At 32.1% G+C, this 288,358-nt stretch overlaps 2 protein-coding genes across 5 annotated transcripts; one reads left to right on the top strand and one right to left on the bottom strand.

Moving 5' to 3' along the window:
• The first annotated feature begins 15,456 nt into the window (after positions 1-15,456).
• LOC126738654 (BTB/POZ domain-containing protein Tiwaz) lies at positions 15,457-58,964 on the top strand. The gene is made up of 6 exons (XM_050444084.1): positions 15,457-15,719; positions 47,247-47,339; positions 54,319-54,537; positions 57,900-58,105; positions 58,160-58,486; positions 58,537-58,964. The coding sequence occupies exons 1-6, from the start codon at positions 15,655-15,657 to the stop codon at positions 58,674-58,676; spliced, it is 1,050 nt and encodes a 349-aa protein (XP_050300041.1). The 5' UTR covers positions 15,457-15,654; the 3' UTR covers positions 58,677-58,964.
• A 15,783-nt stretch (positions 58,965-74,747) lies between these two features.
• LOC126745874 (serine-rich adhesin for platelets-like) lies at positions 74,748-275,273 on the bottom strand. Of its 4 annotated transcripts, none has more exons than XM_050453908.1 (10): positions 274,913-275,273; positions 206,668-206,734; positions 132,943-133,110; positions 116,681-116,882; positions 100,963-101,138; positions 93,284-93,491; positions 92,997-93,231; positions 92,662-92,941; positions 76,647-77,420; positions 74,748-75,288 (listed from the first exon to the last, which is right to left on the bottom strand). In XM_050453908.1, the coding sequence occupies exons 3-10, from the start codon at positions 133,102-133,104 to the stop codon at positions 75,223-75,225; spliced, it is 2,103 nt and encodes a 700-aa protein (XP_050309865.1). In that variant the 5' UTR covers positions 133,105-133,110; positions 206,668-206,734; positions 274,913-275,273; the 3' UTR covers positions 74,748-75,222. The 4 variants fall into 4 exon arrangements, with proteins under 4 accessions (XP_050309865.1, XP_050309878.1, XP_050309888.1 ...); XM_050453921.1 differs by lacking the exon at positions 274,913-275,273 and adding an exon at positions 257,309-257,421; XM_050453931.1 differs by lacking the exon at positions 274,913-275,273 and adding an exon at positions 238,224-238,289.
• Between the last annotated feature and the right edge of the window lie 13,085 nt (positions 275,274-288,358).

The raw sequence follows: 288,358 nt of genomic DNA, 5'->3' as shown, positions 1-288,358 counted from the left end.
TAGAAAATTACTTCAAAACCCTGGAAAAGATAAAAAATTATTTCTGATTTCTGGAAACTATTAAAACTTCAGCAAATGTCTTGAGTAGAGAAAAATACCTAAGGTATATGAAAAATTCGTGGAATAATTCTGGAAATCATGAATAAGCCTTTGCAATGCCTGGAAGCCATTAAAGATTTCTAAGAAACGCTAGCAGTGTCAGAACAAAGTAAAACAGTAATTTAAACATTTTAGGAAAAATCTTTTTTTTAATAATTTATAAGGATTTTTTTTTCTTTTCACAGCCCGTGCGTTTATGTATAAGCTTAAAGTTTCTAGTTTTTTTTATATTTATTAATTTTTTTAATATTTAATAATGTCTACGTTAAAATCATAAAAAAACAATTAAAATTTTTATAAATAAGATAAATAAAAATTCTTGCATTTTTTAGAATTTATTTGATTATTTGATGGTTAGATAATTTTTTTTAATAACGATATTTTAGTAAAGCACTTTATTATCCGAATACTTTCGTTCAAAATAAAATGTGCATTATTAAAATATTTTTAAAATAAAGAACGCTGTTTATTATTAAAATACTATGCAATTTCAATTAAATGCTAAATTTTCTTTTTACTCCAAATACCTAAATTTCCATTTTTTTCTGATTTTCTTCTATGCACTATGTGATAAGTGCATATCAAACTATTTTAACTTACTTTTGAGAAAGCTTTACTTCAAAATAATGTATTTATATTTTATTTTCCTAGGTGTTAATATTTTAAGTAATTTTTGAAACTATTGTTAAAAGTTAATTTTAACAATTTATTTTATTTTATGATTTTATGGAATCGCAGTTTATGGTTGTCAAACGAATAATACCTTTTTTCTCAAGTAAATAATTTTTGCCTGAACTTTCTCCCAAATCCCAACATGTGTTTTTACCTACTTTTTAAGAAATGCCTTTGTTACCAGTTTAGCTTAAGTGCACTTAAAAATCCATTTTTCTCCTCAAGTTCACTTAAGTGTTGGCCCCATGACACACGTGCATCCCACATTTTTTTTTTTTTTCACCCCGAGTCCCACGAGAAAAAATCAGTATTCACTCCGTCGCCGCAAAAAGAAGTACCTACTCTCGCGCCCTCGAAACACAAGGTTTCTCTCACCAGTGAAGAAGGAATTCACAAAGCTTAAAGTACCGAGAAAATAAGTTAGTCAAGAGCAAGTTGGCGCAAGCAATTCCTCTCTCTCTCACTCTCTTCCGTTTAAGTATTTGTCTAAAGTTCATATATGTATACCTAATTGTTACGATAAAGTAGTTTAAGTTATGTAAAAAGGTCTATAGTGAATAAGTGTGCGTAAAGGTGGAAAACTGAACTGAAAGTGAGTGCAACGTTGTGAGTGCAACAGTGGTTGTCAATAGCTGCACAAACCAAGGTGACGTTAGTGCTAATGCCGTTCCTGGTTCCTGCTAAGTTCCTGCTATTGATCTTGTGATTCTGGAAGGCTGGTAACGTCAACTAATATTGTAAACCCTGGTAAATAACTAACTTCAACATTGTAAATCGTTCATTAGTCTATACCTGTTAATTATTACTAACCAAAAGGTACAATAAACCCTTATGTAATAGTAAATCACAACTGTGTAATTTATTGAACTGGACCTATGTCATCGAAGGGCTCGTCAATGCAGTAGCCGTTGCTCGAGCAGGTATAGGTAGGTTTTTAAGAAACCCTAATCTATATTCATGGTCCTTCGAGCCGGATCTTCCCAAGTTGTGATTTTACGATTCATCTAAGCAAAAACAAAACATACTTCTTGTGTAAAAAGTATATAATTGGTTCCGACATATGTGTCGGTGGTCCTTCGAGTAAACAGTATTTTAGTTAATTACTTACTAACAAACCTTTTAGTTATTTGTCCCTTGTTATTTTGTTATTTTCACTTGTTACTTGTTATAATTGTTATTTGGAAATAAGTAGCAACTCACTTTTTACTTTTTCTTTTAAATTGTTTATTGGTAATTAGTTTATTTTCTCTTAACAATTATTGTTTAAATTTAAAGAAAATCTATTCCCAAAAAATAAGCATCTGGTTGTCTCGTAATTTTTTGTGTTTATTCTGTAAGCCTAAAACTAAAAAGTAAAATGACTGAAGGAATAGAAATATCAGTAGAAGCGTTGGTTAAAAATCGCGGATATTTAAAGGCTAAAGTAACACGAATTGTTAATTGGTTTTTAGAAATCAATTATCAATTATTTTTGCCCATATTAAAAATTTAGTTGACATTCCTATCCTAAATAAGGTATCCTCACACACACTTAGGGAATTTATAGTTTGCATAAAACAGAACTTTGATTCACTGAAAAATCAAAACATTCCAGTAGACCACTGGGATTTAATTTTAATTTATATTTTTTCTCAAAAATTAGACTTTGGCACAAGAAAGGCATATATATCCGAGAGAGGTTCTCAAATGCGCTCTTCCTCACATGTGGTCCCTAAGCTTGAAGAATTTCTAAGCTTTTTAGAAAAGCGTTGTTCGGTGTTAGAAGATCTCTCTGAAAGCCCTTCAACTAGAAATTATTCCCATGGACGTTCTTCTCAACACAACACTCCCTTTGTTAAAAAAATTTCACACTATGCTCATGGTGGGCAACGCCAAGGCAACCAAGTCATACCTCAAAACTCTCCTCAAAACTCTCGCTCACATTTTGTTGCAGGACAAAAGTGTCCCTTTTGTGAGCACCCTGATCGCAAAATTTATACTTGTTTTAAATTTAAAGATCTTAGTTTAAAACAGAAACAGGATTTTGTTAATCATAATAATCTATGTTTTAATTGTCTCGGTTCAAGGCATCAAGTAAAAACCTGTACATCTCAGAGGTGCCAGATTTGTCATATGAAACACCATTCTCTTTTGCATCCAATGGATGATGCAGCACAGCCCTTGCAAAGCAGAAATTCACATTGGAGGCCAAATCCTCAAACCCAAAATGAACGATCTCAAAATTTTAACAGAAATTCGCTTCTCATAAATAGCTCCCATTCTCGGAATCAAGGTTCAAGCCAAAGCTCCTCTCAGACTCAAGAACCACAAATCCCAAGCACAAGCAATGAAATTAACTCGAATCGCCCTCACGCTAATAAACCTGTGATTTTGTCAGTTTTCGCCACTGAAGATAATGAAGTTTTATTAGGTACTTCATTGATTCAAATACCCGACAAGAATGGTCATTTTATTATTGCAAAGGCAATATTAGATCCCGGGAGTACTATATCAATAGTAACCCAATCGCTGGTTCAAAGACTTGATCTCTCTCCTAAGACGCAGCCAATACAAATCTCTGGTATTGGCGGCAAAATTAAGCACTCTAATCACGCAATTTCCCTGAGAATTCATTCCTGTCACAATCACGATTACTTCCTGAATGTTAACTGCTGTGTATTAGACAAAATCACAGAAAAATCCCCTCACTTTAAAGTCAACAAATTTATGTTGAACCTTCCCAATAATACACCGCTTGCAGACCCCTACTTTGATACGCCTTCTACAATAGATTTATTGTTGGGAGCAGATGTATACTACCACATTCTTTCAGGCGAATACACCAAGGTTAACAACGACTCTTTAACGTTGGTAGGTACCTACTTTGGCCACATTCTTTCAGGATTAATCCCCTCCCAAGCTCTCGTTCACAAAACCCCTTTGGCAAATTCTAAGAATTGCTTTTTAGTGCAATCATTAAATTCAGATTGCTCACTGGACTCATTAATTGAGAAATTTTGGTTACTAGAAGATGTCTCGCCCACTCACGAAAAACCCCTATCCCCTGAAGATTCTATGGTTGAACAGAATTTTCAAAATACCACGGTATTTAAAGATGGTCATTTTCAAGTCGACTTACCCCTTAAAAGGCCCCAAGAGTCACATCCGCTAGGAGAGTCATATTCATTAGCCAAGAAAAGGTTTCACCACTTAGAAAAGCGTTTTCAAAAATCTCCTGACCTTTTTCTTGAATACAAAAAATTTATCGGTGAATATATCTCACTCAATCATGCACGAATTATTCCCCTTTCCCTTAAAACTGAAAATCACAAAAATCGATACTTTCTGCCTCACCACTGTGTAATTCGTGAGGACAGTACAAGCACTAAACTTCGTGTAGTGTTTGACGGATCTATGAAAACGTCTTCTGGGCTATCACTCAATGACGTAATGCATAAAGGATATACAGTTCAACCTGAACTGTTTGATATTTTACTTAGGTTTCGAAGTTTTAAATTCGCTCTCACTTCTGATATCGAAAAAATGTATAGACAGGTGCGCGTTAACCCAAATCAAACTTACCTGCAAAATATTTTATGGCGCGACCATCTCTCTCAGCCAATGCAATGCATTGAATTACTCACCGTCACTTATGGCACGAACTGTGCCCCCTATTTGGCTACACGCACCCTGAATGAACTTGCCATTATTCATAAAGACGATTATCCTCTTGCGTCTCAAGCTATTTTATCTCAATGTTACGTAGACGATGTTCTCTGTGGGCAAGATACCTATGAAAATTTGGTAGAATTACATAGGCAGCTGTTGGAACTTTGCAAGATTGGAAATTTTCACTTACATAAATGGTGTTCAAATAGCAATTTATTTTTGTCCAAAACTTGTGATAATGGGTCCCAAGAAAGTTTCACCATAGAAACCGAGGAAATTTCAAATAAAGTCCTTGGTGTAGGCTGGAATCCCGACTCAGATGAGTTTTTTATCTCTTTACCTGATACTAGGTCCGAAAGCATAATTACTAAACGTATAGTTTTATCTAAAATTGCGCAAATGTACGACCCCTTAGGATTCATAGCTCCCATTGTTGTAAATGCTAAATTAATTATGCAAAACATTTGGAAAGAAAAAATTAATTGGGATGAACCCCTGAAAGAACCCATTTTAACCCAATGGACCACCTTTATTAAAGAGCTTCCCCAACTAATGTGTTTAAAAATTCCACGTTTTTTCCTAGCTAATAATAATCCCAGTTCACTTCAAATCCATGGATTTTCAGATGCCAGCAGGAAGGCATATGGTGCGTGTGTGTATATAAGAGCCCTTTATCCTAACAAAAATGTCTCTTGTCAACTTATTACTGCCAAAAGTAGAGTAGCCCCGATAAGAGAAATTACAATTCCCCGCATGGAACTCTGTGGAGCACTTTTACTTTCCAATTTAGTCACTCGTGTGTGTTCCATATTAAAAGAAAGATTTTCAGTTGACAACATTAATCTTTGGACTGACTCTGAGATTGTACTTGCTTGGTTAAATGCCCACCCTTCTCGTTTCAATGTGTTTGTAGCAAACCGCATTTCTCAAATTCAGGTTTTATCTCAAGACTGCAAATGGCGTCATATTCCAACTGCGGATAATCCAGCTGATCATCTTTCTCGCGGATTTACCGCAGACCAGATTCTCACCTCTACGCTTTGGTGGAACGGCCCAAAGTTCTTACTGGACCCGAATTTAAATTTAAAAATGTATGAAAAGGGACCTTGCTCCACTGAAGAAGAAGCAAGAAAAGCAAAAACGGTCTTGCTTGTTAACTCCGAAGATTTCTGGATAACACTTTTTAATCGGTTTTCTAACTTCTCGCGATTGCAACGAACTATTGCATTTATACATAGATTTGTAAATAATTGTAAAGGTAATGGTAAAAAATTTTATGGTGCTTTAGCTGTAACTGAATTAAAGGCTGCAGAAATTTTTATAGTAAAGCAAGTTCAACACCAAACGTTTTCAAAGGAAATCAGTGAACTAAAGTCAGAAGAAAGAAAAATTTCAAACAAGCAAGTCCTTAGGTTAAACCCCTTTATCGATACCTCCAATCTCATAAGGGTTGGAGGCAGATTATCCCAAGCACCCATATCATTTGATCAAAAATTTCCAATTTTATTGCCCTCAAAAAACCATGTTGTTGGACTCTTGCTGAAAAAAGAACACATTAGGTTAGGACATGCTGGTCCTCAAACGATATTGTCAAATATTCGTCTTAAATACTGGCCGCTAAATGGATTAAGAGAAATAAAAAGGATCTCTATAAACTGTTTACAATGCTATAAATTTAAGCTTAAAACAGGAGAACAAATTATGGCAGATCTCCCTAAATCCAGAGTTGTCCCTTCTAGACCGTTTTTAACAACAGGTGTCGATTTTGGAGGACCATTTATTATTAAATCGTCATCTCTTCGACGCGCCAAAATTGAAAAGGCGTATATCGCTTTATTTGTATGCATGGTCACTAAAGCTGTTCATTTGGAGCTAGTATCAAGTCTCTCTTCACAAGCATTTTTAGCATGCTTTAAACGTTTTATTTCAAGACGTGGATGCCCGGCAACAATTTTTAGTGACAATGGTACAAATTTCTCTGGTGCCAGCAATCAAATTAAAGAAGTTTATGACACGCTTAAGTCACAACAGACACAAGAGCAATTGACTGCATTTTTCTCATGCCATGAAATACAGTGGCAATTTATACCTCCTTTCTCTCCTCACTGGGGTGGTCTTTGGGAGGCAGCTATAAAAAGTACTAAACATCACTTACGAAGATTAATTGGAAACCAGAATTTAACCTTTGAAGATTTTTCCACTATTTTAGCACAAATTGAGGCTATTTTAAACTCCAGGCCACTTCTTCCCCTATCAGCTGATCCACTGGACTTAACTTGTCTTACCCCTGGACATTTTTTAGTTGGAAGTCCTCTCGTTTCGTACCCTGAGCCCAATGTCTCGTCAATTCCTGAAAACCGCTTAGATCGTTGGCAAAGGTTAAGTCAGATTCAACAATTCTTTTGGACTAGATGGACCAAAGAGTATCTCAACAATCTTCAGAATAGGCCTAAATGGATGTCCCCAGTCCCCAATATTGAAACAAATGACCTTGTTCTTCTTAAAGATGAGAACACCAAACCTCTTGATTGGCCGTTGGCCAGAGTAGTAGACACTTTACCTAATAAAGATGGTAAAATACGCTTGGTAAAAATTAGGACTAAAAATGGAATATTTACTAGAAATATAACCAAATTATGCCCGTTGCCCAAATCTGATAGTAACTTAGTTTAACCATAGTATTTCTTGATAAGTTTTGTCTATAAGTTATAATGTATAATGTTTGTTGAAGGCAAAGCCTTCAAAAGGGGGGAGTATGTTAAAAGTTAATTTTAACAATTTATTTTATTTTATGATTTTATGGAATCGCAGTTTATGGTTGTCAAACGAATAATACCTTTTTTCTCAAGTAAATAATTTTTGCCTGAACTTTCTCCCAAATCCCAACATGTGTTTTTACCTACTTTTTAAGAAATGCCTTTGTTACCAGTTTAGCTTAAGTGCACTTAAAAATCCATTTTTCTCCTCAAGTTCACTTAAGTGTTGGCCCCATGACACACGTGCATCCCACATTTTTTTTTTTTTCACCCCGAGTCCCACGAGAAAAAATCAGTATTCACTCCGTCGCCGCAAAAAGAAGTACCTACTCTCGCGCCCTCGAAACACAAGGTTTCTCTCACCAGTGAAGAAGGAATTCACAAAGCTTAAAGTACCGAGAAAATAAGTTAGTCAAGAGCAAGTTGGCGCAAGCAATTCCTCTCTCTCTCACTCTCTTCCGTTTAAGTATTTGTCTAAAGTTCATATATGTATACCTAATTGTTACGATAAAGTAGTTTAAGTTATGTAAAAAGGTCTATAGTGAATAAGTGTGCGTAAAGGTGGAAAACTGAACTGAAAGTGAGTGCAACGTTGTGAGTGCAACAGTGGTTGTCAATAGCTGCACAAACCAAGGTGACGTTAGTGCTAATGCCGTTCCTGGTTCCTGCTAAGTTCCTGCTATTGATCTTGTGATTCTGGAAGGCTGGTAACGTCAACTAATATTGTAAACCCTGGTAAATAACTAACTTCAACATTGTAAATCGTTCATTAGTCTATACCTGTTAATTATTACTAACCAAAAGGTACAATAAACCCTTATGTAATAGTAAATCACAACTGTGTAATTTATTGAACTGGACCTATGTCATCGAAGGGCTCGTCAATGCAGTAGCCGTTGCTCGAGCAGGTATAGGTAGGTTTTTAAGAAACCCTAATCTATATTCAACTATATATTTAAAGAATCAAGATAAATATCTAGTAAATTTTCAAAAATAATTAAAATTCATGTTTTAATTAAAAGTAAATATGTATTCAATAGTAAAAAGAGCTTTAACACGAAACACGTTTTCAATTTCTTCATCTTCGTCAGTTTTCGCATAAAAATTCGAGTCACTTATCATCGAATTATCACTCAATTGGTAGTCCGAATCATATATCGCTTACAGAATAATTGTCCACATAATGTCCTTTGTAAGGTGTTAGCACAATATCAAAGATAAAAGCACAAAATATCCCCCCCTAGAAGAAACTCTCAAACGTTCAAGAATTGGACTGATTACAGCGCCACCTTTTAACTGACCGCAACACTACGTTGCTTTATGGCGGGCGCGGAAATTAAAAAGTGGTGTTATTTTTGCTTTTCTGATAATGTTTACTTTAAAGTTATCAAATATGTAAATTTATTTGCAATTTTTCTGTTACGACAAAGATTAAAACAAAAAAATTGCAAATCATATATATTAGTAACTCTAAAGTAAAAATTATCAAACAGAAACAGTAGTAGGTATAAAAAAAAACACAAAAACATTGAAAACAAACATTTAAAAGTTTATTACCAAAACAAGATTTACTTATTATATACCTTACTAAGAAATACTTATAGTTAGTTACATACTTAGTTTATTAACAAAACTACTATTAATAAACAATTTACAAAATATTCTTACAAATGAATTTTAAATATTTGTACATTTTATTTTTAGAAGTGCTTACTTGGCCATTTATAATTATATCCAACGAATTTAAAAATATTCATTTGAAGTACACATGAAACCGTTCATAGAATGGTAATTTGAGGTTGCTTAACATATGTTTGGTGCTTAGTTAGCATAAGCCACCAGCTATATAGTTTAGCTGGGCGACTGGAAATTACCATTCTCAAAACGGTTTTATCAAAGCATGGGTATAAACCGGTGCCTTCCTTCCCTCCAACAAGCGTTTTAAAACAAATTAAGAGCTGGATTTTTGCACAACCATTTTCAATTTTTTTACAAGTGTTCTGATCCAATTTACTGGATCCCAAACCCAACATATTAGAATATTTAAAAATTGGTTTCTAGCTTACCATGTGATTGAAATTTATTCTGACTGATGGTTGTGCATGAACTATCTTCCTTTGAAGAACCAGGTAAGCAATCCAGGTACTTGCAACCCTTCAGTAAAATCTTGTACAGACAACTGCAAAAGTAGTTGTATTAGTGGTTAATTACATTCTTGGTGATGCGGCTCTGGCTCTTCTATAATTTATTATGGTAAAAATAAAATAATGGTACGCAATAATTTTTTTTTCCTGATTCATTAGTAAGAAATAGAACTGGCACTGCATCTGGCTTAAGCCCCCGCCTTGAGCCAATTCAGGAAGAAAATTTCTCTCACACACAACACAATTTTGGTATAAAGTATCAAAAGGCATCGTCATAAGCTTCGGATTGTTAACTTTTTTCAGCCATCTCAATCATCCAATATTTCATCAATCCAATATTTATGGTTTTTATTGGGAAAACGACTGCCATCTTTATTGCAGCAACCCGGTACTTAACATTTTTTTTTTTGAGGTCTTTTTTCACCAGCAAAATACATGGCTATTCTTTAACTCAAAAAAACGGTAAATACACACAAAAAGTAACTTTCAATAAGCAGTTACATCCTTTAAAAAAAAACACCACTAGTTAAAATTATTGTACGACATATCACCAATTGGACAAATGGAAATAAAACAATGTTTTTCTTTAATACAATTATTATTTAATTTTCCTGAAAAAAAAATACTTAAAATTATATACATAATATAAAATAATTTATTATAACAGACATTATATAAATTAGAATTAATCTAAAAATGTTTAAAAGTATTTTGGTAGCACTGAGCTACCCTAATTTTAAATAGATTAAAAGGTTGTCAAAATTTTTGTGCTATTTTCTCATCATAAATCTAAAGGCATTCCCATTAGGTTATTATCCTCATTTTATTAACACACACGAGAGGAACTAGTCGGTGGTCTTGCGGACATGCCGGCAAGGTACATACTTCCGGCCGACACAGAGATCAGGACTATCAACCTGACTCGTGCGATAGTCGCGGCATTCGAGGGCAGCTGTCCCCTCAGACGGAGACCCGCCAATGCCAAGAATGGCAAGAATGCCTGGTGGAACAGGAACACGGAAAAGCACCGTGACACTACGCGTCGGCTCCTTCGCAGGGCTGAGCGCACTAAGCTTGCCACTGACTGGGATGCGTTCCACGCAGCTCAAAGGCAATACAAAAAGACACTCAGGGACTCCAAAAGACAGTGCTGGAGGCGGTTCTGCGATGACGTTGAAAACACACCATCCGCAGCACGACTGTGCAGTACTGTCCAAGGAACCTGGAACTAAATTGGGGTCGCTGTTACTTCCAGATGGCAGCTTTACTACCAATGAGCGGGAGTCACTGGAGGTCATGCTGCGCACCCACTTCCTAGACTCCAACTCATCTCGCGATCCTCCTAGCTGTTCTCGGGCTCCGATTCGCTTAGAGTTCGAGACTGCTAGAAGAATAATTACCTACGAGAGGGTGAAATGGGCATTCCCCCCCTTCAAATCTCTGGGCATGGATGGATTATATCCATGCCTTTTGCAAAACGGGTTAGAAGTACTAACCCCACACAAAGTCGACTATTCAGGTCGTCCCTTGATCAGGGCTACGTCTCAAAGTTATGGCGTCAAGTGAAAGTCGTCTTCATTCCGAAACCCGGAAAAAGCGATTTTACAGATCCCAAATCGTACCGACCTATCAGCCGTACCAGTTTTATGCTGAAGGCGATGGAGAGGCTGATTGATTGATATCTTAAGGAAAGCATCCTGGTCAACAAACCACTGGATGTGCATCAGGCGGGCAAATCACGGACCTGGCCCTACACCGCCTCGTTAGAAAGGTGGAGGGTGCTCTGGGTAGTGGCAAGGCCTGTCTGGGTGCGTTTCTAGACATTGAAGGGGCGTTCGACAACACCCCTTTTGCATTAATCTGCCAAGCACTTAGCCACACAGCCGCGGCTCAGAACCCTGTTTGGTTAGCTGGATAGAGGCCATCTCATCTCGAAACGTCATGTATCTGCCCAGCTCAACAACGAGATTGTCGAAACGTTGGCGGCTAGAGGCTGCCCGCAGGGAGAAGTATTTTCCCCTACCTTGTGTTGCCTTCTGGTCGACAGCCTGATAAATCTTTTAAACAATGCTGGCCTATACACACAGGCCTACGCTGATGATCTGGTAATCCTTTGCCCAGGGAAAGACGCCGTCTCAATGCAGGGCCCTATGATGAGAGCCCTGCGTATGGTGAATATATGGTGCCTCTCGGGGGGTCTCAGGATTAACCCCAAAAAAGCAGAGCTCCTACTATTCACGAGGAGACGTAACTTTGGCACGCCCCCTGTTATATCTCTAGGTGGCGTGCAGCTCCATTACTCCAGGACAGTTCGATTCCTGGGAATCAAGTTGGATCCCAAACTCTCCTGGCATGATCATGCAGACACCAGAATAAAGAAGGCCACCTGCGCGCTATGGGCCTGCAGGCGGGCTTTCGGCAATACCTGGGGTCTGTCTCCTAAGATCCTCCACTGGATCTACTCGCGCATTGTGAGACCTCTTCTCACATACGGGGCTATCGTTTGGTGGCCATGTACGGAGAAAGCAAAAATTCGTGCTCAACTGGACAGAGTTCAACGTCTTGCATGTCTCAGCATAACGGATTCTATGCGGACGGCGCCAACTAGAGCGCTTGAGACTCTGCTGAGCCTTCCGCCTCTGGACCTCGTTGTGCAATTCGAGGCAATGAGGACTGCGTACAGGCTATACGTCTTCGGCGAACTACGTGCTGGCGAGACCGGTCACGCAAAAATTTGGTCACGGACCATACAGGAATGTCCTCTCCTTCTGATGGGCAGTGACTGCATGGCTCCAGTGACTGTGGACTGCGAGTGATTCGTGACGCACATTGCAGGTACAGAGGAGTGGCAGCATTCCAACAGACCTGCATTGCTAAATAGGGGGACCATCTGGTACACAGATGGCTCCAGAATGAATAACAGAGCTGAATCAGGGCTTATTGGTGGGATCCCACATACCAGTAGGGCATACTCACTGGGGGAGCACGCCACTGTCTTCCAGGCCGAAGTATTCGCTGTATTAAAATGCGGACAGAAAATCCTAAGCTGCGGACACCGCAATACAGTCGTATCAATATGCTCGGACAGCAGAGTTGCCATTAAGGCTATCACGGCCGCAAAGGCTTGGAGCTTAAGCTTGTACTAGAGTGCATAAAAGTCCTGAAAAAACTGGTACAGGTTAGATGCAGGGTCCAGCTCGTCTGGGTACCTGGCCACGCAGGCCGTGCAGGTAATGAGGAAGCGAACTCTCTTGCCAGACTGGGATCCGCGAATGTGCCGATGGAGCCGGAACCCATAGTTGGTATCGCCAAATGCGTTGCGGTCGCGTCAATGAAGGGTCTGCTGGACAAGTGGACCCACCGAAGATGGACTGAGTCCTCTGGTATGAGACAGGCCTAAGCGCACATAGGTGGGCCCTCTGCCTGTCTCACCAAAAATCTACTACGCCTAAAAAGACGCGAAATTCGGCTAGTGACAGGTCTTTTAACCGGTCACTGGCACTTAAGAAGCCATCTCCATACTATCGGTGTTGCGGACAACCCGGAATGCCGATGGTGCTGTGAGGAGGATGAAACCGTTGACCATGTAGTCGGGGAGTGCCCAGCACTCACGCGCGCCAGGTTCAAATGCTTGGGTAACACTTTCAGTGTACCGAGCGACTTTAAGTCCTTCAGACCAAAAAGCCTTATCGGTTTCTCTAAGGCCGTTGGGCTCTGGTAACCCCCGGTGGGGCATGGCGGGTCCATCAGGAGACCTATATGCACAACTGCCTTGGCAGCCCACTGTTTCGTCAATTCATTAACACACACAGATTTAATAGAGGATGAATTCTTTTTATTTAATATGTACTTGTATCTGTTTCCTAAAGAAAAATTAAACAGATTTTAAAATTATTTAAATTATAATTTAAATATTAATTTTTAAAATAAATTAAAAATTCTACAGCAGAGTATTATCGAAAGAAACAATATATCCATCTACAAAACAAAATAAACTCTTTGAAAATGAAAACAACTGTTTAGTATAAACATATATCAGTTACATAGTATATATTTGATGGTCTCTTATCATACTAACAACATATCTTGGAACTATAATATTAATAAAAACTTAATTCAAGGACAGAGCACAAAATAAAAAAGAAACTCTTAAAAAAAACACAAGTTGTAAGAAAAACATTAATTCTGATCCATTCCGGGTGCTCAGGTCTTTTAGTCTCTATACCTATAATTCGTCTCAGTGAAGACAGGAAGTGGTATGATACGAGTATGAAATAAAATTTAAAAAAATAAGCAGTGCAAACCTTATAAATCATTTTACTAAATAATTCATGTGAAAAGAAACAAAATAAATGTTTAAATAAATATGTATTGTAGTGTAAAGCCAGCACTATCAGCATTATTAAAATTTGTGGAGAGAACTGGTCAGAAGAAATTCTATAGCTCAGTCTTAATAAAATTTACATTGCATATCTCTCTCCATGTTTTTCTTATAATGGGAACTGAAGGAAATTAAAAAATCTTTCATTACTATGTTTCTCAGAACTATTTAAAATAAACATACTCTTACATCAAGGAAATTTTCAGGAAAATTTTAAATCAATTTTTAATTGTTAAATAAAAAATGAGAGGCCAGGCATTTTGTAATATGTATTTATAATAATCAAGTTAAAAATTAAATAGGTACTTGAAAAGTGAACTTGATTTGAATCTCAACTGAATTTGATTTTATTAAAGACTAAAGATTGACAATACAAAAACGTAATAGTAATAAATAAAATCAGATTTTCTTACCAGAAACCTGGAATTGCTTGCTGCAAATCAATTAAAACATTACTCCCAATATTGAAAGGGAACTTTTTAGAAAAAAAAAAAAGAATTTAAAATAACATCCTTAAAACAAATAGCAACCCACCCTTGCATTCATTGAAATGAAAAACAAACTCAAATAGTATGACAATGACAAATGATGTTCTATCAGTCAATGTCAACAACTGTCTATGTCAGCTCCCTGTCAATTTTGCCAAGCAAGATGACATACGATTCCGACTTGTAATCGACGCTTGGGCATATCGTCTGGAACAGGCGATGTATCTTCCTCCTTATTTAATACGTGAATAATGTATCACCATTTTTATTTAAAGGTATTTGGTTTATTGTTTCTCAAAACCGAATTATTGTAAATTCTCTGTCTGTTTTGTTTATGATAGAATAATATATTTTACTATATAAACCCTTGCTAATTACAAAGCCTCATTAAATCATTTATTTTTTGATATTTATAGATGGTTGTACCTATTAATGTAGAAACACGCTGTACATGGAAGAAAAGTAAAACTCGTAATAGTAAAAATAGAAATAATTTACTAAGTAAATACAAGCAAAAAATTTAATGAAGATCATCATTTGTATGGTATTAGGATTTATAAGATTCAAGTTTAAGTTTAGATAGTTTAAGTTTAGAAAAATTACAGATCTAACGCGCAACTATCTTAAATTCTTACATATATGTAACGTTCTATTTTGTATTTTTGTAAACGTAACCTCTCAAAAACTTTAATTGTTTTGTTTCCCTACAATTGGCATAACTGAAATTTGTCAGAGTGACCAACATCAATAGGACACAATCACGCAAAATGGCGGCCCTCTAGTAGTGGTCATTTACTTTTCATTGAATTGGCAGTCCAGCACCTTTAGTAGAGGGCCAAAATTCCTTCGCGTTAACACAGTAACCCGCACTTCTTTATATTTGTGTTCTGTGGGTGAAATAAATATAAAAAATTAAACTATAAGTATGACGACTTGATGATATAAAAACTAAAGGCATGCAAAAATGTATTTGATTTTGTTTATTTGTAATTTATATGTATCTATAATTAGTGTAATAAAACACTATAAATTATTATTATAGTTTTGCCTCGCGCCTTCCAAACATTCAGAAGCAGGGTACGCCTCTGTCTTTAATGTGTCTATTAATTCTTCCATTCGGCTTTTATTGTATCTTAATAAAATCCTATAAACATCTTTTATATTATCGCCCTTTAGCTCATGCATCAATAGTTACAGAACCGCAAAACCACCACATCACACATATCCGTCCTGATCTTTCAGCCTGAATTTTCAGCCTGTGACGGCTGAAAAGAAGAACTGAAACAGTCTGCGTTGAGCGCTCGTGGAGTGGTTATATTCGCCGGCTCGACCCTGAAGATACCGCGGCGAGAAAATTACGAAGGGAAAAAAAGCGAAACGTCGCGCCGTGTTTATATTTCTTTATAAATAAATTATTTTGTTGTGTGTTATGGGATATTAGGACTTTATTTTTTTTGGTGGGAATTATGGCCAATTTTGCTGTTTCTTTAAAAAGGAGCTCCAGTGATTTTGAAGATCAAATGTTATACAGGTGAGTTTGAATACATTAAATCCAAAAAAATCTATTTAGTGCCTCTTTGACACTGGGAACTTTTTTATCTAACATATAATTTGAGTGTTTGTTTATTGTTTTATATGTTAAATTATTAATTAAATAAGAATTAAAATGCTTAAATTAATATTTAAATTGCTACAAGTAGGTTGATACAGGCGTATCCAATATAATCAAGGCGATGTGGAAAATTATAATAATCCCCTATTAACATTTTAGAATAAAGTTATTAGTGTAGTCATTGCGGTTATTTTTTGTGTTAATAAGGCAGATGTTATGTATTTTATTTTATTTTATTTTATTTATTTAATACCTCTATTAAAGGTTTATAGGCAATTTTTTCATGTTTGTAATAATTAGTTGTCCTTACTAGGTATTATAGCATCTGGAGAAGAAATCTTGATAATACAACTTTTTGTAAGATTTTTATAATAAGGTAAAGAAACAATAGGATATTATTACTATATTATTTTGTAAAGTCCTAAAACATTACTGGAATATATACTACTCTTCCTATAGTTTCCCAAATCCCATTTCTAAACAAATTGGTGAAATTTTATAAAAAAAGCTTAAAAACAAACAGAAATAACAGAAAATTACCAGATGGAAAAGAAAGTAATTACATGAACAAGTAATAAAAAAACATATAATTTTGTTAAAAGCATATTATTAATACAGAACAATCATGGAAGTGGCTTAATTAAGCAAACTTAAAAGTAGAGACAAAAGTATTGATAACAAAGTATCAAGAGCAAGCTATAGCAACTAAACACAACTCCAATAATCTTGTGTTTAAAGTGAGAAATATTAGTTTTTTTTATTAAATAAAGCAAAACAATGCAAGAAAAAAAATGTGTTGAAAATGAAGACAGTAAATAAATTAATTGAAGATATAAATGTAATAATAAACACGAAAATCATAATTTCATTAGTCCATATTATTGCCTATTTTTTCAGTCAATAGTTTAAGCTCTGTTCTTCTTGAACAGTAACTACCCTTAGATCCTAAAGCTGGGATTTAAGTCCGGAGAGTTTGCTGGACAGTTTACTTTCTGAATATTGCCTTCCCCTAATAAGACCTAACAATAGAGGGCATGAAATAATATATGTTATGCATAAAATCAATAAAGGATCATTAAAATGTAAGAAATGATATGTTGTTTTGTGTAAAATACCTAATTACCATCTTTTTCCAATTTTTATATATGTACTGCGTCAAAAAATAGATCATTAAAACCAGTTTAAAAAGCTTCCAAGAGAATTTATTTTACATTAATATATTTTGAATTTATTTCATACTTCATAATTTAATTAATAATTTCATAATTTAATTTTTTTAAATACTTTTTTATGACCATTTAAGGTAAAAAAGATACTTAAGGTAAAAAAAAAAACATGAGGTGCCTTATTTATTTAAAGAATTTTTAAGAACCTGTTTTTTTAATACTAAGATTTAAGTATCAATTAAGATTAAAATGTCCCAAGACTTACTGCTTATAATTTTAGTATATTTTCTTTTAATCATCCTTTAAATTTTTCCTATATTTATTATTTATTGGCATTTATTTAAATATTTTATACGTATTATGAATTTTCTACTAATAATACTATACTCCTGCAATTTGTTTTTAATTCTGCAAAAATCTTATAATCTCTTTAAAGGGAAATATTTTTTTTAATTAAAATTCATAAGAACTTTAAAAATTGTTGACAAGAATCGTTGCAATTCGCAATTTATAATATTCCAAAAAAAAGAAATAGCAATTTCCAAATCTGTTTAAAGTCCAGTTAGATTCCTTTTAATAAAAAAAACAAATTATTTACAATTAATTTCAAATATAAAATTAATTTAGGGTAACTGTTTTTATAATTTATTTAAGTGCATTTTTTAAGGAGAGGTTTTATTATTTAAATATTCGCAAAAAATAAATATAAAAAATATATTTTTTTTTAAACTTTTTAATTGAGGCAACTTTTTGATATTTTAAGGAATTTTTTGATATTTTTAAAAATGAAATAATTAAAAAGAAAACCTGTATTTAATAAATTCCAAATCAGTTTTTTTTTTTAATTTTAAAAAAATCAAGTCATCACATTCACATTTTATAGAAATAAATCAACTTGACATTAAAATTTAAAAAAATATGAGGCCATTATTTGCAAAACTTGCTAATCGACAAAATCATGGAATTTCTTTTTTTTTGCTAAGTTTATTTAAATTTTGAAGGGGAATCAAATGATAAAATCAGAATTTTTCAAAAGTCTTCTGTTGTAGGGATGTTTACAAAAACTTTTTTCGGAACGGCATTTAAGTATTTTTTATTCAAGCAACTACACAGGTGTTTTCTTGGCGAATAAGAAAAAGTTTTCTTTATTAATATGGAGTTAGTTGGTGAAAATGTTATGTCTGTTAAACCTAGTCCACAGGGAAGCAAAAAACTTCTTCAGCGAGAAACGCATAAAAGGAATGTTGCTAAACTTGCTAGGTAAGTACTTCATCTTAAACTTATGATTTTGAACATGTGCGGTAATCGTTTGAGTTTTATTGCAGTGTCAGTTATTTTTTTTTTAAATTTCTTTGTCTTTTTTTTTAAAGACGAGTAGGGCTAACAAAAATTTTACTAGCCGTGAGTCATGAGTTGTATCGATATTATATTTTATGTATGCAGCTATTGTGTAATTTTTGTCAATTTATATTGTTACAGAAATACACCAAAAGCTCTTCCGGCTTTTCCAATTTGTGGACATAATGGACGACCCGGATTACCATATTATTGTTCCACACTCACAATGAAGCAAATTAAAGATTTTTATGCCTATCTTTACCAGCCAAAAAACAAAATTACCCAAGATCTTTTGATATTAGCGTGTTGTCAGGGAAAAAAACCAAAAAGGAGGAAATCTAATCATGCTGCAGTGTCAATAAAATACCACGTTCGTCTGAGTAAAGGAGAGATGATTAGAGTTTGTGCCAAGTCATTTCTAGGAATTACAAATTTAAGCAAGGACCGCATACAAAGAATTGTAAGAAATTTTTTTGTAACAGGAGAGATACCAAGGGAACGTAGGGATGGTGATAGAGTGCCTCCAAAAAATGACGAAAAACGAAACTGCATCAACAATTTACAATCAACAATTTATAGAATCCATTACATGTACCGAGTCTCATTACTGTAGAAACAAGACGAGTGTGAAAATTTACTTGCCATGTGACTTAAATTTTAAGAAACTTTTTAACCATTATCGTCAGAAAGTTCCACAGCCAATGCATGTAAAGATTTCTTATTTTCGAAAGTATGTGAATGCTAAGTACAATATCGGTTTTGGAACTCCGCTAACTGACTGTTGTTCTACTTGCTTAAGAACAAAGGAGCAGCTAAAAGTAGCAACTTCTTTAGATGTTCGACAAAACTTAGTCATATCGCAAAGGCAAAGGCTTTTTTCAAACTGCTTAAAAATCCCGAACCCAACACAACTTACTTTTCATTTTACTGCCAAAAAAACTTGGCACTGCCAAGACTACCTGATCAAGCAGCATATTTTAGCCAGCAAATCAGCTATAATAATTTTACCATTGTCGCTGGAACTTCTAAAGATAAATTAAGGCCAAACAATGTGTTTTCTTACTTGTGGACAGAAATTGATTCCCGCAAAGATTCTAATACAATTGCATCAGCTTTGCAACATGCTCTAAATAATTTTGATTTTGATCCCAGTATAGAATCAGTTCGTTTGTTCGCTGATGGTTGCGGCGGACAAAACAAAAACACGAATATGATGGCAATGTTGGCTTATTGGCTTCTAGAAGAAGCGCCGAAACATATTAAACAAATTGAACTGATTTTTCCGATCGTCGGTCATTCCTTTATTCCGCCTGATCGCATCTTCGGCCTTATAGAAAAAGATATTAAAAAAATGCCTGTTATAGTCAAAATTAGTGACTACGATGATTTAATGAGAAAACATTTTACTATACGGAAAATCGGTATCGATTGGGATGTCTTTGATTGGAGAACACAAGCAAAACGTGTTATTAAGCTGCCTAGTTCATGGCACTTTGAATTTGATAAGGCAAAGCGGTTTATATTTGTAAAAAAAGATAAAAATGTTCTGATCCGAGGTGAGCTTAATTACAACAATGCTATTGGAAAAGCTAAAAGTGTTTGTAAAAAAAAATTAGCCTTTCTTCAATGGCTCCTCTGAAATTATCACTGGGAAAAGAACTTAAGGGGGATAAAGGAACTATTAATGGTCTCCTTTCCAAACACTATCAAGAAAATTGGAGAAGCCTTCCGGAACTAACGTTTTATGAAAAACACTTAAAAAAAATTCTGCCTCACCAGAAGAAATCGTTGATGGGTAGGATTTTTTTTTCTGTTTTTTTCTTTATATGTTTTTTTAAATAAGTATCATTAGAAATGCGAATTTCAATATTTTATTTGTATGACAAAATAACTTACTTTATTGAACTAATTACTATTTTTTTTTTAAATTTAAGGTACCTATGTATTCTCAAAACTGGTTATTTGCAATAAAAAAACCTGTTTTTTAAAAACTTTGCAATTATATATTAGGCTGAAATCTCCTAAATTACATTTCTAAAAGTCATAAGCAACAATTATAAAAACCTTTCAATTGCGAGAAAAATACTACAGGGCCTTTAATCGTTTTTTTCGATTTCCCAAAAAAAGGCTTACGAGCAAAAAGCGAGTTTTGCAAATAATGGCCTCATATATTTGCAGTGTAAAAATTAATAAAAGCTTCCAAATTAACAAAAAAATTACAACGTTAACAACTTGTCTATTTTCTTCAACTTTAACTTATTTCTTAAATTTTTGGGGTATTTATGATTTAATGCCATTTCTTTAAATATTTTCAATTTTGTCATAACATTTTATTTATATTATTAATATAAATTTTAAAAAAATGTTTTAATATCCTAAAATATTTTTTTCTGATTGAGAGAAATTTTTCACGGGACATCCTATTTTTGTTCATTTTTTTACGGTTAGTCAGTGAATTTTGACAATTCAAGATTTTATTTGAAATTTCAGCCAAAAACAATATAAAATTTGAAATTGTTAAAACTATAATAGTACTATAATTTTCAATTCTTCAATTTTCAATTTCAATTTTCAATTATTTGCCAAGAATCATGGCATTACTTAGTGGTCTAAAATTAATTATAGGTAATTTAAATATATAAACCGTTAACACTGACAATTTATTATAAAAAATTGCAAACTGTCAATGTCGAAACTGTCAACATGACAAAAAACACCAACAACCTTTTTTTAAACTATTTAGAATGAACTACATAATAAAGTGGATAATAGTACATCATCCTTTATCATCATCTCCAACCTCATCATCTGCTTCTTAATCATGCGTTAATTGAATTTAATTAATTCTTTATTTATTACATTCATTTTTCGGGTTGTTTTTTCGTTTCAAGAAGACTATAGGTTTACATTTTTTTTAACAATTTCGTTAAGGTGGCTTTCTAAGAACCCCACTGCATTTTTTAAAACATGTACATGTACTCCTTCAGATTAAACTTCAAATGGACCTTCTCTTGCTGAATAACTGTCGCAATGCAATATATCAAGGTTCTTTCTGATTTAAATAAGACAGTGATTCCTTAATTTTTTTTTCTCCACACGGTTCATTTTATCGATAATGAACAGGATGCTTTTTCTTTAGTTTAAGGTTCAAGTTAACCATAAAAAATGTAAGCATTATAATATACAACCTAGTCCGCCCCTGGCAAAAATAAACAAGACGTGTTTTAATTAATAATAAATTTGTTTTAAGGACTCCGTTTTAAGAGGTCCTTAGTAGTACTGATCACGTCAATCTTTTATTAAATTATACCAAGTACTTGATTTATAATACCTTAGAAACGGAATATGTTTTGGTAGCAATAATACCTGCTATCACACCTAGGGCATTATAAGCGGGCATTATGATAATGCCCGGAAATTTTATTGCTTATCCAATTTTATTTCTCTCATAATAAAGAATAAACATCCATGTTATACAATAAATAATGTTTCTTTAAATACTAAAAATTAAACTTTATTTCCAAAATAAAAATTACAATTTTGAAATGTCCCGGAAAATGTAGCTGATCCCACTATAGAATGGTCGGTGTTTTTTGTGATGGTAGAGGTGGCAGCACTAACGCTATTATGTATAGTTTGTAAATTGTCCATTAAAGAATTTTCAACAGTCGATACGGAATTAACCTCGGAATTAATTGAATTTGCAAATATTTTGGCTACTTTATTTTTGGATGAAATACTTTCTTCTATATATCCTTCAGCTACTGAAGAGCTTTTTCATTTCCCATGTTGTTTTAGCATTTCAAACGAAGCACCTGCCTCAACAAGTAAAGTTGACGATGTGCGACGCAAACAGTGGCCGGTATAAGCTTCTGTATTATCCAGTTTTAAAAACTTTGCGATCAATGTTGGGACGCTTTCTATGGTATTTTTTCCAACAGGTTGTACTGTACAGCGACTCTTTCTATAGGTAAGAAAGAATCTTCGCTCCTTTATTCCAGCTGGTCTTAATGCTGCGTACTTTTTTATTAAATTTAAAGCGCCTAAATCTTCTTTAATGATAGTTAAACTTTTTGAAGTTTTAGTTTCTGGTACCTTTATAACCAAGACCGTTCCTCTATCTTCAATATCATCAATGGTCATTTTGACCAACTCATCTCGTCTTAAACCTCCAAAAACACCAATATGACTTTGTGTACCAAGTAGATATCATCAGGAGCCTTCTTAATAAATTTTATTATTTGTTCTCCTTCCAAAACTTTAGACTTCTTCGGGACATATTCTTTCGACTTAACTTTTAAAAAAGATATGAGACGATGGTATTGCGAGATGTCTATATTTCTATAGACCATTAACGTATAGACTTTGGGGTAGAATACTTGGTCCAGAGAGGGTTCGGACTGTATTTTTTCCGACTAAAAATATTAAAATTTGTTAAACATATATACCTATTAAAATAAAATCAATAACTTACCAGTTCCTGAAAATATGCCATTAGAACGGTTTCGGTTATTTGAACAATTGCATTGGGATCTTTCCAAATACCAAATATGCCATACTCCCGATCATACTGTTGCCTTGATTTAACTGGCAAAAGATTTTCGGTCGCTTTTATGGCCTTTTGTCTTATATTTTGTGGAATTTCTTCCATTTTAAGCAAATATTTAAACAAAAAATGCCAACTGACTAACTGACAGAAACATCAAAGTCAAACTTAAATAATCACTGCAAGTCACTTGATAAATTTCTGTAAGTAGGTATGTACGTATACCTACCTGTACAGGTAGACCCTATTTTTTAATTAATATTAAAATTATTTTTGTTCATAAAATTCAATTTTTAGGTAAAACATAAAGCATTGTATGCACCACGGGCATTGTTAGACTCTAATGCCCATCAGGCGGAAACCTAGCGCTCGGGCTACTATTTCCACCTTCCGGGCCTTATCGTCCTTACAATGCCCTTAATACATAAATAGCTATTATGGGGCCGTATTTTCGTAGGGAGGGCCTATATCAAAGTTCCATATTATTTTTTTATTTTCTACCTGAATCCGAGAAATTTCCCACATTTTCCGGGACACCCTGTATAAGTGAAATATTTGGTCGAGCATTCCTAAACCATACACAAAGTGTAGAAAATCATTTGTAACTTTTTGTCAAACTATAATTAAGTCATCTGTACCATTAGACAATGCGACTGAAGTATTAAAATTTTTGCTGAACCTCTCTGTGTCATCGAAATTAAATTGTTCAGCATACATTATCCATATATTTGATTGTATAGTATTCAAAAATGATATTTGATTTAAAATTGAATTAATCCCTTCTATACCAATTAATCGAAATGAAAACCTGTTCTTATCATTATAGGCATTTTGGATGTAATATAAAGTCCGCTCATAACAGTGCATTATTTCGTGAATAATAACGAAAAAACTGTTTAATATTATTTGAATCTGAAAGGAAAGTTGGCAATGAATTAGTTTTATTATTACGTATATTAAAATTTTTTAGAGTATTTCAGATTTGGCGGGGATTTTTTAAATAAAGAATTAAGGTATTTCAGGTTTTCTCTTCGAACATTCTCAGATTTCCTAAAAACATGGAGGGCATTATCCGTTTACCGCATAAACAGTTTTAAGTTTTCGGGAAGCCATGGTACCTTAGGTTTTATAATACGAGAATTATTCATTTATTAGATGAGATCTATTAGAATCTTTGATGTGCCGCGAATAGTCTGTGTGCCGGTGTTGCTTGTATTGTCACATGACGTGCATGTTTAAATCGCAAAATTTTATGTGGAAAGAGTCATAAAGTAGTATTCTAAGCAATATTTAATCATTCCATTAAATAAATAAATGTTTTAAGCATTTTTTAAAGAATTTATACATTTGATTCGTAAAATTTGAGTACATGCGCTCACGTACTGTTTTGTTAGACGTCTGACCTCAGTCACAGCCACTCAAGCGTGAAAAGTTGCACAGGTCCGGCCTTAAAATTTATTTGTATTTATATTTTTTATTTATAACTTTTTATATAAACTTAAATTCGGGATTTTTGGGTTTAGTTTTATAAAGTTAAAAATTTAGGATAGTTGATAGTAAGATAATATTTGCGCATTTAAATATAAGATTTAAGTACGTAAAATGAGTTTAACCAAAAATTTTAATTTAATAGGTTTAGTTTTTAGTGCCATCACTGGGGTTTATAACAAGGACAAAAAGGGGCAGTAAGCTAAAAAAAACAAAACTTTAAACTTGTTTAATTAATAAAAATAGGGTTTTCTTACTATAGCAAAAAAGGGACTTTTTTCCATAGAATGGAGGAAGACAACAGGGGCAGTAAGCTGTAAAAAACTAAATTTTAAACTTGTTTAATTAATAAAAATATGGTTTTCTTACTATGGCAAAAAAGGGACTTTTTCCCAGAGAATGAAAATCATACATCAATCATAAGTGTATCATACCATGTTTCGGCTAAATAATATATGAATCTTTCTTCCTCCCGAAATTTTTTAATTTTTTTCAAATATTCTATACGCTTCCTGACAATTCTATTAAAGCAGCTCTTTTGTTAACCATCTTAAGCTTAAATCCGAGTTTTATCAGGTGTCTCCTTAAGGTTGAGACTGACAAATGTTTGTCCTTGCTGATAAGGTGTCCTTAACCATCTCTATGGTCAGAACCTCATTGTTTTTGTATTTAGAATACGCAGCTTTCCTTAGCAATTTGGCAATATCCGTGTCAAGTCCCTTTGATTGTCCTGCACCTTTCCTTTTTATTCTGTCTTAAATCCCTTTTTTACACATGTACTATAGGGAACCCCTGTTAAAAACGCTGTTTTTTTGCAAAGCACTACAATCATTTGTGAACTGAGGATCATTCCTTAGATTGTTATAGATATATAACAGTAGACATATAGATAGATTGTTATACAATTACGTTTTAAAACTGCTTGATTTTCTTCTGTAGCTTCTACTTCCCTTGCTTCTTTTTGCTTCCTCAACACTAGAGAATGAACTATCAGAACTATGCAAGTCTAAATCACTGTCCAGATCACTCTTATTATTTTCATCACCAATCTTATGGTCTTTCTTGTGCACCCTCGGTCTCCATAAGCCCGCACAAACACTTTCCTCTTCATTTGCCAAACTTTCATGCCTATTTTCCCAGGGTCGAAACATTTAAAGGTCTTTAGGTATAATACCAAAACAAATCCACAAACACAAATAAAAAAACACACTTCTTCACAGTAAAAACTGCAAAAAATTTAGACGAATATAGGCCAAATTCTAAATTCTCCACTTTCATAAACATGTAAAAAGCAAACCCGGCAAAACCCATCAAATAATAATAACCTCACATGACCCCCTCCCAACTATTAAAGGAGATAGACCCATCCAACAACTAGTTTAAGGCGATAGACCCATCCTTAAAGATCTCTTTAAAAACACGTCGAAAGTAATACAAAAACAGCCCAAAAATTTATTTGGGTACGGCCCCGTAATTCTCAAAATCAGTGGAATAGAGAGAGATACACAATCAGTTGCACAGCCTAAAGTAGGAATCGCCAGAACGCAGGTGTTTTATCTTTGTTTAATAGACTGGCTAAAAAGAGGTGACAAGTCTGTGAGTGCTGGAAGTGTATACGACATAGGCGCACGGACTAGTTAGTGCGGCATCTGCGACACATCAAAGATTCTAATAGATCTCTGAACTGGAGTTTAACTGACGCTCGTACATGGAGCTCGCCGTTGCAGGAAAATACACGCTGTTGGGTCAGTAGGACCCCAGGATACCAGTAAAGTGTTTATTTAGAAAAAATGTCTCGTAAATTTTTAACGGATCATGAATGAGGAGATATTAAACCGTGATAGTGACGTAGAAGATATTCTCGACTCAGAAATATTTGCTAAAAGTAATAACGACATTTCTGACGCAAAAAGTGAACACAGTAACCATGACACCGAGCAGAACAGAAATTATCAGAAGAAGAAGATATATATTGACTCAGTTTTGTTCCAGGCTCTGAATTTCCCTATTCACACTTAACCTCAATCTTCTTCGGTATCTTCTACAACTAACTATTCTTATGAAAAAAACCGGTATAATTGGCAAAAAATGGGCCAGCACCTGTTTGAACTCCAGCTCATAATATTGATACTCACCTGTCAGATCCTTAAAAGGATCAGAAAGATTGGCCAATTTGTCTACTCGTTATGATGGTTGGCGCTTGTTTCTTACAGATAAGGGGAAAATCCAGAATCTTTATGGGATAAAAATTAAAAAGGTAAGAACATATTTCGTGCAACAATGTGACTTAAACGATCTTTCTTTTTTTTCTGACTCCTATAAGATTTGACAGCGCGCAATCTAGGGCTGATAGAATTTGCACAGGAAATAATTCTGCAGCTATTATTCATGTTCCGAATACGCAACTGTCGACAAAATGCTAGTAGCTTTTAGAGGAAATGTTTAAGGATTGGGGGCCTATTGAAAAAACGAATAGAAATATCACTGGTGATAACTGGTTCCCTTCTAACGAATTAGTTGATGAGCTGAAAGCTATAAAATTGACATTTGTGCGAAGTATGTGCAAAAATAAAAGGGATATACCTTCAAAGATTCAGCAAAATAAAAAGCGACAAGTAAATTCTTCAGTCTTCATATTTACTACAGACAGAAGATTCAAATTCAAAACTTTTTTATTTGTCCTGTACTTAGGTACAGAATTGACGAAAACAAATAAAAACACAAAGTCACGGTCTCACAACTTAATCACATGCTACACGTGTTTCGCTCTAGTTGGAGCATCATTGGGCCTTTAAAAGCCATCCACACATTTTACAGTACATAAATCATTTATATTTATATTAGTACAATTATTATCATTTATGTACTGTGTATTTTCGTATGTTGGTCTCTTGGAGAATAATGGACGAGATTTTTGTTCTTAAGATACAGCGTTATAGTTAAAACAAAATAATATTAGAAAAAAATATGACAAATAAAGACCACCTCACGATTAAATAACTGATCCACAAGACTCGTTTGAATACAGGCTTGTGTAAAGTAGCCCCGCTTTCTATAATACTTTTAAAAGTAATAGAGAGATATAGTTCAAGTATAAAATATTAGAACCAGGTTAACACATAAAATAAAATTAAATATAATTCTGACATATATAAGTGTAAGTTAGAAAGAAGTATACATCCTAAAGGTAAGAGGCGCAAAGAGGAGCAAGAAATACAGAAAAAAGTTCGCAAAAGGAAAGAAAAGAATACCGAGAATCAAGCAAAAATAGAGTAATGAAATGTAAATTTCAATTGTTAGAGGAAACTTAAGATATGCATAAGGCAGGCAAACATTAACAACAACAAAAATGTTAAAAATAATTTAAATTATAAGGACCTTTTTAAACCACTAAAGCATAATATACAATACAAATATATCAACATGCTTAAAATAAATAAGTTTATAATATCTTCTTTGCTCCTCCAGACGACGCGATTTAAGAAAGTCCTTGAAAAGGTTAAGCGACATTTATTTTATCATGCGGAAGACTATTCCATATTTGTGTTGCAAAATAACTAAAAGATTTTTGGAAATTGGTTGATTTATGTGATCGAATATTAAAATCTTCTTTATTTCTATTAGAGTGAGTATGGACATGAGCATTAAAAAGTGCCCTTAGATGTAGTGGATCTCCACGTTTTATTATTATATAAACAAAAAAATATGATAAAGTGATTTCTGAAAGCTATATCAAATAAAAAACGCATGCATGTCTTTTGTAATTTTTGAATAGATTTAGAGTTAACCAATATAAGAGAGTTGTGATAACCGATATCTCCATAGTCAATAAATGATAAAACAAGAGAATTGCATAGATAATATTCAGTTTTTGATAGAAAATATTAAAATGATTCACCAAGTTTTTATTTAATGTAAGTTTGAATTGAGTGGGGCATTATCAAAAGAACAATAAATCGTGATACTGCTTTCTTTCATATACCATGGTAATACGGCTAGTGAATCTGGAATAACCGAAATAAGAGAATTTTATAATTCTACTAACCAGGTTGATAGATTAGACCAGAAATGTGCTAGTTCTTCATGCAACAGGAGAAGTCTTTTACTGTGTTTTGTGCCTTACTAAATATATCAAGAGTAAATTCTTATATTATTTTTAAATTGGGTAACCTGGATGATAAAAACCCACGAAGAATAATTATTATTATCTCAGGAGAAGCTTTGATAAAAGAACATCTACTTGAAACACAGAGTTTTTGTAACATATTAACGGAACTAAAAGTGGCCACTGACTAAAGTTTTAGACATGCCTGTCCCATTTGAAGAGCAAGCTTTATCCAAATTCTGCAAAAAAGATCGAGGTGTTCGTTGGTGTTCCGAGTGTGCTCCAAGGACAGAAAATATTAGACAAAATGTTTTACTTGCCCAAAGCAGTCTGCAAGCAGCAGAAATATAAGTTACAAACTTATCATTGTTATTTTTTAACTAAAATTATTAATTGTCTTTTTATTTCTTTTAGGTAGTCAAGTGATGAATAGAGTAAAAGAAAAAACGCGACAACTTCCAAAGACAAATGCCATTTTAGCATAATTCTTAGTTAATGAAGAGTAAATTTTTTTGTTTGCCTTTTCTAAATATTCTAATTATAAATCTTTTGAAATAAATGTATTTGTTTAATCATATTGGGGAGTTTAATTGATTATAAGAAATAAATTAATAATAGTCATATCATCATTATACATAGAAAAAGTATTCTGAGACGTTTTAGTTTGGGGTCAGTGGCGACCCCACAATACCACTTACCTAATTTGGAAACACGATACCAGTGAAGGGTCAATAATTGACGCATGCCTATTTCCGAGTAATTTGTTACAAAAAAGGCATTAATTAGTGTAGTTATATTGGTTTCTATGCTAGTAGAATCATCCATTTTTTATATAAAAATGTAGCTTTCAAATAGAGTTAAGAGCGGATTTTGAACAGTGATATTAAAGTGTTGCGAACAAAATATTTCTTCTACCGTAGGGTAGAGGCAAATAAAAATGTTATCAAAATACATACCCAAAGCATTAAAATTAACTGTAAAAGGCTTGATTTTAAAAACTTAAAACTGTAGTTTAACATGTAAATTAAATTCAAAGGACATTAATTCTACTCTATAATTAGAATTCACGAAAGCGATCACACCACCAAAAGAATTGAGAACCAAGAATTCCAAACAAAACAGAATCATTTTTTCCCGCAGAGGTAGTAAATTTAGATAGCAAAAAAAATTGAAAATTTTATGTTACAATTAAATCAGGCAATTCCGCAATTCCAGTAAAAAGTGATCGTACATTTAAGTGACCGATTTTAAATGCATCGGGATTCATCGAGCGACCTGTAAGATGTAAATTTAAATGGCTATGTTCAGCAAAGTTATGCAGGCTTCAAAAAAAAAAAAACAATTAAATACCTACAAGCAACGAATGAGAAACATAAAGGACACTAAAGTATTAACGAAATTAATTAAATTTTAAAAAACTAGTATAGTTTCCCTTTGAATATGTAATCAAAAATCCACAACAATAGTTTTATGTGTAATATTTAATATACTTACCAAAACTTTTTTTATAATCAAATAATTTAGATATAATTATAATTTAATCACAATATTAAAAAATGCCTAAAACACATTAAATGATACATTCAGTTTAATTGACACATTCCTAGCCTATATATTAACCAAATCACTTTCACTCGATATTCGCCCAATTGTATTGTTAGATAGCAAAGTTTTTTCTTTCAAGCGCAAATTCGGAATTCTGTTTTTCTTTATACTCCTGAATTTTTGTAAATTTTAAAATTCGTAAATTTTTTAAAATTGAAAAATTTGTTAAAAACTACATTCTTAATAATTAATTAATATGAAAAAACTCTACTCTACTCCCTATATTTAGTGTAAGACTCCTTCAGTGACATAATTTCATTAAAAAAAATTAGTTTTTTTAATTTACAACAATGACCACGACTAATTTACCCCAAGTAGGTACACAAATTATCCTTTAAACCCAAATTTCGCCTAATTTTTGACCTTCCCTTAATATTTACAATAAGGGGATCCTAATATCATGTAAATTACAAGGTACGAACTCTCCTTTGAACCCTGTTGAAAGTTTCAATTCGAAAATTCAATATTATGTCTGACTTTGCAACCGACGAAGTCCGGTCGCTCTTTCCACCTTAACGTGTCGAAAGACGAGATAATTGACTGGTTGGATGTTAAAGAAGCAATTTTCTCTTGCTAGATAACGTTTATTCGTCATCAATTTACATGAAAATCGTGTGGGATAAGGAAAAGTTTAATTAGGGAAACTATGACATTTTTATTTGGCTCAAAAACCAATATGAGTTCCAATATCATTTTTACGGGTTTAAAAGTCAGAATGCGTTAGTGCAGAATTTAATATTTTAGGTAAAAGTTACATAATAATATCTGTGCTAACATTAAGGCATATTTAGAACCAATGTTAGAAATAAGAAGGTTAAGTTGTTGTTGCGTTTTTTTGCATGCTAAATAAGGTCTAATTCACAGGAAAACGACGTAATTTTCAGATGAATTCGTAGGTTAAACTGAAACATAATTTGCCAATTTTCTTAATGACATGCTTGGGGCAAAACCTGATTTTTGTCCGAGCTGCAAAACTAATTAGTCTTAACGGCGCATTTAGGCCTTAAAGTGTCAAAGATTACAGCTTCGGGCACGTTCGGACATTTATCCATGTCAAAATCAGTTATGATTAATCGTATTATTGGGTAGAACAATACATGTTCGAAGCATAATAAGAATCATTATATATTTCGGTTTAATATTCATTGAATTTTGTTCATGTTTAGATTCAAATTCATGTTTAGATTGTTCATATTTTTTTAAGTTTATCCGGGATTTATTTTTCAATCTATTTTATATTTGTAAATATTAAGAAAAAAATGGAATCCTACAAAGCTTTTCGAAATGTAATTATGTAATATATTGATTAACGAGGATTTCTGTACCTGTAGGCCTTGAAACTACTTGTTTGTAAACCCTTATCCGCTCGAAAATATTAAAATCCAAACAGATTTAACCATAGAATTTATTACATCTATAGAGGGAGATACTGGGATAATACAAAATTAACGTAAGAATTTTTTCTTTAACTTTTGTTATTTTCGTGACGTCATTCTAATATAATTCCAAAAATTACGTTACTTTCAACGTTAAGCTTGGTTAATCTTTAACGTTTAGGATACTACAATTGTAAATCTAAGAATATTAAACCTTACGACGTTCTAGGCAACGTTGGTTAATCTTTGATAACTAGGAATTAAATCTAATGTAAAAAGAGAAAATCCATCGTTAGTTTAAAATTTAGGCGTTTTTGGCACTGTTGGTCTATAGTTGAAATCACACGTAATCTATTAAAAGAGAAACAACTTAACAAAAGAATGACATCTACAGCTTGCGTTGTTTTATTGCACAAATGTTGACGTCCAGGAAATTGAACCTACCCATAAGAAGAGGATTCAACGCCAATTTACCGCAAGAGTTTATTTTAAGAATATAGTCGTTTTTGGTAACGTTAGTTACAGTCTAGGAAATTAAACTCATTCTATTGCAGATCTTAACATTTCATTCCAAAAATTACGGCGTTTTTGGCAATGTTAATTAATCGTTGACGATTGAGAAATTAAATCTAACATAAAAAGAGAAAATCCATGCGTCAGTTTACCGTCACAATTTATATTAAAAATGTAATCTTTTTTGTTAGTGTGTGGCTAAGTTGCGCAACATGCTGCCAAGTTGCCGGTTTTTGGAAAATATCGAAAAACCGCAACGAGAGCCGAGCATGTTGCAACGTGTGTGCCGCTGTGTCAGGTTGCCGACGTCAGCGTGGTTAGTCGTACCCAGTATTGCGAAGAGGACATATTAAAAAAATGTCTTTCAGCGACAATAAAGAGTTCTGGAAAGAGTTTATAGAACTTTATGAATCCCTGCCTTGTTTGTGGAATATAAAAGACAAGCAATATTCAAACAAACATCTGAAAGAGGAGGGAATGCAGACAATGGTAGAAAAGAAAAATGCAAGTCTATTTTTCCTGATGCGGATAAAGAATTTGTAAATAAAAAAATAAAATGTTTACGGGCATCGTTTCGAACAGAACTCAGAAAAGTAATCATGTCAAAAGGAATGGGGACCTCACCTGATGATGTATATGAACCTTCTCTTTGGTATTATGAGCTTCTTTTATTTACGGCTGATTGTGAAACTGTAAGAAAAGGCAAATCGTCTATGATTGAAATTGAGAGTGATGAGGAAAGTAAGAATTCACAGGTAAGGAAGATATAATATATATTTTCGAAGTCACAAAGCAGATGTATTTTATAGATAAGATCATAGGTACTTACACTAAAAAAAATAGTTAAAAAAACACCTCTAAAGAACGATTTAAGTTCTTGCAACAAATTCATGTGTGAGTACTTTGTCCGGTTTAAAAGCCAGCTTTTAGTCCATACTCTTCTTTTATTTTTCTTTTCCTCAGATATTATTGTGAGGCCTATTGCAATTGCCAGCTTCTGTCGCTTCGATAACAATTCCATGCTAGGTATGGAATTGTTATCGAATGGGCCGACTTCGACTGAATGTGCGCACTTGTTAAACTGATGTTCGATCCAAGGTTCAATCACAATTTGCAATTGTGTGTGGCCACCGCAACAACATGTTGAGGAGCATGTTGACGAACATTCAGTAAATTATGCCTTCGACCTACAAACGCACAGCCGGTGCTAGGAGTTATGTTAACTACACCCAAGAGACTTTAAATAGAGCCGTAGAAGCAGTAAAAAATGGAGAACTCTCTCAGAGAAAGTGTGCCCTACAATTTAAAGTTCCTGTTGGGACAATAAAAAACAAAATTAAAAATAGACACACAAAATCAATAGGTGGTCAGCCGGTTTTTACAAAAATTGAAGAAGATGCATTTACTTCACATATTTGCACTCTTTCTCATTATGGGTTCCCCATCGACCAAACCGACTTTAAATATTTAGTTAAAAACTACTTAGACCGCGAGGGCAGAACGGTGAAGCAGTTTCCAGAAAACATCCCTGGAAAAGATTGGATTAAATCTTTTCTTCTAAGAAACCCAACACTAACGCAACGGTTTGCGAGTAACATAAAAAGATAACGGGCCGAAATAAATAAAGAAACCATAACTGAATATTTTAATAATTTGGAGGAAGAACTTAAGGACGTTCCGCCAATTTGTATATGGAACTAGGACGAAACGAATCTAAGTGACGATCCGGGTCGTAAAAGAGTTCTGACCAAACGCGGGACCAAATATATAGAGAGGGTCTTAAATACTAGCAAATCTGCGGTGTCCATTATGTTTTGCGGTAACGCTGCTGGCGACGTGCTTCCTCCCTACGTTGTATATAAATCAGACAAGCTATGGTCAACCTGGATAGAGAATGGTCCAGATAATTCGCGATATAACAGATCCAAGAGCGGTTGGTTTGATTCGTTGTGTTTTGAAGACTGGTTTATTTCTCTGGTTCTGCCCAAATTAAAAAAGATTCCTGGGAAAAAAGTGATTATAGGCGATAACTTATCCTCCTATATTTCACCCACAGTTATTCAGAATTGCTAACGAGAAAATATCTCATTTTTGTGTCTTCCTGCCAACTTCACCCATTTAACGCAACCCCTAGACGTAACCTATTTTCATCCCATGAAGGTAGCTTGGTGGAAAATTCTACTCGATTTCAAGACCCACAACATCAATACTGGCTCCATCCCCAAAAGCATTTTTCCTCAACTCCTTAAAAAGCTAGTGGAGGCTGTTAGTAAACAGGGTGGAAAAAATCTTGAAAACGGCTTCCAAAAATGCGGAATTTTCCCACTCGAAAAACAACAAGTGTTAGAGAGAATTCAAAGTTACAACAGAAATCAGCAGAATCCCGTCAAAATAGCAGCGAGAGTAAGTGATGTGTTTATTAATTTTTTGGAAAAAAATAGAGAAATAAACTCTGAACCAAAACAAAAACGCAGACGGAAAATTGAGGTAACTGCTGGAAAAAGTATCAGCTCGGATGATCTCCAAAATCGCAAGATAGCAGAAAGCCTTAATAAAACTGAAAAAACTAAAAAAAAAAATGGTCACTAAGAAAACACAATCCAAGAAAGCAGAAACAAATAAAAAAAAATAATAAAAAAAAAAACAAACACAAATAACAATAACATACAGACACTGAATTCTAGGGAAAATATAGATAAGATGACCTTGGAGGCTGCTGAAGAAGAAATTGTTAATTTTCTTGCAGAAATAGATAGTATGCCTGAACCGATTGAAGTTGTAAATACTAATGAGCCTGGAATCAGCGGCTTATCGAAAATCGAAAAAAAGAAAAAAACAAAATATGAATCGGATTCAGTCACAAGTATTTCTAGTTCCAGTTTAGTTTACATGGATAATTCGTCAGAAAATGAAGAACTTTTTTCTATCGGTGACTACGTAATTGTTACCGAACCCAATTCACTAGATTCTTTTCCTGGCAAATTTGATGGGTATGCCAAGGACATTCAGTTTGGCTGGGTTTTAGAAATGATCCATGTTAAAAAAAATATTTGGCTTGAACAGCCTTTACGAAATTCTTACCATGTGGCATATTTTGATGTCTGTGGAGATCCATCTATCATAGACAGGGATAATTTCATGTTTAAAACTTTGTTTAAATAAAGAAATTTGTTGGCTTTCATATTTTTTTATTTCTTTTTGCTATAATTATGTTTTACCAAACATACCTTCTCTGAAAATCTAAAAAAATCAAATTATATTTTTTAAATGAGTCAAATAGATCCATCCGAATGGGTGTCTTTGTCCCAGTCTTTAAAATAAACCTAAATAAGCACAAAATATTGTATGGAACAAAGTCACCCGATCCTTGAGGGTGACATTGCACACCCACTTTTTTTTTTGAAATAGGACTTAGTTACATACTCTTAGGTAGATAGTTCAGTTAAGTATATTAAGACTCAAATAAAACTAATAAAAATTTTGCATTTTTTGTGATATTATATATAAAAAAATTTAGACAAACTTTAAAACTGGGTCAAAGTCACTCGACTTTACGGTATTAAAAGAGAAACAATTTAACAAAAAAATTATTCTAAAGATTACGTTATTTTTTCGCAATATTAGTCAAATATATATTCGTTGACTTACAGAAAGTTAAACCTACTCCATAAGAAGAGAATCCAACGCCAAATTAACGCAATAATTTATTTTAAAAATTAAGTCGTTTTTAGCAAAGTTAGTCTAAAAAATTAAACTCATTCTATAGCAGAAAGTAATATTTCATTCTAAAAATTACGGAGTTTTTGGCAACGTTGGTTAATCCTTGACGATTGGGAAATTAAATCTAACATAAAAAGAGAAAATCCAACGCCAGTTTACCGTCATAAATTATATTAAAAATGTAGACGTTTGGCAACTTTGGTTTATAGTTGACACCTACCACTAAATCACATGTAATCTATTAAAAGAGAAACAATTTAACAAAAGAATAAAATCCAAAGATTCCGTTGTTTTATTGCACTATTAGTTATAATCGTTGACGTCTTGTAAATTGAACCTACCCTTAAGAAGAGGATCTACCCCCAGTTTAACATGTAGGAATTTATTTCAAAAATTACGTTTTTGGCATCATCAGCTTGTAGTTACCGTTTTCCAATAAATAACATTTTATCTAAAAAAAAGAGAAGCATTTTAGCGTAAGAATTTAACCTAAAATTTATTTTGTTTTTGGCAACGTAAATTACAGCCTAGGAAATTAAACTTATACTAAAAGTGAAAAGCCAACGTCAGTTTAACGTAAAAACTTATCCCGAAAATTATACTAAAATTACATCGTTTTTGGCAACCTTGGTTTCAGTGATTAACATCTAGAATATTAAACATAACCTATAAGTAGAAATCCCAACGTCAGACTAAGGTCTCAATTTTTACTAAGAATTACGAGAGAAACACTTTAATGTAAGAATTTAATCTAAAAATTATGTAATTTATTGCAGCGTTACTTATAGTAAAGAAAATTAAATTTCCCCTATAAGAAGAAAGTCCAACATCGGTTACTACAAACTACGTCGTTTTTGGAGCGTTGGTTTATAGTTGAGCTCTTCCAGAAAATCACAATTAACGTATAAAAAGATAAACATTTTAACTTAAAAACTATGTTGTTTTTTTTTAATGTTTGTTATAGTGGATAACAACTAGAAAATCATACATAACCTATAAGGCGAAAATCCGACGTCAATTTAGCGTCACAATTTTCACTAGAAATTACGCAATTTTTTGGCAACGTTGGTTTGCAGTTGCCGTTTTCCAGTAAATCATAGATATTCTATAAAAAGATTTACCAGTTTAATAAAAAAAAATTATCCTAACAATTGTATCATTTTTGTCAACGTTGGTTTCAGTGGTTAATGTCTAGAATATTAAAATAACCTATAAAGAAAAAATCCAAACTGAACAGATTAACGTCATAACTGTTACTAAAACTAACGTAATTATAGGCAACTGGATTTGTAGTTAAGTCATCCAGTAAATCAGACCAAACCTATAAAAAGAGAAACAGTTTAACAGTAGCATTTAATCTAAAAAGTACATCGTTTTTGGCAACGTTGAGTTTGCACTTTTCCCGTAAATCATATTTGACATAAAAAAGTGAAGCAGAATTAGGTATGAATAAAACCTAAAAATTAGGTCACATACCGAAACTTCATAATTGCAAACTTCAAAAAAGTTCATAATGTCATCTACTATATAAGATGTATCGGCTTGATGAAACTCTTGGAAAATACGTCGGTTTTGGTAACGTTGGTTTGTAGTTGTCGTCTTCTAATAAACCAGATTTAACAGCTGTTTTGTGGATAGTTACCAAGGCCAGACTGTAGCAATTAGGGACTCTGCTCCAACATAGTGAAATCAACTAATGATTACGTAACGTAAAATTATGTATAATAACGTAAAAAAAATGCAATTAATTCAATAATCTATCCAAGATGGCCGACGTGAGTAGTTGTTGTAAATGTCGTCGTGGGTTTTCATCAAACTCTAGTTCAGTTGAGTGTAGTTTGTGTAATTCTTGGTTTCATAGGGGCTGTACGGGCCTTTCGGTTTCCAGTTTTAATAAAGTTGTCGCACAAGCTAGGAAGACTGGTTCACACAATTGGTGTTGTGAAATTGGTGGAGAGAAAATTCAAAATCGTCTAGTAAACAAACAGAATATTGAGATGTCGGATGTTGTTTTGATCATACTAAATATTTTTAATGCTACTAACGATCAGAACACTAAGTTGACATGTCTGTTGGATGAAATTAAGGCTATTCAGACAGGCGACCTTGGCTCAGGGGTATCTGAGCTTAAATCAGAGGTCCAAGACCTTAAGTATGAGTTGGATCAATTAAAATCTTAGGGGGTAAGTAAGACTAACATGGCTGCTGAGCAAACCCCTGCAGAGATTTACGAGGAAATGCACGAAAGAGCTTCCAGATCCACGAATGTTATTTTTTATGATGTCTCTGAGAGTAATGCCGAAGAATCTAAAGTTCGTTTAGATTACGACAAGAAGTATGTAACTGAGTGCTTTCTAAGACTAAATATTACCTGTCCAAGTTTTAAAGCCTATCGTCTAGGTAAATTGAACAAAGACAAATTGAGACCTTTAAGAGTGGTTTTCCCTAATAGTGAGCTGGCATCCTCTGTTTAAAAAAATCGTAAATCACTTAATAATTTTAAAATAAAAATAAAAATAAAAGCTGACCTAACATCTATTCAACGTAAACAAGTAAAAAATGCTTAAGAAGAACTTACTTTGCGCTCACGTACAGAACAGAACTTATGCATACAATATTTTAATGGCATTCCTAAGGTGGTCCAACAAAAGATTAATAATGGTATTAAGCAAACTCCAAAAAACTAAATGTATACTTTCATAATGCGGGTGGTTTGCGAACTAAAATAGCTGACCTGCGAAATGCTGTCAACAGTTGATATGATATGATGTTGATATATGATATATGATGTTGTAATTTTGGTGGAGTCTTCTTGGCTTAATGAAGATTTTCTCGACTCGGAGTTAAGGTTCACTGACTTTAAAATTTTCCGTCAGGATCGAAGTTACACAAATACGGGGAGGCAAAGGGGTGGTGGCACTTTGATTGCTGTTCATAAATGTTTTAAAGCCAGGTTATTACAGACCAGTGATTCAACCCTGGAACACATCTTTGTGCTTGTATCATGCAGTGACAAGAATATCATTTTTGGTGATGTTTACATCCCTCCTGCTTCTCCTTTATCAATTTATGAGGAATTTGCCTCGACATCCATGGATCTTGTGAGTGTTCATACTAGTTGTGATATTCTATTGTGTGGTGATTTTAATCTGCCACATGCGGTATGGAGGAACTCTGTGAACGAACTGCATGTTGAGACGGCTGAGTCTATAACATCTGCAAAATGTGCTATGTAGTTGTTGTAACTATCTTAATCTTAAGCAGGTGAATGGCTTGCCAAATTTGTTTGGTACATTTCTTGATCTGTTTTTCTCAAGTTTGTCAAATGTTGAAGTCATATATGCCACTGAAAATTTATCACCGGCATCAAACCACCAACCTCCTTTTGAAACACATATTCCTATTAATTGTGATTTTAGTCTTAAGTATGATGTTTATTATTATGATTTTGTAAACTGTGATTTTGTTGCCATTAATAATTACCTTGCTTGCATGAATTGGGATACTGCTTTTAATCAGAAGGATATTAATAAATGCATTGATATTTTTTACAATGCTCTCTATTTTGCTATTGAGATGTTTATTCCAGTTAAACATTTTAAATCATCTAATTTTCCCACTTGGTTGATTTAGTAGAAAATTACAGAATCTTGTTATTTAAAAAAAGATTGCTCACACAAAATTTAAAAATAGCAAGGATCCTATGGATTATGTTAATTTTTCAAATTTGAGGAATAAATGTAAAACTCTTCGTGATCAATGTTTTAGGTCATATATTAAAATATTAAATACTGAAATTTCTCATGATCTTTCTTCATTTTGGAAACACATCAATAGATTACGTAGGTCTGATTCATACCCCAATAGCATGCATATGGAAGCGGACCTGTCCGCAAAGCTCCTGACTATAAATTTGATTACAGTCTGGATTTAAATCGCATCTCTTTTTCTTTATTGGACATATTTGATGAAATCTTACGCCTTCCTAACAAACATTCTTTTGGCCCTGATGGTATCCCATCTGTTTTTCTTAAAAACTGTGTGTGCACTCTGAGTAAGCCTCTGCATCACCTTTTCAATCTTTGCTTGACATCAGGCAAATTTCCTGATTATTGAAAGGTAAGCTTTTTAACACCAATTCATAAAAATGGCGTTAGAACTGATATTTGTAACTATAGAGGTGTGTGTATTCAGTTTGTAGTTCCTAACCTGTTGACTTACCAATATGATTTGATTGGTGCTTTTGAGAGGCCTGTACAGGTCGATAGTGTATACATAGACTTCTCGAAGGCCTTTGATAGGGTTGGTCATGAACATCTGGTTCAGAAGTTTGGGGCTATGGGCCTTGATAGGACTTTGGTCGAATTTTGTCACAGTTTTTTGACTGGTCGCACACAGTTGGTCAGGATAAGTAATTATATTTCTAATGGTATTGAAGTATCTTCAGGCGTGCCTCAAGGTTCGCATATTGGACCGGTCTTTTTTAACTTGTTCATAAGAGATTTGAGTGATGTAATTGTTCATTCAAAACGCTTTTGCTGATGATTTTAAACTGTATAAAGCCATTGAGTCATATCTTAATGCTGAGCTACTTCAATTGGATTTAATTTAATAATAGCAATAGTCTGGAACTGAATGTAAAGAAGTGTGTATGTATTTCGTTTGGTCGTTCTAATAAAATTATTAATTATCAATACACAATCAATAATGACGAACTCAAGTCAGTTGATACAGTTAAAGATTTAGGTGTTCTTTTTGATACCAAGCTAACTTTTTTGCTGCACATTTTGGATATTATTAACAGGAGTATGCGTAGTCTTGGTTTTATCACTAGAAATAGTGTACATCTTTCACCTTATTGTTTCAAATTACTTTATTACTCTTTGGTACGTTCCGTGCTTGAGTATGCGTCTGTAATTTGGTCCCCTTATTATGATTCTCATATTGAACGCCTTGAGGCTGTACAAAGAAGATTCTTAAGATCGCTGAAGTTAATACTTTTCGTAATTATTACATCGACTATAATGCTATCAGTGTCCAAATATCCTATAATCTTGAAGTCAGACGGCATTATTCGGATGCTTTAACATTGTATAAGATCTTAAATGGTTTATATAATTGTCCTACCATCTTGGAAGCAATTTCTTTTAACACCTGTCAAAGAAGGATCAACTTTTCTATGTTTCGTTTACCCTTTCATTCGGCCAACTATGGGTTTTTTTTCTCCACTGACTAGGACCTTGCATTTCCTTAATGAAAATAGTTTGGATCCATTTTTCGGCGGCTTACGGTCATTCAAATCAAAAATAAATAATCTTACACTTTAACCTACGTTCCTTGGATAGTGTTAAGTTTTTAGCCCTGTTGATGATTGTTTTTTCAGAGGTTTTATCTTGGTATATTTTTTTTTTGTAATTCTAGTATTGTATTTATATTGTTATGTTGTCTAGTATTTTGTATTATCTATTTTGTTTTTGTAAACTGGCTCTGCCGTATATTGAAGATATACTAAATATATAGATAGATTAAATAAATAAATAATTAAGAAACATAAAGCACTTAACTTACCCGTAGGAGTAGTAATGATGTGAAAGAAAGGAAACATCCCAATTAGCCCTGTTGAATCAGGGGATTCACCTCACGCGTCGTAATTTATTTATGTGTGTTTAGCTCACAAATTACTTAGTGCTTGATTGATTTGACACTACTGGTTTGATACATACCGGACACAGATTACATGGTCAAATTTCGAATAGCTTACAATTAGCCAAATAGCTTATTCGGATGTTTAGTAGGATACAAGGTATAAGGTTTATGAAAGAAGCATGGGAGGAGGAAGGTAAGAAAATGTAAGATAGATCGAGTTAAAATATGAATATTGTACAAAAAAAACTTCTAGAAAATTATATATCTATAACGAGAAAATCCAACATCAGTTGAACGTTACAGTTTTTATTAGAAATTACGTAATTTTTTTGGCAACGTTGATTTCTAGTTGTCGTCATCCAGTAAATAATATATAATCTATAAAAAACCCCTTCTATCAAAAAAAAGGAAATTTAATCTAATAATTATGTCATTAATCAAATGTTGGTTATAGTCGCTGCTATGCGAAATTAAATCTAAGATATAAAGAGAGAAGCTAACGTCAGTTTAACGTAACGACTAATTCAAAAAATTCTAGAAAAACCAACGCCATTTTAAGGTAAGAATTCTTTCCTAAATCTACATTGTTTTTGTTAACTTTTTTAATAGTTGATATTTTCTAGTAAATTGCACTTATCCTATAAAGCCAGAACCAGTTTGACATAAGAATTTAACCTAAAACTTATGTTTGGTTATTTGGTAATGTTAGTTGACAACGTTAGGTGACAATCGTTGATGTCTGAAAAATTAAACGAGGGAAATAACAAACACCTCTGAACCGAGAATCCAAGGTCAAATAATAGGAATAAGTAGCCAAAAAAAATCAATTTGGCCCACGTTTGTTTGTATCTATCTAACGTCTTCTGATAAATCAAAAAAAACCAACGTTCCTTTCACGTAACAATTAGGTCATTTGTGAAACGTTGAAACGTTTTCTAAAAAATTAGATGTAACCTACAAACAAAAATTTATATATCAAAATTATTTCAAAAAGTATGTACGTCATCTTTCTTAAGGCGTCGTAGTCCTGCTCATTTGCCGCTTTTCCGACATCTAATCCGCTCTCGTGATTGGTCACTTTTAGCATCTTAGAAAAGTACTTTAAAAAAAAACCTCACATCACAATGAGTTGAAAATTGGTCAAAGTGTGTCTTATTCAATTCCGCACAGATTCACTATTTTGTTTTGTGATATTCGATCTGGTTATCTTAAAATTTAATAAACTGTAAATAAAATACCATCGGTAAAACTGGCAACGACGTGAAAACGCCCGACCAAGATGCAAGCCAGCCTGAACAGCTGACGAGGGAAGCCAATAATAGCAAATCACAAAATGTAAATTATAACGGATCGCCAAACAAAATAGTGAATCTGAGCGGAATCGAATAAGAAACACTTTGACCAATTTTCAACTCATTCTGATGTGAGGTTTTTTTTTAAGTACTTTTCTAAGATGCTAAAAGTGACCAATCACGAAAGCGGATTAGACGGAAAAGCGGCAAATGAGCAGGACTATGCCGCTTTAAGCTACGGTTTGTTACAACAGTACGCGGCGCAAAACTCACATTCTGCTGAATGCTGCGCACGTCCGTTGAATTTAAACGTGTGTAAATAAAGAAGAGCGTTTTGTTAAGTTCTGCTTAGGTAGGCGCACGACAGACAGCGTCGACTGTGTGCACTGAAATCAAACCGAGTTTGATTTTGACGCAGGCGTTCAGTTAAGCTGAAAGTGGGCAGATAAAAAACACATTGAAAAATGGCAACCAAATTTTCTTTAGAGGAAGATGAAAAGTTGATTGATCTTGTACGAGAACATCCTCCATTGTACACTGTGAAGAGTAAAAGTTTTAAGGATAATGTTGTGAAAACTAATACATAAAAAGAAATTGGAGAAAAACTTCACAGGAAAGTTAAAAGCATATTTATTATTATAAAAGAATAACACGTTTGATGTATGGCACATATAATATTTTAACAATAATAATATTACTCGACACGAGACACCATAGGTTTGTTCTCACAGCAGTAAGAAACAAGTTTTCGACAAATACACATGCGCAATAGAGTAAAATGCGTTCGCACAGGAACTTCTGATCGGTTTCAAATCAAAAGTTTGATGTTCTTACACAAATTTCTGATCGTCATCTGATAGTCAGACTTGTTTTCGGATTTATTTCAAGCAAAGTGTCAGAGCATTCGTGTAGCCAATCAACGCCGATCTTCGGAATATAAACATAACCTCTAAATTGTTGTTTGTATTTTGTCGTTTTGTATAGTCCTTGATATTCGTTTTGAAAATTGTATTTTATATTGTTGGATTAGTCTAAAAATAAACATTAAAGAAACAAGTGATTTTGAATCGTTGAAAGAATCTGATCAGAATTATGTTGATTCCGACACAGACTTTTAAAGAAGATTTAATTGAAGAACGGATAAAGCCCAAAAATCAAAACTATTTTCATGAAACTGTGTCCCAATTTAATAGAATAGAATTTCTCGACCATTTTAGAGTAAGTCTTGAAATAGCAAATAATCACACAATCTTAAACTCTATTAATAATATACAGCTATTTCAAGGTTGTAGTATAATTTTTGTTTTGTTTATGTTTTATTTATTTTCCCATTTCCCACTGGCATAAAAAAGTGAGGTTATTTTTCTTCTCGACTCAACCCGTATTTGATGTTCGCACAGACGGTTTCAAATCGATCAGAAGTTGTAATATTTTACACATGCGCATCAAGAATGGTTTGGAAACAGTTTCAAACTTGTAAGAAATTTGCAGTGAGAACAAACCTCATATTGCCTTGCCATGGTACAGCCCCAATAGTATTAAAATAGATTTTAAAGTTATCTCTAACCTCAAATGCTTCATATGATGCTCTTTTGTCGCAAGTGGCGGTTAACTTTAACATACTTTCTTTTGGAAAATCCGGAACTCTATTGGCATTTTCGTTTGGACAAGAAATTTTTACCTTTCGAAGCATGTTGTGCAATATACCAGCAGAAACTATTATGTTGTCAGCTACCTCTGGAGCCATGGCTATGGGTGTGTAGAATATTCTAAAGTACTGACACATTACAGCAAATGCATTTTCTGATGTTCTTCTGGCCCTGGAATGTCTGTATTATAAATGGCTTTTGTCTTGTCATGCTTTGCTTGATTTTGTGAATATGGTTTCATCATATTTGTTGTTAAACTGAATGCCTCGTCCTCCAATATTGCTGCATATTAGTACCACGAATAACTCTTGAAGAAGGTAAATTAAAACAGTTAGTACCAATCTGCTTTCTTATGTTTAATTTTATGAATATCCCCGCATCGCCCTCTCTGCCCTAGGATCCTACGTCAATTGCCACAAATCTATACCTTGCATCGATGACTGCTAGCAGAACAATTGAATGAAAGTTTTTGTAATTAAAATAGAGAGATCCTGCATTGGATGGACAACGAATTCTTATGTGTTTACCATCAATCGATGTACAACAATTTAGGTAATTCCATAAGCTATTAAAATCTGAAGCATACGTTTAACAATACTTTGAAGAACTTGTTTTACACATATGCTAATCCAACTATGGTGAATTCTGTATTGAAAGGATAGTGACCTGTATGACTCTCCAGTTGCCAAGAACCTGCAATAAAAATATTGCGCATTAGTGTACTAAAATTCTTCTTCCGATGAGTTATTCTTGATTGGTTTTTAGATGTGGAATGTAAAAATAGGTGGAAGTCTATAAGAGATTACTACCAAAGAAAGAGAAAGGACTACACCAAAGGCACGGGTACAGGATCTCAAAGAACAGATGACACTGAGAACTCATTCCTGAAGAAATTTAAACACCTCCGCTTTTTGGATTCTACATCATTGGATGAAAGAAGGTATTTACTCAAAACTTTAAAATCCTTAAAATCTCTTTGCTTTGATAGTGGGAAACAATTAAATTTTTTTTATTCCAGCACAATAAGTAATACCCAAGATAGCATTCAACAAGAATCGGATGTTTCGCAAGATGAAACACAATCTGAGCAGCTGGAAAAGGAAAACCATGAGGATGAAACCCAATGTGATATAGAAACAGCAATATCTGAACATACTGAAACCTCAAATAGTTCAAAGCGATGTAGGATACTGAGGAAGTCAATATTGAAACTCCACAAAAAAAAAAGAAAACCACAGATTTAAAAGACAAAAACATGATAGTTCTAAGCGAAATTAGAAAGGGACGAGAAGAAAGAACTGCTCTTTTACGCCATTTATTAGATAACGAGAAGACTGCAACCCAACCAACCGAGTCAATGGACCATGCAATAAATATGTTTTTTAATAGTGTGGCATCAACAGTTTCCAAACTTTCACCAATCAATAAAGCAAAAATCAAAGCCGAAATTATGTCTCTCGTTTCAAAATATGAAATTGATGAAATTACGCAACAAGAAATTGAATCCTTTACTAATAAACAATGGTCCAATACATCAGCGCACCAAGGATACTATTCCGAGTCAAATTCAAATTCAGCATCGGATGCCAATTTTCGCAGCCAGACTGCCGCATCTAGGGCCATCTCGGCCATGTTTTTTCAGAAGAACCACAGTATGAACTTTTGTGAATATTGTTAAGCATGCATTTAACATAAATAGGTTCTATAAATAAAGTAAAAGTGCTTTATATTACTTTTATCATTTACCTTAAAGTCAAGCTGAGTTTTTCTTCTGGATTAATTGGATTTTGACGCCTGTTGTAAGGATGTTTGGTAATATCAGCTCTTATATAATCTAACACTAATTGAAATAATTCTATGGATAGTCAAAATATTCCCGAAATTTGTAGTCGTTTCCAAATAGTCTGTTTTCTATTGTTACTTTATAAGCCCCTTCCAAACATCTATTAGAAAACATTCGATTTTCAGTTTTGTTTTGGCGACGACAACTAATTAAACTCAGAAGATCCAATTCATGTTCTTCTTCATCAATAAGCATCGCCAGCAAAAATTTTTTAGACATAATGATTATTCTTATATTATACACTATAAATATATGAAAATGTGACAAAATAGGTTTGTCTCCATCTGCACCCACCAGCATACAATTAGGAACTAACAAAACACTTGTATGAAATCTACCGTGAGTCGATCAAGGTAGATTTTGTTGAACGTTTATGCTATGCGTCGCGCAGTATTCTAACAAACCGTAGCTTTAGTGTCAGTGGGTCCTTAACAGGGTGTTTCTTTCAATATATTAAACAGAAAAACTGACATCAGTATAAAACTTTATGTAATATTTACATAAAAAGCGCCTCATCGTTTATTTGGATGTTGCCTAGTAGTTCATTGCGTCCATTAAGTCATAATTATCGTGGAAAATTGATGTAGGAATTACGATTGACTGATTTATCGTAAAAACTACGTCGATTTTTTCAACGTTTGAAAGAGTTTTGGTGAGAAAATTAAACCTAACTGAATTAAGTCAAAATTTGTAATAATTTGCTACATATCCTGACGTTGAAAGTGGTACTAATAACGTTGAATTGCTAAAAAATTAAAAACTCTGGCCTCACTGGTGCCAGGAAAGTAAAGGGAAAGATCAAACAATTACATAATTAAAGGTTCTTTACTCCTAATTTCTTTCTCGTATATGACATTTTCTATATATTAATTAATTTATTATTAATCCATATCCAATCTAGCTTGACCTTTACATTGACGTACCCCTCATTTAAACAATATAAGCTTGATATTTGGATTAGAAATTTGAAATGTCATCCACTTAACATAATATTATCTTTTTCGTGAAAGTAGTTGATATTCACATTGACCTGTAAGAAATAGTAGCAAAAAAACCATATGTTCACTTCAATATTTAAATAGAAGACACCTGAGGGGATTACAATAGGAATAAATTAATTTGTTTTTACACATATATATTTAAATTTTTTTTATTGCAGAAAGAAACCTGATCTGAGAAATGATGCTGATAAAGCAGAACCGAAAGACTTGACCAACAGAAATATGTTTCCTAGCACCCAAATTAAAATGAGGTAAGACTAGAATGCAAATATTTATAAATTACACTCAATCAATACCACTCACCCACACCCATGTGCAAAAGTACAAAATAAACAGAGCGTTCATAAAAAAGAACTCTCTTTCACCGAATGGAGACCTCTACTGCATTTTTTGTGTTAAAAACCCCCATTAACAGACCTAATTAGAGTCTAATGAAAATTGAGCGCATTGATGCAAAATTTGTCAAATAATTAATGTTCTGAGCAGGCAAAACGCAATATGATATAAGGCCCTCCGGCCCTTTACATAAATCAATAGAAACGTGTGCATAAAATGGCCTAGAAAATATGAAAAACTGAACCCGACCTCCTATATATCTGTATATTTATAAATACGAGTGACAGTGCGGTCGGGTCTTATATGGTATAAATTAAATTGTTAATATAATATAAAAAGTTTAATTATAATTGAATTAATTTAAATTGATATTCCATGTTTGCGATTGCGTTAGATATTCCAAAGTTTTTTGCATTTTAATAAGGGACAATGATAGTTGCTTAATTAATGTCCTAATTACATTTACTTTCATTCATATCTTCTTGCTCTTCTCTTTTTGCTTTTTTATCTTTTCTCAATGGTTCCTCTTCTTCTTCACTTCTCACTCTTTATAATTTACATCTCTTTTTCTTTCTCGTCAACTGAACCTTCATTTCACCTTTATAACAAAATTGATAGAATAACCCAAATTTCACGATAATTTTAATACTTCTTTGTTTACATCACCAAACATCATCCTCTTTCTTTCTTTTTCTTTTATTCTCCTTGAACACTTTTGCCTTTTTTTACTTTCTATCAATATATTTAATTAGACATTGCTGCATCGCTTTACTTTACTGCATCAGTTGGAAAAATATGCAAGCTAAGAAAAAATACCTGCTCCAACACAATTTAAAGGTGTTTGGAGTCCTCCATTTTTTTTTTAATATTTTGTTAAATTATTGTAAGGAATCCGAGTCTATCACATTGGCAAATAGCAGATTTTTTAAAAACCGATTTAAAGGTGTGGAATATTTGATACCAAAAGTAATAGTTTTTTTGGAGCAAATCTGGAATGGAATAATAAATGAAAATTTTATTGTGGAAATAAAATGTCCATTTTCAATAAAAAATGTGACGTAAAGAAAGGAATAAGCATGGAAAAAATTAAATATCTGATCTTGGCAAATGGAGGATTGTTTAAAAAAAATCACCATTTTTTTTATCAAGTTCAAAGGTTTGAATGTGTTTATTTTTCATTTCTAAAAAGTAAGTTGATTTCGTTTAGTACTATTCAATTGTTTAATATGTCAACCTGTTAATCACCACAAAACTCACCAAATTTTAACATTATCAATTTTTTTATCGAGATATCGTTTGGCTAATAATACAGTTGACATAGTTGACTTTTTATCAAAAGGTCAAAATTTTTGGAACTCGTTTTAATATTAGATGGTTTTTAGTAGTTTTATAAATTTTTTTCTTGCAATTAATCTTTTTTGTGCTACGTAATGGCGCATAATTACAGCTTTTTTATATCTATATCAAAAATATAGTTCTAAAAAGTTAGCTAAAAAAATATTATAAAAATTAGCTTATAGAGGGAAGTAAAAAATCATACTTATATAAGTATGATTATATACAGGGTGTTCCGTTGATCATGTTACAAACTTCTAGGGCAGATAGAAAACGTCAAAAGAAAAACAAAAGTTCATATAAACATGGGTCCGGAAAAGCTTCCTCAGGGAGCTAGAGCTCTTTGAAAATAATCTTTAAAAACTAGTTTTTTTTTAATAGCTCCGGAACTACTTTAGCTACCGCAACCAATTTTGGGAGGTAAATTATTGTTAGTACGTTTATTCTTTTGAACCTACTAAATAAAAAAAAAATTTACCAGGGGCTTCAGAATCAGAATTGATCATCTAAAATTGTTAATTTGTTGGTTTTTTATTGCACTTAAAATCATTTAAACATTTTATGCCTCAAGGTAATTAAAGTGACAGTTAATTAATTTGAGTACTAATTTAATAAAGTGGCTACCTTAACTTTTTTTAAACATTTATTTTTTATTTACGCCAGATTTTTTTTTAACTGTTTATTAATAATAATAGGTAATTCATTTTTGTATCTCATAAATTGCTTTTCGTCAATTTTCACAAAAACGGTGATATTTACCATTTACCGACTTTTACTAAGAGCACGTTTTTTATGTAAAAAGCATAGGAACATCATAATCTAATGTCCAAACGGGCAGAAATTAAAGTCTTAAAGAAATGGGCCTAAATTTACCAAATACCCCCCTGATTCTGAAGCCTCTGGTAAATATTTTTTTTATTTAGTAGGTTCAAAAGAATAAACGTACTAACAATAATTTACCTCCCAAAATTGATTGCGGTAGCTAAAGTAGTTCCGGAGCTATAAAAAAAACTAGTTTTTAAAGGTTATTTTCAAAGAGCTCTAGCTCCCTGAGGAAGCTTTTCCGGACCCATGTTTATATGAACTTTTGTTTTTCTTTTGAAGTTTTCTATCTGACCTAGAAGTTTGTAACATAATCAACGAAACACCCTGTATATATATATATGTACTATACAGGGTGTTTGGCGGAGGGTTAGCCAAATTTGGTGGGCATATAAATAGGCTCAGATAGAAGATATTTTCTTAATAAACTTGTGTTCTAAAAGTCTGGGGTTTTTTTATATCATTGATTTTGTGTTATTTTTAGAATTTTCAAAAAATTATGCCTTTTGACATCTTTAAATTTTTTCAGCATATTTTTTACGTTTTTTTTACATTTGTATTTAGTCTATAATGTATCCTGAATCTAAAAAAATCAATATCAAGTACAAATAATACCGAAATAATTCGTTTTGAGCTCAAAAAGTTAATACAAGTAGCAAAAAATGTCATGAAAGGTAACTTTTTACTTGCCGCAAAAAAAAACTAAAATCTATCAAGATGTTCAGGTAGTTTTAAAAACATCTCCAGTTAATACTCTTTTCAATGATATACGATGTGTAACAAAAAGCCGACTAACTTGCCACCATTCATGACTTTAAAGGACAATAAAGTAAAAAAAAAATTTTTTTAATTTTTTTAATTAATGTATTTATTTCAAAATTACAAATTTTAATAAAACTGCGCTCCCCTGGCTCTAATACATGCCCTACGTCGCCGTCGCATTTCCACTGTCCTGAGACGAAGCATCTCTTTTCTGATAGTTTGAAAAGCGGCATCGATTCTTTGAATGGTCAAATGAGGAGATCGTGGAACATGCTTTGGGATTGTTGTTGTGATAACAACAATATGTGCTACATATTATTGTTGTCATTTGACATTTGTCATTTGTCGTGGTGTAACTTTTTAGCTTTCTTACGTACCCAAGTCGTTAATTTAGTATTGAATCGTTTCTGTAGTTGTTATTGTTATTGTTAATACTGTTGTTATTGTTGCTGTTAATTGAGTTTTTATATTGTTTTTGTGACTTTCCTTTTTTTCGTATCATTATCGCCACAATGGCTGCATACACTACCGAAGAATACGCCGATATTGTCTTTGCTTATAGAAGAGCCAATGGTAATACCCGAGAAGCACAAAGAATTTATGAGGAGCAATACCCCAATAGTACCCTGCTATGGTAAAAGGATGTACTCGCCAAAATATAGTTTTGAGAAAAACGCGTTTTAAGTTAAAAGTTGTGTATTTTTTTTTCTTGTAATCCAAAACGCTTCAAATTTTTACAGAAGATTTAATATCATATTACATTAGAGGTAAATATCTAATTTTTATTAAATTGTTACTAGTTTTTGAAAAAAAGTCAATACATTATTTTACCAAAATATTTCTAAATTTTTATTAATCCTCAAACTTTGGCAAAATAATGTAATAACCAATAAAGTAAAAGAGTTTGATTTCATTCATAAAAACTTACCTATTTGAGCTATTGTATAATACATTATTTGGCAAATCGCTAAATGTATATATTAATGCTGATTTGGTATATGAAATATAAATATATTAAGAGAAACAAATTAATTAAATCAATATAAGTATACGGTCGTGCGTACTACATTACATTATTATTTTTGTAAATACAATTTTTTTTTTTCGAAAACACCCAGCTCTAAAACATCCCAGCTCAGTATAATACATAACCATAAAGTTTTAAACCATAATAAAAAGTTAATTATTTCCCAATTTTTTGGAATTAAATAAATATTCCGCATTATTTATATTATGTAACTTACCCCTTAAATACTTCGCGCTATTTCAACCAGTCTTTTAGATCTGGATGCCATTATTTCTGCTTAAAAACCCACATTTATTATATTTTTCAGCACTTAACTACTTTTCGAGACTTAAGTCACTACTAACTGCGGTGAAATAATGTATTAGTAAAATAGGCTTTGTAGCGTTCCCGCATAATAATGACATCTCCAATGGCAAAACAGGGTAATGTATAATACATTATTTTACCATAGTTTAAGACGTGCTTAAAAAATCAAAAAACAACGGTATTCGCCATTACACTATTTTACCAAAGTAAATTGGGCAAAATTTTGTGGATTACATTGTTTCGCCAAAGTTTAACTTAATAAATAGTGATAATAGACTGTTTGGCCACCGTGCTAACTCGAAAATGAAAAATGATACAACAATGGGAGAAAGAGCTACTGATAGGTCTTTTAAAGTAGGATCGAGCTATGTAAATAATTCAAAATCCTCATTTTTGCGAATACATCCTTTTACCATAGCAGGGTACAATAGGCGTGTGCTCCACCACAACACTTTTGCTAACACTTTTCGTCGATTAAGGGAAACAGGCAATCTAAATTTTCAAGAACCGAGGATCAATCGGAGGCAGTATGATGTTGCTGTAGATGAAAACGTAATTCGCGCATTCGATGAGGATCCCACCACTAGGACAAGGAAAGTAGCTACAGATCTGAACATTTCTACATGGAAAGCATAGTCAGTTGGCAAGGCAGAAGGAAGGCATCCTTTTCATTACACCCCAGTGCAAGGTAATTTCATACTACATCAACAACTTAATTCCGCAATTTTTACTGGCATCGTGATACTCTATTCTAGGTTTTCTACAAGCCGACTATGGGCGACGGGTACAATTTTGCCGCTTTTTGCTTCACGCAGACGTTGAAAATCGACACTTTTTAAAAAGCATCTTATGGACAGATGAATCAACATTTACACGTGCGGGGATATTTAACCAACATAATTTACATTATTGGGAAAACAAAAACGTAAATCCGCATTTGACCAGAGCCAAGTCTTTCCAAACAAGATTCAGTGTTAATGTTTGGGCAGGTGTGATTGGGAGAGACCTCATCGGTCCACACTACTTGCCGAGAAACCTCAATGGGGACAATTACTTTCATTTTTTATAAAATGATCTCCCACAATTTTTGGCTAATATACCCATATTTAATGAAGAGGTGGATCGTCTTCCAATCGTCTTCCAGAATGACGGGTGTCCTGCACACTATCGGGTCGCCGTTAGAGAATTTCTGGACAATACTTTTTCCAATTCGTGGATCGGAAGAGCAGGTCCCATCGCATGGCCTCCACGGTCCCCTGATTTAACCCCTCTCGATTTTTACGTATGGGGACGTGCGAAAGAACTCGTGTACGAGGTGGAAATTGACAATCTAGACCACTAGAATCAATGCCGTTTTTCTAACCGTCAGAGAAGAAATGCGACTTCGCCTTTTGACAGTAGAAAAGCGACGGCGATGTAGGGCATGTATAAGAGCCAGGGGAGCGCAGTTTCAACAAAATTTGTAATTTTGAAATAAATACATAAAATTTAAAAAATATTTTTTTTTTACTTTATTTTCCTTTAAAGTCATGAATTGTGGCAAGTTAGTCGGCTTTGTGTTACACATCGTATATCATTGAAAAGAGTATTAACTGGATATGTTTTTAAAACTACCTGAACATCTTGATAGATTTTAGTTTTTTTTTGCGTCAAGTTAAAGTTACCTTTCATAACTTTTTTTGCTACTTGTATTAATTTTTTGAGCTCAAAACGAATTATTTCGGTATTATTTGTACTTGATATTGATTTTTTTAGATTCGTGATACATTCCAGACTAAATACAAATGTAAAAAAAACGTGAAAAATATGCTGAAAATATTTAAAGATGTCAAAAGGCAAAATTTTTTGAAAATCCTGAAAATAACTTTTTTTGTTTGGCTAACCCTCCGACAAACACCCTGTATATATATATATATATACAGGGTTAAATTGGGGCAAAGTTAAGAATTTTTGAACTTAATCATGAAGCTGTTTAAAAAATTTAAAAATTCCGAATGGTTCCGAATATATTCGGAAAAATACGAAATTTTGAAAAATCGATTTTATTTTTTTCCGAGCTTATTTCTTCTTCGATTTTAAAATAATTTGCATGTGATGGTGTTTTTAGATAGTCATTTTTATTAATTTTTTATAAATTTAAAATGTCGTTGAAGTTTTACAAGTTTTTGGCATCTTTTTTCATAATTTACAATAATTTGACGTAATTCGCTAGTTTTTCCTAGTCAGTCAACGTTATTTTTGTCTTGCGAGAACTTAATTTTTCCAGGCATTTGGAGTAATTTTTTATGTTTTCTAAGCTTTTTTTCCTACAAGAAGCCCGACGCACTGTTGCAGGACTTTGTATGTAATAGAAAAAAATCTGCTCAAGACTTGTGAAAAACTAAACCACTTTAAAAATTCCAAAAACAACCCCAAATACCTCTATTTCAATTAATTAACAAGCTACGCCACTGTCTCTTACTAGCACTAGCTAGATGCGATCAGGACAATCTTTACGTCGGCAGGCCCCAGAACGGTCCGAAAGAGAACACCATGAAATGTGTAAATCCTCCAGACACCTCTTAAGCCTCAACAAATTTAATAGCAAATCCCAAACTTCGCCACAATTTTCTACCTAATCATTTATTGTCTATCTCTTTTAGACTAATGTCACCAAATATCTCTCCGGCTACATCACCAACAATGTCATCGTCATCGTCCCCCACCCCTCCACCACCCAGTACCACCACTACCATGTCGGCTGCCAGCTACACCAAAATGGCGGGTATTCCTTGCGTTGCCGCTGCCTCCAGATATACTGCTCCGGTGCATATTGACGTTGGCGGGACCATTTACACCTCATCGTTGGAAACCCTTACCAAGTAAGTATCTAACCAAATAGATGGAATGATTTATTTATAAAATGTTACAATACAGAGGTAAATTGTTTCCTGGACAAAACATATTGCCAACGTCCTGCTTGATCCGGTCAATCCTGGCCTGTTCATCCAGCTGTTTTAGAGGAATATTGGTGAAGGTATTGAAAATACTTTCTAGTTCCTTACTAGTGACCTTTTGTTCAAATGGATGGCATGGCTTAGACCTTAAGCATGCTTTTTGTCTCTCCACTTCGATTATTTTGGTTTGTAAGTGGTTGTACTCCTCGGCAATTTCCTTTCTGGATCGATCTAATACATATTGAAGGTCACTAAGTAGCCTGGAACGTTCGTCTTCTAAATTGAGCATTTTGAACCGTAGATCTTCATATTCTGTAAACTGGTCATCATTATTTTGAATATTAAAAGAGGAATTTTTTAAGTCTTCAGTTAGTTGTTGTGGAAGAGCAGCTTCGTTAATAGCAAGCAGAAGATCAGCCTTCTTTTTCTCTAGGTTTAAAATCTTGCGTTGGAGCCTAAAACGTTCCTCAACCAAAGAAGAGTTAGAATTATCAGAAACGTCTGTTTCCAACTCCAAGATATTCCTTAGCCACTCAGAGTTCCTGGACTCTGGATGTAACAGAAGAAATTTTATCTCTGCATGCTCAGCTTTCAAAAGATCAATCTCACCTTGCTGGTTCTTTGTTAGCTTCTCAAGACTCTCAATTCTTCCTACTAGTAAACGATTCTCTTGCGTGGTCTCATCGACAAGAGTCAAAGAACTTAAATCATACTCCAAATTATTCGTCTCCTTCTCGATCAACTCGATGCTTTCCCGCAAGAATTCGTCGTCACAAACTGTACTTTTCGAAGTTCTCCTTTTGGTCATGGACAACGCTTTTTCCAGCAATTCTTTGAAGTTTTCATTTTGCCGCTCCAAGAGATCAATCCTCTTCTTAGTCCTAATTATCTCATTTCGAATTTCCATGTCTCCATTCACGAAAATTTAGGCTGTTGTTGTGAAAGCCCTTGTCAAACCTATTAATAAGCTTACATCAATGTCAACTAATTTTTGTAATTACTGTCATCAAAAAACTTTCAAATTCATCGTAAAGAAAAACTCAAAAATTATGATCATGTCTGATGCAATTAGCAAACGTATCAAGCAGTTAGAAAACCAGAACGACAAATTCAAGAAGCTACTGGATTCGACTCTCCAAATAACTAGTGAGGATGCGGCCAAGTATGTACAGCTGGAAAACGAGGCTGTTTTACTCAAGAAAGCTCTAGCTGAACTGGAAAATCAGAAAGTGCAACTCGAATCTGAACTCAGTTACTTTGTAAGAAAACCTCCTGGACCACCCATATCAGATCGCAGCATTGAGATTCAAGAAAAACTCAGCAACGCCATAAACGACATTGAACGTAAATCCTTGGAGATACAAGATATGCAGACCGACGATGAAAACTTGCAAGCATTAGTAACTGAACTGGAACGCGAAAAAAATCAATTAATTAAGGAAATATCATTAGTTAAAAAGGCAAATGAAGACAACGTGAACCTAATTCAAGAAAATATGTGGCTAAAGCAGGAACTGTTTAAGTTACAAAAGCAGTTACCACAACAAAGTGTCAATTCATCATCCAGCAACCAGGAACTGATTAAAAAGCTGGCAAGCATAGAAAATATTATGGAAAAATTACAAAATGATATTGATACGGCCAAACTGACAAACGGTTCAGACCCGTTAGGAAGCCCCACCGAAAATATTGTTCTTGAACTGAAATTTGCTGCTCTGGAAAAGCAACGGGAAGTAGCTCTTAAGGCATTAAAAGCAAGCCTTCTGGAGTCAGCTGATGAAGTATGCAAAATGTACAGCTGTACCTCAGACGGACATCTCAGAGGCCTCATAAACGAAATAGAGATTCAGAAAACTATTCTTATGATGAATTTAGATGAGTACAAACAGATTCATCGAGCTAGAACTATAAAACAGCAAAAATGTTTACTGGATTATCAAAGGCTGAATAATTTAGACATTCCGATAATAGATGAAAGAGAGTCCAACCCATTTATTGAAATAAGGGAAAGCCTTCTAACATCCCTTAATCATGAAATCGATGTAAAACAGTTTCTTTTAACTAATAACTCAGAACATCCAGTTGAGAAAAACAATTCGAATTCATCCTTTCCATGCAACAGCTCAGAAATAATTGAAAAAGTTACTGATATAAAAGAGGAAAAAGGTTCAGAAGAAAACTTAAGTCAGTGTGACGACTATGAGCTCCCGACTGTTTCTGAAGAAGATGAAGGTGCAAATGTTTTAGCAAATGAGGAACCAGAGCAACTACTAAGAAAAGCTGTTGAACAACTAGAAAACGCTGAAACAAATCTCGTTGCTCCAAATGTGGAAACAAATGATCTCCAGGATGTCATTGGCATCGAATTTCAAGAAGAAATACAAGGAGCAGTAATGAGAGAAACATCTTCAAAAGAGATAAGAAAGTTACCACTAGATGACGCGACCAATCAGCTTTTTGTGAATGAAGAACAGCTGCTAGCTCAACGGATAAGAGAGCTTGAAGAGGACAACCATAGGATTGTAAGAGATTTAAATGGTATGTTGACTGATACAAATGATGATGTGATACTGCAAGAAGGTGAGAGGCTGATTAGGGACCATCGTGGGAATGTACTGGAAAAAGATGATTAATTATGATTTTAAATAAATATTGCTAATTACGTTTTTTGAGTTTCTGTTGTGTGAATGTGTTTTGATCTTCTGCCTTTCTCTTGTTAATGGTCCTCGTACCATAAAGGAGTAAGAGACTATTGAAAAACTACTACTACCACTACTACTACTATTTCTAGAAAATGAAGTGAAGGTGCAAATCAGAAACCAGAAGAGGTACTAAGAAAAGCTGTCCAACAACTAGGAGACACTATAAGGATTAGCAATCACAGGAACATTTAAAGATAAATGAGCAACTATATGACATAAATCATCAATGAATGAAGCACAGTTGCAAGCGCAATGGATAATAGAGCTATAAGAGGACAACCAGATAGGAGTATAAGTGATTTACATATTATGTTGACTGCACGATTGATGGTATTGCAAGATGAGTAATCAATTATTATGATTTTTAATTAGAGAAGAGAAAGATAACTTTATAGTAATAACTTAAAGATGATTTAGTATTATTTTAACAAGTGAAGTTTCTATGCATCATTTTAAGTAGGTTCAGCATCTCTGCAAGCAATTGATGAGGTGCTGCTTGAAAAGTATTTTTAAAAATCCTTACGCCTTTCGCCATTATCACACTCTGCTGTTTTAGTCATACTACTACTTTTTTATAATTTTCAGATATCCGGAGTCCAGACTAGCAAAACTCTTTAACGGTAGTATTCCTATAGTGCTAGACTCCCTGAAACAGCACTATTTCATAGACAGAGACGGAGGCATGTTTCGTCACATTTTAAACTTTATGCGCAACTCGAAGCTCTTAATTCCAGAAAACTTCCAAGACTTGGATCTCCTGTTAGAAGAGGCCAAGTATTTTGACATCCCTCGTAAGTAGCCATATTCACAATTTAATAATTCATTTGTAGCGGTTTTTATTACAGCAATGGTGCGACAGCTGGAGCAAATGAAAAAAGAGCGTCAAAAGAATGGGGTTTCTTGTCCAGCTCTTACAATTACGTCATTAACAGGAGCTTCTTCGGGATCCAGGACCCTGGATAGAAGTCCCAGAAATTCAGGGAGTCAAGATTTGTACGAGTGCGTAGCGTTACACGTTAGTCCGGACCTTGGGGAGCGAATAATGTTGAGTGGGGACAGAAGTCTTCTGGATGAGGTGTTTCCTGAAACAAATCAGGCAGTTATGGATGCTAGGATGGGAGCAGCTTGGAATCAGCAGGATGCGCATCACGTGATTAGGTTTCCTCTTAACGGTAAGAAGACTTTCTCATGAACTTTCTTTTATTAATTTCATTGTTTATAGGGTATTGTAAGCTCAACTCAATGCAAGTGATTCGAAGGCTTCTAAATGCCGGATTTAAAATAGCGGCCAGCAATGGTGGAGGAGTGGAAGGACAGCAGTTTTCTGAATATTTGTTTGTGAGAAGGGTGCTGCCAGGGTGATTCTTGCAGGGGCGAGGGGTGGACTTTATTAAAGTTGAAAATGATTTAAATTGAGAAAGTCAACAGTGTATATAGGACTGATATTTTAAAAATGCTTGGATCTAACAAAGAAGCTTTTGTTACTCTGTTTTTTTTCGAAATTTTAATGACGATCTTATATGTAGAAGTGGATTAAATTTGTCTTACTTGATCTCGAAAAAATCTTTTTACCTGTGATTTTTGGCATCAAATGTTAAAAATTGAAATAGACACACTAATGTAATATTATATTGATGTAAACAAGTAGAATATGATTATTTCCTTAATAATAAACATTGAAATAACCTTAGGTTGATTTACCGACAGTAACATAAAATGTAATCCATTAAAAAACATGAAATTCATAGTCGTTAAAATAGTTCTTGGCTTGTTTCATCCAGTATACCTTTGTTCACTTTTCTTCTACCTTCGTTCTCTCATTCATGGCCCGGGGCGAACTTACGAAACCCGACCGGTTCAAAAAGACCACAATGCACCCTTCTTTAGTACATACTATATGCCCTGGGGATGCCCAAGGGCATATTTGAGAGTTTTTGCAAGTAACAATAAAGTTTAGATTCTCCAAAGACGTTACGAGATCCTAACGGCTCACAGGGATTTCTTAGGAATCCCACAAAATATTAACTGATTCCTATAGTTTTGATTAAAAATTAGGGCTTAAAAAAGTGAGAAAAAAAAATTTTATTCTATAAAATTAATGTATGTTTGGTACATAAAAAGGTAAGTTTTCCTTAAATTTAGTAGAAAAAAATAAAATTTAGTAAAAAATGTAAAACTTGTGTTATATGAAAAAGTGTAAATACAAAGGTTGTAGATCTTTTTATTACCTGCAACTGTTCTATGTAAGTAACTTTTTTCCTTAGGACTTTTAGTTTTTCCGGAAATCGATTTTAAGTGTAGGAACTCACCTCCTTCCACTTCCCGGCCTCAAATCAATCGTAATTTATTTTTCCTTTAATTTTTATTATATAATAATAATAATAATAATAATAATAAATAGTGTTTTATTAAAGAAGCTATGTAAATAGACTAATCTCTAGAACTTGAGAGAGAAAATGAAAATTAATAACAACTATTACTTTCTAGATTTGTAGCAATTATATTTCAACAAAAAATTAAGTAACAAAAATGTATAGCACATTGCTTATTTTAAGCGCACGCTACTATATAACACAGTACACAAATATAGAGACATGTGGGTTGCCTTGTTAACGCGAAAAAATTTTGGCCCTCTAGTGATTTCGTCAAGACACAACAACGATCTAGTTCACTCATAGACCCATGCAATTTAAGGTGTTCCAAAATTGAAAAATATATTGGAGAGTATAGCTCGAAGAGTTCTTAAAGATAGATAGTAGTTTAAGATTTTTCTCTATAAACTGAAACTTTCCGTATTTATAAAAAGACGAAATATTGGAACAAACCCTGATCGTTTGATGTATATGATGATGGTGAACTAATGAATAATTAATGAATTGATGGTAAATTAATATATTTTAAAAGCAAAGACCGGCTAACTTTCATATGCTTTCAATTCATTGAGCCCATGTCATTAAGAAACGCTATGTCTAGAAAACTTATCCCGTTTCAAATTCTTTGCCTTTTTATGCCCTAATTCCACAAAAAATAAAAATTAAAACTAGAAATTACCGTAAACCGGGGTTACTTTGTCACCTTTTGAACACACTTTTACTTGTAACTCCGGTATCCTTCGTAATTTGGGTGGCCAAAAATTAGGAGTATACCGACGAAATCATACTCTACAACTACAACTATACTAATTTTTTGTATAAAAAGCGATTTAGCTAAGAAAAAATATATTGATGGTGACAAAGTAACCCCTTGGTTGGGGCTACTTTGTAACAAAATTTTATTAAGGTTTAAAACACCTTAAACGACGTTATACTGACAAAGAAACCCCAGATATGGGGCTAAAATATATTGGCGTGTGTCATATAGGTAGGTACCTAATTTACCAAAAGTTAAAAAATATTAATTTCTAGTAAACAAACCAGAAAACAAAACAAGAAAATAAATAACAAACTTACACATACATTTTGGTATCGGTAGGTAGTAGGCAATTAATGCCTAAATAAACAGGAACTTTGATACACAACCTTAATGCTGTAGTAAACATACAAAAATATTCAACTTAACATAAACTCAACAAAGCAAAAAGTGAAAACTTCACTGAGGTTAATCAATACGGTACTAAACGTTAAGGCACTAGACTTTAGTTAGGCACATATTCGTCTTCTTCGCCTGTATGATAGGGATCTTAATCCGAACTATCTTCACATCTATCACAAATGAAATAGGGATCCATACTATCATTATTACAGATGCCACAAATCCATTTTTGGTATTTGCAGCATTTTATCCATTCAGCTCGATATTTGTAGTTTTCCCACAAACACTTACAGCCACATTTGTTTGAATCATCTATTTTTCGTGTCGATTTTCTTAATGGGAGATTTTTTTCTTTACCCTTAACACCCAACTTTGAATTATTTGTTACGCTCTTCGAATTTCCTTTAGAGGTGGATGGTTCTGCATCATCATCGACAATATTCATGACGCTCTCGCCTACTTCTGAGGAGGTGATGGACGAAACATTTTGCCCTGGTTTTATTTTTTTTCCTCGTTTTCTTTTCTTCTCGGGATTTTGAACTCCCCTATGTTTTTTTAACAACTCAACTAAACTTTCGTCTAATGTTCTCCCAATTTCTTTTTTGTGAACAGCAGTATCGGGAAGTTTTCGTAAAACCTCTTGCGCATTACATGGATATAAGCCGGTGGTGCAAAATACTGATATTAAATTTTGCGACACTGTGTCACTAATGGCCACCCAAAGTCTGTTCAGTAAAATGGGAAATTGTTCTTTTGGAATTGACCCAGGATATCGACTTTCTCTTCGCCAGCTTTCGAGAATATCACGCCATCTCTTCTTCATTGGTCCGAATACCGTCACATCAAATGGTTGCATTAGATGTGTGGCATTGGGAGGAAACGGGCTCATATATATCATGCTCTTGTGCTGCCTGTATGACACTTGGAGCAAAATAGCTGGCCAAGTTGTCTCCTACGAGGATCATTCTTTTTCCAGGTTCTCTTGTTCTTAGGACATGTGGAAGTAAAATTTCCTTAAACCATATCTCGAATAAGTTGGCGTCAAACCAGCCACTTGGACTATTTTTGTAAACTGTTCCTGGTGGGCCGCCTTTACACCAGTTTTCATAAATATTATTGGCTTTATATACCACCATGGGCGGCAACAAGACTCCACTGGCGCTACCGCAGACCATCATGCTAATGGCTGTCCTGGAATGATTTTGGACACGTTCGACCCTTCTCGAGTTTCGTGGAACAATAACTTTTCTAGCACCGGGGTCATCAGGGACGTTTGTTTCGTCATAGTTATATATATGATCCCCACTAGAGTCTAATAATACTTATTGCAAAAAACTTCAAAATATCCTTTTGGTCCACTGAGGATCGGGATCTTTTGATATTCGAGGCTATTCGAACAGATAAATTGTTTCGTTTGATGAAAGCACTAACCATATCATCCCCAGGGGTGTTGTCTTTTAATACAGGTATAACAATACACTTTTTGTCAAGGTATTTTTTAATAACAGCCTTCATATCTGCCTTTGTTAGTGGAAATCCCCATTCTGTCACGACTCCCAAGGATCTTGATATTAACCCTTCTTCTTCCTTACTGAGGACTGTCGGACGTCCAACAGAGTCATGCGTGGGATCCTATAGGTTTGGGCCGCTAGTTTTTTGCTCATACCACTTCGAACGGCCTCCACTGCTTTTTCTAAATTTTCTTCGCTATAGTTGGCATATGGCCGGCTGCCAGGGCTTTTTTCGTAGATCCTCATGGTTTAATTAGTTACTTGGATTTGTAACAAAAGAACTATCATTATGTTTTAAATTGCAGCCGCACATTTTTCCCTTCATAAAAAAAAACAATGGCGCGCTACTGGACGTGACAAAGTTACCCCGGGGTGACAAAGTAACCCCGGTTTACGGTACGCTAAATAGAAAGCCATTAATTTCAGCAATTTCAACTACAAAACGCTTTCCCAAAACTAAAAATTAAAAAAGTCAACGTTAAAACTGTCAAAAGTGTTACTAACATCACTACTGTCAAATTTTCCTAATATCACCTTAAGATGGCCGCCGTCCGAAATTCCACTTTGTCGAATCAAATTTCATACGGCTGCTACATAATAAAATTTAAATTTGGCGCCATTACTGTGAGGTCACGACATGGATTAGTCGCTGTTGTAAAATTTTTGATTTTGTCGCAAATTTTGCGAAAAATCTTAACAAAATTGATCTGTTCTCATACTTCACACAAACATTTCCAGGTGTTTAGTTCTTGTTTTTAGTGTGTTGTGTGTCAGGTGTGATTAATTTTCATTTAGGTGTTCTGATACGTGGGATAAAGGAACATTTCTAAAAAAAAGAGGTGAATTATATTGTTGTAAAAGCACTGAGAAATAAACAGTAAAATCTGAATCGAATGTACATATTGGCGCCATTGCACTTGCATAAGTAGTTATTGCAATAAACTTTTTTTGTGAAAATGTGCAGGTCTTTAGTAATAACATAGAAGCCCTAGATTGACAATATAGCAAAATGAGGTAGGATTAAATTTTTTTTAACGATTTTAAAAATTAATACTTCAAAATATCTATTTCCAGACCTTCCAGTAAAAAATTCACTGGGTAATTTATACAGTGGAGCTCAATACGCAGCATAATTCTCATGTTTCTGTGTAGATTTTTTGACAGCTTCAATATCAAAACTTTCTCCGTACGCCGTACCTGAAAGAAGAGCATTTTATAAACAACATAATTCATTTGCTAGTAGTAATTTAATTTATTATATTTATTAAGGAATACTACTGATGAATTGACGAGGCGGTAACTTTTTTATCACTTTTGTACATTTACTATAACCTTTTGTCACACCCTGTATAAAATCTGCTTCATAGCCTTTGCTTTTCATAACTAATAAGTAAATGTCTTTCTATAATCTCTTTATAATATAGTAATACATTCATTGCTAATTTGTTAATAAGTCCCTAATTAAATTAAGTAGTAAATTTATACATCTGTGGATATTTCAGAAATTATAGTAATACATTAATAATGTAAGTAAATGCGAATAAATAAGTGCCAAATCGGGGATTTTATTTAATACGGAGATAAAAAAAGTCCTAATTTCACACTTTTTCAATCTGCCTACTACAATTTCCGAAAGAACGACACATTTCCCAAAAATGTTGAACGGGCAGTATAGTAGAGAGAAATTCGAATTTAACGCTATCATTTTTAAATTACCCGCTCTTACGATGTCACAAACCTATTTTTACTTCCAGTCTGTACTACTCCTCGACATCTAGAGGGCCCAACAGTCTATCGACGTTCAGTGTTCTATTCGCTCTTATGGGAGTTTCCCATCTAAGAAGTATCAATCTATGATTGGGGACGTTCAGTTTATTGCGTTGTTGTGAAGCACAATCTTTCCAGAAATGCAATTTACCACTATTTATACAAAAACACGGTCATGCTTACATTGAATCTGAATTTATTAAAAATATTATTGCTCATGAATTTTTTAACATTATTTGGTGGGCAGCACAATAATTTGCAGTAAGCAAATATGCATTAAGACTTTACCAACAATGCTGCTTCCATTTGGGGCTGGTTACGAAAAACAGGAAAGAAATTATTGACACCTTAAAAGGTTGTAAAGCAGTAAATGCTCAGCTTAAAATTTAGAAATACTCTTACTTAAAGTTTAAAAAAATAAAGGTAATACATCTACGGTATACGTATCTATTTAAGTCGCTTATACACCACAGAAGCCTTGTGATAGGAACATCGTGACGTTTATGACCAGCCTAATTATTATTGTACTTAATATTTTTTGTTTTAGAAGAATTTATGCTTAATCCACGAAGACATATTGAGCTTAAAATTAAGTCATGGTTTCGCGATGCTTCTGAAAGGCTAAAAGGGGATAACAAAAGTGATTTGTTCTTAAATATACCGCTTTGTATAGTTTTTCTATCATACTTTACTACTTTTATATCCTATAAATGTCCGAAAAACGTAAATATTATTGTCCCATACATCTACTGAACAGCTCCTTGAGAAAAAAGGGCCTCTACATTTATAGTACTCTTCAAAGGACGTCTATAATGTCATGACTGTTCTGGAAGACTTATCTGGTTTAACTTGATGATCTTAATATGGTGAGAAAATTGCTCACATAAATTACAATCTAGAGGATCCCAGAGAAATATCACATGTCTCAAAGGGCTGTATAGTATTTGGGTCTCGTCGTTTTCAGTCAAGTAGCTGCGGTTGACAAGGCAAATATCCGTGTAGGAGTGTCAAAGATTGGCCAGTTCCCAAAGACAAGTATGAATAACGTAGCTCCTTCGGAATATGTACTTATTACCGATACTATGTGAAGAGATTTGACAACAATGCGACACCTATGACCGGGCTGATACAAGGAGACCAGAAATTTCAATGGCCCCAAGATTGTCAGAACGCCTTTGATCACCTAAAAAATGCTCTGACAAGCGCACCTATCCTGAGGCAAGATGTGGCAAGATGAATAGAGAGAATATAGGTCTTTGATACTGAACACTGAGCAGGGAGAATTTATTGAAATGCAGGTGCCAGTCCAGGGGACTGCAATTATTGTCAGCGGGTAGAGGACAAAGATGCTCCGTTGCTGAGACCCCCATCGTCAAAGAACTTCCTAATTTTTGAAGATCGACTTTGGAAAATGGTTGACTACGACGGCAAACAGAGAAGAAGGTAAATCGTTGTACCTAAATGTCGTATTTTAGAGTTGCTAGAGGGAATTAATGCCGTGTCTCAAGGGGACATCTTGGAGCAACAAATACCCTGTGAAAAGTGAGGGAGAGATTTTACTGGGTCAATAGCATTAGGAAATGAGTTATACATTTGTTAAACTAATTAAATTTGTTTTTCTACCCTATCGATTTACACTTTAATTGCTTCTTGGTCAATCAATTTTATTTTTTTTTACAACCATTGATAGCATAATGAATGCCCTTTAAAATAATGTATCACACCATGGGGTAGCCATTTGGCATACCAAAGTTTGACGTAAATAAAATATTCATTATTTCTAGACATTTTCGCTAACTATTTGCTTACACATTTACCGATTTCATTTTTTTTTGGTACCGTTGAATAGAGAATTTTACGCTGCTTACTATGATGTATCACAGGATGGGGGTTCCCATTTGACATATTAAAGTGGGGTTAGCTGGAGGTGAGGAGGTGATTGACAGAACTTCAGTAAATGCATAATTAAACGTCCCCCTGTATATCTAATTTGTTGTGTTTTTTTTTTTTAAGAAAGTTATTAAGGGTGGATCGTTTTGAAATGAAAGCACTGTATATGCGGAAAGTAATCAGGGGAAGAGGAAGCAGAAGGCTCTGATGTCTCAGTAAAACGTGGGAAGTTCCTTTGAAAGGATTGCTATTGACGTTGTCGATCCGTTTCCCGAATCAGAAACAGGGAATAAATACATACAATACTTCAGCAAATAGGCATAGCCTCTACTAAACCAAAAACCCTCGACTGATGCCGATCTTTAATAAAAGAATGGACCTGCCGATTTGGCATTACATTCAGATCAGGTGTTACATTAACTTTGAAGCTGCGTTCAGACTAAGAACGAAAATTTTAAATTCAGCTTGTTGAATTTTTGTACGACGCGACTGTTGGAATCAAGAATTGAGGACTACTGCATTACATCCACAGTCAGATGGTATGGTGGAATGATGCCATCTGACGAAAGGCTGAAGACTAGTGGTACACCAACGGTGACTTGGTTTGACCCTAAGAGACGAAAGGGTCTGTTACTGAAACGTGAAACATCCTGAGATAGGCGATATGAAGTAATGGAAGCCATCAACTATATTCTTTACAGAATACAAAAGCCATTGGGGAGGGAGGGGGGAGGGTAAAGCTCGAGTCGGATCATTAAAATGAGCGCAAGAATCGGTGCTACGTGACCTGTGAAGTGCAGTAAGACCTTTTTTTTTGAATATGATCGGGCACAGTGTATGGCTAAGGATTTGCAAATGTTTAGCAGTTTTGCGTAGTACGGAAAAATTCAATAGCTCTGTTGATCTAAACCCAGAGTTGGGCAAGCACTCAAGATAACCGATGAAGAGATTATTAGGACGATTTTCTTCCAGTTACAAAAGGCTACATCAGGAGTCAACCTATAGGGACGTTTAACCTGAACTTCAAAGATGATGCGTAGCATGTTAGAAGTGGTCTTCAGGTTTACAGGCGTGCAAGTTCTGGTGTGCTCCCTTGGTGTTATTCCTACTCTTTAACGTTATTTTGCCGACCTGGCACCGTGGGCGAGGTGTTCACGATGCGATCGTGTGGTCTCAGGTTCGAATTTTGGCATGGGCATGGTTGTTTGTGTTTGCCTTATAAAAACAAAACACTAGTGGTTCGGAACCCACGTTAAACTGTAGATCCATAATAAACAACAAAGTTGGGCGGCCGTCAGAATACGACGCGAGTTCATTCTAATTAAGGAAAAAAAAACGTAATTTTCTAAAAAAAAAGGTGATTGTAATTTCTATAAGAAGTCCAGTTACAAGAGGAGAATCTTCTGCCGATATCAACATCCGAATTTCCATATTGAAAACGCCACGAATATCAGCTGTGCTTTATTATTCCGGAATTATTTTGGTGACAAAAGCGGGAACACCGCCCGGCATCTTTGGAGACGCGCAGAATGTTAGCGAATCTTCTTGAACCATGGTCTCCCAAGTATATAAGGAGATTCCATCTAGAGAATAGTAGACATTTAAAATCGAGATACGTAGTTGTAAATAAATACAGTGAATAAATATTTCTAGTAGTCTTAAGCGATTTAGTGTGTAAGTGAAAAATATATTAGTTGACTATTTTAGTGCATCGAGTATTTTAGTTCACTCCAAAAAAAAAGTTAAAAGGATACAGTTTATAGACTAAAATTAGATTTGTCTGGGATACTTTTAAGAATATTTTGCAAAGTTAGGCGGTAGGAAAAACACCTCTTAAAATTTACCGTTATCGTATCAAGAGAACCGTTGGCGAATTTTCCTTCACCCTAGTCCCGATAGAATGCGATACACAGCGGCCCGACGCGACGTCGGCGTCATGGTAGCCTGGGGCCTCTTTTAGGGCCGGAGGCGATGAAGGCGAGTTCGTTGCGGAGGCCCTCAGGGGCCCTGAACACGATGCGGGACAATCAGAGCCTGTAGCGACGACAACGCCGCTGGCCCTTACGTAATGAAAGGCTTTTTAGGGGATGGATTGGGGCATTTTTATGTTTTCTCTATGGTGTACAGGGTGGGGTACAAAATGAGGTTTGAGAAAATAAAGCCTCCTTGTTTTTGAATATTGTTTATTTGCAAAGGTTTTGTTGTATATTAGACAATATTCCTTAAACATAATAACAATCATATGTAGGATACATTTACATTTCTGTAAAAATATACATAGAAAGGTTGTTATTGCATTTTTGGATGCTAAGGCATTAAAAATCTTCTGTTTGTCTAAATCTTTTATTATTTAAGCTACATGGAAAATACATTTTGGCTCTTTATGTAGGTAGTTATTTTTGTGGAATAAATAAATCAGATCACGGTTCCCAAATGATATTGTAATAATATATAAAACTGTAATCGTTAAAAATAATGTATTGATATTGTAAATACCCAGAAAATAGCTGATTCTCCATCATTCCAGAATGACACAAATGCACACACACCGCACGACGCTACGTCTCAAAGTTTTGCGGTCATCTTGCGGTACAGCATTCTGCCGTGTATATAAGGAACCGCATTGCTGATAGTTGTCAGTTCAGTCAAGTAAACTTTGGAATTTTGGCGCAAAATTTAAATACCTGTAAATAAATACAGTAAAAATAAATATCTCTGGTAGTCATGACTGATCGTGTTTCCGTACTGAAGTGTCAAATTAGTTAAGACTATTTTCTGTGGTTTTAATTAACATCTAAGGAAGGGAAAAATGCTACATTGGTCAGGTGTGGGGTATGAATCGGATGTCAATCAACTGGAAAAAAATTAATATATAAAAATACATTGAAACAAATCGGACCATAAATATTAGTATATTGAAAACAATCGGACTTGCGAGAACGGCTTCGTAACACATTACTTGAGGAAGGCGATGATCCGGACAGTACCAGTAGACAGACTGTAAGATTTGAAAAATGATTTTCGGAAAAATTCTAAGAAAGAGGAAAGTAGGTTTGAAAAAAGAATTCCTAAAAAATTCCGCCAACCTGGACGCGAAGTTGCAAGAAAATTTTGCCAACCTTGAAGCTAAATCGGTAGCGAATTCTGAAAAGATGGAAGACGGCTTAAACAACAAATTACCAGAAAAATTCACCCTCCTAGAAACAACATTGCATTAGGAAAATACTGCAAAACTGGAAGAAAACTATACCACACTAAAAGAAAATGAAGTCAGGTTGAAAAAATCTTAAAAGGGAATTAAAAGAAGAATTTTTGAAAAAATTCTTTTTACTGTTAAAAGAGATGCGAAATCATTAACGGAGAACAGAATCTGGGAGTTTAAAACAAAATTACAACATTGGTTGTCGACACGATCGATCAGCTGCCCTGAAGACTTTCAGCAGTGAACCACAAGAGCAAAGTTTATGCCAATACGGAACCTGTTGGGCTGATGCGCCTTAAATCGCCTCAATTTGATAATACTACATTCTGAAATGTTTATCAGCATCAGTTTGAAATGGCTGCAAAAGCAGACGGTTGGTCATCCAGGGAGAAGACCACTGCTTGTATATTGGCCTTGAGAGAAGATGCGGCTACCATGCTACAAGGAACATCCCCCAAAAAACAAGGAGGCTACGATTACCTAGTGAGGCATTTGGAGAAGTGTTCAGGCCAATGACGCTTGGAAGATGTCTACCACACGCAGTTGAAAAATTGGTGCCTTAAAAAGAAATTGGTGAAAAGTCAGGAGAGTCCTGGCAAGAACCTAAAGCCGATAAATCATGTTTGGTTCAACTAGCATACCCAGATGTCCAGGAAAAAATCATGATTTTTTGGCAGTCTAACCCTTCCTAGATGGATTCCGCAAAGGTAAAATTTGGCAGGCCTTAAGCTAGTAGAAGCATTAACATTGTCCTTTGAATTCAACGATACCAAAAACACGAATAAGGGCCAGGCTCATGTCCGGTAAGTATAGCAGGACAAGACAACTTTCCGAAATTGATGATAATAAAGCAGGCGATTGGAACACGTAGTCGCCAGGACCGGAAATTGTAGTGTTGTAAATGTGGCAAGGCAGGTGGCAAGGCAAGGCAATGTGGCAAAGCACACATCACTTATGACCAGGCTATTTGGACTTGGTCGAGGGCAAGCAGCCGGAAAGACCCGTGTACGTGCTGAAAATTCCTATAATGGTAATGAATGTCAATCATTATCCTTTGTTTTGAAAGAACGTCACGACAAGTTGCAGCTGTAGACATCAATCGGAAAAGCCATTCCGAAAGAATTAAAAGAGTTGGCATCGTCGTCGGGCACTAGTCTAAGGCCAGACCTGAAAAGGAGGCTGAGTCCTTCGTTGAGTGCACATCACCTGCACTTAACGTCGAAGTGTTCTCTGAACCAGTTTCGCTGTACCGAGTGTACCAGTGCCAGCGACCCAGCGTCCTTCTGCCCGTCGATCGAGTTAACCATGGCTCACAAACTCGACAAAAACTCTTCCTTCCAGTTGGAGGATGACGAGGACTTCTCAGGTTCTGTAATACGGACGAGGATAAGGAAATACCCCAAGATGAGGCCGAATTAAAAGCGGATCAAGCCATCCTTTAATCCATCCCTTCAAGTCAAGACCAGTTGGAGCCCCCCCCCTGCCGCCCTGAAAACGCCTACTGAGTCCATCGAGATGGCCGAACTTCCAGCACAGGAGCCTAGCTCCTGCCATGTGACTGCAGCAGGCGACCAGGACGAAGACGACGGGTTCCAACCTGTCGTCAACAGGAGGAAGAGGAGGAAGACCTCAGACCCGGTGACGATCGCAAGGAAGACTCCCACCGTGTCCCAGGCCCTGCTCACGAAACAACCTACCTAGGCTCCCTTCACTTCCAGAGCTAGGTTCAGGAACACTCTACCAAAACCCAGCTCGCTCCGCCACCAACGAAGACGAAGACTAAGATCCCATGAATCATCATCCGAGAGAAGCAGAGATACAAGGTGGTATCTACTGTCCTCAAAGCCTTAGAGTTAAACCAAGGCCGCGTCGTCAACACACGTGACGGCGTAAAAATTCACCCACAGTCGATCGAGGACTACAGAAAAACTCCAGAACCACCTAGATGATCAATAAGTGACATTCCACTTTTTTTCCTTACCAGAGGACAGGAGATTATACATCGTCCTGCGAGGACGGCTCGAGAACTGGCCAGCTAAGAGCATCCTGGAGGACCTTAAGGAGCTGGGATTCCACCCACACACCGCAGCTCGGTACTATAATAGGCACAGAGACAGCCCACGCCGCTAGTCCTCGTTCAGCTCCCGAGAGAGGAGAAATCGATCTTCTGAGTCACGGAGCTGAGAAGCATCAAAATCTGGATGGAAGCCCAGCGAAATAAATCCAGGAGGATCCAATGCCACAGGTCCCAACTCCACGGGCACGCCCAGGGCAGGTATACAGCAGCCTTTAAATGCGTGGCTAACTTCACGCAACCGCTGACTGCCCAAAACCAAGAGACCAGCCGGCCACATGCGCAAACTGCGGAAGACCGCACACAGCGAACTACCTGGGATGCCCCAGAAACCCCAAAAAAATCCTGAAGCCCGTCGGCCAGACGGGATCGCCCATTCACCTGGGGCACCCAGGACAACAGCCGCCTTGTCGCTCTCTCCGCACCTCAGCACCCAGCAGCAGCTGCCGCCAAACATCTGGCCACTACAGAACCAAATGCCATGCTCCAAGCATTCAAACATAAAACCAGTGGAGCATTAAACCAGTAGAGGCCAACTAATCTCCCGTACATTTTCCTTACAAAGGCCATCTATTTTTGTTTTTATGCCAATACCTTATTTTTTAAAAAAATATCCATTTAGCTCAGTAGGCATTAAATCTTAGGATTAACCTGTATTTATATTTTTATATAAATAAATGTCAGTTTCAGTATAGGCATTTGATCTATAGATATCGAGACGTTTTTGATTCTGTTAAGAACGTCATAGTCAATGTAGTCCAGCACAAAATCAATACAGGATACAAAACCAAATCCGGTACCACTGGTCTTAATTACCAGGAGTACTGGTAAAGAAGACGGGTGGCTCGACCGGAGTTTACCTAAATTACCAGCAGCGGAATAACGTGACTAGTAAGAACAGCTATCCTCTTCTTCGCATTGATGTTATTTTGGACACCCTAGCTGGATCAAAGGTCTTTTTCACGTTAGACGTAAAAAGTGGATACTGGCAAGCTGACTTGGCCCGTGAAGATTGGGAGAGAACGGCTTTTACGGTGGGTGCTCGATTGAACTATGATGACACGTATGAACTTCGTAACTTTTTGGGAATATTTTTTTTACCGCCGCTTTCCAACATCGCAAAACCATTGACCAGGCTGATAGAAGGAGAACGAAAATGGTCTGAAGTCAGGAAGCCTTCGATCATCTAGAAGAGGCTCGGTTACCTTAATGAAAATGTATACTGGATACTGATGCTAGCAATGTGGGAATACGAGCTGTTTGTCCCAAATCCAGGATAGCCATGAAGAAAAACTCATTGGATATTTTAGTAAAACGCTGTCCAAGCCAGAGCGCAATTATTATGTCACTCATTGAGAGTTTCTAGCTGTTGTACAAGTGATGGAGCTCTTCTACAAGTACCTCTATGGGAGGAAGTTCTTGCTGACCACCAGCTGTAAAATGGCTTTTTCAATTTAAAAATCCGGAAAGGCAAGTGGCAAGATAGAGAGGCTACACGAATTTAATTTTGAACTGCGGGCAGGAAGAATCAATGGAAATGCAGATGCTCTGTCAAGAAGATCCTGTCCAGATGACTTGAAATATTATCAGCAAGCAGAGGAGAAAGATGCTTGATCAGTTGTTGACTACCCTCATTGATAATACTTGGCAAAATCGGGATCTTTTAAAATACCAAGACGAATATCCAGATATTCTTAACCTGGCTAAAGGAAGGAAAAAAGCCAACTTGGGAAGAAGTTGTCAAGTATTCTTTATGTCATGTCGTGATGGGTATAAATGAAATTCTTGTGGGTGGAAAATAGTTGTCTGTTGTATTATTATGTATGTATGGTGAGTAATATGGGCCGCAGAAAAAGCAGAAGGCATGAATAGATATTAATTAATCTTTGACCAAATTAGTCTCTAGCCACCAAAGAGACTGGGATAGGTTTCTTCATTTATTTCTGCTGGCTTATCAATTGCCCATCCAGAAAGCACAGGTAAGTGTCCCGCTCGAGTAGTAGAAATTCGTCTACCAAATCCCAAACTCGCGAATCGAGAATGATATAGGCGTGCAAGTTCCAGTGTGCTGTTACTCCTCAACAACATTCTTTGGAGAAAACCGTTGATTGTTATTTCGAAAAGAGATTCAATTGCATGAGAAGAACCTTTTTTCGATATTGACATCCACCATCTTTTGACTCACTTCAAGACGAAATGAGCTTAAGGAGGAGGCAGTGTAACGATAAATCAGGTGATTCTTCATTATTCAGGAATGACACAAAAGTATTGCGTATACCGAGGTATACCGCACGACACTAATAACATTTATATTAAATTAAATAACATTTATATTACCTTTGTTATTTAAAATAAATTAATACGGTGCTCGAGTTTTTAGCAAATTCAGCATCTAACTACAATTTAAAGATTTTTCCTTGCGTATTTTTTAACTTCTTTAGTTTTTGATGCTAATTTATATGCCAAGAGACGTGATCGATATTTAGAGACATTCCGTACTTTTTATTTAATAAGATTAAGATTCACACATTTATTAAAATTATATTGACATTATTTATTGTTGTATTCTTTACTACACTTGGCATAGACTTTTTGTTGGTTGCATTATTTGCTGAAATAGCCAAATTGACAATAATTAAAACATCAATTAATCCGTATTCATTATAAATAGGGCAATGATTCCCCTCTATATTCCACTTTGAATATCAAAATAATTCTATTATTTAAAACATTAGTTCCCAGCAATATTTTAAAGTAAATTATTACAAATTACTATTCAGATCATTTTATCAATTAACTTATTTGTAATATTACTATCATTAATCATGTACTCCCTTTCATTGAGTCCGATTACCTTAATTCGATGTTGTAAAACTTTAGGCCTGTCAACACTGTAATTTTACCAGTTAAGAGTGAATGTCGGACTGTATACTAGTTATCTCTTTTTCATTGCTACAATTTAAAATCAAACCGCTCTTTTTTGTTACTCGTCCCATAGTTACTCCAATTCCGACGTTACTGGGTTCCGCTTTAGTTTTGAGATCATTCTTTATTTGTTTTGCGTCTTTTTGAGTACCTTTTAAATTTATGACTCGTACCTTATTTATTTGTGCAACGCATGTATAGGTCTTATATGTTGGGGTAGTTAAGGTTTCAAAAGTGTAGGACCATTTTCCTTCTTTTACCATTATTTTAAACTGAATAAAACTTACCTTCTTTTAAACTGAATAATTCTTCAGGCAGGGTTTTATGTTCAGGAATTAGTTGATCAACTTTTCAGTTTAATTCTTTTGGTTTCTTAAAGAGTTAAATTCATCGTGTAAATAATATTTGCAATCTTAATACGGCTTTTTTTCCTCGATCTATATTTAAGACTAATTTCGACTAGTTTCAAGAAAATTTACTAGTAAATTATTTTGGAAAGATATCTTGAAGGAAGAAATAAAAAATATACTCCATATCTTTAAAGATTTATTATTAAGGAATGTTTATTTTATAAAAAAGTAGGTACTCCAAATCATCATTACTCTGACACTATTATTTTATCATAAATATGTACATGATAGAATAAAATTCACAATGGTAATATAAACTATATCACTAGAATAACAATATATAATATATACACAGTAATCATAAATATACACAAAAATAAATTGACCTACGAGGTACAGGGTATGTAAAAGTATAAATAATTTATTTCGAGAAAAATGGACGAATTTAAGAGTATTCGAATATCATATAGAATATGTAAAAAGGTAACAGCCTATAGTAATAAATTAATTTGTATATACAGGGCCATCCAACGACTTTTAAAAAACTCTTTCTCAAAATATCTTTTCTTTTACCCTGGATAATATAAATAGTAATCTGAATAATTTATTATTGTTAGAGGAAAAAACAGTGTAGATTTGAAATACTGACTAAGAAAACTTAACAATTAGATTCGGATTCTAAGCGTGGCACTCCTAGTTGTTGGCAAACTTTTTCTTCAATTTGCTGAAAAAAATAAGATTTGGTTAGTTAATAAATTTTTGAGTAAATAATATTTAAAAGCATCCAAACCACAAGCTTATATAATATGCAACACTTACAGGGTGGTCTTTATTGATCGATTTTGGAAACTGTAACTTTTTTTATACAGAGTCTCATTGAAATGGTGTAAAAAATTCAAGGTGAAAAAGCAAAACAGTGTTTTTTTTAAAATTTACCCTTTCAGTGTCCCTAACTCCCTTAATATGCATTTTCCGCCCTATACTTATAAGAACTTTGTTTAAACTATTTTTAGGAGTACTATCACCCTCCGATTTTTTTACACTATTTTCATTTGGTTAGTACAGGAACTAGAACCTAGCTTGGTTATATTAAATAGATCAACGCGTGTATACTTATGTTCCAATTCTACGTGAAATTCCAAGTCATTTGATATCAAATGTTATAATACTTGGATTAAGCAGTTCTTGACTTATAGGCAGATTAAGATTTTAAAATAAGGCCATCTTGGAAAAAATTAAGAGAAAATGGAGGGTTGACGTTACATCATTTTAAGCCATCATTTAAGCAATGTTAGGATTCTAAATAAAATGGCAGGAATTTAAAAATTGGAAATGTTCCAGGCGTTTCTTGCATATCGAAAAAATTTGACACTTGGTTTTATATAAAAAATTAAGTCAATAATAAGAAAATCTCATCCATTTTTCACAAAGAGACCGACGTATACAACAGACGAGACGTCTGTTAAGTTAATAAGTAACGGAGAATTAGAAAATGTAATAAAATTGGTCATTTTGTACTAAAATAACGAAGTTAGGAACTACTTCCGGCTTACCCGAGAGTAGTGCTGACTTGAAAATACTTTAAATATAAGCCTTGTTCCCTTAAATCTGCAAATTTCCAAACTGGCTTTTGTATTACCTTTTTAAAATATTGAAGCCCACAACCTCTAAAACTTCAAAAAAAAAATGGAATTTGAAATTCCTTGGTCTAAAGTATTACATGAGGTTTCTTAAATTTTATATAAAATCTACTTCCGATTCAGTCGGAAATGCTACTGACCTTAAATTACTTAAAACGTGATTCGTCACCAAATATCTTTTAATAAATGATAACTTTTCCACTATCAATCGAGAGCGTTTCCTGAGGGCCACCCTGTATCTAATTTATTAAGACATCATGTTTATTATTCAATCCTACTGACACAGCTACCTTTCCCATAAATACTACTTATCTACAGACAAACTACATGAAATCTACAATCTACTAAAGGGCTTAAAGCAGGGTAGAAACCAAGAAGACCATATAGCCCGCCATATCCACCACCGAAAAACCAGCCCCATAAACCACGATCACAGTCTTACCCGATGCATGTCCTCGTTTCGCTTCGCTCGGGCTAGCAACTCCGTCTCAGACAAATAAGCGAGACTTTCCGATTTAATAATGGCGCCCTCTAGCTCGGGACACAGTTTCGGCACCTTCTTTTTCCTTAAGAGTGACTTGACGTTCCATATACCCGAGCTGCTACTCTCAACGGCATGCTTAGGCTCCTTAAACGACTCCATACGAGTCGTTTGAGCAGACGACAAACTTTTACCCCGATCCCCAACTGGTGATTTTAAATTGATCAAAGTGGAACTATGGATCGGAGTCTCATCCAGAGTTCTGGAATGATCGAGAGGATCCGACTCCCCGGAAATTTTGACTAGAGTAACCGATTTCCCTTTGGCCTGCCCCGCTTCTGGATGCGTATACAACGAAATAACCGTCGTCGATTTAGCATTATGGATGTGATAAGATACAGGTCTAACAATATCAGTGCTACTTCCGTTAATTGAGGATGTGGTGGACCAATCGGGAGTTTGCCCGTGAGAGGGAGAACTGTATCCGGAAGTGCTCTGGGAGTCGGGGTAGCGCACAATGACCTTTTGGCCGCCCTTACCGGTGCTCGAGGTGGGTGAATGTCGATCCTGGATGGGGGGCAATTCGGTTAAGGGTGATCCGATTTCCGCCATTGAGCCGACTGCGCTGAGGGTCTTTTCGCTGCCACTTTGCTCGCTGTTCTTGCGCCATACCGATAGGGGGCGCGATATTGGCGGATCTGATGGAGTCTCAGCCGTGTTGGGACTCTCCAGATCCTAAAATAAACAGAGACAAATAGGTTCATTATTTTTGTCATTTTAGCTAGTAAGATTGATGCTTAATATTATATGTAAACGGGTGTAGATGTCTAAAGAGCCCAGATGCAACACTGGATTGCTATATGGATCCAATCTAAGTCGAAATGTTTATGAATAATGAATTTCAGTGCTAAAGAAAACCACCTATTTTTAAATTATATGCGTAGTATTTTATATTCGTTTGGATTTGGGTTTCAGCATGTCGTGTCGTCTGGAAAATCTTTTTAATTTTTATTATTGCATAACGACAGCCCTATTCATGCGCCGAGGGTTGTTTGTGTTAGCATTTCTGGGTGTTGCCCTTCCGAGATGTTTCGGTCGCGTGGCGAGGGAAGGGCAGAAAGTAAAACCAGAGAAAAATAAACCACCGAGAAGGGACAAAGCCGGGACCGATTTTTCTTGCGCATGTGCGAGCTTATTTGGTATACCTGTCTTATTGCCGGTCCCTCCCAGTCGTCGGTTAGTCCGGTAATATTCGACGCCTACTTTAGTCTAGTCAAATATTGCCTGAATTTTTCTCTGTGTTTATTTTTTGTGTGTGTTGTCATTGTGCTCTTTATTTTATTAAAAACTTTTATAATATGCCTTATACCTGTGCTTTTCGTGGATGTCATTCAAAGACAGGGTGTGGTGTTTCTTTCTTTGCTTTTCCGCAGGAAGAAGATCGGTAAGTTCAACTTTTCTTTTAATTGTTTCCACTCAAAATAAGTTGCTTCTTTTTTTGTTTTTCGTAATTACAGGAATTCATTATTTATTTTTTATTAAATTCGTAATTACAGTAATTAGAGGTATTTATCTATGCAGTAATTAAAAAAAAATACATAAATTTAGCTTTTGAATTAAACGTGTAATTCTATGACTTTCAGTGCCAAGTTATGGCTGGCAGCTTGCTATAGAACAGACTTGTTTTCAATACCTAGAGAACAACTAACCAGGAACTATAAGCTCTGTGAGTACCATTTTGATGAGAAGTTTTATAGTGCAGGGCCCTCAAGAAAGCGTTTGTTACCTAACGTGTTACCAACATTATTTCCTAATCCCACAAAAAGGACTTGTGAAGGTGAACAGCTTGAGGACGGACCGCCAAAAAAAATCTCAAAGGAAAAGGACATAAAAATTCTATCAGGTTAGCGTTTGATGGGTTAACTTAACTATAATTTTTACCTACTAACTAATATTAATTTTATGCTTGAAACCCTATTTTGCACATAAAAATATATTCTGTATATATTATATTTCTTCTTTTTAGATATTTTAATACAGCCTGCAATTATGAAACCAGCAACGTTGGCCCAGCAAAGTATTGCCGAAAAAAATTCTCCTTATGACAGAACTAAGACGCCTGAAAAACACCCATTATTGGATATTTTTTCTGGTAAGACTCTCTTCTTTCAGTTTAGTAGGTTGGAATAAGATTTCAGTAAGAATGGATTATTGTTCAGAAAACCCTAATTAGTTTTATACCAGTTTATAACAAGGCCCAGACAAGGTCTTGTTATAAAATGGTTATACAAAACTTGTCTGGGACAGGTACCAGGATTAGGATTAGGTACCAAAATGTCTGGACCCCATATAAAATGGGTAAAATAATACCCTTTGTCTTTGTTTCCATTTCTATGAAAACCAACCTCACAATCACTTATTTATAATTCATTAAAAGTTTGAAAACCAAATACATAGGTAGTTTTACCTGAGCAGAATTTCCAAAATTAATTTTAGTTTACCATATAGTCTATTAGTTTTACTTTCTGATTTTATTCATATTAAAGATGTAAAGTTTTAAAATGTTAAAGCATTTTTTTATTATTTGCAGGCCCAAGCACTTCACAATATTGTGTGCGAGCCCCTCGGCAACCTCCTATCTATCGAAATAGATAAACCGTCCGAGAATTCTCCACCAGGCCTTCTTTCTCCGTCAGCTTCTACTCAGACTTCTTCTCAGCTGAGTAGTAACACTCCCCGAAAGCGAAAACTTCGACTGCAAATTAAAAAAATGAGAAAGTTTGTTGTAACTGCTAAAGCACGCCAAAAAGAAGATCCTGATGTAAGAGATTTTAACAAGTTATGTGACAAATTTCTAAGTAAACCTTTGGCATGTGTTATTAAAACTCATGTGGCACTAAAGGGCAAGAGACGCAAATCTCATAGATTTTCTATGGAATTAAAACAATTTGCCTTAACATTGCATTTTTTAAGCCCCAAGGCATATAAATTCATAGGTAGTTTGCTTACTCTACCAACAAAAAGAAGTTTACATAGAATTACAGAAAATATTTCTTGCCAGCCTGGTATTAATAATGCAGTTTTATATAAAGCTCTTCAAATCAAACTTAACACCCTGCTTGAGCAAGACAAGCATTGCATTTTGTGCATTGATGAAATATCTTTAAAGGCTAATATTGCTTTTAACGTTACACAAGATAAAATTGTGGGATTTGCAGATCTTGGTGAACAAACCGAAAAACCATTTATTTGTAAAAATGCGTTAGTTATTATGGCTAGAGGATTATATTCTTCCTGGAAGCAGCCTTTAGCGTATTTTTTAGTAGGTTCACAATTAAAAGCCTGCAAATTAAAAACCATTATGGGGGAGCTTATTCCTAAATTACTGAAAATTGGACTTAAAATAGAAGGTATTGCTAGTGATATGGGGTCAAATTTTATTGAACTTTCTAAATTGTTAGGTGTGACACATGAAAACCCAGAATTTCAATTCGGAGACCAAAACTTGTTTTATATTTTTGATCCATGTCATCTAGTCAAAGCAACAAGAAATAATCTATTTAATCATTCATTTCACTTTGACGAAAAAAAAACATCATGGACTTTCATAAATGATTTCTATCGTGCAGATAAACAACAGTTTTATAGATGTGCCCCAAAGTTGACAGATTCCCATATATGTCCCTCAGCATTTGAAAAAATGAAAGTAGGTCTCGCTAGCCAAGTTCTTAGCCATACTGTGGCAAGTGGGATGAATACTTATGTAACTGTAGGTGCACTCCCTGCCGATGCATTTGGAACCATAGAGGTAATTGAGAAATTCAATAACCTCTTTGATTTATTAAACTCAATATCCTTGGGAGATCCCTGTAAATTTAAAAATGTTTATGATGGATCACCATACCGAATAGAATTTTTCCATGAGATGTTACTTTTTTTAAACAAATTAAAAATTTTTAACTCTAGCAATAAAGATATCACAAATTCTGTGAAATTTCGTAATTGCTGGATGGTTACAATCAGAAGCACGATAAAAATATGGGAAAAATTATCAACATTGGGTTACAAGTATCTCAAGACTAGGAGGTTAAATACAGATTGTATCGAAAATTTCTTTGGTGCTGTAAGGCAGCAAAGTGGGAATAATGTTAATCCAACACCACTGCAATTCCAAAGAGCGTTTAAAAAGCTGTTCTGTCAGAATTACTTACATTCGGAAAGAATGAATTGTAAAAATGATTTGGATAGTATATTGATGAACGTCAAATCCATCAATATACCCGAAATTTTCAATGAAAAAAAATTTGAAGTTGCAACAGGTATTGCACTTCAAAACTATAGTTATAGGACCGACCATATTCCCACAGAAAATGCCTTTCGGTATGTTTGTGGCTATATTATGAACAGAGCATTGAAGTTTATTTCATATATATTTAAATTAGAGGAAATATTCAATTGTAATTTTGAGAAAATGTGCATAAACCAGGGAATATCTAACAATTTATTTAACATAATGAAAACTATTAATTATGAACACCCTTGTGCACATTTTCCAAAAACCTTTATCTTAAAATTATTTATAAGGTTGAAAATATTTTACACCATTAAATATAATAATAGGGTCTTAAAAACAAATAAAGATAAAAATGTTCGAAAACTAAAAATTTTGCGGAATGTATAAATGTACCTGGGTTTAATTTAATTATTGCCAATGTATTTTTGTGTTTTAATATACAATGAGCCAATATTATTTCCTCAAAAAATAAAAGTTTGTTTAGAAGATTTTTTTGTTTTACATTATTTATCCTAAATGGTAATTTTTATAGTTGGCACTATACCGGGTGACACAGGAAAAAGGGAACACGCAATAACTTTTTTATTTTTCAAGATAAACAAATGAAATTTGGTATGTCAATAGAATGGTTATAAAGGCATATTTTGACGTTTTCAATTGTTTTATCTTGAAAAATAAAAAAGTTGTTGCGTGTTCCCTTTTTCTTGTATCACCCGGTATAGTTGGACCCCAGAAAATCAACGGTAAATGCGGGTTTTGTCGCTTCTCGGTGGTTTGTTTTTCTCTGGTAAAACCCAGCCATCGAGGGTACTACCACAGATGTAAATAGCTCCGCACGGAGCTATTTACATCTGTGGTATTACTTTAAAAAAAATTATTTAATATTAAACTCAACGTTAATTTTGTATATTTTTGTTTTTTTTTGTTTTTCTTTTCCCATATTTATGGGAATCAAATTTGATTTGTGTTGAAGTGGTTTTCTGAAGATTTTCTACAGGTTAGGAAATTTAAAACTTATTAGTTTTTGTTTTTTTTTTTGACAATGTGTAAATATATTTTTAATAATGTTTATAAATTTAATATTTTATATTTACATAAAATATGGAGGAGGAAATAATTGATGCTACATGCATCAAATATTTATCTAAAATTGTTTCATGCTAAAGAGAAAATTAATATTTAAAGTGGTCGACTGAGATAATTTATTTACTGAATTTTGAGTATATTTTCGAATTTAGTTTTTTTTTTAAATTATTTGTGTGTTTCAAGAATAAGCTAAAGCCTTGTTGAATCTAATTAACATTTCGACCCTGACTGGGTGAATATTCAGGCGTAAATCATACCACAGATAAATAAATATATGTTTCGCGAATTTGTCCGCCTATCTGTGATAATACCTAGAATATTGACTCAGTACCTTCTAGTGATGGCTGGATAACTAACCCAACTTTCTTCAGTTTTAAATGAATAGTATGTATGAGGAATTAGAAAGGAACAGTAAATAAATTATCTTTATTTTTTTTTGTAACCGAAGGAAGAACTTATTACTCAGCATGATTCGATTTCTAGGGAATTGAGATCGAGGGTTTCTCTGCCGTGTTCTTTCCCCTCGTGAATTCCAGGCTGAGTACGGCATTATAATAAACTAAGTAGGTGTATTATCAAGACGGCATTTTCTTTAATACCATCCTAATTATTCAGATTTCCCTAATTTTGTCTCGTCAAGCGCATCCGAGGTAAGTAAAAGAGAGTGATTCTGTTACAAAACACAACGTAGGGAGGGTATTGGCTAGTGCGGAGCTATTTACATCTGTGGTATTGGTTTCTTATTTATTTATTTTTTTCTCGTCTCATCTCATCCATTCTTTATGGACGAACCTGGGTTTGTATATGATAAGGGGCACTGGGGATGATGGGCAAAGGGGATGATAAGGCACTGTAGTGCCCTTTCAAAATATGCTTTAAAAAGTATAATTAGCTTACGTGAGTCCAGTGGATAGATTCTCTTGAGAAACCATTGTACTCTTATTTTTACAGATATCGGTCGAAACGTTTTTCTTAAATATACGGGACGTACGAAGATTTACGAATTTTTGAATCGCATGACTTAATGAAAAAGGAGCAGCCAGGAAACAAATTAAAAATAAAAAGCGATTGGACTGATATTTTAAAAGTGAGTGACCTTAAAGATTAGATATAATTACTGCCAAGTTTTTTTACTCTTTTTGATAGTTTAAAGTGTAATTTAATAGTTGTAATTGGAATGTGCATGTGCAGAAATATTTGGACTTTCATCTATTATAAATTGTGTTGTGTGGTTATAATCCTGATCCAAATAATCTTTTGATAGAGTTGAGCTGGAAAATACTAAAAGTGAACTGAAACAACTATAAAGTACAGTGAGTTTTGTGTATTGGAAGAGCTAAATACAAAAACAAAAAAATTGAAGAAGAAAATACGTTTTAAGAGATGCACTGCGAAATTATAGAATAAAAGTGAGAATTCAAATCAGATATTAGAAACAAACATAGTAGAAAGAGATATAAGGGATGTACCGGGTGATTCAATAAGACTGTTTGTCGACCATATCTCGGGAACCGTTCATCGCATGACTAGATATCGTATGATATCTATTTATACGATTCATAATCTATCGTATGAGGGATAAAAAAAAATTGAGTTAATCGGTCATGAAGAATCGATGAAAAATATTTTCAAGATAAACTGGTTCTCTTTAAAAATAAAAAATAAATTTTTACTTATTTTGCGTAATCTAAAGAAAATGCAATTTTAAAATTAGTTAGGCAGTTACTTCTGGTGGTTATTTTTAGAACTGGAAAATATTTTCCAGCGATTCTTCATGACCGATTTACTCTTGATCATTTTTTTTGCCAGTCATACGACGAACGGTTCCCGAAATATGGCCGAGGAGTCTTATTGGGTCACTCGGTATGATTAAAACGAATGGATAAATAGTAACCTACAAAAATTAAACTTCTAAGTTATTTAAGAAAAAAAAACATGTACTTAATAATATAATTTGGAAAAGCTAAAATGTAGAAAAATTTCGATTTAGGACGACTTGACCAATAAGAAAAATAAAAAAAATATTAAGAAAATATCTGAAAATCGTGAGGGACCAACAACCAGAAGAAAGTAGTTATATAAAGGGTTTTAAACTCTGTAACAACTACGTCGGATTCACTGGAAAACAACTGGATGAGGGTGAACATATTATTTAAAAAAATGCTCTAATAATGTACTCGCTACACCAACTGTCAATCTTGACAATAATTTCTGTGGAACTTGTACAATCAAGTAAAAAAATACACTCAGGAAAAAATTCAACGAAACAATAATGGAACGACAGCGAAATAAAGAAACACCTATTAAAAGAAAAGTCTATAGACGAAAACAGGAACACTAAAATTAACCAAAAATCTGCAATTAACTACTAATAGTACCCAAGAAACACCAAAGACCACTGAAAATAAGAAGCTTTCTGCTGTTTTAAAAAATAAAACTACATCGACATCAGATCCTAGAATGAGGACCAAGTCTAGTCTACTAAAGACTAATTGAATCGTTCATTTCAAAAACGACTTAAGTCAATAATTTTGCTTTTTGACATTTCACTACCAAACATTTCTTCGACCATAGACGCACATTCTGTGTTAAAACGACACAAGTCTGACGCTTCCGTATATATAATTCGCAAGTAGATTTTCTACGTTCGCTGCAAAAACATCCTATTCCTAAGTCGTCGACTTGGGTCGTTTTAACACCGAACAGAAATGAAACAAAAACTGGTGGGGGGACATTTTGTTCGTCATAGAATGCCGTGTTTGGGATTGGCTACATTTTGTACAGTTTATTTTACAAACTCAATCACGCGTGGCTAGTCCATTATTTTAGTGTCTGTTGAACTAGAAACGTTAAAATGTCGGGCTCTAGTAAAGGTGTTAATCCTGACCCGCTTAAAAAAAGGAAACCACATCCTGAATTGTATAAAAGAAATATTATAAAACATGCAAAGGTCAAAAGGGACCAACACGTAAACTGGAAAGGTAGTTTTGTCTCCGCACGTACTACAGGTCCCGATTGCAAGTAAGTTGATTTTTTAAATACTTTTGTTGAGGATAAGTTTTACAATATTTTTTTATTTTCAGCTGTAAGATGCACTATTTTCGCACGTTACTTCAAGGCGACTTCAGTAACTGCATAACAAAACTAAACGGTTTTAATACAAAGGATGAACAGGATATTACCCCCGTGAGTACTCATTTAAATATTTTATTGACTTGTCCTCGAAAAAACAAGTTGTTTGCAAGAAAGCTTTTTGTTCAATCTATGGCATTACGATTGCCCGTGTAAAGCGTCTACTTAAACGAAAATCCCAGTCAGTAACACCACACGATAGACGTGGTAAGCACCCCAAGAAGAACACCATACCTCCAAATATCCTACAAAAAATTCATGATCATATTATGTCTTTCCCAAGGAAACAAACCCACTACTCTGGGCGTCATATGGAATATCTAGACGCACGGTTGGACATCAAGTCTATGTATTTACTTTTTAAATCGAAATTCACCGACCTGGGTATAAAGTACAAGTTTTATATTAAGTATTTTAAGGAAAACTTTTCACTTCGTTTTGGCAGGCCCCAGGTCGACACGTGTATAACATGCAAAGAACTTATGGTGAAAATTAAAAGTTCCAACTTGGGAGATCATGCAAAAAGGGCAGCTGAAGCCGAGCTAGCAGTCCACAAACGACGAAGTAAGAAGTTCCATAAAAAATATCTGAGGTCCAAGAGCTTTGTAAATCCCGGGATGACGTCGCAGCAATCACATTCGATTTCATGCAAAACTTGCCCCTCCCGAATATTCCCATTCAAGAAATATTTGACCTACGACGGCTTTGGGTGAATTCCTTCGGAATAAAAGATCTCAAAAGCGGCAAGTCGGTATTTCATGTGTATCATGAATAAGGTATAGCCAACAAAGGGGCAAATGAGATCTGCTCTATTTTACTACACTACTTCGATAATTTTCTGGATGAGAATGTTAAGGAATTGTTTTTATTTTCGAATAATTGTCCAGGGTTAAATAAAAATCACACTGTTATAAGGTCTTTTTCTGCCCTAACTGACACGGCACGCTTTAATAACATTCAGCACTATTTTCCCATCCGAGGTCACTCTTTTTTACCTAATGACCGGGACTTGACTGGAGTTATTAAAAGGAAAATTAAAAAACACGATCGTATTTACGTTCCGGATGAATATTATAGTATTATTGCTAACGCCAGTAATGATTTTAGAGTATTTATGCTTCAATCCAACCAGATTTATGATTTTGTTCAATGGTGGCCAGAATACTATAAGAAGACATGTATTTCTATTGAGTATGTTGGAAAAGGAATACCTAAGGCTCTCAAACAAGCATTTGCACCATCCACGTTTATGTATTATGAATACAAGAAGAACCGAAAGGGAGTTATATTAACCAGTAACTATATTGATGGGTTAAAAACTCATTCTTTTCCTTTGTTGAGAAATAAAGCTCAACCTATTAGTTTTCCACCTCTCAGAAAAGCCTACTCAAGAAACTGTGTGCCAATAAACCCAAAAAAAATTGAAAACATCCGACAAGTGTAGAACAGTGTTTTAGAGGAACATAAGGGCTTCTACGAAAACATCCTCCGTTGGCCAACCGATGAAGATAATATAGAAGAGGTTGAAAATGACCTTGAATTTGACTATGTGCCCTAATTTTTTTTTAATTTAATAATAATAATAATGTTTATTTCAAAAAAATAATAATACAAAGTAACCAAGAATACAATTGGAAACACAATTAACTACTAAGTTTGTGCGTGTTTCCATTCAAAATATATAGATATATCAAGTTCAGACAAAATAAAATCTAATATTATTTGAACAGTATAGTGATTACAAGCTAGCAACAATTAACATTAACCAAACAATTGCTCAATATTAATATGAATGATCCAAGTTTTTATTCTATACTTGATCCTGGCATAAGGTTTATCTCTCAAATCAAGAGGCATCATATTGTAAATTTTTGGAGCTGTATAAATTAACGATCTTTTAGTAAAAGTAAAATTTATTTTAGGAAAGGATAGAGGATTGCTACTTTGAAACCTAGTTGCCAAAGGCAATACTGGTCTACTTTTAGCTATTTTATTATTACAAAGAAGTCTTGTAACTGAATTTACATAAATGTGATGCAGCTGAAAAACTCCTGCCTCACTAAACAAATCAGTTGATGGGTACAATTTATTTTTAAATAAATAAACTTTCAGCAATGCTTTTTGAGCAACAACAAGAGGGTCAAGAACATACCTATAAGAAGCACCCCATACACTTATACCATAACCAAGTACACTAGACTCCGCTAGAGTTTTATACAATGACAAGATTGGCTTTTTTAACAAAGAATGCCTTAATATGTAAAACTTATACAACAACTTACGTATTTTACATTTTTTTGTATATTCCATTTTAGTAAGTTGTCAAAAAATACTCCCAAATATTTTACACTATTGACACAATCAATTTTAGTGATACACTGGCAAAAATTGTAATTTTGGCAATCAAAGTTATGAATTCTTAATGTAGTGTAACCTGGCAGACCAGAATTATTTTTGGCATAACACATAAACTTTGTTTTGTCAGTATTTAAAGTTAGCAGACTGAAATCAAACCAATTTTTTACCCTTGATATTAATGACTCAGCTTTATTTTTGACTCCCTCCCAACTGCTATCTTCAATTATTAAGCATGTATCATCGGCAAAACACACCACACTATCTTTTGGGACAACTGAAAAAAGACCATTGATGTACAGTGTAAATAAAAGAGGCCCAAGCACAGTACTCTGAGGCACACCATACTCCACCGCACGTCCAGAACTCACTGTTTCATTAATTTTTACCTGCTATTGCCTATTTTCTAAAAACGATTTTAATAATTGATATGGTAATCCAATCACCCAGACGTTTCAGCAAAATATGGTGGGACACAGTGTCAAAGGCTTTGGCTAAATCAATAAAAATGGCCAAGCATTTCATACTCGAGTTTAAACCGGAGACAATGTGGTTGGTTACCTTTATAAGTGCATCCTCTGTACTGCAATTTTCCCTAAAGCCATACTGCTCATTAGATAACAAATGATACTTATTTATAAAATGTGAGTCGTAATTTTAGGCATTTTTCAATTAATTTACTAACTAAACTAGTAAGAGCAATTGGTCTATAATTAGACGGTTCTTCCCTACTACCAGCCTTGAAAAGGGGGATAATAATTGTTTTTTTAAGAATATCAGGATAAATGCCAGATGAAAAAATTTGGTTTATTAAATAAGTCAAAGGTTTTAAGAGAGGTTTATAATTTAGTTTAATTATTCTATTAGAAATATTATCAACAGTGCTAGAGGTTTTATACTTTAATGAATTAATAATTTTTATAAGATCACTAGGCAGAATAGGATTTAAAAAGAAGTTACTGTTGGCCTTTATACTAGGAAAGCTGTAGTCATTAGAATTATTTATTTTGCTAGCCAAGTTAGACCCCACAGAACTATAGAATTTGTAAAACTCCTCAGCAATTAATGGATCAGTATTAAAAGAATGGCCTGCTTTACTTTTAATATGTTTAATGTTATTGTTGCCACCAGAAGAGTCTTCATTTGTACATCTTTTGATAGTCTGCCAGATCAACCTAGGATCCCCTGAGTGAGAGGAAACGAGGCCTTTAAAATAAGAAGCTCTAGCAACATTTAACACTTTAGTAAGCATTTTTCGATATTCTATACATTGGGTTTTATAATCAATATTTAAAGGATTTAATGATAAATATTTCTTTAAATAATCCCGTCTTCTTATTGAATTCAAAATGCCCCTTGTTACCCAAGGTTTTAAAATTCTGTGCTTGCATTTGACATACTTCTCAGAACTGCATAATTTATTATGGTTAGTTATTTTATTAATAAAATTTGAAGCACAAACATTTGGGTTTTTCTCACTCAAAACATCCTGCCAATCTTCAGAATTAAGTCTTAGACTAACTTGAGACTTATCCAAATGTTTAATTAGTTGGTTAACTTATTTTTATAATGCGGAACTACAATGTTTTTTTTTTAATGTTCTTACTTAAATTTTGCAATAAAATATATTTTTCTTCTAGTATTTGTTTTTGTTCCTTGCAATAATGACCTAAGTCATTTTTTATATCATTTAAAAAAAAACGGTTGATTTTTTTTGTGGGTGGTAAGTGTTTTTCAAATAGCTTAGTATACTAGGTATTTCCCCAATGCGTTTTCATTAAAAATTCATTTATTCTGTGTAGTAGACTTAAGTCGTTTTTGAAATGACCGATTCAATTGTAAAATGTACTTTCTATTTAATGCCCAAAAAAAGTTTAAAAAATGTAGAAAGACGGAAAAAGCCTAGTGTAAAAAATGTAAAAAGGTGTTTTGTGTATTTCTGTAAAATAATAGATTATTGTTAATTTTATTGAATATGGTTACCATGCGGATGAGAACTAAGGTAGGTTTTGAAAACATTTTAAATGATTTTATGTAGATTTTACCAAACAATGGATCCAAATATTATAAACTTGGTTAAAGAAAGAAAAGTAAAAGATAGGTAGAAGTTAAAAACAATGAAACTCTAATATGTCTCAAAATATTTGTAGCGCTGGTAAACACCTGGATGATCTATTAATTTTGTTATCACAGCTTAAAGTAGTTCTTGATATTATAGTAATGGCAGGAACGTTTTATATATTATTTTAAACAAATCGGAGATTCGCTTTATAGTAACGGCAATATTAACAAAATGACGTTGTCCTTATATATATCAGTCAAAGGTTCTCTTAACAATATGAGATAGAAAACCTCTGTAATATAAAAATTAGATGATCAAAATATTTATTGTATTGAGTGTCTATGAGTTTAATTACGTTTAAAAGGTGAAAGTCTAAACCATAGGATAGAGACCTATCGTCCACCTGACTTTTTTGTTAGGCAGTTTATTCCTGAAATTGACGGCATTCTTAAAAAACTGCTTCCGCAAACAGATTATTTGATTCTTTTGGGTGATACTAATTATAACCTATTCAATCTAGCTGGATATCGTGGTACATTCAGCTGCTTGATTATTTCAGACTAAACCAAGTTATTGATGAATCGACGAGAATTACTAAAACATCCTCCAAACTTATAGAGCAGATAATAGTTACGGAGGATTTGAGCATTTTATGGTCAGACACACTAGACGTCCATATATCTGATCATGATTTGGATGATTGATTTATGCAATTTCCGCTTTGGAACTGTAAAGGAGAATGTGGAATCAGTCACGTATCGAAATTTAAAAAATGTTGATTTCTTGCGCCTTTATGATTCTTTAAAGTCGATCCTCTGGCATAATATTTTTGAATTAGATAATATTTATTATCTAAATAAATTTAATGCAGAATGTAAAATTCATCATAAAACTTCGAGACAAGGCAAAATTTGAATTTAAAAAGAATAAAACTGTGGGATCACACAATGAATATAAAGAACTTAGAAAATATATTACTAAGCTTTTATGTACGTAGAGGGGAAAAAATATTTTTAGAACAATATGTTAAGAATGGAATATTTTTATTATTTCTATTAAAAAAAATTAATATTTTTTCCAAAGCAAAAAATTATTTAATCCTAAAGTGACATTAAAACTTTTTTCGTAAATAACTTATGACCAAATAATATTTCTACTGAAGTTCATAGATAATATGAAAAAACAGTTAGTGGTACGACATCTAAAGGAAATAAGTTTCTCATTGTCTCAGAGCCTGGAGCGTCTAAATATTTAACCCAAATTAAGACTAGGGCTGTTGGTTCTGAAAATTTTTAATATTTTTTTGACCTTTTATTTTAAAATATATTTGTTATCTAATAAATAATTGTATAGTAAATTCTGTATTTCCTTCTGAATGGAAACGATTTGATATTGTGCCAATACCAAAAACGAATATTGCAAAGGGTTTTAATGACTTAAGCCCCATGTTCATTCTTTCAATATTGTCTAAGATTATTAAACGAGCCCTAAAAATCAAATTGTAGGCAATGTGGTGCCTGAAATTATTTGTTGCCTTGTGTTTATTACTAAAAAACCAGAATTAGCGAACACGAAAGAAGCGTAAAACCAACGAACTACGTAGCCAATTGATCCTACCACCAATTTGATTTTATTTGATTTTTGCACTCAGATCATTGGCAGAGAATCAAATTACAAAAAAAAATACTAGAAATGGTTAATATAAAAAAGTACAAAGAAAGTATTAACAAAAACAAGACACCGATGATCTGAGTGCAAGTTACTATAATTTTATTAATTTATTACCAAAAAGATAAAACTGAAACACAAAATTTTATGAGAGAGTGTACGTCCCAAAGTTAGATCTCACAGTGTATTAAAACATTAAGTTTCTGGTTTTGAACGTATAGGCACATACATCTTCCTTATCTGCTAATCCTTAACTTATCAACATAACATTGAATCATAAAAATTAAATAAATAAACGCTCCGAAGAATAAAAACATTTGTTTCTTGGCTTATTGTTGATTCTAGTTTGCCCACAATAGCACCTACAATTAATTTGATGTTAGAAATAATTCTACGCTCCTATTATAAATGTGTTTTAATTATAACTAAAAAAACCTAGACTTAGGTAAGAGGTGTAATGTATAAAAAATACATTTTATATTTTTTTATTAAAATTTTTTTTTTAACAGATTGTACCTGAATGTTATTTTAATTGTGTCTGTGGTTACTTAAATCCATTTCAGTGCCCTGAGGATGACTTAATAAAAGTCGAAACGTCGACATTTAAGTAAACATGTTTCTGTTTTATTTCTGACCCCACCCAACAACCCTCCGCAAAATTGAAGATATTGGGTCACAAACACGAAACTGAAAATATCTTTTTGCATTGAAAAACTTTTCGTCTAGTGGGCAATACTATTCAATGGATACTATACACTATACCGATCTATACCGATCTACTTTTATGACAGATCATCCTGTGGACGTCCAATGGATTTCTTAAAGAAATTAATGAATGTCCATTTTGTCCGTCGAACTTTATATTTCCAAAAAGAGAAAACCTTTGGATCTTCCATAGAACACATTCGTGCTATCTGGGAAACGTGAATGTTGAAGAAAAAGAAGAAAAGAAAGAAGAAGGGGGTGAAGATAAATCCTAAGAAGGAGGAGAAGAAGAAAAACAATAGGATGAAAGTGTTTTTTTACTTAAAGCTACCTGTTAATCATCTATTATACTTTGCTAAAGTATTTTTGATTATTTCCCAGTTCTAATGTGAATTTTTTGATAGCTCATATCCAAATTCCTGGCATAAGTGGCTTATTGCCTTCCAGGACAATTTATTTATATAACCAATATAACCTTCTAGTCCTTTCTGATATCCGAAAAATAGATATTTACACCTTAAGAAGCTTTCATTACCATTGCATTGAAGCCTTAATAATGACTTACCGCAACTACCGTAAGAAAATTCGGCTAAATTCTTAGGAAAGAAATAATGATCTCATCATTTTAAACTAACAAATCAACCTCACAACTCTCATCTGAAGTCCATATCTACCTGAATCAACTGCAAGGCCGCCTCCAGCTCCTTACTGAACTCCGCGTCGCTACTCTTCGAGTGGCTCTGGCTCTCACTGTTACTCAGCGGTGATGTAACGCTTGGAGGCTCCTTCTTACTCACTATGGCCTTTTGAAGCTCCTTCATAAGTGAGGCATACTGTACAGGCTCTACCACCTGAGGGGACACAGCCTCGACCCGTTTTAACATCACAGTTTGAGGGGCTTGATACTGGCTTGCCTCCTCCTCTTGACTTTTGTTACTTAGAGCCGTATTAAGCCTTAGGGAAAAATGGTCAGAGGAAATGCAAAATGAGTGTGACATTTCTAGCTTACCTAGACCTATAAATCTGAGGCTCGGTTAACTTCTCCAAATATTCATATATAGGGGGATTGTTAACTACCGGATTATAGTTGCTTAAGCTGATTTGACTTGAGCTAGCTGACAAGATGATGGGCGAAGTTGACCTGCTAAAGCTCCTCATATGGCAGATCTTTCGGTCCGAGTTGCTGGTACTATCGTCAGAGGCTTCTTCTATGTGGACTACTGGGTTGTCTATTAGATGGGTAACTAAAAATGTTTGAATTAATTTAAGTTTAAGGGGTTTGAAGGGTAGTTTTACCTTCTTTTACTGTCGACCCATTTTGTAGACCTCCGGATGGCCGGCCAAGAGGGTTCTTGGGGGTGCCATTTTGTAGAATTTTGTAGCCAGACTGGTTAGGGTTGGATGATCCATTGGATGTACCGGGGTGTTCGGAATCAAACACCCAACTTTGGGCGTAGGCGTCGTATACTTGGTGTGGTGGGCCAGTTGATTTGGTGGATTTTGACTGAAAAATTTGAAAAAAATTGATATATTGCAAAAAAAGTATATAGTATTAAGTCAGACAATCAGGTTTTCCCAGCTAGTTTGGTTATATAAGAGTTAAAACTTAGAATGCTTACCCCACTTGGCTATAAAATTACCATAAATCAATCGTTAAAACAGAAAAAAAAGCGCTAACCGACACAAACTCGTAGACCATACTGGTAGAGAAAACCTTCCTTTGTCCACCAACATAGTTATTTTATCACTATAATTTCCTAGATAAAAGAACCGGGTATATGGGCAAATGGTAAACATCAATTTGTAGGAAATTGTGGTCTCTTATCGAGACACGCAACTTTTAAAGTAAAAATGAATGTTTTTATGCAGAAAATAAATTACTATAAAGACTTTAAGTTTTCAGGTTTATAGGTTAAGGCTATTTGAACGATAAGAGTGATGGAATATAGACATTTTTATAAAATATAATCAAATAAAACAGTACCTGTTTAGGAAGATCTTAACCACAAACCGGAATGTTCTATGAAAATACGAAAAATATGATTTCCTCATATAACGATACGTAAAAACCCATCGTCGTTGCAATAATATTTTATGAATATCCGCTAATTGGTTGACAAAATACTGGTTTTTGAAGTACCCGTAGCTAACACGTAATTAAATTGTATTTTTACACAGTAATAGGAATTTTGTGATAATTATAGAAGAAAATTTTTATTTCAGAGCATTAATAATAAATAAATAAATAATGGCTTTATTTATACTTTTCAATAGTGTATATAGGCGAAGTCTAGCCAAAGGCTAATCTACTTAACCTATTTAAAAAATGTAAGCAAAATTATTTTAGATAGCACAACAGAAAGAAAAACATTAACATTTATAATGGTAACACTAATACTAATATAAAAATAAACAGATATACACCCATTGGTCCATAAAAATCAAAAATTATAAAATAGGAAATCCCTACTGACAATTTAGCTATACTGTTTTGTTAAAAAAATGCAGCTTTAGTTTTTTTTTGAAACCCGCTACTAACATTTCTTTTATAGGATTCGGGACAAGGTCATTGTAAATTGCCACAGCATTATACAGAAAACTACTGTAATAATTGTGAAAAAAATCAGAAATTTGTAGATTTTTCTTTTCTATATATTTATGAAAGTTGGTGGATGCCAGAAAGTAAAAATTGCGATTTGTTAACATAATATCTGCCCTTTAAACCTAGTCATAATCTATAGGACTATCGAGCAGGATTTAAAGAGGATTTTTTTGGCCATAGATTATAAAATTTTAAATTATTTGAGGTTCTTGCAGATCTTACTATTCCTGCCTGTATCTGTTCCGATTTTTGATGTTTGATGGCCGAAATATGTCAGATTTGGAGTTTTTTATGGGCTATGGGATGATATAACATAAAGATCAATTTCTTATAACTATTTTATAAAAATTATATTTTTTTTACACTAGAAATGTATAAATTTACTATAAATATTACTTTAAATAAATACTTTGAATATTTTGTATATACAGTTTTGAATATAAGTATTTGGTAAAGGTCATTGAGTCAATGCCTTCTGAAAAAACATTATTATTGAAGCCTTAAAGGCTGGAAATCATGGCAAATTTACTTTTAAATCCTCGGAAGACATAAAATGCCTGATAATGATAACAAACAAGTTTAAAACTAAAAATAATTCTTACTAAATACAATTATTTGAAATAAACCTTAAAATTTGGATATCAATTATCTTGTAGTGAAATTAAAAAATAAAAATTAATTTGAAACAAAAAGTTTAAGTCAACTGCCTAGAAAACATAATCATTATTCCTAAAATCTTTAAGCACATTTTTTCTTAAAAACTATTTAAAAAAATAAACAAGATCTTAAAAAAAAGTTAAGTATCTGGAACGCATAATACATTATCTTAAAATATTGGAAAATTTAAAAAAATATTTGGAAGACAAAGGCTTATGTTAAACGTCTGAAATTAAATTAAAAAAATACTTCAAATACCTCAAAGACAAAAAAGTAAAGCCTGGAGTAATTTAAAATAACTCCCTTAAATGTTTAAAATAAAATAAAATTTCTTATTAAAGGCCTACTGACACAAAAAATAACTTTAAATACCTGAAAAAACTTGGATATCAAGAAATTTCAAACGAAATTTAACTTATTGTAAAATTACTCTAAATAATAATAATAATAATAATTAGTTGAAAAATTAAAAATTAAAATTAAATAAAATTGAGAAATTAAGATAAAAAATAAACTATTATTTCAAAAAACTTTTTTTACATAACAGTCGTTTTCTAAAAAAATCTATTTCTCACCTCCAAAGCTCTGGAAAATATAGAAAATAAGTCAAAATTCTTAAAATACAAAAAAATACGCCAATTGTCTGGAAAATCTAAGAAATGAGTCAAAGAAAGACAAGAAATATGTGAAAAACAATTTTCAATGCCTGTAATAAATTCTAAATTTTTTATATAAATTAAAAATAAACATAATTTATTCATGCCATGTACATGAGGGTGCTCAAACACACAGAGAAAATCTTTTCAATTCTTAATGTTATTAAGAACCAAAGAATGTAAAGCCTAAAAGGTTTAGATTACAATTATTACATATCTGAGAAATCATCATTTAAAAATTCTTCTATTGAGTAAAAACATTTTCGAAATAGATATTGTTTTATAGTAAATTTATGTTGCATGATAATAGTTTAACAGCAGTAGGCAGAGTTTGGGCCATAGAAGGAAACCCCACACTTAACCTTATGTATCCTATAAAAATCCGTATATGTTCTCTATTTCTGATGAAATGATTATATAGATTTTCGTGTGTAGAGTAATCATTAATGTGTTATTTACTATGTATCAAACTGTGGAATATATAAATACAAGGCAAATTAAAAATTTTAAGGTTTAGGATTTTACAATCTTCTTTAATGCAATCGACCCCTCACTCTTATAGCTTGCCGTTGTTTACTAAATTATTTTTTCATATGTGGTGAAGGCCTCTAGACTAGCATTACATATGAGATCTTAGACTCCACGAAAGCAGCATAATAGACGCTTAAAAGAACATTGTCAGAAACAACATCCACCAGGCCACATATGAGGCCAGCTGTCTATAAAGCTTTTTTAGGCGATTGGTCCAAGTTACCCTACTATCTATGTGCACTTCAAGAAAACGAACACATTCAAAATTACTTAGACCTTCCAAATCTCTAATTGAAAAATAAAGTTTTTCTGTTTTAAACTTGTTTAATATCATTTGGTTACAATTAAACCATTTAGTGACTAAAAATTGTGTCTCTTCCATAGCATCAACAATGTGTATATTTTAAAAGACCCTCTTTAATACTGTGTGTCATCCGCAAAAATTCCAAAAAATCGATCTCGATCAGAGCTAGAGTCACAGCTCTCCAGATAAATCGTTCATATAAATTATAATAAACCACGGCCCTAGCACTGACCCCTGCACAATATAGATGTCATTTTCCAATAACTCAGATTCTTTTATTAAAATATGTATAACAGATTATTGAATTAATACTGGTATTATCAAATTTGTATAATTTTAATTTATCAATAAAAATATATGGAAAGGCACAATCAAAAGTTTTTGTAATATCGTAAAAAAGAGCCTCAATGTATTCACCCTTATTACAACCTGTATTAAGGGTGCCTTTTTATTATTTAATTCATGGCTGCTTCTGTTGAAAGAGACTTTCGAAATGAGAATTAATAACGATTCAAAAGTTGATGGTTTACAAAATAATTTGTGATTTTTCGAATACTTTAGAGAAAATTGGCACTATTAATTAAATATATTAGTAGAAAAATTAATAGGTCACTCTGATTTAAAGATAAATGAAGTATCTGGAAGATATCAGAAATAGCCCTAAGATCCTGGAAAATATGAAAAAAGTTACAGATATTCAATACCGACGTCAATTGCCTATAACACTTACGATAAATAGAAAAGCAGGAAAAGCATGAAATAAAATAAAAAATAACTTAAGATTCCTGATATTTAATAGAAATCTTTTGTAGTAAATTCAAGCGCCTAAAAAACATGAGAAGCGACTTTAAAAGCATGGAAAACTGAAAAATTATTTAAATTCTTTGAAGAAATTAAACTGAAAATTACGTCAAATACCTTTGAAGGTATAAGAAATAAGCCCGAAATTCTGGGCAACAAGAAATTGCTAAGTTTAAATGAAAAAATACTTCAAATGTTTGAAAAACATAAAAAAGGCTCGGAATAAACTAAAAAAATATTTCAAATGCTTAAAAGCCATAAAAAACATCAGAGAGGTAATAGGTATATGGCTGTAAAAATCTCGAACAAATTAAAAAACCTATACCGTCAAGCCTAGTAGGAAAAAACAATTTTAAATACCTAGAAAAACTTGAATATTAAAAATTTGAAATTAAGTTTGGCTAATTGACGAAAATGCCTGAAACAAATAAAAAATACCTCCAAAACTTGGAAAATATGATAAGGTGTTCCAAGTCTTTGATTGACTTAAAAAAGGAAGAACAACATTATTCTACTTTAAATGACTTAGAGGCATATAAAACTGTTTCAAATTCTTAGATTAAATAATAAATTTCTTTAAATAACTTAAAAACAGAAAAATTATAAAATTCAGATTAAAAAACAACAAATCTATTAATATTTTTTTTACAATAAAAGTTATTAATGTTCCCTTAAAAAATTGTATTTTTTGACTTTAAAAGTCTAAAAAAATATGGAAAATTGCTTAAAATTCCAAAAATACAAAAAAAATTACGTCAAATGCCTCGAAGATATAAAATATTTCCAGAAGCCTAATTAAATAAAAAATAAATTTAAAAACTTTCAATACACTTTAATATTTGAATAATAAATAAATATTTTAAAAGTAAAATTAAAAAAAAAAACTAACTTTTATATTAAAATAAAACAATCCTTATATGCCATTAAGTATATGCCAGACATAAGAAATTATCGTAAAATTCTGGAAAATATGAAAGAATATTTAAAATATTTTAAATATTCTTTTATGTTTTAATGTTTAAATAGTCATATGAAATATCATAAAAATGGACTGGAGAAGCCTGGAATAAATTAAAAAACTATTTAAAATTCTTTAAAAAAATCTCTATAAAAACTGGATGCAACAAAAACTTTACATATACTTAAAAAAAAAACAAAATTAAAAATAAATAGTTGGATAAAATGCATGAAAGAAACAAAAATTATTTCCTGAAAGACATTCACATTTACTTTAAATTCCTGGAAGATAAAACAATTACGTCAAGTCCCTCGAAGAAAGAATATAAAAAATGATCCTAAAAATTCGGAAAACAAAAAAAATGCTATAGTCAAATGCAAAAATGCTTCCAATGCTTAAAAAGACATGAAAAAAGCTTAAAATATCCTGAAAAATTACTTTACATGCTTAGAAAAAAAATGTGCCTAAAAGCCGATTGTAACATAAATAACTGAACACCTGAAAGAAACTTTAAAATAAAAATATCTTGTAGTAAATTTAATTTGAAGATTCAAGGGTGTTCCAATAAGAGAATTGAGATGTCGGTAACGAATTTTATAATATACCTGCAAGTTATTTAGAGCAGTGTCTAGCTGGACACTTGGACAGTGTTACAATTATACGTGGAACACAATATCTGCCGAATGGCGACCATGACTTCTTTGGCAGCACACAATTTATCAACTTTTTTTAAAATTGACCTTTACTTCTAAATACATATCTGAAGTTTTGTCACGAATTCTAATTTCTTTTTTCAATTATTGAACGGGATTTTAGGGATTGTTTTCTTGATTCAAATTTATGTACTATTTTGCGAATGGTTGATTTTGAGAGACCATTGCGTACACCAAAATAAGCACAAATTCGCTGATATATGGCTCGCACCAAACAACCATTTTGAAAATATTTTTTAATAATGCAAACACGTTGTTCGACTGTATAGCGATCTACTGTTAAAATTGCTCTGAACTCCCCAATAAAATAAAAACCGGATAACATAGACAAAGTGTATAACATAGACAAATAAATACAATCGATACCTTTCATTGCAATACCCTTTATATAAAAAAGCCTGAAGTAATTTTGAAGTATTCATAGTTTATATTCATTTTAATTCACAAGAACTATTGATATAAGAAAGAGTTATTTGTTGTGATTTTTTTAACCTCGCAAAAGATTTTCACATAGTGTGTCATGATTTATTTCTTAATATTTTAACATCTATAGGGTTTTTATATTTATTTATTTATTTATAGTCATCATCAATTTATATAAAAGTACAAAATAAGCACGTAAGTTACTTAATACGTGGTTATGCCTATATAAAATGTATTATCGTTGATGAATATTTGAATATCCAAATAATATTCATATCCAAATATTCGATCAACGGTATTATTTAAAAAATCCGCCATTCTTTACAATGTTTGGATTCCAGCCATTTCTTAAAAATCTTTAATTAAATAATTTAAGTAGTTCAAGAATACACTACATGTATGTATATGTAGTAAATACACCTATATAACACGAATCCACTGTAAAAGCCACTCGATAATATTACTAATAATAATAAAAGGACAAGATATAAAGAATTTAATATAAGGTAGGAAAGAGACACAATTCAGAAATCAGTTGGTAATTTGCACTATAACCTATAATTTTCTGATAATAAAATTCACGCAATAATGGTCTAAATCTATAAAAATTTTCATGAATCTAATTCTTGATTTTCCTATTGAACACTTTCTCATTTTTTATATTCTTAATATCAGAAGAAATTGAATTCTAAAATTTTGCGTAGGCGTAAGAAGTGTTGTATTAAGAATATTTATATAATATATATAACATAAAAAAAGCTACTTGACAAATAGACAGCAAACAGATCAATAAAATAAAAATAACAGCTTAGGGGTTCTTATTAGCATTTCATAAGGCACAGTTCTGGCCCATGTTTTTCCCTTTGTATATTAATTAACTTCTTTAAATGGTCGTACCATGACAAGAATTATACACAAAAAACTTTTAAGACAGAAAATTAAAAATTATATTGTCGAATCTCTGCTAATAATTTTATTTGACCTTCTTTAAATAAATGACGGGCCGCTACTGAAAATTACATATAAGGGAGCTTGTAAAAATACAAGAATGCATCCATAAATTTCTAATTTGGAAAAAATAATCATAATTAACATTTGTCTTTCCGTATACAAAAATTCAATAAAGAATAAGCCCTATAAAATATAAAAAATTAGCATTTAATTGTAATTTTATAAAGACTAATAAAATATCTGCTAAATCAAGATACTCTTGCTATTTCAATAATTACGTCAATAATTGTTCTCAAAATACTTTTTTTTTAAGAATTACATTACCTAATTATCATTCACGTTGTATTCTAGGCATAATAAAACCAAAATATTCTCTTACCCTGGGGATGATATACTCGATATCCGAAACTTGGTCATGTGACCCGTGGATCTTCTTCTTGGGCCCACGTTTCCTCCTGTTATTAGTCAACGAGTGCGTGGAACAGAACGCAAACTGGCTGTCGAAAAATGACGCCACAATGACGGTCGATGTGGATATTCTTACTATAAATAAAGCTGAAACAAAATACGGATAATTGTATAGAGTTAATTAGTTTAAAATGTTTTTAATCTCGGTTTAACCCTATTCAATTATATCTGAGGGGTTTAAATGAGGTTATTGGCCGATATAATTGTTAAATAAAGGTGTTTTATAGAGAAAGTAAGTTAAAAATGACTTATTGGCATCAAGGAGTTTAGGTTACAAGCCCAATAGGAACGTTTATAAGTAAGTTTCACTATAGTTTAAAAAAGACTAAAATTATCATTGCTGGATTTCTGGCTCTTGAAACCTTTTAAAACTATTCAAAATACACGGAAAACATAAAAAATAAGTAAATTGGAAAAATATAAAAAAAATAAATAAAGTGTCTAAAAGGTGTTAAAAAATAAGTATTTAAAATAGGAGAGAAAGTAAATTAAAAAATAATTTCAAGTCCTTGAAAAATAAATTGTATTAACTCCAAAAGTTTGAAATCAAATTAAATATTACATTACATACTTGTTTATCATCTGGAATTTCCACCTTCGGGTCTGAGAACTATTAATTATGTCACAGGTTAATTAAATGCATTAAAAATAGTTTAAATATTAACCTCTATAATAAATTTCCTAATGATATGTCTGCTAAAGTATCAAGTTTTTAAAATTACTATTAAGTGCATTTTAACTGCTTCATTCAACTGAAGAGTTAGCTTTTCCAGTGTTAGCTTAGAGATAGCTTTTGATAAGTGTCAACTTATTTAATTGTTTGTCGTATTATTGTTGTATACATTGGGTTATATATTTGTTTAAAATGTTTTTTGTTACCTTTTTCACTTTTGACTTACTACAAAAATTTTGTATACCGTAGATAAATAAATAAATTAAGTCAAACTAATAAATTATTCTAAATGCCTGGAATAAACTAAAAAATTTTCCTAAGACCTAACAGAATGAAAATAAGTTTGCCTGACATGAAATTGAATATCTAGATGTATGTATAAAAAATGTCTGTAAATAAACTAAATGACCAAAATTGAATTTTAAATTAAAAAAAGCCCAATGACTCAATGACTAGAAATTGAGGTCAGAATCTTGTAAAAAAACTTTTTAAGACTTCAAATGCTAATCCTATATGCCTTGAATAAAATAGAAAAAAGTATTTCAAATGCCTGGGATAAAACTAAAATTTTCCCTGAAAGTCTTATGAAATAAAGTAGCTTTAAAAGGGCCTTTTGGCGTCAAAGAGTTGCCTCCAAGAAAGCTAAAATTACTGGTATTGTATTCCTGGCCCTTAAAAGCTTTTAAGTAATCATTCTTGAATGTGTTTGGTTTTGACTTGTCGCGCCCCTTGAGGCTGTCGCGCCTCTTCTATACGGCAGTTGCTATACAGACATTTAGATCTTAAGTTTGTTATTATTAATAAATGAAAAAATCATATGGCTGTTGTTACTTTTTAAAAAGAAAATGCCAAATTGCATATTGTTAAAGATTTTCACTGTACGTATATAAAATGTCTGAGGTATTTTTATATGATTAAGTAAGCATATTAACATGAGATTTTAAAAAATATTAAATTATTTAATAGAATATATAAACAAAATTGTAAGCATTAAAACAATCATACTATATTATTAAGATTTTCAAATAAAGTAAAAAATTAAGTTTTATTTTTAGGTTTTGACGTTTCAAGTTATGCTACCTTCAGAACACATATTAGTATTTTTTTGGATGCTTTGATTACAATTGTAATAAAGCTTGCATTATTATTTATCTAAAACAACAAATAAATAAAAATGTAACATACAAGGATTTACTGCAAAAATTTTATTTAAAATCGTTTCAACGATTCAACGACAATTATTATATTAGACATATGCAACGAAAATAAGACACTAAACCAAAACAATTTTAATTTTCGTCAAATTTGGCTAGAAATTATAATCTAATTTTTGTCAATGAGTTATATGTTACGCTAAAAAGATGTCTGCTAAAAAAACCTACATTACTTTAATAAAAATCTAGGTTTAATTAAAATTTTACTAAAAACTCAATTTTTTATTGCAATCTTAAGATTTTAAACAAAACTTAACTAAAATTAATCTTTCAGTAAATACAGCTAAACTATTATAATTAAAACAGAACAAATTACATTTATTTTATTTAAAAAAAAAATATTTATTTGCTGAAAAGTATTTAAAATTTTAAGGAAAACCTATAGTATAATACGTTTTATTAAATATTTTTTGAAAAAAATAAATAATGGCTCAAATCCTATCTTTAAATTTTAATAAAAATCAAGGTTACCAAAAGTACCCATAATTTTTAATATTTTCACCGAACATTTTTTACTACAATCCTAAAATTATGCCTCCACTGCAATGTTGAGTTATAAAATTAATTGGTTTTATATTTTTCCATCAAAACAAAATTGTTTTTAATAAAGTGTTGATCTATATTACTTCGGTTCTAACGCAAACATAACTTGGAAACTAGTTATTTAAGTTCCATAGCTCTCTTTTAAATATCTGAAACTCTCGCATTTTGTACTTCGGCAAATTATATAACAAAGTTAAATAGAATTGGGAGGTACCGCTGTCCATTTACTATTCAACAGTTTTCATTTTCATTCAATTTTCTATACGATATTAGATATCGACTTATTAAACATAAAAACCCTATTTTGTTCCAACAATTTTCTCTTAATCCAATTAGCATGTTTGTGGCAGTTTAGGTTGGGGTCCAAAATTACTCCCAAATACTTAATGTTACCCTTATATGCAAGTTTCTTTCTATTTATGAATACATTAATGCCATTAAGATCAACATTCAATACTGTTCGCATTCATAATCAAATAAACAGAACGAGGATTTAGACATAAATTATTAAAACATAGCTAATCAAATATCAGTTCCAGATCCATATATATAGAGACTGGCATATCAATAAAGTTGATTTCAGTTATATAGGTCATCGTATAGTTTGCAAATGCAGCTCAATTTTACCAAAAACAAGCCAGTAAAACTAACATATAAAATTTAACAATATTTTTACCAAAAATATAAGAATGTCATTTACCTCTTCAAAAAGATGGCAAAATAAACTTAAAAAAGCGATTTCAATTTATTATTTTTATAAAAAATCTTGCTAATAAATATAAAAAATTTCATGTAAGTAAAATATATGCTAATATATATTTTAATATTTTCAATGAAAATACAGGGTGATTTTCAACCTATGCGCATAAACTTGGGCAATGATAGCTGATGAGTAATGAAAAAAAAATGTAGTAAAATATTTTTAGTTTTGGAGATATCTCATTTGCCTCATCAATTTGCCTCATCCGTAACTAAAATGTTTATGCTAAAGTTTGGGCTTAACTGCTGGTGATGTAACAACCACTCACAAAAGTGTACTCGAAGCGGTAAATCTCTTGGAAGTAGAGCTTGTACCCTCTGCACATGAAACGGGTACAGCAACTCGTGCCTTAAAATTTGCCAACTTGTAGATTGCGATATTCCAATTCGCGCTGCAACTGTCCTAGTGCTAATTCCAAGTTGTTCTTCGATAACTTCTAAAATATCCTCCTCCAGATTTAGAATGTGCCTAGGTCTAATAGCTCGTCCATCTTGTCCAGGCCGCGGCCGCATATTGCCAGTTTCTCTACCCCGCTGAATAACACGTAAGAAAGCCCCACGTCTCGGGTGATATCTTCGGGGAAATCTTTGGGCATATAGATCAGCTGCTGCCACTGCATTCTGATGCGTTTCTCCGTAAACCAAAACCATGTCGACAAGTTCTTCGTTTATAAAAATGTGCGCCATTACATTTGACGTTTTTATTTTGTTCGTGTGAAAATAACGATCGAAAACGATCACAGCCACCAACAAACTAAGTACTGCTACAGATTCCAAACAACAAATTCCAAACATGTTTACTATCAGTTATTAATAAACAAAATAAGTTCGTCTGATACACGTTCTGTTGACATTTGTTTAACTTTATTTCGGAAACCAAAAATATTTTACTACTTTTTTTCTCATTATTACTCATTATTGATCTTCATCTACCATTTCCCAAGTTTATGCGCATAGGTTGAAAATCACCCTGTATATGAAAAACACAATAACTGGCCAAATGATTATTTTTTTATTATAATAAAAATTAAAGCTCAAGTGATTTTTTAACAATTTGAATCAAGACAATTTGATCGCAAGATGGAAATTTCAGTAAAAAATTAAACGTTCAATAAAATAAATTCAAGTATAATATTCAAATTTTAATTATAATTTGTATTTCACTTTTATAATTTCAGCAAAAAAGGAGTAAATTTTTCAATGTACTAGCAATTATAGATAAAATTGATAAAAGTAACAATAATTTATATTCATTATTCACAATTTGACTGAAAATACATTTTTATTCTATAAAATAAATCTCTATAAAAATAATTAAACAATATATAAATGCTTTTTTTTCGGGAAAACAATGACGATTCATTAAAATTTTCCAAATATTTAAGGAAAATCTCAAAATGTATTCATCAAAAATTGTTAAGAAAATAAAAAAGAATATATAAGAAATAAATTAATGTTAAGAGTAAAGTGCTAATTTAAAATATAAAATAATTAAGGTTTGCAATCTCAAAAACACTCATAGGTATTATTTAAATAAAAAGTGACTCGTCCTAAAAAAAAAATTATAAAAATGTATTATTAATTAAAAGATTTAATTAAATTAAATTATTCTCTTTTACTGCTCCTTTTTATCCTAAATACAAGGTATATAAAATTAGCATTAACCATAACCAGTTTTCAAGTGATGTAGCTGATTTCACGTACCACACCTATAAAGAATGCAGATGATTTCAGAAAATTTCTCCAGATTCTCTGTTGAAATTCAGGTAGAATATTTCTGTATGTTCCACAAAGAACAATCATATATTTAACCCACAAGTTCGAAAGCAAGAAAGCAGGAACCACAAATTTTATAGAAATATTTGTGCATAACCTAAGTGGATATGATAATAATTTTCTTACCGATTAAAGAATATTACGGATTTCTCTACAATGTCAATAAATATGATACATACCATCAATAAGAAACTTTCGAAGGAAATCTCAAAACAAATACAAAATACACCTAAAGAAAAATCCACGAAACCAAAGGTATATAACAGATATTCTTCAATTTTTTTTTATGTTCTTTCGTATCGATCGTTTACGTTCCACTTAAGTCAAATCAACGACGAAAATTTAATAAAAAGGCGCGTGGTGTGGCCCGACCGAACCGATCATAACAAACAAGACTGGGTACTACCGAAGCGTGGTGTTGGTACTACCTGATCAGCAGCCGACCTGTTGGAATTCTTCTTTGCCCACGGGCGAAATTTTCGAACGACCTTTAGAATATTTTAAATGCGACGTTTCTTCAAATCCGATTTGTATATATACATAGGTACTACCTGTGGCCGTTGAGTAATGGTCCGTTTTGGTCACGAGTGGTTTGTATTAATATTTTTCAGGGGTTGAATTGTTGAATGTTAAGAGAAAATTGAGACATTTTTGAAAAAATATGGATTTTCTTCAACGATGAAATTTTTGAAAAAAAACTTTAATTGGCCACAAAATTACTGCATTCTGACCCTAAATTAAGACTATGCCAAATTATTCTAGGTCGCTTTCCCTCTAGAACCGAGGTGCTAATAAACTTTTACCCAAAATAACAAATATTTGATGTCCTGGTGGGATGAAGAATACCAAAACCTTTTAACTAAACGTAAATATGTTTATAACTTAGACCGTAAAAATTATGTATATTAACTATACTTTAAAATCTAAGGAGAGCTGGATTTACTTTTGCAGTAGACTTAACGCTCAAAGCCCTCCATCAAAAATTTGGAATAGGGTAAGCTGCATCATGAAATCTTTGCTTAAACAGTAATATATTGCCAGTAACTAATGATATTAATAATATTTTTTTTTTAATAAAGAAGCGCCATTTTCGGCTTATCAAGCAATATTCCGAAAAAACAATCGAATAAAAACCAGTACTTAAGCCGACCAATTTCATTTAAGAATTTTACTTTCATCTTAGAAAATATAAGGATGCACGTCATGGTCCCGATAATATCACATACAGCATATTTCTAAATTATCCTAATTGAGCACAATAATTTTTAATTAAGGACGAAGAAGATATTATTGCCAAATCAGCAACTGTTTTAATCAATGAGCTGGGTAAACTTGGTGAACTCAGACCAATAACTTCACCCTCAAGCATTAATAAAACCTTTGAGCGTATTTTAAAAAGTTGTCTGGACTGCTGGTCTGAGTCTAATAGCATGTTTTCGATCCATCAGTTTAGCTTTAGTAGGGGTATTAATGACTGCTTAGCACATCTTGTTTTAGACATACAACAAATATATTCAGAAAATAGTAATTTGGGAGAAATTGTTTTTTGATATTCCAAAGGTTTATAAAATTGTTAATCTTAATATCCTATTAGAAAACTGATCATACGTAGGATTTAATGTAACGTAGAAAAGATATTAAGCGGGAAGCAGACCGCCATGCCGGTAGAAGTTTGTCAAAAGAAGTCCAAAGACAATGCCGTAAAGACAGGAGCAGAAGAAATATATCGACAATATATGTAAAGAAATAAACAGATATGAGCCATTATTTGTTAGACCAATTTAATGTAAAATACCTAATAAAACTTTATGACTTAGGGTGTAGTAAGCTTTCCCTTATCCAACTGATCTAAAATATAATCTGTGATACTCAAGAGAGCCGTACTGCAACTATGACCTTTTTTAAACCCAGACTGAGTCAAAGGTATTAATTTTTTTAAGAAAAATATTCACTTATTTGATTGTATAGTACCCGTTCTAAAATCTTTCTTATTATATTTATATTTTTATATTTTAATATATATATTTTATTTATATTTTTTTATGCACAAGCAATATTCCTGGCATATATTTATTAAATATATAGCAAATATTCAATTTTCATATCGGTCAGATATTCCAGCGGCATAGGTTTTAAAATAAATTAAACTTTTTTTATTATTTAATAAATTTTATATGTATTTGATTTTCAAAATTTCGTTTGTGAAGTATGTTTGCATTTCATTTTTGCAGTTAATATCACTTTAAAAATAATAATTATTTAGGCATATTATTATATCTTTAGTTGTTTTTTTTTCTGTTCCAATACATATGATTTATTATAATTTATTTAGCTGAAACATCAGAGCTCTTAGAAAAATCTAAGTACCGATAATCGGTGACTATTATCTGCCTTCATTATTACTTTATCATGCTCTGATTTACTATATAACGATTTATTCTAATTCACTGTTTTTACTATTTATTTATGAACTGTAACTATTAATTTACATTTTTTTTTCTTTTTTAGAAATAAAGAAACTTTTGAAAGCCAGCTCTCAGAAAAATAAAACACATAGAACAACAAAAAAATATGACTGAACATTCAATATTTTTAGTTTTTTTACTCTCAAATATTTATTGTTTTGACCTGTGTAATGTAAAGCTGATTAAGCGACTAATCAATTAAAAGTTTAAATACCTGAAGAATATGTATTTTAATAATTTGTAAGTTTAATGCACAAGAGTTTGTTTTGTTATTCTCTTCAATCTAATAATACCTTAAAACCTTTTGAGAAGAAATAATAAAATATGCTATATTTGTTACACAGTAGTTTGTTTCTCAATTTCTTTATGCACAAATGTTCTCAATTTACAATAAGTAATATTTAATTCTTTTTTTTTGCTCTACATGGTATTTATATTTTTATGAAATAAGTCCCTAGACCTAAATAAAACTTCTAACAAAAGAGTTTAAACCACACAACTGGTCTGTTTTGGATTAGGAAGAAAATCTGACAACTAATTTGGATGAAATCTTAGAAACGTGGAGAATCTATTGTGCAGATCTGTACAGGAACGAACAGACTCCACCAGAGAATCTATGGTCAAGTAATTATCCAAGATAACCAGTGATAATAACTTTCCGAATTAGGGCCAGCAAAGTCCTCTAAAAAATCTTAAAAATTAGACTGAAAGGCTTTTTAGACCGCCAAATAGCCCAAGAACAGAAAAGCTTTATAAAAGGAACTAGGAAACAAATATTAAATCTAAGACAGCTTACTAAAAAATCTAGAGAACATCAACTAATTATGATAATATATCTCGTTAATTATTAAAAGGCATTTGATTGTATCAGTTGGGTTGAACTTTGAATCATCGTACAAATATGGGTTAGCTTATAAATACCTGGTTCTCTTATATCCCTGATAAGGAACCTCTATAAATGAAGGATATCATTTATTTTTTTAAGATTTTTTTAAAGTTCTCTGAAATGAGAAGGTGATGCTAAATTTTTGGAGTTTTTTGATCAATATCTAGATGAAGTTAGTGACTTTAATGGAACAAATGTAATTGTTGGTGACTTCAATTTTATTCTGCTTAAAAATACTTTATACGGCAACAAAACTAAGGACATAATTTTTAGAAATGGATTTTCACAGATAGTCAAAACTCCAACTAGAACCGTTTCTGCTAGTAAAACTTTAATTGATTTTATAATTACCATTGACAAGCACTTATCTCATAGTGTACATATAACACCCAAAATTAGTGACCATTCCATTTTATCAATTCACCAAAATGAAAAACAAGATCAAAATATAGAACTTGCATTATATCAAAGATCATTTAAGAACTATAATTCTGTAAAAGTACAAGAAGAACTTCTTGAATTCGAGTGGAATAACAGTATCTCTGATGTAAATAGATTGGCTAATTCTTTTGTAAATGACATAAAGAGTACTTTAGATAAAATCTGTCCGAGGACTAAATGCTTACAAATATTAAAATATAGGGATAAAAAATGGATAACCGAGGAGATACGAGAACTTATGCGTGAAAGAGATAATTTATATAAGAGGACGATAATTGATAAAATTGAAAATACTTGGAATCAATATAAGGCTAAAAGAAATTTTACAGTTAACAAAATCAGAATCAAGAAGGAAAATAATTTTTTGAATGTATAGATTCTAATAAAAAGAACCCGAAGGAACTATGGAAGAATTTGAAAACACTGTTGCCGAGTAAAAGTAGCACACTACCGGATCAAATTAATTTTAATTTAGAAATACTCCAAGATGAAGAAGTTATATCCCACAGATTTAATAAATATTTTGTAGAGAGTGTGGAGGATATTATAAATAATATACCACAAAGCCGAAACAGATTAAATAATGTTGTATGTTCCCGCGTGTTTAACATTTTTTCTAAATTCAAACCTGTCACTATGTTAAAAATGAAAAATACTCTAAAAAACTTAAAAAATGTTGGTGGTGGTGAATCTGGTATATCAAAACATGTCCTCTGTGATGTCTCTCTTGTGATTGGTAATAGATTGTTAGATATTATTAATACTTCTTTGTCTAACGGTGTTTTCCCAGATGATTGGAAACTGTCTACTGTTATTCCTGTTCCCAAAGTACAAAATACAAATTTGCATTTAGAGTTAGAAGAAGATTTAGACTTAGACTTAGAATGAATTTAGACCCATTAACACGGTACCTGCCTATGAAAAGCTCCTTGAGAATTGTATTAAGGAACAACTTGTTGAGTTTTGTGAAAAAGGCAAAATAATTGTTCCTGGACAGTTAGGATTTCGTGAGCATCATTCTTGTGAATCCGTTGTCGTTAATATTTGTGATGATTTTCTCAAAGCTATCGACTGTGATTAGATATGTTAATTATGGTGTGCCTCAAGGAACTGTTTTAGGGCCATTGTTATTTCTACTGTACATTAATGATATGGTAAAAGTTTTTGAAAAGTGTAGGGTGGTATTATTTGTAGATGATACAATGGTGTAAAGTATAGGCAAAAACAGCAAATGCAAATCGACCTAAATAATGAATTGAATAGTTTATTTGTCTGGCTTTGCACTAACAAATTGTGTTTAAATACAGCTAAATCGAAGTTTTGCATATTTGACAAAAAGTCACGACTTAATCAAATGGACATGGATAGTGTGAGCATTACTGTAAATGGAGATAGCATTCTTTATGAGAGTGAAATTAAGTATTTGGGTACTATTCTAGATGCCAATTTAAACTTTTGTGCACATGCAGACTACGTCATGCGAAAATTCTTCAAAAAAGTTGGATTTATCACCAGAATGGGAAGAAACCTCTCCATGAGCACAAAGTTGCTTTTGTTTAATAGCATTGCACTTCCGCATTTGCAGTATTGCTCCACGTTGTTGTGTAATCTGCCACAATATAAAATACACCAGTTGGAAGTAATACAGAATAGAGCTATGAGACTGATTTTAAAATGTGATCGATATACACCAATTAAATGTATGTTAAGTGTCCTAAATATGATGTCTGTGACTGAACGTATAAAGTTTAATGTCTATTTGTTTATATTTAAATTGAAACATTGTTTGTTACCCACCTATATCTGTGATAAGTTAAAATCGTTTGAGAATGTACACACATACAATACTAGACATCGTCAAGATTTCGCCATAGTGGATGATAGGTGTAACACTGTTCAGTTACTTAATTCGATTTTATTTAGAGGCTCAATAGAATTTAATAAATTGCCTGTGATAATTAAGACCTGTGATAATGTAAGCCAGTTTAGGAGGCTATTGAGAAAACATCTTTTAAATAGGGATAGCTAAGAGTATTTCTATTTTTTTGTGTGTTGTACATTATATTCTTTTTATGATTTTAGTTATAAGTTTTATTATACCATTTGTGTTGTCCTAGGTTAGGTTTTATTTATACCAATAATTGTTGTGTACGTTTTCTTTTATTACGCTGATCACCACTCTATTATACCTATGTAATAAATATTATAAATATGTAATAAATGTAATGAATACCTAGTATGTAATGAACTTTTAATGGTTTATTATTATTATTGTAGTTTATTTTCTTTGTAGACTTTAGTACTGCTTTATATTATAATTATAATTATTGTAATGTATGTAGCTATTATGGTAAATAAACTTCTTTATTTATTATTAAATGTTCTCAAAATAATTTAGAGCGTAAGGAGGAACCAGTTATACCTGGTAAATTTGTGATAAAAAAGTTCTTAGATAAATGGTCTGGAGGTAGCTATCCCGGATATCCAGCAATATCCGGGAACAAAATTACCAATTTGAGAATTGCTGACCATTCCACCTTCATAGCAGTGACAGAAGAATAAATGGTAGAAGTTCTCAAACGAGTGGACCATGAAAGCAATAAAGTCGACTTATAATTTAAAAAAGAAAAGGCTACAATACTAATAGTCGATAGATATAATAAAACCAATTTGACCTAGAAGACAGTTTTAACAACTTAGGCTCTACGATAGCCAGCAATAGAATCTGTGAGGGGGAAGAAATACTAAGGAGCACAGTCATGGAAAAAAGCTCCATGAAGCTCCGGGTTACCAAAATATGGAAAGATCGTTTGATTTCCCAAAATAAAAGAATGACATTTGTTATAGCTTTCGCCTGGTCTATTTTTTATACGGTACTGAAACTGGGCTCTTCGTGTTTCTGAACAAATTCAGAGAAAATTGACAGTTTATATTTGAAATGAATTGAAAATAAAAACCAGATTATTACCGATCTGCCTGCAATGGAAAAAGTTATTATATCTGAGAATATTCCAGATAAAAGAGGAAGAGGTATATCGATGACTACTAACTAAAACACAGGGACCGTACAAAATGAAGACTGTTAGTCAAACTTATGAGTTATGCGAGAAAATCGCGATCATCAGCAAGGATAAAACGACTGGAAAGAGGAAAAGCGAGCAAGAAACAGAGATAGAGAAAGAGAGAAAGGAAGAGACAGAGTTAGAAACATTTATTGCTTTGGGTTTTCCTAGACAGTTTGTTTATAATCTTATATACAAACAGAAATATTACCATAAAAATGTGCTATAATACAAGAGGTTATAGATCACATCTTCTGGTCTACTTTAGAGTTCGGTCTGGAGCCCTTTACTTTTTATTCTTCAGACCGATGATTTTCAGAATCTTCAACTGAAATTTAAAATATTCCTATTTGAAGCCGATTTTGGTATTTATTGTACTGCAAACAATATGCAAACTGGTAAAAACGATCTTTATCGTGTTATGAATATTTTTAATAAATTTTTTTTCAAGCAATGGAGTTCTTTATTCTACTTCACATTTAAGAAAAAGTGGTATTAATCGGTTAGAATGAATAAAAATGAAAAAAAGAAATATTTTTTGCTGAAAAGCAAAAGGCAGCTATAAGGATCATATTTTTTATTTATATAGTCAGAAAGTCTTTTTAGAAAGAGATCATAAATGATAACATGAATGTGAATAGACATCTACAAAGAGAGAGTCTCAAATATTATAATTAATAGAATCCTAGAAGAAATACTTGCGAGGAGCTTAAAAAAAACATTATCCGTAACCAAAACATTCATTCATAAAATTACTACTACAGAAACCTCTGCAAAAATCTATTTACAGGAACTTATTCAGAAAACCACTAAAGGTATTTTAGCCGCTTATTTTAAGACCTTATATTTAAATGAATTAAAATTGGTGCGTAAATGTGGCTTCGATTCAACAGATGAATATTTGTTTCTAGTAACTATACTTCTATCTAGATGAATGAAATTTTTGAAAACATCTATTTATGAGCTAATCCTAGCCCTTTGTATTGCATACCAACTAAATTACTTTTGAAGAAAGAAAGTTGTAGAATTCTGAATAGAATTCTTGTGCAGAAGAGAAATTAGGTTTGGATAACATTAATGAAGACATTAATGGAGAACTATCACTTGACTTTGATCACTTGATGTGTCTACTTTACGTTGCCATATCTGTTGTGCCATATCAGTGTATATGGTATAATGAATATAGATAAGGTATAAAAACATGGTAGGTTAACAAGGAACTGAAAACAAGCAGTTAGTAAATAGTAATAAAAAAATAATTACTGGAAAAATGGGTTTAATAGACGACAAACCAAAGACGCGATACGAAATAAGATATTGATTAATAACGGCAATACTGCAAGGCGCTTTATCTCCAATGGCATATATCTATTATCTAAATAAGTTGTTTATTTATTTTTAATGTTATACATTAGGTTATCTTTCTAATTACTCTTTCAAAAAATAGAAATATATACATAAAGGGTGTTTTTTTTTGAGGCGGAGAACTTTAATTTGGCAACACTGTTTTTTATGACAGCCGACCTGACAGTTCTGGGTTATTTTTAGATTAGTTTGGTTTGGCAATTCATCATGAACAGACTCACGCCGGAGCAACGTTTCTAAATGGTTCAAATTTATTTTGAAAGACATGGTTCTATTCGAGAAACACATCGGGCATTACGTGAGTTTTATGGTGCTCATAATCGTCCTTCAGAGAGATTAATTCGAGAAACTGTTAATCGTTTTCGCAATACTTTTACTCTAGTCGACAATACGCATCCCGTAAGACGCCGTACAGTGCGCACGCAACAAGCGATAGCTGCTGTGGAGCATAGTGTTGATAATGATCCAAATGTTTCGTCGTTCTCAACAAGTGAACTTATGTCCATCCACTTTATGGAAAATTTTGCGCAAAGATCTCGGATTGCGAGCATATAAAATTCAATTTGTCCAGGAGTTAAAACCCCAGGATCATCTTTTGCGCCGTACATTAGCTGAATGGGCGGAAGGAAAGATTGCTGTTGATCCACGATTTCATATGAAAATTTTGTTTAGTGATGAAGCACACTTTTGATGTAAACAAGCAGAATTGCCAAATTTGGGGGGATGAGACTCCACGAGCTATTGGCGAAAAACCGTTACATCCAGAAAACCGTTTGGTGCGCTTTATGAGCCGATGGAATCATTGGCCTTATGTCTTCAGAAATGCTGATGGTCAGAACGTTACAGTAAACGGTGAACGATACAGAAACATGATAACCAACTTTTTTGTGCCTCAATTGGAAGCCGTTGCAGGCGTTGCAGAAATGTGGTTTCAGCAAGACGGTCCCACGTGCCATACAACTAATTTACTGCAAGAGACATTCAAGCAACGAATAATTTCAAGGAATGGACCTGGCCAGCTCGTTCGTGCGACTTGACGCCATTAGATTATTTTCTTTGAGGTTATGTTAAGTCGCATGTCTACGCTGATAAACCCGAAACACTTGAGCACTTAGAAGCCAACATACGACGTGTGATTGCCGAAATACAGCCTGCAGTACTGGAAAGAGTGTGTGAAAATTGGTCCTCTAGATTACGTCACGTACGCGCCAGCCGTGGGGGTCACATGCCCGAAATCATTTTTAAATATTAAGGCCAAAAAAAATTCTTTAATATAAAAGCAAATTCGTTCATATCAATAAAATATTTTGTGTTTAATTTCAATTTAAAGTTCTCCGCCTCTAAATAAAACATCCTTTATAAACTGATCCTACAATTTACAATAAAAATTATCATATTCAATATCATTTCAGTGTGTAACATTTAAACATAATAGCAATGTTACTAAATTTGCTAATTAAATCAAAAACTATGTTAAAAAACTATGTTGCTGGTTTCTCAACATTACACCTATACACGACTAGGTTTCTACAATAATTTTTTTTTTAACATAATTTCAATATTTAAATGTTTTCGATTAAACGTTACGTCAAAGGATTTTCTAATGCAAAGAAATATAAAAGCTATGTAACTTGTAAATATTAATCGTAACTTTCTTAAAATATTATTCTACAGTAATTCAATAAAACAAACTTTTGTTTGCTACCTAGTGTTATAGTTGTCAATTATATTTTGCCCCATTTGCCACTAATAATCATCAGAATTTAAATCTAAGAACAGCGCCTGCTTTAACGGATGTGACTTGTGCTAATTCGTCTTAACTCATCGATATCCGCGTTATCACTGTTGCCATATAAGGTAAAAAGTAGTACCATTTATCCAAAATATCTTATGTATGTACATAATTTATTATATATACTGTGACATAAGCTGGAATTCTTTATTTATAGGGGAATAAAACCAGATAGTTCCCAAAGGCCATTAAATAAACTGATGCAGGTTTATAATCCAGACGTTCATAAAGTGGTTGTAAAAGTCTCATAGTGACCCTTAAAACCGACGTAAGATTCGAGAGAGCTATTCTAGACTTAAGGGTAATAAATAAAAAATGAACTTTGGGCCCTACATAAGATTAGATGCCCCAAATAGTAAGAAAATATTCATTTATTAAGGAATAAAGTCCTAGAAATCCGGAGGCAGTGCCGTAGGCATCACGTGGTATTACCAAAAAAAATTGCCTACAGACTTTTAATTAGTCTTTAATTACATACGAGTAAAGAAATATTCATTTTGCCATGACGGATATTAAGCACGTATAAATGCATTTTACAGGCGTCTTGACTTATTTGTTAATAAGTAGGTGTAACTGGGAATTACCTTAAAAAGATTTTATTACAACATGTAAGATTTTCAAATAAGCTTGTAATAATTGAAAAGAAAACTTACCATAATCTATAATCACATGATTAGTATAAGTACGGTGCAACTGATTTAATCCTATTTGGTACAGCTCCCTCTCGGACAGCACTATAGCTACAGCGTTAACTGCTAAGATAGTTATGGCTAAGTACAGTAAGGTTTCTTGGCGTTTACGTGATAGCCCCGCTATACAGACTATCACTTTCCCCAGGATTCCTATAAGAACATTCTAGAAAAAAAAAACAGTAAGTTAAGTAAAGGGCTGACTAACTGAACAACTTAAATTATCATTAAATTATCTGGACTAAATTTTTCAAACATAGTTTACCCAATTTTTTTTACAAAATTTTATAAATATTCCTTATGAGACCTCAGACTAAGATAAAATTAAAATTCAAAATTTTTTCTAAATATTAGGTAATTTTAAAATTAAATAAAGAAGAAGATTGGTGGATGAGGCACCAATAAAACTAAAGCTTCTTTAATTTATATTTCGTTCTTTTAGCTTTTATAAAGCTATCTTTAGGTAAGTACTGGAAACCACTGGATCATGACACCAATTATGATAAACTTAAGCAATAATTATGGACAAGATTTCATTATGAAATCCTAAAAAAATTGGCAAACATTAGTAAGCAATTGGCAAGCCACAAACAAGTGTTTGTTCTGAAGATGACTTTATAAAGGTCGAAAAATAAACTAAAGAAACTTAAAGTTTATTGCGCCTCTATCCAACAATCTTTTCCCATTTTTAATCAATTCTGCATCTCAAAACATATATAAACATCGAGAATTTCATAGTTCATAGTTACATCCTTATAAGTACATTCTTTGTTTTTACTATTTGAGATGGCAACTTTATTAGTTTTAGGCATTGGCTTTGCCAATATTTATGTAAGCTGAATTATCATTTTGGTCGAGAAGGTTTTAGGAGACATAACTTAATTGATACATCCAATATTTCCTCTTACTAAATGTTACTTCTTATAGGACATTTGTTATGCGTAAATTATCAGACTGACTAAATGGCAATTTAAAGAGATATATTTTATAAGGCTAATTTTGTCTTTTCTAACAGGTTACATTATCATCGTACAGATTGGACATCTTGCGCCTGTCTAAGACATTTTCTAATATTTCTATTGTTTTATATTTGATTTTTTTTGGTCAAATACTAATTTAACTTGTATATAATCATATAGTTATCTATATATATACAGGGTATCATTGAAATGGTGTAAAAAAATTCGGGGGGTGATAGTAAGGAATTTTGGTAATTGGTTTATTTCGTTTTTTTAAAGCAATACGATGTTTTAAAAATCATGAAATTTAGATTTTTCAATTAATTATTTAATAACTACTTGTTTACTTTTGAAACCCCATAACTTTCATAAGTTTATGTTGTTTAACCAGTTAGCAGCCCATCAGAGCAAACTTTTTGCCTTCAATTTTCTCGAAAACCATCGTTCTGGGCGATGTGCAACAAGAGTACCTTTTTTGTAGGAAAAAGTATGTAGTTTTTAAAAAATGAACCCACGTTGCGAAGAAAATAACTTAAAAAAAGTTATTCACGAATTAACCCCCTACTATTATTTTTTCTATAATTATTTTTCAGTATCACCATTTGATTTTGGGTCAAAATTTATGGCAGAGGATTTTTTTTCGAAATTTTATCTCGTTTTTTAAGCCTACAATTTTAAAAAACCGTTTTTTAAATTTACCCTTTCAGTGCCCCTAACTCCCTTAATATGCATTTTCCACCCTATAGTTATAGGAACTTTTTTTAAAATTTTTAGGAGTACTATCACCCCCCGAATTTTTTTACACCATTTCAATGACACCCTGTATATATAAAAGAGTTTGTCCTGACTGACTGACTCATCATCGCAGAGCCCAAACTACAATAGCTAGAAACGTGAAATTTTGTCAACGGGTTCCTTTTGTTATGTAGGCACCGGATAAGAACGGATTTTTCGAAATTCCACCGATAAGGGGTAAAAAATGGGAAAATTGTTACCCGTGACCTCGAGAACTAAGGGGGCGTGGCTTCGGAGTTTGAACGGAGACTGCCCGCACCAAGGAGTCGCAGACATCAACTTAAAAAAAAATGAACTACAACCATGTTTTTTATAATGTAGGCCCCGGATACGAACGAACTTTTTAAAATTCCACCGATAAGCGGTGTTAGCGATATGATAAATATCGCATGGGGGCATAAAACTGATTAATAAATATGATTGAAAAAGTGCCTCTGTATTATTTATATTTTGGTAGACATAACAACAAGGCGGGTCCATACGAGACTGATACCCGAGAGGTGACTCGACTCAGTCTTACCGCTCGCGCTGCATCTAACGAATCATTTTTAAGATTATTTGTGTCTTGGTTTTATAATAATTATATTATATTAATCGCGCCCGTTGACTTCAAAAAAAAACGGCGTGGCAATTGTGGGTTGCATGTACTATCAATGAGGCGAGGCTACGGATTTTATTTTTGTGTATTGTGGGTTGCATGTACAATCATTGAGCCGTGGCTTCGGATTTTATTTTTGTGTATTGTGGGTTGCATTTACTATTATTGGAGGCCTTCTTCGACTTTTCTTTTATTTTCACGCGAGCAACGCCGCGGGCATTCAGCTAGTAGTTTATATTTAGACACACAATTTAATTTAGTTTATATATATTTTTTAGAAACCCTGTGTAGCGTTTTTATTTTCGTGGGTGGCTTATTAAAATAAGCTTTAAATTCCCAACATTTATTTAATCTTTCAGTATAAAATAAATAACAAAACAAATTAGCTAATAACACAAATTTACAAATCCTTCTCTAGGCTTACTGTATTACTGGTTAACATACAGCACAACAAAGCTGAAGCGGGTTTTCATCCGTGATTTATGGGTTTTGGAAATAGGTTACCTTGTCACGAGATGGCTCTAGGTCGAGTTGACCATTGACACTAAGTCATAATCCCAGACAGCAAATGATCATGCTATCTTCAAACTCAATTCTAGTCTTGATTGAGATAGAGGACCTGGGTGAATCGGTTTAACAGTGAATGTCAATGTAGATGTTGTGGTCGTTATTGGAGTAGATGAGTGGAGATTTCTACTTCTTGAAAGTGGAAGAATACCCAGATTGAGGAATCTCCAATAGAGTAAGTAGATATAAGCATTGATTAAGGTTAAACTTAACGGTATGCTTGAGTCTACTTATATAAAATTACATGTGTAATATGTAGAGTATCATAAACCAAGATGCCAAATGAAAATATTAGGACTTACCAATGGAACTGGTCTTTTCTCGGGAACACAAAACTGGAAATTTAAACAAAGAACCTTGAAAAAGTTGGGATTTAACTACACCACTTATAATCTACTTAAATCACAAACTAAGATACCCAAAAGGAGAGTTCTCAACTTTTCACTGGAGTAAAACCGACAAAAATTCCAAGAACTCGACCTTCTTCAAAGGCTTGTTCTTCAAGACTCCTAGAGGTCAAAGATTTTCGCGCCAGAGATGGTTTTAGTAGGGATATAGGAGAATGAGCTGGAATCTTATTGGCTAGGATATGACTTCTGACATTAGTGAAATCAAAACAATTAAAAAAAATAATATTTTGATTCATAATTTGAGTTTCATCATAAGAATTAATACTAAAATGATAACTGTTTATTTTACTAACTTTAGCACCAGAATAACTTAGAAATTGCCTCTTAAAGTTCTATAATCCAGTAATGCTTTCGCTAACATTTTGAATTTATTTCATTTTCTTATTCTTTATGTATCTGAAAAAAATAAACTGCAACAGACCGTCCTGGTTCTTTTTCTGAAGGACCGTGGGTTGAAGGTTGTATATGGCGAGGCGGAATAGTTTGCCACCCAAGATGGTCGACTGATTCTGATTGGCTGATTGTTTACGTACATCAAATATGACAAAAATGACAATAATGATATTTTAACTGTCATATTTGACGACAGTTTTATCGCCTGTCTTTTCCTATTTTCTTCTTGGGTAGGAAACCAGCCAAGCCTTATGATTTTCTTCTAATTTAAAGTTCCTAACTTATTCTATAGCATTTTGTTGTTTTTTTGCAACCAGGCCAATCATTATGCAACTACACAGAATAAAGGAGAGGTAAATTTTTCAATGATGACGTACCTTAGTGTTTTCTAATAAAGTTGAGGTACATTTTGGATGTATTTGTCTTCATCTTCCAAGGTATAATTAGAGATTCAATCCTATTATGGACATATTTATGTATCAGTCCTCAATTTTTAGAATTCAATTTAATAATGCTGGGAATTTAAATTTCCTTGTCTTTATCTAGGTTAAAATATCCTTGATGCACTAGTGTGTACTGGTCTGTATATTCCCCAGACAGTCACAGAAATCATAGACTTTTTGAATTTCTGTCAAATGTTTACAAAATTGTTGGATTAGGCCTAATAAAAAATTGTGTAAAATCGTTGGATCAATAGAAATAGTTTTTTATATTTAAACGAAAAAATTTACAGAATAAGTGATGCCAACATTAAAAAAGGTATTTTTGTGGGACCACAAATCAGAGAATTCATAAAAGAACCTAACTTTCAAGAAAAATTAAACGTTTTGAAAAAATCAGTTTGGCTGTTCTTCTGAATTTTTTGGGAAAAATGTACAAGTGACAACTATAAAGAGTTGATTACCGAGCTTCTACTGGCCTATAAAGATTTTGGTTACAATATGTCTCTTCAAATCCATTTCCTGGATTCCCATCTTGATTTTTTCCTGAGAATCCTGTGAATGATGAACACGGGAAAAGGTTATATCAGGATTTATCAAAGATGGAAAAACGCTACCAGGGTAGGTGAAACCCACGGATATTGGCGGACTGCTGTTGGGACAATTAATATGGACCACCCAGAAGGTAAATACTCTAGAAAATCTTCGATTTAAACCTTTTAAGGCAATATTTGTGTTAACATCTATTTTTTTTAAATTCATATTTTTTTATCAAATAAAATCCATGTGTGATGGAAAATTTCTAATCGTGTAGTTTTCCTAACAAGTCATATATGTTCGTGTGGCATAAAAAAAATTAAATTTTATCAACCAGTGCTATTATTGTTAATTGTTGGTTGATTTTCTCATCTTGCACTTAAACCTTTCTTGTCTGAGACATCAACTGAAAGGTCATTTTTATTATTGAGGATGTTTATTAATCTCTTGAATCTCTGAACACTAGCTAAAAATATCGTACTTTTAGAATAGGGAGAATTGCCATGGATAGAACTTTCCATCACTTGCATCATTTGCGCTGTGCTCTTTTGTTTCTATCCAAGTAAAGTGAATTCCTTCTTATTGCCGCATGGAAACCGTGGTTTTCTACAAAAATATTTCTTATATAAAATAAACAGCCATGGCCATTGTTTATTATTGGATTAATATTCGAAGTGACATTTGACTGATGGGTCTCAACCTAAGGATAAGTTTTTCACTTTTCTGTCATGAGTTCATCCCATTTGATGTTTATTATAACTGTCATTTGTCTGTTATTTACTCAAGCTGATTACTTACTGATTTTACTTAATATTCATTAAATTAATACTTCCCTAGTTTATGCCTACACTTCTTCTTTATTAAGTATAGTTTAAAGCAGCTTTAGTTACTTATCTGGTACTCACAGTCACAGTAATGTAAACCGACAGACCTGCACAATGAGGCCTTTTGACTAAATTCGGTGGCGCTCATTAATATTTTAAACTTTTTAGTTAACTTCTTCTATTTAATTTAAATTCAGATTAACTGATAAAATTTTGACCGTAACAAACTCCTCCTGAATAGAGATGAATATTGATATTGAGTGGTTGAATCTAATTTAGTTGGGTTTGGTTTGGTCATAATGACCATCCGGCCCTTAAGATTTACTTTCTAAATCACAACCCTTAACTTAATTTGCTTAGTTAAATATTTTGAAATGTGAACTTTAATTGGCTTATTTTGTCTATAAATGAGAAAGTAAATTGCATCAGATATACTGGTGGGTGGCTAACTGAATGAATTTAGATTGAATTGGGATCCCTGAGTTTGAGATTACGTAACATTGGCACCAAACGTAACAACTGAGATGGTGATATACATATATAAAAGTATTAAACTTTTTTGCTTTTTTTTACAACAGAGTGTTTTCCTTATTTAATTTTTCTAAACGCTTATGTCTTCTCAATATCTACTGTTTAAAGTAACTTACATCTCTTACTTTAAAGGCTTTAAGGGACAGTTTTCGTATGTTCTGGGGATTTGAGAGAAATTTTTATCTTCTTCAGAGGTTAGAACAAATAAAATTTTTCGTAATTTTTAGGTTCTGGGAGTAATATATTTCTTTGAGTAGTTTACCCAATTATAAAGAAAAAGCATCAACATATTATTCCTATCTTCTATTGCGTCCATTAAATATATTAAAACTCCAGTATATAAGAGATATTTCATTTATCAAGAAGAACTGAATGAAACCTTATATAATAAAATTTATATGGTTGTGTGTAATCAAAACAAAATACCTGCCTATATGTATTTTACTGTCTATTACGTCTCGGCCGAACAGGTGAATATGGCATTTTAATTCCTCTCGATTCTCGATTTTAGACTTTCACTGAACACGTTTATACCTTTGGGCAAAATTCTCGTTTACAGATTTACCCAACCTACATACCTCGTTTCTCGTGGTATTTCTTACTATATGGTATTCTACAATAACCCTGTATATTCGAAGATGTAGGTTGTTGGATGCTGATAAAATATGCGTATTATCGTAATGTACAACAATTTTCACATCATTATCCGTATGTGTTTTATGTAAAGTGTGTACTTTATGTAAATTTTAACGTGGTTTTTATCTGGGTATTGTAATAGAAATGGCATCAGGAAGGTTAAGAGTAAGAATTATTATAATGCGGTGATTTTAATTGGATGGGTTTTACTATTGCAGTAAGGAATAAGCACGTATTAACCAAAAAATTATCTTGCACAAAAAAACTATTGTTTTTAAAATTTTATTTACCAAAAATTTCCCAATAGGCAATTCCTAATAATAATGCTTAATACATCAGGAAGTAATTATATTAATTGTAGAATATATATAGGAGTAAGGGGCATTTTGTAGGCATTTTATAAAAAGCGAATGATTTTTCTCAAAAATCGATTAATTCTTAATACTCATAATTCTTAATGTGTTTTTTTGTAAATGCTGAAATAGGTTCTAATTAAATTTTTTGAGGAATATGCATACGCATTTTTAAATTTGTACTTGAGTGATTATGGAATAATGGGTATTTATCCAATTTTTAGAAAAAAAATCAGAAAAAATTAAACCTTTAAAAATTAACGAGTGTATCAGTTGCACGCTTTGTTTGATTAATAAATAAAACACACTTCTTGTATTCAGCGTATACTAAATTGAAAAATTACTGCCTAGCGCTTTCGGCCGTAGGCTATCATCAGGGCTTAAGACATTGTTAAAGCAACGACACTATTTAAAAAAACGGTATACAACATAATTATTTGCCTATGGTTTTTTAATTACTAAAAACCATAGTACTGTGTACACAAGTGTAATCAGACCTTAAAGAGAAGTTAGCCAACCTAACAACTTAGAAAACTAAATATTATATTAGACATAAGTGACGTAAGTTGTTGTTCGCTTTGGTTATCTAGACGTTATTAAAACGTATTTTTTTGATAAAATACTAAAAGTGTTTTTCATTATTAAACCCATCTTTAAAAAATAAGAGTAGTAATCTGGTTATCTGTGAGTTTTATAAACCGAGAAAAATAAGTCGAATAAGTACAGGTAAAAATAGAAAACTGTTTTTTTTGTTGAAAGAAAGTAAATGTTAAGTGAGTGTTAGGATAGCTTAAGCTTTACCAAGTTATCACTTTGGGGAAAATCCTTAAGTTTAAAGCCTGGCCACAATGGAGACTAGAGGACCATTTTCTCGAGTTTGAAACCATTTTTAGGGACCTAAAGGAACAGGGGACACAAATGAAAGTGACCTAGTGTGTCACTTACTTCTATCATTACGATCAAAATTTAACACAGTAATGACTGCTGTTGAGATAGTAGCAGATGCTAATATAGATTTTGTCAAATCCAGGTTGTTGGATGAAGAAATTAAACATAATTCTAAAGAACATACTGACCAGGAGACAGCGTTTAAAGCCAATACGTCTAGAGGTTGTTATATATCTGGAAGTATCCATCACATTCAGATTTAGGGCTAAAAAAGAAAATCAACAAGTAGAAAAGCAACTAGAGGAAGTTTCAGGCAGCACTACCGAGAAGAAAGTCATAGCTCTAACAGTAAGTTTAGAGAAACATAAACAGGAGCCACACCATGACATAAGGAGATAAGAAGTGAATGCAGCAAATGACCATGATGTTGTATTGTATGCAGAACATATATGTCTGAGAAAAGTAATAAATTGTCACATTGACTCAGGGCCAGGAACCATTTTGTCTAAGACAGCTTAGAAAAATACACGTATAATGTTTAATAAACTATCTAATTATGTTAAAACATATATTGCAAATGGACAAATATTTAGGACAAAGTTACACATTGACATATGTAGTTCTATTATAGAAACTAACTTTGACGTAGAAAATTTTTTTCAAGTAATTATTGATGATTTCTTACATTTTCTAGTTATAAAAATATTACATACTAAAAATGAAGCAGAAGCTAATTTAAAGGAAAATGAAACTTGAAATACAGTATAATAGTAAAGTTGGGAGATTTAGACTAGATAATAGAGGAGATTTTAGATACTGTAGACTAAAAGGTATCATAGTAAAGTATACTGTACTCTACAGCTCTCAATCAAATGGAAAATATGAAAGAATTAATAGGACACTTAATAGAGTCAGAACCATAATTGAGTGATTCAGGCATTCCAAAAAGCTTATGGGGAGAAGCATTAAACTTTTCAGCCTATGAACTAAATAGGCCACCGACATCAGCCTTCCCAGAAATCAGATACCATATACTGTGATGACGCGCAAGTTGGAACAAATTCAGTTAACATTCAGGCATATGTTCGAAAAAAAAACGTTCGGACACGGTAATAGGATCTTGTTCTTCTATTTCAGATGAATTCATGTATACAGGGTGGACCAAAAATGAGCTACGGTTATCAACTTAATTTTTTTAAATAGAAACACCCATTTTTTATTTTATTTTTTAATTCTGTGTAAAATTTTAAGTATATTTACCATGTCCTATACCTAACCTCAATATTTATTAACAAATTTGCAATAAATTTTTTTATAAATAATCAAGAATTTTTGGAAGAGTTTATAAAAAAAAATTAAAATAAATGTTCAAATTATTGACCATTAACTTCCTGATAGTAACCAAGTCGATATTCAAATTCTTGTAATACTTCACTTATTGTTTGAAGCCAGATTTGTTCTATTACGGCTTTAATTTTATTTTTTAATTCTTCTAAGCTTTCAAATTTATCAAAATCAACTTTGGATTTTAGATAACCCCATCGATAAAAAACCAATGGGGTTAAATCTGGCGACCTTGCTGGCCATTTAATAAAACTCCCCCTTCTAATCCATCTATTTGGGAAAATGTTGGTAAGGTAATCTCGTACTGTTCGCGAATAGTGTGGGGGGAAGCGCTATCCTGTTGGTACCATATCAAATCTGCCGGTACAAATGGGTTTTCACTATTTGGATACAGTGCAATTAAACTAGGTACTATCTGATTTTAAACAACTCTAAATACTTTTCATAGGTAAGTGCGCCCTCAATAAAATAGGGACCCACAATTGACGTGCTCACAATTCCTGCCCATACGTTTAACTTCTTGGGAAATTGTGTGTTACTTTCCATACTCCAGTGTGGATTTTCTGGCGCCCAATAACGAAAATTTGCCTATTTACAGAACCATTAAAAAAAAATTGTCTTGTCGGAAAAAAAAACAATCTTACTTCAAAATTGTGGGTTTGCATTACATTTATTTATTCATCATTATTTCGCAAAATTCTATTCTGCGCATATGGTCATTTTTAATAAACTCCTGAATTAAATGAATTTTATATGGATGCCATTTATTCCTATGCAAATATTTTAGAACACATGATTTACTAAGCGACTGATCTGCAGCAACTTGTCGAGTTGATTTATGTGGATTTTCTTATAAATTGAGCAAAATATCTAATTGTCTGTTTTCTGGAAGCATGGTCCAGGTCATATTTGTCTCTAACATGACCAAAACTAAACTTTTTTTCAATTTTGCTTACTACCGAAGATGTAATAAGCCTCTCCGGGTACTTATTGTTAAACAGATCACAAACTTCGGCCTGTGTTCGACTCAGCATATCCTACCATCATCAAGATTTCAATTTTTTGTATTTCAGTTAAACGCGCCTTAGTTTTAAACTTTGCAACTGCACTTGACACTTACTGACATTTGCGTAAAGTAATACATACTGTTTCTATGCGATTAAATAGTGACAATGTGTCAACAATCAAATATACTCGTTAAAAAACCATAAAAAAACATGTTTGAATATGCTCAAATGACCCAAACAGTTGCAAATTTATTAATAATGTTAGTATTAGGTATAAGACATAGCATTCCAAATATACTTCAAATTCTATGCAAATTCAAAAATTAAATAAAAAATAGGTGTTTAAATTTAAAAAATTGAAGTTAATGGTCGCTGCTTATTTTTGGTTCACCCTGTATACATGAATTCATCATCAAAAAAATCGCAATCGCAACAAAAAATGAAAATCGACGTGTACAAGCGTTTTTTTTTCGAACACACCCCTGAATTTTAAATGAATTTGTTCCAACTCGCGCGTCCTCACTGATGTTGTATATAAAGAAATTATTTAAATAAGTATTTTTGGGTGCAGATACTGGGCTACTAACATGCCTAAAGGGAATAAGCAGGAGGAAAAAGCATTGAAAACTATAATGGTTGGATATTGGGGAGAAGGATACAGACCATAGTCACTAGAGGAGAAATCAGAAATTAAACATGAACCATTAAATGCAAGAAACTATGTATCTAAACTATTATTAGACCCATCTGAAATAGAAGATCAAGATCCTACCGAAGAAAATATGATCGAGGAGTACGAAAATGTAAAAGAAAATTAAGACGAGTATACAGATCAAAATGGAGACACTGAGAGCTATGAAGAGGATTATGGAAATGAAGCTTTATCCCCAGAAACGAGAATAAGAGCAGGAAGAAATATAACCAGAATAGGAAATCTAAATGAATATGAGATTTATGTAGCATACTGCTTATTATCTGAGTTTAATAAAGAGGCAACGTATATACAGAAGCTATAGAATCAGAAAAGTGGAAACAAGCCATTAATAGTAAACTGGAATCGCATGAAAATCTGGAGACATGAACACCCATAGACCTGCTACTAGAAAAAGAATCCATAGACACTCAATGATTATTTAAATTAAAAGATTATGGTAAAAAAAGCCAGACTTAATGTTTTCAAGTTCCTTTTGATTCAGATGAATTTAGCTACTCACCCGTTTGTAGGCTTTGACTATAAGAATGCTATTGTCAATGTCTGTGCAGTGTAGTTGAACTTTGAGCCAAATTGATCTACAAACAGTATTCCTAAATGGAAAGAACTCCTAAACTTAAATAGCAAGATTCATTATTTTAAACTAAATCGAGCCCTTTAAGCCCTCTACTGTATAGGAATTAGATACAAAGTCACAAAATTAGTGCAAGATTTATATGACATATTTCATGTCAAAAATATACCCGATGCAACATCATTTGTAGAAATAGAGGGAGATATTTAAATTAGGAAATTGATTAAAAGATACCCAAACAAAAATTCTAAGGCTTTTAAAGGAATTTGGTATGACTGACTGTCATTCCATAGAAACACCCGTAAAACAGATTTTTCAGGTGGATAAAACTCAACTGACATTCCTTATGGAAAACCCATATGTAGCCTTATGTGTATTTATCAATTTAACTAGATATATTATACAGTGATTCAGTTTTGGATAGACCATTTTTATAACTGTGGAAATAGGATATTAAGATATCTGGGTGTTACAAGCGAACCAGGAGAGGAGGCAGTAGTTTAGAGTAGAAAAAGCATCAGTGGATTTGTTGGTATTCAGGCAGGCAATATGGTTGCCTAACACTCCAGAGTATGTGTCAGCTGGTATTTCAGAACTAGTTAATTTGAAAGGGATTTTATCAGAGTTTGACGAGTACAATCCAGTAACTTTAAAAATTAAACATTTTATGAAAAAGAACTGTTCAAATGTTACAATAATGTTATATTTATATTTTTAGTTTCAATTTTGGCATAAAACTAGTCAATAGTCAATTAAAATGTTATTTTAAAGGACATTTAAATTGAGGGGACGTGTTAAATATTGTGTTTACATAAGTGTAATCAGACCTTAAAGATATAAGTCACATAAATAGTTGTTCATTAATCTAGAGATTCATTAAAACGCATTATATCAATAAAATATCAAAAGTATTTTCACTTGTAACAACCACTTTCCACTTAATTCCTATTGATTCCACTTAATTTCTAATAAACCATGTACAGTTTTATAGAAAATCTAGAAAAATGTACAATCAAATTATTTACGGAATATATACAGTAATGGCCAAAAGTAATGGATAGACAAATGGTTTTTAAAAAAAATCATAGGAAATAAAATTTTGTAATAAAGATATTTAAGTATATTATGGGCAACATAAACATGGATAAAAATAATAAAACATTCTTTAGAAACAATCACCTAATTTGGTAAACAATAAGAAATAACTAAATACACGCTGGACAAAAGTAGATAGACAAATTTAAAAAATAAGTGTTTTTTTTTTAATTACAAACTAAACCATCTACAATATTAGTATTTTGTAAAATACCTATTATTGTCTATTACAGCCTGACATCTACGTGGCATTGATTTAATAAGTTTGTCTATGAGTTTAAAACCAATATTTTCCATTTCTGTTGCAACCGTTCGAATAATTCATCTTTATTTGAATAGTTTATATCCCTAATATCACGATCTACAATTTCCCATAAATTTTTGATGGGATTAAGATTGGGTGACTGGGATGGCCATTTTAAAACTGGTATTTTTTCTTCTTCGAAAAATTGCTTCATAATTTTGGAGGGATGCTTCGGGTCATTATCTTGCTGGAATTGGAATCTCAATGGTAAATTGTCTTCGACATAGGGCAACATAACATCTCTGAGAATATCCCTGTACATAAACCTGTCCATTATGCCCTCTATGCGGTGTAACGGACCCATTCCATAACCTGAGAAGCAACCCCAAACCATCACTGATCCACCTCCATGCTTAACTGTGGGTGTTGTGTACTTGGGATTCAAGCGCTGGCCAGAAGGATGTCTAACATATTGAATTCCATCGGAATTAAACAAATTAAACTTCGATTCGTCGCTTTAGTAAACACGTTTCCATTCATGCTTTGTCCAGTGTATATGCTCGCTATAATCGGGCTAAGCGATTCTTTTTTGAAAGCAATGGTTTTTTTGCTGGCCTACGTGCAAATAGATTCTCTTCTACCAACCTTCATCTTACAGTCCTTGAGGATACATTACAAATCCCTAGAGCCTATAATTCTATCTGAATTTGACGAGAAGTCATGAAAGGGTTATTCTGGCTAATTTGTTTTAATTTGTGTACAGCTCCAATGTCCATTTTTCTTGGTCGACCAGATTTATTTCTTGGCTCTAATGATCCTGTCCTTTCATATCTTCTGATAATAAAATTGCCCAAACAGCTTTTCTTTTAACATCAAATCTACGAGCAATATCAATTTGACGATCACCTGCGCGATATTCTTTAATAATGAGTTGTCTTAAATCGAGAGAGAATCTAATTCCGCGTGGCATCTTGCACCTTGAGTTAAAGAGAAGCAATACTATACTAATTTTATTTTATAAATATCTAGACAAAAAAATCATTCCAAAATTGTTTTTGTCTATCTACTTTTGACCAGCTATATTTATATTATTGCTTTATCTGATAGCAAGCAAAATATTTCACTGAAATTTATTGGTATCTTTTTATAGACCGCCTTACAAATAACAATAATTTAAAATCTAGGGGACCTGTGGGTTAATCTTTAAACAATTATATGAAAATAATACTTTGTCTATCTACTTTTGGCCACTATTGTATATGGTTTGATTGGTTCCTGTTAATTTTTTAGAAAAACATTGTGTTTCTCCCAAAAATCCAGTTTTTATCAATATCTTGTATATTTTTTTGTAAAAGACTAAAATAAGTTTCTTAACAAACGACTCAAAAAATGTAAAGAGGAATTTACAAATTCGTTTATTCTTTAGTTATATTCATTTGCAAAATTTTTAAAATAAAAAATCATCCTCCTCACAAAAACCCTATTTTTTTCAACACCGTGTATGGGTAATAGCATTTTGTGACTTTTTGGGAAAAAAAATCATATTTATCGACAAAATCAATTTTTCCTCAACACTTTGTATACTGTTCGAAGGAAGAGGAATCTAATCAAATTACTTGAAAAATGTTTATACTTATTTTAAAATTAATATTTGTTCTTTTAAATTTTTATTTACATCCTGTATATTATTTCAAAAAAAAACTTTAAAAAAAAAAATTTCAAGTTGTTTATACAATATGTATACAAATTTTTTAAATGTATACAAAGTTTTTTTTTTGTATAGCTTTTTGAATTATGAGCCTCTCTTTAAATTTATAGAAATTATCGATATAAATTAAAATCGCTTGAAAAATGTTTATAGTCATTTTCAAATTTATATTTAGAGAAGTTCTTGAGGACATTTTGGAGAATTTTGAATTAAGAAATCATCTATGTACCTCAGAAATCAATGTTTTTCCTATGAGAAACACTTTCACAAACATCGGAATACGTATACCGATATTCAAATTTGTACTTTAAATAGTTTTTGAGTTATGCGCCTTTTGTTAAATTTTAGAACATTAAAAACAAATAAAAATTATTTCAAACACCCTGAGTATTTCTTGAAATACTTAAAAAGGTATTTCATTAAATAGTTTTTCAAAACGGTAAAAGTTGTATCTAGAAAATTATGCGAACATAATAAATAAAATAGAATTAGGATAATTGAATAGGATTCTAATATGAATTAAAAACTGCCCTTATATGTAGGGAGTTCTATTTAAAATAACGAAGTTTACCCATAGCTTTGCTATAACTGTCATTTCGAAAATATTTAAGCCGACTTTTGCCATAAAATTAAGTATATTGTCAAGTTTTTCTTAATTATAGTTTTCCTACAATCGATCGATGTGGTTCCTGGATACTCACCCTGTATAGTATTGACCTCTGAAAAAGAATATTTCTTCGTCTTGGTAAAAGCAACTTATTGATCTACCTAATTATTGTTTAGTGTGACTAAACCTGTATGGTATGTTAATTTCTAAGAATTAAAGAAGACATTTCTAAAATCTGCAATATAAATAATACCAATTTAAAATTTATATGGATTGAAGGATATTAAGGCCTTAAAAAACCTAAAATTTTAAAGCAATTTATTTCTTTCTTCATTGAATACAGGTCTATTTATACATAAAAAAAACACTTCCTAACTTTTAATAGACCAGCTGAAATGGATGTTTTAAGAGTTCTAATGCCATGCTCATGCCATAACAAAGTAGTATCATCAGCAAATAATATGAAGCGTCCACTTCCTTTAAGGTTTCTTAAATCATCGGCTTAGTGGTACGTTAGAGTAACAATACAATAGATTCAAGCTGTTAAGCTTGGTAATTTTAATTCACCAAATATCTGAGTTCGATTTTCCGATGCTAATTATATAATATTACTATTTAGGATGCTGATAAACCAATAGCAATCGTAACATAGATCTATGTTTTAATATTTATCAACAACAATCTGTGATCAACATAGTATAGTACTATCTTTTCCGTTAATGAGCTAAAGAGGATGTAAACACAAAAATTTTAACTTATAGTTGGAAAAGTGTTTGAAGTGTAGAATTTTAAGAAAAATAATTTTTGTCTCAAAAAATATTTCACTTGCGATCTTTATCAGGAGTAATTTTCGAAGATATATAAATTAACTACAATTTCTAAATGATCCAGGCAGAAAAATTTGTATTATTAAGCTTTTACACTTAAGATTCTTTAACTAGAATCCTTGTGAGAATATTTTCATTATTTTCCCTTGTAAAAATATTAAAAAAACAATTGCTTACCCATGCTCCAGCTATCACGATGCTGTAACTGTACGGCACCAAAAGGCGTATCGACACTAGAAAAAAAATGGCAGCCATCAGCTGAAATGCGCCGCACACCACGTAAATTATGCCCCATAGTATCTGCAGTGCTGTCCAGAGTGGCTTACATCCTAAAACCATGCCGATCTAAAACAAGAAAATCCTATTTTAAAGATAATTTATTATAAAAAATTTATATGGTACAGAAGTTAAATCCCTTAAGGCTACATTAACCCTTAAAATGGAAAAACAACCCCTGCGGATAGATACATCGGCCAGACTCTTTGTTATACAAACTGACTGGGGCACCGAGTTTGATGTACCCTCTTTGAACGAATTTTTTGTGCTCTAGCTTTCCAGAGTCTTAAGTGCTTTTAGGTTTTTATATTTTTTTAATGATTAGATTTTTGCACGGATCTTTGAACTTCTTCTAACAAAGTAATTCAAATAAATTATCATAGCATTACGGTAACACCATTCAAATACCATTATTTAATATTAACAGGCGTTATTTAGCGCAAATTATGTTCCGAGCCATCGGGTTTCGAGATCGGCCGCGGATGTGAGGACGATCAATAAACAAGAGGAATACGGAACCAACAGATTCACAATAAAATTATAATTGAAACTGCCGCTGATTAAGAGGGGCATGCACCTATCGGATTTTTTTACAAAGCAGGTCTGATATGAGATGATTCGTAACACTGATTCTAGGAAGGTGCTCAGTTAAATCTACATATATTTTTTTTAAGAGTATTCGAAGTATATGTTCTTTAGAGTCCTTGAAAGTTTCACTTTCTTTAAATTTTGGGGTGTGAATATTTTTAGGATTTTATGGAAATATTTAAGAATATACCAAGAATAAAACTAAACTTAATGAATCCATTAATTCGTAGACTTTCTACAATGGCAAAATATACCTAAAATTTAAGGATTTTATCATTGTTATTCCGTATATACTCCCATCATTAGCCTCTTAGACTATCCAGATTTAAAAGTAAATATTTTAAGAGGTTCATTAGGAACATATAGGACATATTTAGAAAAGAATTTATAAGGAATATGACAAAAAAATAATTATAACAAAACTTTAATATTCAATTTTATTCAAGGATTTCGGTTAGTTGCGTTAGATTCATTTTTCGGAATTTAAGAATTTTGTTATCATAATTCCAACATAGGGTCTATACGTTACAAAATACCCATATTTAAAAAAGAATATAATAACTTTTTTTGGAAATATTATAGGAATATATCACAAGTAAAAACATTCGTATAGCTTGAATAATAAATGTCAATAAAAAATTTTTATTTACCGCATACTTACAAGAAATATTCTTGAAATTTAATGTAGGGTAAATATTTTTAGAAAGGAATTAATAAGAAATATGCTAAAAATATAAGCATTCTTGTTTAGTTATTAAATATCGATTAAAAATAAATATGTATTTCTTGCGTATCTATAAGGGATAATCCTAGAATTTAATCACTACAATTTAATGTAGGATGAATATTTTTTGGAAGAAATTTACTAGGCATATGCCAAAACTAAAATTATTCATATTATTTAAATATTTAATTTTATTTAAGCAATTTGTTTGAGGAATATTTATAGTAAATATTCCCGGAATCTAAAGATTTTTGTTGGCAGAATTCCAACGTATAGGTTTCCAAAATAGCCATACTTAGAAAAGAATATTCCTAGATATTTTAAGAAAAATGCAAAAAATAAAAGCATTTATATTGTAGTATTAAATATCAGTACAAAATATTTATTTCTTTTACACCTATAAGGACTAATCCTGAATAATATAGCATCAATATTTTCAGATGGGTTCATTTAAATTTTATTTAAGCAATTTATTTATCAGAATTATTCGTGGAATTTAAGGATTCTAATGTCGTAATTCCTCCGTATAGGTTCCCAATATAGCCTTATTTAAAGAATTATTTTTTTATATCGTATATAATAATTTATTTATTTCCTGCATATCTACGAAGGAATATTCCTGAAATTTAATGTTTCCATGTAGGTAGTAATAGTACTCAGCCAGATTTGGATATTTGTAGGAATGAATTTATATGGATAATGCAAAAAATTAAATTATTTACGTTACTTGAATATTAAATTTTAATTAAGCAACTTGTTTAGGTATATGATATTTTTCCTAAAGTATTTTATTAGCATAGTTCCAATGTAAAGGCTTCTCAAAATAGCATAAAAACATTCATATTGCTTGAATATTATATATAGCAATAAAGAAATAAATAGAATATTATTATATTAAAAATATTTATTCCTCGTACAACGGAAAGAAATATTGCTGGGGTTTTATCTTCGTAATTACAACGTATAGGTTTTTAAAATAGCCAAATTTGCGCGTAAATATGAAAATATTTAAGACATACGCTAAGACTAACTCTGCTCATATTGTCTTAATATTAAATTGTATTCAACTTATCAATCGATAATAAAAAGGTAATTTAAAAAACGCTAAACACTTAACACCAATAATCATAGTTATAGTACTTGATTAAAAACGCTGACTGGACACTTACTGAAAATAAACATCACTTTGGGAAAGCAGTCGTACCTGTATATTAGTCCTAAGGTTTATTTATCATTACCAAATTCATTTTCAAGAATTAATTCGTTATTTTTAATAATAATAATAACATAATAATAATAAACGACTTTTATTTGTAAAACTAATTACATAATATTGGTATTATAATATGTTTCTTAAGCTATCAGTAGGCGAAGTTTAGCCTAGGGCTATTCAAACTCAACCCTCTAACAGATTTCATTAAATGCTAAATAACACACATGTGCCAAATAATTATGCACTTGAAACGCACTTTAAATAATGTAGTATTAACTTATAGTTAACAGTAATTATAGAAAAAAAAATGTACAAAAAAGGAAATATAAAGAAAAAATATTCTTTAATTTTTTTACTTTAAAAAAATTTAAGAACTGGCTAATAAATTCAAATTCAATCCAAAAAACAATATAAGCAATATTATAGACTATTAAAATCAATAAACCAAAAAAAAGTATAATATCTATTGTCGTTGTACATTTACGTTTAAAATTTAATAATTGTTTATTTAATAATTTACTACTGACAAAGTTAACCTTTTGTGAATTTCGTTTATGCAATTTAATTATATACAATTACCATGAAATTAAAAAAAAATATATTAATGAATAAACACTATTATATATTTATTCATAGAATATATGTGCAAGAAATGATCTTAGTTATTAAATGATTTAAGTTTAGGAATCTTATCAATATGGTTATTTTAGAATCCAATAAATAAATTCAAAATAAATAGATTCAAAAATAGCCATATTTTGAATTGACTATTTGTAATGCTTTTTCAAGAAATATTAAGGAATATGCCAAAAACCAGACTAATCATAATACTTAAATAATAAATGTCATGAAAAAATTCCGCATACTTTTATTGATATTTCTGGAATTTATGATTTTTTGTAGGTAACTTCCTAACCTGTTTACGCATATTCTTATTGTCCTAATAATATTTTTTTAACATCTTGAGGAAATATGCCCAGAACAGGATTGTATGTTCATAACGTATATATTTTAAAAATAATAAATTTTTTAAAGTGACAATTTTTAAAGTCTTTTTGGGAATATTTTAAGCATATGGGGAGAATTAGATAAATCATAAATTTTATTGAAACCATTTCTTCGTGGCAGACTTTTCATGTAAATATTGTTACAGTTTAAATACATTTTAAAGAATATGCCGAGCATAAGACTATTCTAAGAATATTAAATTTAAGGAATTTAATGTATAGTAAAAATGAAATAAAAATATTTTTAGTATTTTCAATATTCACACATTTTAAATTGCATTTCTTTTATGAAAACTCTATAACAAATCATTTTTTATATTCATTGCATATTATGGGAATGTTCGAAATAGTAAATAATATACTCGAAAATAATTTTTGAAATATCCAAAGAATATTTCATATCCAGAAAAACTTCATTTAATGTTTAAAATATTCAAGGCTCTAAAATAATATGATTATAAATGGGCATTTGAGACTTTGGAAGACTATTGCTTAAGCAATCGAAGGGTTTTATACTAAACATTCATTCAATATTTCAGAAATAGAATCACCTATTTCACCAAATTAACTTGAAAATTCCTTGAATATCATACTTTATATAAATTATTTAATCTTGTAAGTTGAGTAAAAAGTAATATTTTTCATTTTTTATGACCATTTCATGAACAATCTGAGAATATTTGAAATATATATATTTATGTTATTGTTGTGACGAAATAAATAAATATGTCTTTATTTGGGATCAAATGCACATTACATTAAATTTGCCTAAAAAGGCGAAGATTAGCTAAAGCTGCTTTTATCTTTTAACATTAATAATAATAATAGTTATATAATAACATAAAATTTAAACAAGAGCAAATTGAAATAAAATAAAAAAACTAATTGTGCAATTGTTCCTCTAAGAACAAAGTTTTATATTCATTTTTAAAGCGGGATATTAAAATAACAAAATTAGGTCTAAGTCGATTATAAATTCTTAAGGCATTTTACGCATAACTACACATACACGCTATAGCACAGCTATAGCGACCGCAATGTCAGAGTCTTACGTCGTATATCTCTATCATGGATAGCATTTCTTAAAATTAATTTCTCTAATAGATATTTTGGCCTTTGGTTTTTATCCAGTCGATTAAGTTAATACAAAAATGTAAGAAAATGAAACTTAAAAACGAACGACATTTTTAGTCATTGCAATCAATAGATATAATACATATAGACACATGATCAAATTTTCTTAAATTGCACACAAAATGACAACACGTATTTTGTACACGTGGCAATCTCTGCTCGATTATTTTATCTAGACAGGGATAATAAACGATATAACAGTAATTTAAAATGGATGAAAACTAATGATACTGAGAGTTTTTTTCTTATCTTAAAATTTAAAATATGTTTGTTAACATAGAGCAAAACGCGTACGCAAATAACACCTCTGCAAAATAGCACTAATAAGTCCTGGGAATGTCGTAGCATCTTGACGCTCTCAGATAAAAGTCAGGGGGTTATTATCAAATTGAACGTATATGTTTTTTTCAATATTAGCACAACGATTTTTATTGGAAAAAAGTAATATCTTAGTTTAACTGACATTAATATTTAAGATGATCTCCCAGAAAACGAACCTTATCGTCAATGTTATATATAAAATATAGCATTCTAGTTTGGAATAATAAGACTAATTAGAAAGATCATTTTCAAAATTGCGAATGCTAATAACTTTTTATCTAGGTTTTCCAATTTTTATATTTAAAACACAGAATGGCATTTTGTTATGAGCTGAACTTACTGTACTGTAGTGGAAGAATTGTTTCTTTAATAAAGAAAGTGATATGGTATCAAAAAATAAAATAATTTGGAAATGTTCAAAAGGAAATTTCCATGACTCCAAAAAAACTGCCATAATAGTCTTTTGCAGATTAGAATATCAAGAGAAACTAGGGATGTCGGCTTTAAAATTTGTTTCTAGTTTCCTGGAATATTTATTGCTTTTAGAATACATACATGACATTTTTTTTTCGTTCCTTGGCCTTATGGTTGGCACATTTAGTCACTTGTTCCAATATAGGAACTCATTCATAAGAAAACAGATTGCTAATATAGTATTTAAACAGTTATTATACTATTGGGTAGTATAACATTGTATTCTTCTTGTAAATTCCAAAAAAGAGTATAAAAAAAGGAACAGTGCAAGAAAGATTAATAATGGGGATCTTAGACAGGATTACACGCTTCTCGTCATGGAGTCAATGCAGGATATTTTTTCAAAGAAAAAATACAGTGTGGCTCGGATAGGTAGGTAAATAATAGGGAACGAACAAAGGGCTCTCGAAGTAACTAAAATTATTTACTAGTGCATATACATCCAAGTTTTGGAAAATTTCAAAAATTTTAGGAAAATAGACTCTGTTCCATCGTCCGCAATTACGTTCGCTACAAGTGAAGTATGCCACATAGGAAGCAAGCCAAGCTCTTTCAATTTATTATGCAGAAACATTACTGCATCAATATTATTCTTACATTCAAACAAAATATGGTTCAAGTGATCAGTTGACTGATTATCACAATCACATATATATGAGTCATTTATTCCTAATTTATGTATATATTTATCGTAGATGGAGTTCGTAGGTTTAGGAGCAAGAAATCAAAAACTTTCTTTTTTGAAAAGGTACCGACGTTTCGACGTTTATTTACGTCTTTTTAAAAGCTGTAGTTAAGGAACACAACATTTTTTTTTTAAGCTCGTAACTGATTATTAATTATAAAACATCAAAATTATAGACATACATTTTTTTTATATCATAAAAAATAAAATAAAATAAAATAATAATACAAATTTCTTTTTTACTTAATTTATAGGCCATAAAAATTGACAAAAATAATAAATAAATAAAATTGAATACAACATTAAAATCACAATACCTACAAAACTGACAAACTCAAGATTTTATAAAAATTACCTGTTAATTGTAAAAAAGTTTTTTGTCGATTGCATATATACTAATGGCAACAAAACAAGATATTTAGATGGACACATATGTAATTATACTTTGAACAAACATAATATAAATCACACATAACAGACAATAACTTTTTTTTTGTTTTTTTTTTATACTTCACATTACTAACATATCACTTCTACGATATACATACATATATATTTACAAATAAACGAACGCCGTCAAGAGCCACAGATGAACTAAAATATTACAACTAATCTAAAATATCTTTAAAGTATGCATATAATTTGCTTTATTATGTGCTAATCCTGTCACGAAAATAAACAAAACAATAAACCAATTTATAGATTTTATATATACACATTAAAATGGTCTAAGGAACACTTAGAAAAATAGTTTTTTTCGCCTTATACATTTTTATATATTTATATTTTCATACGGAATAGATACTATCTTTATTATTAAGATACCAACGAAGTAAAATAAATATTTGGGTACAAAAAATCATGCCAGAACAGAGTTTTTTGCTACTTGCACATTTTGTCGAAATAACGCAGATTATAATTTTTAAATTTTAACGCAATATCGCATTTTCTGTGGTTCCAACCGAACAATTGTGATTTAGTTTTTATTCAATAAAAATGGAAAGACGACATTTAACTCGAGAGGAAATGCTAAGAGCAGTCGGAATGCTTGAGGCAGGAACAAGTCAAAGAGACGTTGCAAGAGCTTTGGATACATCTCCCAGTGTAATTAACCGTTTGTGGACAAGATATAGAGAGACAAATGATGTTAGAGAACGGCATCAAGGCCCGTCTCGGGTTACCACACCTGCCCAAGACCGTTTTATAACTGTGCAAGCTCAAAGAAATCCCACGGTAACAGCCTCTGTTTTGGTTCAGCAGGTCTCACGAGTGCATAACGTCGAGGTTTCAGGTCAAACTATTAGAAACCGTTTGCATGAAAGAGGACTTCATGCCAGAAGACCCCTAAGGGTTCCTCGGTTACCTTTAGGAAATCGAGGTGCAAGATTAACGTGGTGCCAAGAACATGTTAATTGGAATCAAGAAAGATGGGCCACAGTTCTTTTTACGGATGAGTCTCGATTTTCATTATATCCTGATTCTGGTAGAATTCGTGTCTGGAGAGAGGAAGGAAATGAAAGTCGTTTGCGTCATGCCCGGGAAGTAGTAAGGCAACGTGGTGGATCACTAATGTTTTGGGGTGGCATTAGACTTGACGGAACAACGAACCTCATTTTTGTGGAAAATACAATGACTGGAATAAGTTATAGGGATAATATACTACTGCCTATAATTGTTCCATATTTACGCGAAATGGGCCCAAATTCGTTGTTGCAACAAGATAATGCCCCACCACATCGAGTACGAATCGCTATTGAGGAAAGTCAAATCAATCTTCTACCCTGGCCCTCTACCTCACCGGACCTTAATCCAATTGAGCATGTTTGGGATAGGTTAAAAAGGCAACTTCTTCAATGATTTGATGTTATGTTTGTTCAAAGTATAATCGCATAGGTGTCCATCTACATATATTATTCTGTTGCCATTAGTATATATGCAATCGACAAAAAAGCTTCTTCAAAGTAAATAGGTAATTTTTATAAAATCTTTAGTTTGTCAGTTTTATAGATATTGTGATTTTAATGTTCTATTCTATTTTATTAATTTAATATTTTTGGCCATTTTTATTGCCCATCAATTAAGTAAAAAAAAATATTGCTTTTTATAATATTAAAAAAAAACTATTTATGTCTATAATTTTCATGTTTTAAAATTAATATTTAGTTAAGTGCTTACAAAAAATGTTTTGCTTCTTAATTACAGGCTTGAAAAAGACGTAAATAAACGTCGAAACTTTTTCAAAAAAGAAGTTTTTGATTTCTTGGTCCTAAACTTGTGAACTCCATCTAGACTACTTACTAAGGACGCTACTTTTAGTCAATATGAAAATATTTATTAAAATTACCATGACCCACTAGAAATCTCAAGAAAGGTGTTGTAATCCATAATATCTTGGACTGCTAAGGGACGTTTTTATCAAAGTGTATATATTTGAAGTATTTGCTAAATATTCAATTATTCGATATTTCTTTTCCAAGTTTCTGAAGATCTCTTTCAAGTAATTGGAATTATTTCATTAAAATGTACTTTGCAAAGAATCCGACCTATCTTAATTGCTTCCTTGGCCTCTTTATATGCCAGTTCATTTTCTTTTAACCTTAATTTTCAGAATAATAAAGGCACAACCTGTACCATCACTAGTCTTTTATTTATCTGTGTATATTTATAAATAATTTTGAAACTTATTTAAAGTATCCTTAAGAATAGTTTGATTCGCTTTATGATAGTTCGTCAATAAAGGAAATATTATTGTAGGGTCAAAAAAATTAACCCCAAAAGGTAATTCCTACATCCACAGTATATTTGATTCATAAATGAATTGATGGAGATTTTTTGTTTCAGTATAAGCTTCAGCTAATGGAGGACTGTTTTCATTCAACCAATATTTATTAGTTAAATTACACATACCAAGTTTATGAATTTTGTCTATTAGTGGGTTATTCCGATATGGCATATTTTTAATCATAAGTTTCTTTGCTAGTTTTCTATTCTTATCTCTAATAGTAGCTCATGAGTCTATGCCAGCAATGCTTTAATCGGACTGGATCGTAAAGCGCCTGTGACTAGCCTCAAAGCTCTAAATTGTATACGTTCAACCTTTAGTAGTTTCGTTTTAGGAGCAGAACCATAAAACATTGGAGCCGTTATAATGTAATTATAAAGATTATACTGCTAGACTTATAAGATAAGCAGTATTATTATATACAGACTATCCAGAATCCACGTACCTCCTACTCTAAAATCTGAACTCTTGAAGATTTGGTAAATGAGGGAAATTTTTTTTTTAACTTTTAACGTTCTGAAGCTAATTTATTTATTTTATTTATTCAACTCTTTATTACAAAGGTTCAAAAGAACATAGTATGCAATAATAATAGAACCACTAAAATTAATTGTTGTATACTGTCATACAACTAATTTGGATTCCTACTACCGAAAACTAATTTTAAATAACCAAAATTCTGCCCGTCTATGGCCACCAATATCCCGAAGAATGTATGCAGCGGCGTAAAGGAAAGTCAAGTTCACGGTCGAGGTTGCGAATGTGCCTTGTCGTAATACTTTAGGAGATTTTTCGAGGGCACTTGCCTGAAAAATCTTTAATTGGAGAAAATCAATTAATTGCCTTAAATTTTAATTACTATATTAATTACGCTTCCATGGTAGTAAAATCCTTTCAAGATTTAATAGATTACACTAATGAAACCGTCATTTTTGTTTTGTAATTTCAGGAAATAGTGTTTAAATTTACAAGATTACGTATAGTTTACGCATAACTAAACAGGGCAGAAGTTATAATAACTACAAAGTAGAATCTAGGAAATAATATCTTTTTATTACCGCAGTTATTAGATTTCCAACTTGAAAAGCAATAAACTTAGTAAATGGCTGTAGATCTAGCTTTGGAGGTCTATAGCAAGATTATATAAAGAGATTTTTATGGTAAAGTGAGGCAAAACTTCATATATAAAATTAGAAAACGAATAGAGAAGCTGATTGGTTAGATGCATAACTGAAATGCATATGAACGACTATTTTCTATTTAAAATTAAAAAAAAAAAGAACAGAGTAATAACAAAATTACAAATCTTAATAAAAACATCGAATATTATAGTAGAAAATTACTAATAAATTATTTAAGACTAAAATAAAATAAAAGTGATATCATTTTAATTGCCTGGAAAAAAAGAAAAATTTATTTATAGCAGAATCTTTTTTTTAATATGCTACTTCAATTGAAAAACGACCAAAATGCCTGATAAAAAATATTTAATTTTTTTACAAAAATTCCAATATTGTAAAAATTTGAAAATATTTTCTTGAATAAATTTTCTTAAATTTTTAAATGAGCATCAAATATTATGGATGTACAACAAAATGCGGTAACTATTTTAACTAACATGACAACTTTTATATTTCTGTATATCAAATAAATTTATCGGTGAACAACCTTAAGGCATCATTATATTTTTAATCTGCCAACAAAAGCAGGCACCAAAAAATACACAAAGCTTACAAAAAATCTAAATGAGCTTCTAATTTTCAAAACCAGTTTACCAAAATACCAACTAAACTTCAAAAACTCTAAATGAGCATCTAATTTTCAAATTCGTAATAGAAATTCCTTCATATTGTTCGGACAGTGATTCGGAGATTGAAGAATTAGAAACAAAAAAAAGCGTGGCGAGAGTAATCAGTGGCTCTTTGTAGAAGCTCGCTGAAGAAGGAAAGAAAAGGTTTTATCGCTGTAACAAAGTAAAACGTCGTGGCCCTCAGTGTGCGGCACAAATTTATTTACTGTTTGAAGCTACATCAAATGCTGTTTTGCTCTATCGTGTAGCTGCCCATAACCACGAGTCGATTGGAATTCGTTCTGATTACGGAATAAGTTAGGAAGTTAAGACAGAAATAAATAAACTATTTGATTTACATTTGAAGCCTAAAGCTATTTTAAAAAGTCTTAGTAAGATGAAGGGAGTAAAATTACCATCAATGAAACAATTGAACAATTATCTATCAAGTTGTAGACGTGTTAAATACGGTTCCTCAACTATAAGTCTAGGAGAACTGGAGCGATGGATATTAAATCATACAGCAGTTCCCGAGGACATTCACCAAGTGTTTGTACTTTCTTATTATATATTCGAGGATGAACCAATGTTCTTTCGCTTTGCATTGTCTACAAAACATTTACTGGGGTTAGCAGAATGTCATGCAAATATTATCCATGCTGATGTGACATACAAGTTGATTTGGCAAGGGTTCCCGGTATTAGTTGTAGGAACTACAGATAAACATAGAAAATTTCATCCGATATATCTAGGAGTTTCGACAAAGGAGCGTCAGGAAGATTTTACCATGTTATTTAATACAATATAATAAAAGAACAGATTTTGTTTGTATACGAACATTCTCTACAACCATCGGTATTAGTTTGTGATGCCGCAAAGAGCATCCAAAATGCTTTTACAGAAGTATTTGGTCCTGAACCCATTGTGAGAATGTGTTGGGCACATGCAAAAACAAAAATGCAAACCAGGGTTGAACAAACATGCTCAGACAAAAACGCCCGAAAAAATATATTACAAGACATTGATGCTTTACAGTCCGTTACTTCTCCTGAACATTTTAGTAGCGCATCACAGCTTTTTATGAGGAAATGGAAAACCCAAACTAATTTTATACAAAGAAGAGTGGTTAACTCAAAATCGCAATTGGTACCTAGGTGCTGCCCCAGGATCACCAGCCACAAACAACGCACTGAAATCGTTTAATAGAACCATAAAAGATAGCAATACATTACGCGAAAGATTTCCTTTGTCTCGTTTTCTGGTTATCGCATCGGAGATGGTTCACGAATGGTCCTGCAGAACTACAGAGGAGTATTTTTCAATTACTACGCTTATTAAACTTCTTAATTGGACAAAAGCATATCAATAGGCAAAATTAGACAAAAAAATAAAGGTGTTAGATGCTGACACAAAGAACAATATCTATATAGTACCAGGAGGTCAAGTATTGGATGTTCAGGCTAAAAAACCTTGGGAAACTTTTAATGAATTCAAAGAATTTTTTTTTCTACTTGGAGAGTAACAATTCCCAAAGAAAAAGATGACTGGATGAATGGTAGCTGCAATTGTCCACAGTTTTTTAAGATGTATATGTGCAAACATCTTCTGGGCCTAGCAATTAGATTAAAATATACAGTTCCGCCTGTAGAGGAAAAAATATCCATATTAGACAAAAAAGAAAGCGTGGATGTCCATCAAAATCCAAACCTGCTTTGGTAATTCAGTGATGTTTTTAATTTATTGAAGTCTTATTAATAATTTGTTTAATGTTCCCTCTTTTTTGTTTTGTGGTTCAAATACTGTTTTAAAAATGGCATTTTTTGTTCTTTTTGTTTTATAAATAGAAGACAATAAAGCATATTTGTGATGCCTATTTTTGTTTTATTTTATGCTCACTAGCTTTTGTCATATTATAAAGTATGAAGTTCAAACAGTTTTTAGAAGCTTTATTATTTAAATAGCTATGCAGATTAGTATAAAATAGTTGACAATATTAACTTTATTGGATGCTTAAGATTAGATGCTCAATAAGTATTTTTGTTGCTCCACCCAGTTTTTAAACATGCTAAAAAGTATAAAAACTGATGTTCGATTAAATACTACCCAATACTGAAAATGACTCCTGAAAAGAATGTCTAAAACAAACAAAAAAAATTATTAATCTTATAAATTTTAAGTCTGAAATGCCTATGACTTATAATTTCATATTTAAAATTCGGAAAAAGCAGCAAGGATTTAAAAACTGAACGTTATTTAACGCTGTATTAAAAATAATTAAAAAACAAAAATAAATATGAAAATAGGAAACTGCTAGTAAAATAATGAAACTAAAAACTTTTATTTTTTAACAGAGAAATTAATTTAATTATTCAAATGTTTGCTATAGATTTAAAATAATTTAAATTGTATGAATAATGAGCTCTACTACATAGAACAGATACAAAATTACTTTATCTTGCTAAAAAAATAGGAAATAATTTACATTTTCGCGGCAAATTGATTTTAACTCTTTGAAAAGGACAAAATATAGTTAAGCACTTGAGAAAAAAAATATTGAATGTGATAAAAGAACAAGAAACCTCTCAATCGCCTGGACAAAATAATTTATCCCAAAAGTGAAAGAAAAAATAGAAAAACTCCAGTTCTATGGAAAAAGTGTGTGGTACAAATACTAAATACTAATATGTTATAAAAAAATATAAAATCTTTTCAATTAGCTTGAAAAGAATAGAAAATTACGCTTGGAAAAATTACTTATATTTTTATTCAAAGCTTATAAGGAAAATGAAAGGTATCCCAATTAATTAAAACTATATTATAAACAATTTAAAAGTAACAAAAATATTAAAATAGGAAATTTCTATAAAACTAGTTAAGATTGAGAGAAAACTGTAAAGTTTTTTTTTCCCAAAAACTTCAGAGGTACCTGGTAAAAAGGAATAATAAATTTATCTCGTAAGAAAATTGAAAGAAATTTCCAGTTATATAAAAAAAATTACTTTTAAGTGGAAAAAACACTGAATTTTAACATCTATTAAAAAAAATTGTATTGCTTAAAAAATGACTGCTATAGAGGAATTAAAATTTTCTGGAAAATTAGTTTATTTGCCGGAAAAAATATAAGAAAATCACCAGATAAATTTTACTAGTTTGAGAGTTTTTTTGACTTAAGTACCTGGAACACCTAGAAAATACATTTAAGCACCTTAGAAAAAAACTTTGTGAATGTATTAAATAATTTAGATATTCACTCAATGGCTTGGAAGAAAAAAGGAAATAATTGCATGAAAATTATTTAATTAGATAAGTAAAAACACAAAATGTTCCTTTAGATCCCGATCCTTTTTTGGTTCAACCTCCATAAATTTAGCTAGATTCTTTATCTCCCTAAATGTCGAAATTGCTCTTAAGATGGTCAATAATTTAAAGAACTAGTTGGTCAGTATATCGGAGAAAGCAAGCATATTTACTAAATCAGGAGTTTAGTCTTTAAAGTGAGGGTAACATAGTACTACAGGAATTGTATGCGTCTCTTATTTTAATTTTATATTGTGTATCTTACTTTAATTTTATTTACACAGTTTTGAAAAAAAAATAACTTTTTTTGTTAGTATAAGTTTAGTTTTAAATATACAATAAATACTCATTATTATAACAGACATTGACCAATCTAGTAATAGAATCTCTACACATATGAAAGAACGTGTAGTGTTTTTTCTGTAAAATATAAAAATATCAAGGTCAGTTATCTTTACTAGCTAATCTAATACTAATCATTTACTAGCCTTTACTTTTCTCTCTTATAATTTTTCTCCAGAGGTGGGGACTAAAGTACTTCATTAAGGCTCTAAAGGTTAAAAGCTTGACCTTCTGGAAAAAATTGAAATAGCGATGGCTAAAAACAGTCTAAATCTCACTTTTAAAAATTAAATTTAATGTTTTTTATCATTGCCCCTTCCATCATATATAAGTATATAAGTCATATATGGACTCTCTTCATAAGTTTTATACTCTCACTAATCTTTTAGTACCAGGTTCGATTCTCGATGACCCTACGTTATTGAGTTCTACTTTTTTATTTAATTGTTATAATTATAAACTAAAAATTTTTGTTTATTTATATAGTGTTAACGTTTATTATATGTTACGAGATCGTGACTGTGTGTAATCTTTGTTTTCATTAATTTTGTATGTTGGTATCTTTGCGAATAATGGATGAATTTTCGTATAATCAGTAATATGTTAATAATACTCAGGACTACTCTATTTTTTTAGAGAAGAGCAATTAGGTTATTTATGTCATTCATATTCGACTTTCAATGATGGAGTACATATTTCAGCTACATAATATGGTCCTTATCCTTGATAGTAAATATCAATTGCAATTACGCTCAACTGGTTCATTTTTTGCCAGTTAAATTAATAAAATATGAAGTTGGTATAGAAGGATTACTACTAAACCCTTTTATACTAACTTACATCTGTACTCAGATAAGTAACGAACAAAAAATATTCAAATATAAAATTTAAATCGATATTTAAAAGTATTAAACTACTTTAAAATAGCGATTCAAATTTCCTGGAAAGTGATATTTAAAAAACTAGAAAAAAATACAAATGACTGCCTGCAAAAAATACAAAATCTTTTCAAATACTTAATTTTAAAAAAATCTTTATAATTCGTTTAATTTATTAAATAAATTGCAGAAAAAAAACTAGAATTTACATATCCGAATACAAAATACTTAAAAAAAAAAAAAAGAAGTATTTAGGAAAAATGACTTTGATGCCCTGAAAATAATTACAATAGAAAATAGGGAAATATTTCTTTAAATCTTCTAAATTTTATAACAGTATATAAATATTGCAATTAAGTTTTTCCTATTTTGTCACAAACTTCATTTGCCAAGGCGGAAAACCATAGAAATCTCTAGAAATGTTAAAAAAAATTTTACTAAAAAAAAATACTTATAAATTAAATTTAACTTTAACTTAACTTGATGCATAACTAAAATGGATGTAAATAGCAATTATTTATTTAGAATTAATAAACAAACAGGATATGCTGTAAACTTATAAATACAGTGATAATATATCTATCTAAGACCTATTTCACTTTGTTTGATATTATACACGGATAAAAAAAATATTAAAATTGGATTTTAACATTAAACTAATAAAAAATAAGGAAAAACTGTTTTTTGTCCCAAAAAAATATATTTTTGGGAATTAATTTTGATTATTTAAATATTTGCAATAGATTCCAGTTATTGAATTTTTTATAAAAAAAACACGAAATTCAAGAAAAGTAACTAAAAAACTAGGAAATAATTTTTCAATTTTACGGAAAATTGACTTGAACTGCAAAAAAAAGTATAAAATGCTTTCAAGCATTGAAAAAAACCTTAAATGTGTAAAACGATCTGAAAGCCTTTCTATTGATCGGAAAAAGAGAAAACAATAATTTAAAAACATTATATAAATAACAAAACATATATTTAAAATTTAACGTAATTCATTAGAAAAAAAGATTTGAATACCTCAGAAAATTAAAAAATTAGTTTAACTGTCTGGAAAGAATTGGTAAATACTTATCCTACTAAAACTATAGCAAATAATTGCAAGTTTCTAAAAAAAACAACAATATCCCTTCAAGTGTTTAGAAACAGTTCTGAAAACTGAAACAGAAAGTATCTGTCAATATATTAATATGTTAAAGGAAAGAACATAAATTATAGAAAAAAAAAAACAAAAAAATATTTATCCCACTACAACATCTTAAAAGAAATTAATTGCATGTTTGAAGCAAAATTGGGAAATATTTCTTTAAAAATTAGAGAAAATGCCTGAAAACAGATATTTAAATATTAGAAATGACTTTAGAAAAACAGAGAAGAAATATAAAAAGGATAGCCAATTTCTTTATTATAGATAATGTGATTTTTTTAATGTTATAGCTTCTTCAATTATAGATGCTTATTTAATTTTAAGATTAGAAAAATGAGGAATTAAAATAATTATTATTTTATTATTTTAATAAAAATTACATTGTCCAAGGCGGCAAGCCATAGAAATCTTTTAAACTGTTTATAAAAAATTAGGTATTTAGCAGAAAATAGCATTTCTTTTTATTTAGCAGACAATAACATTCAAACTTTGACGATCCATTAAAATGAAGTTACTAATAAAATTCCAATTTATTTAACTTCATGCATAATTTAATTGGATATGAATGATAATTTAATATTTAAAATTAAGCAACAGGGAAGAGCTATATCTAATAAAGAAGTAAAATTTTTGTATAAATGATCTAAAACAAACAAATATTTAAATAGGCAATTGCCATTAAATTAATAAAAAATTAAACAAACCTGTTAATTTTCCAGAAGATAAGTCATTTTAATTATTTAAAAGTTTTCAATAAGGTATAAGTAATAGAAAAATTCTAGAAAAAAATACGAAAGTATTTGATCCCACTAGAAAAATAAAGAATAATTTGTCATGGAAAGTTAGAAAATAGAAAATACCTTTAAGCACTTTAAAATTATTTACAATGTATTAAACGATTGTCAAATATTTATTCCACTGGAAATATAGAAAATAGTGTCTCAGAAAAACACAAAATTAGAAAAGATATCCTTCAATGTATTAAAGGAAATAGCATAAATGGCATGGAAAAAACAAGAAATTATTTATCCCACTGTAAACTGTCAAAAGAAAATTATTGCATGTGACTAAGAAAATATTTTATTAAACATCAAAGAAAATATCTGATAAATGACATTCTATCCAGGGAAAATACAAAAATTAATTTCTTTGTTAAATATAAAATGAACTTTAACATCGTTAACATTAAAACTGAGAGATTATAAAAGCTATAGAAATCTCTTAAAGTAGTTAAAGAAAAAGACTTTTCATAAAAATTAAGTGACTAATACAATTCCGCTTTACTGAATTTGATGCATAACTTAAATGCATAGCTTTCATAATCACACTTTTACTTCTTTAATTTCGATTCTTTTCTATTACATTTTAAAATAATTCAACAGACTTTTAACAATTAATTTTTATAATTACTGTGGTTTATTAAAAACACATCGGTCACTTTACCACTGACCAACGTCCATGGCAATAATTCAAATAATGTTATTATTTAATTAAATCTTGTTAATGGCGGTAACCACCGTTCTGATAATTATTAAAATAGATAACAGTTACTATTATAACGGACATTGCAAAGCAATTAGAAAATACATGCACCAATTTCTCAGGCTTTTATGCAATAACCGTTCATTTTTCTGCAGAAAAACTTCAGCAAACATGCATTTACTGTTAAGTAATTGGGATTGTTTAATATGAATATTAATTTTTTTATTACTTAAAACGGTTTAAAAAGCCGATACAGTATTATATAATTTATTCAAGCATGTAGTTCCGTTTCAAACAAACAATATTTAAATTTTTCTCTAATAGTATTCCCTTATACCTCCATACGGGGCTCCGAAAACTTGGAACACGTCCAATTTCATTTTATTCATTTCCCAAACAAAAAAAAAAAGGCCATAAAACAAGACAAAAAAGCAGTTTTCGATTATAATCTTCAGGGAAGGCAGTAGCACGGCTGGCAGAAAATATGAGCATTCTCAATCGACCGAAGAAAAAAAGAAAAACAGGTCAGAATGGCATTTTAAAAGGCCTTTTAGATCCAGCACGGCGATTTTCACGTGATTTATCGACTATTAGCGCTGCCGATTGTAAATATGGCTTCTGGTGGCTAATTAATCTGATCAGGAGCGACCGTACAGGGTGTTTCTAAGACCTTTTTATCTTCCGATCTTTCAATATCAGACCGCGCTTGCTTAATATTTCATTTCGATTTTTTCCATTATTTTTTCCTCTTTAGAAACCTTAGGGATTCTATATGATGCATTACTTTATCCTACTATTCCCTAAGAAGCAGTCAACAAACATCAATTTCCGTTGTCTAGTTATCCTCGTGTCGTGTGCAACGTTCAATTATTCTATCCATCCTACCGGTAACAGCAAATTCAGGAAGGCTAATACAGGGCAAATTACAGTTTAGTAGGTCAATGGGTCATCGTAGGTCATAACGGCCCTATATTTCTTTCCCCTTTTGGTCCTTTTTGTCGTTCGGCCCATCCGCTTTTCCACGAGAAAATTAAATGAAAAACGATTATGGAGTCCTTTGGAACTTTTGCATTTTTATTAAAGTAGAGGGCTAGACAAGAAATTTTATTAAAAGGAGTGGACATTTTAACGATTTTGGCTGGTGCAGGATTGGGCTTTAGCGTCAAAAGGGTCGTTTGTTAGGTTGGGATTAAAGCAAAATCCTTTAAGCCTCAAAAAACTATGAGGAAAAATCTGATTTTTTAGATTTTTAATACCATTAAATTACTGATTATTTCAGAAAATGCTAAAATAAATATCCAATCAAATTTTTGGATTTTATAATACTTTTCTGCTTTTTAACTTTTTTTGACAACATTCTTTCTTATTTCAACCATTTCTTCTAACAATTCATTACTTCAAAAAATGCTCAAACAGATGTTTAATTGAAAAGCATGTGTACTAATCTTAAATGTTCACTTTTAAAAAAAAAAAAATGCTCAAATGTATTTAATCGAATTAGATGAAAAAATACGCAGACTAATTTTTTATTTTAACTGGTCTTTGAGTTTTAAATACCTAGTAAATAAAAGTAAAATCACTTTTAAAGAAAATATTTATTTTTCAATGTTATTTTAATAAATGCTTCGATAGATGTTCGATGTACATAAATGATTAAAGAATATAGATACCAATTAAAATTTTGGTTTTTACTAGTCTTATTATAAGCATTTTTTTAATTCCTAGAAAAAATATCATTTATGTTTTTCAACACTAAATTATTATTTTAAAAAATGCTGCAATATATGTTTAGTCTAACTGTATGAAAAATTGATCTATATACATTTTTAAATTTTTAATTTTGACTAGTTATGAAACAATTGCAAGAAAATATCACTTTGTAAACTAAAACTCAATTTAAAAAAAATTTATTTCAAAAATGAAGAATATATGTATGAATATATTTTGACTAGTATTTAAGTTAGCCCATTTTGCCCCAGTGATGCATTTACGCAACACCTAATTTATTTTTTTTTTGTCGCAGCTAATTATTTTTTATTTGAATTATCTAGTTTATTTTAAGAGAACTACAATGCAACTTTAGCAAAAACCTGGAAATGTTTGTTCTTTTACCAAATCAATGTCAAATACGGCAAGACGAATTGTAGTAAAAAATTTTCTTTTTTTCTCGCTGTATATTAAACTCTAAAAAAAATAGTTTCGGGTTTCTTTTTTTAAAGCAAACACTATTTTCTTGAAATATGAACATAAATCCTTACAGTACATATGTTATTACGAATCAGTTATCTTTATTGGCGATAAAAAAAAATGCAACAAAATCTGCTGTTGCGAAAACGCATCACTGGTATAAACCATTAAACAACATGTGACTTTTCCACGTTTGAGCCTGTCAAGAAAGGAATAATAGTCGGGAACTAAAGTGCTTAGATTTGCAGTCTAGTGAAAGAATTTGTGTTTTACGGTTCGTGTCGTCGTGAAACAAGTTTAAAATGGCTTATAGGCGGTTTCTTACTCAAAAAAAATTAGTAGACCTACTCAGCGGCATATGACAAATTATCAAACGTCTTAATAGTTCGTTGGAACGACAATTAGGTGGTGACTGTTGCTAGTAATACTTTTGGCGTTGAGCCTATTAGTCGTGTGAAAAGATTTGATAGGAAAAAAAGAGTTGATAAGTCTGTTTCTCAACCCAATGTTATATCTCAATATAACAAGTTTATGGGGGGAGTGGATTTGCACGATAATGGCATCCCTAATTACAGGTGTAATGTACTGGGAAAAAAGTGGTGGTGGCCTATATTCATCAATGCATATAACATTTTCAATGATACATCAATGTAGCAACTTGATTTCAAATCCTATATAGTACTTCGTCATATAAAAACAGAGAAAATCACGGTAATTAGAAATCTTGCAACAGGAATCAACGAATTACGTTTCGACAATATAGGCTATGTGTTGACCCATAGTCCTGACAAGGCACGAAGGAGGTGTCGAATATGTCACAGTCAAACTGGATACATGTGCCAAAAGTGTCAAGCGCACCTACATACTACTTGCTTTGCTGAGTATCACACGGCGCCATAAGACGTAGTACCAAATATTATATCGTATCCATCCCACTGATGCGTTTTCGCAACATTATGAAATGTAAAATATGTTTTGTTCTACACTTTTTTTGTGAAATATTTGTTTATTTTTAATAAAATCAGTTAATACTAGACTATTTGTAGTTGATTTTTTTCACCAATAAATTTTTTTTAAATGCAAATAGAATAATAGTTTTGATTAATTGTCCCAGTGATGCGTTTTCGCAACAGAATTTTTTTTCAAAAATATTGAAAAAAAAATTTTTTTTGTTTCGAAATATTGTTTTTAGGGGTAAATAAATAAAAAAAAAATCTATATAAGTGTTAAATTTTCTTATTATTTTTACCCTTGGGCATAAATAGGTTAGAAGCATTTCTTTTTAACTCCAAGGGTAAAAATTTTTTTTCCCCTTTTTTAAATACAATTTTTTCTCAACATTATTTCAGAATTCGCCGAAATATACACATCAAAATGGTCTAAAGAACACTTAGAAAAATAGTTTTTTTCGCCTTATAAATTTTTATATATTTATATTTTCATACGGAATAGATACTACCTTTAATATTAAGATACCAACGAAATAAAATAAATATTTGGGTACAAAAAATCATGCCAGAACAGCGTTTTTTGCACATTTTGTCGAAATAACGCAGATTATAATTTTTAAATTCTAACGCAATATCGTATTTTCTGTGGTTCCAACCGAACAATTGTGATTTAGTTTTTATTCTATAAAAATGGAAAGACGACATTTAACTCGAGAGGAAATGCTAAGAGCAGTCGGAATGCTTGAGGCAGGAACAAGTCAAAGAGACGTTGCAAGAGCTTTGGATACATCTCTCAGTGTAATTAACCATTTGTAGACAAGATATAGAGAGACAAATGGTGTTAGAGAACGGCATCAAGGCCCGTCGCGAGTTACCACACCTGCCCAAGACCGTTTTATAACTTTGCAAGCTCAAAGAAATCCCACGGTAACAGCTTCTGTTTTGGTTCAGCAGCTCTCACGAGTGCATAACATCGAGGTTTCAGGTCAAACTATTAGAAACCGTTTGCATGAGAGAGGACTTCATGCCAGAAGACCTCTAAGGGTTCCTCGGTTAACTTTAGGAAATCGAGGTGCAAGATTAATGTGGTGCCAAGAACATGTTAATTGGAATCAAGAAAGATGGGCCACAGTTCTTTTTACGGATGAGTCTCTATTTTCATTTTATCCTGATTCTGGTAGAATTCGTGTCTGGAGAGAGGAAGGAAATGAAAGTCGTTTGCGTCATGCTCAGGAAGTAGTAAGGCAACATGGTGGATCACTAATGTTTTGGGGTGGCATTAGACTTGACGGAAAAACGAACCTCATTTTTGTGGAAAATACAATGACTGGAATAAGTTATAGGGATAATATACTACTGCCTGTAATTGTTCCATATTTACGCGAAATGGGCCTAAATTCGTTGTTGCAACAAGATAATGCCCCACCACATCGAGCACGGCTTGTACGAATCGCTATTGAAGAAAATCAAATCAATCTTCTACCCTGGCCCTCTACCTCACCGGACCTTAATCCAATTGAGCATGTTTGGGATTGGTTAAAAAGGCAACTTCTTCAACGATTTTACTTTTTTCAAAGCGCTCTTGAGCTTCGTCTTGCTGTGACACATGTTTGGAAGGAGTTGCCCCAAGAATTAATTAATAATTTAATTTTAAGTATGCCTAGGCGATGCCAAAGTGTTATTAATAATAGAGGTGGACCATCTGGTTACTAGTTTAATTTGTACTTGGTGAATTTTTATTTTTATAATTTTTTTTAATAAACGGCAATAAATGGGATTTTGTTCTTTATTTTTATTTAGGCCCTAAATTATGAGTAAATTATAATCTACCAAAAAAAGTTAATAATTATATTGTTATTTTATTCGAATATTGTAAATAAATTGCAATAATTAACTTTTTTCCAATCTTCTCAAAAATATTAACATATTTGTATGTGTTCCCTAGACCATTTTGATGTGTATATATATTTATTTGAATAGGATAAAGAATACGTACACCTATTTTATTTTGTGATTTTGACTGGCTTTTAACTTCTAAATTGGGATTAAAAAAATTAAAAAAAAAAACGTTTATTTTTGGACGTTGTTGTAATATTAGAAAAAAATGCCTAACTGCTAAAGAATGAAAACTAGATGTAGAATGACAGAACATGTATGTATTCTAATTAATATTTTAAAATTCGACTAGTTTTTCAATAAGATTTCTTTTAATTCCTAGGAAAGAAATCACTTTTTTTATTTTTTTTTCAACACTATTTTATTATTTAAAAAAAAAGGTTAAAATGTATATCCAATTCAATTGCGTAAAGAGCATATGTACGAATTTTAAACTTTGAATGTTGACTAGTTTTTGAGTTATATCTTTTCATCTTTAACACTATTTCCATTTCAAATTTTTGGTTTTGACCGGTTTTTTGAGTCATAAGAATATTGGAATACCTAGAAAAAACGTCTTTCAGCATATACGTGTTGAATCAAATTAAATGAAAAATACGTACACGATGGTGGATTTAAAAAAGATCGCTTTCCAAAAATTATCTTTTTCAACTTTATTTTAATATTTCAACAAATGCAAAGAAAGATTTAATTAAATTGAATAAAAAAATGTGTAAAAATTTTTAATTTTAATTGGTTTTTAACTTATAATAATTGTTTTAAAACCTCTAAAAAAATCCTTAATTAAAAAACTTTTTTGCAAACCTAGTTCCAAAAAAAATTTCAACAAGTAAGCAGAAATAAAAATTGGAGAAAGAATACATATAGCAATTTTGAATTTTAAATAATTTTTGGGTTTTAAATATTTGGTGAATTAAGAAACATCACTTTTTCAAAAAAGCATATTTTTTAACTGTATTTAAACATTTTAAAAAATGCTTAAAAATATATTTTAAAAATGCTGAAACGTGTCCAATCGAATTGGGTGAAGATTTTTGAAGAAACAACATTTTTTTCAACGTTATTTAATTATGATTATAAAGGAAAAGAAAGAATAAAAACAAGTGCGATGAGTCAATGGTTATGGCGCTAGATTTATTAATAAGCTGATTAAAAGTTACTGATAAAAAAATGGGGTAATTTTACATTTTATTTTACATTCAATTATGTGTATAAATACACAAAATTTGAAAAACTTAATTATTACTGTATATCTACTTAAGCAAGTGTAAAATTTCACATAAGATGTATTTATACGATTTTATATGTAATGACCCTTTATTTGTAAGTAAACTTACATAAAAATTACACGCTACTATGTAAAAGTACATACTACATTTTAAAAATGCATTAAATATGTAAATTTACGATTGGAATACTGCCGTAATATTGGAAAAACTAGTAAGTCAATATTTGAGATATTGAATAATGCTCTAGGTTTACGTTTATGTTTCGCCTTTTATTTTAATTAATACAAAGGCAAAAATAAAAATGGTTTTTCCTGTTTTTTTGTATGTTCTTCTCAAATATTGGTATAAAATTATTCTAATATGATTGAAATGGGAAAATTTGATACTTACTAGTTTTTGCAAATTTTTATAAACAAGTAATTATTATATTATAGGAATTTAGTACACAGTAACTAGGGTTGCTAGGTTTTAATTAAGATTATTTGAAACAAAACACAATGGGCACATTATATTGAAAAAATAACAACTGCATTTGCTAGTTTTTTAAATGAGGTTTTAATATCATGACTGTTGGAAAATAATAAAGTTAATACAACTTACTACGTTTTAATTATGTATCAAATTTTACTAAACATAAAAAACATCTTTTAAGAAACCTAGTATGTTTATTTACTAAAATACAATAATAATTCACAAATAAAGTTAATGAAATAAAAAATATAATGATCTATCAAGTGATATATTTTATACAAAGAAAAATAAGTCAAATGTCATTAAAAATATTATAATATTATAATATATAGTCATTAAAAAACAAATAATTAAAACTCAACAGTGGTTAAAAATAAAATATTTTCACTACGCTTAATATTAAAAGAAAAACGTGTTTTTTTTGTTCTAGATTTTTGCAATAGATCTAAAAAAATTATTTTTCAGATGTATTGCACCAATCTAGAGCATTATCATTCGTTGGCAAAAATTGCTAAAATAATTTTTGCCTTTCATCTTGAAAGGCGGGGCATAATGATTGCAAAATTTTGTCTTTTTTAGCAGTATTTATTTCCAAAGGCTCAGAAACAGGACTTTCCGGCAAATTCAAATTAAATTTTTTTTAAGAAATCACATTCCTGAAACTCATCAGAAAAAGATTGTTTATAATAAAATTGTTTTGATCCTTTTCTAAACTGAATAATTTTAATAGACTCTAATAAAGGAATATTATAATTTTTTCTTTGCTTACAACCATCTTGAAATGAAAAAAAATCTGAATGGTTTAGAATTAAGCATTTTGTTTTTCGAGACGACTTTTCAATTATTTTTACGAGTTACTCAAAGTAATAAATGTTCAGATTTCTTTTCATTTCAGCACTTATATACCCATGAACAGAATCCGCTGCCATAAATGAATGTCCTGGCTCAAAGTATTTTATTGTGATTTATTCTGGACCCCACGAAGCATTTACAAACAAAGCAAGTGATGAATAAAGTGTCCAGTTCTTGTTTTGCGCTGAGCAATTGTCCACCCAAAAGACAAAATCGGCTACAACTGCATCATAACTTTTAATAATATTATAATAGGCTGAAGTTACGTCTGCCGCAGATCTTCCCCTTGTAGCTTCATGCCATACTATACATATATTTTCATCCAATTTTAGAGATGCAAAAGTTTTGTTTAAACGTTTTTTTTGTAAAAACAACAAGCCTAAAAAATATAATACGTTTCAAATACATGCACATTTTATAGCCAAGTTTTTTTTACTTACCCTGAAATAAAAAATGATTGTTTTGTAGACATTTTTGGAAGTAAAAGTACTTTTTGCATATCAACGCTAAATATCTTTCTGTTTTCATCCAGAGACTTTTCCTTATCAGTTTAATATTCTTTTCTAGCATCTGTATATCTAGTTTTGTGATTTGCCATTTTGCTGCAGGTTTCACAATTCTCGACAGGGCAGGTTTTATTTTCTAAGAGGTGGCTATTATATTTTAAACAGGCATCACACTCATTTTGAGAAGGGCGGCTGAATCCAATATTTTGTTAGTCGAATATTTTTCGGTAGAGATCGTAAGCTTTTTTCTTAAATCTGCTGCAATAATCATCCCACAGAAATTTAATAGTTAGTTCTGGAGAAAGGTAACGCCTATTTGGTGAATGTTGAAGATTATAGTGAGAAACAACTGGACGGAATGATTCAATGTGGGTTACCACTAATTTTTCTGTTTCCTCTTTTTTGCTTTGTAATAATCCTCTTGAGAATAATCCCCTTTCATCTTCTAACTTAGCAAGGCCCTCGGAGTTATTTGATTTTGATGAGAAATGACTGGTTATTATAACGCCTGTTTTTAGCCCCAAAGTATGTAAAAACATAGGCTTGCATACTGGTAGCATATCATTTTCATTAACAAGTGGTAGAAAATATTTTAAAGAAAATTGCTTGGGTTTTGTAGCTTCTTCACTTCGGTACTTTATTTTATTTTGAGTAATATAGGCTTCTAAAAAATGTCTTCTGCCAGAAAAGTTTAGTTTCCAAAATTGTTTCCTAATTTCGTCTCTTGAATTTTCATTTATTTTAAGAAAACACTTCTTTCTGCAAGTATTAGTGCACGGAGCTAGTAAGATATGCTTTTCGAGATGGGACGGTTTTTTCTTTTTACCTTTTTCTTTTAATCCGAGTACAACTTTGTTTGTAATATCTTTTAGCACTAATTCACAAATGTTGTCAATATCTTCGGTCTTTGGTGAATTTGATACCGCTACGGCATCGGTATCGTTAACGGCAATGGTTATCGGATGTATTTTCAGGGATTTCTCTTAGGTTATCAAGATAAAAATATTGTCTAACTTTTTTAGTTCGTTCAAGACTGGGATCATAGTCTGGGTCCTTATCGCTATCATCAAAATCAGAATAAATTGGACGGTTATCATCATCATCTAATGGCAAATCTTGATCTGGAGATGTGGATTTCGCCCTAAGAACAAACAAAAAGTTTAAAATATAATAAAAGGTACACCTTTTTGTAAAATTACTTACCTCTCCAAGCTCATTTGCACAATTTTTCGTGCACGGGATCCCATTATAATAAAATACCTCTCGTTTATTACCACAAAATCCAAAATCACAACAGCAAAACTACTAAAAACACGTGGACGCGACCGTGCACCATCACACCTTCACTACTACTACACTCTCCTCTATGAACAATTTTTGACTAACAAAAAATTTCGAAAACACTGTAACTCAAACATACTCATAAAAGCTGCTCTTCTGCGTATTAGAACTCTGGGAAAAAAATTGAAAAGACCTAGTAACTTGAGTTACTGAATTTTGCACAGCACAAATATAATTTTTTTGTATACTTACTAGAAAGATGCATGGTAAAATAGGCATTTTTTACAGATAAATTGGGCAGGAAAAAAGTCATATAAGATAACTTTTGGCGTCAAGTTCAAAAATCGATAATAAATTAAAACCTAGTAACTCTAGTTACTAGTTTGTTCCATATCACGGCAGAATAGTTAGTCGGACCAATCAGATTAGCGCAAATCGTACCACGCGGTGTGTCAGTTCTAGAAATTTGATTTTGTCTTTTTTTGTGCTATAACCCTACGACAGGTAAAATTAGTTAATTAGTAACAGGTTAGATTATAATAATAATTGTAGCATTATAAATTTGAGTAGGTCTAGGTTATACTTTAATTATGTTTGAGTGCAATAAATGTAAAATATCTTTTAAAAGTAATAGAAGCTATAAAAGACACTTTTATTATCATAGAAATGAAAAACGAGTAAAGTTTGTATGTTTTCATAAAGATTGTGATTTAAAATTTTGTCCATATAAGGCATTTAAGAGTCACATTAGTAGAAATAAAAATTTTCATCTAGGTGTTTTAGGTAGTATATTACGTGACGAATTAATTTATAATGTTCGCTAGAAAATTGTGAATATGAAAACAGAAATTAAAAAATTCTGTATACCCATGTTTATGAACACCTTACTGAAGGAAAAACGTTAAAATATTCTTTGTACTTAAATTGTAAATTAAATAAACTATTTATTAATTCATTAACATTAAAAACTCTATAAAATATTTTTAAGACATTCCGTTTCAAACAAGTATTTTTTGAAACCTAAAAATGAAGAGTTAATGGTACCAATGAATGCGAGCTATTTGACGATTCAGATGATACAACAATTGAATCATTAGAAACGTCTAATAAAATTTTAATTAATTGACTTTTTGTTTTATTTTTTTTGCATTAATGCAGATTCAACTTAATCCCTTATTGTGAATATTCCTGTTTAAGTAAAAGAATTTTACAATAAATGATGGATTACTAAATCTATTCAAAAAATTTACAATGATAAACAATTCATAAGAAATAAGTAAAAATTAATCTCAATACGTCTTCAATTTAGTCGTATCACGATATCAAAGTTGATTTATTTATGCATTTTATGACTTTGATACTCTCATTTTACGTTGAAATTATGGCCGAGTAGACAAACATTATATCCCACTTATTTTTGGTGCAGATAGTGGGTAAGTGTATACAAAATACAGGGTGTCCATTTATAAACTGACATATTTTAACTGCTTATAAGTCGAGAACGAAAAATGACAACAATGTGCGGTTTTCACAGAACTTCATCAATATTTTTGAAGTTTTTTTTGACAGTGTTGCCAAGTTTCAAAATTTACCTGAAATAGGAGGAAAAAAATTCATGATTTTCAAAGGCCGATTTCTCAAAAAATTTAAATGAAAGCCTGTTAAATCCCCTTTCCAAATTGTATAAATTGTCTTAAATTCATAATTTTTTTTTTACAGAGCCCCTTTTAGTAAATGACACCTTTTTGAAAATTTTCCTACAATAAGCACCTATTAAATAACATTCTCGGTATCAAGTGACAACAATAACAATTGTAGCTTGTCAAGGAGGCTGTGAGTTGCACAATTTGTTTTGTGGGCTTCAACTACTGTCAAATCTTTTTAACGTCATTCGTTGGGCAGTCCCAATAATTTGATTTCTATATTTATTTTTGTATTTTTTTAAGATTTTGAAAGGTTTAAATGTTTACCACCCGGGAAAAGGCGCGTTGCGTGTTATTATTTAGTGAATGCAAATCAGTTACGCAGACGAGAAGATTTAGGCTGATTTTTGAAAGGGCTCCACCTTCACGCAATTCTATACTTCATTGGGTATGCCAATTTTCCCAGGAGGGAACAGTTAAAAGAAAACTACTTACTTTTGGAAACAGATGGATAGGGCGAGCAGGTCCAATCGAGTGGGCACCTTATTCTCCCGATCTAACCATTCCAGATTTTTGTATATGGGGATATGTAAAAGACCGTTGCTACAATCCAACCCAAAGAAATTTGGATGAACTGTGCAACAACATAGTAAACGTTTTCAACCAAATTACCCCGCGAATGCTACAAAACGCCTGCGGCAACTTATTTCTCCGTCTACATTTGTGTTCCGAGCAAAATGGGGGTCATATTCAGCAGCTAATTTATTAGTTATAAATTAAAATTAATTTCTTCAATTGTTTGTAGTTAAAATTGTTGTAAATAGTTGTCATTCAATTCATAGAATAGATACTTTTTATAGGCATGGCAATAGCGCAAATTATTTAATTATGATCATGCTAAAGCGATACATAGGCAATTACCAGAAAATGTTCATCAATCACCAAATATGTATTCTACGAAAATGTTCAAAAAGGTGTCATTTACTAAAATTGGCTCTGTAAAGAAAATAATGAATTTATGACAATTTATACATTTTCGGAAAGGGGATTTAACAGGCTTTCATCTGAAATTAAAAAGTACAGGGTGATACATTTAAAATTTTTGAGAAATTGGCCTTTGAAAATCATCAATTTTTTTCCTCTTATTTCAGGTAAATTTTGAAACTTGGCAACACTGTCAAAAAAAACTTTAAAAATATTGATGAAGTTCTGTGAAAACCGCACATTGTTGTCATTTTTCGTTCTCGACTTATAAGCAGTTAAAATGTGTCAGTTTATAAATGGACACCCGGTATTACAGTATCTTAAGTCACTGTAAAAAAACATTAATGACTTGAAAAATTACAATGTAATTTTACATTTTGAGATAAAAAAAATTTACGCACTAAATCATAATAAATATACACAAATAAATGTACAATTATTGCTAAAAATACGTACGCACAATATGGTACATTTACATAATGTATTTATGGACTTAATGTATTTTTCCATTTATATTGGTAAATTTACATTTTAATTATTTACATGAAAATGTATAATTACATCAAAAGTGTAGAGTTTCAATCGAGAATTTATTTTACACACATTTCTGTAGCACTAAAAAAAACAATGATTTAGTGGGTATTTTCACGTTTTTTTTTTATCAATGTAGGTTAATCTTAAAAACTACCTCATATTAAAAAGATAAAAATAAGCAATTTTGTACTGCAATACCTCATATTGACAAAAGGCTTTTATGAAATTTAAATTATTAATGTTTGGCCAAGTTAAGAAATCTTTTAGAAAACATAAAAGATAAACTGAAGACTAATAAAAAGTTCAGAATCCATGAAACTAATTATAACCATAAGAAGTACATAGGACAAGCTAGAAGGTCAATTAATAACATTAAAAAACATGTAGATCATGTAAAATTTTTGAAGTTTGGCTGAACATGTTTTAAATACTGGTCTGTCTTTATTGAATTATTCACTCAATTAGTTATATCTTTAGTATATAATGCCACTTGTAAGTAGTTTTGGTCTATTCAATTGGTCAAATAACATATGTGTGCTAATTTTAAATTCGGATATTTGTACGGTCAATTAAATGTTATATCGCGATTTCTTAGAATGCAAAATTAGTCCCAATTCGTTTTTACATCAGTATTACGATTTATTAACATCAATATTATGGCACGTAGAACCAAATCTATGTCTATTAATGTCAGATATTAAAGCATCTATTAACGTTTTCAAGACAACTTAGAATTGAATTAAAATACTAATCATAGTTAAAAAGAAGAATGGAATTCTTTCTACAGTGACCGCCTAAAGTTCCGCACAACTTCGATAAAAATAGGAGACATGATTTTTTGAGAAAACGCTCGGACCCGTGGATTTTTATTTTGAGTTGCGCATTATTTCACATAAATTTTTGTATACAGGGTGGAACAAAAAACAGATATGACGTCATCGGTCATTTTTTTAAATGGAATGCTATATTTTTTATTGCATTTCTGAAATATAGGCGAAATTCCAAGCAAGTTTCGTAAAACACACCTTATCTCAAAACTCAACTGTTTCGGAAATATTTACATTTAAATAACAAGAAAATAAATAAGTACGTCTATTTACAAATTAAGGTAAATTCAAGGATAAATTATGGCTAATTTAACTGAAACCCAACAAATTGAAATTTTGATGATGCTAGGGTACGGGGATCAAGTGCGCACGCAAAAAGAAGTAAGTGAACTGTTTAATGCCAAATACTCAAACCATCCTATTTCTCAGTCAACAGTTAGTAGAATAGAGCACAAATGAATAACTTCAGGTCATGTTAGGGATCAGGACGTCCAAACATTTCTGAAGAAACAAAATTAAACGTTCTGGTCTCCGTCCAAGAAAATCCAAACAATGCAACTTCACAAATTTCAGTTGATAATAATATAGCCGGAACGTCAGTAAGACGCATCTTAAAATCAAATGAATACCACTCTTATAAAATAAGACTAATACATGAATTAAATGAGGACGATCCTGATCGAAGAAACCAATTTTGCGAGCAAATGATGAACATTTGCAATAATAACCGTCAGTTTGTGTTACGAGTTTTGTTATCGGATGAAGCAACTTTTTGTTTAAATGGTGTCGTAAATCGGCAAAATTGTCGGTACTGGTCAGTGTCAAATCTACACCGGGCAACTGAGGCTCATACATAGTACCGTAAATCTATTAATGTTTGGGCTGGTATCGTGGAAAATAAAGTAATAGGGCCATACTTTTTCGAAGAAAACTTAACAGGACCACGCTATTTGAATTTTCTTCAAAAAGATCTCATCCCTGCTTTGGCTGCCTTATAACCAGACGAACAAGACCAGACAGTGTTCCCAGGAAGATGGATAGGACGAAGAGGGCTAATAGAGTGGCCGGCCAGATCACCAGACCTAAATCCTTGCGACTATTTTCTATGGGGGTACCTGAAAAGTAAAGTTTATATTGGGAAGCCAAACAATGTAGAAGATTTGAAAAATAGAATTAGATATGAAATTATACGTATATCACCCAAAATAATTGATTGTGTTTTACATGAGTTTGCAAACCGTCTTGCTTTCTGCCAAGAAGTAAATGAGGATCAGTTTGAACACTTGATACATTAATAAGAGTTTTCACAGTTTATAACATTTTATCCTCCATTTTATCTTAATTTGTAAATAGACGTACCTACTTGCTTTTTTGTTGGTTAAATGAAAATATTTCTGAAACAGTTGAGTATTGATATAAGGTGTGTTAACTTGCTTGGAATTTTACCTATATTTTATAAATACAATAAAAAATATAGCATTCCAATAAAAAAAATTACGAATGACGTCATATCTTTTTTTTTGTTCCATCCTGTATACAAAAATTTATGTGAAATAATGCGCAACTTAAAATAAAAATCGACGGATCCGAGCATTTTCTCAAAAAATCATGTCTCTAATTTTTATCGAAGTTATGCTGAACTTTAGGCGGTCACTGTATATATAAAATCAATACTAAATAAACTGTGATGCCATTTTTAATCATCATCTTTTTAGGTGAAAAAATATGAGAAATGCGCAAGGAGTGTCTCATTGTTATTGATGAATCACGTGTGTTGGAATTAGATGATACTGGGAGCAGCTTTATATGTAATCAAGACAAGAAACCTTTTTTAAATAATTACACATTTTTGCAAATATAAGAATTTTCATTAAAAATAAATCAGGTTTTTCCAAGTGAAAAACCTTTAACATGCCTATAGACACATGATGTACATTCCCTCGGCTCATTTAGAAAATAAGTCAACGAGTATAGAAGAAGTGGCTAATAGGGTAATATTAAGCGAATAGGCTATTAACGCGAGACGGTATGTTGGGAGAAAAAGTGGCAAATTTATAAGTCATTAATAAAAAGTGCTCCCTGCCACAGCATTGGCTTCTTATTTATTTTGTCTATAATTTAAAAGTGGTATGCGACAGCGCCAAGAGATCCTTGCCGTGGGTAATTAGTACGCGAGTCTAACGTACCGTGACACCCTGCTCCCATATACAGGATGTAATGAATTCGCTTTAAAAAGTTCTACGAAAAAAATCCTTGAAATGTAAGTTAATAAAATATAAGAAATGAAAAAAGTAAGAGCAAATATCAACTAGATCTGAATAATTTCTTAATCAATAATTATCAATAAATTAAATTAAATTTCAATTGAATAATATGCTAGAAAGAAAAAAACTAAAAGATAGACTCAGTCTCGAACAATTTTTTTTCCAAAAATCAGATCCGTATTTAAACAAATAAAACTGATGATCTAAGGCCAAAGACGATACGTTTGATTTTAAATTTTATACTTGGCATAATTACGAAGGATATGCATAATATGTACCAGCGTCAAAGTTCGCAGGCAAACAAGGTTGCATTCAGCATATTTCGAAGAATTTTGGTAAATTAGTCAACATTGGATTTAATAGTCCACATCTTGACGTTTGTGCTTAATGTATGTGACTAAAATGCATGATCAAAAACAAAGAGGCTGAAGTAAAGTTCGAATTAAGGGCCGAGTTAGCAATACACCAGAAAAAAGCGAACGTTTTTTGCCATCTTCTGACGCCAAAGGCACCAAATACGGTTACTTTTTGTTTCGATTTTAAGCATATTCAACTCCTGCCCAGGATGGCTACTAATAATATACTCACCAGATTAGTCTTTTAGTTACTTTAGGTTTTGCTGTGTTTTATGACGACGAGGGAAACAAAAGAATAATTGTCTATAGTTATTATCGTTGACAGTTCTATGAGTATTTTGATGATGTTTGGCTACGATAATGGAGTTAGAATGCATCAAGAAGTTTGAGTATTTTAATCAAAAATACCCCAATCGCCCGCCAATATCGCAATCGACAGTTAGCAAGATTAAGCAGAAGTGTAGTCAATTCAGTTATGTAAGAGATGTTCCTAGATAGAGTTAATGAAAATAGGCAGTTTGAAGTTTTATTGGCGGTTCAAGATAATCAGCATGTAGCATCTAAGTAGGTAGGAAAGGACATGAATACTGGAAAAACAAGTGTTCTTAAAATACTACATACGAATAAATACCACCCTTATAAGATGCAACTTCATCAAGAACTCTTCGAAGGAAACTTTGAAAGGCGCCTTAAATTTTGTGAGCTTTTGTAAAAGATGTGCTAGCAGAATCCAAATTTAGTGAAAAATATACTATTTTCCGATGAAGACACCTTCTGTTTCAATGGTCGCGTAAATACCCAGAAGTATCGGCACTGGTCCGATGTAAATCCGCACTGGATAAGAAAAGGACATACACAATTCAATCAAAAAATAAACGTGTAGGCTGGCGTTGTTGGTGAAATTCTTTGAAAAAAATTTAACACACTTTCCCAAAAAGGTGGATTAGAAAGAACGGTGTTATTGAGTGGCCACCAAGATCACCGACATAACACAACTAGACTTTGTTCTACTGGGATCCCTTAAAGGAGTGGCCCTTTAATTAAGAGGCCATTATTTAAAAGCCAACTGGCAAATCCGAATCCGTTAAGAAATACGTCGAATAACGTCCGAAATGGTTCAAAATGTGCAGCAGGAGTTTTTAGATCGAATAGGCTATTATCAGTTGAATAACGGAGAATATTACGAGCATTTTCTGAAAAAAAGTATATTTAAGCTTACGAAACTATGAATCTATCATGAACTTTGTGTCCAATAGAATAAAACGTTTTAAAATTTATTTTATTTTTCCTTTTCTTTATTTCAATTTTCAAATTTTGAATGAGAATAACTCCCAGACGATTATACTTATTATACTTGGACTTGAAAAATGTTTAGAATTTTAAGGGCAATCCACAAATGCAATAAAAAAATTGGGTTGCAATTTAAAAAAGAAAATTTAAGCAAAGCTCTGCTTCAACTAGTCTGCGCTGTATCGTTCGACAGGAAACATTAGAGCCCCCAGCTTCAGCCAGAATTTGCTTTGCTGACAGAAAAGGATTTGCCTGGGAGATCCTTTTAATTTTTCTATCCAGTTTCTTTGAAGTTTTTCTCGGTCTACCCGTCTGTTTTCGGTTAACTACTTTTCCTCTAATTCGATAGTTCTGAATGGTCCTCGACGCAACAGATTTTGAAACCCTTAGTTCTTGTTTTATTACGTATTGTGGTGTTCCCATCTTATACGATGCAATAATTCTTTTTTTAAAATCAATAGAAAAACTTTTACCATGAGGCATTTTTAAACAAAATATAGATTTGATACCGACCAAAACCGATGTTTATCTACTAATGGTATGAACAATATCGATCAAGTCGCTTTATTTTTGTCTGTGAAAAAATGCATAAAAACATACAACAATTTACTAATCTCTTGCTATTCATCACAAGAAGCAAAGAATGTTTAAATACGATTAAAAAAGGTATGTACTGATACTATAAAATTGTTCCTAATTATACGAGGTACAGGCACAAAGTTTTTTAGGAATATTATAGCGTCGCTTAATTTTTGTCCGATACTGTATATAACAAAAACCATGAAAAATTAAAGCAAAAATATTATTTGTAATCTTTGTTGTTTTTTGATAGTTTTTGTTTATTTAAGAATGAGAAATAAACATTTGATATAAAAAAAAATAGTTTTTTTATCGAGTAATATAAATTTAATTTACATTTTTAATTTTTTTTTTTTGGATTTTAAGTTTCTATTTGCTTTTACAAACTTTTTTTAATAATAATATATAATAATATACAATAGTGGTACTTTTTTTAAAACGCTTAAAATAGAAGTATTTGGATCTGATGTAATTGACTATAGTGATCCTAAGAAAAAAAGTTGATGGTGAACTCTAAAAGACAAAACGTCGTATCATCAATTTCAAATTACCATCATGAAGGGCGAAAAAAGTGGCTATGAAAAAGTTTATTTTTACTTTGTTCTACGACTTTACATGACAGAAAATAATTTAAAAGATTTTTTAATTTATTCGGATATCTCCGGAAATACTCGTAAGTTTTAAATTTTTACAAAACATTTTAGGAAGTATTAAATTACGCTATTTTACCCTAATTTTACTGATCTTTTATCTTTTAATTTTTTACACTTAAATTTGGGACACCCTGTTGTTTTATTTGATAGTCGTAGAAAAAGTATAGTCTATAACATGTGCGAAATAGAAAATTCTACACTCGTAGAGCTTTCTACTCGTGTAGAATTTTGCTTATTTCGCAGTTGTTATAGAATATACAATTTTTTCAATTGTAAACCGTCTTGAAGAGCTGGAAAGTGACCAAGAAGGTAATACTTTAAGCAAAGCTGCCGTGTTTAGTTCTTCACTAAAACAAAGTGATTTCATAATACTTCTAGATGTAGCGACTTATTGCTTATCGCATACCCTTGCATTTAGTAAAAGCTTACGGAGCATTGATCAAGATTTGTCAACAGCTATTTCGTTTGGTCGACAATATTAAAGCAGTTTTTGAAAATATGAGGATACAAGTTGACACGGAATTTCAATCCTTATACAGACAGGCTAATAAATTAGAAATTAAAACGACAAATTCTATGCCACATGCATGCTCCCGGCAAACCCAAAGAAGTAATTTGAAGGGTACAGGGAAAAAACCAGATATGTCACTTTTTATTGAAAATCTCGGTAGAGGCGCCATTGAATTCTTCGAATGAAGACGGTTATTTTAGAGTACTAAAACCGGGAAACAACCACCGTGGTCTTGCGTAAATTAGTATCTAAAATATAGCGTACCGAATAAAAACCAGCTTAGTCCAAACGTCCAGGGAAAAAACCAGCGATGTCATGTAAACAAACCGGCTGATGCAATATCGTGTATACGCAAAAGTGTGACTTCTTGTTTGTCTGTTTGATTAATAATAAACCATTATGGCTAATAGTGATTCAAAGGGATCCGTTGAGAACAAAATTATGCCTTCAAAAGAAAAGAAAGAGAACCGGTCAGATGTCAGAGCTCTCTAAAATGTTGAAGTTATCCACTCATGAAGCTGGACAGCCTTGTAATGGCTCAAGATTAAAGTGCTTTGAGGTACTTAATGAGGCGCAAAGAGCAGAAATATTGAGACATTTTAATACTCTGGGCTCTCACGATGAGCAAAACTATTATTTAGCTGGTTTAATTACAGTCTTACCTGTCCAGCATAGAAGACCTCGTCAAAACGAGAATACTGCCAGTTTCCATGATGCAAGTTATGCGTATCGAGTTTGAGTTCGCGATAGTGATATTCCGGTGTGTGCCAAAGCTTTTTGTTCCATTCATGTGAATACAAAAAATAAAATAAATTATATAAAGGAAAGCCTCAAACGAAGTGGTGCAGCTTCAAGGACAGACGTGGAAAGCATAGTGAAACTCATAGGAAGCTGGACGACTTAACAAAAGGTTTGGTATGTGACGACATCAAAAGTCTTAAGGGTCGTCAGAGCCACTATAGTCTAAAAGATACAAAAAAGACCTATTTACCAGAAGAACTTACAATCAAAAAGATGTTTAACCTCTTTAAGGAAAGCATTTAAATGCTAAAGTCTTGTATGAAACGTACAGAACAATCTTTAATGAAAAAATCAATATTGCTTTTGGATACCCTAGAAATGACACATGCGCAACGAGTGATGAATTTCAAATTAAGCTTAAAAGTTTGACTGATACTGATGAAAGTAGAGAATTAACCGTTATGAACGAGTTGCATAAAAGAAAGGCTGACGCGTTTTATTCAAGGAAAGGCAAGCCAAAAAAGCTGCAAAAAAAGAAACAAAAAGGAAGCCATCTGCATAGATTTTGCAAAAAATATTTCAATTCATAAAATTGCCACTAACGACGTGTATTATAAACGCCAATTGTCTATGTACGCCTTTAATGTACATGTCCTCTCTTTGGGTCGATCTATTTTTTATACCTATCATGAAGGAGAGGCTAAAAAAGGATCAAACGAAGTTGCATCTTTTCTTCTCCATTTTATCAATAATTATTTAGACGACGATGTTGAAGAACTGCAAATCTTTTGTGACTCTGCTGGAGGACAAAATAAAAACGCTATCATTTTTCGATTTATTCATTTTGTAGTAAACAACAAAATTCATAATCTGAATGAAATAAAAATCACATTCCATATAAGAGGACACTCCTATTTGGAATGTGACAAAAATGTAGGATTGTGGGATTTGAAGAGCCCCTTTGAGGTCCCGGAAGAGTTCATTCCCGCTCCAAACCATCGCCGTTTGTTGTAGTGAGTGTGTCACAAAATATGATACTGGATTGGAAATAATTTTTAGACACAATATATTTACAAAAATGCCCATTTAAAATTCAGATTTTGAAGGAAATAGTGGCATCATCTGACCATAGCCGCCTTATCTACTACCGTTCAACATACAATGGACCAGTTTTGTCTGGATTAATATGAAAACGCTTTGACCGAAATTCAGCTTTAAGATGCGGAGAATTTTTGCTGCCCGTTCCGGTATACGATGGTAAGTTATAAGAAAATTTTAAATAAAAATGAGATGTATTAATTTTCGTAATTTTTTTACAGGTTCATTACCAATTCTAAAGGCTAAGTTTAACGACCTAATGAGCCTCATGAGGTTTTGTAGTCCAAAAACCGTGACATTTTTTCAAAACCTGGCTCATCTCTGACTTAATTTTTAATATGTTGATAAATAAACATTAAATATACCAAAAAATTAAATCTTGTTTTTTATTTCAAAAATAAAAGCAGCTGGTTTTTGTCGGTTTCAGGTGACATTGCTGCTTTCTGCAAAACCCTGAGTGATGCAGATTTTTTTGCAATAAAGCCATATTTAGTTTTTCTAAACCAAAAAACCATAGTCATAATACTTTAATGGTATATGCTGCCTAAGAGCTCTTAAAGGCTTGATTCCTGTACAGATTTACAAATATAGTGACATATATTAGAAGCTTCTGCAATATATGAGAACGATATGCTCGGATCAGCTACTGACCTAAGTTCCGAGCTAAAAATTTGAAGGCAAAAGTGGCAATGACAAATAACTGTTGTTAAAGTATTGCTCCACATATTTGCAATTCGACCCGGAATAACAGCAGCTGCGGAAAGAAAGCTTTTTAGTTTTCAGGAGATTAAAAACATCTCTTCGTAGTACAATGGTGAGATAAGATTAAATAGACTGGCAATCACTAATTTAAATTCATGTCTGGAAATTAGTATCGACGAAGTGATTAATCGCTTTCGCAAAATGAACAAGCACACTTTTATTCAATAATTAAATAAATAATATATAAATGAATTTTATCAAAAAATAATAAATGCACTAATCTTTTTTACTTAATTTTCTTGTAACCCCTCCTCTTTAGTTCATCCTAGATCCACCACTGGTAAAACTATAAGCACTACCATGTTCAAACGCGTTTTTCTCGATTTGGCATTTTTAGACTTATACTCGTTTTCTTAGCCATTATAGAAATTTGATCAGAAAGTTGATATGGACAAAGTCATAGTAAAAAAAGAGATTTCACGAGACATAATTTTCTTTTAACCCCTTAATACCAGACGAACTGCTTACTGCTACCCTAAAACGAATACATAAATATTTCTACTCCTAGTCATGATATATTGATTCACTTTCGAGAGAATCAAATAATGATTTTTCTCTAATAGGTTTCGCTTATTAATCAAACGAAAGTGAAAACTTCGAAAGATGTTTCACATGTTAATATTTAAGTCACCGACGGTGTAACGAGAGCGCAACAAAGTAAAAGACACTCGCCGGTAAACGAAAATAAAAGCTCGATCCGTCGAAGAATATTTATGGCACTGTTATTAATTATTTAAAACGCCAGCGGTGCAGAACTAATTTTGAATAAATATTTATAAAACAGGTGGGTAATGGCAATAGACGCGGTCGGCCGTCCACATTGGCAAAAATAGATCATCCCGTATTCGTTATTTATTATCGATTTTAGTGCGAGTTTTGTTCGATATTTGAATAATTGGGTTATTTTATTTATGTCTGCTTATTTTTCTTTATTTTTTTAAATTTAAATTATCATGCGAGGAGACTAGTACATACACATTTTCGGTGATATACAAAAGTTCTTTATTAATTGTTATATCGCCGTTTCAATTTGAAGTATCAAGAAAATTAGTAATAAATTGATGTTTTTTTATTGTAATTATAGTACAATATTAATGTTTATATAATTTGTTAATATATTTTTAACGATCTAATTACTTTTCAATTTTTTTTCCAATATTCCTATTTACTTATGGATACAAATATTAAAAATATATTATGATATTATCACAGACCAGCAATTTTTATATTGATGTAACAATTTTTATTTTATTCCTATATTAAGTAATTAAAATATAGTTGATTACCAAATTGGCTGATTTAATTAAGGAACTTTGACGGTATTAAACTGTTGACATGGCAATCAAACTAATAACTACAACATTTTTTCCTTCAGTTTAATTCCTTGGATATTATTTTAGTACAATAAGGTTTTAAGATCAAAAGGTCCATTTTGTTTGAAATTTTATTTCACTATCGATTTTATGTACTTTAAAAACTTGCATTTTATATTTGAATTTCTTTTTACAATAATCTCCGATCACGACATTTTCAAAAAAGTGGGACAGAATACAACACGTGTGATTATAATTATAGTGATGATGACTTGGAACAGTGGTTTTTTTAACACGATTACAATGCCAATGCTCCTAAGCTTTTATTGTTTAAGTTAGCAAAATATCATTTTTTATTACCTATCTATTTACTAATATAATAGAATAGAATAGTTAATACTTTTGTTAAAACGTATGAGAGAAAAAGTTATAGGGTATTATATTTTCTTGTCATCCGTATATGCTATATCGTTTTATCCTTGGCGATTGTCCTTTGTTTGTCAAATTAGGTCGCCTAGATAGACATCTATCGCGGGAAATTCTGTGACCCCGTTTTATGCACAAGCACTTTTCCCAACGTCTGGAATGAAGCAAAAATCTGCCGTGTCTTTGAGTAAGGATAAGGAAGTATAGTGAAAAGCTATTACTTAATCTCTATTTTATCCATCAGCATCAGCAGCAAAAAATTTTTTTTCAATGTACAGGCCTTTGATAGACTGTACCTTGGTATTCTCTCCAAAAGATTTTAAAGAATTACCTTTCATAAACGTCTAGTAGAGTTTTTCATATCATACTTCGAAGGGTTCAGATCATCTATCTATATTGCCCCAAGTGCTGCACACTAGTGGAGCAAGCTTCAAACTCCATTTTTGTCTATGACTTTTATCAGTAACATTTTTAAACACAATAAGCTTTTAGAGTATGCCGATGACATGAAGGTTTTTTATCTTTTTAAGAATCGTCATGATTGGAGGCAAGTGCAAACAGATTTTGATGGGGCTTATAAATGGTGTAATTATAACTCCCACTTGAGCTTGTAAGAAGATGGCAATTTGTTTGCTCAAAGATGAGATTGACTTATTATTTTTTAAATAATAAATACTACACTTCTAAATTGTGACTCTGTTCGTGACCTGGAGGTCTGTGTTGATAAAAAGCTTACCTTTATTGCTCATATAGACACCTTCATAAAATCTTTAAACACTATTTCTAGGCTTCATTATAAGACCAACAGAACTATTTTCTAATACCTTAAGCAGAACAATTTTGTTTAACTCCCTAGTAAAATCACGCCTTCTGTATGCATCTTTATTATAGTTTCCTAGTTATGCTGTGATATTAACAGACTCGAATCAGTTCCACAAAAATTCTACAACTTGTTAATTTTAGGATGAATAGTGCATAGCCTGAGAAGGGATTCAGTCAGCAGCTAGTGCTTGGAATATTTAATGCACTACCTCTCCATCAATCTGGTGTTTCTAAGGGTTTAGTGTTTTTATTAAAAACGTGTGATAATTAAATTGATACTTCAGATCTATTATCAGTTTTGAATTTTGCTGCGTGCTGCATCTATACTAGAAGAAACAAAGCATTTTAATACTTATAGCACTAATTTGCCCAAGGAAGGGCCTATATATTATCTCAAAAAATTGGCAAAAAACAACCTTGATAATCTTGTGCAACTCTTATGGGGCGCTGTACCATCGTCACCACATGAAATTGAAGTACAAAGTGAGCATAATTACTCAAAAGTTCCTAACGCCTATTTGCAACTCAATCCTAAAGTGTGTCTCAAGATGTAGGCAATGATGTTGCTCAAATTGAGATAGAATACCTTTATTCAGTTAATAAAGAAGCTCTAAGTTCATTTCAAGAACAAAAATCTTCAAAAATCAAGATTGCAAATTTTACACGTTCTTCAGACCTTGACACTGTGAAACTGGATAGTACGTCAATATCCTCCAACTCTGATTTCTCTAGCTTGAAAACTAACACAGGCCTTAGTGACAAATACTCTTTTTTTTAAATAATAAACGGAGCTTAATTTATTTTATTATATTTCATGTTCCATACTTATTAATTGGCAGCAACCCCGCTTGCATTATGACATATTTAACCTATTGTGACTTACCAAAACTACCCTGTAGGAAATTGGCAATGAAAATAGGCCTTTAGAAATTACTATTTTTTTTGTTAGAGTTAATATTTTGCTTTTATTGATTTATGTATAAAACAAATTCGAAAAAAAAATATGGTAAATGTTTTAATTTGAACAGTATTTGTGTTATATTTAGTCATTATTAATTAATTTATTCACAATCAGATTTATTTAAAAAAATAGGTACAATTTCGGTTTTTGTTATAAGAATTTATACCTTGTTTTTCATAATATGTGGATATATATTTATACTTTTACGGATATACTTTTCTAAATAGAGAGATTAAAAATGATGTTTTTATAAAACTACCAAAAACGGTTTAGGGATAAGGAGGATAGAGTACGTAAGCTGAAAAAGTCCTCACCGGAATCACAAAATTCATAATATCAGAAATGTTGTTTAAAATATGAGTATTGAATATATCTTAAAAGTAATCGATAATAATAAAGTGTATATTTTAATTTACGTGGATTACCTAAGTTGAAAATGTAATAAAATTCTTAAATAGTAACTTTAAGATGAATAATTTGGGTAGGGTTAAGCAGTTTTTAGGAAAAAATAGAATACAAAAATTATCTGAAGGTATAATCATTATAAACCGAACAAGATATTTGACAAATGTTCTTAATAAATTTGAGTGTACCGATAGAAAGTCCTCTTTATGATACATCTTTAAAGTGTTTAATTGTATAGTTTTATGAGCCTCTCGGAAACTGTCAACAGTTAGTCTTCAACTAAAGCCGAATATATAGCTTTAAGTCAATGCGCTAGTAAAGCTTGTTTGCTCAGATATTTGTTTAATTATTTGAAAGTTTGTGACAACGTTGTTCAGGTGTTTGTGTCCTCGTACAATCAAACTGCTATAAAAGTAACCAATAATCCTGAATTTCATAAAAGACTTCTAAAGCATGTGCACATAAGATTGCGAGAGATCCTTATTAAGAGATAAGATTATCATTTTGCGAGACAATATTAAAGACAATGTGGTTATGATAATATTTGTCAGGACGCATGAGCAATAAGCCGAATTATTTACTAAACATGTAAGTTTTATATAGGTTCAAAAGCTTTGTAAAAATTTAGGTACAGAATAATTTGTTTTGCCGTTATTAAGTTACATAAACTAATAAAAATAACTCATGGTGTTTCAATAAACTTCTGACCTCTGTAAAAAACATAAGCTGTGAGTAATTTCAAAACTGTTTTTTCAGAATTACATTGTTAGATATTTAAATATTCAATGTACTACCTACTTTACCAATTAGTGAGTTTGATCTTGTTATTTGTTACATTTCTATATAAAAAATCTGTCTACAAACAAAACATCTTTTTTATTTCTTCTTCCTTTTTGTGTTTTAAAATCTCACCAGATAAAAAAAAGTAAAATGAACAAAATCGAACAAAAATACATAAAGTTTCTCATAACATGAAAAAGTAAAAGAGTAGATAGTTTGAATGTACATATGTTTTTACTTATTTTCAAAATAAATTTTTATCAGTAAATGGACGTTTTATTTCAATATGAAGGAGATTATAGAATTTAAAAGCAGGTTCTATACCATAATACAATATTGCAACATAGAGTCGCCCAAAGAAAAGAAAACTATTAATAGTAATTTGTTATTTAATATTACTCTAAGCTGAAAATCTGTAATTCATTTTTCGAATTTTGTTAGCAGCTTCTACAATAATTCGAAAATGCTCTGACCAATTTTAGAAAATAATCCATAATAAAGTTATTGAGTTATTGATCAGCAGAACATAAGGAAAAAGAAATGAAGTTTGTTTTATTAGTACTAACGCTTAACCAGTTTAGATTCAACCCGTTTTTTATAACTCGCATATCAGCTTGTACTTCAGAATATACTGCAACTCTACTGCTGTGTCATCTGCGTATGATATAATAAAATACTTCTCCACGAATTAAAACTTTGCCAACGCCATTAATATAAATTAAGAAAAGAAGCAGCCTCAAAACCAAGGAACGTCACTTACAACAGTTCTATCCGAATTAACAGCATTATTCAAAACCACACTGTTTGAATTCATGTTTTTTAAATATGATTTCGAAAGTTCTAGAGCAGTTTCCCTAATAAATTTTTTTCCAAAAGAATTCCATGTGAAATAGTATCAAATGCTTGGGCTAGGTCCATAAAACCACATATACTCTTTTGTCTTAATTAAAAAGGTTTAAAAATGTACTGACCAGTTCAAAGTTTGTATCGTTTATAGTTTTTTGAGGTTAAAAGCTAAATTTATTGGTTAGAAAGCGTTGAGTTGGACTGGATTGGGTTAGACACATACCAGCCCTTACACTCTTAAATTTTATATATCAAATGAGCGATCTTTACCATTTTTAATTAATAAAAAAAATTAAACAGTTAGTGCGTTTTAAAATAATTTAATTGTTTAAAGATTTTTATATTAGTAACATAAACATTGAACAATAGGAAATTTAGTTAATATGTAATGAAATTTCAAGTAAAAATCCTTATCATTGATTTTGTTAATAAACGCCCTTGATGATTAATCTAAAGTGACTTCTAAGCTTTATGGACTTTTGTCAAGCATGGCAATACTACCAAAACTAGGTAGCCAGGCACTATATTATCTTCCACAATTTTATCATTTTCAAACTTCAAACACATTATTTTAATTTAAATCTTCCTAATTGCATTAAATAAAAAATCAAAGACATACTCTATAAGCCAAATGAGGCGATTAATAATGAACATGACGGTACAGCTGGATAAATTGAAAAACAGTCGATTAACTTAATTAGCTCAACCTTATTTACGTCATTAATCCGAACATAAAATTGCAGCATCAAGTAGAATTAAGTGATCAAGACTTAATTCAACATTTTAAACGCGTTTAATTAATTTTTTTCTAGTTAAAATAAAAAATAAGTGAAAAAGTAGCCGCTCCTCTGCTTCCTTATTTCCATAACCCCACAAATTCCAATTTGTACATGCCCGACCGATTTATCTTAACGAATCATTTTTCTTGTTTAGGAATTTTAAGTTCGCGTATTCGCGGCTTCTTCCTTCTCAATTCCCAATTATAGCTTCGCCTGCGGCGAGATTCCTATGATTGTTATTTCGCCATAATTTGTCTTAATCCCCGGTTTTAACTAGCTAAACTATCGGTTAACGTTTTCAGCGTTAAATTGAAACAGCTCGGGTTTAAGGCCCTCCGGTTGGAAAACAGTCTGGTTGTATAGACAATAGGGAATATTTTAAGCCATTTATTGTCTTAAAGAATATTGTTGTTCTTTAGATATCTGTTCTTTAGATAAGTGGGATTTTCATTCTTAAGGAAGCATATTATAAAACACTAAATGCATTTTATACTGTCTTTTTATTGATGGATTTTATCTCTTTATTTGTTATAAGTACTATGAACTAATAAATGGATTATAAAGTCGTTTTCTATTATTTATTCTTATTTTTAATATTTTTTCAGGCAGTTGAAATTAATTTTTATTATTACTCGAAAATTGTGTACTAATGCTGGAAAATGCTGAGAAATTAAAAAAAAAATTTACAACCACAAAAAAAACTTTTAATTAAATTGACATTGTTCAAATATTTTATTTTACCATTTTCTATAAATAGAGTTAACAAAGGAGAAAAACCACATCCACTTCTTACAAGAGGCCAGCGATAAGGATGTTATTCCGGTGGGTTTTGATTGAAATCTATGATGTCAAAAACAAGATCAGTGCAGTAACGAACTGATGCGATCCCAACTTGGCAACTTGAACACCATCGTTGGAGGAAGGCATAGCTGGCAAATGACTGTGAACAATAGTACCAAAAAATTATAGAACTTTCTATACATTAAAAATATGAGCCAATATTTGTCAAGATTGTCCTGTCAAAAGTTGAAAGGAAATTTTGAAACACAAACACCAGTCGAACTTTCAAAAACTGAAAACTCCACCCACGAGCAAGACGGACCCAATCCGTCCAGCATTCATTGGAATTGAATGCTGGACTTTTTATTGTCAGATTGTTTCGAATCTATCACATCTACCTTAAAATATCTTAAAGTTTAGAAGACATTTGCATGGTCAACCTGGTGTATTATCGTAGATACGACGAGCCTATGGAAAGTTCTTCGGCCAATCTATTTTAGAATTAAAAATAGGACTTACAAAGACAAACCGCTAAAAGGTATATCACTTCCTTCAGTAGCAGTACAGTGCATTCTACCAGTGTTACGTCCTTCCTTAGACTTTTCCTCATAATATAAGTGATTCTCTATTGGGCACATTTGTACAAAAACTTTCAACATCAAAGCTTATTAGTTTATCGGTAGGTCTAGCGTAAGTGGCCTGATAGCGTAAGTAAGCACGTATTAAAAATCCCGATTTGGTAAAGAATATGGGCTACGAGTTTTTCAAAAACTACGGCCATACAGATTTTTTAAAGTATGCCTCGATTCGGCCTTCAAGAATGAATAATGATAGGGCTATTGTGACCAATATTAGAGCGTTACAATATTGTAATGGGCAAATTTCATTCAACTTAAAATTTTCTGACGAAGACTTCACCCCCTTCCCCTAAGACAAAAAAATTTTGACTTTAACAATGTAATATCATTTTTAAAGTAATTTTTTTATCATTTACACGTCTAGATTTTATCTTCTATTAAAGCATTGTGCCCATCATTTTTACGCAGACGACACGCAGTTATATTATTCATTTTTACCAGGAGATTTTAAAATGGCTGAGTTTAAAATTAATCAGGATTTATAAGCTATTTGTGATGTTTCTTCAAAGCATTTATTAAAATTAAATCCTTCGAAGTCATCTATAATATTCATAGGTAATCGAACTAATGTAAATAATATTTTAAATGGTATAAACATTAAATTGGGGGACGAAAGAATTCCAGTTGTTGACAAATGTAAGAGTTTGGGCCTTATAGTAGATAATAATAATCGTTTTAAACATCACGTGTCTAATATTCTTAAAAAGGCATATCTTACTTTAAAATTAATTTATTTGCATAGACACTATTTAAGTAAAGATATTAAGAAGCTTTTATGTGATTCATTGGTCCTTTCACAATGTAATTACTGTGATGTAGTGTATGGCTGGTGTCTTGATTATGAGGATAGAGGTAGACTGCAAAAGCTCCAAAACTCTTGCATTCGACTAATATTTGGCATTCGCGGGAGAAACCGCATTTCCCATAAACTTCACGAACTTGGATGGCTAAATATGCATAATCGAAGAATTGCTCATTCTTTAACATTTTTATATAAAATTTTAATATATCGTAATCCGCCCTATCTCTATCAAAAAATAACTTTTAGAAATGATGTACACCATTTAAATTTAAGAAGAAATACTATTCTCATTCCGAGACATAAAACACAGTTATTTAAACGATCAGTTTCTTACAATTTTGCTTATCAAATAAATTCTTTAAATTTGGATCTGGACCGATTATCAATTTCTTGTAATACTTTTCGTAATAGGATGATTGTACATCTAATGAATCAGCAGGGTATATAATTTAAGTTCTTCTTTTTTAACTTTTTGAATGGTTGTTTTCTTGAGTAATTTATTACAAGTTTTGGTATTGGGATCATTTTATTTATTTATTTATTGTCTGTAATAATTTTTCTTTTTTTTGTTATTTAACAAAAAATGTAATCTGTTTTTTGGGTATTTGCAATGTGTATTGTTTTGCTTGATGTTAAACTGTCAAATTTAGAATTTAGAACTTTTATATGTAGGTTTATTAGGTATATGATTAAAGAAAAAGCTGTATTTAATCAGTTATTAGTTAAGCGTTACTGTTAATGAGCGTTACTGAAATTACCATTTTTTTTTAATGAAGTGTGGGGCCACAATGTTAAAGACCAGAATCTGCCATGGCAGAATTCTGAATTTGTAGGCCCTTTATTTGCGTAAATTTATTACTAGATTTTGTAAACTTGTATTTTTTTTGTTTCTTCTATGCAAATAAAAATATTTATTATTATTATTAATATTTCCGCCTCTTTACCAATCGCCTCTTCCAATTACGAAAAAAAAGTATGATAATTTACAGAGCATTAAGGCTACAATTCCTAAAGATTGTTGGAGTTTTTATGAGCAGTTGCCTTACAAGTAAAAATATTTTGCCAAGAAAAGTTTTGTCAGCTTTTATTTTTCATTTTTTTAATTTAATTTTATTTGTATTAGGTTGCTACGTAAAAAATACTTTTATAAAAAGATGTTGATTTTAAATTTAGAAAAACACCAGATCACAAACTATTTGAAGTACCTGATAATGTGATGATATTATTAGAATGTTAATAGGTATTTAATTATGTTAGGAAATAGGTTTAGGGTATTAGTACACAAATTTGTATGATGTTTAATACTCCTTTGCAGAAAATATTGAATATTCTCTTATTTTATTTTCTGTAATAAATACACAAAATTTATTTGTGTTTTTTTTGTAGTTTTTTAAGAATGCAATAATTCCTCGTATCTGTATTATTTAGACACAGTACCTCGTAAATGTAGTTTATTTAAAAAAAAAAAGAAAATTATAATTTTTTTCTAGACTGATGTCATTATGTTCCTGCTAAATAAATAAATGTATGAAAAAAATCATTACTTGTCGTTTATTACAAAAATTAAACAGTTTTATTGCTCTCCTGAAAAATTTCCAAAATGTTACTTACAAGGTCCTGTTTTTTTACCTTCGATATTAGAATATTCATCAGTTTCCTGGAACGCAATGTATCACAGAGAGGTTCGTCACTGTTTTACATATGTAAGAAAAACTTAGTATTAAAAATTGAATTTCCTTATATCAAGATGGAAATGTTTAGATGTGTTTGTTTCTTGTTAATAAATATCTAAACGATATAATTAATTCCTTCTTTTACAGCTAATGTTGATTTAATTACACTACGGTTCAGACCAATTTTTTGCTTCCACTGGCTATCTCAAATTAGTATAAAAATTCAACGTTAATATGTGTCTCCCTATAACCTTTAAACTGTAAATACAACAGAAAATATTTTTTTGGAATATTTTCTTTAGTGGACATATTTTGGGAAAATTCAGGTTTAAAAGCCATAACAAGTAAAAAACATTAAAAACCAGGAAGTTGTTATAAAACAAATACAAATCATTTCACCGCACTGAATCGAATGAAAAAATTACCACAGTCGATATATGTTACATTAAAAGCCTAAAGCATTTAGTTGTCTTACAAGTAAAAATCTGGGTTAACTATAGTCAATTCACCTGCGAAATGTGGGTCGTAACAGTGCTATTACACTTGTCTCGTCGATTACTGTTGCTTGTTCAGCCATTTTTTATGGTTCATCGGTTTCAAAGGACAAGCCTACCGGCCGGACTTGCTTTGCCTTTCGATTATTATTCATTACTACTTTAATTATTGGAAATATTTCATTTATAATAATTATTGTTTATAAGAAATAATAACTTGTTCACTTAGAAAATCTGTACTGTTAAAAATGCATAAAAAACAACAGGTGTTTCGTTTCAAGTAGTTTAATTCACAAATTTCACCAAAAACATTTAGGTTATATTACCTGTTTTAAGAAAAATATTTTTTTATCAGTAAAAGCATCTAAAAAATAGGTAATTTTTATTCTATTTTAATTGGACCAAACTAGACAGGATTAAATTGAAAAAATAATTAGTATGCAAGGAATTTATAATGTTTCTTAAAAAAATATTCATAAAATAATGTAACATAATTAAAGATTTCCTTTCAAAGTAAAATACCTTCACAATTAATTTTATAAACAATGATTATAAATGAACGTGACTCTTAGAGTCAGATTTTATGTAAATTAGTCAAACATTGTTATCGTACTTGAATAGGACCTACCGCCAGAATATCAATACGCATTTTTTGTTTGTAATTCTCGGTAAATATAAGTTATCATATATTCAGTAGTCGCGATGTTCATGGTTTTGTCCTCGTATTAAAGTTATTTAAATTGAAAATAATTTGTCGGAAATTGACCAAAAAAAGATTAAAAATAAAGATTAATTGTGATTTTAATTTCATGAACTGTTTTTGCCCTCGGGGGAACCTGTAACCCCTAGAGGGCGCGTCCCCAGGTGGCGGATAGGGGAATGCCTTCCAGATATGGGTGGTAGGAGGGAAATCAAATACCTCCCGCGGACCAAACAGGTGTAGGTGTCTGACTCCAGAGGAGCGACCCAAAACAGCGTCTGACCCAAAGTGGGCGGCTGAAACCAAAACTGGCCAACCCGCTAGGCAAGCGTGACCTTTTAATGCCAAAACCCTTCCAATGTTGAGTTCTAAAACAGATATACCCCAGGCCAGTAGAGTGAAAAACTCAGAATCTCGCACTGATAAGTCAGAGGCCGCCTCATGAATTCTGGGGGAGGCAAAAACTCAATAAACCCAAACATCAACCCCGCTTCAAAGATCGAAATCAAAATTGCTACGTATAACACCCGCACTATAAGATCAAAGGAACACCTTGAGATCCTGGAAAACGAACTAGAGCATATCAAATGGGATATAATTGGCCTAAGTGAAACTTGACGTCAAGGAGAGAGTGTGACCACCCTTACGCCTGGACACCTATTATATTAGAAGAACGCTGACACAAACTCACATATTGGTGGAGTGCCGATCATGATAAACAAAAAACTAAAACACCTAGTCACTAAAACGGAGGCTGCTTCAAACAGAGTAATAAACATTATATTAAAGATCAATAAAAGATACGCCATGCAAGTAACCCAAGTATATGCCCCTAAGAGCTCCTCTCCAGACCAAGAATTCGAACAATTTTATGAAGACATCGAGACAGCTCAAAGGTCGGAAAACGCCAAGTTTCAAATCATTATGGGAGATTTTAACGCGAAAATCGGCCAGAAAAACGAAGACGATCCATCAAATATAGGATCATATAGTATAGGAAACTGAAACGACAGAGGAGAAGTGCTACTAGAATACCTCCAACATCAAAATCTATACTGTTTGAACACCTTTTACAAAAAACCCCCCAGAGAAAGTGGACTTGGAGAAGCCCGGACGGACAAATAAAAAACGAAATAGACTATATAATTTCCAACAGACGAGACATATGCCAAGATGTGTCTGTCTTAAACTCTTTCGATACAGGCAGCGACCACCGATTGGTCCGAACAGGATTGCTAATCAACACTAAAGCTGAAAGGAAAAAGATGGTTCAAAAAGGAAACTATCCAACCACTGAAACATTGATGTTAAAGGTAGACGAATACCAAACTATTCTAGAAGTCAAACTGCACAACTTAAATTACCTGAAGAAAATGGAACTGGACAAGCTATCAACAACCATAACGAGTAGTATCCGGGTAGCAACAAAAAAAATTTGCTGTAAGTACAAAGCAAAAAAACCATCCAAACTAAGCCCAAACACACTGAAGCTAATAGACCAAAGAAAAAGAACTGCCAGAGACTCAAATGAATACAGAGAGATATGTAAAACAATAAACAAAGAATGTCGAAAGGACCTAAGATCTCATAATAATCAGCTAATAGAAAGAGCTACTGAAAAAAACTCAAACATGAAAGTACTCAGGTCAAATATGTCTGGAGGAAGGAAAACACTTTTTAAAATTAAAAATAAATATGGGGAAACGGTTACAGATAGACAAGGTGTAACAAATGTCATTCAAGACTTCTACAAGGACTTGTATACATCAACCCTGCCTAAGCCAAACATCGCCTGTTAAGAAATTCGAAACGTTGGATCCGAAGATATACCAGAAGTAAACAGAAGCGAACTAAGAAAGGCCCTGAAATAAATGAAAAATAGGAAAGCACCTGGAGAAGACCGCGGTACAGCTGAGATGCTAAAAATGGGAGGAGCAGCGCTTGAGCATGCCCTTTGTCTCCTTTTAAACAAATGTATTAGCGAAGAGAAAATACCGGAATCTTGTATTTTCCTCTTCGAGGTTGTTTTAATCTTCAAAAAAGGGGACAACACCAATATTGCAAACTATCGACCGATCAGTCTTCTTTTACACTTGTACAAGCTTCTCACAAAAGTTTTGACCAACCGGCTGCCAAATAAACTTGACTTCTATCAACCAGTCGAGCAAGCAGGATTCAAGAAGGAATTTAGTACAAATGACCATCTACAAACCGTCCGTACTCTAATAAAGAAATGCTCCGAGTATAACATAATTCTGCACATGGCGTTCGTCGATTACGAAAAGGCGTTCGATTCTGTCGAGACCTAGGCTGTCCTGAACGCAATGGACGAGGCAAGAATTGACACAAGATACTCCAAACTTATAAAACACATCTACGACAATGCAACACTACAAGTGACCATCAACGAAGAAGCATCAACAAATAAAATCAAGATAGAAAGGGGGGTCCGCCAAGGAGTTACCATATCCCCTAAGCTCTTCACGATGGCGCTGGAAAGCTCGTTTAAAAAGCTGCCATGGAGAAATAAAGGTATCAACGTAGATGGAGCTCGACTAAGTCACCTTCGATTTGCTGATGATATTGTTGTCATTAGTGATGACATCAACAAGCTAAAAGATATGTTGGAAGAACTGCAAGAAACATCAAAACAAATTGGACCAAAATAATGACCAACGAACAAACAGTAATGCTGGGACCGAACTGTTCTCACCGACCAAAGAACTGTCAACAATAGATCAGATCTTATCCTGGTAGATAAGCGACTAAGGAGAACCACACTGATTGGCGTTGCTATACCTAATAACAATAACCTCCAAGGAAAATACAACGAAAAGATCATCAAATATCGAGATCTTGAAGCGCAAATCAGACGGCAATGGGAGATGGAGCATGTTCAAACAATTCCGATAATAATCTCGTCAACTGGACTTATACCAAAAACCCTTGTAGAGAACCTCAAACAACTGGGACTAAGTGAGCACCACTACAAAAACATGCAAAAAGCGGTGCTACTGGGGACAGCACGGGTTGTCAGAAAATTCATGGGTACAGAAGACCGAACACCATCCAGGGCCCGACAACCTGGAAAGGCTCCCCTCAGAGCTTAATCCTTTTGATATCTTAGATATCTGGGATAAGTGAATGTTCCCCGTAAAACGTGAGTGTGATTGCCGCAAGGCAAAAATCTATAATAATAATAATAATAATAATAATAATAATAAAAACGTTAGTAAGTTTTTTTCTATGTTTAAAATTTAGATATTATTTATTAGAAGAAACCATGTCCATTTGCATCTCATATAATCACACACTCTGTATACCAAAACCAAAATGATACTATTTTCCAATAAAAATTCACGTAAAATTTTGTTGGAAAATAGTATCATTTTGGTTTTCTTGGAGTTCATGACTAAGTTATGTTCTTTAGAGTAGTTAGAGAAATTAAGTTTATCATTCAAATTGTTCTCAACTAAATCAGCGTCATGATTAAAATAATATATAGCCTGTATATTGTCGGTATACTGGTGATTTCTGATGAATATAAAATAATTGGGATCTTGATTAAATTATAGATGGTTCTCCTCTATATTATATTTGAACTACTAGTTGTGAAGCTCTACCCTTTCGCCATGTATCTAGAATAAAATCCGATTAACATAGCAGCTTCAGCAGATGAGCTGAAGAGTTTTACATTATAACCAATTCCTCTATTGATGGTATTGGCAACCCTTCTCGATATCTCATCATGAAAAGTGAGATTGTAGGCAAATCTCGATTGGACCTGTTGCCAGTAATAAACGAAACTATCCCTTAAAAGTTATTACTTAACTTAGTTATTACCTTTGTTGATACACCTCTACTGTACCTCCACCCCGGTTTACTCAGAACATAATTCATGCCTTAGTCTCAGAGTGTGTCTATATATTATATATGATTACGAAGAAGCTTAAATGCGTTCTATCATATTTGTACCAAAGAAAACAAGAAAGATTCAGATTAAGTGCAGAAAATACAGTTATTAGTTTAGGAATACTTCAATGGATACTATATTTTTAATATACACATTCGGTTTACGAAGGACTTCCTTTTTCCTAACTATAGTGGAACACAAATTGTACGTAAAGATTGATTTGCTATGAATTTCTGTTTTATGTTAATGCCTATGTATTTCCGTACCCAAGAGAGAATTGTTCCCGGTGTGAATATAGATCATATCACAAAACTAGGCTTATTGTATAGCAAAACAGCAAATTCTGGTGGTGACACCACAACTTATTAATCACAGCTTAAATGAGGAACAAACAAACTTTACAAAGATAAAGGTCTATAAAAGTCTATTAATTAACCCAGACAATGCAAAAATAGAAAACAAGATTAAACTAAATTAAAATGCAAAGATTTTGGAGACATAAGTTTTAATAATTTTGTGTAATATGTTCTGGGAAATCTGTAGTTTATCTTGAAGGATACACTAAACGTTACATTTATAAGTAAAAATATTTCACCGTTTCCAACGTACATAAAATGTTTAAAGTTTAAGTTACTTTTTAGGCAGAAAACAGAAAAGGTAAAATGGGAATAACCCTGACATATTTTATATTATTAATACAGAAAGTAATTAAAAGTCAAAGACTACTAGTACGCAGAGCCATTTTGTCCTAAAAATTATTCCGTATAAACCGATAAATAACAATAATTAATACAAAAAGCAATCAGAGCATAATATGATGCAGTTTTTTTATTTTTAGCGATCATGTTCAATTTGCTAATGCACCGCACGTCAACCGTAATCATCATTATTCTTAGCATGTATAAAGGTCTTACGAAAATATATTTTTTTGACAACGCTCGACGATACGTTATGTAATTTTATAAATGCCGTAATGGGCAAATATCATTAGATTTATTTCGCCACATTTATGTACATGTAACACACTAGGTATGTGCTGATTGCACTTTTTATTATTTAAAATTATGCGATGTGACGGGTTTTATTGCCTTAATTGGAACGCTTTTGTCAATTGGTTATTAATTTTTATAACTGGACGGGGTGTACGTGATGAGCGTTTCGTTAGGACTAGGCAGGAAACGGATTTAATTAGTTATTCATTTATCTTTTTCTTAATATACTATTATCATAAAAAACATCATGTTTATTTCCTGGTTTTGGGAGTAAAAGAGAAATTAGATTCCATGCCTTTTACCTAGGTACTAAAGGCATAGAAACGTCCCAACTTCTTGAACTTTGGAATGACAACCAAACACTGATAGCACCAGAATAAGCTTCGAAGGTACCACTGAAGACGTGAAGATCAGGTTCGCAGACCGTCAAACTCCATCTACAAGTCAACACGGAGATCTACGGTGACCTTAATTCCTGATAAGCAGTAGTAATTATAAAGAAGTATGATATCAGAGGATTAAATACAATGTGGATATTAACAGATGTAGACAAATTCAATTTATTTTATTTAGATCTCTATCTCAGTTTGATGCATCATTAAAAATTAAATTAAAAAAATTGTTTTTGTATGTAATTGGATACCCTCGACAAAAAAAAACCTCAATTAAGACTAAAAAAAATGGTCGGAAATGAATGCGCCAAATATGTCGTAGTAAAATGTCGGTCGTTATTAAGATACAAGGTGTTGAAATACAATTTTCATTTCAAATTATTTTCTGTAGCTTAAGTTGTTTTTGAGATATCAACCTAAAAACTGGAGACGGGTGTTCTGCGTGTAGGAGAAATATGATTTTATTATATTTTTTGACATAAAGTATAGATCACGCTAGTTACTAGCAACTGATGGAATAATGATTTTGAAAAAAAGAAGGTATTCATTTGCTTCGGTTAAACAATGCGTTTTCAAAATACTTGCAATTCGTTGCTTAGTTTATACAAAAATAGGTTAACACTAAATAGAGATAACACTTTAACCAATGAAAAACATCACTTTAACAAATGCGCAAAATGTCCACCATTTACCTCCAGGCATTTTCGTAATCCTTGCACCAAATAGTGCCTTACTTGGAATAAAGTTCCTTGTTTATTCCTAATAACATTGGTGGAATCATGCATTTTTTGCAATAGTTGCTCTTGTGCATAGATTTCTTCTGTAAAAACAAAAGACTTAATATAACCCCAAAAGAAAAATCGAAAGGATTAAGACCCGCGTACGTGAAGGCCATGGGAACCAAAAACATTCAAAAACAATGCGAGCTGCAACTGAATATGGGATGGAGCTAGTTATGCAGCTACGTTCCCATGGTTATTGTCCACCTATTGCTCGGAAGTCCATTTTAACTGTTTCCACAGAAACCATCAAATCAGCAGATAATACGTAGATTACCAAACCTATAGATACATATGTCAATTCTCTAGTTTTCTATATTCTTCTTGTTGTTGTTAATATTCTTACTTGTTCATCTGTTAATCTGTTAATAATTTTCAATAAAATACATTTTTTGAAAAGAAGTTGTTTCGGTCAGTATCGTAAATTTAAAAAAACATCATCGAGTAGATCGGGCAAATTATCTTGTAAGAACTGCAAATACTGGTTACTAGTTCAATGTGTTAAGAAGTTTTACTTTAAAAATATTTATTGGATGACCTGGAACTAAAGTGGGGTCGCTGTCACTTCCAGATGGCGGCTTTACTACCAATGAGCGGGAGTCACTGGAGGTCATGGTGCGCACTCACTTCCCAGACTCCAACTCATCTCGCGATCCTCTTAGCTGTTCTCGGGCTCCGATTCGCTTAGAGTTCGAGACTGCTAGAAGAATAATTACCTACGAGAGGGTGAAATGGGCAATCAAGACATTCCCCCCCTTCAAATCTCCGGGCATGGATGGATTATATCCATCCATGGGCATGATATCGGGCAAATCCACGGACCTGGCCCTACACCACCTCGTGAGGAAGGCGGAGGGTGCTCTGAGTAGTGGCAAGGCCTGTCTGGGTGCGTTTCTAGGCAGTGAAGAGGCGTTCGACAACACCTCTTTCGCATTAATCTGCCAAGCACTCGAGAGCTGCGGCTCAGAACCCTATTTAATTAGCTACAGGCCATGCTCTCGAAACGTCATGTATCTGCCCAGCTCAACAACGAGATTGTCGAAACGTTGGCGGCTAGGGGCTGCTCGCAGGGAGGAGTATTATTGTCCTCTACCTTGTGGTCGAAAGCCTGATAAATCTTTTAAACAATGCTGGCCTATACACACAGGCCTACACTGATGATCTGGTAATCCTTTGCCCGGGCAAAGACGCCATCTCAATGCGGGGCCCCATGATAAGAGCCCTGCGTATGGTGGACATATGGTGCCTCTCGGGGGGTCTCAGAATTAACCCCAAAAAATCAAAGCTCCTACTATTCACGAGGAGACGTAACTTTGGCATGCCCCCTGTTATATCTTTAGTTGGCGTGCAGCTGCATTACTCCAGGACGGTTCGATTTCTGGAAAACGTTAGATCTTAAACTCTCCTGGTACGATCATGCAGACACCAGAATGAAGAAGGCCACCTGCGCGCTATGGGTCTGTAGGCGGGCTTTCGGCAATACCTGGGGGTCTGTCTCCTAAGATCCTCCACGGGATCTACTCGCGCATTGTGAGACCTCTTCTCACATACGGGGCTATCGTTTGGTGGCCAACAACTGGGGGAGCACGCCACTGTCTTCCAGGCCGAAGTATTCGTTGTATTAAAATGCGGACAGAAAATCCTAAGCTGCGGACACCGCAATACAGTCGTATCAATATGCTTGGACAGCAGAGCTGCCATTAAGGCTATCACGGCCGCTCCAAGCTTGTACTAGAGTGCATAAAAGTCCTGAAAAAACTGATGCAGGTTGGCTGCAGGGTCCAGCTCATCTGGATACCTGGTCACGCAGGCCATACAGGTAATGAGGAAGCGCACTCTCTTGCCAGACTGAGATCCGCGAATGTGCCGATGGGGCCGGAACCCATAGTTGGTATCGCCAAATGCGTTGCGGTCGCGTTAATGAAGGGTCTGCTGGACAAGTGGATCGACCGAAGATGGACTGAGTCCCCTGGTATGAGACAGGCCAAAGCGCACATAGGTGGGCCCTCTGCCTGTCTCACCAAAAATCTACTACGCCTAAAAAGACGCGAAATTTGGTTAGTGACAGGTCTTTTAACCGGTCACTGGCACTTAAGAAGTCATCTCCATACTATCGGTATTGCGGACAACCCGGAATGCCGATGGTGCTGTGAGGAGAATGAAACCGTTGACCATGTAGTCGGGGAGTGTCCAGCACTCACGCGCGCCAGTTCAAATACTTGGGTAACACTTTCAATGTACCGAGTGACTTTAAGTCCTTCAGACTAGAGAGCCTTATCGGTTTCTCTAAAGCCGTTGGGCTCTGGTAACCTCCGGTGGGGCATGACGGGTCCATCAGAAGACCTATATGCATAAATGCCTTGGCAGCCCACTGTTTCGACAATTCATTCATTCATTCAATGTTTTTTGTGCGATTACTGATGATCTTATAAATTTGACAGTGATCAGGTATAAGCTAATTAATCTATTTTCTGATGCCTATCATTATTTAACATTATTTCTGTAGCTTCCTAAGGTTCAGCATCTCTCACAGAATCATACAACTCAAAGAATCAAAGAGCAATTATTGATGTCCTTACAAACTTTATACAGGATCAGAGGTTATTTTAAAAGTTCTATACAAGTCAAGAAATTAACTATCTGATGCTTTCTTTAAAAATATCTTTTTTGTTTTAATATTGATAGCAGTGAAATTTAGGTTTATTATCAAGGTTCTTTCCAACTCAAGAGTCACCTTCTATGCCAACATCAAAAATTTTATATTCTTTTAGAAAATTTTATATAACCTTGATAATCACTCACAGCTTTAGCATATGCAAATATACAAGAGATAGCTTAATATAGGATAGATAACTATAGGATCAGATCAAAAAAATTAATAAATTAAGCAGGAACATGATAAAATACAGTCATCAACTAAAATTATCAATTATGAGGCTGATTCTAAAAAGACAGCAAAAGCATGGTCAGGATCTGGTAATCCAGTTCAATAATAAAACCACCAATTATACTATGCCAAATGATAATAGGAAATTCCTGCTGAAAATGATATTCCACGTATGATTATTTCTTCAATTAAACACACCTCGTCTGGTGAGGCTCGCTTCGTACGTAGAAAGGATTTTGTTGAAACGTGTGAGATCGTCATTGTAATTTTGTATCAAAAATTGACAAAAGTGAATCCTGGCAGGTAAATCAATCGGTAATAAATATTAAACGGGATTCAAATAATAAAGGTATAGTTTTTTCCAGATGAGTAGTATCCAAGACTACGTTAACTTTTTTCCCTAGTATCCGTGTTTTTGCTTGTGCAACAGAACGTTTAAGTTCAAATATTTCGAAAATTTTGTTGAACCTAAATAATTGTAGTATACCTTTTTTTTACTAAAATTCATGATTCTGTCAGTTCCTTTAATAAAAAGTAATAAAACTGTGCTACTAAGAAAGTTATGGCACGAACCAGTGTGGTAGCGCCCTCTACACTATGTATCAAAAGATTATATTCCTCATCTTCAAAAACCATATTGATACATCCCGAAATTCCGCGTTTTTATGTCGATATCTCAAAAACAGCTCAAGCTATAGAGAAAAAACAGATTCGAAAATTAAATTTTAACACCCTGCATCTTATTTATGATCAACATTTTACCAAGGCATAGTGGGCTCAACAACAATAATTTTACGAGTTTAACCTAGAATTGCTTTTTGGAAAATTCATTACCGACCACCCTGTATTTTGGCTAATATAATATTTTTGAATATACTTCCCCTTTGATTGGCAACGTTGCATTATTATGAGTGCTATCTTTTATTGTCAGTGGCATAGACTTCATATTTCGACAACAATTTTCAACTTTTCCGGCCCATTTCCATTAAAGTTTAAAGAATTTATTTATACTCTACCGTCCTGGTTTTAGTTCTAATTGACCCCTCGTCGCTCGGTAAATTATAAACGTGACCTTTGCCCCGAATACCGCGAATCTTGAATTAAACATGCGTTTATACTCTCCCCGAGCTTTTGACTCATCTTTTTTATTATTCAACTTAAGGTAAAAAAAAACACACGGATTTTAATCACGGTTCAGGATGCTCGGTTTGTAATACCCGATGGGCGTGCACGATCACGTACATGATCTTTACTTCTTGTCGTTTTCTTTTGCAAATATTGGGCGGTACGGTTGCAATTTTACATTGGAAAAAGTGAAAATTAAATCTTTAGCTTAGTTGTTTCTCAGATGAACAAATCATTGTAGTGGAGATGTTAAATTGGATAAATATTCAAAAAGTCCACATTTGATCAACTTTTTTTGGCATGAAAACCCCTCTAAACCCCAAAAATTATAGACGATCATTATGAATGAATGCTTCACGTTAGCATTTGGTATTACCGTATGAAAAATTAAATTTTAAGAATGTTCAAGCTTTACTAGAGACGTGAAATGCAGTGTAAACTCAAGAAATTGACACGCCATTCTGTTTTGGTGCTAAAAACATAACTTAACCCCAGGAATCATTGGTTATAGTAATAAATTGACATTTTAGCTCGTATTTGGTATCACTATCGATGCGAAATGTGATAAAAGCCTATAAGAAGTTGCCACTTTTTTTCATGAAAACCCACCTAGGAGTCCCAGGAATTATGGACCATCGTTTTATATTATTGCTTCTCGTCTGTATTTGACAGACAATATAAGACTATTCAAGTTCTACTTGTAGAGTTGCGAAAAGAAGTTAGAAGTCCAAGTTATTGACATTTGACTCAGGCTTTGGCATAAGGCTTAGGAATCATTGATGATGGTAAAGAGTTATTATTTTACGTCTGTAAGTGGTATAACTACAAATGAAAAATAATAGATCGTTATGTGAATTAATGTAGAAGCCCAGAAAATTGACATTTGGATCCATTTTTAGGGATGAAAACTTAACTGAAGTTCAGGAATCATGAACGGTCAAAGCGAATTATTGCTTTACATATGTATTTGGCATCACTTGACAAAAAAAAATATTTAAGAGTATTCAACCTGTAGTAAAGTAGTAAGTTTCAAGAAAATCCAATTCAAAAATTGATATTTGACCCGCTTTTTGGCATGAAAACTCATCTGAGGCCCAGAAAATATTGACGATAACAATAATTAAATGATTCACGTCTATAGTTGGTTTAACTATATACGAAAAATAATACTTTAAGAAGACTCAATGTATAATTGACACGTGAGTGGCGATAGAATTCCAAGGAATGTATATTTCACCTACTTTTAGGACTAACAACCCTTCTGATATTCAGGAATCATGGATCGTAATGAGTTATGATTTATGTCTGTAGTAAGAAAAATAACATTTTAAGAAGATTCAAGTCGCGGTGGAGACTTAAAATGACGTAGAAATCGTACTTTTACGCATAAAAACTCATCTATTGAGACCCATCAATCATTGACGATCACAATTAATTGATACATCTCCTCTGTAGTTCATTTAAATACATTGTATAAATATAAATTTAAATCGAGACGTGAAATGCGGTAAAATCCCAAGAAATGGATGTTTGACCCACTTTTTTTGGCAATTTTGAAAAAGCACGACATTCTCATGCCATTAAGTCTCTAGGAAGAGTGGGATCACCCCTAAAATGTTAAATTGAAAGAAAAATCATGTGATACATTATTTTAAAGATCTTTCAATACTAAATACAACTGCCAAATTTGAAGTGCCTTGCTATCTGTTCTGATTCTTCGAAATTGTGAAAAAACTAAAAAATTAGTGTCGGAGCAAGGTGCAATTAAAAACGGGGTACCACAGGGCTCAATTTTGGGATCACTTTTGTTTTCTGTCTATACGTACGTTAAGCATCGAAAAGTTCGACAATATGCCAAAAAATTTATCGAAGAGGACCTAAAAAATCTTGTTAAATACTCAGAAAAAAACACAATTAACTTAAAAACAAATTAACCCAAATAAATCTTTGGTATTATTTTTTGGAAAGGACAAAAATCATGTAAAAAATTAGATGCAAATAACTATGCAGGTGAATCAGTTAACCAGTTCAAACTGTGCACGTAATTTAGGTCTTTTGATGGATACTGATCTACGTTTTGAAGAGCATGTTAACTTGTATATTAAGAAAGCATATAATTCCCTAAGGTTTCCAGATCGGCACATCGGCACTTGTAGTAGCAAAAACTCTGTGTAGCAAAAATTGCAACTCTCTAATAGCCTTGTTCTAAGTATTTTAACTTTTGTGACGTAGTTTATGGGCCGTGTATAGATCAGAGTCAACAGTTCGGAATTCAAAAAGTTCAGAAATCCTGTTTGCGATTTATTTATGATATTAAAAAAAGATTACCAAGAAGATACCTGAACTATCTGGTATTTTATTACAAAATTATTATCACCAAAACACCGCCTTACCTTTTAAACAAAATTAAGTGTAGGACAGATGTGCACAACAAAAATGTAAAGTTTAGAAATTTAATAACTCCACCAGAACATACCACCATCTATTTTTTTTCTTATTTTTTTTTTGGTAACTGTTTTTATTCTTTATTTTATTTTATTTTTGTTGTTTATTTTAATTTTGTTTTTATTTTTCGTATCTTTGTACCAGTAAAACAAAAAAATATTAATAATTACTTAAAAGGCACTACTTTTCAACTATTATAATTTGTTACTGCGTACTGTTGACATACATGTAATTATGTTCTATTGTTGCCGTTTATTTTTTTTTTTATTTTAGTCTCTAGTTTTGAATATTGTATTGTTCTTTACACATCTTATTGTATTAATTGTATTAATAACTATTTTAAAGTATTCATAGGATGTAGAATATATCTATGTACTAGTAATGTAGGGACTGGACCCGAACTTTTTTAAATTGTTTTTCAGTTCCTTTTTGTGTTATTCTAATTTAACTAAGTTTATTAATTATTTATATTTGCAACTCTTTATATTGAATTATTGTAAATAAATTTATTACAATTATCATTATTATTATTAAACACAGATATTTTAAGTAATTTATCTATTTTGATCTTAAAGCCGTTAATTTTATTTTATAAAAAGGTGCCTAATACAGAAAATACAGAAATAACCCCTAAAATGTATTAAATTAGCCTAGTTACTGTAATTTTAATTTTTTCTCATATTACTAAATGCCTAAAAGTGACCAATGCCTTTTTTAATAATGGCAGAATGTTAAGATTCTGAGAAGATTACTCTCGATTCGCATTCATAATAAATTTAAAAAAAAAACAAGGAATAACTGCAAGTAGAAAGTAGATAGATAAGGAATAGCTACCCTTATGTTATTTAAATAAAATAAGTTTATTAAATTAGGTGAATATATTATTTGAGCCCCGGCTACTTTCATACAAAAATAAAGGTTTGGTTCAAAACGAAGTTTGACATTTTCTAAAATTTCAGGTTTTATTATCTGATACTCATTGGCGTAAATTTTCCAGGTTGGCTAGCGTAAACTTTAAAATTAAATGCCCCCATAAAAAAATCAAGTGGCGTCAAATCAGACGAACTAGCTGGCCATTCCATTAAGGTCTACCTCCTTCCAATCCAACGATCATGAAATATCTCATTCAGATATTGCCTCGCATTAGCAGCATACTGTAGAGGTACTCCATCTTACTGGAAAACGACTTGATTTTCACTATAAACGTTTTCGCCTCCAGTTCAAATTCAAATTTTCAAATTCAAATTCAAATATATTACATAAAGTTATATACAAAAGTGTTATTGTTACATAGGAAAAATAGGTACAAATAAAAATAGATAACAACCCTATTTCATGAGACAAGAAAAATAACGTTAAATACCTATATACCTAATGTAAAAATCCAAGAAGAGGAATCGGCCTAAGGCCATCTAATGACGTACCTTGTGTGCAGATGTCCTCTTCCAAAATGGCACAGATATTAAGAGGTTAAGAACGGCAACAGCCCGGCCGCTATGCAGGCGGAAAACAGGCGAGAGAACAAAAAGGTAGTAAAAATTACGACTAATATGCACTAAAATAACCCAATATCCACACACTCAGAACAACTTTAATCAACTTTTCAAAAAATGTTTGATTTTTCAATAAAAATTGTTTGGTTTTGACTTTGAAAATTTTTGGATAATTATAATATTTTTTCAATTTAGCAGGCAGTGTGTTAAAAAGAACTGGTCCATAATAGGTTACAAATCTTTGGGTCACATTTGTACGTTTAAATGGAATAAACATATTTATCTCTTTTGTTGCTCTTGTGAGTTGATAGAATCACTATTAATTGGTGATAATGTAGTATGGACATAGTTTAAAGTGGAATGGATATAAATATTTCTGACACTTGGTAAATTTAGATTATTATATAGTTCACCAGTTGAAAATCTATATGGTCTTTTAAATATTATTTTTAGTGCAGAATTCTGAGTGATTAACAACTTCTTTATAGTATTGTTATACGCGCAACCCCATATAATAATACAGTACCTTAAATTGGATTCTATTAGTGCTTAGTTATATAAAGTTTTTAACATTTTTACATTTACATTACGTACCTGATACAATTTACAGAAAATATTCCTAATTTTTTTATTAACGAATGCAATATGTTCCTCCCATTTAAGATACTGATCCAGTATAACCCCCAGATATTTAATTTTTTCAACTTTTTTTATTTTGATCCAATTACATGCATCATTATGCGATAAGCAGTCATTATTATGAATAACAATCTCTGTGGGTGGTGGTTGATCTACTGACGTTGCGGAAAAACTCATATAATAAGTTTTATTAAAGTTTAAACTTAAAAGACTATTGTTGAGCCACTCATACATTTTACTAAGGCCAATTTCGGCTTTTTTAAAGACTCTATTCCAAGAATTATCAGAAAACAATAATGCAGTATCATCTGCGTACGAAATAACTTCGCAGTCATCCAATAAGCTTTCTATACTATTATTATACATAAGGAAGAGTACTGGTCCCAGCACTGTCCCTTGTGGAACTCCGGTTTTAATGTATTTAGGAGAGCTCATTGTGTTATTAATCTTAACAAAATGTTTTCTATCTGATAAATAATTTTTAATAAGTTAAGAGGCCCGTTTTGAATACCAATTTTTTCTAAACGGTTAAAGAGAATTTCATGTGAAACGGTATCGAAGGCTTTCGAAAGATCCATAAAAACTGCTAGACTTTTTTGTCTGTTTTGTAGATTAATGTTAATATTATTAACTAAATCAAATACGGAGAAAGCCGTATTTTATCTCGAAAACCATATTGCTTCTGATATAAAAGATTATTCTTTTCCAGGAAATTCATTATTCTAGACTTTAAACATTTTTCAAATATCTTAGCAAAGTTATTTATGAGAGAAATGGGTCTATAATTAGTAGTTTCATCACGATTATCTGATTTATATATAGGAAATACCAGAGAGACTTTCCAATCAGAGGGTAAGTTAAACGTTGAAAATGACAAATTTATTAAGTAAGCTAAAGGTTTTAAAATATGAACATGTATTTTTTTAATTAAATTTGTTGAAATTTTATCTTCCCCTGGTGCTGAGTTATTTTTAATGTTTCAATGTGCATTATAAGTTCATTTATATTAACTGGAAAAAGAAACATGGAGTTAGGATTAATTTTAATTTTTTCTTTAAAACTCGATGAATTTTTATTGATATTTTTTTGAATTTTTGAACCTACATTTGTAAAAAACTCATTAAAGGTATTACTAATTGTTACTTCATCTGCTATTATGTCATTATTTACTTTTATTTTAAAATTATTTTGAGGCGCTTTTTTTTGATGGTTGGTAATCTCATTAATAAATTTCCATGTTTTTTTGTAGTCATTTTTGGATTCATCTGTTTTTAGTTTACAATAATTATTTTTTGCCAATTTCATTACCTTAGTTAAATTATTCCTAATTTTTTTATATTTTATTTCATCGGCAAAATTATGGATTATGTTTAAAGATTTTTTCATGCATCTCTCTGTTTTATAGAATTAATAATACCCTGGGTTACCCAAGGCTTACGTTTTCTTCTTGCTATTTAGTGTTATTTTTATTATTTTTGGATTGCCCGCATGTTTCAAGAGATCTTGATACATGTTATCACTTTAATTCCCAGGTAGAAAAAACGGCCCAACAATGGAGTCTCCAAAGATTCCCACCCAAACATTTAGCTTCTCAGGGAACAGGGTATGAACTTCGCAAAACTGTCCAGGAATGGCATCTGACAGTACCGGCACTTATACGTAAGTAAAAAACGTACATTTATCTGAGTAAAAACGTACATTAATCCATCAAAAACTGTGTGGAACATTATTAACAAACATAGGGGTGTTTTCAGTTCATCATTGTCGAAACATAACATCACAGCAGACCAGTTTAATGAATATTTCTTTCAATTTGCCATACATAGTAGAGGCCTTTTATAAGCTGGAATTTGATACTGTCGTGTTTTGCGACTTAAGCAAGGCATTTGACTGTGTGAACCATGGGATTCGCTTGCAAAAACTCCAGAAATACAACTTTAGTTCTCATTGTGTAAGGATAATTCAAGTAGATCTTGAAAATTTGATACAGTTTGTGTTAAACTCTCAGGAAAAAGTGTTGGTAATATAAGGGACCCTCAGGGTTCTTTCTGTCCTGGAGCCCATACTTTTTTTAATTTATATCAATAGCCTTACAAGTACTAAAACAAATGCAAAATACACACTCTTCGCCGACGATACCACTGTTTATTTTGCAGCTGATACTCTGGGAGACTCCTAATGGGAACCTAATGGTAATGTCTTTACATGTATGATAAGAAAATAACACAATATTTTCTAATGTGTTTGGGTTGGCATAGTTCAGTACTAACAAAAAACTTTTAAACATTTTTAGGTTAATGCGAATTTATATAATATTTGTTATAATGAATTATTGTATATAATTTTAACTAATTATTTTTCAGGAAAATTAAATAATAAATGTATTAAAGAACATTGTTTTATTTCCATTTTAAAATGGATGATATGTTGTAAACTAATTATTTACACGTACATTAATTCATTTAGATATGTAAAATGAGGCTGAAGAGTTTTATTTTATCCTGATCAATACCTGATGCTAATATAAACACCTATCCAAAAAGTCACCTTTTTGATTACGCGTTTGCTTTGGATATCGCGATTAAATAATAAAATTATCAGATTTCTTTTTACATTAAATTTGAATTTTCCCGCCTTAATTTAGCCACGCCTTTCTACCATTTTGATTAGTTCAATTAGGTACGTCAAACTATCAAATTAGTTATAATAGTTTCCGTTGCGTATGAGAGAGGACGCTAGCAGATTTGTCAGAAGAATTTCGATCAGTTTGTATGCAACCACCACTTCTATATATATTTCTGTTTTGTGCTGTACACCATCTTGACATAAGACATAAGTGTGACCTAGTGCCGACTTATTACAAACTAGTCAGACTGGATCAGAATACTGGGAGAATACCAAACTTCCCAATAGTTTTAAGTCTCTTCCATTACAGCGATTTAAATATAGGATCAAGGCTGTTTTAATGGAAAATGCTTCTTAACCCTTATGTGACTGGGAAAAAAAATACCTTCTAAGGACGGCGTGGGTACCCAAGTACCTACTATGTATTTTATATAGAGCCGTGGCTTTTTCTGTGAATTTATACCCTTAACTATAAACATGCACATCTGTGTGGGTTTTTCCTTATGTCTGGCGCCTCGGACTGTTTATGTTTTTGCACAAGATCAGTTCATATTCGTCAGTAACGCGTTTTACCTACTTGAGTAGAGTTTGAATTACGTTAAATCTAAAGTATTTTTTATACGTAAATATGTCGAAGAGTGAGGCTGGTCCTAGTCGAAGCGATAGTGCAAGAGGAAAATATATTTATTATTTTTACATAATAGGTAAAATAAAGTTAATACAGAGTACAAAAGGAGGTAAATTAAATAATAATAGGAATATTATAATAGGTTAACCTATTCGGAATTAGAAGAAGCCTTAGATCACCTAAGTGATGAAGAAGAAGAGCCATTTATTGCTTCTGATGAAGAGGAGTATATTCCACAACTGTCAGATGGAGAGGGCGAGGATTCTGATGTTGAAAACGGTCCTGTTGTAGAACTAGAAGATTCGGAGTCTATTGATGATGATGACGTTCATCCAGATTTAGATTCACAATTCCATTGGACTAGTAAAGATGGCACTCAGTGGAATGACTCACCTACACCACAACGACAAACGGTAGGTCGAAATATTTTGCGTGAAAAAAGTGGTGCACCAGCCTTAAGTCGTTTATATACGCCCAAAGACATTTTCAAAACTATTATATCACCAGAAATGTGTACCCTGATTCTAAAATATAGCAATAAAAAAGGGAATAGAGTTACGGAGGAATATAACCAAAGGTTATTGGCAATAACTAAGCCGCCGAAAATATTTTCTCCAAAAGTATTTATTTCATTTACTGATGTAGAACTAGATGCATTTTTCGGAATTCTAATTACTGCTGGTTTACATAGGTTCAATAAAGAACATATTTCTGAAATGTGGAAGATGGATTCACTCCCTTTGTTTCGCGCAGCTATGGCTCGTGATCGCTTCAAAATGTTTCTAAGATTTATTCGGTTTGATGACCAGAATACGCGTATAGAACGTGCAAAAACAGATAAAACAGCTCCAATTCGAGATATCTGGATTATGCTGAATTCAAATTTGGCAAAAAATTATCGGCCAACAGAGTGTATTACAGTAGATGAACAATTATTTTCATATAGAGGACACACTAAGTTTACCCAGTACATTCCCTCGAAATCAGCGAAATATGGAATAAAGGTTTTTTGGGCTTGTGATGCGATAAATTCCTATCTTCTAAAGAGTCAACTATATACCGGAAAACCACCAGGTGGTGAACGTCAGGCAAATATTGGTGAGAGAACAGTATTGGACTTAGTTGCACATTATAAGGGATCAGGAAGAAATTTCACAACAGACAATTTTTTTACAAGTTTGCAACTTGCTCGTACTTTAAATTCATGGAATATGACTTTAGTAGGAACAGTTAGAAAAAATAAAACGTTTTTACCTTCCAATATGCAAGCACAAAAAGATAGAGCCATAAATTCAACCATTTTTGCATTCAACAAAGATACTACATTGTGCTCTTATGTTCCAAAAAAAAACAAGGCAGTGATTTTTTTATCAACTATGCACACAACAGGCGAAGTAGATAATACTTCTGTTGCAAAGCCTGAAATTAACAGATATTATAACAAAACTAAAGACCAAATGCTATGTGAATATACTGTCAAACGTAGAACAAATCGATGGCCATTAGCATTTTTTTTCAACATAATTGACGTTGCTAGTTTAGCTTCTTATTGTATATACAAGGAACCTAATCCTTCTTTCAAAGCTACTGATCAACGTCGGCGATTTTTAAAAGATCTTGGTAATGAGCTGTGTTTGTCAAGTATCCAAATAAGATCCCAAATTCCAAAAGTTGTTGGTAATCATTTTACTCGTCAGGCTATAGAAATGGTACTTCACCGACGAATGCCTGTTCCTTTAGATAATCCAGTTATAAAACAAGCAGTTTATGAACGAGATGCATCTGGACGTGTAAAGGTGGTTGGTAGTTGCCAAATATGCCAAGAGCGAATCCATAAACAAAGAAAAACTCGTAAAGCCTGTAAATCGTGCTCCAAACCAGTTTGTAATGAGCATTCAGTGGCTCAAACTATTTGTCAAAACTGTAATTCATGAGTAATGTTTTTTAGTGTTTTTAAGTGTTTGTTTGCTATGTTGCATTAATTTGTGCCTCACTGTAATTTTCTATGACTTCCTATTACTGTGTATATAATAAAACATATGAATTTAACTCTTAAAAATTTTATTAGTATTATAAACATAGTAGAGGTACCCGGGTAACCATCCAGTAAACTATGGGTGAAAATTTTTTACACCTTATTTATTTTGAAAATAAAAAAAAATAATTTCAAATTTTAACAATAACTTAAAAAAACCAAATTAAGAAATGTCACAAAAGTACAAGCTTTATCGAAGGTGAGTCAAAAAGATATTCATATCTGAAAACTGAAAAGGTACCCGGATACCTTTCCAGTCACATAAGGGTTAAAGGCATTTTTAATTTTAGTATATAGTCCACTATTTACCTGTTTTTAAGTTTCTAAATAATGTTATTGTAATAGTAGCTTTGCATGGCTTTTATTGTATATTACATACAAATGTATTTTAAAGTAATTGTGCAAAATTCTGACGTGTGTTAGATATTTCTTGTATATTAACATGAATTTGAAAAAAGAAAAACTCATCTCAACTCTCTCTGCAGTGGAATAAACCATTGTTAATACAGTCACTACACGTAAAACTCATATGTAAAGAAATATTAGTAAATATTTGAAACTGTTTAAATGTTCATTTTATAAAAAGTACCAGTAGTTTTTTGCAAGAAAATAATTCACATTCTTCAGATGTACATTGTACTGGCGTTTGCATTTTATTTGTCTTATTTTTATGTATGGTATTTGACGTAGTATTTTTGACTATTTTTAAGTTTAAATCATTTGGGAGTGTTCCCTTTGCGTACAAGTAACAAATAAACAGCAAAAAAATCTTTAAAAGGTATTTAGGTCTTAATAATATATGACACTCATAATACTTATGATTTTAGGAGTGATTTTAGTCCCTCGTAAAGGATTGCAGGTATCAGGAGAGCCTCTTAATTAATGAGTTACCCCTTCAAAAATAAGATTGACTTGCCCTGAGTCCAAACCATCTTTCTAATTTCCGCTCTTTTTAGAATTTTTAATAACTCTTATATTATAGAATTTTTAAGATCTTCAAAAATAAGGTATCAATCGTTGTTTCCATTTAAGATTTTAGGGGTGATCACACTCCTTCATAAGCGGTTTCTAGCTTGAGGGTGCCTTGTTCATTAAACATTGTCGTCCTCGAAAATAACATCGACGTGTCCGAGGTTTAAAACAAAAGGTGACACCCTGTATATATAATATATGAAAAACTAATGGGAAAATTCTCAGGTTTCTCAAAGAATAAGAAATTTACTAGTACCTCACACATGTAGGAAATATGCCGCGGAAGATTTAAATTCAATAAAGTGAGATCAATCAATAATATAATAAGCCAGTCGTTGTAAGCTCGGAGTAACAAAGCTCAAGCAGAAACTTAATATTATAATCAGGCTCAATCTGCAAATGCGACTTCTCAGAACTTAATGAACAAAACAGTTTCAAAACACTCGATTACACCTATCTGTATCCTCTCTCGGACCCTGCTCAACTATTATCAACAGATTATACCCTTTAATTGCGAAACATTGTTAGCTGATACTAATTACAAAAAAAAAAGCTACTCTGTGAGAGAAGATATGCGCCGCACAAAGCTCCATCTCTCCTATCTTATTCTAGCCCCTTATGTCCGATAATCACCTGTGTCATGTAATATCTTTTTCATTACCCGCGCGCTCTGATTTTCTTTTTCTTCCAACCGGAGAAGATTAAGTGGAAAATACACTGTATCATCATTACTTGAATATGCGTTTTGCTTATTTTTCCCCGGCTTATTGTCGACCTTGATTGGTTTTCGTTAGAAAAAATAATTGCGATTTAACGTGTGGTTGATAATGAGATGTATTAGATGAGATGCGAAGGTCATATTTGCATATGAAAAATTCAAATGGATACACTGATATAAATGGCAAAAAAGTTTTGGCTTTTTTAGATAGGTCTCAAAAGGAGATAAATTTGTCGAATATCTAATCAAATTATTGCTCACAAATGGTTGTAAAAATTTTATTAAAAGCCAACTATAAAATCATGTTATAAGCCATTAACAATGGTATTTTTAAAAAATCAATTTTCTTTTAATCTCAAAACCATTAAATAAGCATATTTCAATGCATGATCACGAAAAAACTATTACAGATTAAGTTTAACTGCACCAGAGCGAATTAAAAAATTAGCAGTGATCTCATATGTTTTCGTTATACTATAATCGGTTCTCATTGTTTCATTTCGAAAACTGTTAAATTAAAAGGAAACATAATTTGGTTTTAATATTTTGCTCAGTTAATAGCTAATTAAATGAACGTTAAATTTATAAAAAAATTTGAAGTATTATCATCAAGGTCGATAAGGTAAAGCTTCAAACAACAAACGTGGGATATTCATTTGAATTTTTTTTAAATTTCGCTGGCGAGAGAAATAAAAAGAAGACCAGATATTAAAAGTAATATGCCTAGAATTTATTAGAGTAATTTTTCTCTCTATTTTATTTTCCGTGTGCCTGAAACTAATAAATTTATGAAAAAGTATTTTTTTATTAGGTTCTCATTCATGTCATTAGAAAGGAAGAAAAAAAGGCAATATGCCAAACATGATGTCTAAAAATGCTGCAATATGGTTTTTAATCTGTACAACCTTCTAAGCAAAAAAAATGAAATGAATTTCCGTTTTATTTCCTTTGACATTAATCGTTAGGGAAAAATTAAACGAAAATTTGCACAGTTTGGCAGCACCACCTCAAGTTCTACTATTCTATAAATATCTGACAATTATCAACGTAATTTTTAAATATAAAAAAAATATTAACAACTTACCGATTCTTCGTATATAATCCGTGTTGGTCTTGGTAAAATTACATGGTAACCGCACTCACGATTGATTCTGAAAAACAAAGCAGTTACGTGGTTAATCGCTTGGTCGTTTAAAAGACAAATAAAGATAATCAAAAAATTACCATTTGAGAAAATCACTGTAGAACGTCTTACGTACATGTTATCGCTTATAGTATACATTACGCACCCGAAGATAATACTGTTTAATGTTTCTATTTATGGGAAATCAACAAAAGAATTAAGTACGACCTCGTTATCAGATTACGAAGCAAGTTAGGTAAATATATAAAACTAATAAATATACCGGTCTGGTCATACCAAAAGTTCCTAATGGGAGGGACAGGGATACTATTACTTGCCATTATTTCCGAATGTTTTATTCACAAAAACAAAAAAAGAAAGAAGATTTTTTGCGTTATCGAGGTAAAAAAAGATTTTAACCGAGAATTATTCCTTTTTTATAGTTCATCCTCAAGAGTCTAGAATTTATAAAATACTGTACCCCTTACAGGCAGGTAATAAAATAAAAAATGTATTATGAGTTATCAGATACTTGAACATATTTTGGTTCTCAGCTGTCCGAAATGAATAAAATTCTATTTTGGGTTCCAACCCTCTTTTTGGCAATAGCCTCTGAGCTCTGTTATCTTTTAAAATTCTCTGGAGTAGCCCAGCATGTTTTCACCCTTCCTAAAGGCTGGGCTGCCTAAAAGTTGCTTGGAGAGTTCCAGCTTTAGCACTTATTCCTAGAAGTTCTTATGCTCAAGTTCCAACCAGTGTCTGGTATCCCTTTTCCAGGTTTTATCGCTGACACAGCATGATGGTTCTGGGCCTATGAATCTGTAGCTGGCCCCCTCATTTTGAGTTGGATTACGCTTCTTGTAACATCATGGTTGCCTATATACTGTGATAGGATTATCTCTAGCCTGTTTTGCTCTTTGGGGAGGTCCGCGAGATCCTTCCAACAATTTTGTACAGTCTTTAATATAGGCTTAAACTGTCCTAAGGCGTTTGTTGCTGCATGGTCTCCTGTAATGATTGCAAAGGTTTTCCCCTTGGCGCCACTTCTTTTATCAGTTGGACACAGGTATGAATTCCTATGCTTCCTATTCCTATGATCATGTTTGCCTGTCTGTTGCAAGTCTGTTGTTACCAGGCCCAGATTCCTGATTTTTGCTCCTGAAATTTCTTCAGTCCGTACTACTATAGTCGGTGTCGTTGACATCGCTCCTGCTATACCCAAACAGGCTGTTCTTTATATTTTGTTGAGTATCTGAATAATAGCCCTCCTTTCAATTATTATTAACAGATCTTGCTGCAGATGCCACCATTAGTGGTGCGTAGGTAAAGATGAGTTTCTCCATTGTTGTGTATGCGCAGTAAATTTTTGGTGACAGTGTTGGTGATGGTGCCCATGATCTGCCGAACATTCTCTCATAGTACATAAGAGTTTTCGTGGTCTTGTTTGTATTATTTATTACGCGCTTCTTGTAGCGTGAGTTTTTTATACTAGATATCTGCCAAAGGGCACTAGGTTTCTTATGGGCTATAGTTTCTTCCTTTTTGTCAAGATAACTAGGCAAATTTTTGCAAGGTTTATCCTTAGTTATTATTCCCTTCACCAGTGCTCAACAACGTTCCGAGCACTTTGCATTTTTTTATACATGGTTGTTCCCCCGTGCCAATAGAACAATATCGTCTGCGTATCACACAGTGAAGATATGCTGTCTCTTCAGTCGTGTTAGCAGACTGCATGATACAAGGCTTACAGCAACAATGAGAGTACTCCTCCCTGCGGTATTCCCCTGCACACATTGGCTTTTACCGTGGTGTTGTTAAGATTCGCTGTCACCTTCCTATGGTTTAATATTTAATTTTTATCATAGGATGTATACCTCGTGCAACATTAGCATGGTTAATTGACACAAGTTTGCTGCCTTTAACTCTCTCATCTATAGATTATTTAATTTACCTTTCTCCAATGTAGCCTTTAAAAAAGAGTATGATATAATACAATCCATTGCAATCAATAATAACTTCCCTCTATCAAGTTTCAAAAAAGTTTTTCAATAAGTACAAACTTTCGTACCACATTGTGGGGAAAAGGGAGCGTAATAAAAAAAATTTCAGATGTTTATCTTACTTTGGAGGTATTTCCCAAGGGGTGGCAAAATTCTTAAAACTTTTTAACATCGCAATCGCTTTTAAAACTTCTAATTCCTTAAAAAGAAATATCGTTAAACCATTGGATAAGCCAGATCCATTTCGAAATCAGGAGTCTATGTGCCCTACAATTTATGTGGGACAGTCCGGGAGGAAAATTTCAACAAGGGTACAAAAACATCTAGGTCTGGAACAAGTTTAAAGACACCGATACTGTCGAGACCAAGTCAGCGTTTGCCAATCATTTATTGTCAAAGGTCATAATTTTTCTGACTCCAATCATGTGGCAGTGGTTCATGACAGCCAGAAGGGCAAAAAGCTGGATCTTCCAGAGAAGCTAGAGATTATAAGAGCGAAAAAGAGTCCAGTTTCGACTTGCGTTAACGATTTGTTCAATTTTGAGCCGAGACTCATTTTTAATAACATCATCTAGTCTCCTCCTTTCTTTTCAAGCTAACTATCGCATGAACGGTGTAGCCTAGCTGTCAACGCAGCAAACCTTAACAGTTTTGCTGTGAGGTTGTAGGTTCGAATCGTTCCTTTTTACTTTTTTATCATTTTCTTGTATTCGAGTTCTGTTTTTGTTTTTTATATATTTGTGACGTCAGTTTTTTAAACTTATATTTTACCGTTCAGTGTGTGTATACATTTGACCCAGTCTGGCGTGTTTTTAACCTTCTTAGGATATACTTTTTTCGTTTTACTTTAAGGTCTCTTTGTAATTTTATTTGGTTTTGTTTGCATTATAGGTTTGATGATGCTCTTAGGAGCGAAACACGTGTCACCACTTTAACAAATAAAAGAATTTTTTGAGAGCGAGACTTTGTGTTGTTCTCTTTTGATTTATGGTTGATTGAGTCATATAACGTGTTGAAAAATGCTGCGTCAATGTCTAAGAAGGCTCCTAGAGCGATATCTTGGTTGTTTAAAGATTAGTCGTCCCTCTGGGTTATCTCGTGCATCGCTGATTTACAAGATTTACCTGTTTAGTAGACATATTGGTGTCGATGTAGAGGGCTAGCCCTAGAAATGCCTTTAGTACATAACTCATCAGGCTATTAAGTTGGTGGCCTTCGCTTATTTTTGCATTTGGTTGTTTAGGAATAGCAACAAAGATGGAGGTTAGTCAGTCGCTTTGAATCCCGCCAATCTCATAAATATTATTAAAAAGTCTGCATAGGGTTTCAGTGTTAATTAGTTTAAGCACCTCAACGTGTATGTTGTCTAGGCCAGGTGCCTTTTTGGTTTTTAGTGCTGATAGTGCACATGACTTTTGCTTCTAGTAAGAGTGCTCCCGTGGCTCCATTTGGGCATTTCCCAAACTTTACGTATCCCCTGGGGTTCCTGCAGTATCTGTATTTTTGGTAGTTTTTGAGGAATTTGCCTTCTTAAAAGTGTTCGATATCTCTTTTAATTTCTTTTTGAAGTGCAAACAGTCTATTTTTTGTGTAATTTTTCTGTTTATTTAATAACATTATGTTCTTCACCTCTCTATCTCTACGCCGAATGTTTCTGTAGATTTCATTATATTTGATTGTATTACTATTTGATTACCCATATCCAGATTCTCATTAGTCATCCACTTTTTCTTAGCTTGCCTCTTTTTGTATCTAAGGACTGTCTCTGTAGCTTCTTATACGTTTACTTTTATGTTACTTAACTGTTTCTCGATATTTTCCTCGACAGCTGGATTATCTTAGATACTCTTAATTAAATCATCCATTTTAGTTTGTCAAAGTCAAAAGTCACAACATGCTTCATTGTCAAAAGATTAACATCTCATTGACAAAGCTAAAATTAAATTATAAAATAATATAGATAGGTCAAATTTTGGAGTAGAAATAAAAATTAACATAAAATTGACATATATATAGCACTTGACACAAACAAAAAATAAAACAAATAATAACACAAATAAGGTGGTTACATAAATCTTAACATTACTTATGAGTCGATCATTAAAAAATTCATCTAAGGTGTAATAAGCTTTACTAATTAAAAGTTTTTTACACTGACATTGGAACTTTTTAAAGGTATTTAGGTTTCTAAGTTGTGAGGGCAAATAGTTATACATTTTTTTGCATCATAGATAAATGATTTACAAGGGCATTTGTTGGTATGGGTAAAGGTATATGTTGCTCTTGACGAGTATTATATTGCCTTGAATATTATATTGACTTAAAGAAATAACCATGGCAGCTACCCCAAAAAGGAAGACCATATCTCAAGTTACTCTCAATTAGGACAAAATACGCCATTCTAACTAAACTTTGATCTAACTCTCTAGAAATAACTCTTAAAGCGTAACAATTTGAAGACAGTTCCTTAGATAGAGCGCTTATGTGATAATCAGAATAGCATTTTGATACCAAGAAATTTTGAACTTTCTGTATTGTTTAATTTATTTCTGTCAAGAATAATGCCAATAAGGTCACACCCGAAGGTAAGCACATTGATCTTAGATATGTTATAAGTTAAGAAATTGTTATCAAACCAAGCCTTGATCTTTAGCAGATTAATTATATTCTGTAATGCCCGAGAGTCAGAGTAATTCCACAAGATGCTTGAATCATCGGCAAAAAGTGTAAAATAGCCCATAATTTCCAGTTGGCAAATGTAATTAATGAACAAAAGAAATAAGACAATTCCCAACACTGACCCCTGCGACACTCTACAACTTACAGATTAAAACTGAGACAGAAAAAGACACACTCTGCATCCTTCCCGTAAAATATGACCCAAACCAATTCAAGGATACACCTCTAAGCCCATATATCTCCAGCTTCTGAAGTAGTATTTCATGACTGACAGAGTCAAACGCCTTAGTCAAATCACAGAGGACCGCTCCAGAAACCTCACCTCCATTTAGACCCATGTACAGCTGATCCAAAAGGGAAGACAGAGCGTCATCTTTGAATTCAGTACTTTTTATTCTACACTTTTTTAAGAAGTCTGGAAAATGTCCATCTGAAAATGAGTTATTTATAACATTTACCAAAGCATTAATAGCAGAAGTACTCAATTCTTGAAATATACGAAGAGACATCCCACAGACTTCTTTTTTATTTTGGAAATTAAAACTCTCATTTCATTTACATCTGTTAGATATAAGAAGAATGTATCCCGGACTCTCTTGTGTGACAAATATTTGAAGGGGTCTTTGGTTGGCACAATTTTAGAAGCTAGATTTTTTTCGACTGTGCAAAAGAAATCATTGAGCTTATCCGACGTAATAGTACTGGCATCAGGTACATGGGATTTTCCATAACCTTGTCTAATGATGTCATTTATAATTGACCAGGTTTCTTGACACACATTTCTTGAAGCTGACAATCTTGATGTACAATAATTTCTTATTGCTGACTTTATGATGTTGCTATAAATAATAGTCCTATATTTATGATAGGAATCCTATACTAGTAAATTTGTTACATTCTTTAGTGTTGCTAAGTGCATTAATATTGTATTTTTTTGGTTTTTGTTGCACAGGTTACTAGTTTTTTCCTTAGACCTAAAGTTGGCCATTAATGGGTTGTGATCTGATGCGATGTCGGCTCCGGGATAAGCTGTCACTCTCTTAATGTTATTTTGGAATCTTTTATTTGATCAGGAGTTAATCAATTTAAATACGAATTAATTGTCTCTCCTTATCTTGAGGGAATTTCTATGTGTATAATCTTCTAGATGGTAAACTTAATTTTTTTTGTTCTTATGATATAACTCCTGCAGTTGCTTGTAAAATGGTTTAGCTTTATCGGCTGTGGGTGCATAAACTTATATTATGTTTATGTTTATGTTCATGACATCCCCGCTGTCTACAGCAATAGTAGCCTATCAGTAGGGTACGAAGTTTTTGACGTGTTTCGTGAGTGAGTCATTTATCAATACTACCTCTTTATTTCTATGATGAGTATCAGTCTCTTCACCTCCCTGGACTGGTAGCCATTCTTATAGCTCTTCTTTCCATAATAAAGTCTGTGAACACATTGTGTCTTAGGGATACCCCTTTGGTTCTTTTAGGGTTTATATACCTTTATCCCAATCTGCCTAACGTAAAATAAGTTTTTCTCTTAGGCAGTTAAGGAAAGAAGAAAATATTTCTGTCATTTTGTACTTCTTTAAATATTATTTATGAAAAACAAATTGTTGTTATTATAACCATATTTTAATTTTTAATAGCTTGGATTATGATTTTGTCATCAACTGATAAAAAAAATGTAAATAGCAATTTTGTTCTCAACTGTCCGGAATTAACCCTTTCGGCCCCAATGGGACAAATAAATCCCAACATACATTTCATAACATCTGCTGGGCGCTATCTGTCCCGTTTTTAATGGAAATTGTCATTAGCGGGTATTTTAAGGTTTAACAATTTTTCGACAGGCAGCGATACGCTTTTTGGAGTCATTCTGATTGTAAACGCCAAAAATCGAGCACGTTGTTGGTTTTTGACACTGTTTTTTTACAAATTTGATAGTTTTTGTGTAGTTTTTGAAACAATCTGTTTAGGTAAGTTCAGCATATATAATAGCAAAGTATTTTAATGGTTTTTTTTGTTTTGGTTTTTGCATTTTGGGTGTTAAATGTGGCTATGGGATATATGTGTCCCAGTGGGTTTTCTGATAGGGTGATTTATATCCCAATGGTATTTTACAGTATGCCAAGAAAGAAGTTGACTAGGGCAGAGCTTCAAGATCTTGCTGACAATTTAGTAAAGTTGTCATCCGGAGAAGAGGTGTAATCCCCATATGAAGAGTCTTCCTCAAAAGAAGACCCATTCCATAATAGTGAAGAGTCCGACGAGTTGTATCAGCCCTCGGATACTTCGGACGATGATAGTGGAGCCATTGAAAGTGATGCAAACGAGAACCTAACCCAACCCAACGACGGCGTTATTTCTGCTGAAAATTCAGATCAAGAGGCTGAAACTCCTGTTACAACTGGTAATATAATTTGGTCATTGCCTACAAATACCTATGTCTCAAGACTTAGCATTCCAAATGAAAGTCAATGTATCATACATCCTTCAATTGCTGTAAATGCCTCCCCGCTGGACAGATTCACTAAAATTTGTCCTCGAAGTTTATTTACTTTTATCGCTGAGTCTACAAACCAGCGAATCAAAATTTACAAAGAAAATAAAAAAAAGCAGGCGACTTTCACTGATGCAGGGAAGATTATGATTACTATTGGCTACACATTAGTTATGTGTTTCAATAAGGTGCCAAAACTTTGCAATTACTGGTCATCGCATCCATTTTTGGGAAACATCCAAAAACAGGTGTTTGTTTTTACTATCCAAGCTTTATTTCAATAATCCAGTCAAGCCAGAAGGGGCCAGTAAGATTTACTATGTACAAGAGCTTCTATCTTGCGTCAAATATACGTTTCAGAAATATCGATCCGACAGTACAAGTCAAAGTATTGACGAGAGCATGGTGGGCTTCAAAGGAAGATCTTTACTGAAATAATATATGCCACAAAAACCTGTGAAAAGAAGCATAAAATTATGCTCTAGATGTGATGCCAAAACCGGATATACATATAATGCAAATGTATATTGCGGCAAGGACGACGTTGAAAGGAGCGGAACTTTCGGCGAAACTGTTGTAAAAAAATTATGTGAAACTATACAAAATCCAAACGTAGTTCTGGCCTTTGATCGATTTTTTACATCAGTCCGTTTGATGGATTCCCTCCAATACCCAGCTGTGGGAACAGCCATTACAGGAAAAGACATGCCAAAAAAATTCATTGAAAAACGAAAAATTTCTATGGGTGAATGCGAGTTTTTATCAAATCAAACAAACTCTATTGCGATCAAATGGCAAGATACAAAGCAGGTTATTCTTTTGAGTAACTGTCATACCCCTGATATGACTTGTGTGAAGAGAAAAGACAAGACTGGGCAGAGAGTTGACGTACCATGTACCACTGCTACTGCATACTACAATGAAATCATGGGTGGTGTGGATCTGGCTGATCAGATGAGTGGTGTGTATGACTTTGGCAAAAAATCATGCAAATGGTGGAAAAAAGTATTTTATCGACTTTTGATGATTGCTGTTGTTAACAGCTGGGTAATATATAATGACTTACGTCGTACCCAAAAAAAGATACCCTTACAGGAATTTTTATTTACCTTATCAGAGGACCTAATCGAAGAAGGACAACAGCAAACTTCAGTCAAACTTCGAAGAAACAGTTGTGGAAGGCCATCAAAGAGATAAAAAGTAATGAAAAATGTGGGTGATCACCTTCCAATAGAAACATCGAAACGGCGAAGATGTGCTCGTTGCGCTCTTCAGAAAAAAGAACGTAGAACCACTACTATTTGTGCAATGTGCGATGTAGGGTTGTGCAAGCATTGTTTTGCGCTTTATCATTCGTCCTAAAATACTTACCTTTGCGGGTTATCTTTTTGTGAATAAAAAAAATAAAAATTTTGAAATACAAAAATGTGCTTTTGGCCCCTAGGGATATTTATAACCCACCTAAAAATCCCGCTGGGATACATTTGTCCCACAATTCTTTGCTCTCCCTGTATATATATTTTTTATTTTCACTAGTATATATTGTCAAATGATCTCTTAAAATACCATAACTCGCAAAAACATCCTTAAAAATAAAATTGGGTCTCAAAGGGTTAATAACAATTTCTTTTTCTTCCAGGCAAATGAAAACATAGAAAATGTTTTTATTATCTAAATATTTTGATTTACAACATCTTGAATCATAGTTTTTTCATCAACTTAATAACCATATATAATAGCATATTCGCTCACAAGTGGCTAGAATTAATGACATAATTGCTCTACCAGGCAGTTAAAAAGAACAAAAATGTTTTAATTTTATTCGCTACATATACACGTACTTGAATATATTTGATTTCTCAACTGCCTGAAATAATAGAGTGATGCTTTCTTAATTCCTTTAATAAATTCTACTTATTATTTTAAAATATTCTTTAGATATCAACAGACACTTTTTTTAACATAGCATCCCAAGATATTTTGATCCTCACCTGCCTTGGATGATAAAATTAAGTTCGTCTAGAGGCAATTCTCTAGAAAAAGAACATAATACTAACTTTCTTGCTGAAAATTAAACTTATTTTGGCCAATAAGTACCTAAAAGCAATAATTAAAACACCGCTTATCTTCCAGGCAATTGGAAAAAGGGAAAACGTTTGCATTGTAATCTTTGGACATCAGGCACTTAAACGTATTTGATTTCTCAGCTGCCTGGACTAAGAAAAAAATATACACATTTGGCCAGTGACGTACAGAAATAAACATACTCAACCAGAAGTGACTTATCACAATTTAATTTTAAGTTACATACATATTCGCATGACCCTTAAAAAACGCTCGATGTCTGGCACTGATAAACTGCAGGAATTTCGTTCAACATAATTTTGAAGAGGCCGTTTATCTGAGAGGTGCATCTACAGCCCGTGTGTTGCTTTCTTATTTAATTATACGGTTACGAATTTTTGTTGGCATCCGCGAAAAAAAACTGGTTTTCGCATGATTATTATGGAATTAAACGGTTATGGCTTTCAGGAAGACGTTTGCAGGATTAAATAATAAATTAGTTTTAACGTTAAGTATTATGAGAGAAAGAAATTAAGCATTTTAGCTGCAAGAACATCAATGTAATAGTTTTTTTTTTTAGGAAGGTTAATGCGGATCCAAGTATTTTCCTTTTTCAAATTTCTGCAATTGATAAAATTGGTTTCTTCTTAGGAATCTGAAGATACTTTTGATATGCTACTGAATTACAATAATTACTTTCCATCTTCTTTCTATCTGAATCTCTATCTTCTTGCTATCCGAAAAGCGACACACCCTTAAGACTAATCTAAATATAAAATAATATCCTAAATAAATCATACATTCAAGGTATTTTTAAAAGTAATACATGAAGGCATTAATAAAAAATGAGAGGAAAGAATAAACTATGACAAAGTAAATGACAATTAGTCAACATGGGTTCAGAAACCAACTAGGTACCAGAAAGGCATTGTTTTCACTAAATGTGTTAACATGAAGGTGGCTAGGCATGAATATTAATACGCAAGTTACATTACAACTTCGAAAAAGCCTTCGATAGGGAAAGACACGAAAAATTAGTCAACTTAACTCATACCTAATACCTTTTATATATGGTATAATCACAAGACCCCTTAACAGTCAGAGCAGTTCCTCTAGTTATTCACCCACTGCTTGCTACGAATAGTTGTCTCCATCTATTTATAAGTTGCTGTCATGAAATTGCAATGTTTTTGGATCAGTTTAACTGAGATTTTTCACTTTTAAAAAAGCCTCTTGAAACAATGCTTAATCTTTTTTATCAAATTATATTTATTGAAATTTATTTATATTAAAAAATGTTCGACCAGAAAGGCCTTAGTATGGTTTTCAATTGAACTTAAAAATAATATTATCGAAAAGAAAAAAATGCACAAAAAATATAAGCAAAGACGATCAGTTATCGACTACCAGCAATCTTCTAGGTTAACGAAGCTATTTAAGAATCTGACACAGGAATGCTATACATAATATGTTCAATACACTAAAGCAGCTATTGGCTCTACATAGCTAAATTTTAGTCATTTCAAGAAACATATGTCAAGAAACATAGCTCTTTGCCCAATACATTAAAATATTTAGACAAGACAAATAATACTGGCCAAGAGATTGCTCACATGTTTGCTGACTTTTCTACACTATAATCCGAAACCTCTACCGTCACCTTAACTTAAAATAGCAGATATACAGTGTGTGTCAGCCAAATGGAATAAATTAGCTAATAAATAGACGGGAGCGTGTTATGTTTATACAGGGAGTATCAGATAACGGAGGCCAATACCAAATTGCTTAGTTTAAACATAACACCTTGAAAATTAATTAATTTTTAGATTCCTCAGCTCATTTTAGACATATTTTGTATACAATGTCCTATACCTATCTTTGACTGTTTCGGAAATATTAAGTAAAATTCAAAAAATGACATTTAGAAAAGAAAATTATTTATTTGATTTGACCGAAAATTGTTACAACATATTCAAAAACTTATACATAATACAAATCTAAACAATAATGTCAATGTAGGAGATGTTCAAAATGCTCGCCACAAACGTCTTGGCAACACCCTACCCGTAAATAGAAATTTCTTCTAACGCTACTCAACATCTCAGGTGTGATCGATCTCATTGTCAGGGTTATTCGTCTTCGTAAGTCAGCTAAGTCAGTAGGTTTAGTTTTGTATACAATAGTTTTCACATATCCCCATAAGTCTAATGGCCTCAGATCGGGAGACCGTGCTGGCCTCCCTATCCACCGATCTGGAAATATTTGGTTGAGGTACTGCCGAACATTTATTTGGTAGTGGGGTGGTGCTCCATCTTGTTGAACCCATATCATATTCGCTGGAACTTGTGGGTTTCCTGGATACAAGTTGGCCAACGTTGGCACTACATTATTTTAAAGCAATTCTAAATAATTCTCGCCATTTAAATTGCCCTCAATAAAAAAGGGACCTATGATCTGATCTTCAATAATTCCTGCCCACACGTTAACCTTTTCAGGGTATTGAGTATTGTCTTCTCTTATCCAGCGAGAATTTTCCCTGGACCAATAGCGGCAATTGGTATAATTTTATAGGGATGCATTTTATTTTTTTTAATATTCTAATAACTAATGAATAGCTAATATCGAGTACTGGGGCTGCTTTCCGAGTAGATGTGTGTAGGTGTTCCTCAAACTCAAGCATAACAGCTGATTTTGTATCCTGACTTATTGCATTGACAGCTGCTTTTTTTACCTGCCTAACATGGCCCAGCTCACGGAATTGCTTTTCTATTTTACTAATTGTCCTTTGGGTTAAAGGCGGCAAATTTGAAAATTTTTTGTGAAATAAGCGAGCAACTTCCATTTGTGTCCGTGTATTACCTCCATAGCCAATCATCTGTAGAATTGTTATTTTGTGCATTTCTGTTAAATGAACCATTTTTCTGGCTTGTAGTTAATGAAATTCAAACGACTATAGCACTGACGACTACTTCTGTCATGCAACATGAGTCAACATTAAGTCTGGCATTTTAAACCAAAGTAAACAACAATTTTTAGTTGTTTTTATTCTCATATCAATAAAAAGAAATGCTGAAATAGTTTTTGCTTGCTTTATCATTACCAAGACCTAAAGGGGCAAGAAGTATTAAGTGAGTTGTAGAGAATCTTGAAAAATAAATAATTTTCTTTTCTAAATGTTATTTTTTGAATTTTACTTAATATTTCAGAAACAGTCAAAGATAGGTATAGGACATTGTATACAAAATATGTCTAAAATGATCTGAGAAATCTAAAAATTAATTAACATACAGGGTGTTATGTTTAAACTAAGCAAGTTGGTATTGACCACCGTTATCTGATACACCCTGTATAAGAAGTTTTTATGAAAAAAAATGCGCAACTATAAAAACCAATCGACGTGTTCGAGCGTTTTTTCTAACACGCTCCCATCTATTTATTAGCTAATTTATTCCAATTGGCTGACACACACTGTATGTACTAAACTCGCATCTATAAATATTAAAAAAGGTCCTGTACCAGACTTTGCTTTAGTCTCTCCATATCCTTATACCACATTCTCCCTTCACACTGGAGTGTTCCCGAGCTACAGGAAAAAGAGTTTCCTAAAACCTATCCATAAGTCGAGGCGACAAATACTCTGCTACCAACTATTATCACCATCAGTATACTTAGTGCAGTATCCAAGGTATTTAAAAACCTTGACTTTAAAGGTCTTGGCCTCTTTAAAATCCCAATTAGCAGTTTGGCTTTAGACCACGCAATTCTACGGAGTGGAAGTTGCTTATTCAGATGGACTTCTCGTCGGATGCCTTGGAGCAGGGATACAATATACACTGATTTCTCCAAGGCGTTCGACATCGTATCGGACTGTTGCATAAACTAAAAATATTATCGATAAGCCTTTATCGCTTTGGATCAAAAGTTACTTGTCTAATCGTAGACTCATTGTTGAAATTAGTACTTTTACGGATTTGTATCATCAAACCCTGATGATTCTGACCAATTACAATAACTTGGTAGTTTGATGAGAATGAAATAGTTTGGAACTTAATCCAGCTAAATATAAAATTATTACTTCGTTTTGTTTCAGAAGCTATTGATGTTAACAACATGATCATCTTAAAGGCACTTCTTTTTTAAAGATTTGGGTGTCACTCTTGTTACAGGTTTACAGTTTTCACATCACTTAGAAAACGTTATCAATAAGAGTTTTCAGATGCTTGGTTTTATTATGTGTGTTCAACAAATACTTCTGCTTTAAAAACACTCTACTCTTCTTATCCGTCCTCACTTGAAATATGGTCTCCTTTCTATGTGATACATATTGATGCTCTTGAACTTGTTCAACAGATTTTTTTAAATAAAAAGCATATAAACTGAATGTCTTGGATAATTACAATGATGCGGATATTCTTAACATGCCAAATATTGCCTCTATCACTACCCGCCATAAAAGGAGGGATCTTATTACTTTTACAATATTCTACAAAGAACTACAAAATTCTATAAAAATTTTTGCAGAGGCACTACTATCTCTGGATTAAAAAATAGTGATAAATAGAAAATAAATAAACAAAAAAGGTTTGCGGATGATACAGTGATTAAAGCAAGTTTCGCAGAAGAATTTAAAAGTCTATCAAATAAAACCACTACATTTTGTATGGATTAAAAATAAACATAAAAAAGACTAAAAAAAAACAAAGACCCCAAACATAAATTTATTTATAGACATGTAGGAAGAATTTAAAAATACAAATACCTGGGTACTTGAATTATAAAAAAGGGGCCAAATAACAGAAATAAGAACTAGAATAGAAACAGTCAGAAATGCAATTGAAAAATGGAAAACTTTTTTTTTTGAGACCTCACAATAGAACTGAAGAGTCAGAACGTTAAGAAAGAAAAATATTTTCATGTTCTTTAGATATATACTTTTGCTGCTTAAAATTAATAGAAATAATATGTTTTTTCTATTAAATTGAAGAAAAAAAAATATTGTTATGAAAAAAAAACGTAAATAGGTTATGTAGAGTACAATGCCTTTAGTTTTTCTAGTGTCTAGTTGGTAGTTCATCTTATTTGAGATCCTTATTTGGTTCCTAAATTAGGTTATTTAGGTTATTTTATTGTTATTCCTGATCAATTTTCTAGAATTTGACTAGCAGTATTTTTTTTAAATGATTGGCTAAAATAATGTAGAAAACTCAAATAATGTAGAAAAGATTTTCGAATTGTTGTATGGGTCTTATTTAACCGCGTTTCGTGATTTTAATCAGTTTTATTGTTTACTTTAAAAACCATTAAATGGCAGGCAACATGAGTCTGGAATAAGTGTGTTCCAGAAAGAAGTGTGGTCCTGGATTACGTTACAACTAATTTTAAAAAGTAAGGAAGGATATTTTAGTGAAGACCTTTAACAAGAGGTTAGGCCAAGATGGAGACCGAGAATTTAACGGAACTGTTATTAAAGAAGTTTCACGAGCAGAAAGCAGAACTAGAGAAACGAGACCGCAAACAACGAAAAGAATAAGAAAAACGATATAGTAAAAAAAAAGAAAAAATAAAGAAAACGAAATAAGAAACAGAACAATTTATTAAAGAGAGTTAAATCTGCCCTGAAGAAAGAAAATAAAGGCCTGATTAAGACCATGAAAGAAGACTTGAAGCAGGACGCACGAGACAGAAAACAAAAGGAACGTTATAACTTAGAGAAGATATGAAGCTTAATTAGACACAATCGAAGTCACAAAAAATCAATTCAAGCAAAGAACCAAAGAGTACCTGTCAAAGGAAATCACTGGGATAACGAAGAAAAAGCAACCAATCTTAAGCTATGGCTGAGAGGGGAAGCTATAGAAATACTAAGAATGATGCCTTATTCTGAGAATCAGCTTAATTTCGACATGCTGATACGTACCTTAGAGATAAGAAACGGTAAAGCATACCTACAACAGGTATACCAGGCCCAACTGAAATCTAGAAGGCAACAACCCGAGGAAGATCTTCAACAGTTTGAGGCCGATGTTGCTCGATCAATAAATCTGGCTTATCTTCTATTGGAATTGTAATAACGAGAAGCACCTAGCATTTGACAAATCCAAGGAACCAGGAAAACTTTCTGAGTACTACCAAGCCCCACGAATTAATCGAACCCAGCCACTGGTGCATAATACCTATGTTATACCTATGGTACTATGCACCAGTGGCTGGGTGCCACCAAGCAACAAAAAAAAATTAAAGTGGCAGTCATATTCTGAAAAGAACTTGGTACCTAGTACCCAAAATAATATGCAGCTATGAATGTGAAATGGTGCTCGATACAGAATCAAGTCATACCATCGTGAAGCCAAGCCATCGTAGCTCACTGTACAATTTCACCATCACCAAATTGAATCCTGAAATCAACAGATGGAAAAAGGATCTCGATTACTCGACTACATGCAGCTAAAGTCACCATTGGCTTAATAGCATTCTAACAGTCAGTACTAGTGGCAGAAATGAAGGATGATATCATATTAGGATCATTTTATTACGAATACCCCGTAGTTTAAAATAGATGTATATAATGGATGCCATTTAAGCAGACCTATTCATCTATGATTGCAAAAGAGACCAGAGTATTGAATTGCGATGTCTGGTTGAAGGAAATCATTAATCTTGCACGATAATGACCTGTATAACATCAAATCAACAGTGCTGCGATAAAACAAGAACTTTGAAGGACTCTGAAAGCTAAACAAGATGAAGTTTCCTTAATGCTTTAAGAAATGAGAACACAGGGAGCTATAGAACTATCCGAGAGTCCTCGGACATCTAGTTGAACTGGTAAAGAAAAAGGACGAATCTGCCAGATTTTGTATGGACTATCGGCGACTAAATGATATCACAAAGAAGAACAATTAGACATGCTATCAGGTTCACAACGCTGGATCTCTTCAGTGGATACTAGCAGGTAAAAAATGCAGCCATAAGAGAAAAAAACTGCATTCTCGACTAGAGCAGTACTCTTTATGTTCAAGTAATCATTGAAAGGCTAATGGAAACCAAGTTATGTAAAATCAAGAAATCATTAGTTTATATCAATGATCTCATAATGCTGGAAAAGATATGCTAAGATCAGTCACTGTGTTCCAGAATGAGTGTGTTCTCGAATTACGTTACAATATTTTCATTCTGTTTTTCAGAAATCAGACACTTGTAGGACAACTGCCTGGAATTCATAAAAAAAACATGCTTTCTTCTAATCAAATGAGAAAAAAAATGTTTTATTGTTGTTATCAAAAAATAAATGCGTAAGTTGCTGCCCTATTGCCTAGAATCAATAAAATTATGTTCGTTATTCAAACAACTAAAGAAATCGAAAAAAATTCAGTATGTTTCTTGAAAATCAAACATTTTATTTTAGTAAACTGCCTGGAATTCATTAAAAATAATATTAGATATCAGAACATACTTTATTGCTCAACTGCCTAAAATTAATAAAATTATATTATCTTTCCAAGAGTTGAAGATAGAAAAATAATATTGAGTATGTTCGTTAGAATCGTTGGAAATCAGGCACTTAATTTGTAGGTCATTGTCTTTTCAGGTAGCTAAAGACAAAGAAAAAGATTAATATTCAATATGTTGGAAATCAGGTACACTACTCTGGTGGAATTCGTAAAAATATATTTTCTACTACACAGAAAAAACAGATTATATTTTCATTATTAATTTCTTTAGATATTATTAAGTTCTTTAGAACGTAATTTGTTGCTGAATTGCCTGAAATTAATAAAATTATGTTTCTTTTCAAGCAGCCAAGGAAAGAGAAAATATACCCGATATGTTCTTCAGATATTAGGCTTTTCCCTCAGAGGCAAATTGGCTTATTTTAAATTGTTATATGGTCATTTCGTTTGCATTCACCAGTAATTTTAATTATTTATTTATAAGCTATTAAGGCTTACAATATCAATTATTCATGCCACATTTACGAGCCTTTCTTGCCAATTTAATTCAATAAATTCTATGCATTTTGAAAAATCATTCAAACAATTATTGTAAATTGATTTAAAAATGGGAAATTTCTCTGTTATATCTAAGAAATTGTCGTAACGCTTCAACGATTATGGTAGTTCGTAATGTTGCGGAACTAGGTGCTGCAATTCTGCATGTCCGGTTGCACTTTAAAAAAATAACATAACAATAGAATATTATATGTAATTTATTAAATAATTGGTGTTATTCTGCCGCTGACCTTGGCCTTCAATTTAAAATACAGATGAAATTATGGCGAGGGCAAAAAGGGGGACTTCATGTAATCTGATGAGAAAATAGAAGTTTTTTTTTTAATTTTCACATTATATGATCCCAGTTATTACGTCAAAAATGTCATATTACGTTTGTTAATGTAATTGTTTTATAGAATAACCCCTAGCAGCCGAATAACCGTCTAATATTACACACAGAAATAGATTTTCCAAGTAATCCACCTGATTTCAATGAATACCAAAATTAGCTCTTATTGATTTACCTGCTAACCTTTAAGAAAAACCTTCACCAACCGTACACAGTTACAATGATTGTAAATAAACCATTTATACAACACGTTTTACAAATTTAACCTGAGGCTCGGTTAATATTTGTTTTATTTCGCGCAAATGCCGAATTGCGTTGGAATTGCAGAAACCTAAAAGCATTAGATTACACACTAGATTTATAGTTTATTATGTTTTTTGGTGGCAAATTTATATTGCGCATTATAAATGCCTGTTTTACTATTTTAGCCTGTAGCAAAGGTCAATCAATAAATGTTTTATAAGAGTATTTTCATCGTTTTATACCCATTTTGAAAGACGAAATAAAAGTTACGACCTCAGGAACTCTATTATCGTGCCTAGAGCATTACATTGATCAATTAAATGAAATTTAGTTTGTCTGAAAAAAATTAGTCTTCTTTTTGATTTTTAAGCAGTTCTTATTGCCTTGTTTTCTGTTTTCTCCACAATTAATTATAACGTCTCCTTTTAATGCTTCTTACATGATTTTAATTTGTTGCGCTCCTTCGATTCATTTTTCCTTGTTCTTCTTTTGGTTTGTCAAATTTCACTAATAGGGAATTGTCTTGCGGTAGAGGAAAACAATAATATTCAGACTATTTTAGACGTGATTCAAAGGCAAAAATAGAAAATACAATTTTAAGATATTTCGTATAGTTAAAGGAATAAAAAGCGTTAGAATTAATAGGCCTGATAAGATACTCACATTTTCAACTGCTTGACTTCAATAAAATAAGATTCTTGCATTGTTATATTTTAGGAGTCAAAATATTAGTTTTTCTTCCAAGTAGTTAAAAAAGAAAAAAACAATATTTTTTTTCTTTCCATTAAAAAAAAAAATATAGAAACTTAAATACAATTTTTTGATCAACTGTCTGGAATCATAAAATAATGTGTCCCTTACAAGCAATTGAAAAATGAAAAAGATTCTCAATTTATTTTTTAAATATCGGGCACTTAAACATAATTTGTATGTATACGGCCTAGTATATAAAAATTATGTTTTCTTTTCAGGCAGTTAAATAAAATGAAAATACACTCGTTACGTTCTTTGAATAATACATATTTAAACATATTTTCTTGCTCAATTCTTGGACTTAATTGAAATTATGTTTGTTTTCCAGCAGTTAAAAGAAAATATATTTTTATTATGTTCTTTGGATATCAAGCACCTAAATATAATTTCTTGCTCAACTGCCTGGGATAGTAATAACGAGGTGACCAAAGATAGAATAGATTATGACAGAGCGCAGATACTTGAGGTCCTAAACACTCTTAACTTGCCTGAAATAACTGACTTCAAAGTCTCTCGAGTTGGAAAAAAGGGTGAAAGGTCTAGGCCAATCAAAGTTATATTTGCTGAACCTGGATCTGCTCTTGCTTGCCTAAAACGCAAACTGAGGCTTTATACCACAACTGTACGCATTAAACCTGATCTGACCCCAACTCAACTAGCCCATTTAAAGCAATTATACTTAGAACTAAATGAGAGAAAGGCCAATGGTGAGAATAATATCGGCATTAAATATAAAAATGGTAATCCGTTTATCACCAAGATTAGCTCCTCTTCAAGTGATGGTCAGTCAAAAAACGGAGTTTAAACCCCCTGAAAATATATTATTAGAATGTTGGTGGTATGAAAACGAAGATCTCAGATTTTAAACAAGCTGTGGCCCTGACTGTATATGATGTTATTATTTTAACTGAAAGCTGGCTTTCGATCAATATAAATAATAATAATAATAATAATAATAATACATCGTTTATTTGCCCAATTTACAATCAAATATTATATCTTAACTAGATACAAAGATAATAAATATCATATGCTTTAAAATTAAAAAAACATCTTAACCATAATATAGGCAAAAAGGAGGCTAAAGGCAATTTAAAAAAGATTCGTGTTTAACCTCCTTCATTAAATAAGTTATAATTTCTTTTCTGTTTCTTTTGTTGCATCCAAAATAAATTACTAGGTATCCCCCAACAAGTGCCAAACATCCAATAAGCTTTAACATACCCAATACATACATATTTAATAAACGCGACGATCGCCAGATATACCCATTTTACCGCAATAAATATTTTTTGTATTTATGTTTAAATACGCTTGTTGATACATTTTTAAAGTCCTCCGGAATCTGGTTGTAAATTAAATAAATATTATAAGAAAATGACCGCTGATAAAACATAGTGGTATGCAAAGGCGGAGAAATTAGACCTCTATGCCGGAGATTCAAAGAATGTACGTCAGTTCTATAGCGTATTTTATTTAATAGATACGAGGGGCGATTTAAAGTTATTACTTGGTGAAATACAGTAGCAGCATGCAGATTTCTACGATCCTCCATAGAAAGCCATTTGGTTTGTCGTAGCATGTAACTTACAGGATGTCCACGACGAATGCCGTAAATTAATCGCAGGCATGACTTTTGCACTCGCTGAATTCGACCTTTGTCGATAGAGTCTAAGCATGGACCATATACGACGTCGGCAAAATTAAAATGACTCAAAACCAGAGCGTCGCATAAAGTAATTTTTTGAGATGTTGAAAGCAGGTGTCTATGCGGAAACAGTTGTTTTAAATTAGAATAAGCAGATTGAATGCACTTACTTATATGCTGTTTATACCTCATATTGGTGTCAATGTGAAGTCCCAAATTGCGGGAACAAGTAGAATGCAAAAGCTTGTTTGAGGAAGCTTCCAAAGCCATACTCTGATGCAATACTTCGCGATTTTTGCCGAAAATCAAGAAGGTAGATTTAGACGCGTTTATTTGCAGATTGTGTTTTTCTGAAAAATCTATTAAGGCTTTTAGATCATCGTTTATTTTCTTGGCAGCTATTTCTTTACTTTCAGGAAAAAAAGAAAAGTAGAGTTGCGTGTCATCAGCATATAAATGAGCACTGCAATATTTTAAACAACTGGTGAGATTACTAGTATAAATACAAAATAAAACAGGTCCCAATATGGAACCTTGTGGAACTCCACATAACTGAAATGCAGTAGATGAAATGCCCTTATTCGTTTCAACGTATTGATTTCTATCGGTTAAATAACTTTTAATAATATCAATTGCGTCAGAGTCAAACCCATTATAGCCTAAGATCGCGTAGAGTAATGTATGATTGATACGATCAAACGCTTTGCTGTAGTCGATAAGTACTAAAGCAGTGGCCTTACCCTGATCAGTAGCTTCAATAATATCATCTGTGATCTTTAAAAGTGCCGTGGTACAGCTATGACCCGATCTAAACCCTGACTGAAATGCCGGTAAAATATTATATTTATCTAGGTACTCCCTAATTTGGACATTTAATATCTTTTCCATGACTTTAGAAAGAACTCCGAAATCAACATCAGAGGCTATTCAACATATAGAAAAGATAGGTGTGTGCTGACAAGTGAAAAGCAGTATGGTGGAGGAGTCGTGATGTTTATCAGGAGCTCACTTTGTCCCAGGCTAGTGAGGACTGATTTTGAATCTATTGAACATTTGTTTGTTTGTTGCAATTATGGAGGTACCCAACTTATTTTTGCAGGAGTTTATATCCCTCCTAATTCTGGCCTTGATGTTTATCAACACCACTGTGATGCTATAGAGCAAATTTGTTACAATAATCCATCATCCAAATTAATTCTGTGTGGAGACTACAACCTGCCACATGTCACATGGGGCAGCCATGAAGATCGATTAACTGCAATTGGTCAGCCTGTAAGCCATGCAACCTGTTTAGTAGAGTCCTTTACATTTTTAGATCTTAAGCAATTAATTTCTGTTCCTAATGGACGTAATGTTTACTTAGATTTAGTTTTCAGTCATTTTAAAGAAACCAGTTTTATGCGAGCTATTGATTATCTGTTGCCTGAGAGTATGCACCATATTCCTTATGTTGGTGAGATAGCTGTTATGCATCCCCCTCAATTGAAAGTAGAGCATACTTACCTTGATTTCAAAAATGCCAATTATATTGGATTTAACAGCTTTCTTTCCAGTATACAATGGGGTAGTCTTTTTCAGGATAAATGTATTCAACTCTGTAGTGACACTTTTTATGAAATCATTAATCTGGGTCTAGCTATGCTTGTTCCAACTAAAGTGTACAGAAGCTCCAATTTTCCTTCTTACTTTACCTCTGAATTGAGGACAAAAATAATATTGAAAAAGCAAGCACACCAACAATATAGAATAAGCGACTACCAGAAGGATTTTCAATTATTTGCTGCAATGTGGTCTGAATGAAGCAATATTACTGATAACCCTAAAAAGTTCTGGTCATTTGTTAACCAGCAAAGAAAATCTCACAATCTACCTACCTGTATGTTTTATAATAACAAAAGTGCAGATAATAGTAAAGATATAGCTGATTTATTCGCTAATTTTTTTTCTAATGTTTATTGCAACAGTAATGTAAGAACTCCCAATTTTAGTTTAGAGAATAGGCTTGATTTTTCTATTTGTGATATTGGCTTGTCTGAGGTATTTGATAAACTCTCTAAATTACCTAATAAACTTTCCTGTGGACCTGATAAGATACCTGAGTACATGTTAAGCATACTTAAATATAGTATATCACTTCCTTTGTTTTTGTTGTTTAATAGATCTATATCAGAGGGTGAGCTTCCAAATATATGGAAATTAAGCTATATAATCCCTGTGTATAAGTCTGATGAGAGGGATTGCATTGAGAACTATAGAAGCATCTCAAGGCAGTCTGCTGTTCCCAAGATTTTGGATGATATTATTTGTGATCAGCTTAGGTGGGCGTGCAAGGGGGTGTTTGATGAGAGGCAGCATGAGTTCGTTAGTGGTAGATCTACCTCTACTAATCTTGTTTTATATGAGGTTGCCTTGCTGGAGGCCTTCGAGAATGGTTATCAAGTGGATTTAATTTATACTGACTTCTCGAAGGCCTTCGACAATCATGAGTTATTACTAGCAAAACTTAGTTCCCTTGGCTTTAGTGAAAGATCCCTAAGGTGGTTTAGAAGCATACTGCTGGGTCGTGAGCAGCGTGTTAGGATTGGAGATTCTGAATCTGGAAGTATCTTGGTGACTTCTGGAGTTCCTTAAGGGGGACACTGTTCCCCATTACTTTTTGATTTATTTCTGACTGACCTTGTAAAGTGTTTAACTGACTGTGATTACTTAGCATATGCAGATGATTTGAAACTTTTCCGTGTTATTAAGTCACAGCGGGACTCTGATATCTTACAACACAATCTTACTTCTTTTGTAAAGTGGGCTAATATGAATGATCTCTCTTTAAATATAAATAAGTGCTACTCAATTGGATTCTCTAGACTTAAAAATAAAATTAATAATATATACACTATTGATGACATAGTACTTAGTTCTGTTGACTCAATAAAGGATTTAGGAGTAGTCTTTGATACTCAGCTCAAATTTGGGGAACACTGTGATCTTGTGGAGGGGAAGGCCTCTCAGATGTTAGGTTTTGTTTTACAAACTTGTCGTGACATGTCTATATCTACTTTGAAGATACTTTATTGTTCATTAGTTAGAAGTCATTTAGAGTATGCCTCGATCATTTGGTCTCCTTTTTATAATTGTCACAAAATGCAACTTGAAAGAATCGAAAAGAGGTTTACCCGGTACTGTTCCTACAAGTTGAATATGCAGGATAACCTACTTGACATGGAGGCAATATTGGGACTTCAATCGTTGGAATCTAGAAGGATTTAAAGTGACCTCAGCTTTATGTATAAGGTTATTTATGGGCTTATTGATTGCCCTGCTCTCATCAACAGCTTTAATTTAAAGATCCCTGCACGCACCCTAAGGAGACATGAACTGTTTGCTTTACCAATCTGTCACTCCAACTATTTTCTTCTCCAATCTGTCGTAGTCTTGCCTATTTAAACTCTCACCCTGAACTTGATCCATTTGCAAGCTCACTCTCTGGATTTATTGGTCAACTGGGTCAAATATTTTAATTTATTGTTTTCTTATTGTGTTTATTTCTTGTGTATATGTTTTGAAGACTGTCTAATTATGTTGGTGATAGTACTTTTATTATGTTAACTATACATCGTTTACTTTATTTAATATTGTAACCAAATCTTTTGTAAAATGGGGTTTCCCGTATGTTGATTGAATAAATAAATAAATAGATAAACAAAATTTATTATTTTTCATGACAGATTTACAAAAAATATAAACGGAAAATAATAATAGAACATGAAATATAAAAGGCCGTGTCAATGCAGCCTTTAGGCGATGCCAGAAACTGTTTAGACCTGATTAAAATACCTATTAACAAATATAAGAACGACGCTTTAAAGTGAAAAAAAAACTTATATAAAAATGTTATATAATGTAAATAATAAATACAAGCAGCATGAAACAAGCACAACAACACATATTTAATGCATTAAAGGTAAAGGAGCGGAAAAGGGGAGGAAAAGGAGTGGAAGGAAAGCATGCAATTTGCACTTCTTGAATTCTACGAGAGTCGACTTAATCTAAGCATGGTCCATACACGGTATCACCATGAATAAGGCCTAAGGATTTCGAAGTGTTAGTTAATAAAGGGTGTTTTTTTTAGAGGCGGAGAACTTGCATTTGGCAACACTGTTTTTTATGACAGCCGACCTGATAGTTCTGGGTTATTTTTAAATTAGTTTGGTTAGGCAATTCATCATGAACAGACTCACGCCGGAGCAACGTTTCAAAATTGTTAAAATTTATTTTGAAAGACATAGTTCTACTCGAGAAACATATCGGGCATTACATGAGTTTTATGGTGCTCATAATCGTCCTTCAGGGAGATTAATTCGAGAAACTGTTGATCGTTTTTGCAATACTTTTACTCTAGTCGACAATATGCATCCCGTAAGACGCCATACAGTGCGCATGCAACAAGCGATAGCTGCTGTGCAGCATAGTGTTGATAATGATCCAAATTTGACACATTTGGATTCGTCGTCGTTCTCAACAAGTGAACTTATGTCCATCCACTTTATGGAAAATTTTGCGCAAAGATCTCGGATTGCGAGCATTTAAAGTTAACTTTTCCAGGAGTTGAAACCCCAGGATCATCTTTTGCTCCATACATTAGCTGAATGGGCGGAAGGAAAGATTGCTGTCGATCCAAGATTTCATATGAAAATTTTGTTCAGTGATGAAACACACTTTTGGTTAAATGGGTATGCAATCAGGCAGAATTGCCGAATTTGGGGGGATGAGAATCCACGAGCTATTGGCGAAAAACCGTTACATCCAGAAAAACTAACCGTTTGGTGCGCTTTATGGGCCGGTGGCATCATTGGTCCTGATGTCTTCAGAAATGTTGATGGTCAGAACGTTACAGTAAACGGTGAGCGATACAGAAACATGATAACCAACTTTTTTGTGCCTCAATTGGAAGCCGTTGTTGGCGTTGCAGAAATGTAATTTCAGCAGGACGGTGCCACGTGCCATACAGCGTGCCAAACAATTAATTTACTGCAAGAGATATTCGAGCAACGAATAATTTCAAGGAATGGACCTGTAAACTGGCCAGCTCATTCGTGCGACTTGACGCCATTAGATTATTTTCTTTAAGTCGCATGTCTACGCTGATAAACCCGAAACACTTGAGCACTTGGAAGCCAACATACGACGCGTGATTGCCTAAATACAGCCTGCAGTACTGGAAAGAGTGTGTGAAAATTGGATCTCTAGATTACGCCACGTACGCGCCAGCCGTGGGAGTCACAGGCCCGAAATTATATTCAAATATTAATGCCAAAAAAATTCTTTAATATAAAAGCAAATTCGTTCATATTTAATATAAACATTAAAATATTTTGTGTTTAATTTCAATTTAAAGTTCTCCGCCTCTAAAAAAAACACCCTTTATAATAGGGGTGTCATTTATTTTCATTTCGAGTGTCTAGCTTATTCTGGATATGTGGCTTTTATATCCTCCAAATAAGGTAACTGGCGATTTTAAAAGGTTTATTTTTAAGTGATGTTCTTGGAAAACTAAATAAAATTTTTCAGATCGGTATTAATATTTTGATTTGCAGATGTTATATTATTAGCGTTCAAGTGAAAATAAAGCTAATTATCGTGGCCGTACAAACGGTAATTACAAATTTTTTTAAATCGGCAAGTATAAATCGTATAAAGAAGTGATCCTAATATACTTCCTTGCGGGACACCCCTAAACAGAGGTGTAGTACTAGATTTGGAACTTTCCAAAACGGTTTGCTGTTGGCGATTACTCAAAAAAAAAATTTAACTGCATAATTAGAAAAGACTATATGATGCAAGAAAGACAACAGAATTTCACGATTTATGAGGTCAAAAGCCTTTGTATAGTCTAGCAAAACAAGAGCACTAAATTTATTCTCATCTTAAGTTTGACAGATATCATCAGTTAAATTGCTGTAGCACAGCTATATACTTTTCGAAAGCCTGACTGCCTTAACGCAAAATCTTCTTTTCATTTAAAAAAAAACACGAACTTCTATAGCTATAATTTTTTCTAACACTTTAGAAAATGTTGGAAGAATGCTTATTGAGCGCAGATCTTTGAATTTCTTAGTTTGCGATATTTTAGGCAAAGGTGTGCCGAAAGCATGCTTCCACATATCTTGAAAATATGATTCAGTTCATACATTCGTTTATTATATGAAGTAAAAAACCAATCATAAATGGACAACAAAATGGAATCATTGTAATATTAAGGTAGTGGCATCCGTATGTTTTGATTTTTATGGATAAAATAATTTCCCTTAACTCTTCTTTTTTCACCACTCTCAAACTAAAAATACTTTTTAATAAAAGTCAAGTAGATTTTGATCTGGTTGTTAAGGATTAGTGCCAATCGATGAAAAAAGTTATTTATTTCGTTAATATTAGACACATGTTTTGAAATACATCTTTGCTTATTTTGTGTAGTAATAATTTTTTATGTCAGCCCATGTTTGCTTACAAGATAAATTAGCGTTAAATTTAGTTCTTAAAAAAGCCTTTTTTTTATTTTGCGAAGAGCTGCTCTTGTAAGATTTTGTAATTATTTGTAATATGTATAGGGTGTTCTAAATTCGAGGGTGACCATCGAAATCTCGGAAACCGTAAAAGTTACAGGGTCGGTTAAATAGAGGCAAAGTTGCGCAATTTGAGGCTTAATAAAATGACGTTTAAAAAATTTTAAAATTCCGAATACTTTCGGAGTTATCCGAAAAAAACCGAAATTTGTCAAAATCGTTTTTACCTTCTACCGACTTTATTTAAAGATATATCGGAAAATTAAAAACAGTTTTTCATTGCCACTTCTTATGTATTACAACATGTCGCAAAAAAAAATTAGCAGATTAAAATGAGGTATCGCACTTGCATGTCCGATTACTCCTAGTACTTCCCCTAAGAACTCTATGACTGCAAGAGAGAAAGATATATATCAATGGAATTTCCAAATAAATTGATTTTATTTAAACTGAAGCTATAAACTACTCTGTATTTGATATAGTTTTTTTAAACTAATTCAATAAAAATGTATCGTTTCCTAACCTATTATTTTGATTTTTTAATCTTTATATAGTATGACAAAATGACATTAGCCAGTTGAACTTAATAAAATGAAACGATACACTTTCATTGAATTGGTTTAAAAAAAGCTATATCAAATACAGATTATTTTATAGCTTCAGTTTATATAAAATCAATTTATTTGGAAATCTCATTGATATATATTTCTCTCTTGTACTCATGGAGTTCTTATGGGAAGTACTAGAAGGAGTAATCGGACATGCATACCTCATTTTGAAGGCAATTAAAAATACTTCTTAAAAATTAGAAAATCCAATATAGTGTCCATAAGAAAAAGAAAGATGATGATGATCGAAAAAAAACGAAACGTCAGATTCATTTTTTTTTTGCGTCATGTTGTAATACATAAAAAGTGGCAATGAAAAAGTGTTTTTAGTTTTCCGATATCTCTTTAAATAAAGTCGGTAGAAGGCAAAAACCATTTTGAAAAATTTCGTTTTTTTTTTTTTTAATTTTAAAATTTTTTAAACGTCGTTTTATTAAGCTCCAAATTGCGCAAGTTTGCCTCCATTTAACCGACTCTGTAACTCTTACGGTTTCCGAGATTTCAATGGTCACCCTTGAATTTGGGACAACCTGTATAGTTATCTGATTTTTTTGTGCTAAGTTTTTTTAAGTGTTAAATTTTTTTAAAGCTTTGTCTTTTATATTTTGAAGATTTCTTCTATTTTCCGTAATCTAGGGAGCATGTTTATAGTGTCTATTTCGTTATTTTCGATACCTTAAAGGGAACGTGCCTATCAAAAAGTTGTTTTAGTTTAGTGTAAACAAATTTTACTTTGTCGTCTATATCATTCATACTGTAAATAGTATGCCAAGGTTTTTTATTCGAGATCCCTTTGAAAATTGTCAAGATTTATGTTATTGAAAGAACGAAAAGATAAGCACACTGGTCGTTGTTGTTAACTTGAAATTTAATTTTTAAATATATCGGAATATGGTCAGACAGGTAGACGTTTTGGACCCCAGCGTCTTCAATATACTTAATATAACGACAATAAGTATTATCGAAGTATTAGTAGGTTAGTGGATTATTTTTGAGCAAGATCAAAAGTATTTTTTTAAGTAATTATAAACATTTAGTGGAATCGATGAAGTTTAGACAATTTATATATTGAAGTCGCCAGTGCATATCATATTTTCACATACCGTATGTAGATTGGCTAAAACATTTTCTATGCGTGAAAAAAAACATCTCAATTACTATTTGGTGGCCTGTAGATATTTCTTATTATGACGTGATTATTGCCTGAAGTGACCTTTATTCAAATATATACAACAAAATCAAGCGTTACTGTACACAAAACTTGAAATTTAAAATTTGATTTTACGTAAAAAGCGACACCACCTCTCCCGAAGTTACACTCTTTCTGAGTGTAATTAGGTTTCAGTTACTGCTAAAATATCTACAAAAAAATCAAGAATATAGTCTTAAAAATTTTAGAAACTTGCCCGTAAAGATCGTATATTAGTATGGACATTTAAGGGAAGTAAAAGGTATTTAAAGAAGTTGATATGAATCAATCAAAATAAGAAAAAAGAAATTCAGTTAAAAGTAAAGAGATGCTCGCCTCACGACCGTTGCTGCCTAGAATACAACAAAGTAACTAATTTATTACAAATAAATACCGAAAATCGCAATAATATATTAAATAGAAAAAGTACTTACTATGTTCTTTGGATATTAGGTATTTGAATATCATTTCTTTATAATGATGTTCCTTGCAAGCAATTCAAGAAAAAGAAAATTGTATTTATTGTGTTGGGATACTAGATATTTACACATCATTTCTTGCTCAGTTGCGTGGCGTCATAAAGTACGGTTTTTCTTTCAGGCAGTTGATAAAAAAAATATCTTCTCAATATCTTTTTTTTTGGAAATTAGATATTTGGGTATAATCTCCTGGTCAACTGCCTGGAATCATAAAATAATGACAAAAAAAACAAGCAGTTAAAATAAAGCAGGAGAAAATATTTTAAACTTATTCTTTGGATAATAGGCACCTTAAACTACTGTAACGACACTCAACTACCTGTAATAATGAAACGATATGTTTCTTGCAACCACATGAAGAAAGAGAAACTGTTTTTAATTTATTCTTTGGACATCAGGCATCTTAAATATAATTTCTTGCTAAACGACCTGGAATCATAAAATGATACTTTTTGCAACCACTTAAAGAAACAGAACTATCCTCAATTAAATCTTTGAATATCAGATACCTTAAATATCATTTTTTGCTCAACTACGTGGAATCATAAAATTATGTTTCTTGTAACCACGAAGGAACATAGGAAGAGACAGAGAAAGAAACAGAACTATCCTTAATTAATTCTTTGGATATCAAGCACGATGAAGATAGTTTCTCGCAAGCAATTGACGAAAAGAAAATAATTCTCCATTTATTATTTGAATATCAGGCACCTTAAACCTAGTTTCTTGCTCAACCAGGTGGAATCATAAAATCACGTTTCTTGAAAGCAATTAGTGAAAAAAAATTATTCTCAATTTGATCTTTGGATATTACACATTTGAACATAATTTGTATTTTAAAATCCCTAGAATTAAAAAAAAAACTATATTTACTCTGCAAGCACCTGAAGAAAGAGAAAAAATATATTTTCATTATATTCTTTGAAAATTAGACACTTAAACATGATCTTTTGCTGAACTGCCTGGAATCATAAAATTATGTTTCTTGCAAGCCGTTGAATTGGAAAATTGAGTTGAAAAGAAAAAGGAAATACGCTCAAGTTACTCTTTGGATATTAGGCACCTTAAACATAATTTTTTATATATATAATTTTTTAAATATAACTTCTCGCTTAACTGCCTAGATTAATAAAACGATCTGTTTTATGTAATCCGTTTAAGAAAGAAAAACTATTCTCAATTCATTCTTTGGATTTCAGGCACCTTAAATATAATTTTTTGCTAAATGACCTGAAATCATAAAATGATATTTCTTGTAACCAGTTAGAGAAACAGAAACTATTCTCAATGTTTTCTTTGGATATCATGCACCTTAAACATAGTTTCCTGTTCAACTGCCTGAAATCATAAAATGATGATTTTTGCAAGCAGCTGAAGAAAGAAAATATATTTTTAATATATTGCTTAGATCTTAAGTATCTTAAATATCATTTCTTACTCAACTACCTGGAATAATTATTATTGATGTGTATCTTGCAAGCACTTGAAGAAAGAGAAACTATTTTCAGTTAATTTTTTTTATATTAGGCACGTTAAACATAATTTCTTTCTCAACTCTCTGGAATCAAAAAATGATGTATGATGTTCCTTGTAAGCAGTTAGAGAAAAAGAAATTATTCCCAGTTTATTCTTTGAATATCAGACATTTAAACATAAGTTGTTTTTTAAACTACCTAGATTTTAAAAAACAATGTTTACTCTACCAGCTCCTGAAGAAAGAGAAAGAAAATTCGACAGTTAATCATCATCTCTTGCTGAACTGCCTGGAATCATAAAATTATGTTTCTTACAAACCGTTGAAAAAAGAGAAACTATTCTCAGCTTCCCATTAGGCACGTTAACCTAATTTCATGCTCAACTATCTGGAGTCAAAAATGATACTTCTTGTAAGCAGTGAGCGAAAAAGAAATAATTCTCAATTTATTATTTGTATATCAAGCATTGGAATATAATTTGTTTTTTTAGTTAAAGACGACGAAAATATACGTATTGTGTTACTGTGATTATCTGGGATAAAAAAAATTGTTCTCTTTCCATCCAGTTAACTAAAGAGAAATGATTACATAATTTATAGCTTAACTGCAAAAAAAAAGAATTATATTTACTTCCAGATAGTTGAAGAAAAAGAAAACGTTTTTATTAGTTAAACACCTTTGACTTTCCAATCAATTAAAGAAAAAAAGGGTAATTTAATAGATCGTTCTCTATTTCGACTGCTTTCCAAGTAGTTTTACAATTATTTTGATATTAAATTCCCTGATGAAGTTTTTCAAAATGTCTTATTTTGAGTGGCTAAAGCCACTTTTTTGTTTACAAATCAATCAAACCAGATGCATTCAAAGCAATTTATTTTTAAAAGCTTAGCAAAGCGCTTCCAGCGTATGAGGCATCATCAGTGCTAACTGATTTTATATGCGTAAAAAACATTATAGTTAAACGTGAACGAATGGAATATACTCACTTGTCAGTTAAGCCCAGGAGTTTTTCATGGTGGCAAAGACAAGCACGTTAGTGTCCTTTGTGTTTTGTTTACATTTTATTGTAGTTCTTAGATGACGGGAAATAGGTTAACCTATAGTCAACTTCACTTTAAAATTAATGCTATGCGAACCTGTCAGAGTGGTAGTAGCGAGAGATCGATCTAGATGTCATTATCATATGATGTGCCGTAGTACAAGTTGGTGATAAATTGGTGACACAATTTAGACTACAACAGTTAATTTTTGTTCAAGTAAGGATTGTTCAAGTAAGGACAATTTGTCAATGCTTATAAAATTCTTTTAGTCGTGCAGTCTCTTATGTAATGGTAAGTAAGGTCTGTTGAGGTTTACTTGTATATTTAAACAAGAGGGATTTTTGATGAGCTCATTGGTGATATAAATATCTACAGCGAGTTAACATCACAGCTGTGTGGTGTTAGAGTCTGATGATGATGAGTGAAATCATTTAAATGTATAACTCTTGACAAAAAATTGGCATTTTCATTTGTAGAGAAAAGTCTTCCCAACCCGCTATACAATGTATTATAGCAACTCCACTTCAAGAATGGACTTCTACTTACAAATATCTTCAAGAATCTAGTCGTAACCTGTTGGAGAATTTTAGAATAAGACTTTGGACTGAAATTATGGTTATTAGATTTTATATGTTCACCAAATACAGAAGTGTCTACTTAAGTATTCCGAATAGTAATCCTCTAAATACCACTCTTTGATAATGTGTCAAGTTTATCCTTGGTATTGTGTGAACCCAAGTGGTTTTTAGTTTTATAAGAAATTTGTAATTCTGATTCGTGTGTAATGAAGCTATTGTTAATTTTCTTATATATATGAGAATGATTGAACGGTAGAGATCAGAATCTATCTTTTTACCATCAGGAAGATCTGTTTTTTTAAATTAGCTAATTTGATTTTTTTGATTAAACTAATAATTAGGTTGGAGTCATAGTTGTCATTATAAACAATTTGTTTAAGAATATTTATTTCGTTTTGAAAATTAGAATGAGATAGAGAAATATTTAAAAGACGCTGAATGTAATAATTAAAAGCAGCCATTTTGTATTGGTGAGGTTGGAAACATTTGAAATTATGTGTTTCTATTCGGGAGGGTTTTCGGCATATTGAAAATTCTAAAATATTTAGTTGTTTATGTATAGTTAAGTCTAAAAAATTCAAATTGTTATTTGTTTCTATTTCTAGTGTGAAAGAAATCTTAGGATTTATTTGGTTTAGCTTCTTTAACCTTTCAGGGGTCGCGCGCGGACTTTCGTTCCATTTTAAAATGTTTTTGGTTATTGACTAAAAGTTACTGCGCACCTCGAGCTGCGGTTCTCAGTACCTTAATGAAATAGCATTATTACTTATTAGTATACCGCTAAACATAGAGAAATGAATATTAAATAAACATACTTTTAATTACTCTATGCGCTAAACTCGGGAGCGTTCAGTTGTAGTGCGTTAGAGAGATATTTATATTTGCGGAGTATCAGTCCGCAGCGACTAGCGGCGTGTCGAAAATCGTTTTTAGTAAATGATTATTTAATTGCTAAAAGGTATGTAAATATTACCTATTTTCTATCTATTTACTAACAGTTTACTTTTGCTTAACGTTTAGAATGGCTTTGTATGAAAAGGAGCAAGACAGACTGGAAAAATTAATGCAGGAATGCTTGCAAAATGACTTTGAAGAAGAATTGCCTCTGGATGAATCTGATGATGAAGAAGAACGCGTCGTCGAAACAGAGATTTATGATCCTGATAGTGAACAGGATATTTCGGATACTGAAACTGAAGTAAATGAATACAATGAAGGTCCCTTTTTTATAGGCAAAGACAAGACCACAAAATGGCGAAAGCATTGTCCTTCAAAAACTGTCCGAACACCCGCCGAAAATTTGGTTACGCATTTGCCTGGTCCCAAAGACGATTTAAAAAATCAAAAATCCCCAATAAAAATATGGCAGCACTTTTTTTCTGAAGAGATAGTAAATACCATTGTCCAGTATACAAACCAGCATATTGAATCCGTCCGTGGCAATTATTCACGCGAAAGAGATGGTAAACCCCCAGATTATGTTGAATTGCTTGCTTTGATAGGTCTCCTTTATTTAGGTGGATTGTTAAAAACCAGTCATTTAAGTGCTGAAGATTTGTGGAAAACCGATGGCACTGGTGTTGAAATTTTTAGACTTACAATGTTCTTACAAAGATTTCGCTTTTTATTAAGACATTTACGTTTTGACCATATGGAGCCACGTGAAACTCGTAGAGCCATAGACAAGTTGGCGCCAATAAGGGCTGTTTTTGATAACTTCGTGCAAAAATGTAAATCTGGATTTACTCCATTTCACTATGTTACTGTGGATGAAAAACTAGAAGCCTTTCGCGGTCGGTGCAGTCTTCTCCAATACATACCAAGCAAACTGAATAAATATGGACTAAAAGTGTTCGCTATGTGTGACTCAAAGGTGTTTTATACATGTAGTATGGAAGTTTATGTGGGTAAACAACCTGAAGGCCCTTTTCAAGCTAGCAACTCTCCAGATGCTGTTGTACAAAGATTGTGCGAAACAATTAGAGGTACTGGTAGGAATGTAACAACTGATAACTGGTTTACCAGTTACAGCCTTATAGAGAATTTAAAGCAAAATTTTAGACTAACTTTAATAGAAACAGTAAGAAAAAATAAAAGAGAACTTGCGATCGAATTTTCACAACCCATAAATTGTCGAGAAAAATCATGAATGTTTGGATTTAATGAAACCTGTACACTTGTATCCTATATACCCAAGAGGAGTAAAAATATTTTGCTAATGTCCAGTTTACACAAGGATGATGCTTGGGATTCTGAAAATGGAGAACCGGAGATCGTTACAATGTACGATCAAACTAAAGAAGGAGTCGATACGGTGGATAAGTTATGTTCAGTTTATAATTGTGCCCGCGCTACTCGAAGATGGCTAATGGTCATATTTTATAGTATGTTAAATGTTGCCGGAATAAATTCATTAGTTGTGTACAAAGCTAATGATCCAGATACGTAAACTTTCATTCAAGCTTATTGAAGCTCAACTTAAAGCTCGTGTAGAGATTCCAAATATATCAAAAATTACCAAACTTAGAATCAACGAGATTCTTGAAACAGAGACTTCAGAAAATCTAGTTGAAAATGTATGTTGTGTGCGGACTGTGTGCGGAAATGTATGCGGACGTTTTATTTTATGCGACAGAAAAAAAATCGTCCTACCCGATATTTTTGCAAAAAATGCAATGCAGCTGTATGCTTAGAGCATGCTATCACCACATGTCCAGATTGCTTTGAAACAGCTGAGTGGGAAAATTGACCTTTTAGTTTTAGGTTTTTTTAATCTCGTTTGTTTTTTTTCTCTTGTATAATTACTTGCCAATTATGTTAAAATAAAAAACAAACAGTTGAAATAAATGTTACTAATGTTAAAATGTATTTTTTATTCAAACCAAAAATATTTTTAGTATTTATTTTAAAACAAATGATCTCTTTAGCTACAAGTAGTTGCTGCGGACTCTGAGCCCACAGCGACCACTATTTTTTTGAAAATGGGCGCGACCGCTGAAAGGTTAAGAGTAACTGCGCTCCCACTATGTCACAATTCAAGAAACAGAGATAATCGTCAATATACCAATTTAAAACCTCTTTATTGTTATCAGTCAATATAAAATTTGATTCCAAGTAATCCATGAAGACCTCCGCCAAAAATGGAGATAAGCAACTGACTTCTGGCCACACAAGCCATCTGGCTGTTAGTAAAACGTATTATTGAAAAGAAAAAAATCTTGAGAAAGGCAGTGGTTAAGTAATATTATTAGGGTAATTTATATTAGTAATTTATTTTGTCCTGTAAGGAAAAGATTAGTTACATTTAAAGAAACTAATAGATAATTATTAGGCAATTGTGAGTCTCTTAGTTTATTTACAAGATCAGTAGAGTTTTTAACACCAAATTCAGGGCAGAAAGCTGTTAAATGATTTATCAATTTAGGGACAAAATTGGATAAAAAGGAAATGGGGGTGTTGGTGAAACTAACTACTGGTATTATTGGAATGCCGATTTTATGTAACTTGGGTAAACCGTAAAGACGTGGGGTTGTAGGGTTGATATATTAGAGGGTATATGGCATTTTTTTCCAGGCCAGTTAATTAGACCCCAAGGGTCTGGAATTATTAAGAATACGATTCGGAAAACGGATTTTTATTTCCTTCTTTAGACACTTGAACATAATATAATTCTTATTCCAACTGTCTGAAATAAATAAAATTAAGTTTTTCCTTCAGAAAATTTCTATATATTTTGACAAAGATGAACTGTGATAGTCAGTGATGGTCTGCGTCTCCATAATTAAATAAGTTTAAATTAATAAACGAAATTCGTGAACAAGTAACCATTTAAGAATTAACAGGCGTGAAAGTGCAAAACGGTTTCATTACAAAACTCAATCGTGCAAATAATTCACCTAAAGACTTTTTGTCAAATACCGCAAACTTTTAAAGTGACATAAGCACCTCTCTCTGAATGAAAAAAAACGTTTTATTTTTAAGTCAATATACATGAAAGGCATCACTTATGCAACGTTACACTACAAAATATTCAAGTTGTTAAAATAAAAATAATGTTAAAACCTCCTGACGAGTTGTACTTAGGGTCTTCGACCCATTTGGGGGACCACTACACGCAGCCGAGGAATGGCATGATAAAAATGGCATTTACCGGTACCCAAATGAGTGATGATGACCATTATGGCTATATTTAAAAGTTCTGTTGACGCATTAAGTGGGTTTATTTGTTGCTTTTGGTGCTTTTCGATGATTCTTAAGTAGCTAAATAAATAAAAATATTTATGAAGAAACTAAAAAAGAGAGAGAGAGCAATCAGAATTTAGGAAGAAGGCTACATTAAGATGAGGACTAGTTATCAAAACTATTGTTGAAGGAATCAGTCAAGAAATAGTGAAAAACAGAATTTAAGGAGAATTAAAAACAAATATGATTCGACAAGAAGAAAGAGGTAAAGGCATGAAGATATTAAAAGTATGTATACACATAAAAAAAAGAATATCTAAGACGATGAAAGAACTAATAATTAAGGCGCTGTTAATGCACGAGAGACGCATTATAAATAATATTAAAATAAGCTAAATAAAGCGAAGAGAAAATAGATGTTACTAGATATACAGAAATACATAGGAGAACGATAGAAAAGAAAAACCTTAAGTCAAGATGAATATAGTCAAATTATTAGAACTACATATAAAGTAAGCAAAGAACAATTTTGAAAGTAAGATGGAAAGAGAAAAAATGTATACTAAGAGGAAGACAGATAAAAAATGAAAAAAGGCAACAATATTCATATAGATACTGCTAAGGACTCCATAAAACTAATAAAAAAACAATAAAAATAATTTAAACAGAAATTTAAAAAAAACAAAATGAAAGCAAACAGTATTAGACAGAAAGCCAGAAGAGGAAAAATAAGAATAGGGAAAGTGTGAAACGTACTAAGAATAATTTTAAAATAAATTAAATGAAGCAATAAAAAAAATGTGAAAATTCATGCCAAGACGAATATAGTCAAGTAATTGGCATTACATTCAAATAATTGGTAACCAAGTTATTCATAAAGAATAATTCTAAAAGAAATCGAGAGAAGCAAAGAGAAACTAGTTATAAAAAATAAAATTAAAACAGCAATAATGAAGAAGGCAGATGACTACAAGAAAAAAGATAAAGAAATAGAACAATCTATTATGGAAGTTGGAGGAAGTCGAAAAGTTTAAAAAGTATTTTTTTAAATTTTGCTTATTTTTGGGCAACATTATAATTATATAATTAATTAATTATAGAAGGAGCATAGACGGTCATAACAGAATGATGATTCTTGTTTAAACAGAGTCAATCTGCGTAAGAAAAATACAATTTTCTCATGATTCAGATCATAACAGCAAGTCAAATTACCATTTACTACCACTTACTCATTAGAAAAAAAGGAAAATTTTATTCGAAATTTTCATAAAACCTTCATGCACAGTTGATATAACACAATTTTTCTCAAATTTGCCATATTTACATAAATTTGTCGCTTTCAATAGTTTCTACTATACACTTTTGATAAACCCACTTTTAAAAACAGTATTTCAGAAAGAACTAGACACAACAAAAATACTGCGATTATTAATGGTTTCCCGATTAATTCAATACATAATTTATTTTTTAAATTTTACAATAAATTTAAATTATCTAAGCAACATAGTAAACAATAAACCGAATACATACATTTTAAAATTCCATTATCTATGTTATTTTGTTATAGTATTCCTATATTTAGCTAAATTTTTTAAAAGCCAAAATTTTTCCAACACTTTTTATAATCATTTGATTAATCATTAAGGATCATCAAAATGGAAAGATGGTTTCCGTTTGAAAAAAAATTTCCACATAACAGACTAATAGAACAACTACTATTAAAGGACTCTAAAAAACTAGCAATAGAGAGAATTTGAACAGAAGTAAAAAGAACAAAATAAAGCAAACAGGAATAGACAGAAATCCATAAGGAGGAGAGAGAAAAAGGGATGAGAATCAAAATATTAAAAGCATAAATAAGAATTTTAAAAAGTATCCAAGATGAAGATAGGCCAATAATAAAGTTGCTGGTGATAAACAAGAAACTCACTAAGAATAATTTTAAAATAAATTAAATGAAGGAAAAAGAAATAAATTTGACTAGATAGACGGCAATGAAAGGAACAGGAGTAATAAAAATAAACATGGGAGAAGTCATGTCAATATAAAAAATTAAATGAAATTGCTAACAAAACCAACGAGTTAAGCACAAAAGAGATACTTTAAATAAATCGAAAGAAGGGAAGTGAAAATAAATATAACAATAAAGTAAAAATAATAATAATAAGAAGAAGACACAATAAAAACTTTAAGTCACAGGTCTCACATATATTGAATACACAGTCAAAAGATGACACGTGTTTCGCGTGTGCTAGGCATCATCAGATCTTTCGTAAGGAAGAAACAGAAATAATAAGTCTTATAAACACGTATTATTTAAATCTAACTTACACTAAAATTAATAACTAATAAGTAACATACTACCATTTACTCATTAGAGAAAATAAAGAAACTTCTTTCGAAATTTGCAGAAAACCTTCATGCGCAGATAATATTATGCAATTCTGCTGAAATTTGAAATATTTGCATAAATTTGCTACTTTCAATTTTTTTCCATAGACTTTTGAAGTTCCAGCTTCAAAAACATCATTTCAGAAAGAACTAGACACAATAAAACATATTGTGATTATTATTGGTTATTAACCACAGATAATTTCATCAAAAAATTATCTTTTAAAATTTACAATAAATTTCAATTATCTTATAACATAGTATACAAATCGTGTTTTCGTTCGTTACTTATAGGAAACCGCATAGAGGCAAAATTTTGCAACGTCGCGCGTTGACGAGTACTTGCGACAGAGCACCGCCCCGGCCGGCCCGAGGACGGGATTAGTAAACATCTGACTTTCGTGGGAGCTGTGTCGTTTGGCGACAAAATGTCCCAAAATATTACGCGAAAATCCAGGCATTTTTTAAATATTTATTCTAATGCGGTTTTTACAGACATGACAATATGTAAAACCCGCATAGAATTTTAATCTTAAAATGTTTATTATGCAGTATTTTGCATAATGAAAATTAAAGCGTTATTCTAATAAAAAATAAAATATCAACTCTGATAAAAATATAATAAAAAATCAGAAATAAAACTCTAATAAACAAACTTAACAACATATCATTTTTTAAATAAAAGGCTTAAATAAACCGCCTTCTTTCGCTAAACAAAAACTTAACCTATCGTAAAAGCTCCAAAAGAGTTTCAGGTAAAATGGAATTGGCACCGTCGACAATTTTATTTCGCAACTCCTCTAAATTTGTTGGCCTACTAAATTCATGCTTGTAAATGGTCTGGTTAAGGTAACCCCACAGATAAAAGTCATTTGGAGACAAATCTGGAGATCTAGGAGGCCAGTTAATATCGCCAGTCCCACTAATAAGACGGTTAGGAAAAGTATTTGTTAAAAATTCTTTTACCCTAGCCGCGTTATGAGCAGGACAGCCATCTTGCTGAAAATAAACCGACCCCAGGTCTACATCAGGTAGGATTTGAATGGCAGGAAGAACTTGGTTTTGCAGCAACTCAAGGTACTTTTGGGCGTTTAAAGTGCCATCAATAAAAAATGGCCCTATAACATTGTCGCCCAAAATACCTGCCCAAACATTTAATTTCTGAGGACACTGGGTACGAAACTGAAAACTTTTGTGCTCGTTTTCCTGAGACCAATAACGAACAATGGAAGGATTGTGTTTGCCATGTAATGGAAAAGAAGATTCATCAGAAAACAAAATATTTTTAAAAAAATATTCGTTTTCATTTGCCTTTTCCATCATGGTTTCACAAAATTCCATTCTTCGCCACTGGTCTTCAGGAAATATTTCCTGAGTTTTTGAATACTTGAAACATTTATACTCATATTTTTTCCAGATACGAGCAACAGTTTTATTGCTCATTCCCAGTTCCTCTCCAACACTACTAGTGGACCGTGTCGAATCAAGTTCTAGGGTACTGCAAACCATTTCTTCCCGCCGTTCTATATCCTGGACCGCTTCAACAGGTGGTTCTTGACGTTTTGTGTGGCATTTTTTACAATCTTGAAGACAAAATTTGTAACCACATTTAAAACCGTTTTTGCACAAGGAATCGGTCTATTCTCAAATGTCACTGAAAACAAATCTCTACATTGTGCTGCCGAATTGCCCCCTAAAACCATTTAATTAGTTGAACTCTTTCGGAAGGGGTATAAACAACCATAGTGAAAAAACACGAAAATAACGCTCAAAAATTATTAATGCAACGTGCAATAACACAGCAAAGTGAGGTCTGCTGACTCCCAGTTCAAAAAATAAAAACGAAAAATTCCGCCGCCTGCAAGCCGCAACCAAGCGGTGTTGCCATTATTTTGGGTAATACGTAGCTCACGATAACACGATCTGTATAATACACAAGTCACACAATATAAAATTTCATTGTCTAAGTTATTTTGGTATCCCTATAATTGGCTACATTTTTTAAAAACCAACACTTTATAATCATTTGATTAACACTAAGGAAGATAACTAACTCGGAGTTCATTCGTTAAGATTGAAATGCGATTTATGTGGGCCAATCTGGGCATCAAATTCACACTAGGATATGGGAACACTCAAGCCTCTATAACAAACATAGAGATTGTGACGTCACAAAATCAACTTTTGCGAACCATCTACTATCTGCACGATAATCTATTACAATACATGAGAATGTGAAAATATTACATGAGCGTCCTAAAAGTAAGAAATTGAACTTTTTAAAAATAATTTGAAATAACAAAGGCCAAGAAAAGTCCAGTGCTCAACTATGTGAACGACATTTTTAATTTTAAACCTAGCTCACTTAATTTTTAATAATTTGATCAGGTCTTCAGATTCTCCTTAAATTAAAATAAAGCAAACGCACTACACAAAGTCAATTTCACACAAGGCTTAATTCCACCTACTTATAACATAGAGGTACATACAGGGTGTCCCAGCTAAAACGAAACAGAGCTATTTTCGGTATGAAAAAAAAATGTTTTTTCAAAAATCTCGGACACGTCGATTTTATTTTTGAGGGGGACAACTTTTCCTTACCAGGGCACCCTCATACCAGCAACCCCCTTCGAGGGGGTGGAATCACCCCTAAAATCCTAAATGGAAAGAGGGGTCGTATGATACCTTATTTTAAAGGTCTTTTAATTCTGAATATAACTACCAAATTTGAAGTGGCTAAAATTATTTCACTGGATAAAACTGCTTGTCAAAATTGCGGAAACAGCGAAAATGAAAAATGTATTATGGACTCTTTTTTGGATAATATTTTTAAAAGAACAAGGAAATCTTTACGAGGGGTTGAAAGCACCCCTTAAATCTTAACCAGAAAGAGGGATCGTGTTATACCTTATGTTGAAAGCGTTTTCACTTTAAATTTAAATGGTGACTTCTGAGTGACTGATGGATTTCTTCTGGATATGAAAGCCAAATAAAATTCTGGAAAAAATGCTTTAAATAAACCTTTATGCCTGAAACTCTTTCTTACAATTTTTTTTATTGAATCATTAAAACATGTTTAAAAATTTATTAGTATTGTTAATATTATTATTATTACACCTTATCAGCATATCATAAATAAACAAAATACCAAATAAAATGCAAACACAAGTATCTGAAGAATTTATTTAGCTTGCTAAATATCATTGGTACTTTTTCATAAAGCAGCATTTATTTAAATAGTTTTAAATTATTACCCAGTCTTTTACGTGTTGAAACACTGTTAGCAATGGTTTATTCTACTGCAGAGAGGGTTGAGATGATAGAGTTTTTCTTTCGGCATAACAATTGTGCCAATAGAACGGTACAAGAATTTAATGACCTTCATCCAGAAAAACGATTCAACAGAAAATACGTTCTAGAAATAGTTGCTAAATTTAGGGAATCTGGCAGTGTCTTAAATAAAAAGCGTGAGGTTCAAAATGCTGTTGTTGTCAATGAAGCAATGCAAATAACTGTCCTAGGTCAACTTCATGCCAAGCCAGGAATAAGTGTTAGAAAATTGGCGACGAGTACAGGAGTAAGCAAAAGTAGTGTTCATAGGATACTTAAGCATAATAAATTCCATGCTTACAAAATTCATCTGGTGCAAGAACTGAATGAGGACGATTTTGACAGACGAGTGCAATTTTGTGAATCGCTTAGTGATATGATAACTGTTAATCCGCGTCTTATTTACAACATTTGCTTTTCAGATGAATGTACTTTTTTTCTTAATGGCAACGTAAATCGTCATAACTGCCGCTACTGGTCAAATGCAAATCCGGGCCAGTTTCGTGAAGTTCATACCCAGTTCCCTGAGAAGTTAAATGTTTGGGCGGGAATCTTGGGCGGCTCCATTATTGGTCCATTTTTTCTGCCCGGAAATTTGAATGGAGAAATGTACCGAGATCTCTTGGAAAATGCCGTATATCCAAGAATAGTAGAAATAATGGAAGGCGGAAATCATTCTGATGATGATCAAGTCGTTTTCCAACAAGACGGAGCGCCTCCGCATTATGCTGCTGGTGTGAGGCAATATCTTGATGAGATATTTCCTGATCGTTGGATTGGAAGGAGAGGACCTTTTATGGAATGGCCAGCTAGGTCACCCGATTTAACCCCATTAGATTTTTTTTATGGGTGCATTTAAAAACAAAAGTTTACGCTACCCAACCAGGCACCCTAGAAGACTTACGCCAGAGAATTATAAATAAGTGTCAGATGATAACACCTGAAGTTCTACAAAACGTCAGGCATCGTTTTGAGCACAACCTGTATTTCTGCATGGAAGTAGGCGGGGCACAATTTGAACATTTAATAAATTGTACGTAATTTAAATAAACTTGTTTTATTTAAAAGACACAAAAGGAAAAGGGTAGGTATTTCTTATCTCTCCACTTTTACTGGCAGTAAAGATATTTCTTGCTATTTTTATATCCACAAGATATCCATCAGTCACTCAGAAGTCACAATTTAAATTCAGAGTAAAAAGGCCTTCAAAATAAGGAATGACACGACCCCTTTTTCTATTTAAGATTTAAGGGGTGCTTTCTACCCCTCGTAAGGGGTTCCAGGTATTAGGGTGGCCTCTTAATTAATAAGTGACCCCTTTGAAATTAGGACTTCCTTATTCTTTTAAAAATATTATCCAAAACAGAGTTCAAAATACCTTTTTCATTTTCGCTGTTTCTACAATTTTGACAAGCTGTCATATCCGGATAAAAAATTTTAGCCACTTCAAATTTGGCAGTTATATTCAGAATTAAAAGACCTTTAAAATAAGGTATCACACGACCCCTCTTTCTATTTAAGATTTTAGGGGTGATCCCACCCCCTCGAAGAGGGTTACTGGTATGAGGGTGCCTTGGTAAGGAAAAGTTGTCCCCCTCGAAAATAAAATCGACGTGTTCGAGATTTTTGTAAAAAAAATTTTTTTTCATACCAAAAATACCTCTGTTTCGTTTTCGCTGGGACATCCTGTACGTAGTTCAATTGCTACATTCGACAAAACTTTTTTAAATTTTCATATATTCTTTATTATATTTTTTGCTTTTCAACCTAACCTCATTTTGTTTTTTTGAAATTTTTAATATGGGATAACTAGTCTCCATTCTATTTCATTAACTTTTAATTTCTGCACTAGGCTTGTGAGATGTAGTGTTGTTTATCTGTTTTTCTTTTTATTAGTGAATACATAAGGTTAGTTATTAGTTTGTAATTTTAGCATTAATTAGGTTTAATTAATTATTAAGTGTTCGTAAGACTTATTATTTCTGTTTTTTTCTTACAGAAGATTTAATGATGAGTACAGGCGAAACATGTGTTATCTTTTGACTTTGTATTCAATATATGTGAGACCTGTGACTTAAGACTTTGATTAATTACTGTTTAATTTAAGCCAGTCTCCAGGACTCTTCCTTCAAAAAAGACAGACGATAGATAAATAAAATAAAAACGACGAAGGTAAACTATATAGAAAATATGTTAAGGAAATTTGAATATGTAGAAGAGGTGCATATTTTTTTTCGTAAATGTTCCATCATAGGCGATCATAATGGAATAATGATTCTTATTTGAAAAGGGTCAAACTCTGCCAGAAAAATATAATTTTCTCTTGATTCGAGACATAATAGAGAAGTGAAAATTAGAAACCAAAAAAAGTGGAAAAAGTAATGTTTTACTAATTTTTTTGGCATACTTGACCCAAGGATAATCCATTTTCGGCATAATTATCCCAAGTTCATGGGTGATCATAATGGAATGATTTTTGCTTAAAGAGTCCAAATGCGTCAGCAAGGTACAATATTCTCATGATCCAGAACGTGGTGTAAAAGTGAAATGAGGTAGAATCCAAAAAAGTAGAAAAGAAAAATACAAAACATCAATTCGTCTTAAGATTAGCATCGAATCATTAAACTACGATACAATTTGTATAAATGAGACTTGGCTTAACGGAAATATATCCGATTTCGAATTTATAGATCTAGATAAATATGATGTTTTCCCCCGAGATCGCGAATCTAGTGCTTCTTTAAAAAAGGACGGGGGTGGTGTGCTAATAGCGGTTAAAAAAGATTTGGGAGCAGTCGCCGTGTGTCATTTTTTCAGTGAAGCTGAGGATGTGTGGATTAATTTTAGTGTGGGGAATGTTTGCATTTTTGTTTGTTGTGTTTACCTCCCTCCGAAGGACACTAATGCTTATTCATATTTTTCAACTAAATTAGAATCATTAAATCAACGAATAAATAAAAATAATGTAATTTTGGTTTGCGGTGATATGAACTGTTCAACTGTACGATGGGAAAAGGAAAACAATAATTTATTTTTAACCCCTTTTCAAGTATCTAAGGAATACTTCGATATCATCGAAAATCTTTCATTTGCAGGTCTAATACAATTTAATTACCTAAAAAATGATTGTAATAATACATTAAATCTAATATTATGTAATGAAGAATGTGTTTCAAATTTGTTGCATTGTGATAGCCCCTTGATTGTGGAGAACCCTAAGTATCTAGCCATTGAATTTAACTTTCAGGTTAACAATATAAAAATTTTAAAACATAAATCACTTTCTTACTTTAATTTTAACCAGGCAGATTATGTGGAAATAAATAATGTATTAAAAAACAAACCTTGGTCAAATATTTTTAATAATTCCTTAAATTATAAATTAAACACTTTTTATAATATTTTAAATGAAATTGTTGAAGAGAAGGTACCCATCGTGCGGAAAAATGCACGTTTTCCGGTTTACTTTACACAGGCCACAATAAAGGTTGTAAAAGAAAAAAATAAATTCCACAAAAAATGGAAAATTTACAATAATATTTCTGACTACAATACTTAGGCTTTTGTGGAGTAGATCTAAAAAACTAGATAGAACAAGATTTAAGGAATTATGTACAATCCTTAGAAAGTGATATTCCGCATGATAGTAAAAAATTCTGGAAAATGGTTTCTATAAATAAAAAAAGCTCAGGTATCCCAGCTAAAATGAAATATATGGATAGGGAGTACTCGAACAATTAAGATATCTCTAACATATAGCATTAAAAACACTTGATCCCAAAAAGGGCACAGGCCCAGATAATTTTCCATCCTTCTTTGTTAAGAGTTGTGCAGTGGGTCTCGCCCCTCCCCTGACCTTAATTTTTATTCAATCACTGTCGTGCGGTGTTTTTTCCGGATAAATGGAAACGTTCATATGTCATTCCAATATTTAAAAATAATGAAAAACACGTAATTATAACAATTACCGACCAATAAGTAAGCTTTGTACTTTTGCCAAGGTTTTTGAAAAAATAATTTATAAATATATTTTTAATGTTGTCAAACGTTTGCTAATTTCTGAGCAACATGGATTTCTACCAAATAAATCCATTGAATCTAACCTTCTTAAATATACGGAATACATTAGAGAAAACAAGGATAGCGGAGTTCAGGTGGATGCTATCTACACCGATTTTAGTAAAGCTTTTGACAAAATTGATCATACCATAATGAAATATAAATTAAAAAGAGTCGGTGTGGATGGCATTTTTCTGGAGTGGTGCGAATCCTATTTAAGAGGTTGTACTTTTTCTGTATTGGTAAATGAGGTTGAATCTATGAATATAAAAGTTACCTCTGGGGTACCGCAAGAATCCCATCTAGGACCTCTGCTCTTTTTTATTTATCTTGATAATGTAAAACTTTGTTTTTCAAACTCTATAGTTCTTGGATTCGCCGATGACTTAAAAATTTACAAACAAATTAAAACTCCGCACGATTGTGAATTGCTGCAAAAGGACTTAGATCAATTTCATAAATACTGTCTTAAAAATAACTTGTTTATAAATTCAAATAAAGGTAATGTTATCAGTTTCACTAGAAATAAAAATCCAATTCAATACAATTACAGAATTGGTAACAGTGCCTTCAATAGAGAAAACGAGGTTAGAGTTCTGGGCTTGACACTTGACAATAAACTTACATTCAAAAAACATATAGATTTAACAATTCCAAAGAGTTTTAAAATGTTGGGCTTCATAAATAGACAATCTAACTTATTTTCAAATCCAAATACATACTTAACACTTTATTATGCTTATGTACACAGCAAGCTTAATTTTGCTTCAATAATCTGGAGTCCTTATTATCAAGTTTATAAAGACGCAATCGAAAGGGTACAAAAAAGGTTTTTAAAGTCATTTTTATTTAAATATAGTAACCAGCTTCAGCTTACTAGTATAGCATCTGTGAGAAATCATTATAATATTTTAACTCTTCAGGATCGAAGGATTTTATCTGATATTATGTTTCTTTATAAAATATTAACAGGTAAAGTAGAGTCTCCTAATTTCTTAAGCAAAATCTCATTTAATATAGCGCCGAGAGCATTTAGGGTAAACCATTTGTTCAAGGTCCCATTTAGACACTTTGCATGCTCAAAATATTTAAGTTTAAGAAAACATTTCTTTTTTATATGTTTATATAAGTTCCAAAGTAGGTAAAATTTTCTTGATGAATTTTTTTGGTTTTTTAGTTAGTATTTCTTAGTTTTTAGTTAACTTAATATACATTTTGATGTGGATACTGTTGTAGGTTTACCTGTTTGTATCCTTAAAACATTATAAATAAATAAATAAATAAATTATATTTCCATATTTTGGCATAATTGTCTCAATAATCATAAACGATCCTAATGGAATGAGTTTCGTTTGAAGAGATTTATACTACCCCAAAAACAACACAATTTCTATATTATTTAGAAGGTAGTGGAGAAATATAACTCGATAGATACCAAAAAAAGTGAAAAAAAGGTCAAAATTTATTTATTTTCCGGCATCATAAATCAAGAATGAAGAATTATTGTCATGACATGATGATCTTAAATAATTGCGGAGGGTCAGACTACGTGAAAAATACAATTGAGTTAAAACCATAAAAAAGGGATAAAATAAATGAAAATCATAGAAATAGAAAATGATGGTTCTCGTTTGTAGAAAGTCAATAGTTCGAAAATATAGTTTTTAGATATACTTAGACGTAGTAGAGAAGTGAAATGCTGTAGAAACTAAAAAGTTTTAAAAAAGTACAAAATATCCATAATTTTCCGTTATTTCTGCAAAATTGTCCTAAGACGATCACAACGAAATCATAATTATTACTTCTAGGAAGTAAAACTATGTCAAAAAAGACTTAAAGAAACTATTGGAAAGAAATGAGAAACACTAACATGTAGATAAGTAGATGATAAATCTCTCTTTCTCCATACGTCCTTCATGGTTATTTATAAACGTGATCCGTTAACATTTCTCTGGGTGCAAGGAAGTAAAAATCAATCAACGCGACCAGTGAACCTGGGCAAAATAAAAGCAACTACCTCGACCGTTTTGAGTACAAAACAAAACAAAAAAATCTGAGACGAAAATCCGGAATTCTTCAATAAAGTACGTGACTATTGAGAAGAAAAGATGTTCACTTTACTTTATTGAATAGCGCGGAACCGAATAGGCACTACCGTGCGAAATTCTTTGAAATGATGACCACAGGTATTTTCGATTTTGCCATTCTAAGAAAAAAGGGCTCGATTAAAAGACCCTATATATATCCTTATGGTTATTTTATGGCATAACCAGATGCACCTCAACACGTACATACGTTAAGATACCGCACGAAAAAAGGTGAACAAGAGGCGATGTAGAGACAGTGCCGTAATTAAGATTAAATGGCCAATTAAGTAGTACCATCTGAAGTTAGCGCTAAAGACATTGCCGTAAATTTTCAACGGAAGTTGTGTCGAGCTCGGCTAGAGAAACGAAGGAAGAAGCGAAATTTAAAATAGACCGAGGTGATCGTTGAAAATGAAAACGGATACCGGAGGTCAGCACCTTATAAGAAACATCAAACAGTATATTTAGGAAATAAGAGATAAACTAGTTTAATGTAAAATTAGAATGGAACTTCTAGCTTTAGATGATAGAAGCTATACATCTAATGATGTCTGACATAAATTAAATATTGCGGAAGGATGTATGGATATACTACACCTAGCGATTCTTATATCGATGGTTGAGATATTTTGCAAAGATGGATATACAAAGTATTTATGGAAAATCTTACATCTATCTAAGTGATTTACAAATCTTAAAGAAAAAACAACTTTTTGACAAACTTGGAAAAGTAACAAGGCTACTTTAATTTCCTGGAGAAATATTAAGAAAATCAACTTCCAGGAAGAAATAAACTATAACTTTAGCTCCCTGGCTTATACCTACATACAACTCCATTAAGTAAATGGAAAAGTTCCATTAAGTAAATGAAAACAATATTTTGAAAAGTTTATACCAAATTAATAATGAAAACTGACTGGATTTAACAATTTAACAAATTCCGAGTTATGCCTGGAAAAAAAGACCTGAATAATTATTAAGTGTAGTTGTACGAAAAAAATTTAAAAAAATTGCCACATGAAATGACCTAATTATGAAAAACTTTAATTTATTGGATATATTACCAAGAAAATCACTTTAACTTAATTGAAGAAATTCTGCAACTACAAAAGCCTGCCTTTAATAACAAACATAATTTTATAAAAAAAAATATTCAAAAATTGCAAATGACTAGTTTTATTGAAGAAATTCTAAAGCTGCAAAAACCGTATGTGAACATAATTATAAACATAATTCTCATTTTCTTCTTTTACATTAACAAGACTATAACTAATAACGCAAGAAATTTTATATAGAGCTGTAGAAAATGAAAGGAAATAAACACAAAATTCTCGTGGTTCAGAGCCAGTATAGGCTTATTCAAATATTAATACTATAATGTATCTAAAATAAAATTTCAGTTAAAAAATAATTTTAGTTATTTTTATTTTTAAGTACATAAATGATAAACAAAAATATATAAATACGAGTAGATATAAAATGAAAATGGAAAATGGACAAGGGCACAAAATTAAAATTGTTGAAAATGTTAACTAGGCCCATCTAAATAAACATAATAAAATGCATTAAACTATAATACAATTTAAATAAAATACTAACTATGTTTCTACTCCAAAACAAAGTTGGGTGCTTGTTGTAATCAGTTCTATTAAATTATAAATTTTTGTCCCTGAATTATCTAAAAAAAGTAACTAGCAAAAATAAATAAATCAGGGATCAAATTTGAGTTACCCAAATAAAATATAAAATAAAAATGAAAGAAATAAGCTCTGACATTACCTAACTAAACAAAAACCAATAGTTATAATGCTTAAATTAAGATTTTCAACCCTATTGAAGAAATTCTAAACTGCAAAATCCTGGAGTTAATAAATATAGTTGTATGGAAAAAGGGGGTCAAAAAAATTCAAAATTTTCAAAGTTGAATAAGTCCTGGGCTAAATAATCAAAAATTTTTATTTTCTAGATAAAATAATAAGAAAATCAACTACCTGGAAGAAGTAAACCACAAACAATCAAGGGCTAAGACATTAAAAAATTTATTCATTGATTTCCTGGATAAAATATAAGATTTTCTTAAATAGGAAAAATTCAAGAAAATCTTAAAAACTCTAATTTCCTGAAAAAAATATAAAGATGCAACGGCCTCGATGAAGCAAACTATGACGTATCTACCTAGAAAAAACTTAATCCAAATCACATTTATTTTATGGAAAACCAAGACTTTAAGTACCTAATAAAAGATTAAACAAAAACTTGATTTCTTGAAAAAGATCTAGAATTCTTGGACTATTATTCGAGATATTTCTGATAAAATTAATTCAGACCAATTAAAAAAAAAAACATTAATTTAAATAATTGATAACTAATACAGGTTTATATAAAAATCGCATGTCCTACTGACCTGGTTCATTCGAGCGACAAAAATCGCTATATACTCGAACAACGTTTATTGCCGATTTATTTATTAAAAACCCGCAGACTGGTTCGATATTATAAACACCATCGGAGCACACAGTTTCTGTTAGCGTTAAAGGAAATATTTTAGTATTCGTTTTACAAATATTTTGCAAAACATTTATTTATATAGTTTATGCGCTCCTTGGCATCGGTTCAATGTGGTCTTTTTTTTTTTGCTTTAGAAACGTGCGAGGCAAATGGTGCTCGTCTAGCCACTTCTGACTAATTGAAAAGTACGATTTCGGATACAAGAAACTAAATACTGTAGATAAAATCGTGCAGTTCAATAATTAGCTTGAAAAGACAGTTTTTCCATTCAATTAATAAAAGGTATGGTTTTTTTTCCCAGGAAATCAGTGCCTCATTTTTCAAGCAAATGATTTATTTCCACTTGGAAAATTGGTTGAACAATATTTTAACCATCGACGTAGAAATATATCTTTTTAAGCTCTATTTCTTTCATCTCTCCCCAGTCGAGCTTCTAATTTTTCAAAGACCTAAGGTCGAAACAGACCAGGAGAAAATGGCATAAGGTGCGGTGTCATACAGGGTTCAGCTTTAGGATCTACACGGTGAAATGTGTATTATGAGGGAATCCTGAGTTTATCAGTATTGAGAGGTGTAACTCTGCTCGGATACGCGAACGACTTGGGTATCCTAGTAAAACTAGAGAAAAGGAGATGATGGAGTCACAACAAATCACCCCTTTAATAACATTAGAGAATGGATAAAGAATCACTGAAAATCAGGAAGTTCTCAGGTATCTGGGCTTCTATCTAGATAAAAATCTCACTTTTACAAACCATATAAAAATCGTTGCTATGAAAGCCAACAAGACCTTAAAAAACTTAAGCCACCTAATGCTAGCAACGTACGGACCACGCGAATGATGCCGAAAAAATACTGGCCTCGGTTGTAGAATTCATTATGCTGTACGATGCATCTATATAGTAAAAAGCCATAGAAAAAGACTAATTAGTGTGAGGTGCAATTCAAATAATTTAACATTAACAAAGGCACTAATAGTAGCAAGAACTCCTACAATTCACTTACTACCACGATAGAACGACTGGAGAGTGGAGAAAAAGAGGCCAGAAACGTTGCCAATGAAGAACTAATATCCCAGTGACGCAAGTACCAACTAGTCATGGAAGTTTCCATGCCTGCCTAAACCGCTTTAACATAACTCAAATTGAAAAATGTTCTGATTGTCACCGATAGGGCCGAACTACGGTTATCTACTGCCCTAGATGGGCAGAGCGTAAAAAGACAAGTTTCAGAACAAACAACTGGTACAGTGGAACTTGAGACAATAGTCGCAAAAATTATTGCTTCTCTGGTTATCTGGAAGGAAATATCCATATTTCCAAGAGATATGTTAATTATTAACGGAAGAGAAATAGCAGAATCATATAAATACCCAGCCAACTTCTATGACCACCTTCTTGAAGTAATACATCCAGTAGTTCCAAGAAGGAATCCTATTTTGGTCTTTTAAGTATAGTCTTAATATTTGTTGTCCATATGCACAACTTGGCAACTTTTAAGTTAGTACCGACGGTATCGATCGCCTTTGTTAAGTTCAAAAATACCCTTAGATATATGGCTTCTATAATCTAAGCCTATATCATGTAAGTTTTCTTTAAGATGAAATAAAATATAGCTTGAAAAAACTGCAGTTGCCATTAATTGCATGAAAAAACTATTAAAAAATTGGGAAATTTTATAAGAAATTAGTCATAAGAACTAAAATTCTTTGCATCAAAAAAATATAAAATAAAATCTAATGTCGGGAAGAAATAAACCATGCCTTACATTAATTGCATGGATAACTTTTTCTATTCAATTAATGGAATTTATGGTTTATTTTGTTAGGAAATCAGTGTTTCGTTTTTTCTAAGCAGATATATTTATTTTTATCGGAAAATTTGCTTGCTAGGGATTGAAAAATTATTGCAGCATTATCAACAAAGATTTTGAGCCATATAGCAATCGGCATCGAATGACTTTGTTAGAACAAAACAATCTTATAGGTATAGGACCCTTTTGTTATTCAAAGCTATAGGTTTTTAACTTTTATTGGATACAAAAAGCAGTTTTTCCATTTAATTAAATATTGTGTCTTACTTTATTAGGAAATGAATGTCTTATTTTTTTAAGTAGATGATTTATTTTCACTTAAAATAATTTTTCTTTACTAGGGATTAAGAAATATTGTTTTCTTACGAGTTTTGCAATTCAACTGATTTTTAATAAAAAAAATTCAGTATTAAATTTTTCATAAAATTTTAATTATCGATTTAGGAATCATTAAATAGTATCTCCTATTTACTTCCACCGCATTAGTTAAAAATTATTGCATCATCGTCTGCAAAACTTGCTAAGTATAACTCCAATATTTGTCCTCCAAGCCAACAACTTTGGAAACTTTTGAGTAAACATTTTCTAGCTATGTCTTATACTTTGTAAGGCAAATCGGTTTTAGCTCAGGACGTTTCATAATTTGTACACTTTCAGGGTAAGGCAAATTGATTTTTAGTCAAAATCTTTTGCTACCGGCCGGTTTTTTACATTAATAATGGCATTGCCCCCTTTATAAGGAACCAACAAATACTTAATTTTTTCCAGTCCGAACTAATAACCAAATTATCTTTAGACTACCTTAATTTTTGGTAACAGAAATAAATCAAGTCTGATATATTTATAATTAAATAGCGACCTACTATAAATTAGCTTCAATGCCCCCAATATTTAAACTTACACTTGACAAACATAATTGTCACTTAGAATATCAAAAATTTTTGTACATCAATACTTAAGTATAAGCAAAAAGTTACACTAATGATCTCATACCCCATTTATAAAAGGCAATCCTTTTCATTTTAATAATTCATATTTTCTTTTTAATAGTCATTTAGCTATTACAAGAATCTCATGATTAGCAGTATGGATTGGTCTTGAAATAAATTTATTGAGAATCACACCACTTATAGAAAGAAAAATAAAAAATATCTCAAAAGCAATAACTAAATACTTTATAATTCAATCAATAGCATCTGCCTTACTACTTTTCTCAGTCATAATTTTTAATACCACATTGGTTGGATGCTAGGGGCATTTTTCTCATTCCATACAATTTGACTAATCTATTTTCTAATCTTATCTTTATTCTCTTCTAATATCTTATTATTAACCAAAAATTCAATATCTTTCATTTTAATCAAATTAATAGAATTTTCTTTACCTATATAATAAATTTTCAATTTTTTATAATAAATTTCAATTCTATATAATCACTCGCAGAATTACTTCCATTTTTAGGTTTTATCCCTAAATGATTAATTATTAACTTCCTTATTTTAAATAATTTTTATATATTAAGAATTATTTTAATTCTCTTCGCCCTTTTAACAATATACATATACTTTCGGCTAACTTTTTCTACTTTTTATTATTTTACCAAAAATCTATTCTATCAACTTATATCAAAACTAGTTATTTAATTTTTTTCATTAATTTTATTAGAATAATAGGCGGAATAATCCAAATTATATCTTTTAACTTTATTTAAAAAATTTAAGTTAAGGAAACTATTGACCTTCACAGTCAAAAATAGAATTTGTATTCTTAAACTTTATCTTAAATTTTATTTATTCTTAAATTTTTAAACTATAAAATTTAAATGTATCCTTAAATTTGCAATTTAATATCCTTTTTAGACTATACAGGGTGTCCCGGTTCATGTGGGAAATCTCTCGGATCCAGGTAGAACATCGAAAAATAATACGGAACGTTCCTAAAAAAAATTCCTACAGGCCTTCTTTACGAAGATACAGCCTCCTAAAGGACGCTGCTGGAAATGGGTTTTTCATAAATTACTTTTAAACTACCCGGTAGATTTTAATAAAAATTTTAGATGATGAACACTATTAGGGACCTCTTAAAATGACATCCTCAAAATACATTTACCTTGTTTACTTTACCAGGGGCGGACTAGGTTGTACACCTTAATGCGTATATTTTTAACACCCTGTATGTTAAAGTCAAAAAAAAATTAATTTGGATACCTTGAACCCTAGGCTAAAAAAAGATACTCTTGTTCATTATCGATAAAATGAACCGTTTTGGAGAAAAAAAATAATAAACGAGCCAATGTTTTTTTTTTAATCTTTTTTAAATGAGATACATACGCCAGTTATTCAAAGACCAGAAAATTTCGATGTAAGTCATTTAATTTAAAAAAAAAAACATGTTCCTAAAAATACAGTGGTGTCCTAAAAAATACTTACAAAATATTTCTTATTTATTATACGTTTATTTCTTTTTTGTTATTCTTAAGATAAAAACTAAACATAAAAAAACTAAAAAAATAATGTAAACCAATTGTATTGTACCTGACTTATTTATCGGAATTTTTGCATTTTTGAACGCATTATTGTTACAAACGTTGCTATACTCCAAATTTAGCAAATACCTATCATTTAAACCTAATCGTTGTCAACATATTCATCGTTTATTTGATAATATTTTTTTTAATCTTGTATTTTTTGGTAACTTTTAATTTAAATTACGTCAAAATATGGAGTTTTACTTTCATTGAGTATGCAGATATGCATCTTGTGTATGGTCTGGCGTTTTGCAATGTATTGGTAGCAAAAAGATTGTACGAAGAAAGATTTCCCAATCGCATTATTCCGGATAAGAAAACATTTTAACGTGTTGATCAACGTCTAAGGGAAACTGGTAGGTTTCTGTTTTCCACTTACTGAGGTAATACTATTAAATTTCCTTAATGCAATTTTAGGATGTTTTGAAAAAAAAAAGAAAAATGGTGGTCGGAGGAGAACAGCACGTACAGGGTCTTTCCCCATATATTGACCCTCCCCCTACAGGGGTAATGCGAAAAGTTAAAAAAAAAATTAATACAAAACTTTTACTTTAAATTTTTGAATCCGATGTCAAAAATTTTTTTTTTCGTTTAGAAACGTCAAATTTTGACAGATGATCAGTTTTTTCTTATGGAACACCCTGTATATGACTTCATAGTTAAAAAGAGCCAAATTTTCTGATTTCAAATATATATAGTTTTACTATGTTTTATTAAACCGTTTCGGAAATATCGGGCTCCAAACTTTAAAAAAATTATATATTGAAGGTAAGCGCTGCATTGTTATTGTTTTGCGTTTTTTTTTTTTTAAGATAAATGAATTGAGTAGAAACAATAAAAACAGAAGACTTATTATTACTAAGGTGACATTTAGCATCTTTTTGTTGACAAGGATACATTATTTTAACAATTGTTAAACTTTAATTTAGATGTAATTATAACTATAACTGCTCTATATGACCACCACCATTATCAATACAGTTTATATAATACTACTCAATTTTATGTATTGTATTCCTTATAAATTGTCTATGATTTTGATTGATATCATCTATCGCGGTAATAATTTTTCTGCGGAGCTCCTCGACATTTTCAGTTCTGTGTTCGTAAACTTTATTTTGCAGGTAACCCCATAGAAATGAATCAAGAGGTGTCAGGTCTGGACTGTTTGGTGGCCAACGAATTGGCCCAGTTCATCCAATCCACAGGTTATATCTTTCATTTAAAAATCTCAAAACAGGTAACACATTATGCGGTGGGGCACTATCTTGATGCCAAACTATTTGCTCGTATTGCCTTATGGGTAGATCTTCATATTTAGCTTCAATTTGATAAGTAAGCATCTCTAGGTATCTCTCTCCCGTCAAGTTGCCGTTATAAAAAATAGGTTCTATGACCTGGTCATTTAAAATTCCACACCATACATGTAGAGATTGCCGCCCTTGAAACTTAATTTCCCTTGTTATTCGGGGGTTTGTTCTTGATCAAAAGCGAACATTTTTTCGATTGTAAATGCCCGCGGTTGTAAAGGTGCACTCGTCGGTCCACAAATTTTTTTTTTAAAGTTATTATCTTCTTCTTTTAGCACTAGCATCTTTTGACAAAATTCCACCCGTTTATTTCTTTGCTCTACACTTAAAGTTTGAACAGGTAATATTCGATAAGCAAAATATTTATACTTTTTTAAAGTTGAATAAATTTTTTTGGCCGATCGATCAAAGTAAATTCTGGCATCTTCTATGGAATGATTTTGGTGTTCTAAAAAGAAATTCAACATTTTTGATGGGCAATTTAAGGGAGACAAAGGCCCGAACATGATAGCGTAGATCTAAATGTATTCAAAAATTAGTAAAAACTTACCTACCTTCGAAATATAGCAAAATATGTAATTCTTCTTCTGGATCGACAAGAACTGTCGGACGTTTTCTTCGTAGAGTTTTCCTGATGCAAAATGCTCGTTCTATATTTTTAAACGTATTTTTTGCCGGAATGGCACGTAAAGGAAAGGTTCGACGATATTCCTCTCTGGCGGCATTTGCGTTATTATTATTTTTATAAAATATACGGACGATGTCACATTTTTCTTCATCACTGTATGGGATTTTTTAACATTTATGGGTCAATAAACAAGAAATGACAATGTCATCTGAATGATTTGTATTTTAATAAATGTCAAACAATAACAATGCAGCGCAAGTAAAACCCAAAAAAGTTTTGTATTAAATTTTTTTTCAACTTTTCGCATTACCCCTGTAGGGGGGGGTCAATATATGGGGAAAGACCCTGTACAGTGCAATTGGAAGAAAATATTTTAGACGCTGCAGCTGACACTCCTACAACGAGTACTCGAAAATTAGCCGCTCAGCTTCCTTCGTCCAAAACAATTGTACATATGGTACTTCAAGAACAACTGTTGTACCCATATCACTTACAAAAAGTGCATGAACTACTGCTCAGAGACTTTGCTCCTAGAATACACTTCGCAAACTGGCTGTTAGATCAGCAGCGAAATAACCCTAACTTTATCAGCACGATTCTTTTTACGGATGAAGCAGGGTTTACCAAAAATGGAATTGAAAACTTACATAACTCGCATGTATGGTCTGATGAAAATCTCCGTGATACTATTATTTCTCATCATCAACATCAATTCCAATCAATAAATATCTGGGCAGGAATTATTGGCAATTTTTTGATTGGGTCATTTGAACTGCCACCACGTTTAAACGGAGAACTTTATTTGGAGTTCCTCCAGAACAATCTTCCAGATTTATTAGAACATTTGCCCCTTGCAACTCGCCGAGATATGTATTTTATGCATGATGAAGCCTCACCCCATTTTAACCTTGCTGTAAGACACCACTTAAATAATACTTTTGAGAACCGTTGAATAGGTAGAGGAGGACCTGTTGCTTGGCCTCCTCGGTCTCCCGATCTAACGCCATTAGATTTTTATCTATGGGGTCACCTTAAAACCTTGGTGTATTCCACCCCAGTCGATACTCGGGAAGAACTGCTCCAAAGAATTACGTTTCATTGTGATAATATAAAAAACAATTTTGGGTTATATTGGCGAGTGCAGCAGTCCTCGATTCGTCGTGCCCGCGAATGTGTTAGAGATCACAGAGCCCACGTCGAACCTACTTATGAAGTTTTTAATAATTAATTGTTTATTGCTCGTATTGAAGAATTTAACTTTTGTTTACATATTTGATTTTTGGCATTTTTTTGTAAGTTGTTTTTCTAATTTAAAAACATACACTCATCATAGGTTTTTTTTTATTACTTTGTAAAAGTATTTTTTAGGACACCACTGTATTTTTAGGAACGTGTATTATTTTAAATTAAATGACTTACATCGAAATTTTTCTGTTCTTTAAATAACTAGCGTACTTATCTCATTCAAAAAAAATAAAAAACATTGGCTCGTTTATTATTTTTTTTCTCCAAAACGGTTCATTTTATCGATAATGAACAAGAGTACCTTTTTTTTAGCCTAGGGTTCAAGGTATCCAAATTTATTTTTTTTAGACTTTAACATACAGGGTGTTAAAAATATACGCATTAAAGTGTACAACCTAGTCCGCCCCTGGTAAAGTAAACAAGGTAAATGTATTTTAAGGATGTCATTTTAAGAGGTCCCTAATAGTGTTCATCACCTAAAATTTTTATTAAATTCTACCGGGTAGTTTAAAAGTAATTTATGAAAAAACAATTTCCAGCAGCGTCCTTTAGGAGGCTGTATCTTTATAAAGAAGGCCTGTAGGAATTTTTTTTATAGGAACGTTCGGTATTATTTTTCGATGTTCTACCTGAACCCGAGAAATTTCCCACGTGAACCGAGACACCCTGTATAGTTTTACAAAAAGAAATTACTTTCGTTATTAAATTTACAATTTATCGCTTATACTCAGCCATTTTACCGAATAAATATAATAGTATAAATAAATCGGTTTTAGCTCAGAAAGGTTCATAATTTGTACACTTTTCAATATTAAGAAATTTTTCAATGTGACATATTTAAAATGTCAGTATAATTCAAAAAAAATTTGAGAGATTTTACCCATTAATTATCGGCAATTTTAAAGAAGAAATACATAAGCAGGTAACACGTATATTTAACCGAAATTATGGCCCTCGAACTCTCAAAGAAACTTACGGATTTCTGGTCTGTTGGCTTCCCAACTGTCGTTTCAACGGTCTTATACAAATTAAAATAAGAAAAAAGAACAGGTTTTTTAGGCCCTTTTTGCACCTTGCTTCTTTACAAAGTGGTTGCTATTAAAAATCGTGGTTAAATCATGATTTTTACTGCTTGAAAGATGTTTGTTTTTTTTTTTGTAATTAATTTCCAGGAAGAATTTAATTACAAATGCAACTGGAAGAAAAAAAGTTGTTAAAACTTCAAAAACCTGAATGAAATAAGTAAAATCGTGTGAGACTACATGAGTTTCTGCTTCGGAGAAAGTTGAAAGAAACTTTCTGAAATTTCCTGGAAAATATAATGAAAATCAACTTCCTGAAAGAAATAAACCCTGATTTAAGCTCTGTATAGTTTTATTTTAGAAATTTAAAATTGCTTACATGGAGTAAATGTATTCAAACTTACAACTAATTAACCATTAACAATATTTGGACGTAAAGAAAAGTTAAAAAGGCTTCTTTCAAAATGAAATACATCAATGAATTATGTCATAAAATTATCTGGAAAAAATATTAAGAAAACCGACCTCTGGATTATAATTTTATTATAGTTTTAAAAATTGCATGATTCTGGTTAGAATCTTTTAAAATGACTTAATTAAACAATGACTTTAGTTGACTTAAACGTATAACTATAGTTGCCTGTATAATTCTCTAAATATCATTCTGCTGAAAGATGAAATTATGAAGGAAATTCACCAATTGTGTCCGTAAGAAACTAACCAAATCTAATAGTTGCCAGCATAGATAAATCAAGATACTGACAATGAATAATTAGCTTTTTAAAAAAAAAAAAGATGAATTAAACTATAATTTTGTGGAAAACCCTTTGAAATCATTCAAGACTGGTTAAAAGAAATTAATCAGATCCACACTTGACATATTTTTCAAATCAACCAAATCTTAAGTATCAAAAAATTTGTAAAAAATTAATTATGAAAGCTGCCTGCATGGAATAATTCAAGTGTATGATTGCATAAGAAAAAACAATATGACCAACGTCCAAAGGGCATATTGTCTAAAAAAATGTAAAGAAATAAATTCCTGTAGTTAATTAAAGTAATATGGTATAAGTATGTCACAATTACCCTATGCATTATACTCTGAACATCTAAGGTCACTAAATAGGTACTACATACAAGTGACTGTTTGATATGATGTAGAGAGCAAAAGCCCTTAGGATATAATAACATAATACATCACTTAAACTTACTATATTACAAGGAACACTTTGGAAGCGATATTAGTAAACTATTTAATGTAAGTTAAATAGTTTACTAAGAATAAATCATTATTTTTATATTTAAATGGAAAAAAATCTACGGGGTGTTATAGTTCAATGGGTAACTGAAAGTATTCCGGTCATTCTCCACTAAATTTATTTAAAACCATCAATCCAACATGTTTCGGACATAGAACATGTCCATCATCAGGGATGCTATAAAAGAATCAAGGAAACTTATAAGATATAAAAAAAAACTAATTTTTAACGAAAGGTATTTAAATTACGTACACAATTCACACAAGTACACAAGGGATTCTGTCAAGATACTAGATGTATAAGTTTGACAGACCTCCTTAATCGTGTAAGTAACTTTAATACTTTTCGTAATTTACCACGCTAAAAATTAGTTTTAATCTATAAGGTGTTTTAAATTGGTTAAATTAGGGCAAAGTTGAGAATTGTTGAGATTAACAATATGCTGTTTTAAAAAAATAAAAATTCCGAATGGCTCCGAAGATATTTGAAAAAATGAGAAATTTTGGAAAAATGGATTTTATTTTTTTCTGAGCTTATTTCTTATCCGATTTTTAAATAATTTGCTTTTTTACATTGCTACTTTTTTGCTGCAGTAGGTTGTGGAAAACTCTCAAGACAATATTTAAACTGGTATAAATATTATATATATGTTTTAAATACTTGTATATTTGGTTAGTATTATAGTACAAAGTGACAGGTATTTTACTTTACAGGATGGAAATGTCATTAGAACGTCAGAAATGTATTTGTTTATGTATGCGCATTAGCACCATACTTTATTTAAAAACTTTGGATAAAAATCTTGGTATGTTTGGTTTTTGGTTTTAGTAAGCCTAAAAGTAAATATAGAGATCGAATGGATGAAGGAACCAAAGAAAACTTAATGAGTTATGGATAAGTGATTTTTGTACTTTTTGCGCTACATAAAAAAATACTGTGTAGATAAATGAGAACCTAAAGAAATCTACACGCAAAGTTTCCCAACATATTATTGCCTCTTATACAAGTGTTTGGAGACAACTTAAAAAACACTGGATTTAAGCCATTTAAAATTCATGTAACTCTAAAATTGCATCCTGGTGATGCTGAAAGACGTGTGTTTTTTTTATAATTGGCAAGAGCAAAAAATTACTGAAAATCCCAATTTTCTTGAGAATCTGATATGGACCGAAGAAAGTACAGTGGTGGCCAAAAGTATGGAAACTTTTCTAATTTGTATTTTTATTAAGAAACCAGGAACCAAATAAAGTTACTCATATTGTGATAAAGTATATATAATATATTACCTAACTTAACATATTAATTTGAATTTAAACGTATTATAAAAAGAAAATTAAATAAAATTAATATTTTCTTGGACAAAAGTTTGGAAACTGAAGAAAGTTATTTATATAAATTACATATAAATCAAAATCTGTTAATATTTTGTGGCATATCCCTCCGATTTTATTACTTCTCTACATCTTCGTGGCATAGAATCGACAAGTCTTGCACCGTCTTCACTGGAAATGGCAGCCCATTCAGTTTGCAGTATTTCCCATAGTTGAGCCTTGTTTGAAATCGAATGGTTTCGAATCTTCCTGTCCAAATGATCCCATAAATTCTGTATGGGATTCAGATCTAGGGACTGTGAAGGCCAATCCATTAAAGCAATGCTCTGTTCATTTAACCAGTTTTTCACAAATTGGGACTTGTGTTTAGGGTCGTTGTCTTGCTGAAACAACCATCTCAATGGCATTTCCTCCTCAGCATATGGCAACATGTTGTTCTCCAATATGTCTTTGTATAGAACACGGTCCATTATTCCATCAATTTTAACCAGGGGGCCAACACCTGATCGGGAGAAACAACCCCACACTATTACGCTTCCACCACCAAGTTTTCCGTAGGCATTTGGTATTTGTGGCTGTACCTTGTACCTTTTGGTCGCCGGAGATAACGTCTCCCGTCACTCCCAAATAATTGAAACTTAGTTTCGTCACTAAACAATACAGTATTACAATTTTGGTGAGACCAGGTTAGATGATCTCGTGCAAATTTCAAGCGATCTTTCTATTTTTCTTTGATATTAGTGGTTTCTTTACAGCAACTCTTCCAAAAAGCCCCACTTCATTTAGCCTTCTTCACACCGTGCGATCAGAGACAGAAATCTCCATTTCACTCATTTCTCCAGAAATATCTATAGAAGTTTTCTTTGGGTCGTTCATCGATATTCTTTTCATTACCTTCATAGCCCTTTTGGACCACTTTCTTGGTCTTCCTTGCTTGTGGGCTACCGAAACATTTCGTCTCTCTTCAAATTTTTTAATTATTTTTGAAACAGTGCCTTTTAAAATGTTTAAATTTTTACTTATTCCAATTTGTTTATAACCCTTCTGGTATAGTTCAACTATTTTACTTTTTAAATCACTAGATAAGTATTTACACTTAGGTAATGTGCCTGTCTTTACTCGAACAAAATCGTACCATTAAACAGCTTGTAGTAAACAATTATTATGATTTTATTAAAGGTTTCCATATATTTGGCCACAGAGAAATAACTCCTCTTTCATCAAAACTAATAAACAACATTCTTTTGCTTTACCTCCATTGGAATTTCTTTATTTGCTGATAAGCTGTTTATTTATATTTTTGAGAGTTTTCGCATTGCGATATTTTCTGCATTTTTTGAAAAAGTTTAAAGTTTCCATACTTTTTGCCACCACTGTACATATTTTTATCAACTATGGTATTTTTTCCAGAAATAGTAAACGCATTTGGAGCGAAAATAATCCCCGACAATTTCTGGAAATTCGGGCATCACAAAGTGCGATTTAGCCTAAATGTTTGGGCATGTATTTATAAAATCATAAACTCCTAACGGAGATTCTTATTACCAGTTTTTAAGATTCGATATTGAAGACTGTTTGGATCACGTGATTTCCTTAGAAAATTAGTATAATATTTGTTTTGGTTAAGATGGTGCTCCCCCACACAATACATGACACGTTTCAAATTACTATCTTACAGAAAAGTTTGGTAATAGGTGGATCGGAAATAATGGTTCTGTAAGATAGCTGGCAAGGTCTCCTGATTTAAATGATTTAGATACATTTTTATAAGAAACACTATGATATTATGCGGAAATAATAATCGTATAACCCTGAACTAATGTGTGTACACTACTACGGTATTGTATTGCTAGTATTTGTGTTCATGAATATATAAGAGGTAACCTTTATTGATATTGACGGCTTTAATATTGTTTTGTCAGTTTATGCACAGCTTACTACAGCAAATTTACTTTTTTCAAAAATTCAGGTTTTTAAAAATTAAAAATATTATTTGTAATACTTTTATATTTTAAAAATGCAAAAACCAAGTATAACGGCCTTAAGAAAAAGGAAGTTGATGATGGTTGGCAAAAGACGAAATTTCGTGTTAAAAATTTAAAATTTTAAAAAATGGCATATCTAAGCAAGCCTTGTGTTATGTATCTTGTGCTGTCGATGATCATGTCTTGGATGTTATTAACACTTCTTTACAAAATGGAGTCTTCCCGGAATCATGGAACCTGTCTACTGTTGTTGCTGTTCCCAAATACCAGTACCAAATACCATCACAAATACTATCAGCCATAGTGAGTTCCGACCAATTAATACGGTACCTGTCTATGAAAAGCTCCTTGAGGTGTTTGTAAAAGAGCAACTCCTAAATTACTATAACGAAAACTCGATAATTATTGAAAATCAGTCCGATTTTCGTGAGTGTCGTCACTCATGTGAGTCTGTTGTCGTTAATATATGTGATAATTTTCTCAGAGCCATTGATAATAATAAATATGTTTTAGCGGTACTTTTAGATTTTAAACGAGCATTCGAAACGATAGACAGAGAAATTCTGCTATATAAAACCAATTGGGAATTAGAGGTGATGTCTTGAACTGGTTTGAATCTTATTTGCGTAATAGAGTCCAACGTGTGTAGTATGGAAATAGTCTCTCTCAGATCCTTAATGTTGTGTTTGGTGTTCCCCAGGAAACAGTTTTGGGACCATTATAAGTTATACAAAAATGTAAAACTATGTTATTTGCAGATGACACAATGATTTACATAATAGGAAGCAATATTGATCAGAGAGTAACTGATATAAATAGTGACTTAATCAACATTTTCAGCTGGCTTTGTATCAACAAATTATGTTTAAATACAAGTAAATCTAAATTTTGCTTTTTACCAAAAAATTGAAAAATAATCAAATAAATACTGACAATGTGAACATCACCGTAGGTAGGGAGAATACTTTTTAAGAAAAATAAATAAAGTATTTAGGTACAATTTTGGATGCAAATTTAAAATTTATCGCACATGCAGATTACACCATAAGAAAATTTTCCAAGAAAGTTGGGTTTATTAATAGAGTTGGAAAAAACTTATCAATGCATACAAAGCCCTGCTATATAATGCCATTGCTGTTCCCCGTTTGCAGTTTTGCTCCACATGATTGTTCAATCTACCTAAAAACAAGGTGAAACAATTTGAAGTAATTCAAAATGGAGCAATGAGACTAATCCTAAAATGCAATCGATACACTCCTGTTATTGTTATGTTAAGTGTGCTAGGTGTGACATCTGTCAGGCAAAGGATTGTGATTAGTGTGTATGTATTTATTTTTAAATTAAAACAAAGTCTTCTACCCACATAGATATGTGATAAAATAAGAGTGTTCGGAGATGTCCACAATAACTGCACCAGAAATAATACACACTTTGTCCTTGATAGATGCAATACTAGTCAGATGTTGAATTCTGTACTCAGAAAGGGGCTTATTGAATTTAATAATTTGCCAACTGAAATCAAAATCTGTGATGATTTAAAACAGTTTAGGAGGCTATTGAGAAAATTTATCAGTGTGTGAATGTCTTATTTTATTTTTATACATGTTAACATTTTATTCTTAGTTTTAGTTGTTTCATTTTATTTATACATTTTTAAATAGTAATTTTTAGTTATTTTTAAGTTTTCTTTTACCGTTTTATCCTTCATATTACCTTTGTTTGTGTAGTTGTTGTTTTGTATAAATACTTATTTTATTTTGGTTTTACAATTCTAACTCGTACTTTGTTTTATTATTCATTTTACCTTTATTTATGTAGTTGTAGTTTGTACAGTAGTGGCCAAAGGTAGACAAGTATTATTTTCATATAATTGTTTAAAGATTTACCCACAGGTCCCCTATATTTTAAATTATTGTTATTTGTAAGGCGGTCTATAAAAAGATACCAATAAATTTCGGTTAAATATTTTGCTTGCTATCAGATAAAGCAATAATATAAATATAGCTGGTCAAAAGTAGATAGACAAAAATAATTTTGGAATTATTTTTTTATCTAGATATGTATAAAATAAAATTAGTATAGTAGCTTCTCTTTAACTCAAGGTGCATAACATCCAAACATACCACGCGGAATTAGATTCTCTCTTGATTTAAGACAACGCATTATTAATGCATATCGCGCGGGTGATCGTCAAATTGATATTGCTCGTAGATTTTGTGTTAAAAGAAAAGCTGTTTGGGCAGCTATCAAAAGATATGATAGGACAGGATCATTAGAACCAAAAAATAAATCTGGTCGAACAAAAAAAATGGACATTAGAGTTGTACGCAAATTAAAACAAATTAGCCAGAATCACCCTTTCACGACTTCTCGTCAAATTCAGATAGAATTACAGGCTCTAGGGATTTGTAATGTGTCCTCAAGGACTGTAAGGCGAAGGTTGATAGAAGAGAATCTATTTGCACGTAGGCCAGCAAAAAAACCATTGCTTTCAAAAAAGAATCGTTTAGCCCGATTGGAATTTGCCCGTCAGCATATACACTGGACAAAGCATGAATGGAAACGGGTTTGCTGGAGTAACGAATCGAAGTTTAATTTGTTTAATTCAATATGTTAGACGTCCTTCTGGCCAGCGTTTGAATCCCAAGTACACAAAACCCACAGTTAAGCATGGAGGTGTATCAGTGATGGTTTGGGGATGCTTCTCAGCGCATAGAGGGCATAATGGACAGGTTTATGAACAGGGATATTCTCAGAGATGTTATGTTGCCCTATGTCGAAGACAATTTACCATTGAGATTCTAATTCCAGCAAGATAATGACCCGAAGCATTCCTCCAAAATTACGAAGCAATTTTTCGAAAAAGAAAAAATACCAGTTTTAAAATGGCCATCCCAGTCACCCGATCTTAATCCCATCGAAAATTTATGGGAAATTGTAGATCGTGATATTAGGGATACAAACTAATCAAATAAAGGTGAATCATTTGAACGGTTGCAACAGAAATGGAAAAATATTGGTTTTAAACTCATAGACAATCTTATTGAATCAATGCCATGTAGATGTCAGGCTGTAATAGACAATAATGGGTATTTCACAAAATACTAATATTGTAGATGGTTTAGTTTGTAATTAAAAAAAATACTTCGAAAAAAAAGAGTATTGGTTATTTTTTAAATTTGTCTATCTACTTTTGGCAATTACTGTATGTGTATTTATTTTATTTTTGTTTTACAATTTTAACTCGTATTTTGTTTTATTGTTGGTATTTTATTTTAGGCTTAAATTTTAAGCTTAAGGTATTTATACCTTTTCTGTATGTGAGACTATGTTTTTGTATATGTATGCCATTTTGTACAAGCACAAACTTTTTTCAATTTATTTGTTTTTTATTTTTATTGATTTAAATTTTTAAGTTTTTTTTTAAATATTATCTATTGTATTACCTCTTATAGCTCAATCTAAATAAATACGTTATTATTATTATTAATAAATCTTAAAGCACCATCATGTAGCACGAACAAAGTGGCAATGCAAAAGTGTAAATCATTTAAAAATCGGATAAGAAGTAAGCTCAGAAAAAAATAAAATCGATTCTTTAAAATTTCGTATTTTTTAGAATATCTTCGGAACAATTCGGAATTTTTAACTTTTTTAAATGGCATATTGCTAAGCCTAAAAATTCCCAACTTTGCTCTGATTTAACCATCTTCATATCTTTCATCCGCATTTTGAGGGTTGAATTTGAAACACCCTGTACATCTTATAAGTTTCCTTGGTTCTTTTATAGTATTCCTAATGAAGGCCATGTTCTATGTCCGAAACATGTTGGATTAATGGTTTTAAATAAATTTAAAGGGGGTTGGCCGGAATACTTTTAGTTACCCACTAAAATTTTATATTTTTGTTTTTTTTTTTGTATCCAAACTTATATGATACCAATTTTCCTAATAATATGTTAAAACTAATATAATCTACTGATTTTTGTGTAAGTTTGTTTTGTTATAAAATATATAAGATGTTAAATAATATATCATCTTGAAAAATAATGTTTTTCTCATATGCTAATGCCTTGATGATTATTTTAGATTTTATTAGTTTTCTTGAAGATTCCCAAAGATTTGTGATGTACTGTAAGTCTCATCAAAGATATTTGCGATTCTCGTTTTTTAAATAAATACATGACTGGAATGTGCAGCAAAATAACAATTTTGCTACCTGTAACTGAATGTTTAAAATCTTTTTCTACATAGTTTTAAACCATAAACCACAGCTGAATAAAATGAAAAATGTGCGTTTTTATCTGTTTCCTTAAAATGCGCGATATTTTTTACAAAAATTTTAATTACTTAAATAACATTAAAAACCAATCAATACATACCTGTCAAACCCAAAAACAACTATAAGCGTCCTTCCAAATGACCGGGTCGCCCTTTTAACAAAAAAAAAGTATCAAATGTCGACCCTTAACCTTCAAAATATCGACTAAAGAAACGGCGTGTAAGTCCGAAAATGTGCCCTTTCCACTTCACGAACATCAAACTGTCATCCGGCACAAAAAAACTTCAAAATCACCTTTTTTTTATCAAATAATTAATAATAATAATAATACTAGTAAGACACACTTATCGTAATCAAAAATCGGAAAATAAATGTCACGGACTCTCCGCGCTCCGTCTGTATCGTAGAATTCGTTCTGTCATACGCGGTAAGGCGCACTGCAATCGACTGCGAAAAAGACGCGCGAGAGACGCGAAACGTTCGGCGGATGGATGGCGGTGGTGAGGAGTCGACAGGTGCGGGTTGATTCTCACTTTTAGATGCTAAAAGGGATGAGAAAAGGGGTCGAAAACCAGTTTTTTTTTCTGTATTGATTATTTTTTTGTATATTACTTACAGTGAGAGAAATACTTTACCGAAATCCATTTAGGAGTGCAAAAAAGGGTGGATAGTCATGAAGCAATAATAAACCGTCGGCGCTAGAATTTTGGGTAGTCCATCCTCCGCTAGTGCGGAGCTATTTACATCTGTGGTAAATGTGTCGAAAAAAAGGCCGTTTTGACGAAAAAGTACCTACACACTTTTTTTCTGCAGAAATCGTTAAAAGAGCATTCAAAAAGCTTGAAATTTGTGACCTCGACGCGGACCGGGTTTTTTTAAAAAACTCAAAAGTTTTTTAAGTTTTTTGGATTTTATTTATCTCGGGAATGGTAAGTTTTTGGAAAAATTTGTAACGACAAAAAATGTCGGAGACATCATTTTCTACAACTCTTCTTATTGAATCCACTTGCTGCGAAAAAAATTACAAAAAATAGATGACGCCAAAGTATCCAAAAAAGCGTTTTTTCGCTTTTTGGAATAGAAAAAATTTATTTATTGCAACAGTGTCAGTGAAAAAGTTGTTAAAAAAAACCTACAAAATTCATTTAAAAAATTTTCTTGGCCGATAAACCGTTCCCTAGTTATAGCGTGTACAATTACGACTATTTTGCTTTGTATGATGAAATCAAGCTTTTTCATACTCAAAAAATTTAAAAATGTTCTTCCATATTTACAATAAAAAAAATATTTTCAATTGCAAAATGATAAATAATAATAATGAACAATACTAAGAAAATGAAAAATATTATATGATTATTTAAGAAAATAGTATATTATGAATATTAACTTCATTGATCGAAAGAGATATAAAAAAAAATTCATGCGCAGAATATCCCTTGTTGGGAAACTATGAAAGAATTCGATGATAGTGGTTACTTTCATGATAATCTTTGTTTAAAATGTTTTGTACTTAAATTAATCCTTGTTCTATCAGCTTGTTGCGCTATTACAGTGAGATTAACTGTCACTATTTATTAATTAAAATTGTTAATGTTTAATAATTAAAGTTGTTTGTAATTCTTACTTTAGAAATTATTATGCTTGCTCACTTTGATAAGGTTACATAAGATTTTTTTCATTTTATAATAAAGTACGAAAAAAATTGTTGTTTATTACTTCACACATTTACAATACGTACAATTGTTTATTTACTTGAATAGTTTATATATTATGAATATTAACTTCATTGGTCGAAAGAGATATAAAAAAAAATTTATGCGCAGAATATCCCTTGTTGGGAAACTATGAAAGAATTCGATGATAGTTGTTACTTTCATGATAATCTTTGTTTAAAATGTTTTGTACTTAAATTAATCCTTGTTCTGTCAGCTTGTTGCGCTATTACAGTGAAATTAACTGTCACTATTAATTAAAGTTGTTAATGTTTAATAATTAAAGTTGTTTGTAATTCTTACTTTAGAAATTATTATGCTTGCTCACTTTGATAAGGTTACATAAGATTTTTTTCATTTTATAATAAAGTACGAAAAAAATTGTTGTTTATTACTTCACACATTTACAATACGTACAATTGTTTATTTACTTATTTATTTATTCATTAAATACATTGACGTGTAAATCACTCTTTTGCGATAATAATATATAGTAGTACTTGAGTGCACAATATAATGATAATGTAAACAAATATAATAATAATGTAAAAATTGAAAACCTAATAAAATTAAATTAACTTAGTCGATGATGAACAGATCAGCGATATTCGTAAAAATAAAAAAAATCACAAAAAAAAGATCATTATCGTTTATAAAAATCTTTTCGAATTTCTTAACAATTTTTTTTTTAGTGTAACCCTAAATAACCTTTCGATAAATTACAAAACTAAATTCAAACACAACTGTTCACATTTTTAAGGAATTATCAGATTTTTGCGCAACTTGTGTTGAAAATTGTGTCTTTTGACCATCATTTCTTAAATTTTACTAACTGACCTGGAAAAGAAAATTACTTGACTGCTTGGCAAGTGATTTCAAAAGTTGGCGTATCTAATCTAGCTTTCAAAATGGTAAGATACTTGCTAGATTATTGCTTTAATAGGTGTGTATTTTTTTTAGTACATAGTCAAATGTACGCCGCTACTCTAAGCTAAGTTAATTTTACAGTCAAAATAAATGAAATAAAAGAATATTTAAGTCGCAACAAATGTTCAAATTGTCTGCCTCCATTCTTGATACGGCGTTTTAAATTGGATTAGTACACACTTTTGCTTACTTTTAATTTCTCACATTTTGTTAATTATTGTTCCCGTAAAGTAGGCAAATTTAAAGAAATTATTAAAATTGGGTGACCATAGCCCTAGGCTATTCTTCCACCCCGCCCTATCTACCTGTACGGGTATTTCCTGTTTAGAAAAACTTTTACAGTGTAAGACAGGTAGTGGCGCATCTTAGGTCATTAATTAAGACCTTTGCTACGGCAGGGCTGCGTTTAGCGGCGGCAAAGCCAAAGCTAAAAACATCTTTGACATTTCTCCTGACCAATTGATAACGATTCATGTTGGAACGACATTACACAGAAAAAAAAGGGTACTTAAAATGTGAATTAGACACTTTATTTGAGAAAATCTAAGGATTATATATCCGCAAGAAGATAAAGGTTTAATTTAAGAATATTATATTTTCCATTTCAAGATGTTTATAGAATTGGTTTAAGTCGACAAATAACTTATTGTGAGAATATATTGAAATTTCATTTGAGAATATCATATTCTTGCAAGGAACATTTTTTTCTTTAAAGCGATGAAATTTAATTATTTAATTCAAATTTATTTTTTCTTACATTGACCATTTTGGTAATTTGTATTGAAATGGTCATATTCTTAATTTAAGTAATTCTACTGTTAACAATAAATCTATGAACATATCGTTTTGACGAATTGCTTCATCAAACCAAAAATATTTAAGACAAGCTACAATGAGTTATAAATTTAACTTAAAGATGTGAAGAATTGCTTTAAACCGCCTGGAAAATTAAATTGAATATTAAATAGTATTAAATTAAAATGTTTATGGCTTGTTATTAATATTTTTTATTCGATTTAAATAGGTTAAATATTTGAAATGAGTAATATTTACACTCAGTTGAAATAAATTAATAGTTTTATAGTATTTAGTGCTGTGGTATTTATTGGGTTCTTTTTGAATCAAAATAAAAATACCAAAAGGCACACACTTTCTGGTAGTTTTATTTTGATAGCAAAAGAACCCTATAAATTACCACAACACTAAATAACATAAAACTGTCAATTATTATTTCAACTATAAGTTACAAGTGTAATAATTGCTATAATGTATTAAAAATTCAACCGTTTTATATTTTATGATTTATATTAATAGATAAATTAATAGAACAGTTCTACGCAAACATATGTTTATTATCCAAAAACAAAAACCTACATACATTATAGAGGAACAAATATTACTTTAAATAATTGTAACAAAAACAGTAAACAAAAAAAAAACAGGTTCTGTGTATGTTTTTTAAATATAGGTACATTTTTGTCATAAAGTACTCATACAAAATGAAACTGTGAACAAATATTATCTAAAAACAAAAACTTATACATACATTATATAGGAACAAATATCACTTTACATTGCAACAACAACAGTAAACCAAAAGAAACACACATTTTGTGTATGTTTTTTAAATATAGGTACATATTTATCACAAAGTACAAAGTAGGTACTCATAGAAAATAAAAATCTAAGTTAGTCTATGACTAACAAGAGGCAAGCAGGGTACGCGTGGCGTGGTACGCCGACGTTGCCATTTTTGAGATGAACAAAAAGTTTCATTTGAGAATATATAAATTCAATTGAATACATTGATTTTATTGTAAGAAAATAAATATTCAAAGCAACAATTTATTTTCTTCAAACGAACCGGGTATAGTCTTCACTTGATTAATAGAGTATTTTAAACTATATATATGAGCTTTAAAGCAATAATATATATCTTTCTAAACAATAAACTGATTTATTTAAATTAATTAACTTGAAAAGCTTAAATTGAACATAACATTTACTAAATTCAAGATTATAATGACTTGAATTAATACCTTTATTATTCAAATGGGACATTTCACTTGTTTTTATTTGAGAATACATTTAATACAACTAAATCTATGAAATATTTTGATTAAAAAAGTATTGTCTTTTTAAATCTGTATTTTAAATATTTTGTTTCCTATTTATAAAGAACTCTATTTCCGCAATTTAAGCCTATTTATTTCAATTAAGAATGTATTATTCTTGAAAAAATGAGAAAATTTATTCACTTGTTAGGAGTAATCGTTTTTTTCTGTGTATGTCGTTCCGAATGCATGACGTCCGAACGCATCCCAGTACTTTGCTCTGATCCGTTTACTACGCATCTTTCTGTATTCGTGTTTTGTTTATTTTGTTTTTTTCGGATTTTTTTGTTAATTTGACTTGATTTATTGGACTTGATTTGGATTTTGGCTCTTTTCTGGACTATCGATACCTGTGTGATTATGTGATTAGTAAACGAAACCATGCCAGATCGTTATACTGCTCGGGAATATGCTAACATGCATCTCATCCCAAATGAAGAGCGTTATCTAGATTACAGAGTATTTCTAAATGTGCATGGATTACTTCTAGATGGCCGATTCCCAAATCAAATGGGTGCTGCAGGCAGGCCACGCTTGCCTTACGAAGCCGAAGTCTTACAAGAAGTTGCACGTAATCCGACTATCTCAGTACGTGGAATAGAAACAAGGACAGGCGTGTCTAAAAGTTCGGCACATCGAATATTGAAAAGAAACCAGTTACATCCGTACCACGTACAACAAGTACAAAGTTTATTACCTCGAGACTACCCGACAAGACTTAAATTTTGTCAAATAATGTTGCAAAGACATGGAGAAGGTCCGCGATTCTTGGAATGAATTTTATGGACCGAGGAATCGACTTTTAAGAAGGATGGATACATAAATCTCCCTAACTTACATGAGTGGCATGTGAAAATCTACATTTACAGCGAAAGGACCGGTCACAATACCAGTTTAAAGTAAACATGTGGACAGGAATACTTAATGGTAGAGTTATTCAGCCATTCGAGTTGCCGGAAAATTTGAACGCCGAAGTTTACCTAGATTTCTTGAGAAATCATTTACCAGACTTACTAGAAGATGTGCCACTTAATATTTACCGAAACATGTGGTTTCAACAAGACGGCTGCCCGGCCCACTATGCTCGTCCAGTAAGGGAATTTCTGGACAGAGAATATCCGAACAGGTGGATAGCGGCTATTAGAAAAGGTAGCTGAACTGCGCCAAAAAATACAGGCAGCCGCTGAACAGATCAACAATGGAAGATTCGCCCGATTAATAACGCGATCTTTTCTAAAAAGGATTAGAATGTGTATTAGGAATGAGGGCAGACAATTTGAGCATTTGTTGTAACTCTAATAAAGATTTATTTTATTTACTTTGATTTTGTTCCATTATTTATTTTGACTATAAAATTAACTTATTTAGCTTAGAGCAGCGGCGTACATTTGACTATATGTACTAAAAAAAAATACACACCTATTGAAGCAATAATCTAGCAAGTATCTTACCATTTTGAAATCTAGATTGGATACGCCAACTTTTGAAATCACTTGCCAAACAGTGAAGTAATTTTCTTTTCCAGAACAGTTAGTTCAATTTGGGAAATATTGGTCAAAAGACACAATTTTAACACAAGTTGCGCAAAAATCTGATAATTTCGTAAAAATGTGAACAGTTTTGTTTGAATTTAGTTTTGTAATTTATCGCGGGTTATTCAGGGTTACATTAAAATTAAAATTGTTAAGAAATTTAAAAATTTGTAGCCACAGTAGTAAAAAGATCAACAGGGGGTGTCAATTTTTTTCGGTTTTTCTATGAATGCCTATAATCTTAAAAGTACTGAAGATAGTTTTTTTTTAGATTTTTTTTTGAATCCCTGAGCACCTGGTCTATTGTCCTTTTTCGGCTTATCGTTGACTTTTGGGCTCTAACCCTGTATATGATAAATAAAATGTTTTGAATTTGAATTCCGATTTTAGTTACATCTAGGGATATTTAGTCAATAATGTTGGCATCACATATACCGGGTGGGTCATCGAAAACGTAGCGCAAGGCATAACTGCTAGGCATTTTTCTTTTCATAAAACCCGAACACACGTCCATTTTTTTTGTAAGGGTGACAACTTTTTCCCTAAAAACTATTGCAAAATCTTCAACCCCCTAAGTAGGAATATCATCCCCCAAATTTTTTTCAAACTGGAATGAGGATTAAATATCAACTTATTAAAAAGTGCTAATAATTCCCTATACGTTGTTGCTAATTTTTTGAAAATTGGTCAACTCGTTTAGAAAATATGATGGATTGAAATTCGAAAAATACATTTTCTAAACAACACATAAATTAAATCAATTCAAAAAAACCGAATTAATCAAGCAAATGCTGAAAATGTTTCCCGCCAACCTCCATACAGTAATACAAATTGTCTTCAAACCGTTCTCGAACATTATGAGGAACTTGCGGGATCACTTCACAACAAACATCATAAACTCGTCTTCGCAAGTCTTCTTATGAGGTGAAGCTATACTTTTTATGTGTCCCCACAGAATAAAGTCTAAAGGAGTATATCTAAATCAATCATTCTTCTTCCATCCTGTAGATGCCACCGAGGTCCTCGAAACAATTCAGTGCTTGAAGAATAATAGGTCTTCGGGTTCCGATGGTATCTATTCACGTCTGCTGTCACTTCTGCCTGCGAGCGCTTTAGGTGCTTTGGTTTCGGCGATTAATCAGTCATTGCTTCAGGGCGAGTTTCCATCCTGTTTAAGGGATAGAATGATTATCCCTCTTCATAAAGGTGGTAGCTTGGACCGACGCTCTAACTTCTTTCCCATATCAATTTTGTCTAACCTCTCCAAGGTTCTTGAGCGGCTTGCAAAAAAAAAAATTGTCTCTTTTTTGACCAAATACAATGTGCTGTCCCCTAATCAGTATAGATTTCCGTTATCTAAGGGCACGCCTTTTTCAGATGCTTGGAAAGTGTGTATCTATTTATGAACTCCAAGGAGGCTACAGCAGCGGTGTTCTGTGATCTGTCCAAGGTCTTCGATTGTGTGGATCATGGAATACTGCTGTCAAAGATTGATTTTTACGGATTTAGGGGAGTGGCTTTTGGGTGGTTGAAGTCATACCTGTCTGGTCGCACTCAGAGGGTGGTTGCATCTGCATTTTCATCAGGGATAGCATACCTTAAATGTGGTGTATCTCAAGGGTCAGTGTTAGGTCCTATTTTATTTTTATTATACGTTAATTATTTAGACTCTATATCACTGCATAGACTAGTGGTTCAGTTTGCCGATGATACTGCTTGTATTCAATATTGATAAGACTTTTGTTCTGGATTTTAAGTGTAATGTAGACGGTTTTTTGTCGATTTCTCGGCCTCTTCATTGATGAGAGTTTAAGGTTTGAGAACCACGTTTTGGGCCTCACTGCTAAACTTTCTTCTGCTTGTTTTGCAGTCACGGTTGCCAAGCATGAGTTGGGGGAGGGGATTATTTGCTCGTTCAGTTTATTTCGCCTCAATAGACTCTCATATCCGTTATGGGTTGCCATTTTGAGGTTTGTGCTCCAAGGGACTCCTTAACATCATTTTTACTATTCAGAAAAAAGCATTAAACTATCTGTGTGGTGTTGGTCTGAGAGTCTCTTGTAAACCTCTTTTTGTAGCTGAAGGAATTTTAAACCCGGTTTTCCACTAAACGCACTAGTCGAGTTTCTGTTGTGTTCTTGTTTTTTGAAATACATAAAACAAAAAACAAAACTCGGACAAATTTGAAACTCTGTTTCCACTAAGCAGACAAATTATAGTCGGAGTTTCGTTTTAGTTTTTAGTGCTTTTCCACCAAACGAACTAGTGTGTTGCTTGTTTTGTCCTACAAAAGTTATGGAAATGTTTAATAATAAAGATGATTTTTTTAATCAATGTCGGTGCTTGGTTTGTACTGCGTTCTATGAAGCAAAAGTAAGTAGAGATACAAAATTTGTAATTATGTAGGTACTAATAATGAATTCATTATTATTAAAAGTGATGTAGGTAATTTGCTTTCCTTATTCTTTTTATGTATTTTTAGGAGAAGAAAGCGTCGCCATCATAGATACTGGGTCAAATCTTATTTATCTAGAAGAGCAAATGATGGCGTCACACAATTAATGAGAGATTTACAATATGATGATATTAATTTGCATGGTGAACTACGTTCATCATTTCATAATAATTTTACTAGAATGTCCAGCTCTGATTTCGAAGAAATAATAAATTTAATTGGCCACAAAATCTCCAAGCAAAATACAAATTCCAGAGATTCAATATCTATTAAAGATCGTTTAGCATTAACTCTCAGATTTCTTGCAAGTGGTGACTGGAGAAAACCTCAGTTACTTCAGTTTCCCGAATTATACCAGAAGTATGCGATGCCCTAAACGAAGTTCTACAAGAATAAGTAAAAAAGTATGTACTAAAAAAAGCACTTTATTTAAAAGAAAATACTAAAGAATTCATTGTATTTCGTTTAATAATAGTTTAAAGTAAAATAACGGCACATTAATTGTTTTGTTCATCTAAATTTCCAAAAGCTGACGTAAAAGCCGTTTTCAAAATATTAGGCGGTTGTCCACCAACCTGTTCAGATCCCATTGCATTATCGGATGTGTAATAATAAGTTGAAGATGATTGTGATGATGCCGAAGTTTGAGGAACTGGTGTGAAAGATTGGGCATTTAGTTGAAACTGAAACATACGAGCATTATACATTAAATTCGATGTTTGTTGCTGCGTAGAGACTCTAACGTACTCTGACTGTAGGATTCTTAAATTATTTGCTATCATCTCACCGAACACGTCGTATTCATCCCGCTCTTTTTTTTCATATACAGATTTCATCATTTGTAAAAACTTTTCGTATTAACTTACCTGTTGTTTATTTTTATTGTTTTATACCACGCTATTTTATTAAATACACCCCTACACACAAACAGCTGAAAAGCAACTAGGTACGCGTTTAAAAACGCAACGTGCTGTTTCCACTAGACAGACTCTAGTTCTTAAACACGTGAAACCCTTTGATGTTTACCGCTTCCGAACGAGACCCGAAACTTGTGTCGAAAAAAACAAAACAGCAACTGTCTCAAAAACTTCGAGTCTTCAAAAAGTTTTCGAACAGTTGCAATTTTGTTTTTTTCGACACAAGTTTGTGTTTTGTTCGTTTAGTTTCGCTTCATAACAGTTTTCTCACTCTTTCTATTGCAACAAAAATTGAAATGCATATTAAAACTGCAACACTCATACATAAGTCCGTTAGTCCACCATCCTACACTAGTCATAATACTCTTCAGGTAAACAACTTATCTCTTCCAATCCCTACCTCCTCACTTACGAGAAATTCTTTTATATTTATTAGTCGTAAAATATTTAATCATCATCCTTTTTCGATTAGGACTGTTACAGACCTTAAAAAGTTTAGGAGAGAACTAAAGAAATTAATCTTACAAAAAGCTTATTACAGCATTGAAGAGTATTTTAACGACTCATTTTAATATTTAAAATAAATTATAAGTATATTTGTTGATGAGATTTTTTTTTACTATTCTTGTTTTATGTTGGCCTTTTCTTTTCTTCTTTTTTAGTTTTTTCTTTGATTATATAAAATATGATCATCGACAATCAAAATCGATTATGTATCCTATTTTTATCCTTTATCCTGTATAACTAAATAACTACTAGTATTATAAATTCCAAGATTAAGACGCTTTTAGCACTTGGTTGTAGTTTTGTTGAAAAAACAATTCCTCTTCAACGTATCCAGGATTGTTCTCTATGATGACTATTGTATTTTCCTGCAAATCCAAGTACATATTGTCTGTTAAATTTCAGCTCGCACGTTTAATTTTTGAGGGTTTTGTATGTGCACCTCATGAACAACCCTGGGGTTGCTCTCAGAGCAGTAATGATAGTTGTGCCGATTAACTACGCCATTTAAAAAAACGTACAATCAGCCAAAAAACACACATTAAATAGGAAACTGTTATTATTCGCTGCTCGTGTTTGTCAGGATGGAATTCATTAAATAATAATAATCCGATTTCCACATTTATAATTCTTAAAATAAAGTTCGATTATTTCTACTCTTTCTGGCTTTCTGCAATTGAGTATACCATAATTAATAAAAAGTGTAACGAGAAATATTAACGCACAAGTCACAGAACAGCTATCTATCAACTAGCGTATCTGATATTTAAACCTTGATAACCAAAAACTGCAAATTGATGACAGCACCTTATCTTTTTCATTTTAATTTAATACTTCGACACATTTTTAAGTAAAATCGATTTACTTATTTGCATTTTTGACAAAAACGCTTTGTTGGTATTTTAGAGTTTTAGAGCAACGTATAGGTAATTAACAGCACTTGTTAATAATGTTAATTCAATCATTAAACCCCCATTCCTATTTAAAAAATTAGGGCATTACACTACGTTTTTGATGACCCACCCTATATGTTATACTAGCTACACTTTTTCATTTGTCATTTGTGGCGGATATTCGGCCTATTTTCAAATGCAATTTTCGCATTTTTTGAAAAGATCATAATTTACAATTATTGTAAGATGTAAGTTTTATTCCACTATATTTCATAGCCGACAGAATTTTTTTATCAAGTAAGGCATTAAAAGGCTACTGAGAATCGACCACATTTTTTTGTTGTGACTATTTAAGTTAAATATGCCGAGGTTTTATGAATAATATTTTGTTTATTTTTTTAAGGGTAATACTAATGAGAAAAGTCAATTAGACTAAACGCTTATAAAAGATTATTTTAAGTTATTTTAAAGTGTTCTGTTCAGTTTCTCAGTAACTTCCAATAAGTGTAGGTAAAGTTGTACTGTGTTGAGTTTTATTTGGATCTTTTGCCAGAATTTAATATAAAAGGTGAGCGTTTCGCACAGAGTAATATATACTATTTGATGACTTTTTTGAAAAATATAATTCAGTTTTGCTTAATACAGACCCAGGTAACTTGCAGTAATTTGTAATTGTAGTAATTTGCAGTTACCTAAGTCGAGATTACTATTATTTTCACTAGTTGCAACGTTGTTTTTAGTGCAAAATTTAGTTGGTTTTGCAACGACGTTTATTTTCGATCAAACTTCGACGTACTGCACCTGTATCACAACTGTTGTAAAATTCTGCTATTTTTACAACGTATTTTTTTACTATAGATGGTAGCAGTAATAATTTAGACTTAAAACAACGACGTGCAGACGTGTACAATTTTTCAAATCAAAAACCCAGTAAGAACAACGTTTCCTCATCGTTAGCGACTGGATATTACATTGTCTGATCGTCTGTGTTAAGCATTTTTCGCTGTAGAAGGAGCTTTTTGACATGTTAAGAGTTTTAGAAAGAAGATGAAAAACAAAGGTAGAAAAAATAAGAGGAAGAAAAAATATTCAATTCAACATAACCTACTTAATCTATATTTTAATTTTTATATATAATGTAATGTTAACATTACATTCTGAGTTTATATTTTTGGAAGAGCTTATGATTTTTTTTGTAAAAGTTAAGGTTTTTGTTTATTAAAGCTTGTAAAAGTTGCTGCATACGCGCGACAAACTGCAAGCAACTTACAGTTTAGGTTAGGTCCATCGGTTCTTTCTCTTGCCTCAGGCGAACCAGGGACAACGACAGCGGGTTTCTTATGTAACCAATAAAAAAAATTACTTTTTTTTTCGAAATCCGCTACAAAAATTAGGGCGCGCATGTTATTTAGGGCTAAAATAACATCTCTTCACACTAAACTATGTTCTGTTTATAAATTAATTGCTTGTAATTATTTTAAAACGGGTATTTTACCCGTATAATTCACTATATTAAACTACATACAAAACAAATAATAATAAGAAGTGTTCAAAAGATGGATTAAAAAAATTGTATTTTTGGAGTAGCTGCGTACTGGAGTTATCTATTAGTATACTGTTAAAAAAGTAATTAATTTTTCTGTCGTTATGGCGTTTATCCGACCAAAAATCTGTAATTATAAACGTTGCAAAAGCGTGGTACAAAAATTAACGTCCCTCCAATAGATGTAGAAGTGAAGTATAGCGGGTTAAGGACAGAAATCAAACCTCAAGATTTGAAATTTTTTTCTTTTTTCTTTTTTGGTTTTACTTAGTGGTTGTGCTGCGTATTTTAATGTATAACGATTGTATCTGTGGTATATGTATGATGGAGATGTCACTAGGTTTTAGTTGTTACGTAAACCTCTAATGTAAATTTGGTAAGTCGTCTTAATTTTAACTTTGATGCTTTAGTCTCCGTTTATTTGTGTTTTTGTTTGGGTGGTTTCTTAACTATTGTATTAATAACTATTGCTTTCACCATTTTGTACCAATTGTACCTTTTTCAGCCTTGAAAAAGACGTAAATAAACGTCGAAACGTCGGCTAATTTCAAATCTTGAGGTTTGATTTCTGTCCTTAACCCGCTATGCTTCACTTCTACGTTGCAAAAGCGTTTAGAAAGTTAGGGGTGGTCACTGCGTAACGTTGAGACAACCAAAAAAATATCTTTCAAATTGGTGTAAAACGGAGTTGACGGTTAAGACAACGTAAGAATGCAACGTTCCGTTGCAATTTGCAACGTTGTCGCGTCGAAAAATTGCTAATTGGGGATGTAAAACAGGCCCAACAATAATTTATTACTACATGATTATATTTTATATTAATTATCTGTCTTTTGACTGTAGTTTAGCGATCGAAAATGATAACATTAGAAAAATCATTATTTGACATTTATTTCTCGATAAACCTTGTGGAAGGTTGAAGATGTAATCTAAATCGAGTATTGCTCAA

Source organism: Anthonomus grandis, chromosome 1 (genome assembly GCF_022605725.1).
Source record: "Anthonomus grandis grandis chromosome 1, icAntGran1.3, whole genome shotgun sequence".
Classification (NCBI taxonomy): Eukaryota; Metazoa; Arthropoda; class Insecta; order Coleoptera; family Curculionidae; genus Anthonomus; species Anthonomus grandis.
Note: the sequence above shows the minus strand (reverse complement) of the source record. Positions and strands in the feature narration are given on the sequence as shown.

Bases quoted from the DNA above. Each gene is read 5' to 3' on its own strand.
- LOC126738654 (XM_050444084.1), top strand. From the start codon at position 15,655: ATGGCCAATTTTGCTGTTTCTTTAAAAAGGAGCTCCAGTGATTTTGAA. The intron at 15,720-47,246 runs GTGAGTTTGAAT...TTTTTATTGCAG, and splicing joins GAAGATCAAATGTTATACAG to AAAGAAACCTGATCTGAGAA. The intron at 54,538-57,899 runs GTAAGTATCTAA...TATAATTTTCAG, and splicing joins TCGTTGGAAACCCTTACCAA to ATATCCGGAGTCCAGACTAG.
- LOC126745874 (XM_050453908.1), bottom strand. From the start codon at position 133,104: ATGGTTTTAGGATGTAAGCCACTCTGGACAGCACTGCAGATACTATGG. The intron at 93,232-93,283 runs GTAAAACTACCC...AAACATTTTTAG, and splicing joins TGGGTCGACAGTAAAAGAAG to TTACCCATCTAATAGACAAC. The intron at 77,421-92,661 runs GTAGATATGGAC...TGTTTATTTTAG, and splicing joins CGGCCTTGCAGTTGATTCAG to GATCTGGAGAGTCCCAACAC.